Source organism: Balaenoptera acutorostrata, chromosome 12, assembly GCF_949987535.1.
Source record: "Balaenoptera acutorostrata chromosome 12, mBalAcu1.1, whole genome shotgun sequence".
Taxonomy (NCBI): domain Eukaryota; kingdom Metazoa; phylum Chordata; class Mammalia; order Artiodactyla; family Balaenopteridae; genus Balaenoptera; species Balaenoptera acutorostrata.
Window position 1 is genome coordinate 57,989,862 of NC_080075.1, and position 272,021 is coordinate 58,261,882.

Sequence of the window (272,021 nt, forward strand, 5' to 3'; positions counted from 1 at the left end):
ATATCTTTTTCCATCCCCTCACTTTCAATCTTTGTCCTTTGCCCTAAAGTGTGTCTCTTGTAGGCAGCATATCGTAGGCTTGTGTTTTTTATCCAATCTGCCACTCTGTCTTTGGATTGGAGCATTTACTCCATTGACATTTAAGGTAATTATTGATAGATATGTATTTATTGCCATTTTAAACCTCATTTTCTCATTAATTTTATATTTCTTCTTTGTCCCTTTCTTTTTGTTTTTCCTTTTGTGGTTTGATGACTTTCTTTTGTATTATACTTATGTTCTCTTCTTTTTTGTTTTTGTGAATCTGTTGTATGTTTTTGATTTGTGGTTACCCTGTTTTTCAAGTATGTTAACCCCTTCCTATATCTATTTGCCTTAGACTGGTAGTCATATAGGCTCAAACACATTTAGGGGAAAGAAAAAAACCCCTACATTTTCTTACTCTCCTCCTCCACATTTTATGATTTTGATGTCCTCTTACATCTCCATCCTTTTGCTGTTCATTGTGGTTATCATCACTTTCACAGAGTTTTTTTGATGTTTTTTTAAATCTGTGTACTGGCTTACTTAAGTGATTTACTTTCCAATTGTAATTTTCTCTTTCCTATAGATTCTTACTTTTTTTCTACTTAGAGAAGACCTTTCAATATTTCCTTTAGGATAGGTTTAGTATCGCTGTATTCTTTTAGTTTTTGCTTGTCTGAGAAATTCTTTATTTCTCCTTCTATTCTAAATAATAATCTTGCTGGGTTAGAGTATCCTAGGTTGCAGAGTTTTTCCTTTCAGGACTTTGAATGTATCTTGCCACTCCCTTCTGGCCTGCAAACGTTTCTGTAGATGCCAGATGGTAATAGCCTTCTGGGGGTTCCCTTGTAATTACCTCTTTAGTTTTTCTCTTGCTGCCTTTAGAATCCTCTCTTTAACTTTTGCCATTTTTATTATAATATGTCTTGGTGTAGGTCTGTTTGAGTTTATCTTGTTTGGGACTCTCTGTGCTTCCTGTACCTGGATATCTGTTTCCTTCTTTATGTTTGGGAAGTTTTCAGCCATAATTTCTTCAAATACATTTTTGATCCCCTTTTCTCTTTCTTCCCCTTCTGGAATCCCTATTATGCATTGATTGGAATGCTTTATATTATCCTATAGGTCTCTCATATTGCTTTCATTTTTTTTTTTTCATTTGGCTTTGTCTGCTGTCCTGATTGGGTGATTTCCATTATTCTATCTTCCAGATCACTTATTCATTCTTCTGCATTATTCATTTTGCTATTCATTGTCTTTAGCTCAGCTTTTGTCTCTGCAAATGAGTTTTCTAATTTTTCTGGGTTCCTTTTTATAGTTTCTAGTTCCTTTTTACAGTACTCTGCATTTCTGTTGATAGCCTTTCTTAATTCCTTCAGTATTTATTTTCATTATCTCCTTTTTGAAATTGGTGTCTATTAGACTAAAGAGGTCTGTTTCATTATTTGTTCTTTCAGGGGAATTCTCTTGGTCTTTTAACTGGGAGTGGTTCCTCTGCTTCTTCATTTTACTTATATTTATTTCTCTTACTCTGTGAGTGAGTTTAGGAGAAACAATTATCTACTGTGACCTTGGAGAGCTATTTATATGTGGGGATGTCCCTGTGTAGCTTGTGTGAGTTTAATATATTTGGTGCAAGGTCTGATTTTAGTATGGATGCCTGTTGACTCTTTCCTCAGCGTGTGCTGGTTGTTATCCCCTTCATAGGGGTGTGCAGATGCAGCGGCAGGTGCCTGGTCTTGGGGTTCTTGGCAGCAGTGGTGGCTCAGGTGCGCCCCCAGAGCACGTGACAGGAGCGGAGGCAGCTGGAGACTGCTCCTAGAGTCTGTAAGGGAGGCGGCAGCTTGCCTCCCTCCAGGCGGCTCCTGGAGCCAGTGCATGTGGTGTCCTGCCCTCTGTGAGTGCACACAGAGAAAAAGGCTACAATGGCGGTCCCACCCCTTCCCTCGTGCACCCCCAAACAATGGCGCCTGGCCTCTAAGGCAGCCCAGGTTTCCTCCCCATACACCATCAGTTGCAGTCGCACTAGATTCCAGCTGCCCCAGGCTGTTTCTGCACAGCCAACCCCAGTTCTCTCCCTGGGTCTGATCTCCAAAGCCCGAGTTCCGGCACCCAGTTCCCACCCGCACCGGTGGACCTGCATCTCAGGCTGGTGAGTGCAGGGCGGCAGCACTGCACAGACCATCTGTGCAGTTTTCTCTCTGCTGTGGCTGCCACAAACCGGCTGCTGCATTCTCCTCTGAGTCTCTGAAGCTCCCCTTCTGTCCCAGCAGATCTCCCCACCAGTGAAGGGGCTTTCCAGGGTGCAGGAACCTTTCCTCTTTCATAGCTCCCTCCCAGGGGTGCAGGTCCCATTCTTGATTCCTTTCTCATTTTCTTTTTTCCTACCTGGTTACCTGGAGATTTTCTTGCCCTTTCAGCAGTCTGAGGTCTTCTGCCAGTGTTCATTAGATATTCTGTGAGAATCGTTCCACATGTAGATGTATTTCTGATGTATTTGTGGGCGAAGGTGAGCTTCACATCCTACTACTCCACCATCTTGATTGCTGCTCAGGAATGTGCATTTTAAAAAAGTACTTCAGATGCTTCTTGTGCCTCACCGTTAATTAGAGTAAAATGATGACACCTGTGAAAGTGACCCCCAATTCTACTTTTCTTACCAGACACAGCTGAGAACCCCTTAGAGAAGGAATGTGTCTAAATGCTCAACGTTATACTCACAACTGTTACTAAATGCTCTTGCTTTCATATTCCTGAAAACATAAGCAGAAACTTATAGACGCTGAACCAAGTATACACTACTTAAACATGTTAAAGGTAGGTCCTGCAAGATTCTTTTTATTTTTTAAAAAATATTGCATGTAATTATACAAATTTTTCCCTTTTAAGAGACTTGAAAGTATGCAGGGAGTTGCACTAATACAAGAAATTCCACTTTTCCTTTAACAAATTACACATCTAGACTTTCCTCACTTATTACTATAATATTAAGTAATAAAATAATCTTACTTGTATTTGGAAAAGAAGAAATAAATACCCTATAGTTGCATTAGGTTCAGGAATCAAGCTCCATTTGTTTCCAAGACTTGGAAGAACTTCTTTTGTACTGTTCCAGTTCCTAAAACAAAAATATGTATTACTTGCAAAAAACTTAAAATTTTAAAACTAGGTACCTTAAAACTGCCTTAGCATTTTTGGGGGTATAACAGTGTATCCTTTATAACATTATCATTCTCCAAATTTCTTGACAACTGTTTTATAAATAATTATACTTAGGATTTATTTTCTAGAAATGCAGTCTTCAGAGTTTCTGTGTCACCAAAGCAGCACTTGGAGATGAATTTATTAAAGTTTCAGACAAAATATACACTATATAGTATATACAAGTTGTTTTTCAACTAACAAAATTAAGCATTTGACATACTTTAAGTATATAAAAGTGATCTTATTTTTAAATATTTGCTGTTCAACTCTTGTCAGATTGTGGTTGAAGTTAGCAAAGTATCAATGTTTAAAATGTACATAAATGTACATATCGTTTGACCCAGTGATTGTACCTCTAGAATTTTATCAATAAGTATAATAGAGAAGAGCAGAAGAATAGCAATAGAAGGATATTCACTGAACTGTGTATACTGGCACACAATTGGAAATGGCTTAGACATCTCCCAGTACAGACTGATTAAATACATCAGTGCTCATTCACACTTGACTTCATAGGCAGCCAGCAAAAACAATAGTGGTCGTATGTGCCACATGAAAAAGGCAAATAGGTGGAGAGAGGGCAGGACACTTCCATTTTCTATGTTATATACTTCTATGTCTTGATTTTTTTCACAATGAGTATATGTTCCTTTCACAATTCATAAAACAGAGATAACTTTTAGTGGGGGTGAATATCCTGCATGAGATGACTGACCTGCAAAAGGGATCATCTAAGGGGATTGCCTCCTGGCCTCTTACATGTTGTTCAATGTCTAAGTGTACAAAGTATATTACTATTTCAGATAAGCAAAAAGTGATTACTCTGCAAGATAAGGCAATCACTGCCCTCTGGCTAATGTAACTGAAGTTCATTTTTGCTAGGAAAAGAAACTTGCATTCTCATTTTCAGAAAAAAATTGCAGATTGTCTCTTTTGTACCTATAAGTTATTAAAATTTAAATGTTGAAAGTTTCAAAACTGTATAAAGACTTCAGAAGGATTTTTTATAGTATTAACTCCGAAGTCTTTATAGCTTCGTTTATTTCTTCTAATGAAGTTAACTCAGTTCACCAGTTACCTTACCAGTAACTTATGGTTTCAAAGATTGTTAGCTCATAAAGAATAAACAGTAATCAGTTATCACAAACTTTCTTTAATTGAATTATTTTTACCAATGCTAGTGGTGAGGGCATTGCTTTGAGATTCTGTGCTAGTAGTTTCTCTCTTCTACAGACAGCAAACTGAGAGAATATATAAATTTAAAGTTTTGGATATTAGAATGTCAAAATTTGGAAATGGACATCAATAAAATAATTGAGCATCAACTGGTAATCATTAGCATGACTTTTAAAGCAGAAGCATAAAATTATGTTAAGGTACTACATGTACAAACTAAAATCAATTCATCTACTAAAATACCATAAATAAAATACTATGAAAGAGGCAAAATTAGGATATTATAACTTTTCAGGTGAGTTAAAAAAAATCTCTCAGTCAAGAGAATGTAGAATTAGTGAGGTACAAGGGTTGAGTAAAGAAAGATATTGTGGGGCTGCTTTCCAGTTCCACTCAAAATCCATATGGTTTTAGGTCAGTTAGGGAAGATGTATTTGAATGTGAAAACTCATGATGCTCAGAAATACTCTAGTGCTTTAATAATCTTGTGTGTGTGTGTGTGTGTAAAAAAAAGGGATCACTATATAATATAAACAGATACTCTTATCAACAATGGCAGTTAGTCATTAACTCCTAGATAAATATTAATTCAGAGATGACTTCCAACTAATCTCTATAGCCAACCTGCACACATAATAAGGGTTACATGAGGTCATTTTAGTGTCCCTACAACATGCCTCTCACTTTGCTACAGCTACAACACCTCTAAATATTCATGACCTATTTTTCAAAAGTCTTCTGTACTTAAATGTTTTGCTTACTTATTCTAGAGCCCCTGAAGGTGAAAGGCTAGTGCTGAGAAAAAGACGCTGGTCCCCGCTTGCAGTGGGTGGTTGCTTTCAGGTTATCCTTGCAACAATGTGACTGCCCAAGTTACACAGCTCTATAAATCCCACCTGAGAGGTGGTCAGGGCATTCAATTTACTGTGCTTATAGTAAGGGCATGTTCTGTACAGTGTCTCACTTTATCAAACTAAAAGGAGATCTGGGAAAATCTAAATATTGGATCATGATGAATTTACCAACTTTTGCATTCTTACATTAGACTGTGTATCACAAGTGGTGCTATCTGGCATATATGGAAAGCAGTCTCCACTTTTAATCACTTTCCTGAGAGACTCTGGGTTTTGTCAGCTGCGTTTGTGTGCTTTCAGATTAGCCAGTCCTTAATTTTTCTGATACAAGAAAAATATAGATACATCTAAATGTCCTAATAAAAAACAAAACCTTTTAAATAATCCCACAAACAAAAGAATATTATGGAAGTGTCTCCCCAACAGTGAGGTAAGATTCACTACCCATCTTCAACATAAAGTAAACTGGAAAGTCCAAAAAGGATATATGAACACTAAGTCATCTCTGGGTGGTAGAATGATAGGTGATTTTTAGTTCCTCTTCATGAATATCAGAATTTTTTAATATATAGTGAAGATGTACTATTTAAATAATTTTAAAAGTAAAAAATTAAGTAAATAAATAGAGAAAAATTTATGGAATTCTAAGGATATTTCTGTGATAAAACTCAAGATGAAATAAAATAAATGTTTAGGATAATACCTGATCCTTCTGAATTCTCATTTCATCAACTTCGCTTTCAGCATATTGAGGGTCTCTTGCAGGGTCCTTGACATCTTTTAGTGTGTTGATACTCTGAAATCACAATTCTTCAAATCATTTCATGCTCATAGCCCAAAACCTTCAATGCGGGGTATCAACTACCCCGCAAGCCAAGTTCTCGTTCCTCAGCCGGCCATCGCTGCTGAGGGTCAGTTCAAATTCCCCCAGGTCATCTCTCCCTCGTCTTTCAGATGTTGCCTCTCCCTTCTCTAACAATCAGAGAGAGCTCTGTTTGGAAGCAGAGTGAGAACCGTGTCTTACGCATCTTTTAAGCCCCACAGTGCCTCATATACAGTAGATTTTTAGCAAATATTTAATTGATTTTTGAGCATATGAGTAGAAAACAAAGTTACTATAATAGGCCTGCTGAAACATTTCCCAATAACTGTTAAATAGTGCTGAAAATTCTTGCTTTAAAAGAATTAGGGGCTTCCCTAGTGGTGCAGTGGTTGAGAATCTGCCTGCCAAGGCAGGGGACACAGGTTCGTGCCCCGGTCCAGGAAGATCCCACATGCCGCGGAGCAACTTGGCCCGTGAGCCACAACTACTGAGCCTGCGCGTCTGGAGCCTGTGCTCCGCAACAAGAGAGGCCGCAACAGTGAGAGGCCCGCGCACCGCGATGAAGAGTGGCCCCCGCTTGCCGCAACTAGAGAAAGCCCTCGCACAGAAACGAAGACCCAACACAGCCAAAAATAAATAAATAAATAATTAAAATCTATGGATCACTGTACTTTAAATAAAAGTTGCTGAATTAAAAAAAAAAAGAATTAGAAATATATACCTTTGGTGGAAAGAGCTTTTCATACACCTTTTTCCACAATTCCATTGGTGAATGGGCATGAAGCTTTCCAATGTCATTGTCAGGAACAGGAGGAGATCCTAAAATTGGAAGTTTTACTCCAAATGACTGCATTGACTAAAACATTACAAACTCTATCAATAAAACAGATGATACTTATAAAAATGTAAATCTTAGATCACTCATTTCTCCTCTCCTATAGTCACTATTAAAATTTACCCCAACCCAGTGTAGCAAGGCCACTGGGGCAGATTCTAGTACCAGAGGAAGAGATAGAGTAATGAGTAAACTATAATCCTCTTTCCCCACACTTAAATTGCTGCTCGGCAAAAATATAAAGTTTGATATTCTCATGTGTTCATGAATGTGTAAGGAAACAGTTATTATGTGCTAATGAATAGAATGAAAATTGGGACAGCTAAATCAGAGGGTAATAAGGCACTAGTGAATACTATGAAAATACTAAAAAAGGTCAAACTCTATTAACCAGCAATTCCAGTTTTGGGTGTTTACCCTAGAAATACCTGCATACATGCATTAAGGATTTCACATGGCTGCATCACTTGTATTAGTGAAAAACTGGCCACAACCGAAATGTCCATCAATAGAGGTATAGTGAACTAAATTACTATGCACAGCCATGCTCTATAACACTATCCAGCAGTCAAAGTACCAAATAGACTTATATGTAGCATTAATATGGAAAAATCACTAAGGTGTATTGAGTAAAAAAGGAAAACTTCAAAATGATATGGAATGATACAATTATATTAAAACAAATAGTTTTTTCTAATGGTACTGATGAACCTATTTGCAGGGCAGGAAAAGAGATGCAGATGTAGAGAATGGACTTGTGGATGCAGTGGGGAAAGGGGAGTGTGGGATGAATTGAGAGAGTAGCACTGATATATACACATTACCATGTGTAAAATAGATAGCTAGTGGGAAGCTGCTGTATAGCACAGGGAGATCAGCTTGGCACTCTGTGATGACCTAGAGCGTGGGGTCATCACATGGGATGGGGGCGGGTGGGAGGGAGGCTCAAGAGTGAGGGGATATATGTATACATATAGCTGATTCACTTTGTTCTACAGCAGAAACTAACACAACATGGTAAAGCAATTATACTCCAATAAAAAAAAAGATATGGTACATATATACAATGGAATATTACTCAGCCATAAAAAAGAGTGAAATAATGCCATTTGCAGCAACGTGGATGGACCTAGAGATTATTATACTAAGTGAAGTAAGTCAGTCAGAGAAAGACAAATATCATATGATATCATATGTGGAATCTAAAAAAACGAGGCAAATGAACTTATTTACAACACAGAAGTAGACTCACAGACTTCGAAAACAAACTTATGATTACCAAAGGGGTAAGGTGGGGGAGGGATAAATTAGGAGTTTGGGATTAACATATACACACTACTATATATAAAACAGACAATCAACAAGGACCTACTGTATAGCACAGGGAACTCTACTCAATATTCTGTAATAACCTATATGGGAAAAGAATCTGAAAAAAGAATGGATATATGTATATGTATAACTGAATCACTTTGCTGTATACCTGAAACTAACACAGCATTGTAAATCAACTATACTCCAATATAAAATAAAAATTACATTAAAAAACAAAACAATAGTTTTTTCTATACCACATTCACATATATAGAAAATGGTCTGGAATATTAAACTTGATCCTAATACGTACTATTTCAAGATTTTACAAGGAGAATGTCTTTATGTATTGCTTGTATAATTTAATTTAAAACTAAGTTAATATGAAAAATTTGAAAATATGCTGCCACTTCTTGGCAATTTTCAACCCACAGTCTGAGATTTGTCATTCTTTCTATTCTAGCATCTACACTGTTCACTAAGACTGTTTCACTCTTGATCTTTCAGGGCCTCCTTACCACTTTGGTGGGTAAGACACTGATATAATCCACCGATCTTATTTAGATTTCCCAAGTCTTTTCCTTGTCCTCATTTGGGTGTGTGTGTGTATTAAGTTGTACAGAATTTTATCACCTTTGTAGGTTCATGTATCCACTACCACAGTCAAGATACTGAACAGTTCCATTCCCAGAAGGATCCTTTGTGTTGCCCTTTTATAACCACACCTACCTCCTTCTCGATCCCTCCCCCTACCTCCCTACCTACAGTTCTGTCCCTAACCTCTGACAACCATTAATCTTTCCTCCATTTCTAAAATTTTTTCATTCCAAAATTTTATATAAATAGAATTATATTGTACGTAACCTTTTCTCATTGGCTTTGAAAATTTAGTATAATTCCCTGGAGATTCACCCAAGTTGCTGTATGTATCAATAGTTTCTTTTTTATTGCTGAGTAGTGTTCCATGGTAGGGATATACCACAGTTTATCCACTTACCTGTTGAATGATATCTGGGTTGTTTCCACTTTTGGGCTATTACAAATAAAGCTGTCATGAACATTTGTGTACAGATTTTTATGTGAACATAAGTGTTCATTTCTCTCAGATAAATGCTCAATACTGCAATTTCTAGGTCATTTGGTAGCTGCAAGTTTAGTTTTATTAGAAACCATCAAACTGTTTTCAAGAGTGGCTGTACCATTTTACATCCCCACCAGCAATGTATGAGTGACCCAGTTTCCCCACATCCCCTTCACAAGCATCTGGTGTTATCACTATATTTTATTTTACCTATTCTAATAAGTGTGTGGTGATATCTCATTTGCATTTCCTTAATGATTAATGATATTAAACATCTGTTCATGTGCTTATTTGCCATTTGTATATCCTTTTTAGTGAAATATCTGGCCATGTCTTTTGCATATTTTCTTCCTATCTATCTATCTATCTATCTATCTATCTATCTATCTATCTAGGCTGCACCGAATCTTAATTGCTGCACGTGGTATCTTTAGTTGCGGCAGGCAGACTTCTTAGTTGCAGCATGTGGACTTTTTTTTTTTTTTTGGCTGCATTGAGTCTTCATTGCTGCGCACGGGTTTTCTCTAGTTGCAGTGAGCAGAGGCTACTCTTTGTTGTGGTGCACGGGCTTCTCATTGTGGTGGCTTCTCTTGTTGCGGAGCACGGGCTCTAGGCATGTGGGCTCAGTAGTTGTGGCACACGGGCTTAGTTGCTCCGCAGCATGTGGAATCTTCCCGGACCAGGGCTCGAACCCATGTCCCCGGCACTGGCAGGAGGATTCTTAACCACTGCCCCACCAGGGAAGCCCCATGTGAACTTCTTACTTGCAGCATGTGAACTCTTAGTTGCGGCATGCATGCGGGATCTAGTTCCCTGACCAGGGATTGAACCTGGGCCCCCCGCGTTGGAGCGTGGAGTCTTCCCCACTGGGGAAGTCCTCTTTTGCATATTTTCTAATTGGATTTTTTTTTTTTACTGTTATTTATATATACTAGATACTAGTCCTTTGTAAAATATGTAGTTCGAAAATATTTTCTCCCAGATTGTAGCATGTCTTTTTATCCTTTTCACATGGGCTTTTAAGAGCAAAAGTTTTTAATTTTGATGAGGTCCAAGCTCCATGATTTTTTTAAAATTTATTTTATTTATTTGATAGCACTGGGTCTTAGTTGCGGCAGGCGGGCTCCTTAGTTGCGGCTCACCAGCTCCTTAGTTGCAGCAGGCAGGCTCCTTAGTTGTGGCTTGCGGGATCCTTAGTTGTGGCTCACAGGCTCCTTAGTTGCAGCTCACCAGCTCCTTAGTTGTAGCACGCGGGTTCCTTAGTTCTGGTATGTGAACTCTTATTTGCTGCATGCATGTGGGATCTAGTTCCCTGACCAGGGATGGAACCCTGGCCCCCTGCACTGGAAGCGTGGAGTCTTAACCACTGTACCACCAGGGAAGTCCCTCCATGATTTTTTAAATTCAGTATTTTTCAACCCTTTTCTGACCTCCAACTACTTACGTGGGCAAAAGATTTCCATCAGCATTATCTATCATTACACACAGTGATTCTCACTGCTAATGAAATTAAGTTGGTAATAATTATTACTATAAAAATCAGTCTTTATAATCACTCATTAACACCTCTATTCTTTTCATTCCAATTCAATCTACAATCTCATGACAAAGATCTCTACATTTGAAGTCAAGTCAACTTTAGCTTGTAAGAGTAATGGCGGATGGGAAATAAAAAAGAAAATTACTGTCCATTAGAGTGTTAAAAGCAAACTATGCCAACCCCAGCATATAGAGTTGCTAGGCCTGAAAATCTCCACAATGAAAATAGCTTCTGTGAGAAGATAAGGAGCTCAACTATATAAACTCTTGAAATTTCTTTTGCTTCATGAGTCTAGGACATCTGTTAAGTTTAGGAAACATATCCCATTAGATGAGAGGCAATTTTTCATAATGAAAAATTAAGGCATACCTAGTTAGTACAACTGTGTTCTTTTTGATTTATTCCAATACTTGAATCTCAGATTTTTCATCATTGCCCATAATATATAGCTTTGAATTTCCTGACCACTCTATGCTTCTGGTTTTCTTGTAAACACAAGGAGCTAAAATTTAAAAGTATCTGGAAATCAGTGAGGGAAAGAAAATACATGCAAAATTTTTAGTGGAATATAGATTAGAAATCAGTCTCTTATGTGACAACATCCCTTCCATCACAAATATGTCAATGTGATGCATTTTGCATCAATACTGTGTATACAAATAAATACATAAGAATAACAGCAACAATAATGAAACCGGAAATGGTGGTTAGAGTTAGGAGATGTTGGAGATGAAGTGAACAGGGAGTAGGACAAAATCAATAAGCAATTAAAAAACCATTGAACAATCTTAATAAGTTCACCAACCTATTTGACTTAAAGAATCCAATCCTGCTGTGACAAACAGTGGTTTATTCTGATCCACACATGTTGATTTGCTACATGGATAAGAAGAAAAAAGAATCCAATTTAGTTTAGCAATCAAATATCCCGCCACTCTCTAGTGTAAATACAAGAGCCAAGTTTTATATCTAGCCACTGGTGAGAGCATTGCTCAAAATGAATGAATGAATATTAATATGATTCTAAAAATTAAAGTAGAGCACTAATAAAGGTATTATAGGAGAAAAGAAATGACAGACCCAAATTACTTCAAATCAAAACCAAGGAAAGTAGCAAGTTTAAGAAAAATACACACTAAAATGATTGATTCCACTTCTAATCAATATAAAAAAGTGATAATAGCGGGAAAGCTACTGAAATGAGGGAAAAGAAGTAAAAGAAGTCAGGGAAACAAGTATAATAGTATTATTTTAGTCTAGTCTCAAACTAAGTATTATATAACATTTTAGTTGTAAAATTTGATAAATATTTAAACAATATAAGAAGCAGGAGACAATATGAAATTAACTCTAAGAACAGTCATCTGAGGCACTTTCCTGGTCAAGAAACAAAAGATGTGTGAGAACAATAATCAGACGAGACAATAACAAACAAACAAAAAAAAGATAAAAAGATATTTAAAAAATATTTTAACGGTACCTTTTGTCAATGCCAAATGCCAACTGGTTAATAACTCCACGTATTTTTAGTAATAGAGCTTCTGATTTACTGGTAAACTAGAAAGAAAAAAAATCAGGAGAATAAATTACGTGCTCTGCTTTCAAATCACAGAAACAGGTAAAATAAATACGGCTTTGAAAAAGTACAGATTGCAGAGAGAATTACTATCTATTTGTCCAACAATACTTGTGTTTCAGTAAGCAAAACAAAACCTTTGAATAAAGGGAAAGAAAAATCTCAGTAAGTTTGTTTTAACTTACTCTTCAAACTTCATGAGTGCATGATATTGAATGGACTTGTGTTTATGCACTGATCATTTCCGCTACTCCCACAAATGGATCGTAATCATTGCCAAAATGCAATCTGGTTGGTTAAAAAATAGGAGGTATGCATCATAAATAACTTTTTCATCTAAGGGCATATGACTGTCTTCAAAGCAGTTAATGTGGGAGTTGCAGATTAGTCCAACAGATACTGATACTCACTAAAACGATTTTTTAACTTCTCTTCTGAATTGCCTTTGGAACCTGCAAAATAAGCTACTGAATATTCTCAGCGGTGGTCTGTAACTAGAGTGATCATAACCAGAACATTTTAGAGAATGAAACGGGGTGGGTACTATTAATCATTAAGCTAAGAAATCAGGTGAAACTAGGACATATGGTTACCCTACAAATCTTTTAAGACTAATTTGGTTTTTGGAAATACCAAAGTCACCCAGCCAAATAAGAATGACCAAGATGTATGAAAGTGGGAAAAACAATCTTGAACCAAAATGAGATGTAATTATAACGTACAGAGATCAATTTTCAGGATAAGATTCATTCTGGATTAAGAACAGGCTCCAGGGAAAACATTCAAAGGAGAACACTCATGTGAATATATAAGATTTGATACATTTATTTTTAAAAATTGAAAAATTTTAGGCTTCTATTGAGACAATTTTCTAATATGAAAACTTCAGTTGAATTTTAAAAACACAAGTTTTCATCATCATCATTATTATATTATCTATTATGTTCTCTATATGGTGAGGAAAAAACCTCGTCACAAATGTCTTTCATAGGACATGGGAAGTTTTCTAACTCAACCCCACCCCCAACCCCATCTACTGCATCAACTGCCTTGAAAACATCCTCCAGAAATAGCTGTAGAGCTTTTACTTATGAACTCAATGCCTGGGAACTCATAATCTCCAAAAGCAACTCATTCCATTTTCGCCTGGGAACTCATAATCTCCAAAAGCAACTCATTCCATTTTCAGATAATGGTAGTATTAGAAATTTCTTTCTTAATTTGAACTAAGCTCTATTGATTCCTTGTTATTGACTCTAAGAAAGCAAAGAATATATTTAATCCCTTTTCCATGGATCAGTCCTTCGAATATTTAAAGAGTGTTATCACAATCCAGATGCCAGAATATAATTCTATACTGTCCCTCATACATCATAATTCTAAGTCCCCTAACATCCTGTTGGCTCTCCACTGAATCTGGTCCTACTTACCAATGTTTTTGTTTGTTTGTTTTTGTTAACTTTATTAGATTGCTCATACTGTTGAATTTAAAAAAAAAAGACTGCTGAGTATCATTGAACCTTGTAAAGCAGTACCCAAGTCTGGGCTGTAGGGTAAGAGTGGAAGTGAAACTGAAAGGTGGGGCTTTGATAACTCTGGCTGCTTTCTTCTTGGTGTGGGAAGCTAGAAAAGCTTTATGATTCCCCTGGTGGTCCAGAGTGCTCTTATAACCCCAACCTCTGAACCCTCTGGCTTACTGAAAGCTGAGATGAAGGAGTCTCAAATCCTTTCCCTAGTCCCCGACCTTCTAGGGTCTTTTGAACCATGGTTAACTGCAGGCCTGCTGTGGCCTGGGTTGACCTGACTTCACCTAAATTTGTATCCGTAAGACCAGACTGGCCCTGATGGATCATTAAATGTGATCTGTTCCTAAAGAAAGATAGGGATTTCCCTCAGCGAACTAACCAGAAGTAAGTATGGGGCCTTATCTAGTGGTGAAAGTAAGAAACTGCAAGATCCATGGTCTTTGCTTCTGTACTCTGAATGAGTAATTTACTTTAAATTCCTCATATCTTTTTCAAAACAATAAAGAATATTTTCATGGTTGCCAAGGTGGGGGTGGTGAGGGAAGGTTGGATTGGGAGTTTGGGACTAGCAGAGGCAAACTATTGTATACAGAATGGATAAACAACAAAGTCCTATTGTACAGCACAGGGAACTATATTCAATATCCCATAATAAACCATAATGGAAAAGAATATGAAAAAGAATTTAAAAAAAAGAATATTTCCAAAGTATTCTGTCAACCTAATATGTAAGCAGATACAGTACAAACATAAAAGGTAATGATATTTAAGAAAATACATAATAAAATGTATTTGGAGCATTCTGAAAAGTATAAAAATTTTAAATACAGATCATATTTATTACTTTTCGTCTTAATATACTAGCCACGAAGGCTGGGGACTAGGCCATGTTTTCTACAGGTTCCTCTGAGCACTCTGATTTAGAGGGAAAAAGAGACCATTCAAATGGGAAGAAAGTTTTTCCTTTTTTTTTTTTTTTTAATAAAAAATGCGTTTATGTTTTATTGCGTTAGAGGATATCCAGCAACATTTGGTCCTGCTGTGGAAGATAATGATAACAGTAGTTATAAGAACCAGTCTTTATTGAACTCTGTGTCAGACCCTGTGCTAAGCATTTCACAGTACTCGGGCTACTAATCCCCACAACAACCCTATGAAGAAGGTATTGTTTTGTCCATTTTACCAGGAGACTGAGGCTTCAGTGAGATTAAGTGACTTGTCTGAGACCACATATCTAGTAAATGGTTGCCCGGGCAGCATGACTCCCAAGTTCATATTTTTAACCTCTACAACAAACAGCATTTTTTTAAGTTTTAAAAAAATTGTCAGTCTTTTCCTTTTTTCTTTTAAGAGAACATAGATTCTAATTCTTAAGGGGAAACTAAAACGAATAAATAAACAACCAATTTATCTCTTTAAGATTGATGGGGGTTTATGGCTATTAGAAATTTAGAACTTTTGCTTCAAAGAAATGGTAGGCCATGTAGCAGAGTGTGTTGTAGAAATACATTATAAACACTCTGTAAAAAGAGGGTTTTGAGGCAATGGGAAAGGAGAGAATGACATACATTAGTAAAAGCATTAGCATTCATAACTGTGTACCAAGCTGTTAATCTTTCCAAATTTGTTACTGTCCGTTCAAACCCAAAGGATAGGAAACATACAAACCATTAATGATGCTCCGTAATAATGTGCAACAAATCGAAGTGTCTTGCATATTACCTTCCTCTTCTCAGAGTCAAAATCCTGAAGAAATATGTTATTAAAAAGAAAAAAGTTGAGACAACTAGTGTCTGTAGCAGAAAGGTGCAAATTATTCAATACAGAAATAGATTTTCTTATTTATTTTTTGGAACATACCTTGAGTAGGATTCCATTACCTTGGCGTTTGTTTCTACAGAGAGCTGAACAGTAGCTGCAGCCTTCTAGAGCTGCAGCTACCAGATCTTTCCTTGTTTAAACACTTAGCTCAATAGAATTTAGATATAAGCACACATTTTATAGTGCGGAATACCCCAAGGATTCTCTGACAAGCAAAGATAAGAAGAAACCAATTTTCTACTTTCTGTGATTTAAAAGTTGGGACATAAGCCCTGTCCCTTGGTGACTGTACTGGATTCAGTTTCTAAATCTTCTGCCATATCCCCATTCCACTGTATTTACTGTTCCTTACCTATTTTCTCTTTCCCAACTATATCCTCTTTTTCAAAATCTTTAAGATATGTGACCCCTTGACCTTTCCCTCCCAGAGTCATTTTTCTCATTTCATTATTACTTTTGTTCCTCTCCTATAAAGCCTAGGCATGCATGTACAACAAGCTCAACTAGAAGTGGAAGAGCTTACCTGAAAAATATCATATTTACTTCCAATTATGACCAGAGGAATTGGAAATGGGTCAATTAATTCACGATCCTGTTAACAAACATATTTCATTGATTCACTATAATTGTTTATTACTATGTATTCATCAATTTCTATTTATGTCATTTTAAATCTTCCCATAATGTTGACATTGTTTGCTTGACATAGAGGTTGTTTCAATATTTAATTTCTTAAACTATCAATACATTTCTCAAGCATAAAACTAGAAATGAATTTTCCCTAAACTATGATTTTTTAAAAAAATTTTTTATTTATTATTTATTTATTATGATTTTATTTTTGGCTGTGTTGGGTCCTCGTTTCTGTGTGAGGGCTTTCTCCAGTTGGGGCGAGCGGGGGCCACTCTTCATCGCGGTGCACGGGCCTCTCACTATCGCAGCCTCTCCTGTTGCGGAGCAGAGGCTCCAGACGCTCAGGCTCAGTAGTTGTGGCTCACGGGCCCAGCTCCGCGGCATGTGGGATCTTCCCAGACCAGGGCTCGAACCCGTGTCCCCTGCATTGGCAGGCAGATTCTCAACCACTGCGCCACCAGGGAAGCCCCCTAAACTATGATATTTATTCTTCATGTTGTGTCCTTTTATTTTCTTAAATATGTCACCTTCCTGTTTTTTTTTTTATTATTATTTCATATTAACTGTTTGTTACAATAACATTTATACATGGGAACCATAAACTATCAGTTTTGTTCTGATATTACCTTTGTAAAACGCACTCACATAAACTCTGGGCAATATAAAATACTGCTCTTGGTTTTCTAGAAGATGACATTCATGATTGTATATAAAGGACTTACTTGTGTTATCATATTGCGAGTTTATAGTTTAATTAATTATCAGATGATAAAAAGATATTGATTATGTGACAGACACTAAATGAATGTAAAGTATAGTGACGGTAAAGGCTGTTAAAATTCTATTCCTTGCTTAAAATTGTAGTCTTATCTAGCCTTTGCCAGGTGACATTTGTACAACCTGGTTTTTTATCTTCATTTTACAGAGATTATAAAATCAGTATCGAACTACTACTTTAAAACTCTATTCCTTTTCATTGGTGTAATATGCCATAACAATCACAGTAGATGTCTAACCAGAAGACATATGAAATCTTTTTCCTTGTTTTGCCCTTACTGAGGTTTTATTAAATTGCTATAATTTTCCAGTGAACAGGTTCATCTACATGAAATAAATTTCAACTCATGCATAAAAATCTAAAGAAGTTGTTTGTGATGTTATCTTTAACTATATATGGGGCTAAGAATTCTAGGGATAATCCCAACAGTAACTCACTGGATGGTCCTTCTGCATGTTGCTCCATATCTTCTGTCTCATTTCAGAAACTGCTTTAGCATTTTTCTTCCCCAGTTTCATTATCACTTTATCTACATGAAGTTTTGTGGCGTGCAACAGATTTTCCATGGTGGGCCAAAGGTCATTAGGTTTCGAAAGATCCAAAACAAGAACAATAGAAAATGTCCTAAAGAAATAAAAACATGTTTCAAAAAAAAAAGACTCAAAATAATTACTATTTGAAACCATACTATACTGAAATTTATTTTCTAAAAATAACACTATTGTTTAAGAAAAAAAAAAACCCAGCAATTTTCTAAGAAAAAAATGCTAAAATTATAGCCTTATTTATTCTAGTGCTTTTCCTTAGTGATATTTAAGTGTCACAACTGAAGTTTTTGTTTGAACTAGTAATAATCCAGTTCAAATAATCGGCAAGCAATTGGGTCCAACAATGCCATGTTTAGATCCAGTTTTGCTGTGTGCTCCAAAGAAGGGAAGCAAAAATAATAATCACAGCAGCAGCAACAATGCAACAACCTGGTGAAGGAGAAGAAAACAGATTTACTAATGGTCCTTGCTAGGGGGACTACCTAGCTTATTTACTTACTCTTAACAACAACACTTCCTAGAAGATGTTATGGTGGCCATGTTATGGATTAGAAATCTGAGGCACAGATTCATATAACTAGTAAATTGTAGAGCTGGTATTTAGATCCAGAGCCATGTGCCTTTCTGCTGTACCTTGCTGCCTGTCTGAAAGCACACCCCTGGCCACCACACACACCACCACTGTGACCACATGCATGTGTGCTCATGTTCATGTAAATCTAACCTCAGCAACAACAAAAACCCAATTTAAAAAGGGAAAAGAACTCAAATACACATTTCTCTATTTAAAGGTATACATATGGCCAATAAACATATGAAAAGAGGCCCAATATCACTAATCATTAGAGAAACGCAAATCAAAACCACAATGAGATACCACTTCGCACCCATTAGGATAGCTATGATAAATAAAAGTAAAAATAAATGAAACCCCCCAGAAAATAACAAGTGTTGGTAAGGATATAGAGAAATTGGAACCCTGGTGCATTGCCAGTGGGAATATAAAATAGTACAGCAGACACTGTGGAAAGCAGTATAGTGGTTCCTCAAAAAATTAGAGGATCCTGCAATTCCACTTCTGGGTGTTTTGAAATCAGGGACTCAAACAGATATTTGTACACCAATGTCCATAGCAGCATCACTAACAATTGACAAAGGGTGGAAATGACCTAAATGTCCATCAATGGGTTAAGAGATGAACAAAACGTGGTATATACATACAATGAACTATTATTCAGCCTTAAAAAGGAAGGGAATTCTGATACATGCTACAACATGGATGCATCTTAAAGACATTATGATAAGTGAAATAAGCTAGACTCAAAAGGACAAGTATTGTATGATTTCATTTACATAAGGTACCTAGAGTAGTCAAATTGTAGAGACAGAAACTAGAATGGCGGTTGCCAGGGGTTGGAGAAGGGAGAAATAGGGAGTTATTATTTATTGGGTACCGTTTCAGTTTGGGCAGATGAAATGTTCTAGAGATGGATGGTGGTGATGGCTGCACAACAACGTGAATATACTTAATGCCACTAAACTGTACATTTAAAAAAGGCTAAAACTGTGAATTTTATGTTACGATATTTTATAATAAAAAACAAATATAGGAGTATTTCAGAAAATGGTCATAATAAGTATGTAGAACCATAATCATGGGCCAATATATTTTTGATCAACAGGGCAAACATTCTGCTAGTAGATATGGAAAGGAATTATAATACATGCTAGTTATAATATAGTCAAGTTATTTTGCTTAGTTTGAGCAAATCAGCTGTGTTGTGTAATTAAAGCAGAACAGTAGCTAAATTCTATACTATGGGTCTAAATCCAGAAAGTAGTCTTTTTAGACATTAATTATCAAGATTTTCTATAAAATTATTGTGCCATTAAATTCTCTAGCCAACTACATCTACGTCATTTTAATAAGCTCAGAACCAGTTTTGCTTAATTGTAACAGAATATATATACATAAGTGAGGAAACTAATTATATTTTCAGAGTTTTAGTATGGTTAATGTTTAAAAAAGAGAGGACTATGGTTGAACTTTTTTTAACTGTGGTAAAATATATATAACATAAAATTTATCATTTTTTCCAAATGAAGATAACTTTGTTTTAAGCAAAGGAGAAATGGATTATTCAACTTTTTTCTAAGATTAAAATTTATGTTTCCAGTGCACTGGAAATATCTGTGTTACTTTTACCTTCATAGCAAATGACAGCTAAAAAAATTTTTTTTTAAAACACGACCTTTTAAAACAGGGAAGTGGACCACAAGAAATGCTCCATTACAAATTATCTAAGGTCTGTGGAAATGTTCAGTGCATCTATAATTATTCTATGAACAGGCATCTTAAAGATAAACAGTATCTAAGAGCACTGGTACGGCTGTTGAGGTCGCTGGGCTTTGTCCAACATAAGGAAATTATATGTCAAATTAATTCCAGCCACAAAGCACTCTGAGATTTGCAGCTACATGAGGAGTGAAATGTTTTCCATGAATTCTTTTTTTTTTTTTTAATTAATTTATTTATTTATATATTTATGGCTGTGTTGGGTCTTCGTTTCTGTGCGTGGGCTTTCTCTAGTTGCGGCAAGTGGGGGCCACTCTTCATAGCGGTGCGCAGCCCTCTCACTATTGCGGCCTCTCTTGTTGTAGAGCACAGGCTCCAGACGCACAGGCTCAGTAATTGTGGCTCACGGGCCCAGTTGCTCCGCGGCATGTGGGATCTTCCCAGACCAGGGCTTGAACCCGTGTCCCCTGCATTGGCAGGCAGATTCTCAACCACTGCGCCACCAGGGAAGCCCTCCATGAATTCTTCAATCATTCAGCAAGCCACTCTGGACCCAGGCCTATGGCGCCCCTGCCCTCTGTTCATCATAACCCTGACCCCTCTTCTCTCCTAGAGCAGGCTCCAGCTGCCCTGGGGTTCCAGGGAAAGAAGACCAAGAACTCACAAAGTGAGGCATTAAAGAAGCTGGAAAGATTTAGCTTCCTGCAGAAACCAGCATTTCTAGAAGCCCGTGCGGTCTAGAGAAGGGAAGGGAGGTGATGTGGCAAGGTGACGTGCGAGTCAGGGCCAGCACTGGGGCCAGCTCATGGCCAGGTAAGAGCTGCTCCCGGCCCCTTCACTCCTGTCAGCCTCAGGCCAGGCTGGCTGGCAGCTCTGGATCCTTCAGCTCCCCCCCGTATCCTCGCCATCTCTTCACAACCACACCACCGTGAGCTGCCCGAATTCCCAGGCAGCTTCGATTCTTTGTCTCTGTTAAAGGAGGACAAATGAAAACTAACACAGCTGTAAAATCCCATGATTCTGAAAAATAATGTCAGGGGAAAACGGTGGTTATAAGTGAAAAAGCAAGATCTAAATCTATATACATACAATATCCCATACCTGTACAAAGTATACTTACGAACACTGAAAACACTGAAAGAAATACGTCAGTATGTTGAGAGTAGTTCTTTTTCATGTGATTGAGGATGCTTTTACTTTCTATGTACCTTTCAGTATTTTTCCAAGTTTTCCATATGAGCATACATTACGTTTGTAATAAGTAAAAGACAGTAAATCATATTTCTTTAAAAGAAAAAAAAATCACTGGACAAATGAAGCCAACATTACCGGCTAGTTATAGAAAAACAATTATCCTGCTAACAAGAAATAATTCCATACTCTAAAGATCTTAATGGCTGAAATTTAACAAATAATTGTCAAGCTCTTTGTATTTGGTCCAGGCAGCAGCAATGGTTTGCGTTAAACGCTGACAGGAGTAAGATATTTCAGATTTAAAGATTTTGTTTTCCTTGGCTAAGATGACAGTTTTCCACATCTGATTTGGCCACGAGTGGGAGTCATTGTCAGGAAAACACCACCAAAGGGTTTGAGGTTTTCCCCCAGGTTCTGTTTCTTTTAGGTCGGCAAATAGAGACTTTCTTCCTCCTCTGACTCATAGACTTCCCTTGGATGAAGCTTCAATGGTATTAATTAGCATTAAATTCAAAGTAGACATAATGTCCAGCTGCAGGAAAAACTCAGGGCTGAATTAGCTCACGCTTGGATGGGTATTAGAAATAATTGTTTTCAAATTTATTTTTGCCAAGTGAATTCATTGCCCAAGTGTTATTTGACGTATTCTGTTTGTTTGCAGGCTTGCAAAATATGTTACTAGTTGGAATGCCAACTATTTCACTTCAGCACAGGCCAGAACCTTGGTTCTTTTAAAATCTCTGACAGCATTACAGTTTAAGCACATAGAAAGGAAGTGAATGTAAGCCTTCAGCAACATAAAACTGTCCCAGCAAATTCTGGTTCACAAAAGCCTACTCATATTCATCCTGTGGCCTCCACTGGATACTTACTAAGAACTGTTCCTGGAGCTGGCCACACTTACCGTAAGGTGTCACTTGTGATTGGTATGCTGATTAAGTCCAGTAAAGAGGTTCCTCCACCTAGTTCCCAAAAATGAGCAATATCTTTTGGCTGAAAAAAAAGGGTTTTTTCATATTAATGTTCTTTGATGTTTTTAAATTTTAAATAGTTCTTATATTTCATTAGTACCAGCCAGTAATAATTATGGATACAAGATATTATAGTCCTCAAGACCATTTCTTGGCAATTTTTTGAAAGGAAAGGAAAGGAAATTTTCACCTTTCTCTATTCCATCCCTCAAAATGCATCAAAACCTCTATTCCAAAGAACAACAATGAAACATTAAGAATGTGCATGTGTACTAAATGCCCAAATTCTACCCTAACTTAATAGAAGACATTAAACAGTGCCCCAATTCTGTAAATATCACATGTAGCAGACACTCACTCAAATTAGAAATAAAATTAACAAATTGAACACATTTGGAATTGTCTTTTTGAAAACAGTTATAATTTTAGATAGAAATAAAACAGTTGAACAGGAAAACATCCTAATTGAGGGAGGCAGAAGCTCACAAAATAAATCAGACACACAGACAAGACATGAGGAAACGGGAAGAACAGATGGCAGTCCGGGCTGCAGACTGGGATTTCCCGGGCAAGAGTATATAAGCAGCCGGTCTGTGCCTGACTTCCCTGCGTAATGTGACCGGCTGGCACTGGCCATACAAGCGGTAGGTGGGGGAACAAGGAGAGACTCAACAACTGCTTCCGTTTTTAGAGGACTCCAACACTAGGGGATTGAAAGGGCTGGGCAGCCAAGTAGCTTGGAAATAAGACCATCTATTCCATAACAGCTCTCCTAGACCACTGGCTAGCTGATGGCATCTCTGCCTCTGGCCAGATACTGAGGAACCTTCAGGACACCAAGATTGTGTGAGGAGCTGATAAAGCTCTTCCATTTGGAACTTTTAGGAGACATTAAATCTGAGAAAGATGTGAGGCTTCTAGAATGAATATGGAAAAGCCCAACTTGATAGCACAAAGTTTAGCAGAAACAAATAGGTGAAAAAGAATCACATGAGTTTTTATGTGTCTAATACCATGAACTTGGAAGAGGCAAGTGGTCATTAAAGCAGTTTTAGATGAATATATATATTTTGCATTTTTGACAAGTTATCTCAACCATTAAAATTGTTTTGCGGTTGCTATTTGAATCATTAATGTTTGTGGGGGAAATAAGTTTGCATTGGATAATCTCCCTTGATTCACAACTGGATGAAGAAAAGTTTTTAGAGCTCTTCTCAAAAGTTAAGCTTATGAAAAGTTGTCTCAGAGTTTCCCACAAAAAGGATAATTCCATTTCTAGGCTTATCACTCATGCAAAAATTCATGTGAATCACAAAAATAAAGTCCTCCCCCATCTCAATATATTACTTTTTTTCTTTTCTCTTTTTAATTTCACTGTTTTAATAACCAGCTTGGCATTGGTGAATCCAGGAAGCAGCAACAGCCAATTTTAACTGTTTATACATTGTCTAATGATCAAACACTTGGACTGGATCAATCTATAAAAATTTGCCTGTGTTATGGGAGATATGGGACCTTCTACTGTATTCTAGATTGTTCTTCCGTACATCTAATTTTATTTAAAAAGTGACCTCTTTTCATATGAGAGCTCCAAAAGAGAATTCCATTTAGGAATTTTTATTCCTCTAACATACACTATAAGTTCTCCCTGTACCCTGAACAATTTCTAATTTTCCTCTGTAGATACACTAACACAAGTGAAAACAGGATTATAGCCAATTAGGGCCTGTGGTCTCAAACAGCATTACCAACTTCAAGATGTATTTGTAAAAATGCTAATAATCTGGATTTTGACCAGTATTTTTTCATAAATATTCCACAGGTCAAATTCATATTTTTAGCAGATTTTTTGGAGACAGAAGATAACTCACGATGTTATTCTCATTTAAAAGAAGAAAATATGCCAAAAAATTGTACAATAAAGTTACAAAGGAATCCAATTCAAGCATTTTAAGACATAACAAATGAGAAGGCCAAAATATTTCCCCACAGTTCGGTTGGCTTCATATGTGCTGAGTTGCATTTGAGTTAAAAAGTACATAGCTATGAAGTGTACAGCTGGATATGTGCATCGGTTGTAGGTAAGATGGAAAATATAAAACAATGTCAGCATCCTTACTTCTCCATGTATGTGTAGCGCAGCATCACCAAAAAGACACTCACTATGTTATGTCCTTTTGCTCTCCTTCCATATGTATATTCCAAGGCTAAGGTTGGTTTTGGTGGCTCATCCCTGCACAATAAAAGACAGGTAGTATTACCATCATGGGTGGAATTATTTTCTTATGCTATCATCTTACCTGATTTATTTTTGCTTCCTCTTAAAAACTTTGATTAGTAGAGAAGTTACACCTTGTATAACACATTGAGATAAAAATGATTAAGAATTTATATAAAAATTAAATAAGCCTTCAAAATACCATCTTTAGTAGCAACTGCAGAGAATAATGGCACCTGCATGTAGTGGCAGCGCCTAGCAACACTGTTGGGGGAGTGGAGAAGGAGCTGGCAGTGTTGGTGGCCATGTTAGGGCACAAGCTCTCTGCATCCAGGCCACGTGGGAAGCACTGACAGCAGGTTTGTGCTCAGCCTTGATGTGGGGAGTTGGGAACCTAATGACTATCAATTTAACGGTGACATCAATGAAAGATTTTTATACAGTTCTCAATCTGAAATCACGGTTCCAATGTAGGCATCATTTAGCTAATGAGAGCTACAAACAAACAAGACTTTCCTTATCAACTTCCTGCAACACCTACCAGTCATAATCCTAAATCTTAATCTGGTGGCATGCTTCTATGGTATAGAAGATTAGGAAGTATATAAAACAAATGGTAACATGCACAGTTTAAAGACCAATAATGTGCTTCAAAAGTAAACCCATGAGAGGGCTTCCCTGGTGGTGCGGTGGTTAAGAATCCGCCTGCCAATGCACGGGACACGGGTTCGAGCCCTGGTCCGGGAAGATCCCACATGCTGCGGAGCAACTAAGCCCGTGTACCACAACTACTGAGCCTGCGCTCTAGAGCCCAAGAGCCACAACTACCGAAGCCCATGCGCCTAGAGGCCGTGCTCCACAACAAGAGAAGCCACTGCAATGAGAAGCCTGAGCACCGCAACGAAGAGCAGCCCCCGCTCGCAACTAGAGAAAGCCCATGTGCAGCAACGAAGACCCAATGCAGCCAAAAATAAAAATAAATTAATTTTTAAAAAAAGTATACCCATGAGCAATTCGAAGATTATAATTAATGTTCAGTCATGAACCAGACAGAACTAAAAAGTTTAAATATCAGAGTAGCATAGCCAAAAAAAGCAAATACTATGGTAGGCTGAGTAATTATGTTAATTTCTCCCCCCAAATAAGGAAATCCAATATTAATCCTGTATAATTTCTTTTTGCTTGTTCTTGGTTTTATCTTTAAAGGAGATTGTAAAATCCATAATAAGGATTCACTAAGAATTAAAATATTTTGTTTCGGCCTCAAAATTATTCTCTTTCCATATGTCTTTTAGATTCTAACTCGCCCTACACAACAAGAATAAGCAAATGTAGTCTAGAGGTTAACATAACACTTACCTGTCAAGACACCTTAGAATAATAGTAGTCTTTCCCTGGAAATTCAAAAAGAAAGAAATACTGTGTTAATGTCATCCACATGTAAAATTTTATTATTGTTCATAATTGTGGCCCAAAATAGCTTTTAATCACTTGAATGATAAATTACCTGGAAACTAGAAACTAGAAACTTTCAGAATTATTCCTAAGTTTGATGAGTAGAAAAAGTTAACTGTCAACTTTCCATCAGAGTGCAACTACACTGCTATTATTATAATTATAAAGTCCCGCAGATGACAAATACCAGCAAATCAAACCTCATTTTAGTGGTCAACTTGGCAGCTGTCTTAAATTTTCTCTCTACTCATCAATGCTAATTACTGGTTAAGCTGATGATTAGTGTCTTCTAAAATGTTTTAATTCCAATTTGTTGAAGTGGAAATAAAAAAAGATAACATACAAATAAAGGACATGTTGAAAGTATGTTCCAAGTAAGCAATCCAGATACCAGGTTAGAGTACTTTTTTGGGTTTGTTTTATTTCTAGGAGATGTATTTATTCTAAATTTCTTTTTAGGAGTCAGGATATATAGGATGGCATATAGGATATCCCATCTCTGCCACTAATCATGAAACGTAACTTCACATCTTAACCAGGGACTGGCTCAGTGGTTTAAATCATTGTGTTTGTTTTCTTAATAGTAAAACTATTTTTTTTAAACAAACAATCTCTTACAAGAAAATAGACAAAAGAGGAGCAGAGGGGAAAACTCTACCGAAGGAAACCTTTAGGATCCAAAGAAACCAGTTTGGAAAACTCTGGACTACCAAAAACACAGATTATTTTACTATACATGTGTTTTTTTAAGCCAAGAAACCTATAATATTTACCAAAAAAAAAAAAAGATAATCATAAATAAATGACTCCAGATTATATCTGGGCTATGATCAAATTGAATGACTCTTTTTTGGTAATGAGATATATAAATAATTGGAATAGTACTAAAAATATATATTATTGAAGGATATTTATTGGTAGGTGTTATATCAGAGTGAAAAACTAGAAACAATCTACATGTCCCAAATAGGGGATTGATTGGCTAAATTAATTACGGCAATCCGTATAATGGAATAACATGCAGCTAACAGGAATGATGACGTAGGAATATACATACTGACATGGTAAGACATGCATAATAGATTATGCGTGACCCTGTTTTCAGTTAAAAAGCTTCTTTTTCTACTTCTTTGAGATGCACATACATATATAATATGCATAGATACAGAGAGAGAGAAAAAAATACACAAATAAATCCAGAGAGACATCACATGTTAATAGTGAATGTTTCCAGGTGATAACTTTGTAGATGATTCATTTTTTTAAGAAAATAAAGATTTTCTAATTATCCTGTACCGAATGTGTACATGTAGAATATTTTTAAAGTTTTAAATAAATGAGGACAATACCTAAAAATTAATGTATTCTATGTACAAGAAAGTATACAGAATTACTGTATTTTAGAATTGGAAGGAATCTTAGATAATATTTAGCCAATTTTCTTAAGTTCTCATGATCCCATAGTGTTGATTTAAATTATTTTTATTATAATTTCATTTAAATGTATAAGACTACTTGGTGGAATTCCAAATAAACTCAACTCTGGGCACTGAAGTCAACTTTTAGATTACCATTAAAATAATGATCCAAATTTTAAAAATTCACTAGTAAACTGTTGCACTCTGAGAATGCATCCACAGACCCCCGGGTTTCCTAGTCCAAGAAGCACTGACACAGTACAAGTTCATTTAGAGACTATCAAAATGAATCCCATCTTCTCTTCTATTACTTCAATCACAGCAGTAGAGTAAACAATTACTCTACTTCTCTTCTCTGGCAAGAATCTTAGAGGCTTGTATCGGTCTACCCTCATGGGTGTCATCTCTTCTGGCTTACAGTCTCCCTCTCCCTCTCAGCTACTGTCATTAGTCTTGTTAACTTCACACCCACATGGGCATGGGCAACCCACCTAAGACCCCGACCTCTCAGTCCCCTTTGCCTCCTCAAGAGACTTTTTCCTTCACTCTACTTCTGCTACATGTCACTTTCAAGGTACTATTTTGAACCATTTCACTACTGGAAATTGTACCACTTCCAAAATCGCACAAACAACACATTCTCTAACCACTTTTTTAGGAATCCCCACAGTAATAACTCTTTAGCTTTAGTGAGAGGCCTCCAAAGTTCATCCATTCTTCTGGGACACAGATGGAAACAGAGGGGTGCTCAGGCTACCTGGGCACTGACGCTGCCCGGTAAAGATGTAGCTTCACTGATGCAGAAGTTAGTTCCTGAAAGCTTCACGTCTGTTAACATGTAGAAGCATGAAGCACAGAAATAAAATAGTATTATATATACTATATATATATATATATATATATATATATATATATATATATATATAATATCATAAAATAGACAGTCCCCGACTTAGGACAGTTCCACTTATGATTTTTTGACTTTATGATGATGTGAAATTGATATACACTGAGTAGAAACTACACTTTGAATTTTAAATTTTGACCTTTTCCCAGGCTAATGATATGCACTAATATACTCTCTCATGACGGTGGGCTGCAGCTCCCAGTCAGCCCCTCGATCACGAGGGTAAACAACCAATACACTTACAACCATTCTGTATGCACACAACCATTCTGTTTTTCACTTTCAATACAGTATTCAATAAGTTACATGAGATATTCAATACCTTATTATAAAATACGCTTTGTGTTAGATAACTTTGCTCAACTGTAAGCTAATATAAGTGTTTTGAGCACATTTAAGGTAGGTTAGGCTAAGCTATGATGTAGGTTAGGTTAGATGTATTAAATGCATTTTCGACTGACAATATTTTCAACTTATGATAGGCTTACTGGGATGTAACCGCATTGTAAGTTAAGGAAGGTCTGTAATATAAACCCCAAATAAGATGAATTTCAGCATCTGCAACCCTCAAACTTTTTTAGACAGTGTCACCAGCAGTTCTACGGCTCTGGCAGAAACTCTGTTGGCCAAGCAAAGCTGCATGAAGATATGATGCATCTGTTCCTCTCTGTATGGCCACTTCCAAAACCTTTTTTATCCTTGGCTAACAAGGGAAACTTACAGTCAGTGGGGAGGGGTCTCTTGCTACTAAAGTGTTCCAATGGATATGCTGTCCTTTTCACAACAATAAACAGCCCTTTGACAAACATCATTGACACAATTCAATTATTCCTTAAATGAGATTCCTAAAAGTGAACTAACTGAATCCAAAATATGAATATTATTTAAGATACTGACTTGCTGACTTAGATATTTAAATGGATCCTGGCTTTTACACTCAACTGAGGTAGAAGACCTTAATATTTTCAAATTATGAAATAAAAAAGTTAAAATATTTTTAATTATATTTACTATTATTATTTTTCCTAGATCAATGTTTCTTTTTAACTCGCACTAAATATGGTATTAGCTAAGTATAAAATTAGTTCATTAACTTCAAGCTCAATGGTTCCATGAGCTCAAATTCCATGAATTTGCACAAAATGTCTAAATATTATTTTCAAAATGTAATTATTCTAATATTAGGTGATAAAAAAATAAAATAATTTATTTCATACATAAAATTCTTTCATCTGGGTATTTTTCAATCATGTCTCAGTGAGAATGTTAATACTGTAGTCAACATTATTTCTTAATTAACTGCCCCCTTATAGTACACAACACTTAAAAGTCCTCAAATGATTATTCTATGTGAAATTAGCTCTCTGTTGATCTAAAGGGTATGCTATACCTGTGCACATATCAACCCATGGATTTTGGCTGACTTCTGCTAATCTGTGTGGAGATAAATGGCATTACTAGGATCAGAAATGACAAAGAGACTGTGTCTCAACCGCCAACACTTTCCTAGAATGCTGTGGATCAGATGTCATCTTCAGGCTCAGCAGAAAAAGGCACCACGATTGATGTGTGCGGAAGATGTGTGCCGAGTATTTGCTATTCCTTAAGGGACCCTGGAAAGCATCTTCTGACAACCAGATCTTAGACTATGGAAAACTGGAAAAGTAAAAATGTAGAGGTCTAGATAGCTTCCTTCCCGCTTTTCTACCACCTAGAGATTCAGGTTTAGGGTGAGAAAGTAAGCTCTGGGAAGTAAAAGACAAGTCAATGACAAAGTTTTCTGGGCCACACTCTAGGAATACTAGAATGATTAACCCTTTTAAAAAATTTTTTCTGCAAGCTTTATTTTTTTCCTTTTCCATTATGGTTTATTACAGGATATTGAATATAGTTCCTCAGCTATACAGTAAAACCTTGTTGTTTATCCATTCTATATTTAATAGTTTACACAGAATGATTATCCCTTGAAAAGAGAGGAAACATATGTCAAGAGGATCAGAAGACCATGCCTAGAAACTTGACAATCAAATGAGAGCAGAGAAAACAAGAGAGATAGGTCCGGATAAACTGAGATGTCATTAGGTATGATATTAAGAAAAATTTTTAAAGAGAATAATGGAAGAGGGTCCATGTAATTCATATGACAAAACTGCTGAGACAAGGCCTTAGAATAATATAGTAAAGGCACAGATGCAAAACTACAAGTAATAAGTTCAGTATTATCACAGGAAAACAAAATGACCTCATATATATTACCAAAACCTGTGGCATGAGTGAGTGCAATATCAATGTGAAGAATAAAAAGAGACAGAAGAGGAGGAAAAATGCAGCACACTTTGTGTATCTGTATGGAAACTTACAAACATGCAGGTGGTGGCAGCATAAACAAATGCATTTGGATGAAAATAAATAAACAGGGACTTCCCTGGTGGCACAGTGGTTGAGAGTCTGCCTGCCAATACAGGGGACACAGGTTTAAGCCCTGGTCCGTGAGGATCCCACATGCCGTGGAGCAACTAAGCCCGTGCGCCACAACTACTGAGCCTGTGCTCTAGAGCCCGCGAGACACAACTACTGAACCCGTGTGCCACAACTACTGAAGCCCGCGTGCCTAGAACCCGTGCTCTGCAACAAGGGAGTCTGCTGCAATGAGAGGCCCGCACACTGTGGCAGGGAGTAGCCCCCACTTGCTGCAGCTGGATGAAGCCTACGTGCAGCAACGAAGACCCAACACAGCCAAAAATAAATAAATAAATAAATAAATAAATTTTTTTAAAAAAGAAAATAAATGAACAGAACACATGTAATCTCATGGAAGTATACTAGAGACTGTAGCCTGACCATATGAAATGAATAATACATAGGCTATCTCATGACACACATCACAAGAGGAATATAGGTAAAGTATAATAGTGTACGGGATAACAATTATTCAAGACAGTGCCTAAGTCAGTCTGAATTGAGTTTTCTGTCACTCCCAAAGGAAATAATCCAGACTCACACAGAAACTAGGGTCAAAGAGAGGTTAAGTGACTCGTTCCAACCTAGAATTCTATACCTAGATAAACTTTCAATCCAGAGTGAGGGTAAAATAAAGACATTTTAGATATGCAAGTTCTCAAAAATTTTACTACCCATGTATACTTTCCCAGGAAACTACAAAAGAATGTGCTCCACAAAGATAAGTGAGTAAACCAAGAAAACGGAAGACACAGGATCCAGGAAACTGAAGCTCCAACACAAGAAAGATGCAAAGGGAGTCCCCATGATGTTGGGGAGGGACAGTAGCTATGCAGCTGCCCCCAAGAATAACCAGTACAGACTACACAGAAGGTTCAAAGATGGGAGGACTCTGGCTGGAGAGGGGTACTTTCAGATGATTTGATACAATTGACCACATGAAAATATGCATTGACCAGCTGTTGGGGATTGTGGAAAAAATTAGCAATAGGTACATGGGAGCCAGCTTCAAGGATGGTTCCCCAACTGGAAAACCAATTAAATTTCAAGTCCCAGCAGTGGAAGGCTACACCAGGACACTGAGATATACTGATAGTTCCCTCTTCCCCTGAGACCTCACCCTGGAAGTGACTTTTTATCTTCTTTTGGTCCAACAGTGAGAGGCAGAGACAAGATGGCAGAGAAGGACTTGAGCTCACCTCCTCCCATGAAAACATCAAAATCACAACTAACTGTTGAACAACCATCGACAAAAAAAGACTCAAACCTACCAAAAGAGATATTCTACATCCAAAGACAAGAAGAAGATGGTAGGAGGGGCACTTTCATGATATAATCAAATCCCACACCCGCTGGGTGGGTGACCCACAAACTGGAAAATAATTATATCTCAGAGGTTCTCCCACAGGAATGAGAGTTCTGAGACCCATATCAGGCTCCCCAGCCTGGGGGGGGTCTGGCTTCAGGAGGAGGAGCCCCAAGAGCATTTGGCTTTGAAGGCCAGTGGGGCTTGAGTGCAGGAGCTCCACAGGACTGGGGGAAACAGAGACTCCACTCTTGGAGGGTGCACACAAGGTTTCACGTACACTGGGATCCAGGGCAAAGCAGTGACTCCATAGGAGCCTGGGCCAGACCTACTGGAAGGTCTTGGAGGATTTCCTGGGGAGGCAGAGGTCAGCTGTGGCTCACTGTGGGGGCAAGAACACTGGTGGCAGAGGCCCCAGTGAATATTCACTGGCGTGAGCTGTCCTGGAGGTCACCATTTTGGCACTGAGACCTGGCCCCACCCAACAGCCTGCAGGCTCCAGTGCTGGGACACCTCAGGCCAAACAACCAACAGGGTGGAAACCCAGCACCACCCATCAGCAGACAGGCTACCTAAAGTCATCCTGATCTCACAGCCACCTCTAAACACACCCTTTGACATGGCCCTACCCACCAGAGGGACAAGACCCAGCTCCATTCACCAGTGGGCAGGCACCAGTCCCTCCCACCAGGAAGCCTGCATAAGCCCCTGGACCAACCTCACCCACCTGTGGGCAGACACCAGAAGCAAGAGGAGCTACAATCCTGCAGCCTGAGGAACAGAGGCCATAAACACAGAAAGTTAGACAAAATGAGACAGAAGAGAAATACGTTCTAGATGAATGAACAAGATAAAACTCCAGAAGAACAACAAGTGAATTGGAGATAGGCAATCTTCCTGAAAAAGAATTCAGAGTAACGATAGTAAAGATGATCCGAGATCTTGGAAAAAGAATGGAGGCACAGACTGAGAAGATACATGAAATGTTTAACAAAGAGCTAGAAGATTTAAAGAACAGAGATGAACAATACAATAACTGGAATGAAAAATACACTATAAGGAATCAATAGCAGAATAAATGAGGCAGAAGAACGAATAAATGAGATGGAAGACAGATGGGTGGAAATCACTGCTGCAGAACAGAAAAAAGAAAAAAAGTATGAAAAGAAAAGAGGACAGTCTAAGAGACCTCTGGGACAACATTAAATGCACCAACATTCACATTATAGGGGTCCTAGAAAGAGAAGAGAGAAAGGGCCTGAAAAGATATTTGAAGAGATAGTAGCAGAAAACTTCCCTAACATGGGAAAGGAAACACTCAAGTCCAGGAAGCACAGAGAGTCCCATACAGGATAAACCCAAGGAGGAACATGCCAAGACACATATTAATCAAACTGACAAAAATCAAAGACAAAGAGAAAATAGTAAAAGCAACAAATAACCTTATGGGGCTTCCCTTGTATGTTATCAGCTGATTTTTCAGCAGAAACTGTGCAGGCCAGAAGGGAGTGGCATGATATATTTAAAGTGATGGAAGGGAAAAACCTACAACCAAGAATACTCTACCCAGCAAGGCTCTTGTTCAGGTTTGATGGAGAAATCAAAAGCTTAGAGATGAGCAATAGCTGCAAGAATTCAGCACCACCAAACCAGCTAAAGGAACTTCCCTAGGCAGAAAAGAGAAGGCCACAACTAGAAACAAGAACATTACTAATGGGAAAGCTCACCAGTAAAGGCAAACATACAGTAAAGGTCAGAAATCATCCACACACAAATATGATATCAAAACCAGCAATTGTGAGAGTACAAATGCAAGATATTGGAAATGCCTCTGAAATTAAGAGCAGCAACTTAAAACAATATTGTTTATATAGAGACTGCTATATGAAAACCTCATGGTAACTGCAAATGAAAAATCTACAATAGATATACACAAAAAAGAAAAAGCAATCCAAACACAACACTAAAGATAGTCATCGAATCACATGAGAAGAGAACAAAAGAGGAAGGGAGGAAAAAAGACCTACAAAAACAAACCCAAAACAATTAAGAAAATGGCAATAAGAACAGACATATCGATAATTACCTTAAATGTAAATGGATTAAATGCTCCAACCAAAAGACATAGACTGGCTGAATAGATAACAAAAATAAGGCCTGTATATATGCTGTCTACAAGAGACCCACTTCAGATCTAGTGACACATGCAGACTGAAAGTGAGGGGATGGAAAAAGGTATTCCAGGCAAATGGAAATCAAAAGAAAGCTGGAGTAGTAATACTCATATCAGACAAAATAGACTTTAAAATAAAGATGGTTACAAGAGGCAAAGGACACCACATAATGATCAAGGGATCAATCCAAGAAAAAGAAGGAACTCTACTCAGTACTCTGTGATACCCTATATGAGAAAAGAATCTAAAAAAGAATGAAAATATATATATATATATATATATGTATATGTATAACTGAATTAATTTGCTGTACACCTGAAACTAACATAACACTGTAAATCAACTATACTCCAATAAATTTTTTTTTTAAATCCAAGAAGAAGATATAACAATTGTTTATATATATGCACCCAACAAAGGAGTACCTCAATATATAAGACAAATACTATAAAAAGACAAATTGACAGTCACAGTCCCCAATAGTGGGGGACTTTAACATCCCAATTACATCAATGGACAGGTCATCCAGACAGAAAATCAATAAGAAAACATAGGCCTTAAATGATACACTAGATCAGATGGACTTAATTGATATTTACAGAACATTCCATCTGAAAGCAGCAGAATACACATTCTTCTCAAGTGCACATGGAACATTCTCCAGGATAGATCACATGCTGGGCCACAAAGCAAGCCTCAGTAAATTTAAGAAAACTGAAATCATATCAAGCATCTCTCCTGACCACAACATTATGAGCTTAGAAATCGACTACAAGAAAAAAACTGTAAAAAACACAAACACATGGAGGCTAAACAATATGTTACTAAACAACCAATGGATCACTGAAGAAATCAAAGAACAAATAAAAAAATATCTAGAGACAAATGAAAATGAAAACATGATGATCCAAAACCTATGGGAGAGGGCAGACAGCAGAAGCAAGAACTACAATCCTGCAGCCTGTGGAACAAAAACCACATTCACAGAAAAACAGACAAGATGAAAAGGCAGAGGGCTATGTACCAGATGAAGGAACAAGATAAAACCCTAGAAAAACAACTAAATGAAACGGAGATAGGCAATCTTCCAGAAAGAGAATTCGGAATAATGATAGTGCAGATGATTCAGGATCTTGGAAAAAGAATGGAGGCAAAGATCGAGAAGATGCAAGAAATGTTTAACAAAGATCTAGAAGAATTAAAGAACAAACAGAGATGAACAATACAATAACTGAAATGAAAAATACACTAGAAGGAATCAATAGCAGAATAACTGAGGCACAAGAACGGGTAAGTGATCTGGAAGACAGAATGGTGGAATTCACTGCTGCGGAACAGAATAAAGAAAAAAGAATGAAAAGAAATGAAGACAGCCTAAGAGTCCTCTGGGACAACATTAAACACAACAACATTCACGTTATAGGGGTCCCAGAAGGAGAAGAGAGAGAGAAAGGACCCGAGAAAATATTTGAAGAGATTAGTGGAAAATTTCCCTAACATGGGAAAGATCAGAGCAGAAATAAATGAAATAGAAACAAAGAAAACAATAGCAAAGATCAATAAAACTAAAAGCTGGTTCTTTGAGAAGATAAACAAAATTGATAAACCATTAGCCAGACTCATCAAGAAAAAGAGGGAGAGGACTCCAATCAATAAAATTAGAAATGAAAAAGGAGAAGTTACAACAGACACCGCAGAAATAAAAAGCATCCTAAGAGACTTCTACAAGCAACTCTATGCCAATAAAATGGACAACCTGGAAGAAATGGACAAATTCTTAGAAAAGTATAACCTTCAAAGACTGAACGAGGAAGAAATAGAAAATATGAACAGACCAATCACAAGTAATGAAATTGAAACTGTGATTAAAATTCTTCCAACAAGGGCTTCCCTGGTGGTGCAGTGGTTAAGAATCCACCTGCCAATGCAGGGGACCGGGTTCGAGCCCTGGTCTGGGAGGTTCCCACATGCCATGGAGCAACGAAGCCTGGGTGCCACAACTACTGAGCCTGCGCCTCTGTAGCCCACAAGCAACAACTACTGAAGCTTGTGTGACTAGAGCCCGTGCTCCACAACCAGAGAAGCAATGAGAAGCCAATGCATGGCAATGAAGAGTAGCCCCCGCTCACCGCAACTAGAGAAAGCACGTGCACAGCAAGGAGGATCCAACACAGCCGAAAATAAATAAATTAAATAAATAAATAAAATTTAAAAATCACATTAAAAAGCTATAAAAAAAAATCTTCCAACAAACAGAAGTCCAGGACCAGATGGCTTCACAGGTGAATTCTATCAAACATTTAGAGAAGAGCCTTTAGAGAAGAGCCTTTAGAGAGAGAACATTTGAGAAGACCCAGCCTCTCAAACTCTTCCAAAAACTGTAGAGGAAGGAAAACTCCCAAACTCATTCTATGAGGCCACCATCACCCTGATGCCAAAACCAGACAAAGACACTACAAAAAAAGAAAATTACAGACCAATATCACTGATGAATATAGATGCAAAGATCCTCAACAAAATACTAGCAAACAGCATCCAACAACACATTAAAAGGATCATACACCATGATCATGAAAGTAGGATTTATCCCAGGGATGCAATGATTTTTCAATACCCACAAATCGGTCAGTGTGATACACCACATTAACAAATTGAAGAATAAAAACCATATGATCATCTTAATAGATGCAGAAAAATCTTTTGATAAAAATCAACACCCATTTATGATAAAAACTCTCCAGAAAGTGGGCATAGAGGGAACCTACCTCAACATAATAAAGGTCATACATGACAAACCCACAGATAACATAGTACTCAACTGTGAAAAGCTGAAAGCATTTCCTCTAAGATCATGAACTAGACAAGGATGTCCACTCTCACCACTTTTATTCAACATAGTTCTGGAAGTCCTAGCCATGACAATCAGAGAAGAAAAAGAAATAAAAGGAATCCAAACTGCAAAAGAAGAAGTAAAACCGTTTGCAGATGACAACTGCAAAAAAACCGTTTGCAGATGACAACTGCAAAAAAACTGTTTGCAGATGACATGATACTACACATAGAAAATCCTAAAGATGCTACCAGAAAACTACTAGAGCTCATCAATGAATTCAGTAAAGTTGCAGAATACAAAATTAATACACAGAAATCTGTTGCATTTCTATACACTAACAACGAAAGATCAGAAAGAGAAATTAAAGAAACAATCCCATTTACCATCACATCAAGAAGAATAAAATACTTAGGAATAAACCTACCTAAGAAGGCAAAAGACTTGTACTCTGAAAAGTGTAAGATGCTGATGAAAGAAATTGAAGATGACACAAACAGATGGAGAGGTTATACCATGTTCTTGGACTGGAAGAATCAATACTGTCAAAATGACTTTACTACCCAAGGCAATCTACAAACTCAATATAATCCCTATCAAATTACCAATGGCATTTTTCACAGAACTAGAACAAAAAAAATTAAAATTTGTATGGAAACACAAAAGACCCCGAATAGCCAAAGCAATCCTGAGAAAGAAAAAAAGAGCCGGAGGAATAAGGCTCCTACAGAAATATAGATCAATGGAACAGGACAGAAAGCCCAGAAACAAACCCACGCACCTATGGTCAATTAATCTACAACAAAGGAGGCAAGAACATACAATGAAGAAAAGACAGTCTCTTCAGTAAGTGGTGCTGGGAAAACTGGACAGCTATACATGAAAGAATGAAATTAGAACATTCTCTAACACCACACACAAAAGTAAACTAAAAATGGATTAAAGACCTAAATGTAAGGCCAGATACTATAAAACTCTTAGAGGGAAACATAGGCAAAACACTTCTAGATCCACCTCCTAGAGTAATGAAAATAACAAATGGGAACTAAGTAAACTTAAAAGCTTTTGCACAGCAAAGTAAACTGTAAACAAAATGAAAAGGCAACTCTCAGAATGGGAGAAAATATTTGCAAATTATGTGAATGACAAGGAATGAATCTCCAAAATATACAAATAGCTCAATATCAAAAAAAACCAAACAAACCCAATCAAAAAATGGGCAGAAGACCTAAATAGATATTTCACCAAAGAAGACATACAGATGGCCAAAAGCACATAAAAAGATGCTCAACATCACTAATTATTAGAGAAATACAAACCAAAACTACAATGAGGTATCACCTCACTCTGGTCAGAATGGCCATCATCAAAAAGTCTACAAACAATAAGTGCTGTAAAGGGTGTGGAGAAAAGGGAACCCTCCTACACCTTTGGTGGGATTATAAATTGGTACAACCACTATGGAGAACAGTATGGAGGTTCCTTAACAAACTAAAATAGAGCTACCATACAATCTAGCAATCCCACTCCTGGGCATATATCTGGAGAAAACCATAATTTGAAAAGATACATGCAACCTGATGTTCACGCAGCACTATTTATGATGTTCATGCCAAGACATGGAAGCAACCTAAATGTCCATTGACAGAGGAATGGATAAAGAAGATGTGGTACATATATACAATGGACTATTACTCAGCCATAAAAAAGAATGAAATAATGCCATTTGCAGCAACATGGATGGACTTGGAGATTATTATACTAAGTGAAGTAAGTCAGACAAAGACAAATATCATATGCTATCACTTATATGTGGAATCTAAAAAAATGATACAAATGAACTTATTTACAAAACAGAAACAGACTCACAGTTTTCAAAAACAAACTTATTGTTACCAAAGGGGAAAGATGGAAGGAGGGATAAATTAGGAGTTTGGGATTAACATAAACACACTACTATATTTAAAATAATCAACAAGGACCTACTGTATAGCACAGGTACCTCTACTCAATATTCTGTAATAACCTATGTGGGAAAAGAATCTGAAAAAGAATGGATGTATGTATATGTATAACTGAATCACTTTGCTGTACACCTGAAACTAACACAACATTGTAAATCAACTATACTCCAATATAAAATAAAAATTTTTTAAAAAGGGATGGTCCCAAATGAGCCCCACCTCCTGGTATTCACACCCATCTGTAGTCCCTCACACACTGCACTGCTCTTTTTGACCAACAGCATATAGCAGAAGTGATGGCATGTCGCTTCCAAAATTAGGTTATAAAAGACTGTAGCCTCTGTCTCAGGTAACCTCTCACTTTTGATCTCTCACTCTGGAGGAAGCAAGCTGCCATGCTGTATGCAGCCTTGGTGAGAGGTCCACATGGCAAAGAACTAAAGCCTCTGGCCAAGAGCCAGCACGGAACTGATGCCTCTTGCCAGCAACCATGTTGAGGAGCCTGGAAACTGATTCTCCAGTTCAGTTGAGCCGAGAAATAACTTCAGTCCCAGATGACATCTTGACTACAACTTTATGAAAATTCTTAAGCCAGAACCACCAAACTAAGGTGCTCTCAGAGTCCAGACCCTCAGAAACTGGGTGAGATAATGTTTGTTGTTTTAAAAGCTGATAAGTTTTGAAGTAATTTATTATGTAGCAATATATAACTAATGCATATAAAAACTAAGGTACATATAAAAACTAGGCAAATAAAAAACAAAGAAGTTTTAAACTTCAGGAAAAAGTTACTTGAGAAAGGAAACATAATCACAGTTCTGCACTTGGCACACCAGCAAAAATGATTTAGACACTTATAATAAACTAACACTGAATATTGATTCAGCCCAACATGATAATAGCAATGATATTACTAGAAGTGGGTGTTTGAGAGAGATGGGGAAGTAAATACTCTTCTACTATTATCAGAAATTCAACAGATAGTATATAATATTGAAAGTCTGGAAACAGCCCATAAGCACATTATTCAGAAATACAGAAGTAAATTACAGAAGAAACAGTAAAAGATATGAAAATGGTGGCTTTGAGGAGAGATTCTGAATGATGCGGAGAGATTTGTTATTTTACTTTATGTACCTTTGGTAATCTTTTTTTTTTTTAAGGTAGGTGTATTTTATTTTCATCTTATACATGAGGAAACAGACACAGAGAGATTAAGCAACTTGATCAACATGCACAAAGATGTTCATCATAGCATAAATTATAATTGTTGAATAAAACAAAGAGGAGAGAGTCCAAATATCCCAAAGTAGGCAAACTGTGTTAAATCAATTATGGTACATCATTTGATGGAGGTACTTTAATAATAGTCTATATCAGATTAAGAAGTTTCTTTTCTATTCCTAGTTTGCTAAAAGTAAGTTAGTTGCCCCAGGTGTTGAATTTTATTGAATGCTTTTCTAATCTACTGAGATGACCAAATGATTTTTTTGATTATGACAAATTAATGCAGTATTAAAATATCAAGGAAAGAAGAAAATCATGTCTTTTTTCCAGATTCTTTTCCATTATAGGTTATTATAAGATACTGAGTATAGTTCCCTGTGCTATACAATAGGTCCTTGTTGGTTATCTATTTTATATATAGTAGCACGTATATGTTAATCCTAAACTCCTAATTTATCCCTCCTTCCACTATCCACTTTAGTAACCATAAGTTTGTTTTCTTTTTTTTTTTTTAAGATTTTTTTGATGTGGACCATTTTTAAAGTCTTTATTGAATTTGTTACAATATTGCTTCTGTTTTACGTTTTGTTTTTTTGCCCGCGAGGCATGTGGGATCTTAGCTCTGGATTAGGGATCGAACCAGCACCCCCCTGCCCTGGAAGGAGAAGTCTTAAACACTGGACTGCCAGGGAAGTCTGCATAAGTTTGTTTTCTATGTCTGTGAGTCTATTTCTGTTTTGTAAGTAAGTTCATTTATCTTTTGATAGTCTTTAAGCTCTTAAGCCACATACATGAATTACTTTAATAAAAGTAATTTAAGATAACAATAAAAACAGACTGTAACAAAAGATCCAATCTAATAAAATTAACGACAAAACAACATCATAATGAAAAAGGCTTGATCCCAAGCTCAAACTTAGTGACCAGGGTTATGTGATTACTAATATTTTTCTGTACAATAACAGGAACACGGCATCTGGCAACAGAGAAGCTGGCTGACCTGCTCTAGTTGACAGTAGGTAAACAAAACCTGAAAAATTCTGTTTTATCCTGAGAATTTCACACTAGAATAATTCCAGTTGAGTTACTAGGATCATGACAGATAGATAATCCAGGACGTGCAGAGTCCATGACATGGACAGTGTCTAAACCTTCTACAGTTGTTAAGGAATACTTCAAAAATTCTGTTCCATCCTGAGAAATACACATTAGAATCACGGCAGATAAGACAACCCATGACTGACTGATATACAGTCCCTGACACAGAGGCATGGCTGAAAGAAACGTTAAAGCCGAAACAGAAAGACTCAGGGAGACAAGGTGGTTGCCAGAACTATTTGAAGGGCAATTTTTAAATATTTGAAGGTTTAACAAGTAGAAGAGTAAAATTAGACTTACTCGCATACTTTTACAGGTCAGAATTCAGACCAAGGGGTGGAAGTTACAATGAAACAGACTGCAATTTTCCAGCAACTAGGCTTTGTAACTAGAATTTTCTAGAAACAAAAACGGAAACAGCCTGCCTTGTAAAAGAGAACACCCCCATTGTTGGAAATACTCAAACCTAGACCATACAACCACTGTTTACAGTGACTAGAACCCTGGGGGAATCTAATTTCTCATAAAAAAAAGCACCAGTGCACAATCACACACAATTCTGCATACATTTCTAGGGAGTTCACAGACCCCAAGAAGTACCTCCATGGATCCCAGAGTAAGAATCCCTATTGCAGAAGAGTAGACTAGGGCTTCCCTGGTGGCACAGTGGTTAAGAATCCGCCTGCCAATGCAGGGGACACGGGTTTGAGCCGTGGTCCGGGAAGATCCCACATGCCGCGGAGCAGTTAAGCCCGTGCGCCACAACTACTGAGCCTGTGCTCTAGAGCCCGCGAGCCACAACTACTGAGCCCGTGAGCCACAACTACTGAGCCTGTGCTCTAGAACCCTGTGCTCCACAACAAGAGAAGCCACTGCAATGGGAAGCCCACGCTCCACAACGAGAAGCCCGTGCACCACAATGAAGTAGTCCCCATTCACCGCAACTAGAGAAAGCCAGCACACAGCAACAAAGACCCAACACAGCCAAAAATAAAATAAATAAATTTATTTTAAAAAAACAGTATATCACCTTTAAAAAAAAGAAGAGTAGATATCTTCAAGGTTCCTTCCATTTCTGTGACACTAGTTTAAGACAGTGAAAGTTAAACGTATTATACTCTATATGGTTCATGTTTTTATTATCTATACGCTTGTTTCAGCTGTACAAGTTACCTATAAATATGACCATCGGAATAGTATCAATATTTATGGTGACTTTGTGCAAACTGGGAAGAGATAACTCCTCTGGGCTGTCTAGTCAGAAACACATGCCCCTTCCTCTCGGCTGCTGTGGCCCAGGTCAGGACACACCGCTTGACAAGAAGAGAAAGGCTGGGTGTTAGTCCCTACCCACCCGTGAGCAGGGCCCAACCAGATCCAATGTAACCAGCAGGCCGGAGATCGGTCATCTGGTTAAAGGGTTGAAGTACCAAAATTTTTATCAAAGTATTACAATAAATTTTACCACTGGTTGTTAAATCATTAAAATACTTGGAAAAAAAAAAGTAGGAAAAAATGCATTACCCCGTTTTTACTGCCAATGAAGAAAACAGACTTTTCTCCAGTTTCAACTCCATCGCCTTCACTTCCATTACTTCCCCGTCTTTCCACTTCAGCTTTTGCGATTTCCCAGAGAGTTTCACTATATGAGGCAGAAAACCAAAATTCAGGGAAACAAAAAAGAATCCTTTCAAAAATTTCTTTCCAGCCCAAAGAAATTTTATTTCAGTCAGATTTATAAAACAAATCAACGTTATTTGGGGGGGGGGGACAATTTACTGGTAAAACTTCAGAGGATTAGTCATTCTCTTTGTACTAGATTGAAGCAGAAAATGATAAGCAGAGTCTTTATTGCCAGGATTTGAGGTTGTCTGATTTGGGGGCTTCCGGACAAGGCTGAAAGCTGTGAGTGTCTCAGACACACATGAATGTACAATAACTTTTGGAAATGCACAACTTGAAAACCACCAACATCTAGGAAAAGGGGGAATGTGTAAAGCCAGTGTACCACATAATCTTTGCCCCCTGAAATAGTTTTTGGCTTTGTTTTTTAAATTATATATTTTTTGGCTCAAGATTCCTTTTTTAAAATATAAAAAAGGGGGAAAATCACCCAAAATCACTTTTGAAAATCATCTTTTCATTTACCTCTCTACACACTCATATAATTTTATACAAATAAGATTATATCATTTTTTTTTAAAGTAAAGCCTAAATGAATTATGGAGTATTGAACTAAAAAAACATGAGAAAGATTTGATGTGTTACAAGCTCGAATCTACTACTTTCTACATAGAGTATGCCAACTTGAGCAAATTACCTGACCTCTCTGGATCCTTCATTCCTTTATTAAGTCAACAAGTATTTCTTGAGCGCCTAATATATGAAAGCTTCTGTGCTAGTCCCCAGGCTTACCTGTTTCTTCACCTCTAAGATGCTGATAAAAAAGAATACCAACATCATAGGATTGCCATGACTGTTCAAATGTGATAATTCATTTAGGTTAGGGCCTGGCCTATACATAAACACCTAAAATCAGTGAGTGTTTATAATCATTATTATTCAAGAACCAGGAATGAAAAAAAGGGGTTAGAAAAGATCAAAACAGGTGTCCCTAAATGTTTGCACTAAAATTCACACATTTCACAGGTGAGCCCCTAAGAACTCAGTCCGGGCCTGTTTGCTCTTCAATTACACACTATTTCTTCATAATGTGATTATCTTCTTTCCAAGTTCCCAGCAGAAAAGAGAGAAGGATGTGTTGTAACCAATTAAACCGTGATGGGAAGCTTAAGGTTCATCAACTCAACAGACAACACACCACCCATCCACCATGTGAGAAAAACAGACTTTCCTGCTCTGTGATGGACTCCAGGACTCCTCTCTCCCGATGTCCTTATAAGTTGTTTAGAGAAGGTTTAGGTATGACCTTGAGAACAAGCAACTAAAATAGACATCATAGAATTGAAGAGCTAAAATGTATTTGATAGGTGATTAAAATCCCACCCCCACCCCTGCTGCCCGTTTAAATATGACCTTACATTCTTCACAGTGCCTTCACAAGTTAGGCTCCTTTATTGTTGTCGTGAACCCCTGCACCCGGAGCCGAGGTCCCTGAGGAAGTGGCTTGTGGTCTGGCTCACCGCCTGAAACCCTGTTCCTAGAACATTCCCTAACCCTCGAGAAACTCTTATTGAAAAAGTGAATAATTGGAGTTGAAAGATCTTTCAAAAGCTCTTAACTTTTCCACCTGGGGAACTTTTCTACTTGCTTTCGGCAGAATCTACACTCTCAAGGATAGTGCCTACGGATCCTTGACCAACAAGACAGGAACTGCAAAGAGGACGAACTCACAATTTTCTTCCACCAACGGGTCCCGCGAGGATCTCCTCTCCCCAAATATACCCGCAGCGGCCTCTCCCTCCACCCCTCCCCCCATCTCCACCCCTTCCTGGCTGGGTTGGGAAAGAAAGGAGGCTCTCGAGGGGAGCATAAGCCAGGCGCAAGCAGGGTTGCAGGGATACCTGGGCATCGTGGCTCGGCCGCCCCAGTGTCGTGGTCTCCGCGTAGGGCCCAGCCTAGAATCAGCTGGACGCGAGCTCTGCGCGAGGCTCTTGGGTTGCTATGGTAGCGACGTCACAAGTAAAGGTTGCGTGCAGAAGAGGGGCATCATGGGAAATGTAGTTTTCGGCGTTCTTTTAGAGCCTCTCAGCTTCATCCGTTAGGGTGGGAGAGAGAGGCGACAAGTGGTAATAAATCTGGGACCTAAAAACTCAGGGCTGGAAGTGTTCTTTTATTCAAAAAGTATTCTACTCAGTACCGACTATTTATATGCCAGGGGTCTCTCTCTCTTCAATTACTTTTCTCTCCCCAAAAGCAGTGAATTGGGAATGGAGAACGAAACAATCTCCTGAGCTGTTTTCTAGTGATTTACTAGAGGCAAAGAATATTTACGATTTTAGTATTTTCCAACTTTCTGCTTGTTTGGTTGTTTCAGGTTTTATGCAATAGCACATCATTTACTAATAAGTTAATAAAGCAAATGCATCTCCATAACACTTCATTTACTTTATCTCAAAATCAATAAAAAACATCATTACTATATGACATACACAACTAATTATAATAACCCAAAGGAAGCCAGAGATATAAGCTATTGCAGAGAGGTACAAACAATTTATATTAGAACAAGTGACTAATTATGCCTCAAGGAGTTGGTGAAACATTCATGGCAGTGACAGTACTTGATCTGTTTTGAATGCTGACCCAGGCCCTCTAACCCAAGATGAGCTGATTGAGTGAAGGAGAAACTGTTCCTCTACTGTTCTGCCATTTGGCTTAGTCTCTATGTTGTAATGTTCAAGAATGTGGGCTTTGGAATAAGACAAACTTAGATCGAAGTTGGGACTCAGCCACACTAGCTAAGTTGCCACATTGCCACAATGGAAAATAACTCAATTTCTCTGAGCCTTAGTTTCCGATCCTGTAAAGCAGGGGGAAATTATGAGTTTTAAATGAGATAAATACATGTAAAACATAACTTATGTGTGTCTGAAACATTATAAGTGCGTAATATTTATTACTATGGTGAGGTAAGCTGCTGATCAGCAACTTTGAAGAAAGAAACACAAGGAAATGAAGCAGACGGTTCATAGGAAATAAAGGCATTCACTTCAGATAAAATCTTTGGGGACAAAATTCTCCCAACACGTAGGTGCATTTTGGAGACATAGAAGACTACAGTTGCACATAGGAAGGGAAGTAATGGAGGGAAGTTCAATGGAGAAAAGATGGTAGCAAGTGAGGCTGATACATCCATCATTGAATCAGCATTGCCTATAAACTCACAAACTGATGTGGGACAAATTGTAATGAATCGCCAATGATTTGGGTTCTGGAACTTTAGAATCCCTTTGCATGTTAGTTGGGAAGCCCTATTGATATGGACAATAATGGCAGCTAACATTTTGCCAGGTGTTTTCTGTGGACTAGGCACAGTACTAGCATTTTGAAGTATAATGATTTGGGTAACTGGGATACGTGGTTGAAGGAGGGAGCCTGGTAACCAGGAAGGTGAAGGTTATCTGCCTGGGCCCTAATCACCAGCACTGATTCAGGAGTGCTTCAGTTGATTCACCTTGATCTGATTAAGCAGGTGAGTTCCCTTTTCTACCCTTATGCCTCCTGAGGCTTCATACTTGGATGAAGAAAGTGACTTTCCTGGGTAGGTGAAAATTGTTCTCAAGGTAAAATATACAAAGATTTGAGCTCCTCTTCTGAATCAGCCCAAGAAGACTCACAGATTTCAATGGTGGTGATGGAGGAGGAGACAGTTTTTTGCTGCTTGCTGGATGAAATGAGCAACAATGCAAAAGGATAAAGGTGTGTGCAGAGTGTATTTGGGGACCTGTGAATAGTTTGGGGTGGAAGCAGATAAAGTGCCTGGTGGGGCTAAGGTGGGAGAGCAAACTGGACAGGTAGATTGAGCTACGGTGAAGGATCTTGCAGTCTGGATTTTACTGTGTTGGTGATGAGAGACCAAATAAGATTTCAAACAGGGGTGTGCCATGACTAGACCTGTTTCAATGAGATAATTTTTTGCAGCTATGTGAGGGGTGCTTTGGAGTCTAGAAGTCCATACGGAGGCTATTGACAATAGCCCAGAAAGTGAGAGTTTTTATATTTTTTCCTTGTTTTCAAAGTTACATAAGCTTATTGTAGAAAAAAATAGTATACAGAAAAAACTAAGAGGGTATAATAAGCAAATACCAGGAGTAACAACTATTAAACATGTTGATGTATTTTATTCCAATCTTTTTTCTCACAGAGTTGAGATTTTACTGTAAAGTTTGTTAACATTCTGATTTTAACATGTATTTTCCCATATCAATTTTTTAAAAACCCATAATAAACATAGCTTTGATGGCTGCATAAGGTTCCACTATATAGATTTTTAATAATTTACTTAAGCATTCTACTAATATGAGTGTTTGAGGTTAAACACCTAACATGAGATGGGCCAGTCAGAGTCCTTTTCTGGAATTTTTCAAACAAGGATTAGGAAAATCAAGTCATTCCCTCTCTGGAGGAAACTGGCATATTTCCTGCTAAATGAAGTACTCTTGTAGCAATAAAATCCCTTTCTTCCTTTAGGAAAAAGGGAATAGGGGGGAATGTGAGAGGAGATGTGGTCCCTGCATGAACCAGTTAGCAGAAAAGCTTCTCCACCTTATTAGTCCTGCTACTCACTTTTGCTTCCTCACTCCCCACATTCCCAAAGCCTTTGCTCCCCTGGAATCAGCTCAGAGACTCTGCAGTGAAGTCCAAATTCCATGACACCTAGGAGGTGGGTGGATGGGTGAAATGTGTTCTTGGCATCTCAGGACCACTTAAAGCCTTTTTCTAGAGAAATATGGTTATCCATGGTGGTTAATTCTTCAGGATTATATTTCAGTACAATTATGGGTTACAAGTATTGTTACAGGAACCTGACTACCATGTAATTTTTTCCTATGGAAAAAACGTCCAAACAACCACTGATAAACACATTTTTCAAGCAAATACTTTATAAGTTGTGACCAACTTTTCTTGTAAATTGAGAGTTAAATTCATTTCTAAGCTATGGCAGTATTTGACTTTAAGGACACACACAGAAATCTAGAGCATTTAAAATAAAATTTTAGACACAGTCCAATCAACTTACCTGTAAGGAGCTTATTATGAAATCATGGGAGAACCCCATGATTTATACATATTGTATATCTGTCAATATGCATACATACATATGAAACTTACAATTTGCCAAAACAGCTTCCTTTTATATGGATAAAACAAAGCAACACAGAAGACAAAGCATGAGTGCAAGAGAAGGAGGTAATAACTACCATTTTCAATAGTAGTACACCTCAGCTTTGACAATGAAAACATTAGGTATTTCTTGAAGATTATTCAAAAGATAATGCTTGAAATGGGTTTTGTAAATCATTTATTATGATTGAAAGGGAAGAAAATGATAGGAGACAAATATTACAATTAAACATGTAACATTATTCTCTTGTAACCAATCATAATAACATATTTGAATTGTTTAAATGGCTATATGAAAGTAATTTCCCAGAAAATAAAATTTTCACATCATCAGTTACAGAAAATTGATTTCTTTCCATCAAAATATTTTATCTCTGCTCTATCAAAAATAAATGCCAAGTCTAGGGTACTACCATTTAAGCTAAGCCTTCACTACTTGTTTAAATTAGATTTTGGGGGGGCTTACCAGATGGTGAACTAACTATTGCCTGAGAATAAAATCCTCACACATATGTAACAGCTCTGCCAAGCCTGTGGCTCACCAACTAATGATTATTACATGGTTTTCTGGGAACTCAGAAACTACTGTATCCCAGCCAAAAGGCTCCTGAGAGTCATCTCAGACTGGTAACCAATTTATTCTCAAAAATTAATTTGCTTACCCAGTGAGTGGTTGTGGTTCAAAAGATTTAGGAGAAATAGTAAATGGCAATCTATTTCTATGGGTTTTTTTTTAACCTTTGTCACTACCAATAAAGCAAAATCTTACTTGATCAGTATATTTCTTGGCTCTGTCCTTTCGAAGGATGCTAACATGGGATGGAACATTTTTAAAAGGCTTACTGTGAGAACAGTACATTGCCATAGGGAGAAAGCAGCAAAAAAGAAAACATGAAGGCTCTGCCAACAAATTAATTCAGCAGCTAACTTTTTTTTTCCAATTGGTTAAAAAAATACCATACACAGAGTGATAAATATACATCCAAAATATAAATATAAAATATCCTACACATAAATAAAATTAAGTATACTCATGATTACTATTTCAATTAAACATTTTTGCAATATAATTTTCATGTCTTATCACAGTTTCATTTTTATCATGAATAATAAGTACTTTATTTTGACACAAACCGGAAAGTACTGACCACTTATGTAGCCTAGTAAAGTAATACGTTTCTAGACTCTTTCAACTAAAATTTACCTCCTTTGACAGAAGAGTTACTTTCTCTTTCCTTTTAAAAAATATTTTTTGGGAATTTATTTTCAAACTATAATTAAAAAGGACTGTATGAGGCAAAGCTTTAAGAATGGTCTTTGTTTTCATAGATATTATTACTTAACAAAGCAAGGTCAAGATGACCCAGCGCCAATGCAATGAAATGTGGGCAATATCCCAGAGAACTTGGGTTATGTTGACAGCCAAAGAATGTCAGGAATCACTGTCTCATTTTAAGTTTTACACTCCAGTGATCTGAAAAGGTGACAGGGTACACTTTCTAAAACCACATAGGAAGTTCTGGTTACCTAGCTCCTATTTTCTCACACAATGATTCATAGGGCCAAAAGACACTGCACTTGCTCTAAAATTTACCCTTCAACACCACCCTGCAGCTGTTTCTTAAACTGTATACTCTACTTCTTTCTAAACACCATCTCATTAATTAAAAGCACATTTAACTACAGTACTTAATTTTTTGGCAATGAGCATTTCCAAATAATCAACTGGTTTGCCAAATGAGAGTTTGGAAAAACTCCCTTGAATCTCACTTTCTAAAGATTGTTAGAATATTTTTTTAAAAAAGAGAAAAAAGCCTTGATGTGTCTGATGGCAAAGGAGAAGGTGATGGGAAAAAATGACAAATTCTAACCCAGTTAAGCTAAGAGAAAATCAGCACGTGGGAAAATCTGTGTTTAGGTCTTATTACTAGCATTCATTTGAATATTTATGAATCAAATGAAAGAGAGTAACCCTCATTATTTTTAAAGAATGGACTACTACTGTGTGTGTGCCATGCTGCCAGGATGTAAATGAACTTATTTGGAGCTGATGCAGCCATTGGTTAGAGGACAGGGAGTGAATGTTCAGGCCCCTGAGCTTTCAGAGTAAAGTGGGGCCTTTGGTTGGTCTGCTTGACAGAAGGGGCTGGCTTCCCATCACCCTGGCTTGAGGACCCTGGGTCCGAGCTGAGAGCAGCGCTGGAGCAGAGAGGTGGTGAACTGCCTTCTGCTGATAGAAGTTGTTTATGTAGCTGGCAATCAAAAGAGTGATTTCAAGAATCTAAAACAAGAAAAATGGAATTGTTATTCTCCTGAGAAGTTCTCATCACTTCCAAAAGAGAGTGAAGGGTTGGCCGTGGGTGGTCTCCATCTGCAAGTGCCCAGGCTACCAGATTTCCCTTTTAACCAGATCAAGCAGTGCAGTACAGTTGATCCTTGAACAACACAGGGGTTAGGGGCCCCAACACTCTAAGCAGTCAAAAATCCGTGCATAACTTAACAGTGCCCCTCTGTAGCCACGGTTCCTCTGTATCCGTGGTTCTACATCCATGGATTCAACCAATCATGGATTGTACAGTAGTAATGTAGTATTTACTACTGAAAAAAAATCCATGCGTAAGTGGACCCGTGCAGTTCATACCCATGTTGTTCAAGAGTCAACTGTACTTACATGTTCAGCACCATCAAGGCACCGACCTATTTTCCCATTCCTTAAACCAGCAGAAAGTGATACTTGAAAAAAAAAAATCAAATTTAGTGGCAATATTAGAAAATGTGACAGTAGTACAATTCTACCAGTTATCCTAAAGCCACATTTGTGAATACATGAATAAGAAATTCAGTGTATTATATCAACTCTTTAAACTAAAGCACTGAGTGTGCCATGATCTTCTACACTTACTATCTGACTTCACTTAAGTATAGATTTAATTAAGAAACATATATGCCATTTTTTAAAGTTTCAAATTCTAAAAAAGTAGTCTCTTTTAGTTGAGAATTTTAAGACAAAGTCTTAGAAAAATTAATTTCTCATTCTTTTTCCTAAAATCAGAGTTACATGTTAGAATGCAGCCCTTTTATTTATTGCTTTTACTTAGAGACATTAAAACTTCACAGTTTGCTAAAAATAATAAAGAAACAAGTATGCCTTAATTTTAAAACCTCACTCTTCTCACTAATGAGTCTATGAAGTGAATTACTCCAAGTAAATAAGGTAATGTGTATAAAGTACCTGACAATAACAACTTATGCCAGGACCACTTATTTTGCACTTCCTGTATACCAGGCACTGGGCTATAAATACTTTACAATTCCTTCATTTTATTCTTAATCCAGAAAAAAAAAAAGGTAGCACCATAGCATCATACCATTTTTTAGATGAAGAAACCAAGGTTTAGAAAGATGAGGTAAGCCAGAATTTGGACCAATGGTTGTTTGATTGTAAGTAGTCTGTTTTCCCATGAGGAACTTACTCTTTGCACAATACATGTTTTAGTATTAAAAAAACTAGCATAGGGGCTTCCCTGGTGGTGCAGTGGTTGCGAATCTGCCTGCCGATGCAGGGCACACGGGTTCGAGCCCTGGTCTGGGAAGATCCCACATGCCGCGGAGCAACTAGGCCCGTGAGCCACAACTACTGAGCCTGCGCGTCTGGAGCTTGTGCTCCGCAACAGGAGAGGCCGCGATAGTGAGAGGCCCGCGCACCGCGATGAAGAGTGGCTCCTGCTTGCCGCGACTAGAGAAAGCCCTCGCACAGAAACGAAGACCCAACACAGCCAAAAATAAATTAAAAAAAAAAAAAAAAACTAGCATAAAAAAGTTAGCACAAAGCCTTCTACTCACCTTGGGTTTTGCCATGGCAAAAAGTAATTTCTCTGTTGGTTTGTCCTTTGAATGTGCATTGTTAATGACTATCATAAAATCATCTTGATAACCTCCAAAGGTCATTAGACTCTTGTACACATAGCTGATTATTAACCTCTTCAAAGAGAAATAAAAGTAAGTATGTTATACAATCTTTATTTTCAAAGAAAGATGAGAGATGATTAATAACATGTATCTCCATTAAAATGATGATGTGGTCAACCAACTGCAGATGGAAAATATGTTTTAAAAATTCCATAAAGTTCCAAAAAGCAAAACTTGAACTTGCCGTGCACCAGCAACTATTTACATAGCATTTACACTGTATTTGTCCTTAAGATTTCTATCTGTCTGTCTATCTATCTATCTATCTTTCTATCTGGTTGAACCATATGAAACTGATGCTTTTTAAGGTAAAAAAAGGTCAAATATTGGCAAATCCACATAGTTCACCCTGATATATAAACTTTGATATATGTAAACATAAACAGTATCATGCATACTACTTCTTTTTTAACATTCTGCTTCTTTTAACTTAACATGTTATGAACATCCTTCCATGACAACAAATGTACTTGTATAACATTTTAAATGATTTTATAGACATTTATTTGGATTTTATAGTCACATAGACATTATTTAACTAATCTCCTATTGAAGAATATTTAAGTTTTTTTTATTTGTTACTATCTTAAACAATACTCCAATGAATATTTTGGGACATATTTCATAATACACATAGCCTAATTATTTCTTTGGTTATAAACCTCAACAGCTGAAATTGCTATCTCAAAAAAGTAAATCTTTCCAAACTCAAAAAGGTTATACCCATTTACATTCCCAGCATTACAGTCTTGCTAACACAGGATATCATCATTCTTTTGAAGCTCTGCCAATCTGATTGGTGAAAAGTAGAATCTCACTGTATTAAACTGAACTTATTTGATTGATGGTGAGATTAACATTTAAAAATACATTTATTGAACATTAGTATTTCTTCTGTGAGTTGCCTCAGCCCATTTGTCTATTGGTGTGTTCATCATTTCCTTACTGTTTGATAAGACATCCACATTCATAAAGGATACCAACCCTTCATCATACATGCAGCAAATATTTTTTCCCAATGTGTTACTAAAACAATTTAAAAATTATAAGTCAAAGATGTACAGACTAAAAGGAAAGGAATCTGCGTATCTAATGATTAGCTTGCAAGATTCTGAGCAGACCATCCTAGCACTGAACACCTCTAGTGCTGCAAGCTGGCAATGTCTACTTCCTGACCTGCATGTCCATCTCGCTGGATCTAGGAACTGGTTTACTTAGCTAAGGGAACTCAATAGTCGTGTACTATTTCTGTTGACTTTAAGTCACTGACTTTATATAATCTATCTTCAGATTATCTATTCAAGAACTAAAAGGCATTCAGGAAACATAAACGCCTTCAAAAAAGTTTATCAGCAATTATAAGGAGAAACATTTACTATAACACTAAAGGATAACCTCGTTTGCAAGAAATTCTCAGTGATCCTGACTATAGCCACAAGTAGGAGAGCCCACTACACCTACCAGGTGAATTTAGCAATCCTTGCCTACCAGGTTAAAAAAAAAAAAAAAGAACAAAAATTTAAAAAGTACTCTGATACATATAAAATATGATAGAAAATTTCAGATAAATGAATAAATAGAAATCACAGTTTGACTTTATATTTAATCATGTAAAAAGCTCTAAGATACTGTCTATGTACAAATGAACTGGTAATTGATATTATGGGATAGTATAGAAATTGTTATAGAAGGCTTCGTGAAACTGAACTTAAAACTTTGGTAACTAAAGTTTCTACCTTAATGTTATCTTCAACAGTTTCATTTTACACAGGAAGCAATCTTCCGAACACAATAAATGAACAGTCATTTTACAAATACAACCATGATTGCAATTTAGTCATGGTATCTTAATATTTTTCTCATACACAATATATAACCTGTCTAATCTTGATTTAAAAGATTAAATTGTAACCATAGTTATAGTTGTAAAATGACTATTCATTATATAGTATTAGGCAGAGTGTTTTCTGTGTATGAGAAAAGTCAGATTAAGATATCATTACCTTCTGTTTACAGTACACTGAGCAATGGAAATAGTTGACTCAATGCAGAACTTAAGGATTTAATCTTACCATGGAGTTGTATTCTAAGATGCTTAAACCATCCTCGTGTATAGCCAGCCACATGAAAGTACTTCCAAGTGATGATGGGGTTATGGGCTATGAAGAGGTGAAAATACATTACATAATAAACGCTAAGCAAAATTACAGAAATATTTTTCAGTGTAAATGCAATGCAGCATTTGCAATAACACAACATCTTATTATTTAAAATCTCACCTGGGGAGCAGGCAGTGTGGTATAATGGAAAGAGGAGTGAATTAGCAGACCTGGGTTTGAGACCCAGATCTGCCATTTATTAACGTGTGCATTTGGACAGGCCTCTTAATCTAACCCCCAGCAGGTTTCATCTCTCCTTCTTCAGTGTTCCTGCATCACTCTGTTCATGTCACCCTTAACCATATTCTCCACACAGTAGTTGTTTCCAGACCTATTGCAATACTGGTCGTGAGTTCCTGGAAGTGTGAGTACAATCTACCTGAAACCATGGGCTTATGTATCCCTAGAGCTTAGCTCAAAGTTTGGCAAACAGAATTCATAAATACTAAATGAATGAGCAAACGAGTGAGAGAGTAAATGAGTGAATGGATGAATGAATAAAGAGAAGAAAGCAGAGTTCAGCTGTTGTCTTCGGTCTAACGATTAAGCCTACTGAGTGTAAGAAATGATTTACGGTACGGGGAAGTGGAACGGAAGGGAAAAGACAGAGACGCTGATGGCTTTCCTGCCCTTTCCTTAGTGTCCCTTCATGGTTTTCTTTAAATTGTTGGAAATGTCCTTATGTTCTTTTAAAAAGCCAAATGTACTAAACCTGGGGTTACTCAGGTTATCACTTTATATTTTACTGAACTGAATAGCCCCCCATTCTTTCTTACTTTTGCAAGAAACAATTTGGCACCAAAGAATGGCCACTTCCTGGCTACTGTCAAGTAGATTCGCACACAATCAGCAGCACTGTGTCCCCGGAGGGCCATCCATCTGGTTGACAGTCGCTGGCAAAGCTGCCTAAAAAAAGAAAAGAACAAAAACAAAAACACAAAACAAAAGCACATAAATAGTGTATCATCCTCCCAAGATAAAGCTCTCCTTGAGCCGATCCTAAGCACCACTGGGAGACATACTCACAACCTAGGTGAAGCTGTTGTTTTGTGAGTCCCATCTCACCACTGTCTACCCCTTGTCCTTTTTGTAGCATTCCTTCCACCAAATTCTCGTACGGTTAGTGCTCTCAGTATGTATGACCTAAGTTCCCCGCTCCCCACCCCCTTTAGGTAAAATTTTAAAATCTGATAAGCTAACATCGAACCTTCGCATAAATTAGTTAAAAAGGTAATTTCTCATGGGAATAACTTTCATTTTTAAAGAAAAGTACAAGAAGTCAAGACTGAAGAATGAATCCCCAACAGTGGAATTTTAGGTGCTACCACTCCTGGTTTGGAGAGATGCTGGCTGCAGGGGAAACCTCTTAAACAAAAGCACGAAGGCAACCACTTATTCTATACAGACAACAGACTGATCTCAAATGTTTCTGTTTTGGAAAAATTCATGGTGAATTGGATTTGCCTCTATTTTGAATCTACAGCTTTTCTTTATATGGTCTCAAAAATCAAAACTCCAAATTAGTTCAGTTTAATTAAAATTTTATATTATAATAAAAAAATCTTGCATAAGAAGATAGTTTATTTTTATTCCAATTTGTTTATAATGGAATACCCTAAGAGATAAAAATTTTGGGGTAAACACTTCATAAAATTAAACACCTTATTAGCCAATTTTTTCCTTTTCTTTATTAGCACGATTAATTTGGACAAGAATGAATAAGGTCAAATGAAAAGTAGATCTTCTAAATTAAGGTAGATTTTTTTCTCATTAAAAAAAGTTTAAATCTAGATACTACAGTTTCTAGGCACATCTTAAATAAAAAGAACTATAACCTCTTGGTATTCAACAGTATTTTAAAAATCCTGAGAAAATTGTTATGTACAATTTTTTTCATCTTTAAAATTTGAACAGAAAAATGTCACTGAGAAACTAGTGTGCATCTGCCTTTTCAAGAGTTACAAATAGTTCTTTACCTTAACTGTTCTTCAGAAGAGTCATCTCTATACCTTTTAGGATAAAATTTCTCTATGAGTTGTTTTATAGTCTGATTTGCTTTGCAATGATTAGTAACATGCCCTGCTGGAGTAGAAAAAGGTCTTTCAAAATCTCCAATCTCCACCTAAGTGGAAACCCAAAAAAGAGAAAATACAGGATATTAAAAAAGAATTTTAAGAAAGAAAATTCGCTTTTTTTTTCTAAACATTTTTTATAACATACAATATATAAATCTATTTGTCATGATTGTGTGATTATGGAATTTATAATCATATATAAATACTATTATTTAAATTTAAATTTCATTTGAAGTCTAATTATGAAAAAAATCTATAATTTAAACATTCCAGTTTCATTTCTCCATTAATCACTCTAGGTTAATATCTGGTAGTATTTGCTAAAGGTCACTTACTCTACCATTGCCTGTAACAGCACCAGATAATTTTTCATTTTTAAGGTACCATTTTGGTTGATAATAGTAAGGCAAAATAGAAGTTAGAAGTAAAAAATTACAAAGTTATAAAGCTATGAAAAATCTTTAAAAAGTATTACTTGGACTTTTTCAGGATCTCTACCGAACATCATGGGAGCAAGTACTATTTTCTCATTACTTTCTTCCTAGATTTTCTCCATAAATGTTACTGTATTCATCCCCTCAATCTATTATTCTGTCATTTCTGGAAATCAAGCCCTTCATTCCCCCTTTCCCCTGAATGAAACAATGTTCAATCCTTACTTCCATTAACAGGCTACACAGATGCCATCCTCTACCAACCCATCCAACCACTCACCCATCCATTTCTCCATCTACTCTCCCACCCATTCATTCACCCAAATCTACACTGAGTCCCTGTTATATGCGGGGCACTGTGCTAATTTATATGAGAAAGAAAAAAGTTGAACATAGTTCCTATCCTCAAAGAGTTTACTGTCTAGTAGGGGAGACTGAAGAACAAATAAATACTTGTGATAATCTGTGTTAAATGCTTTGTATAGGGTACCAAAGAGGGCTCAACAAGTGAGATGGGGTGGGGGACATACTGAACATCCACATCCTTACCTAGAGTACTCCCCAGCAAGCAGATGGAGGGTTCCATCAAGACTGGGATGGTCTTACAGAAAGCCCTGGGTCTCCATCTCAAAAGGGCCCTCTGCCTCCAAGTAAGCTGTTAGCACAACCAGCCTCTGAGATTCTGACCCCTGTGACTTCCCTTATCTAGTTCTTAATCTGACCAGCTACTGTCTAAATTCCTCAGCTGAGCTTTGCCCTTACAGCCTATTCTTATGACTTTCTAGTTTCCTTGACCTGGTCCCTTACTTGATGGTTTCTTGGCTTGGCTTTGCTGTTCAGTTTTTTCACCCGCATCTCCTATCTAGTCAGGTATCATCTTAATTTCCTCACACCAAATAAAAGTTGTCCATCTGCTCTTCAAATACATCGAAATCCTTCCCCCAGAGCAAGCTTTTCATTGTCCCCACCTATCACCAGGCAGTACTCAGCACAGCTAGCTGTGAACCCTTAGACCAGGATTTAACCTCTAAGGATATGGCAGTTGGACAAACAATAGTTACAAACATAGAGGCCATTTAAGGCAAGCTTGGCTGGTAGGGAACCCTGTAGTGGGATATTCAAGCTCAGGGTCTCCCTCTCTGGCTCCTGGCATACTGTGTGGCACAGAATGAGCACAATAAATGTTTGGAGAATCAACTCCAAATGTTTGGAGAATCAACTCCAAATGTTTGGAGAATCAACTCAGATAATCCCCAATATGCCTCACATCAACATGACCCCTTACCAGACACCATGTACAGCAATCAGAACATCAGCTCCAAGAATTTCCTGATTAAGACAGAGAATATCAACAAGGACCTACAGATAAGCAAATCTACAACAGAAATAACTATTTTCTTCTACAGAGCTCAGATTTCCTTGGCATATTTCATTTATCTTCACAAAAACTACTCTGAGGAAGAGACCAGAGGTATTATTTAATTTTCTTTTTGTAGATGGAGAAATTATACTTTTTAGTTAGTAATATGCTCAGAATTTTCTAGGTGTATGGTTTTACCTTTCTACCCCTTCCGAAAATTCATCTAAAAAATATTAGAAGTGTGTATCTCCAAAGGATATGATAATTTTTCTTGGAGAAGCTTTCCCCACAAAATTAAAAAGTAAGAAGATGAACTTAAATTTTAGCAAAAATAAGAGTGATTTTAACAGAGCATCTGTGCCTTTAGAGAACCAAAGCCTAGAATGGCAGGTGATAGGAAATCATTCCTAATCCTATCACCAAGAAAAAATGTGACCTAGTTCTCATTTCTTCAGCTTTTTATCACTTGCAAAAAGGGAACACTCAGTGTAGCACTAAACGCTTTAAAGTCTGGATGACCATAAAATTGTTATGAAAGTAAACTAAATTATCAACTAGTCATTCATCCAAGAACATTTATGGAGAATGGACTGTGTGTAAGGCACTGTGCTAGATACAAAGATGAACAGAGAGAGCCCTTGCTCTCAGGAAGGCCCCAGTCAGTGGTATAAAGCAGAAACAAATAACTAAAAATAAACCACTGGGGTCAGGACAGTAATAGATACGTGCAGGGCATTACAGAAACCCCAGGAGGAACATTTAACCCACCCAGGCAGAATTCAAGAAGGTTTTCCTGGAATGAGTGACCCCTAAGATGAAAATTAAAGGATAAGCTGAAGTTAACAGGTAGAGGCATGGGAGTAGAGGTGTTCCAAGCAGAGGAGACAAGTAAAGTTTAAGAGGCAAGAAGAAGTGAATCACATACAACTCAGGACCATAAAGTTCAAGGTAGAGAGTATTAAAAGATAAGGCTGGAGAGGCAGGCAGAGTTTAGATCATGACAGTCCCTCCATGTAAAGAGAATGACACAGCTAGATTCACATTTTTGCTGTATCTCCATTCCAGTCACTGTATATTACTGCTGCCTGACAAACCACCATGGCAGTTTCTAGGCCCAGACCTTAGAAAATGGCAGCTTCCACATCTTGTCTCTTCTGGGACAGCTCTTGCCACCCCACCACCATTCTGTGAGGAGCACAAGCAACCACTTTAAGAGGCCACGAGTAGGTCTTCCGGCTGACATTCCCCAGCAGAAGTTCCAAGTAAGAGCTGGCATTAGCCACAAGACGTGTGAGTGAATGAGCCTTCAGATGATTCCAGCCCTCAGCTATAGAGTCACAACCAGTCTACAAGCTATGCCAGCTGATGTCATATGAAGCAGAGACAAGCTGCCCTTATACATCTCTGCCCAAATTGTTCTTTTGAGCCAAGTCTTGGAGTCATTTGCTATGTAGCAATAGGTAATTGGAACAATCTCTCTAGATTCTGCATGGAGGATAGAAGTGTGTGTGGGACCAGACCAGAGAAAAACACATTAGTTAGAAGCCTGATGCAGGAGAGCAGGCAGGATGTGATGATGGTCTGAACCATAGCAATGGTGGTCAGCATGGAGAGGAGGGAACAGAGTTAAAATGCGCAGGGCACATTTTAACTGGGGGAAAGGGAGACAGGGAGGGCAGAGTCAGTGATGATTCCTGGATTTGAAGCTTGCTTGGCGGACTGAATGGAGGCAGTGAATATGCAAAATGTGAAGGAAAAGAAGGGAAGATGATTAGTTCCTGATATGTTGAATTTAAGGAGCCCGTGAAAGAAATATGAGCTGGAGAGAAAAGATTTGGGAATCATCAGCACAGATGGTAGATAAGAGAATGAGTAAAATGTCCTGGGATGGTACGTAGAGTGAGAAGACTGAAAACCCTGGGGAATCTAAGCCAATGACACATCATTTTCCCTTAATTAACCTGTGCAAAGACCCAGATGGGGTAGAGACTGTGGCTTGTCTCTTATGACCATTCTCTCCTTCTTTCTGAATAATAAAAACCTTGAATTTAGCTGGGCTCATTGCTGCCCAGCTAAGATCACATTCTCCAGTCTCTCTTGTAGGTTGGCAAGGTTGTGTGACTTAAGTTTTGACAGAGAAACATAAATAGAAGCGTTCTGTGTAACTGCTGGGAAGTTTCTCAAAAGCAGGAGGGCATGCCCTTCTTCAGTCCTTCCTCCATTATGATGCCTGGAACACTGATGTAATGGCTAGAGCTCTGGCAGACCTCCAGGACCGTGAAGATGACAGCAGAACGGAGGGCAGGATAAAGCGCATGCCCCTAATGCCTGTAGAGGCACCAGCATGCCTATCTCTCGCCAGGAGGGGCAGATTCCCCCCGCCCCCCACCGTACCCCTCTAGAGTTCTTCTAGCTGGTCTAATAATTAAACTGACACAAGACAGATTAACAGGAGAAAAAAAACCAATTGAACGCACAGAGGTCTCATAGAAATGGGACCCCTGAAATGACCAAAGCAGGCTGTTTATACATCATTTTTAGACAAAGAAACAATTATTTATGAAGATTTAACAAAACAAAGGGGTTTGTGCTTGGGATAGCAGATTAGTGAAGAAGCAACAAAGTTTGTTTATACAGCTTTCTTAGCCTTGAATTCCCTAACTCTGTTGACAAGGATGCTTTTTATCCTCCTGGTAGAGAGGGAGGATACTTTCACATGGGAGATTTATTTCCTGCTTTTAGGGGAAAAGAGGGAGGTCAGAGTGTTTTTTTAAATATATATCATTTTTTTCACCAGCTGTTTCTCAAGTAACTTTAATTAAAAATAATCAATATGCCACTGAGGCATATTTGGGGGCACGCTGCCCTGGGCCCCAACACTCTCCATATGAGAGACAAATAACACTTCCATTTTAACTGTCATTATTGATTTGCATGCGTGTGTGGTTTACAGCCAACTGAACTTCATTGATACAATAGGTAAATAAAAGAAAGTGCTTTAGCTTTTTAGAAGACTGATCCTATTTGATTACTGAACGATTTTAGCATGGCAACCGCAACCCCACAGCTCGACACTCAAACTCCTTTATTAAATGCAAAGCCTAGTGGGATATTTTCAAGAGATTAAGAAACTAGATTCCCTTTAGGGAATATTGTCTCATTCTACATCACCGCAATTGTCAGCAATGGGAGTCAGGCTGCAATTACAATGCCTGTAATTTTTAAGGTGTTAATCACAGCAAAATGAATTTAAAGAATTACGAAAGGTATATTGTTTTACTACATTTAATTCAGTGGAGAAATTAGTATTTTATCATTACAAAACATCGCTCTATATAACATGGAAGTTACCTGAGCTAAAAGAGCTGCCATTTCTAATGCCAGGTCCCTGTTCAGAGGAAAAAGTCCATTTACTATTTGATCATTTGTCTGATACATTAACAGCAGCTTTTCTCTATCAGTCTCTCCACGAGCTTGCATTGAGAAATACAGTCTGTAAAAAAAGAGGAAATTTTTCATTAAATGATATACTTACAAAGGAAAAAAGTAAAGAGAAATCCAGAGGACTGATATGGGGTTGCTCTAACAATAGTTCTCAGTGATACAAACTTAGACCATTACTATCTGTTAATGACCTCTATTTCTATTCTTTATAATGTTTATCAGCAAACTGAGGAAAAACTGCTTTGAAGTTGAGGCTGATGGATGCTTCAATACTACCTTTATGCCCTGAAATACCTTAATACCTTAGGTGTTACTGAGGAAGGACCTCAGACACCAGTGGGCTGTATAAACCCAGTTTTCAAAACATCCATGATCTTTCCTAAACACCTTGGACACACCAGGGAATAGAAAATGAAGGTTTCAATTCAAAATCAACATCGAATGGTCAAGTGGGGCAGTTTTCTCTGGGAATCTAAAAGATAATATTTGCACATTTAAATGTTTTGACTTTTTTTGCCACATTCTGATAAACAGCCTTAGGATCTCAAAAATAGTTTACATGTTATCATTATTACTTGTTGAAACATGACGTGACTTTTGTTCGCCTAGGTCTTCCTCAATTCAGTGACCCTCTGTGTTTAACCACTGTGCTGTTTCTTTGTATGTGAGGTTTCTGGGGCTCTGATTCCAGGCTGCAGGGCAGGCACAGAGCACTGTACACGCTGTAAATGCTGTGACAGTGGGGTGGGTAAGCAGCACCGTGACATACCTTAATATTGTCATGACAACACAGCGGCAGGAAAACAGATTTAGATCTGGCATTTGTTAAGTGTGTGCTCAATTAGCTATAACTGGATTTCCAGCCTTTTTTCCCCTATCCACTTGATGATAGGGAGAGGACACCCTATCATCAGTTACGGAATCTTTCATGGTAATTACCTCAAATAGCAAGGAATGAGAGGGCAGCAGGTCAGAATCTTGGGGGAAGCACGGGGGGTGTACTTTGAAAAGCTCTTCCTCCCCATCATTCTGATTATTCTTTCCGTTCACGCCAGCTTAAGAATCACTGGCCTGGGCCATCATTCAGAGTGGTTTCTTGATAAAATAATTATCTGTGACTGCATGATGGCAAATTGTTAACTGGTAGGAGAATATGGCTGGGCAATAGAAATAGATCCTAAATCGAAAATGGTGTTAGCAAAGGGATATAAAATAAAGAGAATAAAGTTTAAGATGAAAGCCCTCCCTTTCTGGCATGTGAACGTTTTTGTACTTAGCTTATTTTCTCCACTTGAAGTTAAGAACTATGTCTTATTCATCACTATAATGCCCTAGGTTTTTTTTTAGCTAAGTGTTAACCACTGGAAGGTTCTTAGTAAAAGTTTGAATTAGTAATACAGCTAGGAGGGAAAAAAGATCCTGTAGTTCAAATGGCTACAGGCAAGAAGAGCTAAAGTGCATTTTCTATCATTTCTGGCATGCCAGTAAGACTGCACCTGGGAAGGGAAAATGAAGCACTATAGGCACAAAAGAGAAAAACAATTCCAGACACACATATAGGAACACAACCTGTAGGAATCACATGCTCAAGCCCCTAATGGAACAGTTTGGGCTCCAACAGCTATATAGGGATTTCGAGAGAATGTGGGGAGGAACTCAAGAGTCACAAAAATGATCAAGAAGTCAGAAAATCAAATCCACAGATCTTGAACAGGAAAGGTGCCGGGGTTACATGATCTGAGTCTCTCCCAATATGACCAGCTTCCAGCTGCTCTCCAATCCTAAAGGGGCCTGACGCAGAGAAAGGGGCTTCTGTCACAGCAGGGAGGGCACACGTTGGAAGGCAGGGGCATTCCCAAATGCCCACCTCGTCACTTGACATCCAGGAAGCTGAACACTGTGGGATGGAAATCACGCCACTATGTGGACCAGTATCAGCAAACACACTGCTCCAAGTTCAGCAGAGCTCTCGGCACTGCCGGGTAATCCTTTTGCTCGCCTCCAACCGGCTCCATATTTCAGTCCTCAGAGCATTTATTTCCTACTGTTGCCTTTCTCATCATCACGTAAACTTACTGAGGAAGCAGCCTGCCTTCACTCTCCATTTACCTTCCTTCCTTCCCCTGTCCACCACGGTCTGCTGATAACACTACGAAATCTGCAATTGTGACGCCCCTTCCCTGTTCTCCTCCGGCCTCTATGGCTACTACAAGTCCTGTGCTCAGAAGTCACCACTCTGGAAGCCTTCCTCTCTGTTCCCACAACAGCCTGTAAATGGACATGCTATATTCACAATAAGAGCGAATATCGCTGGGGTATCTACTATGTGTTAGGCTCTGATCCAAGTGCTTTACATTTGCCAACATTTAGTCCCTCAGGCAACCCTAAAGGTAGGTACTGTTTTCATCTCCACTTCACGTAGAGGGACCTGAGGCACAGAGATGGTGAGTGACTTGTTCAAGGTCACAGAGTGAGTGGGGGAGCCAGGATTCTAACCCGGCAGTTTCTCTCCAGAGCCCATGTTCTTCACTACTCTGCTATACTGTCACTGTTACAGCATTAATCACATTGCTAAGAATTCATGTCTGTCTCTCCCTATAAACTGTAAGATTTCTAGAGGGTAGGAAAATTCTATTCACCTTTGAATCTCTAGGGCTTCAACAAGGCCTGGCACAGGCAGACACTGGACAAATGTTTACGGCATGAATGGATAAATGAATGGTGGTGAGAATTGTTAAATATGGAAACTATTTGCCAAAAAACCCTGAAAAATCCCTTCTGTAGCCTTGGGTAAATGAGTTACCTCTCTAAAGCTTCAGTTTCCTCATCTGTAAGATGGAGATTAATGATAACACCTACCTCGAGGTGTTGTTAGGATTAAATGAGATGATGCATATAAACAGCTCAGCATAGGGCCTGGCATGTAGTAAGTGCTCAATAAATATTGGTGGTAGTTATTATTATTACTATTATTATGATGATGAGTCTTCTCTAGAGGTCTTTAGAATCACAAGAGTCTCTTCATACTAGAATTTTTTTTTTTTGGTGTGAACACAGCTGGAAGAAATGGGATAAACTAGGTGACCTGTTAAGAGGCTTCTTGGCTTAGGATCCAATGGATATATAGGTGCTCTTACAGTCAGCTAAAGGTGGCAGAGATGCGAATGTTAAACTATGTTCCAGAAAACAATAACAAAGAATTATTGAAAATAATCTTTCGTTTCAAAGAGGGGAGAAGGAAGAGTTGTTCTCTGTAGAGAAAGACCCTTGCCAGTTTTGTTTTGTTAAAAACACGCTTTGATTTTGCAATTTCAAATAGACAGTAAGAAACCAAATTAAATAAGTGGCTTAAATATGAATAGAATTTAAACGTTAGTTACCAAATGGTTTTCTATGAGAACAAGTTCAAAACCTATTAATTAGATCCTTAACCCCTAAATCTAAGTAATTAAAATTCCATAACTTACTAAATATAAGCAAAAATTCCGTGATAAAGAGAGTTGGTGCTTTAGTTTTGCTTATTACAATGCTGCCTGACAGATGAAGAATCAAGTCCGCAGCTGCATGATAGGTCACAGCCAGCTCCCCTCCTAACTGTGTCACTGGAAATTAGGGCTCATTGTCTAAGCTATTTTACACATGTGCAAATCACGACCACATTTAGAAACAGTACTTTCTCATAGCTGTGGCTATCCAGCCATTTCAGACTTCTGTTAAAAATTAAACGTTATGATCGAGTTGCTTTTTTTCTGATGTCAAAGATATTGTCATAAAGCTTTGTTGTTGTTGTTAACAAGGTGTTGTGTTATTCGTGACTGTCTTTGTCCTTCCTGGTGGTGTTTGCTAGACTTGGCACAGTATTCTTATGTCTTTCAGACCATTTTTCTCCATTTCATCCATTTAATTTTGGTTCCAACTGTGGCCATCACAGTCAAAATCAGTATGTATTCAGCATTCATAAGCTATGCAGTGTTAGGAATAGTCTTAGACATGGACGTAATTCCATTTAGTGCCAAGAAAACCAAATGAGAATTCCTGAACCTCTTCCACATAAAGATATATGGCAGGTCAGGTCCAGGAGCTGGCTTCCTTCCACAAAAGACACAGGCAGCAATATGGACCTCTGGACCAGTGCTTCTCAAAACTTAGCATGAGTAAGAATCACCTGAAGAGTTGTTAAAACAGACTCCTGGGCCTTATCCCCAGACATTCTGACTCAGTAGGTCTGATATGGGGCCAAATAACTTGCATTTCAACGTGTTTCCATGTGATACTGAAGCTGCAGATCCAGGGCCCACACTTTGAGAACCACTGCTCCAGCGATCACAAAACTAAAATAATCATCTGGAAGGTCCACGTCTTCCAGCTGCTGTTCTTGCCAGTCACCAAAGGGCCACAGATGAAGACTGCCATCAGTGGAGACAGGTTCCTCTGGGAGTACAGCCTATTAGATTTCTAGTATCTAAGTAATCCTGCTTATCTCTACGAATATGAGATTTTAAAACCTTAGATACCAAAGCTTGACAGTTACCTCCTCGTTACCCAGAACTCCTGCGAATCACCTCAGCTCATGAACCCCTGAACAGAGAAGCTCTAGTGGCTCAAAACCACCATTTATTCAGATCAAAGGAGTCTGTTCAAACAGTGGTGACCCTTTAGTGTCTGAGTGTGTAAGAGGAATCCACAATATGAATGCACAACATTTATTTAACTGTTCCCCTATTGATAAACTTAAGTCCCCCCTGCAACACTTATTTTTCACTGTTATAAAGAATACTGGAATATTCTTGCCCACTTATGTGGGTATTTCTGTGGGATAAAGTATCAGAAAAAGAAATCCTGAACTGGATCAAAGGCTGTTACATTCTTTATGTTATATAGTACCCTTACTTCTCATATCCCAATTTCAGATCTATGAACATATTCCAAAAGTAGGCTTCTGAAAGAAGTCAAAACTTCACCAATAATTCTACCAGGCTCTTGGTCTGATATTTTAGATTCCTTATTTTATGGGATATAAGAGTCAAATAAAACAAGAAAATACTTTTTTTATTTTTTTGCTGTTGTTGTGCAGTTAATATAACCTGGTCAGTGAACACTCTTTATTAAATACCACCTTCTACTAATACATGGAAGAAAAGAAGATATTAAAAAAAAAAAAGAAAGAAAACTTGGTTTCTGACCATTTGCCAAAGCCTTTTAAAATTGTATCAGTTGAGAAAGTGAGTGCTCCAGCCCCACCAGCTTTTTCCCAGTTCCTGAAACACTGCGCAGCCTCCGACTACAGGCTTTGAACATCCTTTTCTATCCATTTCCACTCTCAGCGCCCTTCTGACGTGGGCATAACCATCATTTCCTTAAAGAAGCCTCCCGAAGTCTCCAGACTAGGTCAGGATTCTTGTCATGTGCTCTCACAGAACCATGCTCTTTTCTTTCAGAGAACTTAATATGTTATTATATACTCATTAGAGTCATTGTAAAATTAGCAACCGTCTTCCTCACTAGCCTGTAAATTCCAAAAGATCAGGGATTGTGTCTGTTTTTATTATCATTTTATCCAGAGCACCTAGCTAAGTGCCGGGCTTATAGTTGAAGCTCAATAAATACAGAGGAAGAGAGAATATGAAAGAATAAGAATGAATGGATATGAATATATCACTTCTAAAAGACTTGGGTAAACAAATATTTCTTACTACCGATCTGTAGTAGGGTATTTGAGTATTCAGTCTTATGAAAAAATGTAATAATTGTGTTAAAGGAAATTTTGAAAGTGAAAAATTATATCAACTACCCTAAGAGAGCAGCTCTATTTTCCTATAGTTTTCTTCTAATCTTTGTCCAAGTGCATATTTTTATAAAATATAATTATTCATGACATTAACAAACTAGAATTAGAGAAAAAAATTTATGTGACAGTTTCTTCCTCTTCCTACAGAAACAGTTACCATTTATAAGAAAACATATAAATAAATATAACTTTTAAGGCTATTCAATAGGAAACTAAATTGTAGGTGCATGATTTGAACATAGATGTATACTCCCACTTTGGCACTTGGCGATGGCATTACACACCTGTTTTTATAAGTGAGACGAACAGTTCTCGTACCTTCCCATTTCCCAGGCTGCTGTTCTTTGGAAGCCTGTTCCCATTTAGAGATAATGTCACAAATCTAGAAGGGAAGTGGAAAATGGAGATTCATAATATTTTTCACATTGGGTATTTTTTGAAGACAAGCATGTCTATAGACTGAAATTTTTCAATTAATGTGATCAAACCAAATGGACAGATGCTTTCTGTTTTAAGCTCCTGAAGCTCTGAGTTTAGAATTTAATTATAAATCACTCTTTGGTCCTGTTATCCTTTTGGACACACATTAACTTTGGACTATGGCCATGAATTTTTTACTCAAAAAGGAATCTTAATGAAGGACTGCATGAGACTGGAAACAAGAAGATTCCAGGAATTTTTCATGATTTAGTCACTGAAGAAGCAACTTTCCACCTTCTGAGTTTATAAAGATTGGAATAACTGAAGTTATACCAAAGAAATGTGAACTCTAATGTTAAGATTTTTGATTGGGAAAGAACAAAAATTCTTCAGGAACCAAATAAATGTTGTGTTTTTTTAAAAAACTGGTCATTTGAGAATTATAAATAACAGTTTTCAGAATTATGGGGTAAGCAGTTATTCACCAAAGCCCCTAATATTTACTCAGCTCAAGTCAACCAAAAATACCAGCTTATCTTCTTGACTAATTATTAACAGTGCTCAAGGAATGTCTGTCTCAAAAATTTACATTCGGAATTGCTGATCTAAACAGGATATACTTGGAGCTGAGAAGAAAAAGACATTCATTTATCTAGATGTCTCAAAATGCAGCTGAAGAAATAAGGCAGGGGTTGGGTGGAGTGAGGTGGAAATCCTATCTTCTGACCAGTACTCCTAAGGAACTAAGTATGAGCTTTAACATAGTCTGTGGAACCCCATGGAGACCCAACAGATCGTTTTGCAAGTGGAGCTAGGCTTTTGGGAGTTAGATGAAAGTACTGATACTTCGTATGTTCTAAACTCATGGGTGTGTCCCTTGCTTTGCCCCAATTCTTTAATCTCCAAATCATAGAAATACCTTTACTCCATAACAAGGTACTTATTCCCAAGAGCAATGAAGGACCACATCAAGTAAGAGGGTCCAGACCTGGTTCTAGCTGTTTGATTTGCCATAAATCATTTTTCACTCTGGGCTTCAGTTTCCTCATTTGCAAAATAAGTGCGTTATTTCTCTAAGGTTCCTTATGGTTCTATATTCTATATTTTTAATTGTTGCCATCGCTAGATGGAAACTTTATTACAGTTATTTTACTATGACCTAGAAAACATTTTTAAAGAATCTTCCAATTCTCTGTCTTTGCTCATGATTTTCCTTATGTCTGGAATCTCTTCTTTATTTCCACAGGTCCGTATTCTACCAATCCCTCAAAGACCAGTTGAGCTCTTCCTTAATTTCCAATCTGAACTTAATCTCTCCCTTTGTAGAATGCTCACCTCACTCTTAATATATTTATCACTTTCAGATTTAAGGTTATCAGTGTATAAGGCTACTCTTTCCTAAGCAAATTAGAAGTTCACTGTGTGCAGGGACAATTTCTCGACCTTCTTTATATTACCCACAGGGTCTGGACCAGCTCCTGGAACACAACAAATAGTTCCATGAATACTGCTGAGTGAATGAATAAAATGGAAAGCCATTTTATTAGACCTTCTACACCTCCACTCTTTTTACCCTAATATTTAGGGTATTATTACTATTATTAATCCTCTTCCTCTCTTTAACATGGAGTATGTGTGTGTGCAGATTGTACTAAGAATTCTACAGCTTCAACAAAGTCCTGCAATATTTTTTTTTATTATGAAAATAGATTGCTTAAATTTTTGGAAAATTCTTGAGCTAAACTTTTTGCAAATAGCAGAGCAGCTTCTTTGCTGTTTTCTGGGTCTGCCTCCTTAAAAGGAGTTCGTTTTACCTTGATGTTTCCTTGAAGACAATGCTCTAAATCCCTGCCAGAAGGATCATCTGTGAACAATGCAAATCCAGACTGTGCTGGCCTCCTCATCCCTGTATCCTGGTTCAGAGTATTCAAAAATTCTTCCACTGTGGTGGATGCATCAAATCCAACTACCTAAACAGAAATAACAAAGCCGTTCTCTTAATAAAAAGGTACACACATTTCAAACTTAGATTTCAGTGGGGAAACAGGGCAATCTTGATTCATGATTAATGATAACATATATTTATCTAGGTGTTTTCACTTTTTTTTCAAAGCTCCGCTAGAGAAATTTAATGTCATCTTAGTCATTAGTTTGATGTAAGAATTCAGAAATCTTGGCTTCGGCCAACAGACATGAATTCAAAATAGAAAGATCATTTGACAGCTGCAAACATCTTGCAGAGCTATTATGCCTGCCCATTAGAAGCAAACCAAGAACTACAGTACAATATGTAATCTTTAAGCAAAGGGAAAAAAATAAACAAGGAATACACAAACAAATGAACATTTTTAAGCATTTAATTTTTGTTTCTTTAATATGCAGTTAAGTATCTGAATTCCGTGATAAAAGGCTTAGAGCTACAAAGACTAATTGCTAGCTTTGGAACATGTTTGCTTGAGTTAATAAGCAAGCATTTAGATCTGAGTTGGGAGGGCTTGGACAGTTTTCCCAGATAATTCCTGAGATCTGGAGACTTTAAAGAGACTAAACCTGTACATGTCCCACATGTTAGTAATTATTTCCTCACCTAGCCGGTACCCAGGTGGGGAAAGGCCTCAACCTTTTTGTTTTTCTCCATCGGAATTATAATGGTAGTGAAACTCCTCCCTTATTTGGTTCAATTATGGATATTTTAGTGTGAATCCTTTTTAGCAAAACTGTTTCACAACTCAGCTGTCCTGACAGAAGGTCTAATACATTTGCATATTTATCACTGCCAGGAGCTGACAGAAATAGGGAGACAGTCTCACTTCCCAATTCCACAGAGTGCACTTAGAATTCTAGACTAAGCATGTTTTCATTGGGTAGAAAGTCTAATCTACCTGATATATCCCGTTCATGAAGTGTACGGGGATACTGAAGGGCAAAGAATGATGATACGGGTTTCGAAGAAGGGTGGAAAGAATTTCCATTCTTGAGGGTCTTGCTTCTCGATCTCCATTCTGTTGCGTTCTTTCTACACATCGCTGGCAATAAATGGCATATTTTCCAAATTCTGTCCTATAATACAAAACTTAAGATAAAGCCTAAGAACAAATTTAATTAAGACAACCTTTTATATATATGAAACCATTAAGAAAGCTTTCCTTGGTGTACAATATTATAATGTATTATGCTAATGTTGACAGTAATTTTTCTTTTTGAGTGATATTAACTGCTGTCACTTTTCTCAAATTCTAGTGTCTTTACTTTTGCCACTGACTAAACCAGACTTCCCCACAAAACAATCTTCATTGTTATTGTATTATTATAGTCACAAAATAAATTTAAAATTACCAGACATTTTATGGTCAATATACAGTGATTATATTAACAAATATAAAGAAAATAACTGTATAAAGACTAGTGCAGGATAACTTAAGAAGTGCATGATGAGGGGAGTTCTCTTTTGAAGAACATAGAGGTTAATGCCATTCCTGCTAAGCAAGGTAAGAAAATATCTTCAAACAAAAATAAAAATATATTTTCCTTTTTTACAAAACATGCACTTCTTTAAAAATGTTAAACATTAAACAAAACCGCTGGAGTAAATAAATCCAGTAAAAGCTGGATAGAGATCTTATTTGCCCTCATTTGTTATACATAATTTTTATTCTGTTTATAAAATCAGGTTGATAACATCTCTAAATAAATTTTTATTCCAGTGCCTTCTAGGTAGACTTTAAAATGTCACCTTTGTCTGGCAGGGGTAGGGGGTCCTCAGTGACTGCAATTGAAATCACATGACCTTGAGGACAGAGTCTCCAAAACATATTATGAGCTGGAGTATATTTTCCTACTGCTTCCAAGTTGTTTTTTGATTCATCATTTGTTTGTTTGTTTGAATCCCAGAGTCTATTTAAACAACCTAATATACCTAATATGAACCTCTTGGACAAAATGATCCTGATAACCCTTGGTTGGGTGCCCTGGGTCCCACTGTAAGAAAGCCACCCTGACAGCTGAATTTTACGAGCCCTTTTCAAAGGAGTAAAAATTCTGAAGTAATTCAAATACATACAATTATAAAAGGTGGGAAGACCATCAGAGAAGTCTTCTACATAAAAGAATTCAATGTGAAGCAAATAGTAATAGGAAAAATAAGGAAACAAAATAGTTGCTTTTATTGAATGAACACCCACTAATGATAAGACATTCACACTTGAAATGTACATAGACTTTTCACTTAAAATATTCTTTGTCAGTTTTTCAAGCTTTTACTGTAATCTTCCATAAGAGATTTAACATAACAAAGGAAATATTTTCCCAGCTCCACATAAGTGATAACCAAAGGCTTCCTGTACCAACATTTGTTTCACACATTCTTCCACAAATGTACCTGGCAGGTTACTAAATAACTTTGATTTATTGTAGACCACTCAGAGGCCACATAAATGGTTTAGCTGGCTAGAATTCTGCATACCTGGAATCTGCATTCCTCTTTAGGTGGAGCCTGAGGAGCCACAGGAAAGGGTGATGGGGAAGGAAGAGCCCAACACAGAGCGCTAAGAGCTGCCAGCCCTGGGCAAAGAGAAGCATCACAGGTCAGACACCATGTGGTCGTCAGAGATCCAAGTCAGGGCGAGTGTGACTGACAGAGGCTGTGAGAGCAAAGGGATGATGACAGTCTTATTTGACCCCACAGTGTTTTTGCTTTTTCCATATATACATTATCTGCTTAGAGCGTTTATAATACATAAAAACAAAAGCTTCATATTGGGTCAGAACCATAATCCATCTAGTTGTATACATTGTTGTCTACAACTGAGGTACCAAAAGACATGATATGGTAGTCCTTTTTGATATCACACCCAAAGATTAGGGAAACTGTTGCTTTTTGTTCATTTATGTATTAACTCGTTCATTGAAATATAAGTAATGGCACTGAGAAAGGGCAGATTGAAAAATAGTAAAAAAATTATTTATACAAAAAGCAAAACCAATCTACCCATACATACATACATACCTAAATAAGGGGCAAGTACAAAAATATTAACAGAGGTATGTCTAAGTAATAGAATTGTATGTGATTTTTATTCTTCTCTTGCTCTGGACTATATTCTATTTTCTCTCTTAATTTTTTTAATTAAGCAAGTATAACTTCAATAATTTTTTAAATGTCATATAAAAAAGGAGAAGGGGGAAAGGCCCTGCCCTTGAAGAACCTACAGTCCAGGAGAAGACATTATATATTGAAACAGTAATTTATAATATAACATCGCTAATACATTGTAACAATATTTTTTAAGTATAACCAATGGAGGGAATGACTTACTGTTGCGGAAGTCAGGAAGGAATATATGGGAGAGATGTTGCTTGGGCTGGACGGTGAAGTCACAGGTAGGAAGAAAGCAGAGGGATCCAGGTAACAGGAATAATGCCAGGTGCAAGGTGAAGGATAATGCAAAGGCAGGGTGTGTTTGAAGAATGGGGAGAGTTTATTCATTCACTGTACACTGGAGGCAGGAAGTACAAAATGAAGTGGAGAAAGAGGAGGCCACTGGAGCCAGACTATGAAGGGCCCTTGATTCACATGAAGCTTAAGCTTCAGAACCCCTCTCATGCACAGGTCCCCTCCAAGTCCCTGGGACAGGCCCGATGAGCTGTCATAGTCATATGACATGGTCATACGTTCTTTTAAAATGTGTAAAAGTAATGTATTTTGTACTCTTTTTCTTGGAGAGTATTCACTGCATAAGCTTCAAGTCCCACAAAACCTGGATCCACCCCTGAGAGTCTTACAGGCTAGGGTAAGAAATTTCTATTTTATACTGTAGTTGACAGGGAGTCAGTAAGCAAAGATTAAAAGAGGCATTCATTGAAGAGTAAACACAAGTGACCAAAAACCCCCTGAAAATAAATTCAACTGCACTCATAATTAAGGAAATGCATCCAAAATCAATAGTGAAATACTATTTTTTACCTGGAAAGAAATTAAAAGAAGAATTACACTGAACATTGTTGAAGATATAGGAAAATTCTAGAAGTGGACTCAGTGAAATTCACTGGACTTGCACACAAAATTTAAGTTCCAAGGTGTCTACTGTAGTGGTACTTATTATAGGAAAAATAATTGGAAAAACCTAAATGTATAGTAATTGATATTAATGCAACTAGTATTAATGTTTTATAGACTGTTGAAGGCTGTAGGGGAAATGATTATGTTCTATAGTTTTTTAAAAGTAGTATGCATACTGTAACTCTAGTAATGTGAAAAACTGTGAGTGCATAAAGATATACACATACACATTTACATATAAATATAGAAACTGAAAGGATATACATAAAAATATTAATAGCTGTTTTTCCATTTCATACTTTTTGTAATTTTCCAAATGTCTGTATTGAATATGTATTATTCTTACTATCAGGAAAACAACATCATTTAAAATTGCATGTGTATGTATCAACAGATACCTGCAGTGGTCCTGGTTGATTCTGTGGCTGTCTCCGTCTTGTCTGTTTAATGAGCTGACAGCAAATTTCATTCTGTAGCTCAGGATGTGTCAGACAGATTTGCAAAGCACTCTGGGCTAGAGATATGTGATAATCAATTGCAGGAGAGTCAACTGCTGCATTTATAAAAAGTTGGCAGGTCTGAATTAAACAAAAAAAATAGATATACTCAGGGTGAGAAATGATTAGATTTATTCTGCATGAAATATTGATTCTCTTCTTAGCAACAGCTTTTGTTTAAAAGGATGGAAAAAGATATATTGTGATAACACTAATCAAAAGAAATCCAGAGTGGCTACATTAATATCAGACAGAGTAGATTTCAGGGCAAGGAATTCTGCCAGAGATAAAGAGGGTCATTTTATAATGATAAAGGGGTCAGTTCATCTAGAGGACATAACAATCCTAAATGTTTTAATAACATAGCTTCAAAATACATGGTACAACAACCTATAGGACTATAAGGAGAAACAGACAAAGTTCACAATTAAAGTTACAGATTTCAATATCCCCTGTCAATATTTGAGAGAACAAGTAGGCAGAAAATCAGTATGGATTTAGAAAACCTGAACAACACTATCAACCAACTTGAACTCATTTGTAGAATGCTCCACCTCAGAGCAGAATATGCATTCATTTTAAGGGCATATGGAACAGTAATAGCCTCTGGTCTACCAGACTATAAACTTCATAAAGACAAGGACTCTTTCTTATTTATCTTTGTATTCTCTACACAGCACAGAATTTCTAAATTTATTTGACTACAATCCCTTCCCATCTTTATTTTCTTCTAGTAATACCAATTGGCATCTTTAAAAACTAGTTTACTGAGGAAAATATTTTGGGAAATAGTAGACTAAATAACTTAAAATGGGGGTGCACGAGAAGATGGCGGAAGAGTAAGACGCGGAGATCACATTCCTTCCCACAGATACAGTAGAAATACATCTACACGTGGAACTGCTCCTACAGAACACCCACTGAACGCTGGCAGAAAACGTCCGACCTCCAAAAAGGCAAGAAACTCCCCCCGTACTTGGGTAGGGCAAAAGAAAAAAGAAATAACAGAGACAAAAGAATAGGGACGGCACCTGCACCAGTGGGAGGGAGCCGTGAAGGAGGAAAGGTTTCCACGCACTAGGAGCCCCTTCGCGGGCGGAGACTGCGGGGGGCAGAGGGGGGAAGCTTCAGAGCCACGGAGGAGAGCGCAGCCACAGAGGTGCGGAGGGCAAAGCGGAGAGGTTCCCGCACAGAGGCTCGGCGCCGAGCAGCACTCACCAGCCCGAGAGGCTTGTCTGCTTAGCCGCCGGGGCGGGCGGGGCTGGGAGCTGAGGCTCGGGCTTCGGTCGGATCGCAGGGAGAGGACTGGGGCTGGCGGCGTGAACACAGCCTGAAGGGGTTAGCGCACCACAGCTAGCCGGGAGGGAGACCGGGAAAAGGTCTGCAGCTGCCGAAGAGGCAAGAGACTTTTTCTTGCCTCTTTGTTTCGCGGCGGGCAAGGAGAGGGGATTCAGAGCGCCGCCTAAACGAACTCCAGAGAAGGGCGCGAGCCGCGGCTATCAGCGCGGATCCCACAGCAACAGGGGCGCAGAGGGAAAATCGGAGAGACTCCCGCACAGAGGCTCGGCGCCGAGCGGCGCTCACCAGCCCGAGAGGCTTGTCTGCTCCCCCGCCGGGGCGGGCGGGGCTGGGAGCTGAGGCTCGGGCTGCGGTCGGATCGCAGGGAGAGGACTGGGGCTGGCGATCGCAGGGAGAGGACTGGGGCTGGCGGTGTGAACACAGCCTGAAGGGGTTGGCGCACCACAGCTAGCCGGGAGGGAGACCGGGAAAAGGTCTGCAGCTGCCGAAGAGGCAAGAGACTTTTTCTTGCCTCTTTGTTTCGCGGCGGGCAAGGAGAGGGGATTCAGAGCGCCGCCTAAACGAGCTCCAGAGAAGGGCGCGAGCCACGGCGATCAGCACGGACCCCAGAGACGGGCGTGAGACGCTGGGGCTGCTGCTGCCGCCTCCAAAAAGCCTGTGTGTGAGCACAGGTCACTCTCCACATCTCCCCTCCCGGGAGCCTGTGCAGCCCGCCACTGCCGGGGACAACATCCCCGGGAGAACGCACTGCGCGCCTCGAGCTGGTGCAACGTCACGCCGGCCTCTGACGCCGCAGGCTCGCCCCGCCTCCTCTGTACCCCTCCCTCCCCGCGGCCTGGGTGAGCCAGAGCCCCCGAAGCAGCTGCTCCTTTAACCCCGTCCTGTCTGGGCGGGGAACAGACGCCCTCAGGCGACCTACACGCAGAGGCGGGTCCAAATCCAAAGCTGAACCCCAGGAGCTGTGCGAACAGGGAAGAGAAGGGGAAATCTCTCCCAGCAGCCTCAGAAGCAGTGGATTAAAGCTCCACAAACAACTTGATGTGCCTGCATCTGTTGAATACCTGAATAGACAACGAATCATCCCAAATTCAGGAGGTGGACTCTGGGAGCAGGAGATATTAATTTTTCCCCTTTTCCTTTTTTTTGTGAGTGTATATGTATATGCTTCTGGGTGAGATTTTGTCTGTATAGCTTTGCTTTACAATAGCTTTATTTTACTTCACTATATTATAGCCTCTTTCTTTCTTTCTTTCTATTTTTTCTCCCTTTTACTCTGAGCCGTGTGGACGAAAGGCTCTTGGTGCTCCAGCCAGGCATCAGGGCCGTGCCTCTGAGGTGGGAGAGCCAACTTCAGAACACTGGTCCACAAGAGACCTCCCAGCTCCACGTAATACCAAACGGCAAAAATCTCCCAGAGATCTCCATCTCAACATCAAGACCCAGCTTCACCCAACGACCAGCAAGCTACAGTGCTGGACACCCTATGCCAAACAACTAGCTAGACAGGAACACAACCCCATCCATTAGCAGAGAGGCTGCCTAAAATCATAATAAGGCCACAGACACACCAAAATACACCACCAGACGTGGACGTGCCCACCAGAAAGACAAGATCTAGCCTCATCCACCAGAACTCAGGCACTAGTTCCCTCCACCAGGAAGCCTACACAACCCACTGAACCAACCTTAGCCACTGGGGACAGATACCAAAAACAACGGGAACTACGAACCTGCAGCCTGTGAAAAGGAGACCCCAAACACAGTAAGATAGGCAAAATGAGACGACAGAAAAACACACAGCAGATGAAGGAGCAGGCTCAAAACACACTGGACTTAACAAATGAAGAGGAAATAGGTAGTCTACCTGAAAAAGAATTCAGAATAATGATAGTAAGGATGATCCAAAATCTTGGAAATAGAATAGACAAAATGCAAGAAACATTTAACAAGGATGTAGAAGAACTAAAGAGGAACCAAGCAATGATGAAAAACACAATAAATGAAATTAAAAATACTCTAGATGGGATCAATAGTAGAATAACTGAGGCAGAAGAAAGGATAAGTGACCTGGAAGATAAAATGGTGGAAATAACTACTACAGAGCAGGATAAAGAAAAAAGAATGAAAAGAACTGAGGACAGTCTCAGGGACCTCTGGGACAACATTAAACGTGCCAACATTCGAATTATAGGGGTACCAGAAGAAGAAGAGAAAAAGAAAGGGACTGAGAAAATTTTTGAAGAGATTATAGTTGAAAACTTCCCTAATATGGGAAAGGAAATAGTTAATCAAGTCCTGGAAGCACAGAGAGTCCCATACAGGATAAACCCAAGGAGGAACACGCCAAGACACATATTAATCAAACTGTCAAAAATTAAATATAAGGAAAACATATTAAAGGCAGCAAGGGAAAAAAAACAAATAACACACAAGGGAATCCCCATAAGGTTAACATCTGATCTCTCAGCAGAAACTCTGCAAGCCAGAAGGGAGTGGCAGGATATACTTAAAGTCATGAAGGAGAAAAACCTACAACCAAGATTACTCTACCCAGCAAGGATCTCATTCAGATTCGATGGAGAAATTAAAACCTTTACAGACAAGCAAAAGCTGAGAGAGTTCAGCACCACCAAACCAGCTTTACAACAAATGCTAAAGGAAATTCTCTAGGCAAGAAACACAAGAGAAGGAAAACACCTACAATAACAAACCCAATACATTTAAGAAAATGGGAATAGGAACATACATATCGATAATTACCTTGAATGTAAATGGATTAAATGCTCCCACCAAAAGACACAGGCTGGCTGAATGGATACAAAAACAAGACCCATACATATGCTGTCTACAAGAGACCCACTTCAGACCTAGGGACACATACAGACTGAAAGTGAGGGGATGGAAAAAGATATTCCATGCAAATGGAAATCAAAAGAAAGCTGGAGTAGCAATTCTCATATCAGACAAAATAGACTTTAAAATAAAGACTATTACAAGAGACAAAGAAGGACACTATATAATGATCAAGGGATCGATCCAAGAGGAAGGTATAACAATTGTAAATATTTATGCACCCAACATAGGAGCACCTCAATACATAAGGCAAATACTAACAGCCATAAAAGGGGAAATTGACAGCAACACAATCATAGTAGGGGACTTTAACACCCCACTTTCACCAATGGACAGATCATCCAAAATGAAGATAAATAAGGAAACACAAGCTTTAAATGATACATTAAACAATATGGACTTAATTGATATTTATAGGACATTCCACCCAAAAACAACAGAATACACATTTTTCTCAAGTGCTCATGGAACATTCTCCAGGATAGATCATATCTTGGGTCACAAATCAAGCCTAGGTCAATTTAAGAAAATTGAAATCGTATCAAGTATCTTTTCCGACCACAACGCTATGAGACTAGATATCAATTACAGGAAAAGATCTGTAAAAAATACAAACACATGGAGGCTACACAATACATTACTTAATAACGAAGTGATTACTGAAGAAATCAAAGGGGAAATCAAAAAATACCTAGAAACAAATGACAATGGAGACACGACAACCCAAAACCTATGGGACACAGCAAAAGCAGTGCTAAGAGGGAAGTTTATAGCAATACAAGCCTACCTCAAGAAACAGGAAACATCTCGAATAAACAACCTAACCTTGCACCTAAAGCAATTAGAGAAAGAAGAACAAAAAAACCCCAAAGCCAGCAGAAGGAAAGAAATTATAAAGATCAGGTCAGAAATAAATGAAAAAGAAATGAAGGAAACAATAGCAAAAATCAATGAAACTAAAAGCTGGTTCTTTGAGAAGATAAACAAAATTGATAAACCATTAGCCAGACTCATCAAGAGAAAAAGGGAGAAGACTCAGATCAATAGAATTAGAAATGAAAAAGGAGAAGTAACCACTGACACTGCAGAAATACAAAAGATCATGAGAGATTACTACAAGCAACTATATGCCAATAAAATGGACAACCTGGAAGAAATGGACAGATTCTTAGAAATGCACAAACTGCCGAGACTGAACCAGGAAGAAATAGAAAATATGAACAGACCAATCACAAGCACTGAAATTGAAACTGTGATTAAAAACCTTCCAACAAACAAAAGCCCAGGACCAGATGGCTTCACAGGCGAATTCTATCAAACATTTAGAGAAGAGCTAACACCTATCCTTCTCAAACTCTTCCAAAATATTGCAGAGGGAGGAACACTCCCAAACTCATTCTACGAGGCCACCATCACCCTGATACCAAAACCAGACAAAGATGTCACAAAGAAAGAAAACTACAGGCCAATATCACTGATGAACATAGATGCAAAAATCCTCAACAAAATACTAGCAAACAGAATCCAACAGCACATTAAAAGGATCATACACCATGATCAAGTGGGGTTTATCCCAGGAATGCAAGGATTCTTCAATATACGCAAATCAATCAATGTGATACACCATATTAACAAATTGAAGGAGAAAAACCATATGATCATCTCAATAGATGCAGAGAAAGCTTTTGACAAAATTCAACACCCATTTATGATAAAAGCCCTGCAGAAAGTAGGCATAGAGGGAACTTTCCTCAACATAATAAAGGCCATATATGACAAACCCACAGCCAACATTGTCCTCAATGGTGAAAAACTGAAACCATTTCCACTAAGATCAGGAACAAGACAAGGTTGCCCACTCTCACCACTATTATTCAACATAGTTTTGGAAGTGTTAGCCACAGCAATCAGAGAAGACAAAGAAATAAAAGGAATCCAAATCGGAAAAGAAGAAGTAAAGCTGTCACTATTTGCAGACGACATGATACTATACATAGAGAATCCTAAAGAGGCTACCAGAAAACTCCTAGAGCTAATCAATGAATTTGGTAAAGTAGCAGGATACAAAATTAATGCACAGAAATCTCTTGCATTTCTATACACTAATGACGAAAAATCTGAAAGTGAAATTAAGAAAACACTCCCATTTACCACTGCAACAAAAAGAATAAAATATCTAGGAATAAACCTACCTAAGGAGACAAAAGACCTGTATGCAGAAAATTATAAGACACTGATGAAAGAAATTAAAGATGATACAAATAGATGGAGAGATATACCATGTTCCTGGATTGGAAGAATCAACATTGTGAAAATGTCTCTACTACCCAAAGCAATCTACAGATTCAATGCAATCCCTATCAAACTACCACTGGCATTTCTCACAGAACTAGAACAAAAAATTTCACAATTTGTATGGAAACACAAAAGACCCCGAATAGCCAAAGCAATCTTGAGAACGAAAAATGGAGCTGGGGGAATCAGGCTCCCTGACTTCAGACTATATTACAAAGCTTCAGTAATCAAGACAGTTTGGTACTGGCACAAAAACAGAAATATAGATCAATGGAACAGGATAGAAAGCCCAGAGATAAACCCACACACATATGGTCAACTTATCTTTGATAAAGGAGGCAAGCATATACAGTGGAGAAAAGACAGCCTCTTCAATAAGTGGTGCTGGGAAAATTGGACAGGAACATGTAAAAGTATGAAATTAGAACACTCCCTGACACCATGCACAAAAATAAACTCAAAATGGATTAAAGACCTAAGTGTAAGGGCAGACACTATCAAACTCTTAGAGGAAAACATAGGCAGAACACTCTATGACATACATCACAGCAAGATTCTTTTTGACCCAGCTCCCAGAGAAATGGAAATAAGAACACAAATAAACAAATGGGACCTAATGAAACTGAAAAGCTTTTGCACAGCAAAGGAAACCATAAACAAGACCAAAAGACAACCCTCAGAATGGGAGAAAATATTTGCAAATGAAGCAACTGACAAAGGATTAATCTCCAAGATTTACAAGCAGCTCATGCAGCTCAATAACAAAAAAACGAACAACCCAATCCAAAAATGGGCAGAAGATCTAAATAGACATTTCTCCAAAGAAGATATACAGATGGCCTACAGACACATGAAAGAATGCTCAACATCATTAATCATTAGAGAAATGCAAATCAAAACTACAATGAGATATCATCTCACACCAGTCAGAATGGCCATCATCAAAAAATCTAGAAACAGTAAATGCTGGAGAGGGTGTGGAGGAAAGGGAACACTCTTGCACTGTTGGTGGGAATGTAAATTGATACAGCCACTATGGAGAACAGTATGGAGGTTCCTTAAAAAACTACAAATAGAACTACCATACGACCCAGCAATCCCACTACTGGGCATATACCCTGAGAAAACCATAGGTCAAAAAGAGTCATGTACCAAAATGTTCATTGCAGCTCTATTTACAATAGCCAGGACATGGAAGCAACCTAAGTGTCCATCGACAGATGAATGGATAAAGAAGATGTGGCACATATATACAATGGAATATTACTCAGCCATAAAAAGAAATGAAATGGAGGTATTTGTAATGAGGTGGATGGAGTTAGAGTCTGTCATACAGAGTGAAGTAAGTCAGAAAGAGAAAAACAAATACAGTATGCTAACACATATATATGGAATCTAAGGGAAAAAAAAAAAAAAAAAAAGGCCATGAAGAACCTAGTGGCAAGACAGGAATAAAGACACAGACCTACTGGAGAATGGACTTGGGGATGTGGGGAGGGGGTGGGGTGGGATGTGACGGGGTAGGAGAGTGTCATGGACATGTATACACTGCCAAATGTGGAATGGATGGCTGGTGGGAGGCGGCCGCATGGCACGGGGAGATCAGCTCGGTGCTTTGTGACCACCTGGAGGGGTGGGATGGGGAGGGTGGGAGGGAGGGAGATGCAAGAGGGAAGAGAAATGGGAACATATTGTATATGTATAACTGATTCACTTTGTTATAAAGCAGATGCTAACACACTATTGTAAGGCAATTATACTTCAATAAAGATGTTTGAGAAAAAAAAAATAACTTAAAATGAATGCAAATAAATACTTTTTTCCCCCTAAGAGATTAAATTTTGGAGTAGGTTACTAGGAAAAGGTTATAGCATAATCTTTCCTAGACATTTTCCAAAGTAGGATATTAATACTTATCATTCTTCATTTTAACAGTTCATTGTAATAAAACTGTGAAAATTTGTTTTGTTCCTGACTAGAGGAGTAGGTACTCCTGCCTGAGAAAGTTTAGGATGGATTGCCTAAAGGCAGGGGAAGCAACTTCAATACTCATAAAGTGTTCTATCTATGATTTTTAAAAAATATTTGCATGCTAACTGAACCCCAAATTATTGTAATAATGTATTAAATAAATTTGTAGTTACAGTGTAATATATATATATATATGTATATATATTTGTTTCAATGAATTAAATATATTGGGCTTATTAATGACATTGATATTTGGGAGTAAAATGAAGTTCTAAGAGTGAAATCAGTTTCTTTTGAACACGCTATTTTAAAATGTCAGTCTTTTTTTCTTACAACAAATGTCAGAAAACAAAAGAAGTACTGCTTGTGACAGCATATAGTTGGATCTTGCTTTTTTAATACAATCTGACAATCTCAACCTTGTAATTGGAGTGTTTAGACCATTTAAATTTAATGTAATTATTAGTATGATCAGGAATAAATCTTCTGTCTTGCTATTTGTTTTATATTTGTCTCATATGTTCTTTTTGGTTTTCCTCTTTTTTGGCCTTTTAAAAAATACTAGAGTATATTTTATGATTCTGTTTTATGTCCTTTATTGGCTTATCAGCTAAACCTCTTTGACTTTTTTTTAATAAGTGGTTGCTTTAGGGTTTTAGCATATATTTTAATCTTATCACAGTCTACCTTTAAGGAATATTATACCACTTCTTGTAGTATAAGAACCTTGTAACAGTATACTTACATTTTCCCTCTCTCAGTCTTTGTGCTATTATTGTCATATATTTTATTTCTACGTATAATTTTAAACCCCACAATACAATGTTATTATCTTTCCTTTAAACAGTCAATTAACTTTTAGAGAGATTGAAATAAGAAGGAAAAATTCTTATATATTTACCCACATATTTGCCATTTCTAGTGCTCTTCATTCCTCTGCATAAATCCAGATTTCCATCTGGCATCATTTTCTGACTGCCTAAAGGACATCACTAAACATTTCTTGTAGTATTGGTCTTCTGGGGATCAATTCTTTCAGGTTTTATAAAACTGAAAAAGCCTTTATGTCACCTTTGTTTTTGAAAAATATTTTCACTGGATATAGAATTCTAGGTTGATAGATTTTTTTTCCTTGCAGTACTTTAAAGATGTTACTCCACTATCTTATGACTTGTATAGTTTTCAATGAGAAGTCTGCTGTCATTCTTATCTATGTTCTCTATGTGTTATGTTATTCCTCCCCAAACCACCACCCTCTTTATAACTTGTCTAAAGCAATTGATTATGATGTGTGTTAGAGTAGTTTTTGTCACATTTCTTCTGTTTGAGATTCACTGAGCTTCTTAAATTTGAGAGTTTTGTAGTTTTCATTAAATTTGGGAAAAGAAAATTTAAGCCATTATTTCCTTGAATATTTTTCTGTTGCCCTCCTTCCTTTTGTGTAACTCCAATTCCATAGATGTTAGGCTGCTTGAAAATATACCATTGTTCACTGTACTCTATTCAATTTTTTTCAGTTTTTTTTTAACTTTGTGTTTCATTTTGGATAATTTTTCTTGCTATGTCTTTAAGTTCACTAGTCTTGCCTACTGCATTATCTTACCTGTCGTTAATCTCATCCAGTGTATTTTTTTCATTTTAGCCACTACATTTTTCATCTCTAAAAGTTCAATTTGGATCATTTAAATATCTTCCATTACTCTTCTTAAAATGCTTATGCTTTCCTCTACCTTCTTGAATATATGAAGTTTGGCTGCTAGTCTCCAAGATGGCCCCCAATGATCTCCATCTCTTGATATTCAGACAATATCTAAGGCAATCCCCTTCCATATTGTACTAGAGTTAGTCTGTGTGACCAGTAGAATATGGCAGAAATGATGGTATGCCATTTCTGAGGTTAGGTTATTAAAAATCAATGTGACTTCTATCTTGAGTACTCTACTTGATGCCTAGTGCATTAGGAGGTCTTTCCATCCTGGATGATAGGAATACAAACTATTTTCAGCAATGTGTAAGTTCCAGGAATTTTTTTTTTTTTTTTGCCTATTCTTTTCTGGTAGTTCTTTCCCTAGCCTCAGGTAGTTTCCTCACACACATATGATTATCACCTCTCAGCTAAAAACTCAAAAGGAACCCTCTATGAATCTGTGGAGCACTTTCCCACTCTCTTCTGCTCACTCCTCTCAGTTTTGTGAATTCAAACCATCTTGGCCTCCTCAAATTCTGAACTCTGTCTTGGTAACTCAGGAAGACTGCCAAGCACTATTTGGGTGTCCCTCCATGCACTGTGGTCATGAAACTCTCTCCAAGATATTAAGCTGCAATGATTGGAAAGCTTACTTCGTGTGTTTTCCTGAGGATCACTGTCCTACACAGCCTGTTAATTCAACAGTCTGAAAACAATTGGTAGGGTAAATCCAGTTCCTGTTGCTCCATCACTGCCAAAAAGCAGAAGTTCTTCCTTTTATCTTCTAACTGGTTGTTGTTTGTACATGTAAAAAGTTTTGATTTCTGCTGATTAATTTTGTACCTCACTATCTGATTGAATTATCTTTTTTGTTTGTAGTAGTTTTTTAAGTTTTTTTCCCCAGGTATACAATTATATAATCTGTAAATATTTGCATTTCCAATTTGTTCCCTTCTAATTTGTTTTCATTGCCTAATTGCAATTGGTTAGTACCACTAATAGAATGCTAAATAATAATAATATTAATAATAATGGGGATACACTCTATACAGATTATGCTTTAATAAGAAGTTTTTAAAATATTAATGGGAGTGAGTATCATTGTCTTGTTCTTCACTTTAATGAAAATGTTTAAAGCATTTCCCCATAAAGCATGACATTTGTTTTTACTAAACAGAAATATTTTATCATGTTAAGGAAATATCTATCAGTATTTTATGAATGCCTTTTCACCATCTGTAGAGATGATTGTCGACTTAATAATAAATAATATTAATAGACATCCTAATATTTAGCCATCCTTGATTTCCTGGAACAAATCCCTCTTAGTCATGATTAGTATTCTTTTAGTATGATGTTGGATTCTGTTTACTAATACTACTTTATTAGTTTTTGTATGAAATGCTCTGTTTTCTACAATATTTTCTGGGGTTTTGTATCAAAGTAATACTCACTTCACAAAAAGAATCTGGTGACATGATGACTGAGAATTGCTTCAAAATAATCCAATCTTGGGGAGCAGTGGGGTTGGGGAGAATAAAACAAAATTGGTCATATGTTGACAACTGTGGAGCTGGATGATGAGTATCTTATACTTCATAATATTCTCTCTACTCTTATATATGTTTGAGATTTACCCCCAAAAAAGTAAAAGAAAAAAATTTTTGCAAAATTTCCTTCTTTCCTATGCTTTGGGACAGTTTAAACAGCATTGAAATTATCCACACTTATAAAGTTTGGTAAATTCCCCTGTTTAAATTTTCATTCACCTGTGTAATTGGTTTTTGCCATTTATATTTTGTTATAAAGTTGATCACTTCATCCAGATTTTCAAATATATTTGTATAAAGTCTTTCTTGCTTTGGGTATTTGTGTATTCTACAGGTGGATTTTTAAAAACGTTCCATTATGGTAATTTTAAAACATGAACAAAAGTAGAGAGAACAGTATAATGTACCCATCACCTGGTGTCAACAATTGTCAACAAGCATTTTGCCACACTTGTTTCATTCAACCCCTGCATCCACTTTTTTTCTGTAGTATTCTAATGTATGTCATGTTTACCAATACTTCAGTAGGGCTCTCCAACTGATAAAGATTTTTTTCCCATAACCATCATGTCATCATTATCCCCTTCCCAAATTAACAACAATTCCTTAGTATTATCTAGTAAATATATAATTTTTTGAGATGGGTGGAATGTAGGCAAGAAAAAGCCAAAAGAGAGACAAAAATTGAGACTTTAAGAGACTATGGGAAAATGAAGTACCAAGGTCCCAGTGCAGAGTCAAACATGAATCCATAGAAGGTACATTATATTCTGAGACTGGAGTAATGGAGGAAAAAATAGATGAAAGAATGTCTGTTGAGAAGAGAGATTCAAGGTGATCATGTCTGATGCCCTCTAATTTTCCCAATGACCTAGAATGTAAGTTTGTTGTGAGGAGCATTATTGAGTAGGGAATTTGAGGGGATGTGACCAAAGACAAGCAAAAGGAGAGACCCTAAGGAATGAAGACCACAGATTTATATTTGCTCCAGTCCATACGGCTGTTTGATGCTCTCTAGCAGTATGTATGTGATTAATATGGAAGCAGGCAAGACAGCAGCATTGATCTCGGTTGGGATTCAGCTGAAGAATGCATGGAACTACAGGTCCCAAGGAACTATGAGTATTAATGAAAGTCATCCAGACTAGATAAAGAAGGAAGAAAAGCCAAGAGGCAGTTATCATGCTCTCTCTTGATCTCAAAGAAAATAAATGGCTCAAAAAAATGTCTTAGTGAGGATGAAAAATGGAAGAAAGAAAATAAGAGAGCTCATGGGCTAAGAGATTATGGTTAATGAAAGACACATTAGAATTTAAGCTTTTAGAAGTGGTGTACTTATGAGGAATGTTGAGGTCAGGGTGTGGACATGCAGAATTAGAAGGTGAAGCAGGGTATAGAGGAAGCTTACTGACATTGAGAAGGTCAGGAATCTTAAGGCCATGGCATTGGTGAGGGAAGTGATAGTAAAGTAATTCAGGGTAATGGCAAGATTTGAGGCAGAGAGAAAGATGTGAGTTGGGAGCCAAAATCCTTAATGAAATTTGAGGAGTTACCAGAAGGTGACTGATGACAGAGATGATGGGGGTGGAGGATTAAGAGTGATAGAGGTGAATGGTAAGCTTCAAGTCACCATGGATTTCTAATAGAGGTTGAGTAATAAGAATTTGAGAGTAGCACTGGAGAAGAAGAAGGATATTGATCCCTCTCCCAACACTGAGGTACAAGTGATGTCAGGAATCTCTCCATTTGAGAGGTTGAAGAGGAAATGATTCTTCTGATATTAAGTGTTTCACATGGCCCAAACCATAGATCGTTTACTACAATAAATCTCAAATCCTCACTCAGAAAGCATATTAAATTCACCTAATTTTAGTTCAGTAGATTTTCTTAATCATCATCACATTCTGAATTTTCTTGAAAAGAGTGAAACTTTATAATCTGAAGTTTTATTTTTTCCTATTAAATTTTTTAACAATATATAACTCCATATAAAATCTTACCTTAAATAATTTAATTGCTTCTGTCTGTAGAGCTTCCGAAGGTAGTGTTGTCAAAGGAGAAATGAGTCCTTCTTTGCTGTGACACAAAGTAGGGTGTCTCCATATCTGAGAGGCTAAATACAGAATGAAATATGAACAGGAAACAGAAAGAATCACTTATTTTGGCCTCACATTAAATCAGCCCTTTAGAAATTACCTCATTCTGGCTTGGCTCACAATTTAAGTCATAAAAGTCATGAAAAACCTCTGATAACATTATTTTATTTCAGTTTCCAGGCCATTGGGATTCTCCTATTTCTGTTTTGGATAAATTAAAGCTAGAAGAGTTTGGTACAAATATTCTAGGCCAAAACAAGTCTACCAGGACATTGTCATGTTGGTTAAATGTGCTAAAGATTGGTGACCTAGGTGGGGAGATGACTGTACATGAGAGGGAGCTGGGGGAAGATACAGAGAGGAGAAGCCAGAGCAGAAGGAGACAGAAAGATAAAGAGGAACTTGAAGTCATTCCTAAAATCAACAATTTATTAAATTCCTATGCTAGACACTGCAAATAAAATGTGATCTCTATTATTAAGTAAAGCAGAGCTTAGAATCTAAGCTCTCAATGGGGGAACCTTAGCCATAAAAAAAACTTCAGTGCAAAGCAACAAATGCTATAAAAGTTTTAAATGGTAAAGTGCATTGGGATATAATTTTAACATTTATTAGGCACCTTTTATGAGCCAGATGCTGAGTTGGGATGGGTTGGCTGGGGGAGCTCCTAAGGTAGGTAGGATTTCATCAAGTTGGTGGGGAATGTGAAGGAAGAAGGGTGTTCCAGGCAGAGGGAGTAATGTGAGCAAAGGCAGAGAGGTGTGACAGGATATGGACATATCAAGGAATGACGGTGTCCTTGGAGCCAAAGAACCACAATGAGAATCCTGGCCTGTGACAAGCAAAGCCTATGAGAAGATGGGTACATCTCAGGGAAACAGGAACCCGCAAAGTGAAAACTCTATTAGGCTAAGGGAGTTAGGGCCCATTTCATAAACCATAAAGCCTTGTACATTAAAAACTTACAAGGTTCCCCTTCTATATTTAGCAATTTGCAAATGAGTTGTTCAAATTCAGATCCAACATTTACATTGTTACTTCCAGCTGCAACAGTCAGGTGATAAAGCCAAGTGTCCTTAAAAATCAAAACATATTAATAGAGATGTTAACCAAGACATAGTTTTTGATGACTTAAGGAAAAAAACAACTTGCATAAACAGTAGAAAACTTTGACAATGGAAAAAAAAAACACTCTTAATTTTTAAATAATAACTAAAAGCCACTTAAAGAGTTCTGAAGCCAGCTTATTTGAATTGTGCTCATAGTACCTTTTCCCCATTGTTCACATTTAGAAAAGCATAAGAAAATTAAGAAAGTAATGTGACACTAAGAGACTAGAATAAATACAACCAATTAATATTCTTTTAAGAAATACAACAAATTCTATCAAATTTAAAATCTGACTCCTAGTACATACAAATAGAACATATAAAATACCTAGGAAATCCAGAAAATTTAAAGAAGGAAATAATACCCAGAAGGAACATACCTCAACACAATAAAGGCCTTGTAAGAAAAGCCCACAGCTAATATCATACTCAATGGTGAAAAACTGAAAGCTTGTCCTGTAAGATCTGGAACAAGGCAAGGATGCCCACTCTTGCCACTTCTATTCACCATACCACTGGAAGTCCTAGCCAGAGCAACAGAGCAAGAAAAAGAAATAAAAGGCATCCAAATCGGAAAGGTAGAAGTAAAATTATCTCTGTTTGCAGATGACATTATCTTATTTGTTGAAAACCCTAAAGATTCCATAAAAACACTGTTAGAACTAATACATTTAATAAAGTTGCAGGATACAAAATCAACATACAAAAATCAGTTGTGGGGACTTCCCTGGTGGTGCAGTGGTTAAGAATTTGCCTGCCAATGCAGGGGACATGGGTTCGAGCCCTGGTCCGGGAAGATCCCATATGCCACGGAGCAACTAAGCCTGTGCGCCACAACTACTGAGCCTGTGCTCGAGAGTCTGTGAGCCACAACTACTGAGCCCACATGCCACAACTACTAAAGTCCGTGCACCCAGAGCCTGTGCTCCGCAACAAGAGAAGCCACTGCAAGGAGAAGCCCATGTACTGCAAGGAAGAGTAACCACCACTCGCCACAACTGGAGAAAGCCTGCGCACAGCAATGAAGACCCAACACAGCCAAAAAATAAGTAAAATAAATAAACTAATTAATTTTTAAAAATCGGTTGTGTTTGTACACACTAACAATGAATTATCTGAAAAGGAAATTAAGAAAACAATCCCAAAACAATAGGAAAAAAAAAAAGAATAAAGTACTTAGGAATAAACTTAACCAAGGAGGTGAAAGATTTGTACACCAAAAACAATAAAGCACTAATGAAAGAAACTAAAGCAGACACAAATAAATGGAAAGACATCCAGTCATAGATTGGAAGAATTAATATTATTAAAATGTCCATACTACCCAAAGCAACCCATAGAGATTCAAAGTAATCCCTAACAAAATCCCAATTTTTTTTTAACAGGAATAGAAAAAACAATCCTAAAATTCACATGGAACAACAACAGACCCCAAATAACCAAAGCAATTTTGAGCAAGAAGAACAAAGCTGGAGGGATCATACTTCCTAATTCAAAATATATTACAAAGCTACAGTAATCAAAATAGTATGGTACTGGCATAAAAACAGACATTAGGTCCATCAATGGGCCTAATGATTGCTTCATTAGGCCAATGGGACAGAATAGAGAGTCCAGAAATAAAACCATGCATATATGGTCAACTGATTTTTAACAAGGTTGCCAAGAATACAGTGGGCAAAGGATTGTCTCTTCAATTAATGGTGTTGGGGAAACTGGATATCCATATGCAAAACAATGAAATTGGAGGGCTTCCCTGGTGGTGCAGTGGTTTAGAATCTGCCTGCCAATGCAGGGGACACAGGTTTGAGCCCTGGTCCTGGAAGATCCCACATGCTGCAGAGCAACTAAGTTTGCATGCCACAACTACTGAGTCTGCACTCTAGAGTCTGCGAGCCACAACTACTGAGCCCGCGTGCTGCAACTACTGAAGCTCATGCACCCTAGAGCCCGTGCTCCGCAACAAGAGAAGCCACCGCAACGAGAAGGCCATGCACCGCAACAAAGAGTAGCCCCTGCTTGCCACAACTAGAGAAAGCCTGTGCACAGCAACGAAGACCCAATACAGCCAAAAATAAGTAAATAAAATAAATAAATTTATTTTTAAAAAAATGAAATTGGACCCTGATATCACACAGTACACAAAATCAATTCAAAATGGAATAAAGACTTAAACATCAGACCTGAAACCATAAAACTCCTAGAAGAAAACACTGAGAAAAAGCTTCTGGACACTGGCCTTGGCAATGATTTCTTGGGTATGACACCAAAAGCACAGGCAACAGAAGCAAAAATAGACATGTGGAATTACATCAAACTAAAAAGCTTCTGCACAGCAAAGGAAACCATCAACAAAATGAAAAGATAACCTACTGAGTGGGAGAAAATATTTCAAATCATATTTCTGATAAGGGGTTGATATCTAAAATACATAAAAAACTCATACAACTCAATAGCAAAAAGACAAACAATCCAATTAAAAAATGGGCAGAGGATCTGAAAAACATTTTTCCCAAGAAGACATACAGATGGCCAACAGGTACACAAAAAGGAGTTCAACATCACTAATCATCAGGGAAATGCAACTGAAAACCACAATGAGTTATCACCTCACACCTTTTAGAATGGCAACTATCAAAAACAAAACAAAACCCAAAAAAGATAAGAAATAACAAGTATTGGTGAGGATGTAGAGAAAAGGGAGCCCTGTACACTGTTGGTGGGAATGTAAATTGGTGCAGCACTGTGGAAAACAGTATGGAGTTTCCTCAAAAAATTAAAAATAGAACTACTGTATGATCCAGCAATTCTACTTCTGGGTATTTATCTGAAGGAAGCTTTGTAATATAAATTTATATAAAATAGTAACTCAAAAAGATATATGCACCCCCATGTTCATCACACCACTATTTACAATAGCAAAGACATGGAAGCAACCTAAGTGTCCATCGATAGATGAATGGGTAAAGAAAATATGGTATATACATATAATATTATTCAGCCTTAAAAAGGAGGAAATCCTGCCACTTGTGACAACATAGATGAATCTGGAGGACATTTCTGTGTCTGGTTTGTTAGCAACCAGGTTTGTTGCCTGCTAACAAACCAGACACAGAAAGACAAATACCATATAATACCACTTACATGATGGATCTAAAATAGTCAAACTCATAGAAGCAGAGAGGGAATGGTGGTTGCCAGAGGCTAGGGGGAAGGGGAAACAGGGTGGTATTAGTCAAAAGGTACAAAGTTGTGGTTATACAAGATGAATAAGTCCTGGGAAAAAAAAAGAAAAAAAAAAAGATGAATAAGTCCTAGAGATCTATCATACAGCATGGTGCCTATAGTTAACAATATTGTTATACATACTTGAAAATTTACTAAGAGGGAAGATCTTATGTTATGTAGTTCTTATCACACACACACAAAAATAATAATTAAAAAAGAGGTTGAGAGGAAACTTTTGGATGTGATGGATAGGTTTATGCCATAGACTGCAGTGATGGTTTCATGAGCACATAATTATTTCCAAAGCATCAAGTTGTATACATTGATTATGTATAACTTTTTATATGTAAGGAAGAAAGAAAGAAAAGAAAAGAACCCATTTTTCTGCTCCCCAAATATACTGAACTTTTTTCTTTCTATTAAAATATATATGTACATTATATTTTCACATAGTTGAGATTATATTAAGGACGTGCTTATACTATATTAGTAAAATTCAGAAATTATAATTATCTATTTTTAATATAAAAAAGAGATAAGGCTGCAGGATATTTTATCATATGGACATTATTTAATCAATTTCCTACTGTTGAACATTTAGATGCTTACTAATTTCACACTGATAAAAAAATACCATGAAATCTAACATCTGTTAAGTAAAAAAGGGTGTCTGTTATATTTTTTGTGTTTGAAATATATCAGAAATAAAATTATTTAAAAAATACTATGTCCAACAAATCTATAGGTAAATCTTTGATTGCACTTAACGGTCATTTGAAAATTATTACCAATACTTAATCATATTAGTCTAAATCATTCTAAATCAACCAATTAGACCTTACATACCTTTTCATGCTTGGATCCAATCAGGAGGTAAGTCGGACCTTGGTCTTTGGGGTGGATCACAATAGTGTAATGTGTGGATAAAAGACTTCGCCCACTGGCTTCATAATCTTCATCTGAATCACAGGATCTGTCAACCTCTTCAACTTTAGCCTCCCAGAGTCTGATCTGACCTAAAGGAAACTAAAGTAAATATTAGTAATTGTAAGGAAGGAACTTTCTAAATATTTTCCTGCTAAAATTTTTCATAGTCTTTTTCATTCTTACCGTTATAAAGCATACCTTTTTAAAAATGAATGCCTAAAGCTAATTGGATTATCCACATTGTTACAAAAGTAGTAGCCACAACCAACATGCCAACTGTAATACTGAAGAACAATTTGAATATTAGACATTTAACTTTTGTGGAAAAAGCAAGAAGCCACTTCCATACAGTGGTTTGGATTATTCATTTGGACCAAAATGACACATTACCTAGTCAAGCAATTCAGTCAAAATATTCATTTGACTTTTTTCCCCACAGAATTAATTTGATTAAGTTATTGGATCAAAAGGACAAGGGTAGACATAGTCTCAATACTATTCATAGAAAAAGTAACAAAGTTAGACAGCTGGTGTGAAGAAGTGTGATTAACTATTACTCTAAACCCCAATAAATGAGGAGTGTTTTGAGGCTATATACACATATATGATATATTACACATGTAATATATCACAAAAAATGCCATGATTTCTTTCATCTTAATTTAAGTGTAAGAAAAACATCCTAAAAATGATTTATATTAAATTTTACCTACTCTTTTACTGATGAAAACAATTATTTGCTGTGTAGAATGTTTAGCATATTTGTTTTAAAACTTTTCTTTAATTAGTCCATTTATTCCAGGAACACACACAGTCTGCTTCAGATGTACAACTTCTAAAATATTCGGTCAGGTTTGGAATTGCAGGCTGAAAAAGTTCATTGTAACTCCAAGGACATTTACCATCTTACATTTCCATGCTCAGGCCCAGGGCTCAGTGCTTGGACTCTTTTCCCATCTACACTCACTCCCCTGGGTGATGTCATCCAACCTCATGGCTTTTGCATCAGCATGTATTAGCTACTCCCAAATTTATAACTCCTGACTCACACTAGCTCTACTTAGATGTCTAATAGCATTTCAGCGTCACTTGGTAAGTCCTCCCCCACCACCTGCTCTCCTGAGTCTCTCCCACCCCAGTTGTTCGCAACTTGATCTTTCCAGCTGCTCAGGCCAAAAAGCTTGGCATCGTCACTGCCCCTTTTCTTGCTCTCATATTCCATACCCTTTTAGTCAACAAATCCTATCAGCAAATCTTTCAAAATATACCCAGAATCTGGTCTCTTCTCACACCTCCATTGCCACACTAAACCACAATCATCTCTCACCTGAATTACTGTAAGAGTCTCCTAACCAGCCTCCTCCTAATTCCCTTCAGACAGTAGCTGGAGTGTTCCTGTTAGACATAGGTCCGATCATGTCACTGCTCGGCTCAAAATCCTCAAATGGCTTCTCATCTTACTTGGAGCAAAAGCCAAAGTCCTTACTATGATAAGGTCCCCTGCGATTTGGTCCCCGTTACTTCCCTGAACTCATCTCCTATTATCCTCTCCCTAACGGAGTCCAGTCCAGTCACACTGACCTTCTCACTATTCCTCAAACACACCCGGCATGCTCCTGCCAAGGCCTCTGCACTTGCTGTTCCTTTGGCTTGGAGTACTCTTGCCTCTTTTACTTCCTTCAAAACCTAATTAAAATGTCGGCTTCTCAGTGAGGTCTTACCTAGATATCTTATCTGCCTAATAGCTGATTAATAGTAAAAAATTAATTCATTTGATTAAATGTGTTGTCTTCTATGAGAAACATTGCTTTTTCCCATTAAATTAATTACAGTTATTTTCTGAGTAGTTACTATGTGCAAAGCACTATTCTGGGCACTGAGTGAAGAAAATTTACTTCTGAAGGAAAAATGTGAAATTAACTTATCTATACTTTCAGAAAAAGAAAGGCAGTAAAACAAAAGCAAAATAATAGGGCAGAAAATTCACATTAATAAATAAAAAGCAAGCTTTAAAAAATAGGATAAAGAAAACTAATTCTACTATGATAATACATGACAATACTACCCTAATTGTGTGCTTTAGACATACCCAATCATATGACAATCAAGGTTCCACCCACCCCAATATTTAAAGGTGATTATTCCTTTTACCAGAGGATTTACCATGGTTCTATAAACAGTGAATAGACTGGGTGCTTTTAAATATTTTGACTGAATTTTTAAAAAGACACTGATTGAGGACTTCCCTGGTGGTACAGTGGTTAAGAACCTGCCTGCCAATGCAGGGGACACAGGTTCGATCCCTGGTCCGGGAAGATCCCACATGCTGCGGAGCAACTAAGCCCGTGCACTACAACTACTGAGCCTGCGCTCTAGAGCCCATGAGCCACAACTACTGAGCCCGCGTGCCACAACTACTGAGCCTGTGCCTAGAGCCTGTGCTCCACAACAAGAGAAGCCACTGCAATGAGAAGCCCGTGCACTGCAACGAAGAGTAGCCCCCGCTCTCCTCAACTAGAGAAAGCCCGCGTGCAGCAATGAAGACCCAACACAGCCAAAATTAAAAATAAATAATTAAAAAAAAAAAAAAGACACTGATTGAGATAAAGACAAATTGCTTCTGAAACATCTATAGCACAAAATGAAGTAAGCCTATACCAATTCACAAGCATTCTCAATACTTTTCCCGTAATTATAATGGATTTCTGTTCAGCTATCTACATTCCTCTGACTTGTTCCTTCTGTGATCAATGTTATCCATTTTTAATAAAAAACAAATTATTATTAGTAGTAGTAGGAACATTTAAATTCTACTCTCAGCAAATTTTAAATTATTTTTCTATTTATAAAACACGAATATAGAAACTTGGTAAAAATAGAAAGTTATTAAAAAAAAGGAAGAAAAAAATCATCCATAATTCTACTACCACTCAACATTTTGGTATAGTTCTTTCTGACTTTTCTGCTATGTGTATCCTTACATAGATGTGCTGGACTGAGAATTATAAACTCAGAATCCCAAACTTCCTCTTCTACAGTCTCCCTGTAACTGCAGAAAAGAAGCTGGGAACTAAATTTGTCAGAATCCCCTTCCCTGCATGGCTCCAAATTAGCGCTTGCCTGAGAGAATTTTCATGCGATGTGGAAGGTAAGGGTGAAAGAAGAGTCATTATTCTCCTGAGACAGCTGCAGTCAGATGCCTGGGCTGATGCGTCACAGAGGCTTCTCAGTAAACTGCTGAGTACCAGCTGCCTCTGTGCTTTGTGTTCAGACCGTTGGTGCTGACTTCTCAGATCTTCAGTGGCAGCTGCTTCCCCGACCTCTACTCCCCCAACTTTTCTAAAGTTATGTATGTCCCTAATTCTGCATTAAAATTGTTAAAACTGGAATACACAGAGTGGCTTCTGTTTTCCTGACTGATAATTGAGTTAGGGTTATACTGAATATGCAATTTTGTACTGTGCTTATTCTTGTATTATTTTTATGAGCATATTCCCACATTACTTCAGAGATATCACTCTCAATGGCTGCACTGTGTTAAGTACCAACCCGTGAGCGATACTGAGAATAATGGCATGCATTTTAAATATGGCTAGTCAGAACTGAGAGTGCAGACTATGAAAATAGAGCAGAGAAATACTAACTGACCTACATGGTCAGTGGACCAAGAAGTTTAGTCTCATTAACACAGTAATCAGTCATAGGCTGCTGTTCTGTGGAGCTGGCATCATTGTTTTATGCAAATACTCTTGGTCCATGTTAGTTCAATTTTTATAGTTTCAGTAATCCAAAGATGACATGGGGTATGCACAATGATAATTAGGTATACATTTCATGTTTGGAAGATACCCATCTTTTTTACTCTGAAAATGCAATAACTCAAGTTTTGGCGGGGAGGAGATTAGTTAAAAATGAACGAATAGGATATAGATATGCAGATGGATGGATAGATAAGTGGTATCTAGGGATTCGAGGGCCTGGGACAGGACTGGATTCTTTTCCCTTCCCAGCTCTTTTTTCCTAGCTTGCTGTTCCCTTCAATCAACCTTATCTAGTCTGTCAGACCTGGAAAATATGAGAAATTGATGTTGAAAGTGGGATAGAGGAAGACTTTTCTAGGTCTTAGAAGAAGAATTAATTACAAGTTACTAAGGCTTATAATTAAGAATCAAAACCCCTGTAGGTCTATGATTACCTTAGTAATAAATTTTATGCAAAATTTCAACCTTATCAAAAATCCTAAAGTTTGAGCTAGCAACAGAACAGTGAAAGGGAAAACTTGAAGCCATAACAAACAAAAAATTCCTCTAATTAGCATATTAAAAATACATACATACCTTATCTTCTTGACTACGAAAATAATATAATGTTTTTCCTATAAGTGTACACCAGACTCTTTTGGAGTAGCCATGTTTTACCTGAAATCATATTTCAAAGAATTACAAATGTAGCTCAGAACTCTGACACCTTAAAGTATAGTTTATACACTTTATTTGAAGCTGTTCAGCTATCCAGTTTGCTTGAGATGTAAGTGATATTCCAACTAGACTATCCAAATGCTATTTAAAATTTACCCATTATAGTAGTAGCATGGTATGTTTTGCTTTGGTGCTCACCATTCAACACTTAACGAATGTTTACTATATGTCAAGTACTATGCCTAGGACTAAGGATTCAAAGATGCCAGTTTCACAAGTAAGTGTATTTCATAGCTTTTATATTACATAGATTTCCAATAACCCTGTGGGGCTCTCTGGGTTAACACTCTAATGTTAGAAACGAGACTGAAACCTAAGAATTCTAGTGATTTCCAAAATGTAAGAGATTCATTCATTCAAAACATTTGATGCCTTCTCCAGAAGTAATAATACACTAAACACATTTGATACCTTCTCCAGAAGGATACACACAAAATTGTAAAATAATAATATTAAAAGCTATTATTACATATTGAGTGCTTCCTATACGTCAGGAACTATGTCAAGTGATTGGGATGGAATCTGAATCTGATTCCTGACTCTGAATAGTCAGAGGCTGGTCTAGATACTGGGGAGACGGATATGAATGAGACACAGTCTCCTTCTTCAAGGAGCTCACTGCCTCGTGAGGAAGACAGACAACTAACCCAGCAGCATGCTACATATCTTCATCAAGAACACAAAGAGTTTACACGCCTAGTTTTTTGGGGGTTTTTTTGGTGGAAGACATTTTACCAAAATTGGTACTAAATACCACAGGTTTTTCATTGTTTGGTAGCTTTATGAAGATCCTCACTGTGAGTTCCTCTCTGCCCAAGTTCTGCCCAGGTACAGGCACTGAAGATCTTTGCCAGACAGTCCCAGCTACACACTCAAGCCTAGAAAAACACCAAGGACCCCATTCCCATCAGTGGGTAAGATTGATAATAGGCTCTGTTGCCCCAGACCTAGAATGCGGTGTGCCTGGTTGAGCTTGCCCTATAATCCCACTACCCTGGCAGCCCTGCCAACTTCTGCCTTGAGGCTTGACCCTCTCCTGCAATAGTTAGACTGGGCTTCAATTTGGAGAGGCCCACCACCTGGAAACCAAGACACTGGCCGGTAAAACGAAAGCCCAACATTCCATTGTCATGCTTGCCCATGGTGATAAATACGAAGGAGAAAACTAGAGCAGGAAAGGAGAAGGAAGTGCCTGGAGAAGGAGGGACGTGTTTTACAATTTAAAATAAGGCGGTCAGGAAGGCATCACCAACACTGATTCAAGCCTTGGAGGAGGTAGATGAGCTATGCAGTCACCTGAGAGAACACTCCGGGCAAGGAAGCAGCAAGCGCCAAGGTCCTGAGACGGTGTGTGCCCATGTGTCTGAGACTAAGCGAGGAAGGGGAGAGGTCACTGGCGAAGGGGCAGCATATGGGGATGGGGAGCACACATATTTTGCAGGGCCCTTGTAATGACATAACATTTAAACGGACTGCTCTGACAGTTGTACAATGAGAAGAATATAAATTATTGCCACAACGGATTTTACAGTCAGCAAGTCACAACAGTAGAAAAGGCCTGGATTCTGAGGTCAAATGGACCAAGGCTTAAATTCCAGTTCTACCACATACTGGATGGATGATGTCCTCAGGCAACTGACTTGACCTCCCAAGTTCTGTCGTTAACATGGGATTACTGTACACCTCATTGGGCTGTTGTGATGACCAAAGGAGAAAATGTAAATAAAGGATACTAGTAGTTACTCAATAAATGCTTCCTTCCTCACTACGCATAAGGAGAAGTAAAACACATGTTTCGTTTAAAGCCACAAATGCAGCCAGCCTTTGGGCTTTCAAAACTATGGTTTAAGCAAACAAATAACTCCACCATCTAACAGTTTGATGGATTTAAATGTTGCTTGAGGAAAAACAAAACAAAACAAAATGTCGCATTTGGCAAGACATGTTTCGGTTTAATTAAATTTAGAAACATATATTTACAGATAAATATCCTGGAAGTTTTAAACAGCTTGTGTTATGCAGCTTTTTTTTTCGTCTTTTAAACAAACTCCAGAAAGGAGCCTTACCAAAACTGAACAATAATGCATCTGGCTACAGAGAGTATACTTTTGAAATGATTTATCTTCAAAGAAAACAATGTGTGCCTTTGAGGAACTACAAATTAATGAAGACTTCTGCCAACTTACAGTAAAAGCTGTGTTTTAAAACATAGTCTTTTTATGTACATCTGATTACGTTAAGATTTCTTCCAATTCTGACTTATTCTGAAAAAATCATAATAAAACAAATTACACTAGAAGAATCCTCACAAAGATTTAAAGACAATCTCAAACCTCAAGGCTTTGGTGAACTAAATAATTGAAAGAATAAATTATTTTACCTTGCATCCATAACAAAGTTACTTATATCAGTTCTCTCTGAAACTTTGATGACAAATAGTGTATCATATTCTGATTGGCCTTTGTCATCACACAGAACATAAGCTCCCATGGTCTTCTCCCCTCTCCTATATTTTCATGCCTGTAGCCTTCTCCACCACAAATCCTGCCACCTGTCTTGCTGACTTCAGCATCTAGGTAAAACTCTTGTGATAATAATAGCTAGCACTTTTGGCATGTTTATGATGTGCCAGGCACTGTTCTAAAGCAGTTTACAGGGCTTCCCTGGTGGCGCAGTGGTTGAGAATCTGCCTGCCAATGCAGGGGACACGGGTTCGAGCCCTGGTCTGGGAGGATCCCACATGCCGCGGAGCAACTGGGCCCGTGAGCCACAAGTACTGAGCCTGCGCGTCTGGAGCCTGTGCTCCGCAACAAGAGAGGCCGCGATGGTGAGAGGCCCACGCACCGCGATGAAGAGTGGCCCCCACTTGCCGCAACTAGAGAGAGCCCTCACACAGAAACGAAGACCCAACACAGTGATAAATAAATAAATAAATAAAAGACCGTGAATTTCAAAAAAAAAAAATTTTTTTAAAGCACTTTACATGCTTAAATAATTTATTTAATCTTCCCAGCACCTGTGAGGTTGGCACTATTATTATTGCCACTTAACAGAAAAGGACACTAAGGCACAGAGCCTCTACGTAATCTATTCAAGGTCACACAAGTGGCGACTGTCAGAGGCAGGACATGCACCCACGCAGTCTGGCCCCTGAACTCTTGCCCTAGCCTCTTTGCTGTACTGCCTCCCTACAATCTTAACTCATAGTTCCTTGCTCTCTTCATTTCTAAAAACCTCTGCTATCCTTCCATTTTTGCCATTCATCCGCTTGGCCACACCCTGGTCCTTTTTCCTTCATTGGGAACTGCTCCACTTCTGAAATTTACATTCTACTCTCTGATCCCAGCCTTCCCCCAGCTCCCACCCTCCTACTCACACCACTCCTATTCTTTGACCTCATTCAAAACGTTTAAGTCCTCCAACCCTTCCATTTTATTCCAGTTTATCAGTTCCCTCCTGGCTTCTCTTCCTTCTCCACCAACCCTGGATTTGATATTTGATCACAAAACAACTCTTGCTCTAAAACCTGTGATTATGTTGCATTCCCATGCTTCTAACAAATCCACTCAACAGAATTTCACCTCCATTTGTTTTTAAGTAATCCAGTGGAGCGTGTAGGAAGAGAAAGAAGGTTACGGGAGGTTTTAAGAAATGACATTAGCCATAGTTAATAACTGTTGAAACTGAGTAATGAATATATGAAGGTCCTTTCTATTATTCCTTCTACTTTCACATGTGTTTGAAAATGCCCATAATAAAACACTGATTTAAAAATCATCATCTTGATATGCATAAAGCAAGTAAAATGTTCATTGTGGAATTTAGGTGGTGGGAATATGAGTGTTCACTGTAAAATACTCTTCCAACTTTTCTGCGTATTTGAAAATCTACATAATAAAATGTGAGAAAAAAATGACTATCCTCACATCACTACAATGTAAAGTCTCTGCTCTTATTTCTGAGCATCTTAGAGAAAAATAACCAACATGAACTCAAATCACTGAAGTTAGGTGGGTCCTCGGTAAATCAATCTTTCTATCTGTCCTTGGGTATATCCTACTTCCCTTATTCGCAATCCTTTCCTTTACTCTCATGGAACTGTCCATTGGAGTAATCTTCATAAAAGAAAGCCGAGGACATCAGACGTGATTTCACTCATTGCCCCACAAACTTAGATTTTCATCCTTCTTCACCTTTCTGCAAGTCCAGCCCCTCCACAGTGCCCTCCCGCCATGCCTGATCACCCATTTCTTCTGGACTTTGTTCTTAACCTCCCACTTCTCTCTCCCAGCTTCCTCCCTTCAATTTGGAAACTCAAGGTATGCCTTTCCCATCTGAAAAAGTGCCTCTCCTGACACCATGTTCCCTCCCGGCTTGATTCTTTCTCATGTGCCGGAAAGTAAGGACAGTCCTCCACACTCAATACTGCACTTACTCATTACCTGGTTACCGTTCAGCATACCTCAAGGCACTTTCTGCCCTAGCACTTGACCGCATCTGACACTACAGATCACTCCCTCCCTGTCAACCACTCCACCCCTGGCCTCCAGGACTTACTCTCCAGGGTCTCTTCACACATCACCTTTATGTGCCCTCAAATTTTGGGAACCTGAGTGTCCCATCAACAGTCCCCTGCTCTTCCCACCCTACACAGTTTCCTGGGTGGTTTCTCTTACTGTCGTGTTTTCAACTATCATATCCATGCTGACAATTCCCCAAATCCTTCTCTCCAACCTAGCCCTCTCCTCTGATGGAGACTGGTGTTGCCACTGCCTCCTGGACTTCTTAACTCAGGTGTCCTCACAAGCTCTAAACATTGACAGTTCCCAAAATAACCTTTTAGTCATCCTAAACTGCTCCTGTTTTCTGAGCTCTCTATTATCCGGCACGGTCTTTCACCCAGCCATCCTTATCTCTCCCACTTCCTAGTTGCTGAATTCAGTCTAACGGAAGACTTTACCTCCTAACATTATTCAGATTCACCCTCTGGTCTCTTTCCCCATGACCAGTTCAGAATCCTATCCTCTTGAGGAAAACCACTTCCACTTACTGTTCTTAGAACCTCCAGTTTGCTTCCCACAAATTCATCTTCCTCTCAGCAGAGTAATCTGTTAACAGCATGAATATAGCCATGTCCCTGTTACAAACCCTGAAGGGTTCCACAACACCTTCAGGATGAAGAACAAAGCCCTTAACAAGACAAAAAAGCCCTCCATGATCAGGACCCTCCAACTTTTTCTCCAAAGGACTTGCTCTTCGCATAGGTGGCACTGCTTTGAGATACTGTGTCTTTTGTTCGTGCTGTCTTCTAGCCCGGGATACCTTTCCTTGTCCGTTTCCAAAATTAATTCCTACTCCTCCTTGGAGACTTGGCACAGGCAAATCTTCTCTGAGAAGTTGTTCCTGATCCCACAGCCTAAATTAGGTTTCTCTGTGACCTTATGATGCATGTCAACAATAGTATTTTATATATATCATTATAAATATGCTGACGTCCTTTTCTTTCCCAATAGATATGAGGCTCTCTGAGGGATGGGGCAGTGGCCTATTCATCTTAATACGCTGCAGCTCATTGCCTGACATGTGGTAACTGCTCAATACATTTTTTTTTAAATAAATGAATTTTTATATAGTAAATGTTCTTCCAAAGCATTAAAAGTTGCAAGAGTGACTGTCCAGAATCAAATTAGTCAAGTTCTTAATATCTACCTACATATTTCTGTACTTAATAATAACAGTGTGACAACTTGGAAAAGCCTCCTCCCCTCCAAAGTATTCAAATGCTGCTCTGCCATATCTGGGATTGTAGCCTGAACGTGAGCTTAGAACAAGTCACTCAGAATGAGTTTTTCTCTTATAAGGCTTTGCAGGTGAAAATATGGGGGTGGACAAGCCTTCACAAATGGTAGGAAAGAAACCTAATAAGCATCCTGTCTATAAATTCTAATGGTTTAGTCATCTGATAATCACATCAACTTATACTCATTTAAAATGCAATTGTGAAATGGGAAGCAGGGAACAGCAGAAATGTAACTGGAGTGGAAATTGACAAGCCATGCCAACAATTAAAAATAAGCAAAAAAACAAAAACACTAATTGTGAAAGAAGTAACAAACCCTTAGCCATGAGATCATATTAAAGCTTAAGGGTTTGATAAACATAGCCCTTGAAACAGGAGGACACCTAGTTACTATGAATTAGAATAAGAATGTGATTTAAAGTGGCACTGTGTTCGTTGGAAAACATATATTAGCACAATACCAAGGAGTTCTCAAGCCCATCAGTAACTGAAAAAACATTTTCATGGTAATGTAATGTTTTGGAAAAAAACATAGTGCATCTCTGTTGAATGTATTGGTAATTTTTTTCTCCAATTTTTTTCTCCGGTCTTTGTAAATATTACTGAAGAGCACCCACCTACATTCCCACATTAATATTAAGTATAAATTACATGGTGGCATAGCTCATCTACAGCTAAATTTTTCACCTCTTACATAAATAAAGTACATGAGTGATGAGTGATGATGTAGAGATTATTTTTGTGGGTAATATTTTGCATGTAAATATCTTATTGTATTGTTCTAAAAGTGACCAATTGAACTCTTTAAAATTCATAATATTTATCTTAGCGTAAATCAATACTTCCTCATTCTAAAAAAGTTAGAAAACAGAACTAAGCAAAAAAGAAGTAAAAACCACCCAGAGATGTCTAATATACCTTAGTATATTTCTTAGTCAGACATTTTTCTACAAACATGTTTACCAAAAATGGCATAACAACCATTTGTATGTATTTATGGTAATACGCTATTTTATCACCTAACAATACATCATAACTTATTTCTAAAACATTAAACATTCTTTTACAACATTTAAAATGACTGCATAAAGCATTACCTGATTACATAAATATTTATTTAAAACTATGCTCTACTCTACATCTAAGTTGATCCCAGTTTTTCTTTATTATAAACCATGATGTGCAAGCAACCTTTCTGCAGTAATGGAAATGTTCTGTATCTTGAGAGAGTGACAGTAAATATCTGTCAAAACTGATCAAATTCTGCACTTAAGATCTGCATTTCAATGTATGTTAATTATATCTCATTTGTTTTAAATAGGAAAGAAAAAACCATGCTGTGATGGACATCCTCATACTTAAATCTTATGCAAATTAAGATAATTTCCTAAGCATAAATTTCTTGGACTGAGATTGCTGGATCAAAGGGTACGTATATATGTTCATAAAGCATTTAATATTCATTCATTTATTTGTTCATTCAAAAATGTTTACTGAGTAAACACTTTAGCCAAGACATTGCCAAATTGCCTTCTAAAGTAATAAACTCACTAGCAAATTTCTTAATTTGTGTCAATACCGCATTTCACACTTTTAAAAGAGGTCCTCCCTTGATCAGATTTTTAAAAAATATCCATTATTTCTTGCTCTTTAAGAAAATTATTATTGATAGTAGAACGTTTTCCCATATGTTTACTGATCATTTGTATTTCTTCTCTCTACTGTCTCTACTTCTCTCTCATTGTGTCCTTCCCCTCACTGGTATTTATCCTTTACTTACTAATTAGAAAAAGCTTGTTTTTCATGTTCAAATACCTTTCCAAAGCTTCTCATTGGTCTTTTAAAAATTCTGCTTAGAGAAATTCTGATAGTAAGAACATTTACTTTTTTTTTTGTTTTTGGTTGTGCCACACAGCTTGTGGGATCTTAGTTCCCCGACCAGGGATTGAACCTGGGCCCTCGGCAGAGGTTCTGAAAACCAGAGTCCTAACCACTGGAACTCCAGGGAACTCCCAAGAACATTTACATTTTTTATGTAGAGTAGTCAAATTTATCATTTTTCATCTTTATGGTTTTTGTCTTTGGTATCATACTTAAAACACTCTTTCCCACCCCAAGATAACATAAATACTCAATATTTATATTCTCTGATGCCCACTTTTTATGATCGGGGGCTAATTCCATTGTTGCCTGGGATACTGCTATGTATAAGAGTTCCCACCTTGGTGAGCAATCCCTTCACCGTTGGTTTGCCCTCAGGTTGGAGGAAAAGGGGGTTGGCAGCTTGTACCCGAAGAACGTTCTGTAACACTTTGATCCACTCCTCCAATATATTGGGAGAATCTGCAGTCAGATAGTATGTGTGTTTTTCAGTGGTCAACTAGAATGGAATAAGAAAGAGATAGGAAAGGAAACTCTGAAGATTTTAGGATATTAGCATTTCCTTGTCCGTTCTTCAAACATCACTACCTAACATGGAAATAAACATGCTGAACCTTGAATCCTAGGTTCTAAATAAATGATTCCATAAATCACGTAGCATATTTTAACCACTTTGTGAGAATGACAATTAACTTTTTTTGAAATAATTTTTTTCACTTGTTTACTTTATAATTCTTCATAGTATTAAGCTTTGGGGTCATGATTTTTTATCTTGTTTACTCATTACATTTTCCTTTTCTCCCTTAAATGTGCTACACGTTCCTGGTTGTTGAAATGAGGAGCAGAATGATTGCAGACTGTAATAAAATAACACACTTTAAGCAAATAAAGAGAAGTTATTTGTTATGGAAATGAAGAAATCAATTATAAATAAAATAAGAAAACCTATACAGCAGAAGCAGAATTCTTAGAACATGTAATCAGATATTATGAACTCACAATTTCTCAAGTTCAAATTAGCCACATTTCAAAAATTCCAAATATTTCAGAAGCCTACAAATGATTCTTATCTGCCATGCTCCAAGACAAAGTTTTCCCTGATTCTCCTTTCTACATTTTTGGGCAGTCCTCAGGTACTATCCACTGGAAACACTGTTAATGCACCTTTCTAATAAAATATTGTATTCTACTCTCCAAAGGAGCAAGATAAGAAAATAATGATTATTGAAGGCATTTCAGAAATAAAGCATCTGAATTTTAAATCACACATACCAAACTGTCTCAACAGCTTGTTTATTTTGTTTGCTTGTTTTAATTTAACAAAGGTTTCTAGCAAGACTGGCATTATGTGTGGGTGAAATGGTCAGCAGCTACCTCTGCCATGTGACCCAGTGGGAGCCAGGACAGGCCCTCCGCTCACCAATATCCTTCCCACTTAGGTGTTACAGCATCTGAAGTTCATAGAACTGCCATTTTCTGGTTCTCTATTAAATTGCAAACATTTCTGAATTTAATAGTACATTAAATTATGAATATCTTGTTGGGAATTCATTTATCAAATAACCCTCCCCTAAAATAGCTTGACAGTTTGAGAACAGAAAATGGCTGGGAGGGTTAGTGTGGGGAAAGAGCCATGTAAAGGATCAAGGGCAAAGAAAGTGTAGAGTTACTCACATATACTCAGGTTATATTATAGTTTTAACTAAGAAGTCCTGGGGTTTCACACATTTTTGGGGCATCAAACTGACCCCAAAATGGAATAAACAAACAATTGAACACCCAATTTCCACTCTATTAACTTACATAATTGAGAACTGAGTTTTGCATGATACAAAAAAAGAAAAAATAAGTACCTGAACTGTTTGTTTGTTATCTCCTCTTAAAATGCTGCAGGATGCACTAAGTTCAATATGGCCCTGGGGTTTTCTGATTACATCACTCTGTATGAAAGGAAGAAAACCAATGCAAAGTGATTACCTACAATAGTCATAATAAGAAATGCTTTGTCTAATTAATTGCATTACATGGAAGAAAATCAATCAGGAGTCTGATTTATAGTTTGAGGAATTCAGTTCTAAATAACAAGCAGTTTCCACTCACCGGAGATTTGTAGTAAAGTAATTCACCACCTTTAAGAACAAACCATCTCCGCTTCCAAGTCTTGACTTTACCACTCATTTTTAATAAGTAGCCAGATTTTTCCAGTGGTTCCTAATTAAAGAGATTTTTAAAAAATATTTAAGTTTCCCTTTGGAGGCTCAAACTAACAGATACATTAATGTTTAAAAAAAAAAAACCTGATTCAGTGTTTACATTTTTCCCATTATCACTGGAAGATGAGCAAGTTTTCGGGAGCTTCTGCTCTGGCTGTGAGCACTCTAAGTCTGGGGAGTAGGCATCTGGGGGAAGAGCATAGTCACTTTCAGAAGCCACAGAAGAGAGAGACACACCTAGATGAATAAAGAAATAAATCAAGTCAATATTTAATAATTGTGTGGTCCAAATGCTGACTGTCAGTCTTCCTAAGAAATACATCTAATCCCAAATCATAAACCTTCCTACACTAGATGTAGTCCATACTTTTGGCCATGAAGTACCTTTAAAGCAAAAAACAGAACTTAAGCGTAAGGACCATCATGCAAATCTCCGAGGAAGTTAAAGGAACATAAATAATATTTTGGTATGATTATAAGCACAGCTATTTTTACATATATAAAATATATGCAGTAGCCTAACAATATCTTTTATTAAGGATTAAAAATATGTGTATTTACATATTGACATGTAGGCAAACAAATGTTGAACCTTAATTTATCAAGATTTGTACAATCACACTTTACTGCACTTAATTTTTGTAATCATTTTTTTTAAACATCTTTATTGGAGTATAATTGCTTTACATGTAATCATTTTTAAAGTAACATCACATTAAAAAAAACACACAAGTCCAATACTACTAGTTTATAGATTTTGAAAATCTTTCATAAAAGAGACGCAATAAGACTTAAAGATATAAACAGACTATTTCATTTGCCAGCAGTTCTAATGTAAAATTCAAGGGAGCATTTTTCACAATAATTCACTTGCCATTTTAGAAAACAACTTGCAAGTTGCAAGCCACATTTGGAGAGTCACTACAATTGGAGATTTTGAAAATATTAAATAAAATCAAGGACTTAAGTCATTATTCATTACAGTATGTGGCAATTTTTTGTGTTTATTAACATTTAAGGGAAACATTAGGACAATATCACTATATTATTCCTCTTATTTATTTGACTAAGACAAGTAATGGCTGTGATAATAGTAATATCTTTATTTTTCAAAGAGTAACAGAAATTTAGATCTACAAAGGACTTCAGAGATCATCCTGGTTCATGCCCCCATTCTCTAAGGAGACTAAGGTCCACAGATTAAAGGATTTGTCCAATGTCAAACAGCTAGGCAGAGGCAATGTTGGAGTGCAAATCTCAGGCTCCTAGCCCCAGGGTGCTAGGGACAGAGAAGAGAACAAAACAAACAAATTTCTGCCCTCATGGAACACAGATTCTAGTCGGGGGAGACAGACAAAAAACAGGGAGCAAATGCCATGGAAAAATAAAATGTAGAGTGGACTAAAGGGAATAAAAAGAGCTAGCAGTTAGAGAAGGGCAAAGGAATACATTTGAATGGTGTGCTCTGGGTAGATCTCCTTGAGAAGGCAGTGTCTCAACTGGAGGAGGCAAAGGAACATCTGGGGCAAGAATACCAGGTAGAGCAAATGATCAGTGCAAGGTCCTGAACTAAAGGAATGAATGGCATGTGCCGGGAACAGCTAAAGGGTCTGGATGGCCAGAGCTGAGTAAGAGAGAAGAAAGGAGGAGATGAGGTCAAAGACATCAAAGAATCACATAACATGCTATAGTCTTTATAAGAGGTCCTTGCAGTGTTTTGAGCAAAAGTGTGATATAACCTGATTCTGGCTGTCAAGGGGGCAAGGTCGTATAGCAAAGGGACTGATGGAAGCCCCAAATATTAAACCTATGAGAGCTGAACAGCTCCTGTTGAAGCTGAGGGGTTTGGGAGTACCTAGGGGTTCCATGGAACACAGTTTGAAAACCAACATACTGTGCTGCATTAAAGGCTTTTGTAAAATACAGATGTCATTTAATGTGACTGGCTCTCTCTGTAACCTGTATGCCAAAAATTTCTTCAAAATCTACAAAAATTGTAGACATGCCTAAAGTAAGTTTTTGTTGGTTTCCATCTTAATATCAGATTAACCACCACGTTTTTAGGTATATTCTTCTGCCATTTAGCAGGGCAAAAAATTTAGCTGAAATAAGTCCATCCTATAAATTATCCAAAATCACACAGTAACTGTAAAAGAAAAACCTCATTTAAGACAAGTATCTCACTTTATTCCTATAATGAAGTGATCTCTCTTTTACAGATAAGGTTAAAAAACAAAACAAAAAACAAAACAAAACAAAAAAACCCACTGTCTTGTCTGGAATCACAAAGAGAATTTAGAAGAGAATTAGGACTAAAATATAAGCGTCTTAGTCCTAGGTGAATACTTTTTTCACTATGAGTGGAAGGCAGCTCAGATTTTTTTTTTTAAGTCCTATTCTAGAGATAAAATTCCCATTAAATATTCTGAATTATTTGGAGTTGTCTTGTATGCCTGAGACTTTCCCTTACCTCGTTTCATTGCTCTGGGGCTGCCTGGCCCACTCCGACTGCGAGAGTCTGACTCTGAAGTCCGGGAGCTGGATCTGGAACTATCTTCTTCCTCTGACCCAGAGGAGTCATCCAGGAATGGGTTGCTGCTTATCTGGGTCGCCTTCTAAAGAAAAGCAAAACAGCCTCCCTGTGTCCATTCTTAAAGTCACCACTCTCTTTTGGTATAGAATGTTTTACCAGAAGTTATGGAATAAGATTTTTTAAGGAATACAAGAAAATATTTTGCCATTATCAAAGTCACATTGTTAAATCCCAAATTCCAATTAGCAAGGCATTTGTCAATTATAAAAGATTCCTAAGAACATAAGGCTGTTAATACCTGATGATACTTTTTTTTCTGATACTTATTTTAATTAGGTACTTCACACAAAGGAGGGCAACCCTGGCAGTGATACAAAGATCTTTCTATATTAGAAGTTTTCATTACATCATTAATACTATTTCCTTTAAACAATTAACAGCTATGGAGGGGTGGAGACTCACATGTAGCATAACAAAAACGGAGCATATCAGACCTCTAATACTCCAATAAGAATAAATATCTTCTCTAGATCTTTCCATTTCTTCTCTTTTAATAATATGCTAGTGTGAACTTCTAAAACTCCCTATAAAGGGACAGTCCATGTAAAATGTCACGAATGGAATCTGGAGCTTGACTAAACAGTTTTCTTGATTCATCATGAAGAGCCCCACATGTTTAACAGTAACAATAATGAGTTACCCCCTTTAAAGTTGTGTACACTGGGGCTGTCATATTCTTGTATATCAGTGATGTATAAAGTCCTGATGTGGTATAGGAAAGCACTGCAACAGAATCTGAAACAGAAAACAAAATGATTAAGAAAAAAAACCTTCTAACTAGTGCTTATGCCTATTTCTTATGAATGTGAATTAGCAAAACTTCCAATTAAAGAGAAACTGGATGAACATACAATATTCATTACACAGTCTACCTGAAGAATTATGGCATTTATGGCAGTTTTAAGTATACACTCTCTTACATGGTTCATTACGTCCTCAGGTGTGCTAGTTCCCCAACAAGACTGTAAGCTCTTTGAGAGCAAGGATCTTAGCTTTTATTTCTTTGGCATCTCCATCCAGCTCACAATGGGCAGAAATGAGTACAAACACCTGCTGACTGATTCAGTGAGCAGTACCCTATGAATATATTCTCTGACTATTCAGAGACCTATTACTGACACGTGTTAAAACATCGTCACTTTTAAACCTATATCAGGTGAACCTCAGATTGAAAGGTTAAAATATATTTCCTGAGCGGCAAGAACAGAGGATAGCTGAAAAGGAACAGAACAACGATAGTCACCTCTAAGATACAGATCAGAGGTAGGATAGGGAGGGGGCCAGTAGAAGGAACCACAGAAAAATTTCTCTTTTTATTCCAGACAGTTCTCTGTTGTTTGGTTTTATTTTTCATAATGAACATGCATTGTTTCTACAATAATTTTTTGAAAAAAGAAAGAAAGGAGGAATGTGTTTTAAACTCTGGAAAAAGAAGACATGGAGATCAATAGTTTTACAATTTTAAACAGCTGAAACTCCACTGTTTCTTAGCTTTAGCCTCTTTCGGGTAAAAACATGAGGTACTTGCTACATAAGAGTTGAACATCTACGTGCCCCTATACTGAGTAACATGAATTTCAATTTTAAAATATAAATCAGCAAGCTCAGAAAGCGTTTTCTGGAAGTTGGCAAAGTTGTATTTTTTCCAATGACTTTAGACAGTTAGGAAGTTCTTGGCTAATGAAATGGCAATACAAAATCACTTATTTTTTTAAACATTTTTTATTGTAGTAAAAAACGCATAAGATAAAATTTACCACCTTAACCATTTTTAAGTGCATAGTTCAGTTAGTGTTAAGTATATTCACATTGTTGTGAATCAGATCTCCAAAACTTTATCTTGAAAATGTGAAACCCTAGAGCCATTAAGCAACTGCTCCCCTTCCCCTACTCCCCCTAACCCCTAGTAACCACAACTCTACTTTCTGTTTCTATCAGTTTGACTATGTCAGATATCTCATATAAGTGGACTCCTACAGTATTTGTCCTTTGTGACTGCTTATTTCACTTAGCATAAAGTCCTCAAGGTTCACCTGCATTGCAGCATGCAAAATCACTTACTTTTATTAACATTCTCCATATTGAAGGCCTCAGACATTCGAATGCCTGATTTGGCTACAGCATAAATTCTGCTTTCCTAATGTAAAAGAGAGATTTAAGCTGGATATTTGAAGCAAAGAAACAATTACTTTCAATACACATGTTTTTCATTTGTGCTTCATTTAATTGTCACCAGAGTACAGAATTATTATAAAACTGTCACCAGTGCCAACTAAAATATGCCACTGTAAACAGCACTGCAGAATTTTCTTCCATCCATTAGTCACTCCATTATTTATCTTTGTTCCCAAACTTTTGCTTGGTATTTTAAATTATTTTGAAGAGACAGGAAAAAAGTAAGAGGAAGCTTATTCACAATCACTGACTATTCATAAATACCACCATTAATATTCTACCATTTCAGAACACAGTCAAAAAAAAAAAAAAAAAAGAAAAGGAAAACTCTGAATGGCTGTAACACGAAGCCAGAAACCATTTATTATCATTGACTAGACACAAATATTATCTTTAATATTCTACCATTCTAGAATATGGCTAAAGAAAAAGAGAAAGCCAAAACTTGAAGTCAGAAAGCACACACAAAGTAGCATTTAGTGCTATCACCTTCATATCTCAATGTACATTTCAATGAAGTAGAAGAAACACCTGAGGTCAAATAATAAGTGAATTTGAGAATTGCAATGGAATTTATAGGATCTTGTTCCAAAAGTAGGTTGTTATTTTGCTTTCTCTTCTTCTCTGAGAGAGATTTCTGAAGTGGGTACTGGAAGGCTATTGGCCCTGCCCCCTCTGAGAAAAGGGACTCTAGGTTGTTCCTAATGCATAGATCACCATGTCCTGAACTTTGTAACACACCTAACCTGGACAGTTACCTGGATCAGGGCATAGTGGGCAACTAAGGCAGTCCTCTTTGGGACTGCACTAGCCAGGGGCCTGTGAGGCAATGGGCAGGAGATCTCTAACCATCTGAGACACTGTAGATTGAAGAGTGGCTGACTGAATGAATCACTCTCACAGCTTCTTTGAGAGTGTGATGGTGAGATACACAGAGAGAGACAAACAACAGAGTGGACAGAACAAAAAGACATATAAAAATAAGGCAGTTAAGTGAGGCACTTAGAAGCCATGAGAGAGCGAAGGAGAGTAGTTAGCAGTCGTGAGAGAAGCAGACAGTCACTGTAGACAGGAGAGGACAAGCTGAGCCACGGGACCAGGGACAGTGGGTATCACCTGTTTTTCTAAGGAGTTGACCATCAGAGGTGCTCTTGAATCATTACATGCTGTCCTGCTAGAGTGACTACTGTATTTTTGAATGATATTCCAGTTCAGTAAGAATGGGCTATGCCTTAAAATAAACTCTTAAAAATCCTTAAACTCTCATAAATTGAGGTGACTAGAATGTATCTCTTTAACTTGAAACTTGAAAATACCCAACAAGCAGAAATAAAACCTCAAACTTGGCCAGTCTGCTAGAAGGCTTTTGCAAAGCGGTACTACTTTTTCAGGACTGGATAGTTTCAGAAGGCAAGAAGAGAAAAAGGCAAAAAAGTAGTAAAAATGGTTTACCAAATAAAATGAACATGAAAGTCTAACCTAAATCTCTGAAAATCTCAACATAATGAAAGAAGCAAAATTTCAACTCCTGACTGCCTAAAGGGTAACATAATTGGAATTCCAGAGATTCACATGCCAATAATGTCCATTTTTTATGCTATCCAGAATTTAGTAATAAACTACAGGCGGTTTCATGTGGACTTTGCAATGAAATGTTCTTTTAAAAGTAAATAAGAGCAGATACATCTCAAGGTCTGAATTTATACTAGGAAAACATAGTTGCCTTCATTTGCTTAAAATTGCATTGGTCACTAAATAAAAAATAATAACAGAATATGACTCCAAAACCCAAAAAATCCCACAACCCAGATGATTCTCTGGAGGCCAAAGGTTAAATTATGTCAATATGTGAAGGAAAACTTCAACCTACAAAACAGATAATTTCACTTGGTTTCAAATATAGGAAGAATTTTTTTTTAATCTAGAGATTCCTAAGAAGAATCACACAATTAATGGGTTAATTATTATATTAATGGTCAATGTTTCAATGGAAGAAATTTCAATCTATTCTAGATACACAGGAAGATGCTTTTGGTTAAAGCAATAGATTTATAAGTTCATGAAGAGTAAAATTAAATTTCTCTTAAAGCCAATCAAGTAAATACTTAAGTTCAGAACCTGATGACCAGTAAGTGTCCTCATCCAGAATTTACCCACAAGTATTATACAGTTAGGGAGAACCCTTCTTCCCCACCCCAGTGTTTCCTTCCATGTGGAGGGAGCTCCAAAAATTGAACATTCCTGATCTCTAGCCAGTGATTCCTAGAAGGAGAAACCGGACATGCAAAGCCCAGCACTTTCCCCTCTCCTTTCTATTGAGAAGTAGCTGTGTGCAGGAAATAACCATTTGTTCTTTCTCTAGACTGTAAGCTTTAGAGGAGCTGGGCCTCACTGGAGGCAGCCTGTGGTGGCCGGTCAAGCGCTACCTGGGCCTGGGTGAATAAATCTAGCTTTTTCCCAGGTGCAGTACTGGCTCCTTTGCCCACCAATTCTCTAAAATCCGTTTTATCAGTAATAAAGGTAACATTTTGATCTTCCTTTGTCTTACCCTTCTCTTATTTCTCGACTGGTTTGGGGGAAAGAGAAGGGGAAATTGAATTCTAAAAACTGGGAATTGTCAGAACAAAGCCGGACTGGAAAAGAAAGGAGAAGAAGTAGAGTAAAACCTGAAAATGAGCGTTGAGCAAAAACGAGCGTGTGAGCATTGCACACAACACATAATTTACCCAAGAGGGAAACCGGTGCAGGGGAGGAGTTGGAGGTTTGCCACAGGCCGCCTTCTTTGCTGAGTCGCGGGTTTCCTGGTCGTCTGAACACGGGGACTCCAGGGAGTCGTAGGAAAATAATCCATCATCACAACTAGTGTCCATAGTCTCTAAAATTTCTGTACTGTCGCCATCAAGTAGATCAAGATCTGTTTCCTGAGGTCTCAGTGGCCGGATCATGCTTATAGCATTTCTGTTTGTACCAAACATCCTGTCGGAACTTAACTGTGGCTGGCTTAGGTGTCTTTTGGCTAGAGCTACACTTAAGCTGAAAACATTAGGAACCCTTAATTTGGGAAGTGGCAGGTTTGACGGGGGCACTAGTTCTGTGCCTTTTCCAGGGAGTGAGTTAGGATGCTTTGGACTCAAAGCTGGGGTCAGAATAGGGCTTGGGGTGTTGGCTTCACTCGATGAAGATGAATAATCCAGTCTCTGAGACTGAAATTTTTTATTCAGTTCGTCTGAGGAACTATCGTGCTCCTTTTTACTTGATTCGGAATTTCCCTTTCCGAGAGGACTCCACTGTGCCTCCTGTTGCCAAGAATACAGCTTCTTGTGTTCTGGTCTCTTTATGCCAAAAGTCTCTTCTTCAAATATAGAACTGCTGTCATCAGAGGCTGTCAGATACGTCTCACTGCCCATTCTGCTACACTGGACCCCCTCCTCTGATGTGTGGCTGGAAAGGGTGGACGTGTACCTGGACTTGGATCTTCCTTTGCTCCCGTCGTCCTCATCGGAACTCCAGTCACTCCCAGGAGCCCCAGAATTCTGGGATATGCCACCATCCGTCACAAAGCTTGTCCTTGTTTTCTGATTCTGCTCTGAGACACAAGGCACTTGATGCAATGTTCTCTGACCTCGGTTGTTTTCTTGAATTTGGTTATCGACAGACTTTTCTGGTATTTCCATTTCTAGAAAAGCATACATTATATTGGCATGTTGCCTTTAATCATACAATCTTTCTGTATGTTTAGCTTTATATAATTACATTGTACAAACTGGAATTTCCATGTGAGTCAAGTTAATTTACATTACCCTTTTTTAGTCATATGCCTTTTTTAAACCCAAGTTTGAAAACTATAAGCTTTCTATAAAACACTGAGCCCTTACACTTCAATAGAATAATATCAAAATGAAACTGCTTTTTACAAAGAAACATGAAGAAAAAAAAACTGACAATAGTCTAGGGTGAGATAATACAAGAAGCAAAATGAAAAATAGGGCAACAATGACTATCAAAGAAAGCAGCCACTAAAAAAATGAACACCATTAATTATATTTTAGAAGCAAAGAAAATGACAACCCTCTTTCTACTAAACTTCAAAATTATCTTAAGTAAATTTAAACATAATAAATATAAAGCTATAGTTTAAAAAAAAATACTTTGTTCCCAAGCTTCACTACATGAAATATGCAAAACCATAAGGAAAACATACACAGAGAAAAGCTTTATTCACTCTACTTTTGGTTTAATCATAACTACAAAATATGTCTTTACAATAAAAAATGTCTTTAAAAATATCTTTAGATATGGCTTATTTTTGTTTATAACGTAATTAATAGAACGAACCATTGACTTTATAAACAGTGAACTAAAAGTTTAGATTGAAGAATACAAAAGAAACTTTGAAAACATGAAAACATAGATAGGACCTTCATAATTAAGGATACAGAGGCTGAACAAATAAACTCCACAATTTGGTATCGGGCAGTTTGTTAAATTTGCAAATGAGCAAGAACTGCAGTACAGGCAACCTCAGCTGTACTGAGCTGTACTCAACTATTAGAAAGTGGGAAAAAAACTAAAATGACTTCTCAAAAAAGAAAAAAAAAATCCATGTAATGCCATGAAAACAAGTACCAAAGGAGCCTTCTGAATGGAAAAACATTATGTAGTTTTCAGAGTTTCATAACCAAGCATAGAGACAGTTCTTAGGGCTATAATTTTTCTCCTTTGGAGGAAGGAAGCAGGAACTGAAAACAGAGAAGATACAAGTTCAAGTCTTTCTAAAATATTTGGGAAAAGTCATACTAGTGGTGGCAAAGCAGCAACCGCAAAATTAAGCAAAATTTAGAGGGGCTTTAAGACTAAAAGAAGGGTAGAAATCTGCACACAGGTCCAAAGTTTAAACATCTGGCAAATATTTTCCTCTTTGAGGCAATAAAGGGAAAATCAAAGCAGTTACTAAATTGTCACCTGGTGTTCTTTTTCTTTATAAGTTTGCTGTGTCACATTTAATTTCATATTGAATATTAGATAATCTTTTTATATTTTAAATAAATAATGAATAGAAAGTTCATACTTCTAAAACTCAATTAAAACAAGTAGGTATGACTGTACATTTTTAAATTTTAACTATTACTGCTACCTATTGCAGGAAAAAGTATCAGGAAGGGTAAACCAGTTTTTCCTATAAATCATTGGCAGAGAGTCTCAAAAAACACACAAGATAACTAGATACACAGAGTTAAATGCTGTTTTGCTCTTTAGAAATAGTCTCATAAAACATCAAGTTGTTAGGAAAAAAATAAGGAAAATGAAGCTATCTTTGCATTAATCTTAGCAAATGATTTTTCCTTTTTAAAAAAAATGTCAAAGTAAATTCCTCTAGTCCATAAATACCTTCTATGTCTTTTCCTTCAGTGAACTCAGGTTCTTTAGATGATATCTTGCTCGTTTCCTCAGATTTTACAACTTGAGGAGGACTCCTTGCCCGGGATAAAAAGCACCCAAAGGTCAGACTGCTCAGACGCTGGCCTTCTGTGAGCTTTGGTGTGGAGACAGTGGACAACTTCTTTCCTTGAACTTCTGCAAGATCATTAATCAAAATGAAGATCTGAATTTTTTATAACGGTTTGTTAAACAGAGAACCAAAGCATATAAAAACGTGGACAAATCACTCCTTATAACAGAAAAAAGCCTGAAGTTCATCTTTATTTATGCATAGGAACAATGACCCCTCAATGTCTAGCATCACACGCCAATGTTTAAAATCTGTTTATATATTTTGAATGCACACACTATTTTTTAACTGCAAAGAGAAACATTTCTAATCCCTTTAAAAGTAGTTAGTTCTCAAACAAACCAAAATCCAGATATAAACAACTAGGAAGTTATAGCTTCTTGCAATGTCAACTATTGGTAAATACCAATCAAGTATTGGTAAAATTTGATTGTTTGGTATTGTTACTAATAGTGAGAAAAAAGGGACTGAGGTCTTGGTTGCCAAGACAACCCAGGAAAATTTAGATGATCACTGGGGCAAATATCACATGATCACTGGAATAACTTTTGCTTATCTTAGTTTTTAGTGTGCTTCTCATAAGAAAGCAGATGAAGGGGCTTGGTCTATGGTGACCACAACATGCAGAGCCTTAATCACTTCCTTAGAGAACAAAAAGGGGAGGGGCAGTCTCTAGATTGAGAATTTAGACAGCTAGGTGAGTCATTAATCGAGCACCTAATCATGGGTTTAATTCATCTTCTAGGACTTGCAACATTGCTGCTCGTAAGATCAAAAGCATGGAGATTCCAGTGATAGTAAGAAAAGTTTCCAAAGAAATTAAATTCTCAACTCTGGGAGAGCACCAAAGGGTTAAGTTAAATAGCAATTGGTAATTGAGTATAGAAAAATACCTTTATATAGTGTATTCCTTCAGATGTATCTTTTAATATTTTCATGTTGCCATCGCTCACAGAACTAATTCATGATTTTTAATAATCACATATATACATATATATTTTTAAAGTACCATATTATATCTACATATGTTGTATCTGTTCTTCTCCAGCAAAGCCTAGGTTCCAAGGATCAATAAACCTTAGTCTCCAAGACTAAAAGGCTGCCAGTGAAGACTAGAATTGCAAGTTAAGAATATCAGGGAAACAGTATTTGGTGAAGGGGCTTAGTACATCCAGTCTATTTCAGAGAGGGTGAACACCACAAAGACCTAAAACTTTAATTATAAACATGGAATTCCAGATCAACTATAGGAACACCTATTTTTTTCATCATATAGGTAGAGGAAATGTGTGATATAAGAAATAGATTTTGGTCTTCATCCATGGTTCCTGGCACACAGCTTCTAAAACCCTTGGAATGTCCTAAGAGTGATAAAAGTGTCTTTTGTTTTCATAACAAGCCCTTTTAAACACATCTGAGTATGTATTAATGAGGTGATTTCTGGAAAGCCCCTAGATGGCCTCAGGATGGGGCCTGGTTGCCAGGGGAACCAACCAAATCATGAGAGGGTTGGAAATTTCAGCCTCACCCTCCACCCCCTACCTCTGACTTCAGGTGAGGAAGAAAGGGGCTGGAGGTTGAATTAATCACCAATGGCCAATTATTTCATCAATCATGCATGCCTACATAGTGAAACCTCCATAAAAACTCAAAAGGATGGGGTTCAGGATGCTCCAAGTTGGTGAACACGTGGAGGTGCTGGGAAGGCGGTATACTTAGTGAGAGCCTGGAAGCTCTGTGTCCCTTCTCCCGTATCTTGCCCTATGCATCTCTTCCATCTGGCTGTTCCTGAGTTACATCCTTTGTAATAAACCAGTAATCTAGGAAGTGAACTGTCTGACTGAGTTCTGTGAGCCTCTCTGGCAAATTATTGAACCCAAGGAAGGGATCTTGGGAACCTTGGATCTACAGTCTGTTGGACAGAAGCAGGGATGCCACCCTGTACTTGTGACTCTGTCTGAAGTGTGCGTTTGTCTGTGTGTTCAGTGCCTGCTCGGAGATGCAGGTGGGTAGTTTTGTGGGGGTGAGGGGTCTGGTGCTATCCAAGTAGATAAGTCAGAATTGAGTTATATTTATAGGACATCCAGTCGGTGTCTGTTGAGAATTGGAGAATTGCTTGGTGTGGGAAAAATTTCCACACATCTCATGTCAGAAATATTAAGAGGGAAAACAGGAGTTTTTTCCCTTTACAAAATGACAGCAATAGGTACTAACATGCAGTAGACAAAGTGCTTTCACATGTCCTATAATCAACAACCCCCCATTAAACCAGTAAGACACTATTACAGTCACCATTTTACTGATGTAAAAAAAAAATTGGAGATATAAACACAGCTATTAAATTGTAGGGCATTAAAGTTGACTTCAAAGTCCAGGTTCTTTCTACCACGCCAGCATTTTTCCAATGCATTCTACGAAACCCCACGGCTTTATGGAAATGTTGCAGAGGATGCAAGAAATGAAAGAAGAGTCATGGGTGAGACCAAGTCTGCAGAACTCTGGACCCATCACCCAGTACAGGTTTTTTACCTATTTTATCTCTTGAGATTCTATAGGAAAAAAAAATTGTTTAAAAAGGGTTCTGCTGCTAAATAAAAGTTTAAAAAGCACTATATTAGGCCATGGGTCTAATAAGCACAGGCTATCCATACACCCTGCTGACTTACCTCCTCTTCAGCTCAATGTGCACTTGAGTGGCTATCATGCGAATAGCATATTAAGTGACTCTCTATCATTAACTCTACCACCCATCCTTTGACTTTAAAGTTAAAAAGAAAGAAAATAGCCCTAAGCATTAGAAAATGCAAAGAGTTTATTCCCATTATAAAATTCTGCTCAAAATATTCAGGTTGTAAGAATTTCAATCACCATTGAGCACAATGCTACAAAATGAAAATAGAAAATAGCAAGACTGATTTTTTTAAAGTAAACATACCTGAAATTAAACGTTCAAATTACCCACTTTGGGTTATTTACTACTGTCTAGCTGTGCTAATATGGACATGTGGCTATTTAAATTTAAATGAATTCAAATCAGGTAAAATGTAAAATTCAGTTCCTTAGTTGTGCAATTCATATTTCAAGCGCTCAATAGTAAAATTCTAGCAAATAAATCCAACTAGGCTGTCTTAGTCAAAGTGCACATACCTTGTAATTTTGACTGTATTGTTCTTATCTCTTCGGTTTGGTTTTGGTTGATCAAACGAAGATTCTGATTCTCCAATTCCAGCTAAAAGAACATAATGGTTTTCTTTTATATAGGGATAACATTTCTAAAACGTACTAGTAAATTATAACATTTAGAAAATGTTAATATCTAATTAAACACAAGCAAAATACAAAAGAAATAAGTAAATATCAGATGAATTTATCAGCACAGATTATCAGCCTAGATAATTATGGCTTTAATATTTGTTTCCAGAGCTAAAAGTTTTCAATGTTTTTCACCCCTATGCCCTTTCCACTGTAAAGTTATTTTAAACCAAATTATTTTGGCATTTAATCTGCCATATAAACTAAATAATGTGTACTTCTCAGATACTGAATATATTAATTTTATGAGATATGCACATATATTCTCTAATTATTTAAAGTTAACTAATTAGAACTAGTCAACTAATTAGAATGAGGCTACTTAACACTGATTACCATGGGTCTATCAATATTTTTAATTTTAAAATTACATTAGTCATTAAAGTGAAAGCTACCTATCTCACGTTTGCCAAAAGCCAGCAGCACCACCAACTGATCAGAATTTTGTTTCATTCAGATATTCTGATGACTTATCTATTCAAAAGAAGTAAAAGGTAAAGAAAAGATAAATACGGCAATAAATACCTCATTCAACTTAACTGTTACCCATTCTTTGATCTTAGCTGCTTTCTCTTCTATTATTTTAGCTTCTTGAATCCTTATTTGTTTCTGAAATAACATTAGCAGTTTGTTTAGTTCAAACAGAAGCTCACTGGTCTGGAAATGTTACAGTCATAGATATAAAAGGCAAGTCCACTTAAAACCTGTTTCCAAGTTAAGACGTCTGCCTTTAAATTACCAAACATAGGAAAAAATAAGAATGGCTGTCCAGCAGAACAATAATAAAAGCGTACATAAATATTTCTAGCTTTAACATCTGCTATTCCCTTTCTCTGAAAGATCATATACCAAAATCAATCCACTGAATTTATCAACAAAATAAACCATTTCTGGAAATAGTCTAGGTTTAGAACAGTGGAATAGAGGTCAACCAGGTTGGGGAGAGGAGAATCAGAATCTCCTCTGGAGAATGGCTTATTTTCCCCTCAAGTGCTAGTTTTAGAAGGTCCAGAAAAAATAGAGATTGAGAAACTCTAGCTCACATCCATCAACCTTTAAATCTGGTTATGGTCACAAAACTACTGAGAGTGTGACTATTATATAAATCCTAGTGGGTGGAGGCTGAAAGCCACTGACCTAAAGGAACACTGACGCCAGAGAAATGAAAAAAATGATTAAACATTTAACAGTTCTATAGTGGTCATATTTAAATGACACTAAATGACCTTTTAAGTAAATAACCCTAATGCAATTTTTTTCCTAAAAATTTTTAAAAAATAAACTAAATACTATATTTGATCTAAAATGAAGTGGTTTAAAAACAGTATACACATTTCTAAGCAGAAGGATTAGAGTCAAATCAAACACATGTTTAAAATGTAACCTTCCATAAACATTTCCAACACCCTAACAATCTAAAGCAAAAATTTATTGGAAACATTTTACAGACATAAATACCTGCTGATAACCAAGTGTTTCCAACTTAAGGAGTATTGTCACATCCAAAAAGTGGTGGATACTGCCTTGGAATCACCCCGGATTTAAAGTGAATGTATTTAACTTGCACCTTTCACCAGTAATGTGATGTAATCCTAGGGGGTCACCAAGTAAGATTTCTGATCAAAATTTAGAAATTGTGACTCTCTTTTTAATCTTTGCGATTATGCATAAATGAATGCACATATTTAGGACTCTTTGATGATCAAATTCTTCCTAACCTGCTCCTCAAGTTGCAGTTCCAAGTTTTGAATGATGTCATCTTTTTCCTGTATTAGGGTTTCCAGATCTTGACACTTTTTATACAACCTTGTCTCTGATTCACTGGTTTGAATATTAGCTGCTTTTAATTTTTCTTCCATAACTTGTACCTAAATTCAGAGGATAAAATATTAAAACTATGCATGTACTTAATTTATCATAGTATTAAATTCAGAATTTTACTTTAACATTAAATTCCTAAAAGGTATCATCATAAAAGGAAAACACTGAACAGCAAGTTTTAATGTATTTAACATTATAAAGTCTGAAGACTATTTTGCTAAGTGATGTTACCCCTGAGGTGCATGAGGGTACATGAAAGATTCTCAGAACACTGCTATCATGTAAAGAAACGTACATGTTAACTAGATCAATGATAATATGCAAAGTATTTCATGTGAGCATAGAATTAGAAAGCTTCCAGCTCTCATTTTTTCATATTTAAAAAAAAAGTAAGAATATCAAGTAAAGACGTTGAGTGGTAAGATAAGGCTCAGACTGGATGACCTAGTATAATAACACATCTTGGGAAAAAAAACTGAACTTAGATGAAAAAGGTACACATATACAACAGAAAGCAAAAGTAAAACAAAAGAACCTTAAAGGGACTTCCCTGGTGGTGCAGTGGTTAACAATCTGCCTTCCAATGCAGGGGATGCTGGTTCAATCCCTGGTCGGGGAACTAAGATCCCACATGCCGTGGGGCAACTGAGTCTGCGTGCTGCAACTACTGAGCCCGCACGCTCTGGAGCCCATGTGCCACAAATAGAGAGGCCACGCACTGCAACTACTGAGCCCATGTGCTCTGGAGCCCACACGCCACAACTAGAGAGAAGCCCGCGCTCCACAATGAAGAACCCACGCGCCGCAGGGAAGATCCCACGTGCCACAACTAAGACCTGCAGCCAAATAAATAAATAAATATTAAAAACAAACCAAAAAAGAACCTAAAAACCCCAATGATGAAATCATAGAGAGTAAAAAAGTATGACAGTCAAGCTATAGGTAGGAGAGTACATTCCGTGAGGGTTTATTGATTCAATACTTTAACAAATATTCAATGAACACCTGCCAAGTGCCAGGTCTATACAAGGTCCTGGGAAGACATCAGTGAATAAAGCAGACCCCCAAATCTCTACCTGCATAGAAATTACATTCTAGTGGGTAAGAGAGATCACAAAGATAATAATGACTAAAAATCATACAGTTTGTTACAGATGGCAACAAGGGTAATGGGAAAAATAAAGCAAGATAAAATAGATTGCTGTACGGCTAGGGGTTGTGGTGCCTCAATTTTAATATCTAAGATATACTGGCTCTGCTTGGATCTTCTGCGAAACACATTTGGGCATATGAAATCTTTGAAGAGATATGTGTGATGTTAATGTTAGTAAGAAAGAAAATAAAGTACTGGGCACTGTATACAATATTAAAACTTTTATGCTATATACTCCAAATAGGTAAGAATGTAATTTTAGTAATCTTTTAGATTATAGGGGGCAAAGAAGAAAAATATGTAAAGGCATTTGAGAAATTAAAGATGATAGTTAAGATGAAAAATCTTATAAAACATCTCTGAAAAATCACAATGAACTTACTTAAAGCTCAAAAATACTTGATTAATGAGGGTTCCTAGAAGGAGGGTGTTAAGGTTAGTTTGGTTTTGTTTTTTTAACCATGAATACAAAGTTCATCTCTGGGTTCACTGTATAAATGTAAATTCAACTCAAATGCCAAAAGTGTCCTATTTAAATACCACCCACATGGCTGGAAGCTATGAAAATAAAAGTAGATCCAAAAAATAGGAGAAAAAATATATTCTACTATCCAAATGATAATTTTAAGTCATTTTAAGATTTAGATTTTTTAACATAATATGGCAGGCTTTCTGCAGGAACTTCAGACCAAGAGGTCAAGGACAAAGGCCTATATCAGAGATGCTGTCATGAAAAAAGCCAGAGCAGGACAGAGAGCTGGACAGTAAATACCAAAGGTCAGTCTTAAAATGGTACAGCCAGTTCCACGCAGGGTATTCTGTAGCTGTGGAAGCAGGGAAAGAAGAGCAGAGACCAAGTGGAAAATGGTAGTCCTCCACCAAGGAGGGAGTAATAGATCATAATACTCCAGAAAGACAAAATTAATAAAAATAAATATTACCGGACCTACACCTACAGTCTCCTTTTATTAAATTGGAGCAAGCCACCCTATGGACATTGGGCTACCACATAAAATTGTCCTATTATTGCTTAGAAAAGGCCTATGGTCCTGGAAAACTATTCTTCCAGGACCTTCTTCTTCCCTGAAAAACACATTCAACTTGAAAGGTGTTCTCATTTTACGAATGAATGCTAGAGTCAGAGCTCCTTGGCTGCACCTTTGCCTTGTGCAACTGTTTCATTCGACTATTACTTTTAGATAAACAACTTTCCTGGGCAAGAAAAATATTGACAAAAGTGGCAACATCTCTGCAGGAGAGAGATCACAAAGCAGTTACAGGCAACCTTCTTCCAGCTGGCCCTGTTAGGACCAAGTTCCACAGGATTCACCAGCCTTCCTTGGCAATTAGTATGAATAAGAAATCTGCAGAAAAGTTAAGAGGCCTACAGAAAAACTAATCAGCCTTTAAAAACATCTTACCACAAGTACACAGAAAATAGGTCAGATCTTTTACCATTTATTTAACTTGAATTATACAATTTTAACTACTTGGAGACTGGCCAGTAACACACACCTATGAATTAAAATTAGTTGTTGAATAAACTCCTGCAATTACCAATATGTGGATATCCTCCAGTGAGGAATGTTTTGTACTTTCAGGCTACCTTTCTCCTTTACTTCCAGGAGAGCCTCTGGTTGCATCTACCTACCTCCTCAGCACATTCCTCAGCTATTTCCCGAAAGTCTTGTTGATTCTGAGCTTTTGTGCAGTGAAGGGTTAATTCAGCAGACTTGGGGTGTTCAAACCCTGTACATTCCAAAGAAAGAACTGGCCTTTGACTGTCTCCTGGGAAATAACCTCTGAGCCCCTGGAATATTCTGCCTGATAAGACTGTCTTTATATAGCTGGTATACTGGGCCACACCAGATAGTTTATGCTAACAGTGTGACTTATACTGAATACCTTTTTTGTTTACTTATCTGGGTCATGGGCCACACTGTATCAAGTTTGACCTCTGGAGAGGTTGGAAGTTGAGTAGCTAATGTGGGTTATGCATGCATTTCGTGCTTACAAGACTGACCCCTCCCCACCCCACCCACCAGTAAAAATCCTGGACACCTAGGCTCGGATGAACAACCCTGGTTGGCAATACTTCATATGTGTTGTCCCACATCACTGATGGGAGAATCAAGTGCATTCCTGTGCAATTCCACTGAGAGAGGACAACTGGAAGCTCATACCTGGTGTCTCCTGGACTCTGCCCTATGTGCATTTTTCCTTTGCTGATGTTAATCTGTATGCTTTCACTGTAATAAACCATAACCATGAGTATAACAGCTTTTCAGGATTTTATGAGTCTTTCTGGTGAATCATCAAACCTGAGGGTAGTCTTGGGGACCCTGACACAACTCCCAATGCTATTTTCCATTTTCTTGTCTATCCTGGAGAAAGCAGAAACTGCAAATATTTTCCCCATTGTAACTATCCATATCAATATTTCCTTCTTCCCATTTCTAACTTCATCCCTCCCTCCCCCACTACAGGTAATCAAGATGTGACTATATTTTTGAGTGGGGAGGTGTAAGTCTCTATTCCTGTATAAGTATCACAATGACATGACAAAGATACTTAATCATTCCAAAATACAATGACGAAATTGTTAAGAGTATTTTGAATCCCAGACCATTTTCCAGTTAATTAAAATTTATTGCAAATTAATTAATCATTCTAATCATATTTTAAACACAGTTATTTCGGCATAATGCTCCAAAATTTATGCAGTGAGGCCAGGCCCATTCTCATTGAAGGTGGAAGGGAACATCACTGGATAAGGTAGGTTTCCACGTAATGAAGCAAATCATTACACGGTCTTGGATGTTAGGATGACTGAGTAGTTATCATTTATTAAGAACCAAAAATAACTTGGATACTAAGAACCAGCTTTATAAAAGGCAGATGAGCCCACATATTAGAATGGTCAGAAGGAAATTTAAATCCAACTCCTACCAAGCCTGAATCAAATACACGCAAGGGACTGAGTCCAGAAGGACAGAACTGAAAAGACAAACTTCTACAGGGAAAATTATCTACCCCTCTTTGGTTAGCATAAATTAGTGTATTAGATTGTATTATATACCTAACTAGTCAGATACTTGAGAAGGAATCCTGTTTATCAGTGTCTCCCAAATGTGCTATTTGCTGCTTTTCTGCCTCACAAGAGTTCTCATAAGTAGTACTGGGTTGATCTGCACATACTGCTTTCAAAATTTGTGAACAATAACGATAAAGATGTACTACAGCATTAAGTAAAAAGACTGCCAAGATTTCTCTGGAAGAATGTTTAATTCTTTTTTCTATCAGCAACTTATTTAGTGATTATGCAAGTGATGTCCACACATTAATAAACAAGGAGAAAAATGTACAAAGCTAAAGTGTAGAGTTGAGCTGTTTCAGCTGACTATTGCTTTTAGTGGTGAAACATTCTTTCTAGGTTAGTATAAATACAGTTTAAGTCTTAGGATATGGCTTGACAAAGGATAAATTATGAATTTAAGCAACATGAACAGCAGATAGGCCATAGTCCCATGGAAACTGTTAAAGACAGTGAAGGATTCAGTTACTCTAAGTTAATAATATTTACTTAGTCTTGCAAAGGCAAAAAAAAAAAAAAGTAATATAGTCAGTGCATTAGAATTCATCTGCTCTCTGTTTATATTTCCTGTTAACTTTTAGATTCATTATGAAATATTTAAGAAAAAATTCTTCTGAAGCATAACAAAAATAGGTACTGTATAAATTTTAAGTGTTATGACAAAAAGAAATATCTACAGATTATAAAGAAACTCTGAGAGATCTTCAATTCTCACTCTTTTTGGGGGGTTGTTGATTTAAGGCAGTATATCTAAAATAATCAATCACTGTATAATTTTGCTTAAAAATGTGGCACATAGAATTAAATAACTTTACATTTGATATCCTCAAAGGACAACTTCAAATAAGATATTCTTCCTGTTAACTTATTAAGATCAGTGGTTGGGCCCTGATGGCTACAAACTGCCATGGTTTGCTTCCCTTGAATTGAGAATGGGGATTCCTTTTTTCTTTCAAGATCCAGTGAACCAAAGGGGTAAAAAAAATGAAAATCACAAATAAAAAAATTCTTCATTTAGTTTAATTTTCAGAGCTAAATAAATTTGCTGCATATATGAATTTAGACTTTTAACTTAAGAAAAGGCAAAACAAAACCATCTTTAATTTCCTTCTTTTTTTTCCCTATAATACGAGCAGTTAAAGTAGAAAAAGGGAAGGGAAGGGAAAAGAAAGCTAGGAAAGAATAGACAGAGAGACGTATGGAGACACCCATGGGTACAGAGATAAAGAGAGATGTCACCAGGAAAGGCCAAAGTCAGAAAGGGAAAGACAGGGAAGGAGACATGAAAGTCAGAGAGGTCGACAAAATGACAAACGTATGCTGCAAGGCTGAAGGCTGAACAGGGATGCCCATATACGGCCCACCACAGAAAAAGACATTTGGTATAGAGTGACAGAGAGTGATATAAACACAAGAGTCTTTATTTTAGAATGTAAGTGACCTTTAACGACTTTACTGTTAATTATTGGCTTTTTTTTTTTAAGATTTATTTATTTATTGATTGATTGATTGTTATGTTGGGTCTTCATTTCTGTGCTAGGGCTTTCTCTAGTTGCGGCAAGCGGGGGCCACTCTTCATCGCGGTGCGCGGGCCTCTCACTATCGTGGCCTCTCTTGTTGCAGAGCACAGGCTCCAGACGCGCAGGCTCAGTAGTTGTGGCTCACGGGCCTAATTGCTCCGCGGCATGTGGGATCCTCCCAGACCAGGGCTCGAACCCGTGTCCCCCGCGCTAGCAGGCAGACTCTCAACCACTGCGCCACCAGGGAAGCCCAATTATTGACTTTTTATAGATATATGTAGAGTAATTACTATTTGGTCCCATCAACTAAAGAATATAAAATACAAAAAAACAAGCAAATCATACATCTTTACCATTACTACTAGTACTTGTATCAAAATCTACATTTGAGGTTTTAAAAAATTATTGGTAATTTTTCAGTGGGGTGATGGTACTGTAGCTATGATTTTTAAGTCTTCATTTTTAGATGAGTTGCTGAAATACTCTTGGGTGGAATGATATAATATCTGGGACTTGTTTCAAAGTAACCTAGTGTGGGGGTAGGGAAGAAGTGGGTGGAGGTATATACTAGCTGTGCATCAACTAACTGCTGAAGGTGATGACGGGGCTTCATTATACTATGTTCTCTACTCTTGTAGTGGTTGAAATTTTGCATAACAAAGTTTTAAGATTTTATCTTCAAGTATAATTAATTTAAGAAAATTAAGGATTAGGTTAAATTGGGTTAATTTAGTCAAGCCACTAAAACAATCTACTGTGTAAAATTAAATCTTTTAGGTGAAAACAAGATTCGGTAGTACTCAAACTGAAGGAAGAAACATGACAAACTTAGAGCAAGTATAAGAAATTGAATATACACTTCTTGGAAGAAATAATTTTGTATGTAAGACTTCTGAAATTCTTGACTTGACTGAATCTGACAGAGATCTTTTCATAAAATGTGAAATTATCAATTTAGTCTCCTTAGACAAACTTTAAGGCTGGTGGGCTCATCCAAACAGCTCATTTTACTGTTGGCAAGGCCCAGAAAGGGTTAAGTAATTTATCAAAACATTATTTTTTTAAAGTAAAAGTAGTACCAAAATCAAAAACTAGAAAGTATGAAGATACAGAAGAAAAAAACCAATCATCCATAATTCCACAAACACAAATTTCAGGATGTTTCCTAACAGCTTTTTTTTTAAACTCTTAGGTTTGACTTTTTCTTCCCATATCTATTAACATGTTAAATATAAAAATCTGTATATATTTTTCCTAATATAACTCTAAGCATTTTTCTATATTTGCATAAATTCTTTGTAATAGTTATTTTTAATGGTTGTTTAATATTTCATGGAATAGATACAGTTCTCTAATTCATTCTCCTATAAAATGGCATTCATATTATTTCCAACTCTTTATTACTACAAATAAAGCTGCCATGAACATATTTATACATAAAATGTCATTATGGTTAGGCATAACCATAACCATAAAAGTCATATTTGATTTTTTTCATAAGTAAGATAAAACTTCCGAATAGAAGCATTTTTGTCCTTTTGAAAATTTATTAAGGGGCAAAACAAAGTTAGATTCTCCATTTTCTCTATGGAACCAGCTCATGAACAGTAAAAATGATAAAATGAGGAGGACAGCTGAAGACTATTTTCAGGATTGTTTTGGGCAAAACAATGTTTATATTGGTAGAGGCAGAAAACAATTTTTTAACTAGAACTATACCCTACCTGTTGAAAAGCTTTTTCTGCTTGACGTTCAGCATCAATAACTTGTCTCTCAAGCTGCTGCATCTGAAAAGTGAGAAAAGATATAAAAAATAGAAAAATTCATATTTCCCTTTTGGAATTCTTTAAGAACATTTAAAATACTTCAGTGAAGATGAATTGCATACAATTTAGCACATTAAAAGCTCTTTCAGGGCATATTTAAAAATGGATCAAACAAAATACAAAGGTTTGATACTTTTAATACAATGTAATATATACTACGTGAGTATTCATCAATAGAATTTTCTTCACTGGACTATATGTTAGAAATCACTGGTTAACACATATTAAGAACAAGAAATTAAATCTAAGAGAACAGTAAGACCTCAAATGTCATATTTCATTTGTTGATCAAAAATAGACATTTCTCCAAAGAAGATATACAGATTGCCAACAAACACATGAAAGAATGCTCAACATCACTAATCATTAGAGAAATGCAAATCAAAACTACAATGAGATATCATCTCACACCAGTCACAATGGCCATCATCAAAAAATCTACAAACAATAAATGCTGGAGAGGGTGTGGAAAAAAGGGAACCCTCTTGCACTGTTGGTGGGAATGTAAATTGATACAGCCACTATGGAGAACAGTACGGAGGTTCCTTAAAAAACTAAAAATACAACTACCATACGACCCAACAATCCCACTACTGGGCATATACCCTAAGAAAACCATAATTCAAGAAGAGTCATGTACCACAATGTTCATTGCAGCTCTATTTACAATAGCCAGGACATGGAAGCAACCTAAGTGTCCATCAACAGTTGAATGGATAAAGAAGATGTGGTACATATATACAATGGAATATTACTCAGCCATAAAAAGAAACAAAATTGAGTTATCTGTAGTGAGAGGGATAGACCTAGAGTCTGTCATACAGAGTGAAGTAAGTCAGAAAGAGAAAAACAAATACCATATGCTAACACATATATATGGAATCTAAAAAAAAAAAAATGGTCATGAAGAACCTAGGGGCAGGATGGGAATAAAGACGCAGACCTATTAGAGAATGGACTTGAGGACACGGGGAGGGGGAAGGGTAAGCTGGGACAAAGTGAGAGAGTGGCATGGACATATATACACTACCAAATGTAAAACCGATAGCTAGTGGGAAGCAGCAGCATAGCACAGGGAGATCAGCTCGGTGCTTTGTGACCACCTAGAGGGGTGGGATAGGGAGGGTGGGAGGAAGGGAGACGCAAGAGGGAAGAGATATGGGGATATATATATATGTATAGCTGATTCACTTTGTTATAAAGCAGAAACTAACACACCATTGTAAAGCAATTATACTCTAATAAAGATGTTAAAAAAAAATTTTCCAATGAGCAGTGGAGGGATAAATTAGGAATTTGGGAGTAACATATACACATTACTATATATAAAATAAACAACAAGGACCTACTATATAGCACAGGGAACTATACTCGATATTTTGTAATAACCTATATGGGAAAAGAATCTGAAAAAGAATATATATATATATATATATATATATATATATATATATATATATATATATATATATGGAATCACTTTGCTGTACACCTGAAACTAACACAACATTGTAAATCAACTATACTTCAATAAAAAATAAATAATAAAAATTCTTAAAAAGAAGAAAAAAAAAACAAAAGATACATTGACACAGGCTTAATATAGAAAAAAAAAGTCCCAGTGATATCAGAAAGTGGTGTATTCTCATAAGCTCCATAGGTGGTATGTTTAAGTCACAACTGAGGAGTTTTAATTCTTACAGATCCTGATGGAAAGAGTATAGAAGATACTCCGATTAAACACACACGTCCACAAAAGCATACAGCACAGAGAATGGAAAAATATCTGGGTATTTTTTAAAAGTTCTGTGGAGAAGAGAAAGTTTGGAGATTTTAGAGGGTGGGAATAAAAATAAGTTTGGAGAGTTAAGGTAAAATAGTAAAATGAATATTATAAGTAAAATAAACAAATGTCTTAAAAAGGACCCAATGCAAGTTAACATCATACACAACCAGGATGTAAAACTAAATTTTGAATTATTTTTTACTGAGTATTGAAGTCTGGTCAACACTTAGAGCCGTCTGTGGCTCAATCTGTGTTCATTATCAATTTTATTGTTGGCTGATATTCCCAGACGCCCTTAACTTCCAAAGCATCTCAAACTCACAGCACCCTGGGTACCACCCCCATAGCCGACATGCCAGACCCGCCTCCTTCTTGAAAACCACAGAGAAGCAGCCTCCTGCAGCTACAACAGCCCAGCAGGGAGCTGCCCGCTCTGGACCGCCTGGGTGACAGGGACCCCAACTGAGGTGTGCGTTGTTCTCAATGTCTGAAAGATGGTTTCTGTTATGAGTGTACTGTATCATTTTTTAAGGGTACACTGGTTGGGAGAATTTGCTGTGTTTTGATAACTATGGGCAAATTACCATTCGACACAGGTAAAACTCAAGACCATGAGCACCATCACCTTTGCCCACCTAACACAAAAGATTTCTTAAACATTTCAGAAGTGGAACGCATGGAGCTGAGTAAAAGTATCTGTATTTACTCTACCATCCTTGTAGAACCCAATGATGAGTATTATTGGGCTGTACTGAAAGAGACTTAGACCAAACACTGTGACAAAACAGAGCACTAGAGTACTGAAAATGATGGTTTGTTTAAGACAAAAAATGACATGTGGACACAGATGAGGAAGAGGTACAAATATGTCTTTGGGAAGCACGGCAACAACTACAACTGGTTCTTTCTTGCACATCCCACTACATTTACTGTCATTGAAAACAAAGTATCTTCTGTTTACTAGGGATGCATCACAACCTTTTTATCTGGGCCACACTATAACATCTGGTGACCCTGAATACGTGACTATGGGAGAAGGAATTGTTTTAAGTATAGAGCTATGAAAAGACTTAACAGACTTCTGAATAAGTCTGAAAAGTATGCAGATCAAAGTGTGATTTGGAAGTTATCTGAAGATATGCAACTGGCAGTCTGCCTGAAATATGCAGGAGTTCTTGCAGAAAATGCAGAGGATTCCAAAGGAAGAACTCTATTTATAAATACAAAACTACTGCATGTCTTATTCAAGAGACAATGTCTAGTAACCCTCAGCAAGTAGTAGAAGCCTGCTGTTCAGATATGGCTATTACTTTTAATGGACTGACTCCCGAAAAGATGATAGTAATGATGGATGGTGTGTACCAGCTCAGGGCATTTGGACATTATTTCAATGACACACTGATTTTCTTGCCTTCAAATGGTTCAGAAAATGACAGAGGGTTGGGAAATAATAGGACTGTGTTGTCCAAGAGTGCTTGAAATGTGGCTAGTCCAAATTGACATGTAGCATAAGTATAAAATACACACTCCATTCAATAATATTATTTGAAAACCTAGTACAAAAAGTATAAAAATCTCAGTAATTGTTCATACTGACTCAACAATGAAATGATAATATTTTGGATATGTTGCATTAAATAAAATATAACATTAAAATTAATGTCACCTGTTTCTTTTACAGTTTATTAATGTTGTTAGAAATTTTTAGCATTCTTTTATTTATTTATTTATTTTGGCTGTGCCGTGCGGCTTGTGGGATCTTAGTTCCTTGACCAGGGATTGAACCCGGGCCCAGCAGTGAAAGTGCCAAGTCCTAAACACTGGACTGCCAGGGAATTCCCTATGGAGGATTTTTTTTTTTATCTTTCTTTTATTTAATGGAAGATTTCTTTTTAGCTTTCTTTTATCTATTTAAGAAATTTTAAAATTACATATGTGTCTTACTTTATATTTCTATTGGATAATAAAAATGTAAAACATTCCATTATCACCATATATGGCAATTTAACTTCCTGTCCACATGGCAGCATTTTTTAAAAGGAGGTTTACTGCAGGGATCTAGATTCTGAAAGAGGTTTCAAATATTTGGATACGTAAATAGATACTTCCCAAGTGCATTCACTGGACATCATGTCACCTTTAATTTTTGTGAAGATATTTCAAATGTTTAATAAGCAAGTATTGTTGTCTCAAAGCATTTTATTGAGTCATTGTTACAGACTGCAGCATTATGTCAAGCAGTTGGACAAGCATTGTGTCTCCTGTCTAGGATATTCCTTATCCAAAAAACTAACTGGCATGCACATGCCAACACCACATTCTTTCACTACTGACAATATGCTAACAATCATCACCTCTGCAATGCAACTACATTGTGTTTTCAGGGGAACTTTTGCACTTGTGCAGCCTTAGCCTCAATTTTGAATATTTTTGAGATTGTCAGGAAAAACAGGAAAATTCACAGATTGCTGCTCTGTAAAATTTTGCTAGTAAAAAAAAAAAAGACTGGGGCTTCCCTGGTGGCGCAGTGGTTGAGAATCTGCCTGCTAATGCAGGGGACACGGGTTCGAGCCCTGGTCTGGGAAGATCCCACATGCCACGGAGCAGCTGGGCCCGTGAGCCACAATTGCTGAGCCTGCGCGTCTGGAGCCTGTGCCCCGCAACGGGAGGGGCCGCGATGGAGAAAGGCCCGCGCACCGCGATGAAGAGCGGTCCCCGCACCGCGATGAAGAGTGGCCCCTGCTTGCCGCAACTGGAGAAAGCCCTCGCACGAACCGAAGACCCAATACAGACAAAAATAAATTAATTAATAAAAAAAAAAAAAAAAAAAAAGACTGACATACCTATTAGAATGGCCAAAATCCAGAACATTGACAACACGAAGTGCTAGCAATAATGTGGAGCAACAGGAACTCTCATTCATTGCTCATGGGAATGCAAAATGGTATAGCCACTTTGGAAGACATTTTTATGGTTTCTTATAAAATTAAACATACTCTTACCATACTATCCAGCAAGTGTGCTCCTTGGTATTTACCCAAAGGAGTTGAAAACTTATGTTCACATAAAAACTTGCATACAGGGACATCCCTGGTGGTGCAGTGGTTAAGAATCCGCCTGCCAATGCAGGGGACACGGGTTCGACCCCTGGTCCAGTAATATCCCACATGCCACAGAGCAACTAAGCCCATGTGCCACAATTACTGAAGCCCATGTGCCTAGAGCCCGTGCTCCACAGCAAGAGAAGCCACCGCAATGAGAAGCCCACGCACCACAACAAAGAGTAGTCCCCACTTGCCTCAACTAGAGAAAGCCCGTGTGCAGCAACGGAGACCCAACGCAGCCAAAAATAAATAATTAATTAATTTAAAAAAAATCTTAAAAAAAAACTTGCACACAGATATTTATAGCAGTTTTATTCATAATTGCCAAAACTTGGAAGCCACCAAGATGGCCTTCAGTAGATGACTGGATAAACTGTGGTATATCCAGACAATGAAATATTATTTAGGGCTAAAAGGAAATAAGCTATTAAGCTATGAAAAGGCATGGAGGAAACTTAAATACATATTATTAAGTGAAAGAAACCAATCTGAAAAGGCTACATAAAGTATGATTCCAACTATATAACATTCTGTAAAACTATGGAGACAATAAAGAGATCAGTGGTTGCCAGGGATTGGGGTGGGGGAGGGATGAATAAAAAAGAGCACAGAAGGTTTTTAGGGCTGTGGAAATGCTCTGTATGATACCATAATGATGGATACATGTCATTAGACATTGTCCAAGCCCATGGAATGTACAACACCAAGAGTGAAACTATGAACTTGGAGTGACAATGATGTGTCTATGTAGGGTCAACAATTTGTAACATGTACCATTCTGGTGGGGGATGTTAATAATGGGGAAGGCTATACATGTGTGGGGGCAGGGACTATACAAGAAATTTGTATCCTCCACCCAATTTTTCTGTGAACCCTAAGCTGCTCTAAAAAGACAAAGTTTTAATAATAATAATTTTTAGAAAGATTTAATAGTTTCTCAAGAGGACCACTCTGATCTGAATGTTTGTGTCCCCCCAAAATTCACATGTTGGAATCCTAGTGCCCAAAGTAATGGTGATTAAATCCTGAGGGTGGACCGCTCATGAATGGGATTAGGGCTTTTATAATAGAGATCGCACAGAGCTCCTAGCCCCTTCTGCCAGGTGAAAATACAGGAAGTCTACAACTCAGAAGAGGGCCCTAACCTGATCTTGCTGGAATCCTGGTATCAGACTTCCAGCCTCCAGAACTGGGTGAAATAGGTTTCTATTGTTTGCAAACTACAGAGTCTGTTGTATTTTGTTATAGCAACCCGAACAGACTAAGACAGAAAATTGGTACTGAGAGTGCAGTGCCTCTGTAACAAATATCTAAAAATGCGGAAGCAACTTTGGAACTGGGTAACAGAAAGAGACTGGGAGAATTCTAAGGTGCATAGTAGAAAAAACCTACATTGCCATGAACGAACCATTAAAAGCAATTCTGGTGAGAGCTCAGAAGGAGAACAGGAAAGCTATAGAGAAAGCCTCAATCTTCTTGGAGAGTATACCTAAGGATTGTGAACAGAATGTTGGTAGAAATGACGGATGGTAAAGGCTGTTCTGTTAAGGTCTCAGACGGACATGAGGAACATGTTATTGGAAACTGCAGGAAAAGCGATCCTTGTTATAAAGTGGTAAAGAGCTTTGCTGAACTGTGTTCATGTCCTAGTGTTTTGTGGAAAGGAGAACTTGTGAGTGATGAAATTGGATATACAGCTGAGGAAATTTCTAAGCCAAGTGTTTAAGGAGTGGTCTGGTTCTTTTTGAATGCTTACAGTAAAATATGAAAAGAGAGAATGACTTAGAGATGGAATTGTTAACCAAATAGGATGCAGAAACGGAAAATTTTCGGCCTATCCATATTGAAAGAAATGAGAAAGCTTGTTCCAGAGAGAACAGGGTGTGGCCAAGCCACCTTGTGATTAAGAGATTAGTATGGGTTTGAACCACAGACTGAATCAGCTGCCCCAGCAGGAGAACAGTCCATTTGAACTGAAGAAGAAGGAATGAGGAAGGCTGTTGGACTTAGATTTTACAGGACAGGACTATATGGCTGTGAATACAGGCTATTGTTAAAGACAAGGAAAGGAGGACCATAAACGTAATTCAGAGATCATCAGGGCTCCACAGCTAACATCGTTCTCAATGGTGAAAGGCTGAAAGCATTCCCTCTAACATCAGGAACAAGGCAAGGATGTCCATTGTCACCACTTTTATTCAACATAGCTTTGGAAGTCCTAGCCGTGATAATCAGAAAAGAAAAAGAAATAAAAGGAATCCAAATTGGAAAAGAAGAAGTAAAACTTTCACTGTTTGCAGATGACATGATACTATACATAGAAAATCCTAAAGATGCTACCAGAAAACTACTAGAGCTCATCAATGAATTTGGTAAAGTTGCAGGATATAAAATTAATACACAGAAATCTCTTGCATTTGTAAACACTAACAATGAATGATCTGAAAGAGTAATCAAGGAAAATCACATCATAAAGAATATAATACCTAGGAATAAACCTACTTAAGGAGACAAAAGACCTCTACTCTGAAAACTATAAGATGCTGATGAAAGAAACCAGAGATGACACAAACAGATGGAAGGATATACCATGTTCTTGGATTGGAAGAATCAATATTGTCAAAATAACCATACTACCCAAAGCAATCTACAGATTCAATGCAATCCTTATCAAATTACCAATGGCATTTTTCACAAAACTAGAAAAAAAAATTCTAAAATTTATATAGAAACACAAAAAACCCTGAATAGTCAAAGCAATCCTGAGAAAGAAAAACAGAGCTGAAAGAATCACACTCCCTGACTTCAGACTATACTACAAGGCTACAGTAATCAAAACAGTATGGTACTGGCACAAAAACAGACACATAGATCAATGTGACAGGACAGAAAGCCCAGAAATAAACTCACGCACCTATGGTCAATTAATCTCTGACAAAGGAAGCAAGAGTGTACAATGGAGAAAAAGACAGTCTCTTCAATAAGTGGTGTTGGGAAAATTGGACAGCTACATGTAAAAAATGAAATTAGAACACTCTCTAACACCATACACAAAAGTAAACTCAATGCGCCACAACTACTGACCCTGCACTCTAGAGCCCGTGAGCCTGTGCTCTAGAGCCTGCGAGCCACAACTACTGAGCCTGCGTGCCACAACTACTGAAGCCCACACACCTAGAGCCTGTGCTCTGCAACAAGAGAAGCCACCGCAATGAGAAGCCCACGCACTGCAACAAAGAGTAGCCCCCACTCGCCGCAACTGGACAAAGCCCGAGTGCAGCAATGAAGACCCAACGCAGCCAAAAATAAATAAATAAATAAATAATTTAAAAAGAAAAAGTAAACTCGAAATGGATCAAAGACCTAAATGTAAGGCCAGACACTATAAAACTCTTAGAGGAAAACAGAGGCAGAACATTCTTTGACATTAATCGCAGCAATATCTTTTTTGATCCACCTCCTACAGTAACGAAAATAAAAACAGAAATAGGGGCTTAACTGGTGGCTCAGTGGTTAAGAACCCACCTGCCAATGCAGGGAACACAGTTTCGAGCCCTGGTCCAGGAAGATCCCACATGCCACGGAGCAACTAAGCCTGTGTGCCACAACTACTGAGCCTGTGCTCTAGAGCCCGTGAGCCACAACTACTGAGCCCACGCGCCACAACTACTGAAGCCTGCACGCCTAGAGCCTGTGCTCCGCAACAAGAGAAGCCACTGCAGTGAGAAGCCCACACACCGCAATGAAGAGTAGCCCCCACTAGCCGCAACTAGAGAAAGCCTGCACGCAGCAACGAAGACCCAACACAGTCAAAAATAAATAAAATAAATTTAAAAAGTAAAATAAAAAATAAAATAAACAAATCGGACCTAAGTAAAGTTAAAAGCTTCTGCACAGCAAAGGAAACCATAAACAAAATGAAAAGACAACCCACAGAATGGGAAAAACTATTTGCAAAGGAAGCAACTAACAAGGAATTAATCTCCAAAATATACAAACAGCTCATGCAGCTCTATGTCAAAAAAACGAACAACACAATCAATAAATGGGCAGAAGATCTAAATAGACATTTCTCCAAAGAAGACATACAGATGGCCAAGAAGCACATGAAAACATGCTCAACATCACTCATCATCAGAGAAATGCGAATCAAAACTACAATAAGGTATCACCTCACACAGGTCAGAATGGCCACCATCATAAAGTCTACAAACAATAAATGCTGGAGAGGGTGTGGAGAAAAGGGAACCCTCTTGCACTGTTGGTGGGAATGTAAATTGACATAACCACTATGGAGAACAGTATGGAGGTTCCTTATAAAACTAAAAATAGAACTACCATATGATCCAGCAATCCCACTATTGGGCATACATCTGGAGAAAACCATAATCCAAAAGGATACATGCACCCCAATGTTCACTGCAGCACTGTTTACAATAGTCAAGACATGGAAGCAACCTAAGTGTCCATCAACAGAGGAATGGATAAAGAAGATGTGGTACATATATACAATGAAATATTAATCAGCCATAAAAAGAATGAAATAATGCCATTTGCAGCAACATGGATGGACCTAGAGATTATCATACTAAGTGAAGTAAGTCAGAGACAGACAAATATCATATGATATCGCTTACATGTGGAATCTAAAAAAAGGTACAAATGAACTAATTTACAAAGTATAGTCACAGATGTAGAAAACAAACTTACGGTTACTGGGGAGGAAGGGGGAGAGGGATAAACTGGGAGATTGGGATTGACATGTACACACTACTATATATAAAATAGATAACTAATAAGGACCTATTGTTTAGCACAGGGAACTCTACTCAATACTCTGTAATGACTATATGGGAAAAGAATCTAAAGAAGAGTGGATATATGTATATGTATAACTGATTCACTTTGCTGTACAGCAGAAACTAACACAGCACTATAAATCAACTATACTCCAATAAAAATTTAAAAAAAAAAGAGAGAGAGATCATTAGGGCTGCCTCCTCAGTTTCAAAACGTGGTAGATGGGTGGGGTTACTGCCTGGGTTTCAACAGGCCAGATGACCGACCTCTGCCTAAATCAAAGTGGTACTGCCCAAAGCTATGGGGGCTCTATCCTGCCCAGCAGAGCCACAGGGGCATGGCTACCTCCACCTAGATTTAGAAAGATGAAGCAACCTGGAGCCATGGGCCCACAACCCAAGCAGAGGGTCACTTGAGGGCAAGGTCACTGAAGGGAGCCACTACCAGGGCAGTGCCAGTGAAGCCATCAGGCCACCCTTGGGGCCCCAGACTGGTAGAACCACCAGCATGCAATTGCAACTCGTGAGAGCTGCTGTGTGGCTACACCCAATAAAGCCATGGGAGGCGAGCACATCCCTGTGTGTCCAGAGGGTGAGACCACCCCCATACCATGCCTCAGGTGGGTCTGGAAGGTAAGACCTCTGCCCCACAGAACAGAACATCTAATTAAAGAAGATTTTTCTCAAGCTTTAAGATTTAATGTTGTTTGTCTTCTGGGGTTTTGGACTTACTTGGAACCTGTTACCCCTTCTTTCTCTCCTATTTCTCCCTTTTGGAATGAAATGTCCATTCTATACCTGTCCCATCATTGTATTTTGGAAGCACATAATTTGTTTGATTTCACAGAATCACAGCTGGGGGGAATTTTCTTAGAATGAATCATACCTTGAGTCTCACCCATATCTGATTAAGATGGTATTTAGAATTAGGAGTTTGAGATTAACAGATGCACACTACTATATATAAAACAGATAAAAAAACAAGGACCCACTGTATAGCACAGGGAACTATATTCAATATCTTGTAATAACCTATAGTGGAAAAGAATCTGAAAAAGAATATATATATATATGTGTGTGTGTATGTGTATGTATATATATATATATATATATATATCTGAATCACTTTGCTGTAACACCTGAAATTAACACAACATTGTAAATCAACTGTACTTCAATTTTTTTTAAATGTGGTATTTATATGAAATTTTATTCTTTAGACTTTTTTGTTTGTGTCCCCCCAGTTTCACATGCTGGACTTCTAACACCCAAAATAATGGTGTTAGAAGGTGGGACCGCTGCCTGGGGTGTTTGGTGGGGCTAATGACAGACTCTGGGAGGGCTCACGCCAAGGAGTACTTCCCAGAACTTCTGCTGCCAGTTTCCTTGTCCCCACGGTGAGCCACAGCCACCCCCCACCTGTGCAGGAGACCATCCATACTAGCAGTTTTAAAAATTATCTTGTTTAGAGAGCCTCCCATCAAGCCTCCTAGATAGCCTCAACCACCAGAGGGCAGACAGCAGAAGTAAGAAAAACTACAATCCTGCAGCCTGTGGAACAAAAACCACATTCACAGAAAGACAGACAAGATGAAAAGGCAGAGGGCTATATACCAGATGAAGGAACAAAATAAAACCCCAGAAAAACAACTAAATGAAGTGGAGATAGGCAACCTTCCAGAAAAAGAATTCAGAATAATGAGAGTGAAGATGATCCAGGACCTCGGAATAAGAATGGAGGCAAAGATCGAGAAGATGCAAGAAATGTTTAACAAAGACCTAGAAGAATTAAAGAACAAACAAACAGAGATAAACAATACAATAACTGAAATGAAAACTACACTAGAAGAAATCAATAGTAGAATAACTGAGGCAGAAGAACGGATAAGTGACCTGGAAGACAGAATGGTGGAATTCACTGCTGTGGAACAGACTAAAGAAAAAAGAATGAAAAGAAATGAAGACAGCCTAAGAGACCTCTGGGACAACATTAAACGCAACAACATTCACATTATAGGGGTCCCAGAAGGAGAAGAGAGAGAGAAAGGACCAGAGAAAATATTTGAAGAGATTAGAGTTGAAAACTTCCCTAACATGGGAAAGGAAATAGCCACCCAAGTCCAGGAAGCGCAGAGAGTCCCATACAGGATAAACCCAAGGAGAAACATGCCGAGACACATAGTAATCAAATTGGCAAAAATTAAAGACAAAGAAAAATTATTGAAAGCAGCAAGGGAAAAATGACAAATAACATACAAGGGAACTCCCATAAGGTTAACAGCTGATTTCTCAGCAGAAACTCTACAAGCCAGAAGGGAGTGGCATGATATACTTAAAGTGATGAAAGGGAAGAACCTACAACCAAGATTACTCTACCCGGCAAGGATCTCACTTAGATTTGATGGAGAAATCAAAAGCTTTACAGACAAGCAAAAGCTACGAGAATTCAGCACCACCAAACCAGCTCTACAACAAATGCTAAAGGAACTTCTCTAAGTGGGAAACACAAGAGAAGAAAAGGACCTACAAAAACAAACCCAAAACAATTAAGAAAATGGTCATAGGAACATACATATAGATAATTACCTTAAACGTGAATGGATTAAATGCTCCAACCAAAAGATACAGGCTTGCTGAATGGATACAAAAACAAGACCCATATACATGCTGTCTACAAGAGACCCACTTCAGACCTAGGGACACATACAGACTGAAAATGAGGGGATGGAAAAAGATATTCCATGCAAGTGGAAATCAAAAGAAAGCTGGAGTAGCTATACTCATATCAGATAAAATAGACTTTAAAATAAAGAATGTTACAAGAGACAAGGAAGGACACTACATAATGATCAAGGGATCAATCCAAGAAGAAGATATAACAATTATAAATATATATGCACCCAACATAGGAGCACCTCAATACATAAGGCAACTGCTAACAGCTATAAAAGAGGAAATCGACAGTAACACAATAATAGTGGGGGACTTTAACACCTCACTTACACCAATGGACAGATCATCCAAAATGAAAATAAATAAGGAAACAGAAGCTTTAAATAACACAATAAACCAAATAGATTTAATTGATATTTATAGGACATTCCATCCAAAAACAGCAGATTACACGTTCTTCTCAAGTGTGCACGGAACATTCTCCAGGATAGATCACATCTTGGGTCACAAATAAAGCCTCAGTAAATTTAAGAAAATTGAAATCATATCAAAATTCTGACCACAACGCTATGAGATTAGAAATGAATTACAGGGAAAAAAACATGAAAAGCACAAACACATGGAGGCTAAACAATACGTTACTAAATAACCAAGAGATCAGTGAAGAAATCAAAGAAGAAATCAAAAAATACCTAGAGAAAAATGACAATGAAAACACGATGATCCAAAACCTACGGGATGTAGCAAAAGCAGTTCTAAGAGGGAAGTTTATATCTAACCTTACACCTAAAGGAACTAGAGAAAGAAGAACAAACAAAACCCAAAGTTAGAAGAAGGAAAGAAATCATAAAGATCAGAGCGGAAATAAAGGAAATAGAAACAAAGAAAACAATAGCAAAGATCAATAAAACTAAAAGCTGGTTCTTTGAGAAGATAAACAAAATTGATAAGCCATTAGCCAGACTCATCAAGAAAAAGAGGGAGAGGACTCAAATCAAATCAATAAAATTAGAAATGAAAAAGGAGAAGTTACAACAGACACTGCAGAAATACAAAGCATTCTAAGAGACTACTACAAGCAACTCTATGCCAATAAAGTAGACAACCTGGAAGAAATGGACAAATTCTTAGAAAGGTATAACCTTCCAAGGCTGAACCAGGAAGAAACAGAAAATATGAACAGACCAATCACAAGTAATGAAATTGAAACTGTGATTAAAAATCTTCCAACAAACAAAAGTCCAGGGCCAGATGGCTTCACAGGTGAATTCTATCAAACATTTAGAGAAGAGCTAACACCCATCCTTCTCAAACTCTTCCAAAAAATTGGAGAGGAAGGAACACTCCCAAACTCATTCTATGAGGCCACCATCACCCTGATTCCAAAACCAGACAAAGATACTACAAAAAAAGAAAATTACAGACCAATATCACTGATGAATATAGATGCAAAAATCCTCAACAAAATACTAGCAAACAGAATCCAACAACACATTAAAAGGATCATACACCACGATCAAGTGGGATTTATCCCAGGGATGCAAGGATTCTTCAGTATATGCAAATCAATCAATGTGATACACCATATTAACAAATTGAAGAATAAAAACCATATGATCATCTCAATAGATGCAGAAAAAGCTTTTGACAAAATTCCACACCCATTTATGGTAAAAACTCTCCAGAAAGTGGGCATAGAGGGAACCTACCTCAACATAATAAAGGCCATATATGACAAACCCACAGCAAACATCATTCTCAATGGTGAAAAACTGAAAGCATTTCCTGTAAGATCAGGAACAAGACAAGGATGTCCACTCTTGCCACTATTATTCAACATAGTTTTGGAAGTCCTAGCCACGGCCATCAGAGAAGAAAAAGAAATAAAAGGAATACAAATTGGAAAAGAAGAAGTAAAACTGTCACTGTTTGCAGATGACATGATACTATACATAGAGAATCCTAAAAATGCCACCAGAAAACTACTAGAGCTAACCAATGAATTTGGTAAAATTGCAGGATACAAAATTAATGCACAGAAATCTCTTGCATTCCTATACACTAATGATGAAAAATCTGAAAGAGAAATTATGGAAACACTCCCATTTACCATTGCAACAAAAAGAATAAAATACCTAGGAATAAACCTACCTAGGGAGACAAAAGACCTGTATGCAGAAAACTATAAGACACTGATGAAAGAAATTAAAGATGATACCAACAGATGGAGAGATGTACCATGTTCTTGGATTGGAAGAATCAACATTGTGAAAATGAGTATACTACCCAAAGCAATCTACAGATTCAATGCGATCCCTATCAAATTACCAATGGCATTTTTACGGAACTAGAACAAATCATCTTAAAATTTGTATGGAGACACAAAAGACCCCGAATAGCCAAAGCAGTCTTGAGAGAAAAAAACGGAGCTGGAGGAATCAGACTCCCTGACTTCAGACTATACTACAAAGCTACAGTAATCAAGACAATATGGTACTGGCACAAAAACAGAAACATAGATCAATGGAACAAGATAGAAAGCCCAGAGATAAACCCACACACCTATGGTCAACTAATGTATGAAAAAGGAGGCAAAGATATACAATGGAGAAAAGACAGTCTCTTCAATAAGTGGTGCTGGGAAAACTGGACAGCTACATGTAAAAGAATGAAATTAGAATACTCCCTAACACCATACACAAAAATAAACTCAAAATGGATTCGAGACCTAAATGTAAGACCGGACACTATAAAACTCTTAGAGGAAAACATAGGAAGAACACTCTTTGACATAAATCACAGCAAGATCTTTTTTGATCCACCTCCTAGAGTAATGGAAATAAAAACAAAAATAAACAAATGGGACCTAATGAAACTTCAAAGCTTTTGCACAGCAAAGGAAACCATAAACAAGACGAAAAGACAACCCTCAGAATGGGAGAAAATATTTGCAAACGAATCAATGGACAAAGGATTAATCTCCAAAATATATAAACAGCTCATTCAGCTCAATATTAAAGAAACAAACAACCCAATCCAAAAATGGGCAGAAGACCTAAACAGACATTTCCCCAAAGAGGACATACAGATGGCCAAGAAGCACATGAAAAGCTGCTCAACATCACTAATTATTAGAGAAATGTAAATCAAAACTACAATGAGGTATAACCTCACACCAGTTAGAATGGGCATCATCAGAAAATCTATGAACAACAAATGCTGGAGAGGGTGTGGAGAAAAGGGAACTCTCTTGCACTGTTGGTGGGAATATAAATTGATACAGCCACTATGGAGAACAATATGGAGGTTCCTTAAAAAACTAAAAATAGAATTACCATATGAACCAGCAATCCCACTACTGGGCATATACCCAGAGAAAACCGTAATTCAAAAAGACACATGCACCCCAATGTTCATTGCAGCACTATTTACAATAGCCAGGTCATGGAAGCAACCTAAATGTCCATTGACAGACGAATGGATAAAGAAGATGTGGTACATATATACAATGGAATATTACTCAGCCTTAAAAAGGAACGAAATTGAGTCATTTGTTGAGACGTGGATGGATCTAGAGACTATCATACAGAGTGAAGTAAGTTAGAAAGAGAAAAACAAATATTGTATATTAACGCATGTATGTGGAACCTAGAAAAATGATACAGATGAACCAGTTTGCAGGGCAGAAGTTGAGACACAGATGTAGAGAACAAACATATGGACACCAAGGGGGAAAACCGCAGTGGGGTGGGGATGGTGTTGTGCTGAATTGGGCGATTGGGATTGACATGTATACACTAATGTGTATAAAATTGATGACTGATTAAAAAAAAAAAAAGAAGGTGGGACCTTTGGAAGGTGACTGGGTCATGAGAGCTGGGCCCTCACAAATGAGATTAGTGCCCTAGATCCCACAGAGCTCCCTGAGTCCTTCTGCCGAGTGAGGATATAATGATAAGTCTGCAACCCAGGAAAGTACCCTCACCCAATGTTGCTGGTGCCCTGATCTCAGATTTCCAGCCTCCAAAACTGTGAGAAATAAATTTCCGCTGTTTATAAGCACCCAGTTTGTGACATTTTGTTATAGCAGCCTGAAAGGACTAAGACAAGGACTATAGAAATATCTTGTCAGATTTCTCTTTCTGAAGTGTTTGCTTTTTAGTGACAACAGTGAGGGCAGAAGCCTTGTCTGTTTGCCTCACTGTTACATACCCTGATACAGCTCTTTATACATAATAGGTATTCAATATATTATAAATTATTGAATGAAATGACATCTGTAAAGCACTATGCCTGTATGAAGGATAGCAGCGTTATTTTTACAACTGTCAAATAACTTTTTTTTCTGTTCCTATGGCATTTACTTTCTACCTGTACTATTTTCACAACTACACTGTAAGTTGCTTGAAGACATATTTCATGTGTGAGTACCCTTTATATCCTCCGTAACACCATATCTTTGCACATACCAGTCACTCAGTAAAATTCTAAAAGCTTGCCAGCAAGAAATAACCTTACAAAAAATGATTTTTCCACTATAAAAAGCATTACACACACACAGCATTTCATAGGACTTGGTATATAAGGTTACAAATAAACTGAATTTGCTGGACGTGAAAATTATATGGATATGCCTTTGAATACAGTGAGTTAATTAAAAGGATATGTCCAAAAAGTATTTCTGCTTTAATTTAAAAGGGATAGTCCTTGAAATATGAATATAGGGAAAAGTGGAAAGAGCACTGAACTTGGAGGCAGGAAGACCTAAATCAGAATCCAGATTCCACTACTTATAAGCTGTGTAATGATGGGTAAGACATTTACCTCCCTGAGTCTGCATTCTTTACCTGTAAAGTGAGATAACACTTATCTCATACTATTTATGTGACAATTAAACAGGAAAGTGTAAAGCATAGTATCTAATACTTAATAGGTGTTCAATGAATATTTATACAGAAAAATTTAAAGCTGTGTATTTCTACCGCATTTTATGAATAACTTTAAGTTAGCAAGGTTTAGTTGAAAATGAACAAACTATAGATTTAAGACACTGGGTTCTAATTCTAATTCTACTATTTACCAACAATTTGGCATTGGGCTCTAAAATTCTTCTTAATTCCCTATTAAAATAGGGATAATATAACCTATTCTACCTACCTGACAGGAAGTTATGAGGATAAAAAAAAAAATGTAAAAGTGATGTGAAAGAGCTGTTGGTGTTTCATTAATTAGAAATACGTGGTAGCAGTTGCGGTGTTATAATTTGAATGATAAAAATAAAAGCCATGAATGTCCCCAAACAGGGGATTGTGTAAATATTTAAAGAGATACCATATATTCATTAAAAATATACATAGATGGATTAAATAATATATTGAGGCTTTGCTTCAACATAACATAGGAGAGGAGAAGTAGGGCAGGGTATAGGTGAAACAGGATTGGTCCTGAGTTAATAACCATTAAAGCTGGGTGATGTGTACCTGGAGTCCATTATAATATTCTGCTCACTTCTGTATGTTTGAAAACTTCTTTAATAAAAAGTTTTAAAAAATATGTAAATGACATACTGAAAGATACATGTAAATGAAATGCAGTGTGATTAAATAATATATGTAAATATATGCTAGTTAAGAGGTCATTAGTGACTTTTGTGAGTTCAGCTGTAATGTGAGGAAGCAAGGACACAAGTTGGAATGCAAGAGTCTGAGTGAATTAAAGTGACTGATTAGGGTTAGACAGCCACCCAAAATGGCCACCATCAATTCCTTTCCTCCCTGTAAGTACATGTCACTTCTCTCACTGAGAGGTGAGGTCTCCTGTCCCTTCTCTTGACTCTGTGATGGCTTTGTGACCTGCCTTAACACACAGAATGCAGTGGAAGTGACATCGTGCCATTTTGGGTCTAGCCTTTAAAACATATTTATACTTATATTTCTTCTTTTTATGAAAACACATTTATATATATTACAAATTAAAAGTCTGCTGCTGTTGCAAAGCCATGGCAGACTAAGGAGATGTTGAGGGCTAAATTATTCTCCAAGGTGAAAGATTTCCTTCAGTTGTATTAATATTTCTACCCAAAATGTGATTCCATCACGCCCTATCCCAATGTATCCCCACACCACCTCAGGCTTTCAAAGTAGGCAGTTTCATGATTATGTTGGAAAAACCACTAGTTCTCTTTAGGAAAGATGGGGCAATTGAAGTCTTTCTGGTTGCCTGACATTCTCCCATTTTATGGCTTATACTGGACTTACACATTTAACACCTTCTAGCATCTTCAATGCTAAATAATTACCTAAATTCCAAGAGCTTGACTGAAAGCTTAAATTGAAGGTGCTGTTTTTTAAGTTCTAGAAAATGCTCATTCTCTAAAGAGTGCTCTCTAAAGAAAAATCAGTGCTGGCCATCCTAACAGTTTCAGCAGTTCCTGTTTTGATGCTCAGCTCTCCATTGCTATTGGTTTCCATCCTTTCCTTCACCAACCCCCTACCACAATGCCAACTTATATAGAGATTTTTTTTGTTTGTTTGTAATTATCACCAACTCCCTAATGTTTCCTTGATACATTCGGTTTCAAGTTTTATTGTTACAATATAAAGTATTTTTGCTGGCCTTCTTTAAAAAAAAGAGTTAAGGACAATCACTTAAAAGAACAGAAATTCAGTCCATAGCTTCCAAAGCATCAGAGAGGAAAAAAAGCATGGGAACAGGGAGATAATGAAAACTTCATCAATATGATATATAGAAATAATACATTTATTGTGATTTCAGATACATTTAAAGAGGCCATATGTTAGGTGATAAAATCAGTCTTAATAAATTTAAGAGGGTTGAAATCACATCAAGCATCTTTTCTAACCACAGTAATATGAAAACAGAAATTGATTACATGAAAACTGAAAAAATTCACAAATACGTGGAGATTAAACAACATGCTACTGAAAACCAAATGGGCCAAAGAAAAAAATCAAAAGAGAAATAAAAAAATACCTGGAGTAAATGAAAATGGACATGTAACATACCAAAATCCATGGGATGCCGCAAAAGCAATTCTACGAGGGATGTTCACAGCAATAAATGTCTACTTCAAGAAAGAAGAAAAGTCTCAAATAAACAACCTACACCTCAAGGAACTAGAAAAAGAGGAACAAACAAAGTCCAAAATTAATAAAAGGAAAGAAATAACAAAGATTAGAGGAGAAATAAATTGGAGACTAAAAAGACAGTAGAAAAGATCAATATACTTAAGAGTTGATTCTTTGAAAAGATAAAGAAAACTGACAAACCTATAGCTAGACTCACCAAGAAAACAAGAGAGAGGACTCAAATAAATAAAATCAGAAATGAAAGAGGAGATATTACCACTGATACCACAGAAATACAAAGAATCATAAGAGACTACTATGAAAAATTACATGCCAAAAAATAGAGCAACCTAGAAGAAATGGATAAATTTGTAGAAACATACAGCCTACAAATATTGAATTATGATGAAAAAGAAAATCTGAACAGATGGATTACTAGTAAGGAGACTGAATCAGTAATCAAAACTCTCCCAACAAACAAAAGTCCAGGACCAGATGCCTTCACTGGTGAATTCCACCAAGCATTCAAAGAATTAATACCAATCCTTCTCAAACTCTTAAAAAACACAGAAGAGGAAGGAATTCTTCCAAACGCATTTTACAAGGCCAGCATTATCCTGATACCAAAACCAAACAAGGATGTCACAAGAAAAGAAAATTATAGGCCAATGTCCCTGATGAATACAGATGCAAAAATCCTCAACAAAATATTAACAAACCAAATTCAACAATACATTAAAAGGATCATACACTACGATCAAGTGGGTTTTATTCTAGGGATGCATGGATGATTCAACATCCACAAATCAGTCCATGTGATACATCACATTAACAAAATGAAGGATAAAAATCATATGATCATGGGACTTCCCTGGTGGCGCAGTGGTTGGGAGTCTGCCTACCAACGCGGGGGACACGGGTTCGAGTGCTGGTCCGGGAAGATCCCACATGCCGCAGAACAACTAAGCCCGTGTGCCATAACTACTGAGCCTGCACTCTTGACCCACGAGCCACAACTACTGAGCCCATGCGCCAGAACTACTGAAGCCCACGCACCTGAAGCCCGTGCTCCACAACAGGAGAAGCCACCGCAGTGAAGAGTACATGCACCGCAACGAGGGGTGACCCCCACTTGCTGCAGCTAGAAAGAGCCTGCGTGCAGCAACAAAGACCCAACGCAGCCAAAAATAAATACATAAAAATAAATAAATTAATAAAAAAGTTTAAAAAAATATATATATATATAAAACCCAGTAATTTCCAAAATATACACAGCTCATACAATTCAATATCAAAAAAACCGAACAACCCAATCAAAAAATGGGCAGAGACCTAAATAGATATTTCTCCAAGGGAGACATACAGATGGCCAACAGGCACATGAAAAGATGCTCAACACTGCTAATTATTAGAGAAATGTAAATCAAAACCACAATGAGTTATCACCAGTCAGAACGGCTATCATTAAAAACCCTACAAATAAATGCTGGAGAGGGTGTAGAAAAGAGGGAACCCTCCTACACTGTTCGTGGGAATGTAAATTGGTGCAACCACTATGGAAAACAGTATGGAGATTCCTTAAAAAACTAAAAATAGAGCTACCATATGATCCAGCAATCCCACTCCTGGACATATATCTGGAAAAGATGAAAACTCTAATCTGAAAAGATACATGTACCCCAATGTTCACTGAAACACTATTTACAATAGCCAAGACATGGAAGCAACCTAAGTGTTCATCAACAGATGAGTGGATAAAGAAGATGTGGGGTGTGTGTGTGTGTGTGTGTGTATACACACACACACACACATATATACAGGAACATTACTCAGCCATAAAAAAAGAATGAAATATTGCCATTTGCAGCAATATGGATGGACCTAGAGATTATCATACTAAGTAAGTCAGAGAAAGACAAATATTATGATATCACTTATATGTGGAATCTAAAAAATAATACAAATGAATCTATTTACAAAACAGAAACAGACACACAGACATAGAAAACAAACTTATGGTTACCAAAGGGGAAAGGGAATGGGGGGGGGAGATAAATCAGGACTATGGGATTAACAGATAGACACTACAATATATAAAATAGATAAGCAACAAGGATTTACTGTATGACACAGTGAACAGTACTCAATATTCAATATTTGTAATAACCTATAGTGGAAAAGAATCTGAAAAAGAATATATATATATATATTCTGTATATACATACACAGACACACACATATATATAACAGAAGCACTTTGCTGTACACCTGAAACTAACACAATATTGTAAATCAACTATACTTCAAAGCAAAACAAAAAAAAACCCAAAGTATATAACCCAGAAGGTTTGATTCTTTTTGATATACTCTGAATACACAAAATAAATTATTTTGTTTAGAAAGTGATTTCCATGGAAACATCCTATTAAGAAGATTTCCTCCCAAAAAACTGAACAAGTCCATCTATTTCACAGTTTGATTTAATTTTTCTGGTTTTTTAATGTTGATCAAAGCCATAAATACACATTGTGTCAACCAGTTTCATAAGATTTTTTAATAAAATAATTGTATTCTTTTGATCAATGAATGCTCTTATTATTTCCTTACGTGTTCTAAATAACATGCTTCTATTTCTGTTGACTTCTTCAGTTTAGTGATTTCCTACTTACTTCCTTTACAGAGAATGAAGATTTAGCTCTTTGATCTCCTTGCCATCAACACAGGTACACTCCCATTCTTCCAATATGTTTATATCTTACCTTTGGTTAAATCACTGTTCTTCATTAGTATTATTGTGACTATGTATGATAGTCAAAGAGGAACCATGTAGTAGACTATGGTTACTTTTTCCTTTGCTATGTAACTTTTTTCCCTAAAGTGTCTTGTTCTTTTATTTACTTAGCTTTCTATGAACTTAATAGTTCAACTCCAAATTCACATCACTGTCTAAATCATCTCTCAAGATGCTCATTCACATCTAATTTTCCACCAATTTCATCTTCCTGAAGCTGCTCCTAAAGCCTCTGACCTGTGTCAATACAGACTGGCTCCTCTTTCTGCCTGGGCACTGCTGTCTTCTTGGGAAGGCCCTTCAACTTCCTCCCACATTGAATCTCCTATTTACTATATCTTATGCTTTCCTCTCTTTTGGTTTACTTCTTCCTTTTAATGGAGCATATCCTTCTGGAGATACCTCAGAAAGGTTACCGGACCCCACATGTCTTAAAAATCTCTTTATTCTACCTTCAGATAAAATTCATAACTGGCCTCAGTACAGAATTCCGAGTTTGATGTCACTTTCCTTCAGAATTTTGAATGCATTTTTTCATTATCTCCTAACTTCTAGCGTTGCTTTTGAGAAGTCCAAGCCATTCTAATTCCTGATCCTTTGTATGTGACATGTTTTTTCTCTTGGAAAGCTTGCAGAATCTTTTCTTTGGTCTATATATTCTGAACTTTCATGATGATGTGCCTTGGCGTGGAACTATTTTTATCTGTTGTGCAAGGCACTTGGTAGACCCTCTCAATCTGGAATCTTGCATCCTTCAATCCTGGGAAACCTCTGTGCATCATTTCACTGATATTCTCCCCTCTAGATGTCCTGTTATCCAGAGCTTGGACGTAGTGGACTGGTCCTCTAAATTTCTCTTTTCTCTCCTGTGTTCCATCTCTTCAACATCTTTCTCTACTTCCCAGGAACTTACCTTAAGTTTATATCCCAAACTCTTTATTAAATTGACTAATTTCTTCTATCATGATTTTAATTTTTCGAGGGTTCTTTTTATTTCCTGAATATTCCTTGTTTCATGGATGCAATATCTTTTCTCTCTGGGAATATTAAATGATAGGATTTTATTTGTTTTGTTTCTTTTTTCCCTGCATAGGCGATATTGGTTTTTTCTGATTGGTTGTTCTCTATCTTCCATGTTAGAGGCCTTCATCAGATGTCTGGTCATTCATGAGATGCCCACTGATGTTTAAAGGTAAGGAACTAAAAAGCTGACTAGAAGCTTTTACACATATATAGAGCTTGCTGATCATGAACTTTAATATTAGGTGATCTGGCTAGACTTTCTGTTGGAGAACCACTGATGTCAGCATTATTACCTCTTTCCACCTGGGCTGATAAGATTGCCCAGAGACTTTCAATCTCCTCCTGTAGAATTGGCTGCCAGCATTTTAGGAACCATGTAGAAGAAGAAGGCTGGGAGTGGGAGGACAAGTTCACCATTAAATATACATATTTCACTTAATTCTCTTGTTTTTGGTGAAGCAGAGTGACAGAAACCGCAGCCTAGAATAAGGATTGGAGGGTCCTGAACTTCTCCCCTGGGAGCTGAATGCCCTGCACAACCCTGTAAAGACCTACAGGGGGGGCTTCCCTGGTGGCGCAGTGGTTAAGAATCTGCCTGCCAATGCAGGGGACACGGGTTCGAGCCCTGGTCTGGGAAGATCCCATATGCCGCGGAGCAGCTAAGCCCGTGAGCCACAACTACTGAGCCTGCGCGTCTGGAGCCTGTGCTCCGCAACGGGAGAGGCCGCGACAGTGAGAGGCCCGCGCACCACGATGAAGAGTGGCCCCCGCTCGCCGCAACTGGAGAAAGCCCTTGCACAGAAACTAAGACCCAACACAGCCAAAAATAAATAAATAAATAAATAAATTTATGGGCTTCCCTGGTGGCGCAGTGGTTGAGAATCTGCCTGCCAATGCAGGGGACACGGGTTCGAGCCCTGGTCTGGGAGGATCCCACATGCCGCGGAGCAGCTAAGCCCGTGAGCCACAACTACTGAGCCTGCGCGTCTGGAGCCTGTGCTCCGCAACGGGAGAGGTCGCGACAGTGAGAGGCCCGCGCACCGCGATGAAGAGTGGCCCCCGCTCACTGCAACTGGAGAAAGCCCTCGCACAGAAATGAAGACCCAACACAGCCAGAAATAAATAAATAAATAAATAAATTTTAAAAAATAAATTAAAAAAATAAATTTATAAAAAAAAAATAATAAAAGACCTACAGGGGGAAGTGAGTGTGGGGCTGGGAATAGTGGGTATTAATGGAAAACACGTGGCCCTTAGAGTCAACTAACTCCCTGAAACCTTCTCACTTATCCCCGTGTGGCGAATGTGCAGCAGCTAAGCATTTACTTCTGTTAAAAAACTGAAATGTTCTTCTCTTATAATGCTGAATAAATTACTCGGAGGGCTCTAGTCCAACAACTGTGGCATTTATGGGCTCATGGTGTAATAAGCCGTCTCCCACCCACTCATTCTAAAGCAAACATTGACAGTTGACCAGCACTGACTATTTATACACAATTGTTGGTCAGCTTTTCAGATATCTCATTCTTAAATATAAACGGACCACCAAAGATCATCAGACATTTGAGAAAAGCCTGCAACCTGAAAACAAACAAACAAACAAACATACAAGTGGAAAATAATCTCAGAGGAAAGAAAAATAATTCAGGGAAGAGAACTTTTAAAAAATTAGAATTAGTGTTCAGGAACCAGGAATTTTCAAATACATTAGTTCACAGTCACGTCATAAGACAGAAATCATTATTCCCATTATAAAGATTGGGAAATTGGTGTTTCGAATGAGTATGCCTTGTGTAAGCTAATGTTCCCAGCCAGTGACATGGCTGGGATGTGAGTCTTCATGTTCAGATTCCCTACTGCTCTTTTAGTTGAACCACAGCAGCTTTGGTATTTATAAACTCCACACACAGTGTATAGTTCTACAGAACCATATGAAGATCAGTCCCAAATACATGAAACCACAAAATCTTTGGCTGGAAAGCATTTGTCTTTATTTTTGTCCCTTGCATGCTATTCTTTTGGCCTAGGAATCTTTTATTAGTAAATTAAAATCATTAACATTCATAATAGGAACAACTTTAAGTTGCATGTTCTCAAGAAACCTATTGCAGAAGGAAACACAGGGACAGAGGTATGACCAAGAGAGGCCAAATTTAGAATTTGAGATTCTAACCAAATTCTACCTAAGTAGTCTCTCCCCAGATTTGGGGTTTATTATTTACTTACATAACATTGGTTGCAGCAGGAGTCACGAATACCCCATAACAGAAACTCAATAAATGTGTGTTGAGGGCTTCCCTGGTGGCGCAGTGGTTGAGAATCTGCCTGCGAATGCAGGGGACACGGGTTCGAGCCCTGGTCTGGGAAGATCCCACATGCCACGGAGCAACTGGGCCCGTGAGCCACAATTACTGAGCCTGCGCGTCTGGAGCCTGTGCTCCGCAACAAGAGAGGCCGCGATGGTGAGAGGCCCGCGCACCGCGATGAAGAGTAGTCCCCACTTGCCGCAACTAGAGAAAGCCCTCGCACAGAAACGAAGACTCAACACAGTCATAAATAAATAAATAAATAAATAAATAAAAAGACCGTGAATTTAAAAAAAAAAAAAAAAAAATGTGTGTTGAACAAATAAAAGAAAGAAAAAAAAAATGAATGAATGGATGAAGGTTTCAACTCTTTCCAAATAATTATTTAAAAGCAAAGATATATATATATATATATATTTTTTTTTTTTTTTTTTAATGGCTGTGTTGGGTCTTCGTTTCTGTGCGAGGGCTTTCTCTAGTTGTGGCAAGTGGGGGCCACTCTTCATTGCGGTGCGCAGGCCTCTCACTATCGCGGCCTCTCTTGTTGCGGAGCACAGGCTCCAGACGCGCAGGCTCAGTACTTGTGGCTCACGGGCCCAGCCGCTCTGCGGCATGTGGGATCCTCCCAGACCAGGGCTCGAACCCGCGTCCCCTGCATTAGCAGGAAGATTCTCAACCACTGCGCCACCAGGGAAGCCCACAAAGATACATTTTGATAAAAGAAAATCACTACATTTTCATCTATGTTAAACATCATAAATACCAAACATTTCACACTGCATAAATGTAAATACACATTAAGTATATCCAATAAAGTTTAGAACACTTTAAAATCAGTTTAGGGACTTCCCTGGTGGCACAGTGGTTGAGAATCCACCTGCCAATGCAGGGGCCACGGGTTCAATCCCTGGTCCGGGAAGATTCCACATGCCGCAGAGCAACTAAGCCCGTGTGCCACAACTACTAAGCCTGCACTCTAGAGCCCGCGAGCCACAACTACTGAGCCCACGCGCCTAGAGCCTGTGCTCTGCAACAAGAGAAGCCACCGCAATGAGAAGCCCGCGCACTGCAACAAAAGAGTAGCCCCGGCTCACCGCAACTAAAGTCCATGCTCAGCAACAAAAACCCAATGCGGCCAAAAATAAATTAATAAAAAAAAAAATCAGTTTAAACATAAGCATAGGATGAAAAGCAATACTTTGTTTTTTGAGTGACTGTTTTTATAATCATTCAAACTGCGCAATAACTTTGCAAAATACTAAAAATGAAAAAAAAGCAATGCAGGAAATACCCATGTAAGTTTTTACTTTCACAATGTAGACTGTATTGTAAAGCTTGGGTCAATTCCACAGCCAATCCATACTAAGTCAGTAAAAGAAGCCTGAAATGATCCATATCAGGCTTTGGACAAAAATAAGTCTTTTATGAACAGGCCACTAATACAATAATAAAATGAAGAAGCAAATTCTAAGCCTGGTGCTTTGATTTACCACAGTGAAAGTGCCCTCTGTAGCCAGTGTGAACACAGCAGCAAGTGGCAGAGGGAAATCTGCCACTGGTCCAGATTTTACATATATATATATATACACACACACACACACACACACACACACACACACACACACACATACATAACACCACCATACATAACACTCAGTGATCTCATTCTTCCATGCATTGTATACAGATAAACTTATTTAATGAATTGGTTACTACAGGCAGAATACTTTAGAACCTTCAAACTCATTGATGTGGACAGAAATTCCTCATTAAGTATCTCTCTTCTTGATTTTTCCCCATAGAACCCATGAAAGACACTATCACCATTTAAAAATTTTGTTATTAAAAATATTATCCTGCACTTCCCTGGTGGCGCAGTGGCTGAGAATCTGCCTGCCAATGCAGGGGACATGGGTTCGAACCCTGGTCTGGGAAGATACCACATGCCGCAGAGCAACTAGGCCCGTGAGCCACAACTACTGAGCCTGCGCCGTCTGGAGCCTGTGCTCCGCAACAAGAGAGGCCGCGATAGTGAGAGGCCCGCACACCGCGATGAAGAGTGGCCCCCACTTGCCACAACTAGAGAAAGCCCTCGCACAGAAACGAAGACCCAACACAGCCATAAATAATAAATTAATTAATTAATTTAAAAAAATATTAACGGTTTGTGTATCTATTCAAGCTCCTTATAAAAAATAATAATAATAATATCCTCAGTCAATAGCCCCAAAATGAAATTTAAATTAGCCTGAAAAATCTCATTATTAGTATATGTATAATTTTCACTGGGCACTGTGAAATATTAGGTGGGGCAAAAGAGTAACAGGGCATGTGTGGTTTAAATAGGGCAATCACGGTGGTGACTGGACCATTACACGAAAGCAAATACAATGCTATCCACATACTCCTTATTCCTAGACGAGAATCCTAGACCACCTCAGGGGAATCATATTCACAAGAGGAAGGTCAAGTGGCAGGAACTGCCAGACATAAATGCTGTATCAGGTAAGGGCAGGTTATGTGGTCCATGCTGATGCCCAAAGGGAAAATTCTTCATATTTTTCACCTTTTCCTTTTCACTGAAAATCTAACCCATAGGAAATAACATTCACTTCAACTGAAAAAGAAACTTTCCCTTTCCCTCCCTGACTCCGAAAATGAACTAGTAATACTGTAAAGTAGGAAAATTACTTAAATCTCAGCTTCCCTAAAGAGTTTATGTTTGGCATACTAGAGATATTTCCAACACCATTCCTTAAATTCCTCTAAAGACCTCTCCCACTTACAGCAGGATTTGCCCAAGACTTCAATAAGGCCTTTTTCTTCACAAGCTTCAATATTCGAAGTTACTTGGAAATTGTAATGGAAAAAACAAATAGGTGAAAAAAATAGTTTTAAAAAAATCCCACGTAATCGCCTAATCCATCTCCAAAAATATACAATGTATATATAATTGAAAGCCATCTTGAATTATAAAAACACTCTGAGATCCTCTCATACATTTTTCCTAAAAAAATTCAGAAAGGTGTCTCCCATCAATCTACAATTACATTAGTTTAAGTCATCTCCTTGTACACTTAACCAGTGTGTCCAGTCAGAAAGATACAGGAAAATAATAATGAGTTACTTCTATGTGCCAGGCACTCTTTTAGCTGCATCACAAAAAAAGCATGAAATATCTAAGGTTTCATGCCAACTCTGCTATTTGCTAGCTGTGTAATATTGGGCCTACTACTCAAATGCTCTCAGTCTTAATGTCAGCATCTGTAGATTGTGGGTAATAATAGTTATGTCATAGAGTTACTGTAGGGTTGAAACTAGCTAATGGTTGTAGTCAAGGCTTAGGAACCATAGTTAGCACCTAGTGTTAGATGCCTCAAATCAGTGCCAAGAAAACAGAACTAAGAACCAGAACTGTAGCAGAAAGGAAAAGTTGGACAGAATTTCTGGCAAAGAGCTGAGGAATCAAATTAATATTCTCTCAAGAATCTTCAGACTTAGGCCTGCAACCATCTGGAGGGAAGGTACAGAGAACTATTAGGAAGAAGCCTTGGGGCAGACTGGTTCTCACACAAAACCAAAGGTTACAGATGGGACCAGACTATCCTCTGGAACGCAATAGGTGACTCAAGTTGTGTTGGCACGCAGAAGCAATGCAATAGGGTTTGCTTTGAAAAATACATAATATTATGTAAACTGTTATTACTACATGCATAAATGCATCCTAACTTACACAGACGTGTGCAGCCAAGCAGAGATGGAATTACATGCTGTGTGGCTGAACAGAGAAGACAGAAGAGGTGAGTAGGTAAGAATATCAGAGAAAGCAAAGAATGTGGTAACAAAACTATATTAGAGATGCCATATAGGGTGACAGCTAAGCATTCAAGCTCTAAAAACAAAATGCCTATTTTCAAATCTTGGCTCCACCACTTACATTTCAGCATGAACTCAGGCAAGGTAAATAAATAACTTTTATGTGCCTTAGTTTCCTCCTGTGTAAATATGAATAATATTAATAGCTACCGCATAGGGTTGTTATAAGGATTAAAAAGTTAATATATGGGCTTCCCTGGTGGTGCAGTGGTTAAGAATCCGCCTGCCAATGCACGGGACATGGGTTCAAGCCCTGGTCTGGGAAGATCCCACATGCCGCGGAGCAACTAAGTCCGCGCGCCACACCTACTGAGTCTGCACTCTAGAGCCCGTGAGCCACAACTACTAAGCCCGCGTGCCACAACTACTGAAGCCCACGTGCCTAGAGCCTGCGCTCCGCAATGAGAGAAGCCACCACAATGATAAGCCCGCACACTGCAATCAAGAGGCAACTAGAGAAAACCTGCGCACAGCACTGAAGACCCAACACAGCCAAAAATAATTTTAAAAAAAAAGTTTATATACATAAAGCACTTAGAAGATTGCCTGGCACACAGTAAGCATCATTTTCCTAATCTGTAAAATGGGAACAATAAAACTTATTAATTCATAGGTTGTTATAAGAGCTAAATAAATCATATCTGTAAAGTGCTTAGTACATAATAAATCAATATTTGGTATTTTTATTAAAACATGGGTGGGTACCAAAAATAATTTTTAATCCAGAGAAAAATATTTCATAGTGGAAAATAACAGAAAATATCATGAAAATGTTATTCCCATTTGGTGTTGACTTTATTTACTGGGAAACCATGAGTAAATTTGGCATGCTTATCCTCTTTCCACTGTATGAAACACATCTGAATCATTCCATCTCTGAGATCTGTCAAAGGATTTCAGACAAATACAAATTACGGAAGACAAAAAAGAAGAAGAAGAAGAAGGAGAAGGAGGAGAAGGAGAAGAAGAAAAAGAAACCACAAATAAAACAGCAATTCTGAAATAATATTCCTCTCAATATTCACTCACTGACAGAAAAGAAAATTTAATAACATAAATTAATCACCAAAAAACTATTTACAATTTTACTTACAGAGAAAACGACACTTTCAAAATTTACAAAATGGGCACTCATAAAGAAATTTGTTACGATAAGCCTTCTGAAGAACAAAACAAATGTTGGCATTAAATTAAGAATTTAAAAGTCAATTAATTGGAACCCAAATAAGCATAACTTCTTATAAAGTCCATAATGAAACCAAAAGAGTAAGTAGTCAACGGAACCAAGAAAATTTTGAGGAGGCTGTGGTCAACAGCGGGCCAACTGTTGAGAGGCTAAGGCACCTGGGATACCTGGGAAGTGTCCAGTGAGGTTTAGTGGCAAGGTTATAATTGGTGATATTGACAAAATCATTGCATAGGGGATTGGGATTGTGGAAAATAGCAGATAAATCACAGTACAACCTGGGAAATGATTTTTTTTCTTTTCTTTTTTTTTTAAATCATGAAACAGCTTTATTGAGAGGTAGGCATCATGTAACCTAAGGATTTGTATCTATCTATCTATCTATATATATTTTTTAACATCTTTATTGGAGTATAATTGCTTTACAATGGTGTGTTAGTTTCTGCTTTATAACAAAGTGAATCAGCTATACATATATATATATCCCCATATCTCTTCCCTCTTGCATCTCCCTCCCTCCCACCATCCCTATCCCACCCCTCTAGGTGGTCACAAAGCACCAAGCTGATCTCCCTGTGCTATGCGGCTGCTTTCCACTAGCTATCTATTTTACATTTGGTAGTGTATATGTGTCCATGCCACTCTCTCACTTCATCCCAGCTTACCCTTCCCCCTCCCCGTGTCCTCAAGTCCATTCTCTATGTCTATGTCATTATTTCTGTCCTGCCACAAGGTTCATGAGAACGTTTCTTTTTTTTTTTAGATTCCATATATATGTGTTAGCATACGGTATTTGTTTTTCTCTTTCTGACTTACTTCACTCTGTATGACAGTCTCTAGGTCCATCTACCTCACTACAAATAACTCAATTTCGTTTCTTTTTATGGCTGAGTAATATTCCATTGTATATATGTGCCACATCTTCTTTATCCATTCATCTGTCAATGGACACTTAGGTTGCTTCCATGTCCTGGCTATTGTAAATAGTGCTGCAATGAACATTGTGGTACATGACTCTTTTTGAATTATAGTTTTCTCAGGGTATATGCCCAGTAGTGGGATTGCTGGGTCGTATGGTAGTTCTATTTTTAGTTTTTTAAGGAACCTCCATACTGTTCTCCATAGTGGCTGTATCAATTTACATTCCCACCAACAGTACAAGAGGGTTCCCTTTTCTCCACACCCTCTTCAGCATTTATTGTTTGTAGATTTTTTGATGATGGCCATTCCGACTGGTGTGAGGTGATACCTCATTGTAGCTTTGATTTGGGATATGATTTTTATAGAGAGAGGAGCAAAAGACAAAGCATGAGTCACTAACTTTGAGTTAGGATAAACTTCTCCAACTTGGAGATATTCAAACTGGGAATTTTTTTTCAAGTTATAATTTTTATTCTAATAGTGATAAATAAAGAAAATTGATATTGGGGATTCATTCCACAAAGCCTATTACTGGGTCACCCTATGGCCCAAAGTGAGTAGGATAACTTTAATCTTTCCATCTAACAGCTGTTAATACACAAAAATTTAAGATGATACATATGAAAGGTTAAACCGAACGATGTTTTACTGGATATTATTACAATTCTTCTGTGATAAGAGACTCTTGGCTAGCAATGAAAGTAAGATTTAACACAATTTTTGGAGATGTTAAAAATCTCCAAAAGGATTTTTCTCCACCCTAAAAGGATTATGCAGACTAGAGTTTAAGAAACCACCTATAAATTCTTCTGATCAGTTCTGAATGACCATTAATACCATTTATCCATCCATCCAGACAGCACTGTCCAACAGAAATATAATGTGAGTTGCATATATAATTTAAAATTTTCTAGTACCCATATTTAAAAAGTTTAAAAAAGGTAAAATTAATTGTACTATTTTCCATTTAATCTAATATCCAAAATATTATCATTTCAACATGTAATCAATATAAAATTATTGCTTAGGTATTTCACATTCTTTTTTTCATACTAAATCTTTGAAATCCGGTGTGTATTTTACATTTCCAACACATCTCAATTTGAACCAGCCTAATTTCCAGTGTTCACCAGCCACTTGAGGCTAGTGCCTGCCACATTGGACAGTGCAGGTCTAGAATCCAAGTTTTCTGGAAATAGGAACATGCACTGTCTCATTCACATATGTAACTGCAGCATTAAGAACAGTGTCTGGCACAAAATCAGCCCTCAATGAATATTTGTTGAATGAATAAACAAACGAATTAATCTATCAGTTTTATACACATATATTTTTTAAAAATCCTATGACATAAATGAAATTTTAATTACTTGATTGGAACTATTAACAGAAGCATAGAATTATATTAATTCAATTCTATAGTTTAATGATACATAGTCAACACAAATTCCTAAATAGGTGTATACTTCCAAATACAGTATAAACACATTTTACTATCAACAGGGAACGAACAATAATCACTTTAAAGATGATTTTCCTAAACATTTAGTAGATCAAAATGTTGTCACACTACTCTAGTAAAATCAAGTAAATTATAGCTGTTCTCTCTGGAATGAATGAACTCCACATTCATCAAATACACACAATTCTTACACAGCCCACTAGTATTTGCAAAGAAGTGTTTTTTGTCTTAATGTCCAATCCATTCTAAAACTGGCAAAATACCCTGAGAAAAGCATAATTCAAAAAGAGACGTGTACCACAATGTTCATTGCAGCACTATTTACAATAGCCGGGACATGGAACCAACCTAAATGTCCATCAACAGATGAATGGATAAAGAAGATGTGGCACATATATACAATGGAATATTACTCAGCCATAAAAAGAAACGAAATTGAGTTATTTGTAGTGAGGTGGATGGACCTAGAGTCTGTCATACAGAGTGAAGTAAGTCAGAAAGAGAAAAACAAATACCGTATGCTAACACATATATATGGACTCTAAAAAACAAAAAAAATGGTACTGATGAACCTAGTTGCAGGGCAGGAATAAAGATGTAGACATAGAGAATGGGCTTGAGGACACGGAGTGGGAGGGGGAAGCTGGGGCCAAGTGAGAGTAGCATCGACATATATACACTACCAAATGTAAAATAGATAGCTAGTGGAAGCAGCAGCATAGCACAGGGAGATCAGCTCAGTGCTCTGTGATGACCTAGAGGGGTGGCATAGGGAGGATGGGAGGGAGGCTCAAGAGGGAGGGGATATGGGTCATATGTATGCATATGGCTGATTCACTTTGGTGTACAACAGAAACTAACAGTATTGTGAAGCAATTATACTCCAATAAAGATCTAAAATAAACAAAATAAAACTGGCAAAAGAATATGCCAAATATAGCTTCAGATCCCTGACAAAACATTAAATTACATTCATTATTTTTAAAATGTTTACCCTAGCCTAAAGTACTGAGATTATTTAATATAAATGAAATGGGCCCCAAATAGCTGATGTTTACTAACAAAGGTGAGGGAGAAAATCTTACCTTCTCTGCTAAGAGCTCTCGTATCTTGCTCGCCTGAACTCTAAATTTCATGAGCTGGGACTCCAGGGCTACACATCGTTCTTTCCAATCTACCGGTCCTTCTGTCTCAGAAAGCTCTGCCATATTTATTCTAGGAAAGAAAGCATTCAAATGGCATAATATCAATTAGCGTTCAGGATAATTCATTAAATCACTGAAAACACATATTCTAGTCACCATCTAACAATATCTAGACGCAAGTTTTGAATTCTAAGATAAATTCCAGAACTGGTGATAGCTCATGGAAAGAACTTAGGGGAGACAAGAGGCCAGGGTTGGAGGCCCAACTGGGTTACATAAACTTTCTGTTTAACTTAACCTTTCCATGTCTCAGCTTATCCAATCTAGAAAAAAGGGGGAATGCGGCAATAACAAACCATTCTTCTCATGGGTAGGTTGTAAGGAACAAATTAAATACTGCTGTTCTTAACAACACTTTGGACAATGTAACAGCACTACACAAACAGAGTACTGTCATTATTTTAGCTCTGCCCAACAGTTGAGGTAAGATTTTTTAAATCTGTCAGTTCGTAATTTTACCATGTTCTTTTTTTTTTTTTTTAATATTTTATTTATTTATTTATTTATTTATGGCTGTGTTGGGTCTTCGTTTCTGTGTGAGGGCTTTCTCCAGTTGCGTCAAGTGGGGGCCATTCTTCATCGCGGTGCGCGGGCCTCTCACTATCGCGGCCTCTCTTGTTGCGGAGCACAGGCTCCAGACGCGCAGGCTCAGTAATTGTGGCTCACGGGCCCAGTCGCTCCGCGGCATGTGGGATCTTCCCAGACCAGGGCGAGAACCCGTGTCCCCTGCATTGGCAGGCAGATTCTCAACCACTGCGCCACCAGGGAAGCCCTACCATGTTCTTAAACTTACAGAATTATTACAGTTTTGATTCAATTGGTAGCATCATAGAATAACCTAAAGAAACTTCATATCAGTGCTACAATTATGGCTTAGACTTATAATTATTACTTACCACCACCCTATATTTGTCCAGGTCCAGGCTGTCTTTCAAACCAAAAAGCCTTTGGCATATTTAACTGGGCAAAGTATTATGACCCTGGACAAGTTTAGATAATTTTTATTTGGTGTAAGAAGAGAAAACATATAAACATGAAATTTAGAATCACCTACATTAAGTAAATCTGGTTCAGTGTTTTCCATGATGCTAACCTTCCTTTTGGAGGAGATTAATCCCAGGGAGAAGCACGGTAAGGGGGAAGCCAAGAGGCAGGGGAACTGGTTTTGAAATTCTAAAGTGCAAAAAACTATTGCTTGACTTTGGAAGCACAATTATTTCTAGCTCTGGGATTCATAAAAGTAGGTTTAAATGTTTGTTAATGTTTCATCAGGCTATTTTCATAAATGGCTTGATAATGTATTTCTGAATTGCCCTTGCTATGAACTGACAAAATCTGCATTAGGAGTGGCTCTTCAGGAGAAGCCAAGTCCTAGTCATAGAATATATGTGACAGCAAAACTCTCAGAACCCCAGGATAGAACTGCAGTTGAAGCGTATTATTCTGTTCTTTTGTTTTACAAAAATATGTCTCCCTCACAAATTAACCAAGTTTATTTTCCCAATATTTAGTGTAATATAACCCCTTCTTAAACCTATACCAGTTTTTTAAATCTGCAAAAGATTATTTTCCTAGCATAAATATTGATTTGTGCTTAGATGAGTTTTCACATTAATACTTATATTATCACTCAATAATTTAGAAATAAATATAAGCAAAGTTATTCTACAAAGGCTACAACTTTATTAAGAGCTCCCCAACCATCTCAAAGCCTCCACATGCTCCTAAATTCTAGCCATAATTTAAGGGAAACTTATTGTAGAGCTAGAAATTGTTCTCTTCATTTCTTCGTTTTCACAGATGCCCCACCCCACTGTTTTATGAGTTTTTCCTAAGGATATTAGCCTTGTTAATGACCTTTTTTTCATTACTCACATCAGCATTTACTATTAATGATTTAGAAGTAAATAAGGTAGTTTGTCAGTCACAAACTTTTTCTCAATTCTACTGCTATTTCATTTCTCTCCTCATTAGCTTTAGAGTGGACAAGGAAGAAAATACAGACAAAATATTAAAAATAAAAAGCAGTCCTGAAATGGACATCCTTAAGTCTTGAACCATTCATAGCACTGCACAGAAATATAGGGACACTCCTCTATCTTAAGCAACAAGAAGAGTCTATTTCATGTTGGTTAATTTTTGCACTACATTTAAAATAACCTGTTTATGTTCTACTGTAAAATTTCTACAGTTTTAAAAATAACAAACATAGTTTTCAACAAATGAAAATCAATGTAATGAACCATATGAATAGAATAAAAAACAAAAACCATATGATCATTTCAACAGATGCAGAAAAAAACATTCAACAAAATCTAACACCCTTTTATGATAAAAACATTCAACAAACTAGCAATAGGAGTGAACTTCCTCAACCTGATAAAAAGCATCCATGAAAGCCCACAGCTTATATCACACTTAATGGTAAATGACTGATCCGCCTAAGATCAGAAACAACATAAGGATGTCTGCTCTCGCCACTTCTATTCAACGTCATACTGGAGGGTCTGGCCAGCGCCAGAAAATAAAATAGAAAGCGCACAGATTGGAAAGGAAAATCTAAAACTATTTCTATTTTAAGATGTTATGGTCTTATTCATAGGAAATTCTAAGGAATCCATTAAAAAAAACTATTAGAACTATTTGAGTTCAGCAAAGTTTCAGGAAACCAGATCAATATACAAAAATCAATTGTTTTTCTTTATACTTGCAAGGAAACTCCAGAAATGAAATCAAGAATATATTCCATTTACAATAGCATCAAAAAGAATTAAATACTTAGGAGTAAATTTAACAAAAGAAGTATAAGATTTGTACTCTGAAAACTACAAAACATCATTGATCAAGATGAAAAAAAATTAATTACAAAACATCATTGAAAGAAATTAAAGAAGACCTAAATAAATGGAAGACATCGCACATTCATGGATTGAAAGACTTAATACTGTGAGGATGGCAACACTTGCAAATGGATATACACATTCAATACAATGCCTATCAAAATTCCAACTGCATTTTTTTGCAGAAACTGACAAGCTGATCCTATAATTCATATGGAAATTCAGGGAACCCAGAATAGCCAAAACAATCTTAAAAAGTTGTACAACTCACACACTCAATTTCAAAAATTACTACGAAGCTACAGTAATCAAGACTGTGTGGTACTGGCATAAAGACAGACATATATATAGATCAGTGGAATAAAATTATGAGTACAGAAATAAGGAAATAAGAAATAAGGATGGGGGGCAAAATAGGTGAAGGGGATCCAGTGGTACAAACCTCTTATATTAATTATATAATAAATAAGTCACAGGGATGTAACATACAGCATAAGGAATATGGTCAATGTACTAATTTTGTACGGGGACAGATGGTCACTAGACTTATCGTGGTGATCATTTCATAATGTATGCAAACATTAAATCATTATGTAGTATACCTGAAATTAACATAACATTGTACATCAACTATATTTCAATTAAAAATATCTGTAACAACCCTACTTCCAAATAAGATCACATTTTGAGATACTAGGTGTTAGGACTGCAACACATCCTTTTTGGTGGGGGGGGCAGCTATTCAATCCATTAAAAAAAGTACAGAAATAAAACCTCACATTTAGAGCGAACTGATTTTTGACAAGGTGAAATGAATAGTTTTTTTTAAATAAATGGTGCTAGACAACTAGATATCCACACGCCAAAGAATGAATTTGGACCCCGGCTGCATACCATATACAAAAATTAACCCCAAATGGATCAAAGACCTAGACGTAAGAGCCTAAGCTCTAAACTCATAGTAGATTAAATAGGCATAAGTCTTTGTGACCTTGAACAGACGATAGTTTCTTAGATATGACATCTAAAGCATAAGTAATCAAAGAAAAAATAGGTAAATTTAACCTAAAAAGAAAAACTTTTGTGCTTCAAAGGACACAATCAAGAAAGTGAAAAGATAACCCACAGAATGGGAAGAAATATTAACCAATCACATTATCTGATAAGGGACTTTTATCCAGATTATATAAAGGACTCTTACAACTCAACAGTAAAAAATCCAGTTAAAAAGTAGGCAAAGGATCTAAAGAGATATTTCTTTAAAGAAGATGTACAAATGGACAAAAAGCAGAAGAAAAAATGCTCAACGTCATTAGCTATAAGGGAAAATGCAAATCAAAACCACAATGACTTCCCACTGCATACTAAATAGGATGGTTATAATAAAAAAGACATGTAGTAAGTGTTGGTGAGGATGTAGAGAAATCTGAACTCTTATACACTGCTGTTGAGAATGTAAAAATGGTACAGCTGCTTTGGAAAGTAGTTTAACAGCTCCTCAAAAGTTTTAACATAAAGTTACCATATGACCCAGCAACTCCAATGTTAAGTATATACCCAAGAGAACTGAATACCTAAGTCCACACCAAAACTTGTACACAAATGTTAACAGCATTATTATTCAAACAGCCAAAAAGTGGAAACAAACCAAGTGTCCATCATCAGATGAATGGATAAACAAAATGTGGTATATCCACACAATGGAATCTTATTCAGCCACAAAAAAAGGAATAAAGCACTAATACATGCTACAACAATGGATGAACCTTGAAAACATTACCCTAAGTGCCTAGTGAAAGAAGCCAGACACAAAAGGCAACATACTGTATGATTCCATTTATATAAAATAGGCAAATCCCAAGAGACAGAAAGTAGCTTAGTGGTTGCCAACAACTGTGAAGAGAGGGCAATGGTGATCAACTACTAATGGGTTTGGGGTTTCTTTCTGAAGTGATGAAAATATTCTAGAATTAGTGCTGTTGGTTGCACAACCTTGTGAATATATCAAAAACCCCTGCACTGTACACTTTAAAAGGGTAACTTTCATGGTTTGTGAATTACACCTTAATTATAAAGAGCATATATTTACAAATGAGTAAAGAAAAATAACAGTTTAAGTGGATGTATATTAATAATCTATTGTTTGTGGTTATCCCTGTTGAGAATTCCACCATTAACTCGAACAACTTAGTTAATTGTTAATCTCAAATATGACAAGTATCAGACATATATTTTACCAAGAGTACTGTGCTATGAAAATGACACATCAAATAAATTCTGTTAAACATACCTATTCATTTCTATAGTTATACTAATTACATATTTTTACAGTGAAGTAGCAAAACCTTAAGAACATTATTGGCATTTAATGTCTGCATTCCCAGTTACTAGAGTCATAATTGTAAAAATTCAAAACTACAGATGGGTTAGCTAATGGTCTATCCTGAGGTCTAGACACCTGATTTCCTCATTTCATTCTGTAATTTCAGTTAATATAAAGTAACTGCTGTGTTAATGCACCATCTTGAGTAAAGATTCTAATTTTGAACAATATCCAACATCCTTTTCCATTACTACTGATTTTACAGAGCCTAATGATAGCTTTGGGAGCTATACCACTTGCTAAATAAATATCATTTCTAGATTTTGAATTTGAAAGTAATCTAATTTTACTGCAGCGGACAGGAAAAAGTCTTGGTTTTCCAAATACCCCAGTGATTTTGGGAAACATTTACTGACACGAAATAAACTGTTTACGATTGTGGAGTGAATGCTCTTTTCTCTGAATCTTTGACTTCCTGTTTCTCTTCCAAATCCCTAAAGGGAAAGAAGAAGAAAAGAAAGAGTTCATCTACTTAGGCTTCCCCTGATGAAGCTCAAGGTAGCCACTCATATTCTTTAATTCTCTCCTCTTAAGGGACAGCTTAACTTGGCCCGGTAAGAGAGAGAGAGAGAGAGAGGGAGAGGGAGAGAGAGAGAGAGAGAGAGAGGAGAGAGAGAGAGAGAGGGAGAGAGAGAGAGTGTGTGTGTGTGTGTGTGTGTGTGTGTGTTTCTAAAGCAGAAAAGATGTCTTTCTTGACCACACTGAGGCTTGCCTTGTTTAAGCAACCTCCCGACCACCACCCAGCATCACTTGGGCAAAGCCTGCCCTTCGGTAGCACTGCTCAGAACCCGTGCTCCTCACTCCAGAGCTCCTCAGGGACACACACAGCTGTGTGGTCGAGGCTTGCGACTGGCATTTTCACAAAGAAAGCAGTGACCTGCAGGTAGCACAGAACTAGGACTTTTCCAGCGTAAATATTTCAACCTCTCTTTCCACTGCGTTTCGCACATCAAAATTTTTGGCTCAAATGTTCCATCTTTTAAAAAGTGGTCGAAAAACTTGAGGGACAGCGCAGTTTCATGGTAGGTCACCTTAGGGCACTTTGACATTCTGGCAACTCAAGGTGTAGAAAATGGTTCTTTAAAGTTTTGAGAAGTTTCGCCCCCGAGATCACAGTGGGGCTCCCAAGAAGCGGAGGCCGAGCCGCAGCATCCCTAACTGCGTGGGCCACTCAGCGCGAGGACGCGCATCAGCGCCGTGTGCCCCCCTGACTGCCCGCACCGCGCCACAAACCTGGGCCCCGACTTTTCAAACAAAATGTCACGGGAGACCAGTGGGCGAGGAGCCGCCGGCCACCGCTCCCAGACGAGACCCCAGTCCTGGGAGCAGCAAGGGGAGCGACGTGGAGTGCGGAGGCTGCGGCGGGAGGCGCGGAGTTGAGTCCGGTGCCAGACCACTCCATCCCCCGGTCCCGGCCCTCCGGATCAGCCCGCCGTCCCCATCCTCCCCGCGACGCGCCCACCCGGGACTGCGCGCTCTAGAGGGGGCGGGGATCCCCGGGCACCGGAGTCTCTGGGGTCGCCCTTCGGCTCCCGGCCAGACTCATCTGCCTACCTCTGCACTGGCCCCCGGGGGCAGCACCGTTGTCCCGGGTGCGTCTGGTGCGGGTTTCCTGAGGCTCTCAGCCTGCGCCCGCCTCACACCAAGCCCAGAGCGGGCGGGGGACAGGGTACCGCCTCCTCCCCGGACTGGCGGCCGTGGTAGCCAATCAGAGACCTCAGTCGCCCTCCTGACGTCACCTGGGGGTGTGGCCATGACTTTGACTCCTCCCAGTCCCTATCCCAGGAGAGAGATGTGTCCAGGAGTCTCTATCCCTGGCCTTTGGCACACTTAGAGCTCAGAGCCTGTTGTAGCGCTCACCTCCTTTCCATTCCCTCTGCCTCAACTCGGCATCCTCCTGTTTGGTGTCACAGCCTGAAGTGTCTCCCCTCTTACCAGTCTATCCTTCAGCCTCTTGCAAGGTTAACTGTCCTTAAGTGCGGTTTTGATGTACACCCTGACAAAGACCTTCATTGGCTTCCTTATGCTAAAGTTATCAAGAACAGATCCCTTAGTGTAGCATTCATAGCTTCCAACCTACTTTTGTCAGGTTTATTATTCACAGCTGCCCTTCACACACCTGAGACTGTTGCTGTGCACTTCCCCACCCCAGGGAAGTCCATTTGGAATATTTACCTACTATTTCCTATGTCCACCTTTAAAAGTTCTAACTATCCTCTAACACACAGCTCAAATCATCTTCTGCATGTAACCATGCTTGTCGCCCCATCTAGCAGTAATCTTTTCTCTTGTTTCTGCTCCCTGAGCATTTACGTTTTTTTCTCCTCTTGGCACTTAGCTCATTCTGCCTGTGTACCATTCCTTAAATCCCCATTAGACTGTGAGCTCTTTGAAACCAGGGATTTGTTTTCTTTCTCTTTGTATCCTCCTCAGCACTTAGCACAGCGCAAATCGCATGAGTAAGTAAGTGATCATTTTAACATAATTGGATTTTACATCCCAAGATGGGGTCTGGAGAGGCCAATCCCAGGGTTAAAAAAAAAAAAAAGAGCGAATTCTGAATGTTATGGGTAATCCTACCCCAGGTCACAAAGCTAGGTCAGACAAATTACTCCCATTGGTTCACAGTTGGCCAATAGAAAGTGCAGGAGGCTTTTTTCAGTACAATCTTTTTTTTTTTTTTTTTCCTGAAGCTTATCTCACCTTATATAGAAAAAGCACAAAACAGATAAAGATTTACAAAGTTCCACAGAGGGAAGGCAATAAACGAATAAGACTAAAAGGCCAGCAAGTGAGTATCAGGCTTCCATGTTTCTTCCAGATGAGCGCTAGTTTTGGACTGGATCCCAGACTACCCCCACACATCAAATTCCTTTTGCCTTCTGTGGGAGCTGATGATGCATAGCATATGAAAAACTGTCTCCAAACAGCTTTGGCAAACAAGCAGGCTGGACTGGGTTTATTTTATAGAGCACACAGGAGTTAAATAAACAAAGTTTAAATAACTTGCAAAATTTAACACAGCAAGTCAGTAGAGACCAAAGAGCTAAGTTCAGGAGAAAGAGAAAGAATGCCAAAATAGAATCGCTTCCGTTTGTGAGTCAGAATACTAAATAGACTAAGAGAGCTGAGTGAATAAAGTCACTCATGAAAAGAAGCTTTCTAAACATGGCTGCCACTCTTGTAAGGCTCTGCCAACATTTGCTTACTGTCACCTTTTTCTAGAAACATGACAAACTGAATTTGGCTGTGGAGAACACAGTGGAACGGTATCCTGTTTCTGGCTGTGCTAAGAAAAATACATGAACAGTGGAATATTATTTAGCAATAAAAAGAAAAGTACGTTTAAATGCCACAACATGGATAAACCTTGAAAACATTATGCCAAGTGAAAGAAGCCAGTCACAAAAGACCATGTTTTGTGTGATCCTATTTACATGAAATGTGCAGAATAGGCAAATTTATAGGGACAGAAAGTAGATTAGTGGTTATGAGGGGCTGGGGAGGATAGGAGTGATGGCCAAATGGTGGCAGCTGGGGAGTGGTGGTAATGGACAAAAGCAATGGGCGACCAAAGCTGTGCTTTAGGAAGCTCTATCTAGTGTGCTGGAGAGAATAGCTAGAGGGAGGAACAATTAGGAGGCTAAGAGAACAGCTCAATGAAGATCTGAAGTAGGGTGCTCATGGTGAGAATGAAATGGAGGCCATGGTGGGAATTAGATTCTGGGTAGAACAAATAAAAATAGTAAACAAATTTGCGGCACTTACAATGCATAGGGAGCTGTTCCAAGTGCTTTAGCATATATAATCTAAGGAGAGTCCTATGATATAGGTACAATTGTTATTCCCATCTGACAGATGGGGCAATCGAGGTACACAGTTTAAATAACTGTCACAAGGTTGTACAGACATTAAGTAGCAGGACTGGGAATTCTGGCTTCACAGTCATCTCTACTGCACCTCAATTTCTTTCAAGAAATTGAATCTTCAAGTTCTGAAAACTTATTGGAGCATAGGGACGTGAGGCTCTGGGAGGCTCTGAGTAACTGGGAAATGATGGTCCCACTAACCAAAGTAGAGAAGCAAGGAGAAGAAGGAATTAGTTTAGGGGAAGAAGAATGAGATCTGGCTTGGATGAGCTGAGTGCAACCTGAAGTGCCTTTGAAATATCCAGGAGGAGAAAGCCAGCAGGAAATTAGACTGAGTTGAGGACAAAGGCTTGGGTTTGAGTATACATTTCAAGGTAATCTGCACAGAGGGGAGATTTTTGTAAATTGCAGAATGATTGCTGACCGTATAGCCACTTGGCATACTAGGAACAAGAGCAGAGAGGTTGAAGGAAGCAGGGATAAGGGAGCTGGGTAAATACTAGGAAAGAAGAGTCTGGCTCTTTAATCCAACTGCACATAAAATCCAAAAAGAAACAAGGGGAAAGGAGACACTGACCCCACTAGAATGAACATATGGCTTTTGGAACAGAGATATTGGAAACCCCAGTTCAGAAAGTAGATGTCCCAGCACTTGGGGAAATATAACAAAGACAGGGAGAAGAAGATTGGGAAAATGAAATAGGGCTTGTAGGATCAAGCTCTTACTGGCTGACTAGGGTACAAAGTGGGGTATAGGCCCAGGGACCCCAACCTATTTACCTGCAACTCAGGAGACCAGCAAATTCTGGGCACCAAAGTGTCCCTAGAACCAGGGAGACAGACAAACAACCTGGCCCTCCTAGAGGGGTGGACAGGAAGATGGCCTGCCTGGTGTGTCCCCAGTGCCCAGGGCATAACGGCCTGTTCAGTCCTTTGGGGCTGAATGAAGGCAGCCTCACCAGGTGAGCTGGGCCGCCTCTATCACAGACTGGCAGCAGGTGTGGGCAGCAGGTTGTAGGTGAGGCCAGGCCAAGGCCTGGAGGTGAGAGTTTAATGGGCACTGGTAAAGCCACAGAGAGAACACGGGTGCACAGAGGAAAAAGAAAAGAGCTAGGGCAGAGCTTTGCGGATCACTTTTTTATTTATTTATTTATTTATTATTTTTGGCTGTGTTGGGTCTTCGTTTCTGTGCGAGGGCTTTCTCTAGTTGCGGCGAGTGGGGGCCACTCTTCATTGCGGTGCGCGGGCCTCTCACTATCGCGGCCTCTCTTGTTGCGGAGCACAGGCTCCAGACGCACAGGCTCAGTAGTTGTGGCTCACGGGTCTAGCTGCTCCGCGGCATGTGGGATCTTCCCAGACCAGGGCTCGAACCCATGTTCCCTGCATTGGCAGGCAGATTCTCAACCACTGCGCCACCAGGGAAGCCCCGGATCACTTTTTTTTTTTTTTAATTTTATTTATTTATCTATTTATTTATTTATTTTTGGCTGAGTTGTGTCTTGTTGCTGCTTGCTGGCTTTCTCTAGTTGCGGCGAGCGGGGTCCACTCTTCGTTGCGGTGCACGGACTTCTCACTGCGGTGGCTTCTCTTGTTGTGGAGCACGGGCTCTAGGCGCTTGGGCTTCAGTAGTTGTGGCACGTGGGCTCAGTAGTTGTGGCATGCGGGCTCAGTAGTTGTGGCTCACAGGCTCTAGAGCACAGGCTCAGCAGTTGTGGCACATGGGGCTTAGTTGCTCCGCGGCATGTGGGATCCTCCCAGAGCAGGGCTCGAACCCGTGTCCCCTGCATTAGCAGGCGGATTCTTAACCACTGCATCACCAGGGAAGCCCCCGGATCACTTATTTTAAGGTAAGTGAAAGGAGAAGCAGACCATTGAAGCAGATTGAGGGAGATAGCAATGACTTGCTCAGGACCCATGAAGTTAAAAAAAAAAGAAAAAGACACTACACATGAGAGTCACACAGGAAAACAGTGACCCAAACCATATAAAAAAACATTAAATGTGAACAGAGGATTTACTGTATTTGGGGTCATTACTTACCAGGCAGAGGCAGCTATTCTGGTCCAGATCCTCACTACAGCTAATAACTAAAACTTTTCCCTCTCTCTTTTTACAGTGCATAAAGGGACAGCTTAAGCCAGAAGTAAAGGAACAGAAAACACAGCAAAACTGACCAGAACATCCCCTGACAATGACAATTAGAGAAAAGACACATTATAAGGACATTATTATGTGCCTTGGGATAACTGTAAAATTATTGCCTATGGAATATAGTATGGATGTTTCAGAAAACCTGGCAGGGTGACTGAACAGGTATTTGATTGCCACTGAATAAAGTACAGCCTAATGTGTTTGATGGGTATTGGAAGCTTGCATGGAGCATTTATTTGAAGGATAGCAGATACATAGCAGGAAAATCCTAAGAGTTGAGGTGAGAAGGACTGGGCAGATGGAGCAAGGGAAATGTAAAAATGAGAGAGGGCTATATGTAGAAACAGAAGAGAGGCAGTGTCTCACTGAATTCAAGAAGTGGGTTCGCTTTGAGCCTAGCTGAAATAATGTGAGATGGCTTGGCAACAGCATTTTGAACCAACAATTGAATCAAAGTAATTACCTGCATTCTTGTTTTCAATAAGCCTTTTCCTTTTCTTAACCAAATTCATATGGTGGCCCAAGGCTTTGAACTTTAGTGCTGTTACCCTGTTACTTATGCAAATCAATACAAAAACTTTTTTAAAAAGTTCCCCATAGTCACTTTTGTCTTATACTGTTTCCTGATTATGAAAGCAATATAAATTAATTTTCTTTGGAAAATATAGAAAGATATAACAAAGAAAACTAAAATTACCCACCATCCATCATCAGTCTTTTTCTCTTTTTCTCTCATCATCAAACTTTTCCTGTAATGATAGTCCCTTATAAGATTATGCTGAATTTATACTTTTTAATCTTTTACACTTAAGATTTTATTGTGAGCATTTTCTCTTTTTTAAAATTTTTATTTTATATTGGAGTATAGTTGATTTAAAATGTTGTGTTAGTTTCAGGTATACAGCAAAGTGATTCAGTTGTACATATACATATATCTATTCTTTTGTGAGCATTTTCTTTATCATTATGTATTATTTGAAAACATTTTTAAGGACTGGTTAATACTCTACCATAAGATTTTACCCTAATTTATTTAACCATTCTCTTATTATTATACAATTAGCTTATTTCCAATTTTTCACTAGTATAAAAAACAACATAACTGTTTCAATATTTTCATGTTTTCCTAATATAATAATCTTTTGGAAGACTTTATTTTTTATTTTTATTTTTAAAATTTTTATTTATTTTATTTATTTTTGGCTGCGTCAGGTCTTAGTTGCGGCACAAGGGATCTTCGTTGAGACATGCGAGATCTTTCGTTGTGGTGCACAGGCTTCTCTCTAGTTGTGGCGTGCGGGTTTCTCTTCTCTAGTTGTGGTGAGCAGGCTCCAGGGCATGTGGGCTCTGTAGTTGTGGCGCGAAGGTTCCAGAGTGTGTGGGCTCTGTAGTTTGCGGCACATGCGTTCTCTAGTTGAGGCACGAGCTCAGTAGTTGTGGCACGTGGACTTAGTTGCCCTGCGGCATGTGGGATCTTAGTTCCCTGACCAGGGATGGAACCTGCGTCCCCTGCATTGTAAGGCGGACTCTTTACCACTGGACCACCAGGGAAGTCCCTGGAAGACTTTTTAATAACAGCTTTATTGAGATACAATTCACATACTGTACAGTTTACCTATTGAAAATGTACAATTCAGTGGTTTCAGGTATATTCACAGATTTGTGTAACCATCACCATAATCAGTTCTAGAACATTTTCATCAATCCAAAAAGAACCTCAATATACTTTAGCCATCACCTTCCAACCCCTCCTCTGCACCAGACCTAGGCAACTACTAATCCACTCTCTGCTCCTATAGATTTGCCTATTCTGAGCATTTCATATAAATGGAACCATACAATATGTTATCTTTTGTGACTGGCCTTTTTCACTTACCATAATGTTTTTAAGATTTATCTATGTTATAGAATGTATCAGCAATTCATTCCTTTTTATGGATAAATACTATTCCATTGAGTTGGATATATTACCTTTTGTTTATCCATTCACCTGGTGATGGACATTTGGGTTTCCACTTTTTGGCTATTAGGAATAATGCTGCTATGAACATTTGTGTACAAGTTTTAGTGTGGACTTAGGTATTCAATTCTATTGGAAGAATTGCAGCAACTCTTGGCATTGGAGTTGCTGGGTCATATGGTAACTTTATGTTTAACCTTTTAAGGAACTGCCAGACTGTTTTGCAAAGTGGCTGCACAATTTTACATTCTCACCAGCAGTGACTGAGGGTCCCACTCTCTCTACATCATCACCAACACTTGTTATTATTTATCTTTTTGATTATAGCCATCCTAGTGGCTGAAGTAGTATCTCATTGCCTTTTTGATTTGCATTTCTCTAATGACTAATGATGTCGAACATCTTTTCATGTGCTTTTTGGTCATTTGTATATCTTCTTTGGAGAAATATCTATTCAAGTCTTTTGCCCATTTTTCAATTGAGTTATTTGTCTTTTTATTATTGAATTGTAAGGTTTATATTCTAGATACAAGTCCCTTACCAGATATAGGATTTGCAAATATTTTCTCCAATTCTGTGGGTTGTCTTACTTTCTGGAAGATGTCCTTTGAAGAAAAAAATTTTAATTTAGACAAAGTCCAGTTTATCAGTTTTTTCTTTTGTTGTTTGCACTTAGGCATATGGGTAGGGCATGGACAGTCTCTGCCCTATGACCTACACGTATGGTAGCACTGAAAATTAAAATATATATTTGCTATTCACATTCATAAATTTCATATCAAGAGCACCACAACGTCACACTTTGGTAATATCATAATATTTATAATTTGTATCATTAACACAGTGTCTATTTTTTCTAGTTTCCTTCAGGCCAACTTATCCATTAGGCAGAATAGACACAATGCTCAGGGTCCACAATACCTTTAATGGTCCATGAAAATATGGATTTTAACTTTAAAATCCAAAGAAAAAAATGAACTTTGTGGTCAAAGAAATGTTTTAACACACAGTATTAATATATTCATTTTCATACCAACACAGTGGTAAAATATCACTTTTAATGTGCTTTTACTGAGGAAGGAGCCTACAAGGCAAAAGTGTCAGGTCTAGGAAAGTAGTAATATGAAAATGAGAGGAATTTGGTTTTGCTCCTGAGAGAGAAAAGAAAAGAGAGGGACCAAGAAGGCAGGTGGCACAATGGCAGAGAGCTGGCACGGCATAGGGTAAAGGGGCAATGAGAAATCCCAAGGGATGGTGTGGCCAAAGGCTTTTTAAGAACAGTAAGTCTACTGTGTGATTTTAGGTTATTTGCTCTATGATGCATGATGTGGCTTCTCTCAGGAGCCCCAAATCTTTTGCAGTGCCTGCAAAGCTCATAAATGCTTTGCATAAGTAAGAGGATGGGACCAAATCTCACATCTGACACTGAGGGCAGAAACAAAACAGGAGCCCAGAGGCAAAGTGACCATAAGGATATCAGCCTCAGAGAAATCACAAAAATCTTCAGTGTGCCTTAATTCTTCCACAGCTATGGAATTGGGTGAAGTGGGGGATTGGGGTTCAAGGAGAGGAGACTGGGTCAAATCGATACAGACTGAGAGGGCCTAGCTGACATATAGTTAAATTTAGCTTTCAGTATATATGTATACACACACGTGATTGAAGCCTAAGTAGATTTATTATTTTCTTTAAGTTTTTACTTTAGAAATAATTCCAGACATAAAGAAGAGTTGCAGGAATAAAAATAGTACAGAGATAACTCATATGGATTTTACCTATTATCACTTTACTTATATATTTTGCCTCATTTGTTTTTTTTTTTTTTTAATGTATTTACTTCTTTTTTTTTTTTTGGCTGTGTTTTGGGTCTTCGTTTTTGTGCGAGGGCTTTCTCCCGTTGCGGCGAGCGGGGGCCCCTCTTCATCGCGGTGCGCGGGCCTCTCGTTGCGGAGCACGGGCTCCAGACGCGCAGGCTCAGTAGTAGTTGTGGCTCACGGGCCCAGTTGCTCCGCGGCATGTGGGATCCTCCCAGACCAGGGCTTGAACCCATGTGCCCTGCATTGGCAGGCAGACTCTCAACCGCTGCGCCATCAGGGAAGCCCGCCTCATTTGTTTTATACCCACTTACTTTTACCTCTTTACACCCACTTGCTGAGACATCATGGTTCCCCATAGTATGTGTCCATCTTAGCTGCAATAAGTAATAAACCCAACTTGTTTAACTACAAGTGTTCCTGGTGGTCTCTGGCTGTAGGGAGTTGACAGAAGTAGATGTTCCACCAAGGTTCAGTGGAAGTCCTCAGCACCGTGCACAGGACCCTCAGCCCAGTAATCCTGAGCGTATCTGAGAGCCCTGTGTCTCTACCTGCACGTACTAAATTGAGCTCCATTATTTCACTGAAGCCCTTCAGTGTTGGGTTTATTTTGTTTTCATAGGAATAAGATCCCTTAAGATTTTTTTAAAAAACCTAACCAGTTTTGTGTTGCTCTTTGGCAAAATTATTTTCTAGCCAACACCTGCTTCTGCTTGACAAGCATTTTGAATGTTGTTTGTAAAAGGAAAACTCTACAGGGAGAGGATCTAAACTTTCTTCCCTCTCCTTGCAGAGAGAACAGAATTAGCTTTTTAAAAGAACAATTTCATATTTGTAGGGAGAAGAAATCTATAAGTTCATCCTGAGCAAGCCTCGAGGGCTAGGGAGTTCAAAGTTCTCCACAGACCAGCTTAAAAAGTTTAAATGAACTTTTCCATGGGTCACCTTTACAGACCTTATCAGGACTTCTTCCTCAGTCTTGTCTTTGTTTCCCTGAGAACCCCTGTGTTTAATTTCACCTGCAGTGAATCAGGAGACTCTTCAGCTCTGGATTAGCTACAGTTGGCCTTTGGCCAAGCTCCGGAGACACAAAGTTAGCCAAGCACCGTCCTTACGGAGCATTCCATTCTCGGGGGTTTTCTCAGTATAAAACTGCACCTCTTCCAGACTAAACACCTGCTGCCTTCCTGTCTTCTCCTTATATACAAACTTGTACACTTGACTTTCTAACAGGCACAGTTTCACGAGGGACAGTTTGGAACGCGGTGGCCATTCAAGGGAACTTTTGACATGAACAAGGTTGTTCATTTGAGAAGTGCCTCAGAACAAAAAGAAAAGAAGAAACTTTCTTAAGAAGATTGTCTTGTTTGTCTAAAAGAGAGAAAAGTTTGTCTAGCTTAAGAAATATCCCCCCCTTTTTTTTTGTAATTTACAGATTAATGATATCTGATGTTCTCATTTATGGCTGGATAAAAATTTTCAAGGATTCAAGTTCTGTCAAAACGAACCGCACATCACTCTCTTGTGTGTGTATATACATCACATTTATTTTTCTGTATCTAACCTTTCTTCCCCTCCTTACTGAGGGAACATAATTCACTTTTTTTTTTTTAAATTAATTAATTAATTAATTTATTTATTTATTTATTTTTGGCTGTGCTGGGTCTTTGGTTCGCGCGAGGGCTTTCTCCAGTTGCGGCAAGTGGGGGCCACTCTTCATCGCGGTGCGCGGGCCTTTCACTATCGCGGCCCCTCCCGTCGCGGGGCACAGGCTCCAGAAGCGCAGGCTCAGCAGCCGTGGCTCACGGGCCCAGCCGCTCCGCGGCATGTGGGATCCTCCCAGACCAGGGCTCGAACCCGTGTCTCCTGCATTAGCAGGCAGATTCTCAACCACTGCGCCACCAGGGAAGCCCCACTTTTTTAAAAAATGTTTTTTTGTATTTATCTGACGACAGCTCCCTCACATATTTTCTGTTTCTTTTCCTCTCTTTTTCCTTCTCTTGGGAAACTTTAAAGATGAATTAATTTAAAAGATGCATCAGTTGTTATGTGCTCACTCTAGGAGTATAGTCCAGGTAAGCGGTCAAAAAGATCTAAAAGAAAAAAAAAGTTATTTAACCATGTTTCTTTCTATTGACACTAAAAAGTATATTTACATATTAGCCTGCATAACATCTATAATATAGGAAGAAAAGCCTTAACTTTAAGTTAAAAGAAGAATTTTTGTCATGACTGAGTCTTTAAAAATTAGTTTACCCTATAAAAATAAAGTCAGTGTAACAGTTTGGTTCATTTAAGACCATTTAATCACATTTCTTGTGATTCAAACATCTTACATTTCCCACATTGGTTTTATGAATTGAATAAATTGCCACTGTTTCCATAACTTGTTTTAAGTAAAAAATTATACATGTAAAATCGTATTCAGCTAATTGGAATGATGATCAATGTCTGTTCAAAGGGTTTAGTTTTATGATGTTCGTACAATGTTACAAATTATAAGGATTTAATGTGTTAGCTAAATTATGATTTCCAGATCCTTAACTTTAAAACCTTAGACAAATGACTAAGTTAATTAATAAAAAATCTTTGGATGCAGAGACAGTTTCTAAAAAAAGAAACACAAAAATTGGTCACTAAACAAAATTTTAAGTTACCTTATTACTTAAATTGACAATAGATTAACAAAATTTGCAAATACATTTAAATATTACTCACACACCCACAACTTAGTTATTTTTGCCTCCTCAGATTTGTTAGAATTATGTGAAATAAATGCTAAAGGATAAAAACAGATTTTGGTTTTCAATTTTCTAGTTTTCTTTTGTGGCTGAGGAAAGTAAAGTTGGTTACTTTGGTTAAATACGGCAATTAATATAATTGTTTAATTACACTACATACAATAATATTTTTAAAATACAAATATATATGCAATGATAATACATATGATTTTTTGTTTTTTATTAAGAAAGTTATAGTTTGTTCAGATGGCAAATTTACTATGCTATATACATTGTTTTATCTACTCTACTACTAAGTTAATTATATTTTAAAACTATAGTTAAAGACTTCAAATTAATATCTATTTTAATATTTATATATCTGTTTAAGTATGTGGGATTGAGTACATATTAATGCATATCAATAAGTCCTTTAGGGACTTCCCTGGTGGTCCAGTGGTTAAGACTTCACCTTCCAATGCAGGAGGTGCAGGTTCAATCCCTGGTTGGGGAACTAAGATCCCACATGCCTTGGGACCAAAAAAAAAAAACCAAAACATAAAAAAGCAGAAGCAATATTGTAACAAATTCAATAAAGACTTTAAAAATGGTTCACATCAAAAAAAAAATCTTAAAAAGAAAAAATAAGTCCTTTACTGCAAATTGTTACATGAATAATACACACAGGGAGTAAAAATAGAATTTGGATTTTTTTCTATAAAATTAATAAGTTATTTTATGTACAGATCAGTGGAGATCAGAAAATTATTTTGCTAACTTTTGGTACTTCTTGACACAGTTTTAAATCATTTTTCAAGAGTCTTTACTTTTGAAATAAAGTTGAATTCCTATCAACCATTGTTGCTTATTGCTATGTTTTTAGAACTTTGCTGCAAGTTGTTTTGTCTTTAGATATTTATGAATCTGCCTCCTTAATCACTCTCGATGTTGCCTTTCCTAAATTCAGGCCTCAAATTCAGAATAATAAAACTGTTAAAATGCCTTTTATGCCTGAGCTATCTTACAGTTCCCTAAAATGACTCATAGGTAGCACAAAGATTTGCTCCATCCCTCAATAAAAGAAAGGAAAATAGGAATAATTAGGTTTGTCTAAAATTCTCCAAATTTTAGTAAATTAAAAACCTGGGGACTTCCCTGGTGGTGCAGTGGTTAAGAATCCGCCTGCCAATGCAGGAGACACGGGTTAGAGCCCTGGTCCGGGAAGATCATGTGGCCTGCAAGCCACAACTACTGAGCCCACGTGCCGCAACTACTGCAGCCCGTGTGCCTAGAGCCTGTGCTCCATAACAAAGAGAAGCCACCACAATAAGCCCGCACACCGCAACAAAGAGTAGCCCCCGTTCGCGGCAACTAGAGAAAGCCTGCGCACAGCAACAAAGACCCAACGCAGCCATAAATAAACAAATAAATAAATAAATTTATTTAAAAAAAAAACAACCTGTATGAGTTCTTTTGTTTAACAAATTTAGAATTAAAAAAAAACTGACAATAAAAAGAGAGTTTATCTTCTAATGTAAATTATACTTAAGTAAAATATCTTTCTTAAATAAAAATACTTTCTATGATTGGATACTTTTCAAGTTTAAGAAAAATAAAACCAATGACATGCTCATGTACAAGCACAAAGACTGGTACAATAACTGCCTATCAAAATGTGTCTTCCAGGATTCAAGATCCACAATTCCTATTTCCCTTTTTGTTCATACAGAATCTGAATAAATACTAGTGGTATTAATGCAAATACATGGTAATCTTTCGAGGCCTATTGCTCATTTCAGCATTTCACTGAGTAGCCAAAACATAGCTACCTTGTCCGAAAGTATGACGGCAATAATAAAATGTGTGAAAACTTTAGTTGATTTTGTTTTAAGGTTTTCACTGACCTTAATGGTTCCTGTGCTATATAGACTCTGCTATTGATAGAAAATGCTCATCCCTTTTCAGCTAGTCACCTAATCTTTATAAAATATTGCTGTATTTCTCCTCCCATATCACTACAACACTAACACAGCCACTTCCTTCCTTTACCTGAATAAAGGAGAACCCTGTAATTACTTAACCCCTATCAGGGAACTCTCCACATCCCTTATGGACCTTACAGAGACTCTGTTGAGTATCCCTGATTTAATTGTGGTGGCTCATCCTTAAAAAGAAAAACTAAAAATTGCCAAGCAGGCTAGTTTATCACAGTCTTGAATTTACCCTTGAAATTTAAGCTTCTCACAGAAATTAAATCAGTTCCGATGGCCATATTAATTGCTCTTGCCCAGTGCCAGGTAACAAAAGATAAAATATTTGTACTAATAGTGGGTATTGTTTGGGTTAGTCTATGATTTCAAAAGGTTTTAGAAACAAAGAAGTTTCCTGACCATTACAGGAATCCTTGCAAAATGGACTGTGAAATAAAGAACCTTGAGATGTTTTGCTAGTACCTAAAGAGATAGCCACAATAAAAGTCAGAATTTAACAAAAAGCCTTCATGACATTACCCAAAATAGCTGAGAGAAATTAGCCATGATGTAGAACCAACATTCATGGGGTAATTTTAAGAAGTATTGCTGATGATGTTTCCAATGCATATCTTATTTGCTAAACATTTATAGTTCATTCCCTCATTTCCTTGGGACTTTTCTCAAATATAACCTTAAGAACGAGGTCTTCCCTGACCACCCTATACGAAATAAGAAACTTCTCCTTCCCCATCCTGCTTTATATTTATAGTAGTTTGTCTATTGTCTGTCTTTCCCCACTAGAATGTAAGCTCCATGAGGTTCTTTGTTCTTTTCATTCTTGTTATTTTCAGTGCCTAGAGATGTAGGCACATGATGGGCACAAATAAGTGTTTATTCAATAAAGAAAGTATGCCTTCCTAAGTCCATTGCACTTAGCTGCTCTCATTTATTCATCAAACAAACAGTACCTTTTATCTTTCAGGCAGTATGTTGAGATTTGGTGATGAACAGTGACTAAACTTCGAGGTGACTAACCTCAAGTGACAGCCTTCGAGGAGGTTATGGTCCACTCAGAGGCAAACTGACAAGTAAATTGGCAATTAGAGCACGGTGTAATAAATGCTGCAATAGTGGAAGTACTAGACACTGAACTGTACAGCAGAATCATCTAGCCAATCTTAAGGGAATCAAGGAAGAATTCCTGGTGGAAGTAATGTCCTAACAAAGACGTGAAGGACAAGGAGTTAATCCAAGTGAAATATTAGTAGAGTCAAGAGTGTTTCACGCAGAAATTGGTCTACAGGAAGGTTGAACAGTGAGAGAGGCTGTTGCCAGATTAAAGATTTACCCTCCCCAAAGGCACCGATTTGTGTCATGTCTTACATCATGTTGTTCCCTGTGCTGGGAAAGGCTGGAATGCCACCCTGTTTATAGCTTAATCACCTTTACATCCTGAAAAACCTTTTGCTATGTGGCTTCTCCTGCCTTGCAAAAGCTGATGTAGTCGCTTGCTTCTTTGTCCCATCCCTATAATCAGTGTTTCCTCCATTCTAGCCCTTACCAATGTTTTTCTTCAACACTAGATGGAATTCCCTAGGGAACAGAAAATATGTCTTATATACTTTGTATCCTTAGGCACTAGGAACTCCAAGAGGCTGGCATAGAGTAGGCACTCGCTAAATGTTTGTTGAATGAATGAATGAATGATTAGTACTGATTCTGTATGTAATTTCTTGATTCTAGTAGTACTTGGAGAAGACATTGACTAGAAAATCCCAGGACTTTCCTACATCAAGAAAATAATGACTGCAAGTAAAAACTAATATAAATATAGACATAGATAGATTTTATCTATTCTATCTATCTTCTAGCTCTTGCTTGAGTAGTAAAGGAGGTGAAGAACCACAAATGTGTCTTATTCCATAAATTTATTAATATTTGTCTCCAATTAGTTTTATGAAAGCAGAAGCTGAGATGGGGCTTGATGTGCACGATATTTACTAGGGACCAGCTTCTGGTTGGAAGGGGAGGATGTAGGATTGGAGCAAGAACTGCAATGTAGGCCCCCCTAAGGCTCAGGAAACGCCATGGAGAGTTTGAGAGCACATACGACCCCAGTCAGAGTTGTCCCACAGTGACCACAAGTATATTAAGAACACCATCAGTTGATCAATACTCAGATGGAAAGGTGTGTGAGCTTGGATATGGCAAATGGTTTAAGGAAACCCTTATGGGAGTGACAGCTGGAAGATGTCTGGTCACTGAATTCCGAGCAGCCTGTGTAGCAAGTCCTTCCTTGAAGCAGGACCTCTGCATTCACCACAGTCTTATTCCATAAACGTACAGTCATGATTTCAAATAAGGTAGGTTATATTCAAATTTCCCTAACAAAAATATGTGTATTTAAAAACGTGTGGAAAACACCAAAGGTGTATGATGGAAATCAGTATATTGGAATTATACTACAAATACATTTTTCTCAGAGGTATTACTGGATTTGAAGCACTGCCATGTGGCTTCCTTTCTTTAAGTTTGATGGTAATACCTTTAAGTCAGAATTTTGGTTTACTTTGTCCCAAGAGACATCTAACATTTTCCATGGCAGATTGCAGAGCACTCTTTCCTTTGAGGTGCTGTGAATTTCATTTTCCCATCCTTTTTCCATGACCTCAGGAGCCAACTATCCAAACAAACTTCACTTAAACTGATTCATATGGTAGCTCTGTACTTTGAAGTTTAGTGTTGATCATAAAAGAACCATAAAATGATTCTTCAAACTTATTTTAAAGCAATGAAGCCAAATGATTTCTTGAAATATTTTCAATGTAATAGATATTATTGAAGAATTTTAACATTATAAAAATTACCTTTTAGTGAAAAAAAAAACTTTTCCTTTGAATCTAAGAATTTTTTCTCTTGTGCTCTTTTTTTCCTATCCACGTTATCCTACATTATTCTATTCTACTGTTGCTCTTTCTTTCTGACTGCATTTCTTACTGGTTCTAACCAATGCTTCAAGTTTTTCTTCCCTAGCTGTTGTCTTTCATAGCTTATATGGATATTACTATCAGTAGGATCTAAAGGTCACCAGTTACACATTAAGGGTTAATTTTCCATTAAAAAAGCATTCGACTCTTATAGACATTTGGAAAACTGTCTGCCAGACTCTTAAACCTCAAGACTCTTGAGACTCCGCTGTGCTCCCCTTGTGCACTTAAATCTCTAGCTGTCACATGAGGTCATAGTCTTTTTCTCTTTGTTTTACTTCGCTGTAACAGAATGGCATTTGGGTAAGTCCAGCTCAGTTCTTTAGATGCTACTGGAGCACTTGTTTGCAACAGACTATAGCACGGACTAGAGGAATAAAGATAATCCCAGTCCTCCAGGATTCTGCTCTCTGATGGGGTAGACTTTTGTACCAAGTTCAATGCTAATAGAGAGCTATACTCAGTGTTCAATGAGAAGACAAAGAAAAGACACCTAACTCAATCTAGAGGCCCAAAAAAAGGTTTCTAAAGATGATGACTGCTGATCTGAGTGTTAAGGGATGTTTAATAAGAGTTATCCAGTCCCCTATTACTAGAGCATCATGCGGGGGGCACAATAGGGGGTCCATAGGAGTAATATATGCCATGCCAAGTAGCATCTATTGTATTCTATAGGACATGGGGACCACTTTTTAAGCAGAGAAGTGCCTTGTAGTTTTGAAATATCATTCTCACTGGCATGACATGAAGGATGGCTCTAAAGCAGTGGTTCTCGGTGTGCCCTGGACCAGCAGCTTCAGCATTACCTGAGGACTCAGAAATGCACATTCTCAGGCCCTACTCCAGACCTACTGAATCAGAAACTCTGGGATTGGGGCCCACCAGTCTGTGTTTCAACAAGTCCTCCAGGTGATTTTGATCCAGGCCAAAGTTTGAGAATCACTGCTCTAAATCAGCAGGAACATTTGACAAAGTCTGGAGCAGGGCTCAGATTAAGAAGGAACTCACCTCGGGTGCAAAATTTAAGAGGGTGCCAAAATTCTCAGTAAACAAGATAATATGTTAATGTAACATTTTGAAAAAATCAAAATGAATGCCAAAAATTCACAATGTTGTGTTTTAGGGCCCTGTGTTATTGTGCAATGGGAACAGTTGTTTCCAATCTGCTTGGGGTTCCCAGGGCCCACATAACTGTCACATTTCCCAGCAGGTGAATTGGGTAATGTGGTGTTCAGGCCTGGCTTCAAGGGTGTGAGACTTGTGCAGTTGAACACGGCCCCACAGGCAGAAGGACCCCACACTTAGAGGGGCCCCCCAATTGGTTTACTGCTCTGCTGTCACTGTCTTGAAATTCTTCATAATTTTTGAAGAAGGGGCCCTGTATTTTTAGTTTGTACTGGGCCCTGCAAAGTTTCTCTGGAATGGTTTCTGGATGTCTTTTTTTTTTCCTTCAAATTTTACATTAGCATAGAGTAAATTCAGTCTTCTTGCTGTTGTAGGACTTTCATTAACTTTTTCCACGTGGTTCAAAATATAAGAGGCCATTTTGATAAGTGTATATAGGGCACAGATTTTTCCTTTTGCCTCAGGCTCCAACATGGCCCAACACAGTACTAGTCCAGAGACATTTTTCTCATGACAAAGGTGTGCTACTGACATCTAGTGGGTAGTGACCAGGGATGCTTCTAAACATCCTACAATGCACAGGACAGCTTCACAAGAAATTATTTGGTCCAAAATGTCAATGGTGCCAGGGTAAGGAGGCTGTTAGCAGCGTCTTGAATTGGGACAATGATAGCAAATATGGAACTATTTAGAACTTGGTGATTAGTCAGCTGGGAGGGAGTGGAATTCAAGGGAAAGAAAGATTCTCAGAGTTTTTGCTTGTTTAGGGCACAAATTATATGGAGAATTCGGAAGACGGAGCTAGTTAGTTAGAAGTAAAGCAAAAACAGATAGGAGTTTGAGGCAGGGCATCCAAATAGAGATGTTCATTTGAAGGCCAGCATCTGAAGCTCTGAATAGAGAGTTTAGAATGGTCAACAGGTACCTCTATTATGGTCCTCTGCCCTACCCAAACCTCTAGGACAATTCCACCCCTCCTGCTTCAGGGAATGGACACCACAGCTCAACCAGAGGAGAAGGAAGGCAATTTTTGGCTTTTTAAGTCCCACATGATTTTTCTGAAACCCATGGCAGAGAAACAGTTTTGTGCATTTCAAATTTTTAAGCCCTAAAGAGCGCAAGGTATAGAGTTCATTGTCATGCTATAAGTAACAGGCTGGGATAACAGGCAAGTCCAAGTACTTTTCTCTGAGATGAAATAAAGATTCCTCAGGTGGGAGAAGGGGAGGGACAAAGGGGACGTAGGGGAGAGGATGGCTGGGACAATGGGATTGGGTCAGGGGCACCAAGTGGACAGAGCAGAATCAGTATCAGCAGCCAGCACATCCCCACTTGCAAAGGCAGCCCTCTTTTCCAATAGCTAAGACCACTTGAAGGCCCCAGGATAGAAATAAAGCCCCATCACCTATTCTTGGGTAGAGCTGAAGGGATCCACAGTCCATTACAGACGAACGCCAAAGTAATCTCCAGCTGCTTCAGTTACATTTACTAGGCAAGTTTCTCTAGAACTGTTCCTGAATGACTTTTTTTTCTTTTTCAATTTTTATATCAGCAGAGAGTGAATTCACTTTTCACCCTAAATATTTTCAAACTTTTTATTGCCATCAATAAAAGGCAAGGATTTTTCTTTGTTAAGTTTATGGGATACATTTTCTAGCTACAAGATAATTTTCTATTTCCTGAGGGTTTTTAAAAAACATTTGTTTGTTTATTCTTTAACTATGCACCTGTGGGTACCTCTGAAGGCAGAGATGTTGTCTTGGTTCAACATCATACCACTAGACCATGGCACAGTGCACACTACATAGTATGGGGGTCTGTAGTGGATGCTGCGACGTGCTGCCCAGATCTCCACTTTAGGACCAAGGCATTCATTCCCTCAGATGCGGCTAGTCTCAGCTGCAACAGCTCATTACCTGATCCAATAACTGGTTCATGCAGGACAGAGGCTCTGTCCCTTGCCCAGCCAACGCCAGAGCTCCCAGTAGGATTGGCTAAGGCCTCTGTAGCAAATTCGTCCCCTTTCAACCCTTTCTGACCAGTTCTGTTTCCCTCAAGTCCTTACAAAAGTTGTTCTCAAGAGTACTCCCCAGTAACTCTCCATTATGCAAATCTCTGCCTAGAATCTGTTTCCTTGGGAACTGACTTAAGATAATGTTTAATAAATGTTCGTTGACTAAATGGATGAAGGGGTTCTTCCATTGTAAACTATGAGGTTCCTCACCCTGAGCAGAAATAATTGTGGAAAAACTCTGACCTTTACTTGTAGACTTAACATTTTATTTTTATCATCTCAGGCCCTAAAAGTCAGAGCTCACACTCAAATCATTCACTCAGCTTCTGGGTCATGTGTGACTTTTCTATGATGACAGTATCAATACACAGTTGTTTTAGTTGTATTGTCATTTGGTCACCAGATGGCAGAGGTGACACGCAGAAAGCCACTCTTTCTGGCCCTGGGTCACCCACTCCAGGATTTAACATTAAACCCAAATTACCCATTTAGTACCATTAATTCCCCAAGACCTTGTTATTACGGCATTGTTTCATTTTGTAGGAAAGTGTCACCGACACACTTGGCCTCATTTGCATATAAAAAGGAGGTTTTGAAATATAATGGAAAGAGCCCTGGACTAAGCATCTGAACCACTGCACATTGGCCATTTGTTCCATTTGAATATGTTTCTCCATCAGTAAAATGAGAATCCCAGCCCTGCCTGCTTTAAAGGTCTGTGGTTAAGGAACAAATGAAAATGATTGGGGTTGAGGGAAGGGGTCTGGTTGAAGGGACCACATGTGTTCCTCCCTAGTCCAGGAGAGCTCTGAGTATGGGGGGCCAGGATGGCGTCCTGTAGGAGGTGGAGGGACTTTGCCTGGCATCTAGGGTGAGGGGCTAGTCTAAGCCAGACTCCTGGGCTGGGCAGTTACTCCTCCTCTTGTAGCGTCCTCTGAGGTATGCTCCCTTCCTAGAACAGCACAAATGTTTCCTGCATGCTGGGGTGCGTGGTTTATTTCTTCCAGGAATCCTCAACTCCTGCCCTTCTTGCTTGTGCGGGCTACCAGACCAGGAAGAGGTAGCCGGGTTTGCACAAATTTTTCACAATGCTATGTGATGGACCCTCACTGCCCGAATTTACCCATTCCCACACCAAAGTCCAGGCATAGGCAGAGGCTAGCGCCAGCCAAGCCAGGAGAGTTTGGTTCAGGCTTAGATATGCCCGCTAGGTCTCCTGTAGGAGACCGCAGCTGTCGGCCAGACCCGGCCCTATAGGAACCACCTGCGACCGGAAGGCCGTGATGAAAAATGCAAAGGTGCCGAGGAGATGCCGCAGGACTCAGTGGAGTGCGGTACTGGGGGCTGGAGAAATACGACCTAGAGGAGGGCACTGCGGCCCAAAACCGCAAGGAGTCTGCTAAGAAGTACACCCCCACCTGGCGCTGCGTGGAGGGGGAGGAACTTCGGTATTCACGTGACACAGGATACCCAACACCGCATCCACTTCTACCACTGGGTCAAGGGGCCATTCTTCAGTTCAAATACGACTGAAAACGTGGATTGTGCCGGGCAACCAGGGATCTACCCACAAATAGGGACTGCAGCCTAAATTCCAAAGACCAGAGACTGAATCTTTCAGCCTTGCTAAGAGAACATCTTGATCTTTGAACCTTTACTGCGATCTTTTGTACTGGTGCTGTCGGTACTAGTTTGTTGTGGTTAAAAAGCAACTAGCAAAACAGCTTGCATTTGTATTCGTTTTCTATTCCATACTTCCCTGCCCCATGTTTTTTCTCTCTTCAAAATCTATTCTTTTTTAAAATTTTTTTTAAAAATTAATTAATTAATTAATTAATTTATGGCTGTGTTGGGTCTTCGTTTCTGTGCGAGGGCTTTCTCCAGATGCGGCAAGCGGGGGCCACTCTTCATCGCGGTGCGTGGGCCTCTCACCGTCGCGGCCTCTCTTGCTGCGGAGCACAAGCTCCAGACGCACAGGCTCAGTAATTGTGGCTCACGGGCCCAGTTGCTCCGCGGCATGTGGGATCTTCCCAGACCAGGGCTCGAACCCATGTCCCCTGCATTGGCAGGCAGATTCTCAACCACTGCGCCACCAGGTAAGCCCACCAAAATCTATTCTTTAAATTAAAAAAAAGAATAGAAAAAAAAGCACCACACAAAAATCCCAGCTACACAGGGTTTAGTTTCACCAGCCCTAAGGCTGTCTGAGCTAAGGGGCTGAGGGCAGCCCGCCAGGTGAGTACCCTGGAGCTGGTCTGGCTTTGACACTGAGGTCAATGGAGGTGTGCAGCTTGGTGTCCACACTCTTCTTTTTCAGTTAGGGAGTGTATTAGTTTCTTACTGCTGCTGTAACAAACACTACACGCTTGGTAGCTTAAAGCAACACACACTTAAAAATTTTATTATATATAGTTCTGGACATCAGAAGCCTGAAATGGGTCTTAAGGAGTGAAAAATCAAGGTGTCAGCAGGGCTGTGTTCCTGTCTTTTCCAGTTTCTAGAGGCTGCCTGCATTCCTTGGCTTGTGGCTCTTTCCTCCATCTTCAGAACAGATCATGCTAAACCCTGCTTCTGTTATCATATCTTTTTCTGACTTCAATCCTCCTCCCTCTCATGAAGACCCTTGTGACTGGGCTCACCTGGATAATACAGGATAATCTCATCTCAAAATGTGTTTAATCACATCTGCAAAGTCCCTTTTACCATGTAAGATAACACATTCACAGGTCCGAGGATTACCACATGGGCATATTTGGGGAGCCTTTATTCAGCCTATCATAGGAAATACTGAAAATTAAGTGAGGGGCAGTGAGCCCAAGAGGGCTTGTGGTTGAGAGTCAAGTGTGAATGGGAAAAATAACAGACCATTTATTGAGCATGTATTCTGTTCCAGAAACCCTGATAGGCACTTCCCATGTGCTATTTCATTTAATCCCCACAAAAATGTAGCAAAGTAGCTATTATTACAGCCATTTTTAAAAGATGAGAAAACTGAGGCTGAAAGAGCTTAGTTTACTAGTCAGTGGTAAAGCTTCACACTTGGGTCTCTGACTCAATCCTTTCTCTTAACCTCTAGAAAACTCAGTTTTCTCATTTGCAAAATGGAGACAGTAATTAGCTCATACATTTGTGTGAGGATTAAGTGAGCTGACCTCTGTGAAGGGCTGAGAAGAGGTGTGATTCGTGGTGAGTACCCCATTAACACTGGCCTTTATTGTTACCATCTGCCAGACCTAACCTTCCCTGGTCCCTCCTGGCTCAAGTCCCTCCTCTCTCAGGCAGGCAGCTCTGGCAAAGTAACCCCAGGCAAAGTAGGCTGTAAGCTCTGAAATTAGTGTGCTGCTGGAGAGCTGGTACCATAAGACACTAAGGTGGAGCATTCAGTTGAAAGAAGATACTATTTTTGTGTGATATTTAAAATAAAGTTGAATGGCCCTTTTTGTAGTCTTTCTAACAGAAGTGTCTACAGAAGTGAATTGGGCTTTTCCTGAAAGGGGCAAGAGTGTTAACTATGTTTACTCACACCCCAAAATGCTCCAAGCAGCTACTCTGCTGGATCTCGACTCAGTCCTGCCAGAGGCCTAGGACCACTAGGAGTGTCTTCACTCCAAACAAAATCCTAGAAATCATCCCTGATTCCTGTCTTTCACTTATTACTATACTCAATTAGTCACTGAGTTCTGTCCATTGGGCCTCCTAGTCATCTTTTAAATCCATTTAAGTACCTTTCATGACTATGCCTCACAAGCAGAGCAGTTGAAAAAGAGTATTTGGGGGTACTGAACAATATAGCTCGAAAACGTTACCCCAAACTAGTCAGTTCCTGTCCTCATGGCTGAAAGAACTTGTCCAGGGGTTCTCATTAGACACAGAAAATGTGAATACGGAATGGTAAACAGGTAAATGGATAAGGCAGTATATGTATGGGTCCCCAGCCCTATCCTGGCTGCTCTGAAGTCTGAGGAATCATTATCTTGGCGTTTCTTTGCCCATTTGCAACATCACCAGTCTGCTTAGCACATCTGGGAAATTTAGATCTACTTCATTCGCTTGATGGTTGGCCCACATTTGGATCTTGAGATAGAGTACTTGGCAGTTAGGAGTGAGTTCGGGTTCCCCTGCCTGTTTACTGAAGAAGCACAGTCTCCACTTCCCTGTTGACTTACTGCTCTATGACCCTGGATTCCTGACCTGAAGACTGTGTTAAGTTCTTAATATCCATAAAACTATTACTTAGCATGCACATACGGGAGACATTTACTCTGTAACACATACAGGAGGTAAACCTCTGTAATTTACAAAGATTTGTGTTGGTGTTTACATTTCCAAGGGGGAATGAGACATGTTGTAGAGACATCCCTGGATAGTAAAGCTAGAGACATCAGGTTTATCTTCTTCCTGGAAAAATTTATTTTCCAAAGGGTTAGAGTAAGAACCCAGGACCCTTCCCATTGCATTTCCAAGGATATGCTCTCAGAAGAGGGGAGAGGGAATTCCCTGGAGGTCCAGTGGTTAGGACTGGGCGCTTTCACTGCCATGGCCTGGGTTTCATCCCAGGCTGGGGAACTAAGATCCTGCAAGCCACGCAGTGCAGCCATAAGTAAATAAATAAATAGAACAGAATAGAATAGAATAGGGGAGAGATACAGCTGCCTTCCCTTCTATATAAATGCCCAGGTTCATCTTTTGGGGTTTCTTGCCTATAATACGTATTACTTCTACATAGACCTTTATTCAACCAGTTCTCATCATGTCATCCCAGGGATAAGAATTTGGGCACTGGGGAACCATATGGCTGTTATCTGCTGTGAGGAAATAATAGTAATCTGCTCTGCTCCAGAAGCCTTTAATCTTGCAGTCAGGATACTATTAATAAATGTAGATATTAAAAACTTAACACAGCCTCATGTAAATCAGTGAAGTTAGAACACTCCCTCACATCATACACAAAAATAAACTCAAAATGACTTAAAGATTTAAATATAAGACATGACACCATAAAACTCCTAGAAGAGAACATAGGCAAAACATTCTCTGACATAAATCGTAGCAATATTTACTTAGATCAGTCTCCCAAGGCAAAAGAAATAAAAGCAAAAATAAACAAATGAGTCCAAATCAAGCTTTTGTACAGCAAAGGATATCATAAACAAAATGAAAGGACAACCAATGGATTGGGAGAAAATATTTGCAAACGATGCAACTGACAAGGGGTTAATTTCCAAAATATACAAACAGCTCATACAACTCAATATCAAAAACATAAACAACCCAATCAAAAAATGGGCAGAAGAACTACATAGAGATTTCTCCAAAGATATACAGATGGCCAACAGGCACATGAAAAGATGCTCAACATTGCAGGGCTTCCCTGGTGGTGCAGTGGTTAAGAGTCCGCCTGCTAACGCAGGGGACATGGGTTCAAGCCCTGGTCCGGGAAGATCCCACATGTCGGGGAGCAACTAAGCCCGTGCGCCACAACTACTGAGCCCGTGAGCCACAACTACTGAGCCCACGAGCCACAACTACTGAAGCCCACGTGCCTAGAGCCCGTGCTCCGCAACAAGAGAATCCACCGCAATGAGAAGCCCACGCACCACAATGAAGAGTAGCCCCCGCTCACCGCAACTAGAGAAAGCCCGCGCACAGCAACGAAGACCCAACAGAGCCAAAAATAATAAAATGTAAAGCTTTAAAAAAAAAAAGATGCTCAACATCGCTAATTATTAGAGAAATGCAAATCAAAACCAACAATGAGGTATCACCTCACACCAGTCAGAATGGCCATCATCAAAAAGTGTGCAAATAATAAACTGGTGCAGCCACTATGGAGGTTCCTTAAAAACCTAAAGATAGAGCTACCATATGATCCATAATTCCCACTCGTGGGCATATATCCAGAAAAGACGAAAACTCTAATTTGAAAAGATACATGCACCTCAATGTTCGTGGCAGCACTATTTACAATAGCCAAGACATGAAAGCAACCTAAGTGTCTATTGACAGATGAATGGATAAAGAAGATGTGGTGTATGTGTGTGTAGGGGGAATAGAATATTACTCAGGATACACACACAATGGAACATATTACTCAGCCATAAAAAATGAAATATTGCCATTTGCAGCAACACGGATGGACCTAGAGAATATCAAACTAAGTGAAGTAAGTCAGACTAAGACAAATATTATATGATATCACTTATATGTGGAATCTAAAAAATAATACAAATGAACTTATTTACAAAACAGAAACAGACTCACAAAGAAAACAAACTTATGGTTACCAAAGGGGAAAGGGGGGGAGGGATAAATTAGGAGTGTGGGATTAACAGATGCACACCACTATATATAAAATAAACAACAAGGACTTACTGTATAGCACAGGGAACTATATTCAATATCTTGTAATAACCTATAATGGAAAAGAATATATATAACTGAATCAATCACTTTGCTTTACTCTTGAAACTAACACAATATTGTAAATCAACTATACTTAAAAAAGGAAAACAAACTTAACACAATCTTTACCTTTTCCAAGAGATTCTATATTTTACAAACTTTGTTTTCTTCCCTTGCAGGACCCAGCAGAGTCCTACTCTCTAAAATTTATATTAAACTTTCCATCTCTTCCTGTGCTAGAGATTTCTTCTCCAGATGTCCCAAAGAAACAGTGGTAGGTATCTACAAGTCCCCTCCTCTGGAGAGGACTGAGAATTGGGATTGCCATATGGACTGGGTGATGCAAATCTTCCTCATTGGTCTTTCTCAGATATAGTCCATACATGGGCTCCCAAATGATAGATGTTTTGGGATGGCAGAATAATGTGGGGGAAATAAGACTGCTTTTTGCAACAAGAATAAAAAAAAAATATCTTCTTTTCAAAAGCATTTTAATCAAAGATGATGCTATATATTTAAAATTTTTGTGTTTTTCCATCTGTGCCCAACACAATTGCTGCCTTTCTTCAAAATGACAATAATAAAATTCAGTTGGTAAAAAATATTAACTTTTTGGTAATTTGAGGGTGTTCCAATTAGCAACTCTACAACCTACAAAAACAAGCCTTAAAAGAAAACTGTATTAAACTAGCGTTACACTAAAGTTTAAGAAGAAAAAATGATCACTCATAATGTTACCAGCCTGATTAACTGCTTTTCAAAACACATTATTTTCCAACTCTTATTCACAGTATCCACATTTTTTTATCAAGTTGTAAACATAATGTATATATGATTTGCTATTCTAATATTTCCGGGTCATATTATTTTATAACTATTTTCCTTATGACTTAATTTTTAAGTTACTCACTGAAATTTTCTTTTAAAGTTTAAATATTTGATTTTTTTGTAAAAAGTATAAGCAGCACTATGAATTTTAAAACACAATATTGGGCTTCCCTGGTGGCGCAGTGGTTGAGAATCTGCCTGCTAATGCAGGGGACACGGGTTCGAGCCCTGGTCTGGGAAGATCCCACATGCCACGGAGCAACTAGGCCCGTGAGCCACAACTACTGAGCCTGCGCGTCTGGAGCCTGTGCCCCGCAACGGGAGAGGCCACGACAGTGAGAGGCCTGCGCACCGCGATGAAGAGTGGCCCCCGCTTGCCACAACTAGAGAAAGGCCTCGTACCGAAATGAAGACTCAACATAGCAATCAATCAATCAATCAATCAATAAATCTTTAAAAAAAAAAACACAATATTGAGCAATTTTCATAAAAAAAGTAATTTTCTATTTGAATGTATGTTTCAAAATAAATATAGCATTTAAACTGAGCTGACAAGCTATTCTAACACACTTTGGGTAGAAGTTAATAAGCTAAAATCTATTTGTAAATATTTGTTTTATGTATTTTTCTGGATGAATTCTATATTCCACATGAAAAAATATGCTATCATTCAAATGGTGCAGAAATAAACAACATGGAAAGTGAGGGCCTCCGTAATTCTACTCCCAGAAAAACCGTTGTCTGGTGAACGTTCATCCTGGCTGAACTCCTCATTGAAAGGTGGAAATAATTCTGTAGTTTGCTGCCACATAGTGGTAAGGTAAGCATCATTGCACATTAACACTGGAAAAGAACTTGATGGTCTATTATCCTAGCCCAACAAGTATATTTGCTGAGTTACTCACGCTAGGCACTGTACTAGTCAATAAGGACCTAAAGATGGCTCCTGTCTTGGAAAAGTTCAGAAATTAATAGGAAGACTGACAAGCATACAAATAACTAGCATGTCCCGACAAAGTGACAATGCTGAGACAAAAACTACTGGCAGTAAAAACAAGAATTTCTTGTCAGGTTTCACTGAGGAGGTGACATGTGAGATGTATCTTCAAGTGTGAGGAAGTTTTGCGGGTGGGAATCAGAAAGACCTTCCGAGGGACTTCCCTGGCGGTCTAGTGGTTAAGACTTCGCCTTCCAGTGCAGGGGGTGCGGGTTCTACCCCTGGTCAGGAGCTAAGATCCCACAGGCCTCCCAGCCAAAAAACCAAAACATAAAACAGAAGCAATATTGTAACAAATTCAATACAGACTTCAAAAAATGGTCCACATCAAAAAAAAAAATCTTAAAGAAAAAAATAAAAAGCAAGAAAAACCTTCCAAGCAGAGAGCACAGTGCATGAAAGATCAGTGCTTTCAGGGAATACTGAGAAGGTCCCACAAGTTGGAGGCTGGTGTATGGGGAAGGAAAGAAAGAATACATAAAAGAGCGCCATCATGTGCTTTTAAGTAGGGAAGGGATAAGATCAGAGTTCTTTAGAAAGGAAAAGTTTGGGACTTCCCTGGTGGCCCAGTGGTTAAGAATCCGCCTGCCAATGCAGGGGACACAGGTTTGATCCCTGGTCCTGAAAGATCCCACAGGCCACGGAGCAACTAAGCCCACGATCCACAACTACTGAAGCCCGCACGCCTAGAGCCTGTGCTCCACAACAAGAGAAGCCACCGCAATGAGAAGCCTGTGCTCCGCAACAAAGAGTAGCCCCCTGCTCGCCGCAACTAGAGAAAGCCCGCACGCAGCAACGAAGACCCAACGCAGCCAAAAATAAAAATTTTAAAAATCAAAATAAAATAAAAAAAGAAAGGAAAAGTTTGAAGAACATCTAAAATGTGCCTCACTCATAACAAACCTAACAAACCTTTTTTTGATTTTTTTTTTAGGGAATCTGCTTAATTTTTAAAATAAATATTTACATTGAGAATACAGTTAATTTAGTAGCTTTCTTCACATTTCTGAGAGTCACAGAAGTTTCATTCATGTTTCAAGCAGCTGAGATGGTAAAGATTCTACTTCATAGGAAATGAATTACATTCAATGACACCTCACAACAGCCAACTGGAAGATTATTCCATTGCTTTTTAAGCAGTGGTTGGGCTGGCATCTGTGATAGTAGCCAAATAAATGAAATTTCTGTGTAACACATGCTGGTACTGGGTGCACTCATTTGCCTGGCCTTTGTTCTGATACTCCACGATACAGCAGATCAGCTGGTCATTCTCCTCTAGGACCCACTGGATCATTTTGATTGACTTCTGCCCTGCCTCTCAGCCAGTCTGGTATGAAGGCTACCAACATCCTGGGAAGCCAGGTTGAAACCCAGTCTCAGGCGCCACGGATCCTCGTGCATCTAGTAAACCTAGTTTTATGTTTAAATTCTGTGGCTGTCTTCTATGAAAATGTATGTCATGAAAGGCAAATAAGTTTGTAAGAACACATGAGCATTAGTGTTTCCTTAAGATATACTGTGGAAATTATAATCAAACAACTCGTAACTAAATCATTCCTTAGTTGTGATCCATTAGTCAGTACATTTTAAGTATCAAGAGAAATTTGTAGATGTGTTATAGACTGTGGTAGCCAGCCTCCCAAGTGGCCCCCCAATTATACTGGCCTCCTGGCACTGATGGGTTGGTGTAGTCCCCTCTCACAGTGAATAGGACTGAACTTTGTAATCAATGCGATATTGTTGAGATGGGACTTCTGTGGCTAGGCCATAAAAGCCATTGAAGCTTCTACCTTGCTCTTTCTGGGGAAGGCCAGCTACCTTGTTGTGAGAAAGCTCAAGCAGCCTGGGGGAGAGGCCCACATGGGGAGGAACTGAGGCCTTTTGTAAACAACAAGCACCACTGAGTTAAGTCATCTTGGAAATGGATCCTCCACCCTTAGTTAAGCCTTTGGATGACTGCAACCTCATGAGAGACTCCTGGCCACAAAATATCATCTTATATTAACAAACAATAAAATATTCATATTCATACTCTAGTATATGCTTTTGGATTTCATTTTAGACATGAAGCTATTAAATAGGGCTTATTAGGAGGGATTACTTAATTATGTAAATCACCATACACTACTGGCAGATTATTATCATTAAGTGTGTTTTTTAGAATGTAAGGGTGACTCTGAGACTGACAGACTCCATTGAGATTTTCAGTTATGGAAAACAATACCTATTATAGTAGATACCTTTGATTGGAGTGAAGTTTATGAACAAGTATTAAATGAGTAGGCAATTAAATCCCTTTTTTGTGGTTTTAAAAGATGAAATTTTAATTATTCAAACATCCTTTCAAATGTAAAAGAACTTAAAAAAATCATTATGTGTGAAAATGTGTCATTAAATAACTATAAAAATATTCCCTTCCCTACTTGAAGGGAAAATGCTGCTTTAACAGGTACATATTTAAAGTAAAACTACACTTAACAGAACACAGATATACTGATTACTTTTCATGATTTTATGTAGTCCACTTTTACCATAAGATGCCATTTAAGTGTTTTCTTTTATACTTTCATATATCAAGGATTACTGATCCTTTAAAAATTCCCTTGGACTACATTTTTACAAATAAAATATATAGCTACTTAAAAAAAGGTTCATGGCCCAAATTCATGCTGTGTTCTGAAAATACTCAAGCAGAGAATTTAAAGTGGTCTCAAGTTGGTGGTGCGAGTTGACTCCAAAAAAAAAGCACTTTTCCAAACACATTACTCTTTCAGTCTTTAAAACCTGAACTTTCTCTTGCCTCTATTTCCCCTAGGAGTTACCACTCCATTTATTTGCCACTGTGTACTATACCGCCATTGTCTCTGCTTGATCTTGTCACTGTCAATTCCTTTCCTCCCAGTCTCTTTTAAACCCATTCAAATCCACTCCAAGCAAACTTTTGCCCTGATCACTCTATGAATGGCAACTTCATCCTTCCAGTTGCTCAGGTCAGAAACCTTGGAATCATCTTTGACTCTTCCTCACACCCCATATCCCCTCCTTCAGAAAATCCTGTTGGCTTACTTCCAAATTATATCCTGAATTTGTCCACTCTTCACACTTTCCACTGCTATCTTCCTGGTCTGAGCCACCAGCATCTTGCCTGCTTAGTTTATAGCAACAGCCTCTTCACTCATTGAAGTGGGAAGTCTTCCCACTTCCACTAAAGTCTAGTCTCAACAAAGTAGCTCCAGGGACTCTTTTGAAATGCAGATGAATCCTATCACTCTTCTGCTCAAAATGACTCCCCATTTCACTTAGAGTAAAAGTCCTTGTAAGGGTTTACATAATTGAAACTCCCTTGTTTCATTCCCTATAACCTATACCTTTGCTGGCTTGGCTCTAGCCACACTGGCCTCCTTGCTGTTCTTCCACACCAAGCTCCTGCCCTGACACCTCTGCAGTGGCTGTTCCCTCCACATGGAATGCTTTTCCTCAGGGTATCCACATCTCTTGCAAATCCTTACTCCAGGAAGCCTACCCTGACCACTCTATTTAAAATGGCAACAGATCTCCCCCTCACTCTCATCTTCTATTCCCCCTGTTTTTTCTATGGCAGTTACCACCTTTGCACATACATGTTAATTGTGTTTGTTTGCCTCCTAGCTCATGCTCTAATTTTGTGGGGGGAAGACTCACAACGTCTTACTCTCAAATGCCCCTTACTTTCAAATGGTTGGGCCAAAATTTAAAAAGGGTTGTAATCCATTGATCGTTACGAAGTTCCTTCAGTGAGACTGAAACATATATTTAAAAAAGGAAAACACTTAAAAATGGTGTTAAAAAACAAAATTCAACCAACTAAATGTGCAGATCTAATTGGTTTTATTCAATGATTTATGAACCAGGCAGCATCCCATCTAGTAAATAGGAAGGCACTCCTTCAGTGGTACAAAATGGAAAGCTTTTATAGAAATGGGGTGGGACAAGGAAGTTATGAGTAAAGGAAAAGAAAGGATTGTTTCAGGTGAGATTACCTCTCTAGTGCTGATAAGCAATTCCAGAAATTCTGTGCTTGAGACAGGCTGAAACTGCCATTAAGTCTTGGTTTGCTGTCCTGGGGGATAGTGGCTCCACCTTGAGCCTGTTGTTTCTTTCTTCTCCTTCTTTTTTTAAAAGAACGATGGTTAAGATGGTAAGTTTTGTTATGTGTATTTTACCACAACTTAAAAAAAAAAAATCAGAGCACATAGCTCTTGTAGAATAACAAATATTTCAAGAAATTTTTGTTTCAGTTATATATGTGTGAGTACTTAGGTGTACTTGGTTTAAGGTACAATGTATTTCTTACTATCAGTCCCAGTCAAAATTAGAAAAAAATTGCTGTAGAGAAAGTTCTACACACACTCATCAGCTGACATGTAAAAGACACTTCACAGCAGCATTGTTAGTGCAAAAGATGGAAACGATCCAAATCTCCAGAGGACTAGAATGGATAAATGTGGTATATTAAACAATGGAATACTATACAACAGTGAATGAAAGAACTACACAGACCTGCTTTTCTGTGGATGCCAAAAGCAATGCTGAGAGAAGCAAAGTCCTGGAGAAAACAAACGATTCCACATACAAAGCTCAATATCAAACAAAATAAGATCTGTTTAGTGATACATACACAGGTGATAAAACTACAAAGAAAAACAAACGAAGGTGAGATAAAATTCAGAAAAGTAATGATTAAAAACTTAAAATCATCAATCTGACTAAAGATTTGGGGAACTGGAATGTTTCTCAGTATTTCCCAAATTAATTGCACTTGAACATAACCTCCGTGTCTATTTCTTGATCTTACCCCCGTCCCAGCTCTTAGCGTAGAGGTTGGCACCTACTTATTTACTTATGTATTTTTAAAGGGCCGAACCATCTGATAATTTGGTTTTCTGCGTAATATATATATCCTAAATAGGATAACTTTCAAGGCTAGCCCCTGGTAACGGCTCCGACAACAGCACTGTTTGCTGAATGAATACCTGCACTGTGGCATACGTTAGTTCATTTCAGTACTTCGCATCTTCGTCAAAATTCTTACTGTGGCTTCAGTTGACTGCCCGTCCCATCCCCTACCCCCTCTCACAGGCTCTAAAGTCGTTAGGCTCCTGGTTCTAGAGGCCCGGAGGCAGTTTTCTCCCTGTCTCTGCGCTGAGGAAGCTGAGAGGGAGAAGGGTGGAACGTCTGGGTTAAGGCAAAAGTGCTTCCCAGGGACTCAGGGGTGTGGAGGTCACTGTCAAAGCTGCCCTAACGCCAAGGAGGCGGGCAGGGCTCGCCCTAGCGGTTCAAGTGAGGTACCGCGCACACTCTTTAAAGTAGGGTCTGACCAAACTCACTAACACCGGTTCTCCGGTGACATCACCACCCCTCTGGACTCCTGATTGGAGGAGTTCATTGGCTCAATTCTCGCGATGATTCTCCCTCCAGGTCCTCTTGCTTCCCTCCCCTCGCCTACGACCCGGTAGTCGACTACAGACCACGCTGTGAGCCACGGAGACACCGTAGAACTAGACCAGCTTCCGGGACTCGTCCTGACGGCTGCTACTCTTCTCAGACTCTCACGGGAACGAGGTTTGGCTCCCAGGCGTCCTGCTTGCCCCATCCGCGGTAGCGCTCGACTCTCCACCGCTCGGCTCGGCCACTTTGCTAGGGCCGCCAGGCGATATTCACCAATTCCCGTCCTTCAGTTACGCGAGAATTTGGCCGTCTTGAAACTGATTTCCGGTCGCTTAGGTCTCCATGGAGATAGCACTTTAACCACTTTTTTTTTTTTTACCTGTCATTCCCCGGCCTCCACGTGGTTGGGAAATTGCCCAGATAATGTTTGTGGGAGTCAGCCAGAAAGTTGTAGATGGGAGTGAAGCAGCAATCAGAAGGGAAGCAGCCAGTGGGACCCAGGAGGAGTATAATTTACTGAGCATCTTCTGGCCACTTAAGCAGTACCTTAAGGTGGGCACGGGATTTTCCGCTATTGGGAGGCCCAGTTCTTCAGGACAAACGTTTAGACATCCATTGAGCACGCATAAGCACCAGACCTCTTTGTGCAGTCTTGAGGGTTCCAGGATCAAATCCCGCTGCAGATTTGCTCACCATTCACCAGAGAATAGCCTTCCCAGTTGTCTGTGTCTATTCCTTCTAAGCTTTGTATATTGGTGACTTACCTAGGAAGTGATCCCCAGTGATATTCCCCTTGATCTAATCATGTCACTTTTCAGATTCTTACCTTGTCAATGCTTTTCTAACTGTGTCCATTTTTATTACCATTTTCTGTTAAGTGGATTTTCACATTTCATTGCTGTATTGATTTCTTATTTAGCAAAGGGACCAAAGGTTCTTCAGTGTCAGGACTAGCTTGTCATTTGGATATAGAATTTACTTAAGATGACAAGTAGTCCACTTGCTGCTGTTAAAAGTATACATACCTTTTAGAACATCACTGACAAATGTTTGTTAATTAACTCATTTGTTTATTCATCAAATATTTATTAAGTACCTAATATGTGCCAGGTACTGTTTTGGGAATTGAGAGTTAAAACAGTGGACAAAACAGATTAAAGTTGCTGCCTTCATGGAATTTATTACTAGGGGAGACAGATAATATGCAAATAAACAAGTTTCTGTAACTTCAGGTAGTAGTAAGTACTATGAAGAAAATAAAGCAATAGAAATGGTCTGTATGTGTGTAGGAGTGGTGGCAGATAGAGTGGTCATGGAAGGCTTCTTGGAGGAGGTAATATTTGAGAAGAGACCTGAATGATGAAGAGTTGGCCTTGCAAAGATTTGGTGGAATAAACCTAACAGACAGAGGTATCAGGAAGTGCAAAGTCCCCTAGATGGTGAAGAGAAGATTAATTTGAGATGAACTGCAGGGGAAAGCATGACCAGATTATTTAGGGCCTTGAAGGCCAAGTCTCAAATTTGGATTTTATTCTAAGTGAAAATGAAAGCCCTTGGAAAGTTTTAAGAAAGAGAATAATTAGATTTGAAAAAAATTGCTTTGATGACTGTGAAAAGAATGGACTCTTCAGAAGCAGGATGGAAGTTTGGAGACCAGTTGGGAGGTTATTGCAGGAGTACAGGTGGAAAGGTTAATTCAATTTCTGTTTGGATATTCCCAGTGTTGGGAAATTCTCTTTTGAAAGGCAGCACATTTTATAGTTGAACCATAGCGTTCTTCCTTTGTATTGAGCTGGAACTGGCCTCCCTGAAGCTTGCACTGACATTTCCTAATTCTATAGACATCTACAAATTCTGTAGCCATCTCAGATAGAAGACATCTGGGACTTCCTTGGTGGTCCAGTGGTTAGGACTTGGTGCTTTCACTCCGTGGCCCCGGGTTCAATCCCTGGTCAGGGAAAAGATCCCGCAAGCCGCGCAGTGCAGCCAAAAAAAAAAAAAAAAAGACAGAAGACACCTATTCCTCTTTCTCCAAAGCAGTCCTCCAACAACAGCAGCTCTTTTAAGGCACTCGTCCAGTCCTCTTTTCTCTAGGCCAAACACCTTTGGTTAACTGAACTGTTCTCTGAAGGGAGGTGCTCTCTTGGCCCTTCAGAAATCTGGCTGTTCCTTGGAAGCTCCATCATTTGCTATGGCTCCTTAAGATATGGCCACCAGCATAGCACCTAATGCTCCACATGTCACCTGACCTGTGAAGATGACCAAGGGATCAGGCATCCCCTTGGTCTAGTTGACTTCTAATGTGGTTTTTAACAGTCATGTTGTGCTATTGGCTCACATAATATTCAAACCACATATTGAGCTGTTTCAAATCACATATTTTCTCCCCCACCTCCCCATCCTGTATTTCTAGATTATATTTTTCTAATCCAAATGCAGCATTTTACATTTATTTCTGTTTCATCTTGGTAAATTTATTCCAGTTTATTGGTCGTTTTTTTTAATCCTAATTCCATCATCCAACATGTGCTCCCACCTTTGTCTTTTATAAATTCACTATGTTATGTCCTCTAATGTCTACATTATAAACACTGCTAAAAATGCTAACTGCACCAAGAAAAGAGCCCTGTGTGGCATTTCCCTAGTGGCTTGTCTTCAGACCGCATGGTACTATTAGTGTGTATCCTTTGAGTACATTTGTTCAGCCCATTATGAACCCTGTTAGCTGAAACAAACTCTGTTCATTAACTAAAAGCAAACTCACAAGGATAGTATGTGAAAGTTGCCTTTATCAAATATTTTGCAGAAATCAAGATATAGCATCTCATGATACCTCCTGATCTGTCAGTCTAAGAAGTAACGGAGGTTAGGTATGCGTAGTTTATTTTTGAAAAACCATGTTGGTTTCTTTGTTATTACTAAAATGAAGGTTTGCTGTATTTTAAAATATAAAGACTGGGTAGGTAAAAGTAACTTTAGACATTAATAAACTCTTCTTGAGTCTAAAAAAGTTTTTCAAAGCAAAAATCCTTAGATCAGTAGTTCTCAGCCTGTGGCAACTTTGCTCCCCAGGGGACATTTGGCAATGACTAGAGACATTTTTTGGTTGTCACAACTTAGAGGAAGGAGGATGCTACTGGCATCTAGTGGGTAGAGGCCAAGGATGTGTTAAATATCCTACAGTGCCCAGGACAACCCTCTATAGCAAAGAATTATCCGGCCCAAAATGTCAGTGGTACTGAGGTCTTTAGTGCATTAGTGTCTTAAAACTCTTCTTTCTTGTAGTGACTACTGTTAATTCTATTTAAAATGGGTGTAAAGAAGAAGAAAGAAACGCAAGTTACTTCACTGACCGTTTGTCATCAGGACCTTGAAACTTTGAGATGTAAGTGATTTCTGACTTCATTTGTTGATCTCTTTTTTAGGTTGCAAACAGTATATTTATCTCTGGGACTCCATGTCACATAATGTTCAAACTCTTGGTATTTAATTATTCCATGTTCTTTACATTCAGTTTTGGTTGTAAAATGGTTTTCTTAAACTTCTATCTTCAAACTAAGTTCTGCCAGGTTTTTTTTTGTTTGTTTATAAATATTTAAATTTTATAGAACACATGACAAAGGCAAACTCATATCCATATATTGTTAAATCACTGAAGAAATTTTTTTGTGTGTGTTATGTAGCTTTGGCTGATGTAGAAGGGAAGAATCTAGCTTCTTTGCTGTTACATTGTGTACAACTCACTGATGGAGTGTCACAGATCCATTATGTTAAACAGGTAAGGCTGATTTGATATTCATGAGTGCATCTTGAAGGTTATCATGCTATTATGGACTTTTAAAATTAACTGATAATTTTTGGCTCCCAATTATTTAATATAAATGTATCATTAAAGAATAAGGGATTGTTTTGTTTTTTCTATTCATTGTATGATATCTTTTTATTCAGAGTGGCAAAGGAAGCCATACTTAGGCTTCCACCACTATTGGAGCTGTATATAGGTAGGATAATGAAATAATTGTGCATACCTTTTTGTTTGTTTGTTTCTTGAATTTTATTTTATTTATTCTTTTATACAGCAGGTTCTTATTAGTCATCCATTTTATACACATCAGTGTATACATGTCAATCCCAATCTCCCAGTTCATCAAACCACCACCACCACCCCCTGCCGCTTTCCCCCGTTGGCATCCATACGTTTGTTCTCTACATCTGTGTCTCAGTTTCTGCCCTGCAAACTAGTTCATCTGTACCATTTTTCTATGTTCCACATATATGCGTTAATATACAATATTTGTTTTTCTCTTTCTGACTTACTTCACTCTGTATGACAGTCTCTAGATTCATCCACGTCTCTACAAATGACCCAATTTCATTCCTTTTTATGGCTGAGTAATATTCCATTGTATATATGTACCACATCTTCTTTATCCATTCGTCTGTTGATGGGCATTTAGGTTGCTTCCATGACCTGGCTATTGTAAATAGTGCTGCAATGACCCCTGGGGTGCATGTGTGTTTTTGAATTATGGTTTTCTCTGGGTATATACCCAGTAGTGGGATTGCTGGGTCATATGGTAATTCTATTTTTCGATTTTTAAGGAACGTCCATACTGTTCTCCATAGTGGCTGTATCAATTTACATTCCCACCAACAGTGCAAGAGGGTTCCCTTTTCTCCACACCCTCTCCAGCATTTGTTGTTTGTAGATTTTCTGATGATGCCCATTCTAACTGATGTGAGGTGATACCTCATTGTAGTTTTGATTTGCATTACTCTAACAATTAGTGATGTTGAGCAGCTTTTCATGTGCCTCTTGGCCATCTGTATGTCTTCTATGGAGAAATGTCTATTTAGGTCTTCTGCCCATTTTTGGATGGGGTTGTTTGTTTCTTTATTATTGGGCTGCATGAGCTGTTTATATATTTTGGAGATTAATCCTTTGTCCGTTGATTAGTTTGCAAATATTTTCTTCCATTTTGAGGGTTGTCTTTTAGTCTTATTTATGGTTTCCTTTGCTGTGCAAAAGCTTTGAAGTTTCAGTAGGTCCCATTTGTTTATTTTTGTTTTTATTTCCATTACTCTAGGAGGTGGATCAAAAAAGATCTTGCTGTGATTTATGTCAAAGAGTGTTCTTCCTATGTTTTCCTCTGAGAGTTTTATAGTATCCAGTCTTACATTTAGGTCTCGAATCCATTTTGAGTTTATTTTTGTGTATGGTGTTAGGGAGTGTTCTAATTTCATTCTTTTACATGTAGCTGTCCAGTTTTCCCAGCACCACTTATTGAAGAGACTGTCTTTTCTCCATTGTATATCCTTGCCTCCTTTGTCATAGATTAGTTGACCATAGGTGTGTGGGTTTATCTCTGGGTTTCTATCTTGTTCCATTGATCTATGTTTCTGTTTTTGTGTCAGTACCATATTGTCTTGATTACTGTAGCTTTGTAGTATAGTCTGAAGTCAGGGAGTCTTATTCCTCCAGCTCCGTTTTTTTTCCCTTAAGACCACTTTGGCTATTCGGGGTCTTTTGTGTCTCTGTACAAATTTTAAGATTTTTTGTTCTAGTTCCGTAAAAAATGCCATTGGTAATTTGATAGGGATTACATTGAATCTGTAGATTGCTTTGGGTAGTATAGTCATTTTCACAATATTGATTCTTCCAATCCAAGAACATGGTATATCTCTCCATCTGTTGGTATCATCTTTAATTTCTTTCATCAGTGTCTTATAGTTTTCTGCATATAGGTCTTTTGTCTCCCTAGGTTTGTCCTAAACCTAGGAATGTCCTATAAATATCAATTAAATCTATCTGGTCTATTGTGTCATTTAAAGCTTGTGTTTCCTTATTAATTTTCTGTTTGGATGATCTGTCCGTTGGTGTAAGTGAGGTGTTAAAGTCTCCCATTATTATTGTGTCACTGTCGATTTCCTCTTTTATAGCTGTTAGCAGTTGCCTTATGTATTGAGGTGCTCCTGTGTTGGGTGCATATCTATTTATAATCGTGATATCTTCTTCTTGGATTGAGCCCTTGATCATTATGTAGTGTCCTTCCTTGTCTCTTGTAGCATTCTTTATTTTAAAGTCTATTTTATCTGATATGAGTATTGCTACTCCAGCTTTCTTTTGATTTCCATTTGCATGAAATATCTTTTTCCATCCCCTCACTTTCAGTCTGTATGTGTCCCTAGGTCTAAAGTGGGTCTCTTGTAGACAGCATATATATGGGTCTTGTTTTTGTATCCATTCAGCGAGCCTGTGTCTTTTGGTTGGAGCATTTAATCCATTCACGTTTAAGGTAATTATTGATATGTATGTTCCTATGACCATTTTCTTAATTGTTTTGGGTTTGTTTTTGTAGGTCCTTTTCTTTTCTTGTGTTTCCCACTTAGAGAAGTTCCTTTAGCATTTGTTGTAGAGCTGGTTTGGTGGTGCTGAATTCTCTTAACTTTTGCTTGTCTGTAAAGCTTTTGATTTCTCTATCGAATCTGAATGAGATCCTTGCTGGGTAGAGTAATCTTGGGTATAGGTTTTTCCCTTTAATCTCTTTAAGTATATCATGCCACTCCCTTCTGGCTTGTAGAGTTTCTGCTGAGATATCAGCTGTTAACCTTATGGGAGTTCCCTTGTATGTTATTTGTCGTTTTTCTCTTGCTGCTTTCAGTAATTTTTCTTTGTCTTTAATTTTTGCCAATTTGATTACTATGTGTCTCCGCGTGTTTCTCCTTGGGTTTATCTTGTATTGGACTCTGCACTTCCTGGACTTGGGTGGCTATTTCCTTTCCCATGTTAGGGAAGTTTTCAACTCTAATCTCTTCAAATATTTTCTCTGGTCCTTTCTCTCTCTCTTCTCCTTCTGGGACCCCTATAATGCGAATGTTGTTGCATTTAATGTTGTCCCAGAGGTCTCTTAGGCTGTCTTCATTTCTTTTCATTCTCTTTTCTTTATTCTGTTCCGCAGCAGTGAATTCCACCATTCTGTCTTCCAGGTCACTTATCCGTTCTTCTGCCTCAGTTATTCTGCTATTGATTCCTTCTAGTGTATTTTTCATTTCAATAATTGTATTGTTCATCTCTGTTTATTTGTTCTTTAATTCTTCTAGGTCTTTGTTATACATTTCTTGCATCTTCTCGATCTTTGCCTCCATTCTTATTCCGAGATCCTGGATCATCTTCACTCTCGTTATTCTGAATTCTTTTTCTGGAAGGTTGCCTATCTCCACTTCATTTAGTTGTTTTTCTGGGGTTTTATCTTGTTCTTTCATCTGGTACATAGCCCTCTGCCTTTACATCTTGTCTCTCTTTCTATGAATGTGGTTTTTGTTCCACAGACTGCAGGATTGTAGTTCTTCTTGCTTCTGCTGTCTGCCCTCTCTGTGCATACCATTTTTGTGGAGATAAATTAAAAAAAAATTTTTCTATTAATTTTAATCTTCAAAACTTTTTAGCAGGCACATTAAAAAGTTAACTTAAAATGTAAATACTGTCCTTACGAGCATTTCATTATTAGGATTTATTATTTGAAGTTGCATAATATTTTTTTGGGAAGCAATTAAATGTATTATTGATTTTCAGTAGTGCTACAGAATTCCTGTACCTTAAGCCATTAACAAGTCTACTTCTCATTGAAGGTGGGTCTGGAGGGTAAAGTGGGAATTGGGGACATGGTTTAAAAATTTAATAAATACTGAAATAGTTTTAAGTTAAATTAAATAGTGTTTAAATTAGTACCCTTAACAGTGTAGAGTGGACAATATTACCCATTAAAATTGAGACTTAAAAAAGTATTTGAATCTATGTTACTTTACTATTCTTGATATTAGAAAAACATTACTATGGCTTTGAATTCTTTGGATTATAGATTGTGCCCTTACTGGAGAAGGCAAATAAAAATGGCAAGTGTGATCCCACTATTCGAAGTTGTTTGGATATTTTAGCAGGCATTTATCTTTCTTTGAATCTAAAGAATCCCTTGAAGAAAGTCTTGGCAAGGTAAGGAAAATAAAGTTAGACGTTGTAAATGTTTAATTTGACCAAAAGTAACCAGTATTTAAGGTTCCCTCTATGGTTTGGTAAAACTGAACTGAAATATATCACTTAGCAATTTCATTCATACATTTTGTCTTTGTTTTGTTTATTTACTTATTTATTTATCATAACTCTTTAAAAATGTAAAAAGGCTCCTTAGGTCACAGACCTTAAAAAAATAGGCTGTAGGCTGTATTTTGCAGACTCCTGGTTTAGTCCATTTGCATGTAATGCAATTATTGGTTAAGTTTAAATCTGTCATCCTGCTGTTTTTTCTGTGTCCCATCTGTTCTTGGTTTAAACAGATGTTTAAAGCATATATCCCTAAGCATATATTAGGAATATATTACCATATTACCTATATTATACAGGTAATACAGGAATATATGCTTAGTGTAAAAAGTTTAAGCAATATAGAAGTACACAAAATAAAAAGTGAGCCTTCCTTTTCACTATTTCTGGCCTGTCTTTTCGTAGTAAAGGTTATCACTTGACATTTTGGTGTTTCTAGACCTTTCCTTTGGGTTTAGTGTGTGTGTGTTTATACTTTAGTTTTTATTTTTTATGTAAATGGGGTTATACTCTACATATTTCTCTGTAGGTTGTTTTTCACTAAGGAATGTATTAGAGATATTTTCGGGTCAGTATAGTCCTTCTTTTTTTTTAATTGTGGTTAAAAAAACCCCACATAATATAAAATTTACCATCTTAACCATTTTTGAGTGTACAGTTCAATAGTGTTAAGTGTATTCACATTGTTGTGCTGTGGATCTCTAGAACTTCTCCATCTTACAAAACTGAAACTCTATACCCATTAAACAACTACTCCCTATTTCCTCCTCCCCCTAGCCCTTGGCAACCACCATTCTACTTTCTTTTTCTATGATTTTGATTACTTTAGATACCTTGTATAAGTAGAACATTTGTATTTATCTTTCTGTGACTGACTTATGTCCTCAAGGTTCATCCATGTTGTAGCATGTGATAGGATTTCCTTCCTTTTTAAGGCTGATTAATACTCTTGTATGTATATAGCACATTGTGTTCATCCATTAGTCTGTTGATAGACATTTGGATTGCTTCCTCTTATTTATTTATTTATTTATTTATTTATTTATTGTTGTGTTGGGTCTTTGTTTCTGTGCAAGGCTTTCTCTAGTTGCGGCAAGTGGGGGCCACTCTTCATCGCGGTGCATGGGCCTCTCACTATTGTGGCCTCTCTTGTTGCAGAGCACAGGCTCCAGATGCGCAGGCTCAGCAATTATGGCTCACGGGCCTAGTCGCTCTGCAGCATGTGGGATCTTCCCAGACCAGGGCTCGAACCCGTGTCCCCTGCATTGGCAGGCAGATTCTCAACCACTGCGCCACCAGGGAAGCCCTGCTTCCTCTTTTTGACTATTGTGAATAATGGACATGGTTGTGCAAATATCTCTTTGAGATCCTGCTTTCAGTTCTTTAGGGTATATACCCAGAAGTGGGATTGCTGGATCATATGGTAATTCTATTTTTAATTTTCTGAGGAACTTCTGAACAGTTTTCCATATGGCTGCACTGTTTTACATTTCCACCGAAAATCCTCATTCTTTCTAACAGCTAGATATTACGTAATATGGATGTACTGAAATTTATATGTGCCATATTACATATTATTTAATCACTTCTCCATTGATAGTTTGTTTTCAAGTTTTCATTATTCCAGCAATGCTACAGTGATATTCTTAATTATGTATATAATTTTATATGTGTATTTCTCTGAAATGAATTCCTAGAAGAGGAATTTCTTGACCAAACTTATGCCTATCAAAATTTTTGATAGATATTGCTAAATCGTAATCCTCGACACGATACCATGTTATACTCCTTCTAACAAGTGAATAAGAGTGCCTTTTTCTTCATATCTTTCCAACACTGAATAAAATCAATCTATAAATCTTTTAAAATTTGGTAGGTGAAAAATGGTATTATGTTATAATTTGCATTTTCCAGATTACTAGTGAGAGTGAATATTTTTTATTTTTTTTGAATTTATTTATTTATTTATTTTTGGCTGCATTGGGTCTTCGTTGCTGCCCGCGGGCTTTCTCTAGTTGTGGCGAGTGAGAGCTACTCTTCGTTGCAGTGTGTGGGCTTCTCATTGTGGTGGCTTCTCTTGTTGTGGAGCACGGACTCTAGGCATTCAGGCTTCAGTGGTTGTGGTATGCGGGCTCAGTAGTTGTGGCTCGCAGGCTCTAGAGCGCAGGCTCAGCAGTTGTGGCGCATGGGCTTAGTCGCTCCGTGGCATGTGGGATCTTCCCAGACCAGGGCTCGAAACCATGTCCCCTGCATTGGCAGGCGGATTCTTAACCACTGCGCCACCAGGGAAGTCCCCAAGAGTCAATATTTTTTAACGTGTGGATTTTGACTATTTTACTTTTTTTTGGTGATTACATATCTTTGTATGTTTTCTTGTTAGAATATCATTTTTTTTTTCTTTAAGCAAGTGTATTTATTGTGTCATAAAGCAAATGATCAAATACTGGCCAGTTCTCGGGTTTTGGTGAAGTAGTCAAAAAATGTCATTGAACATCCTGATATTTTCCATCTTTCTCTCACTGTGTTGGCCCTATCTTCCCTCAGAGTTACAAGGGGTTAAAGTAGTTACAAGCACCTGATATAGACTTTACTGCAATTGGCAAAAAGAAAAAAAAAGGAAATTTCCTCCTTCGCTTTTCTTTTAATTGGAGAGAAAAAACATTTTGTGGAAGGTCCCAGTAGACTTTTCATTGAAGGTCCTGTCGATATTCATTGTCAAGATTGGGTCATATACTTTCTCTCTCCCTCGTTGTAAAAAATGGTTAGGAAGCAAAGGTGTCACACCTTTAGCCCCTTAGTGGAAGGTGAGCTTTGCCAGCAAAGAAGGGTGTGGGGAATGCCTGCAGGAAGGCAGCCAACTGTAGAATGTCTTTATTTATGAGAGATCTATACAGATTATGTGCCAAGTATATTCCTTTATTTTGTTACTTGTCTTTAAACTTTCTTCCTGGTGTTTGCTTTATAAAAATTAAAAAAAAAATTTTTCATACTCAAACCTGCAAATATTTTCCTTTGTATAGATTTCTGAGTTTCAGCTTGTATATGCTTTCTCTAATACAAGATTATATAAAATTACTTGTCTTATCTGAAAATACTCTTTTTGTTTGTTTAACTTTTAAATCTATCTGGAATTAAGTTTTGAGTGTAGTGTGAGATAGACATCCAACTTAGTTTTCTTTTCTGTATGGGGAGCCACTTATCGCCAAACTGCTGAATAGTCCATTATTCGCCACATATTTGAAATGCCGTATTATTATGTTCTATGTTCTTGTATAAGCAAAGGTTTGATTTTAGACTTGAGTCTATTTGTTTACCCACCAACATCACACTTTTATTCACTATAGTTTGATACTATGGTTTAATTATATACTAGAACAAGTCATCTCTGTAGTGACTCTTGTTTTTCAGAATATTCTATTTTTGATTTTTTTTTTCCTTCCAGAAAAGCTTTAGAACTGTTGAGTCAAATTTTTAAAGAAATGTTAATTTAGATTAACTGTGGTAAATTGGCATTAAATTTAGTTTATCCATTCAGTAAATTTTTATTTATTATCTACTATGTGTCAAGTATTCTTCTAGGCATTGGGGATATAGTGAATAAAACAGTCCAGAACGGAGGTTACTTCTAAGAGGAAGACAGAAGATAGATAAATAAGCAAAATATATAGGAATTAGAGGGCATGAGTGCTATGGAGAAAAAAAAATAAAGCAGAGAAGTGGGAAAGGGAGTACCAAGGATGGGGTGAGGGTTACAGTTTAAAATACAGTAGTGACTTCAGACATCTTTGCTTAGTGTCATTGATAGGGTGATGTTTGAGATTGACCTGAAAGGGGCGAGGAAATGATTATTGGGTATATTTGAGGGAAGAGAGTTCCAGGTAGAGGAAATAACAAGTACAAAGACTTTGGCATGTTGCTGGAATGGAGGAAGGCTGTGTAGCTAGAGTGAAGTGAACAAGGATCAAGATGAGCCAGAGAGATAATGCTGGTTCCAGATCGTGTAGGGTCTCATAAGTCAATGTAAGCACTTTAGCTACTGCTTTGACTGAGAAGGACATTGTTGGATGGTTTTACGCAGAGGAATAACACGTTATTTTAGTAGTATCACTCTGGCTGCTCTGTTGAGGATAGTCCACAGAATGGGAGGGAAGTAATATGGAAGCAGGGAGACCAGGTGAGAGGGAGTTCCTGATCTGTCTTCTAGTGGTGTGATGTTATAATTTCCTGGCTGTATTTTTGAAGGTGTCGTTCAATATTTCTTCATTTATAATATTCCCCTCCCTCCCTACATATCCTTGTACATACTCTAAGGTTGTCAGATTTTTAATATTTGGTTCTTTTTCTAGCTCACTAAATGACCTACCTGAATTTTTTCTAACTGAGGCTACACAGAGTTTTACTTCTCGTCTTCAGGAAGAATTGAATACTACTACTGATCTATACTCTTATAGGAAAGTTATTGACAATATATCTTCCTGTATGGAGAACTTTGACTTGGGTAAGCCATCTCTTTTCTAGTACTTTTTCTGGCTAACACTTGTCGTTGCATCAGTGTTTTAAATGATGTTAATTTTGGTTCTGAAACTGCTTACCAGTGTTAATTTTTCCCCCACAGGTAGATCAAGTGTTAATAATCTTCTTGAAAATGGTAAGTCCTATTATTTTATTTTATTCTGAGAGGTGACTGCTTGTGTAAGTCATTTTGGAACTGGTTCTTTTAAGTTTCTTGGCAATGGGTGGAGTACTGCAGATGACTAACATACATGGTGTGCCTTCCCTTTAAATTTCTACTTCTGTGATATCATTTGGGTAACAGTGATTTAAAATATTTTCTTGTGCTGAAGTCAAAGTTCACAGTTTTAAATTTCTGATTTTTCATTATATTCTTTTTGTTTCAGTGCTTCATTATCTACAGAAGAGTTTAATTGAAATCTCAGAAGAAAACAGGCAAGTGTTAACATGTTTCCATGCTTGTGTATGTGTGTCTGTACATTTGCAGTTGTGCATTGTGTCTATACAAAGGAAATTGTATTGTATTGCTTGCTTTTTTTTATGTGGCTGTGCCGTGCATCTTGCGGGATCTTAGTTCCCCAACCAGGGATTGAACCCATGGCCCCTGCAGTGGAAGCACAGTCTTAACCACTGGACTGCCAGGGAAGTCCCCACAAAGGAAATTTTTAAGAAGGGTCCAGAATGTGCTCCTTTACATCCCTCTCCATTAATATTAGATGTAATTATTTAAATTTATTTTTTTGAAGTTTGGTATTTAATTTTAAAAGATCAAATAAATTATTATGAGAATAAATGAGAAAGGGAAGAGCTTTTTTTACTAGAGTGTTCCTTTTTCATAGCAGCCTGTTTTTATTTTGTGGATGAAATATGCTCTGTTATCTCTCTGAGGATATTAATAATAAGGTTTTTTTTTTTAAGTTTTCTTGTCTTTACATGGGTCTCTATTTCTTCCAACCTGCTTTTTTTCTGTTTGCTGGTTTTGGTCACTGTATTTGTTGCTGGAAGCTTTCCTTGGAAGTCTGGTGATCCTTGGCCGAGCACTCATTTAAGATTGGGGCACTGAGAGTTGATTTGGATCTCTGTATGTATGGTTGGGGTTGATTGCAGGCTTTATTGTAGGCTAGTCTAGCTGGGCTGTTTCTTTCGGGGAATGCTTGATGCCAGTATCTTTAGGTCTTTTTGCATGGGTAGTGGATTTGCCATGGAAGAATCTTTCAAACCATTGGCTTAATATTCTGTTTGCTGAGTGAGGGAAGAAAGCTGAGATCTTGGCATTTAGCATTTATTGTGCATATATTTTCCTAATTCTCCTGTTTGCAATATGGTATCATTGCTTTAGGTGTGTGTGTTGTCTTCCTGTCCAGACACTTAACTGTTTTACCTTCTCTGGAGTTGTTTACTAGCTTGGGGGGTATGATCCAGAGTTGTCATTCTCAGAGCGTAGCCACTCTTCCTGTTTTCATACCTACATTTAGCTCCACATCAAGGAGCAACTGGTGCCAACAATTTCTTAGCCTTTGGGGGCTGCAAATCAGGTTGCTCTGGGCTTGTTCTCTGACTTAGGATTCACCTTTCTTGATTTTGCTAAGTCAGTTATCACTCATCCATCTGCTCCTAAAATTTTAGTATTATTGTCTTTTGTTGCCCTTGTGTATTTATGTCTTTTTATGTTTTAAATCCCTTGGTTGTTGGTTTAGGGATGTTCTGTGGGAGAGTAGAAGTAATATCTTTGTGCCATCTTTAACCCAAGTCTCCTTTTACCTTACCAGGAGCTCCTTCTCTGTTTCCTTCTAGGCTCTTTTTCCTCTGCTCATCTCTTAAATATGAGTTCTGTCCTTTTCATTCTGTTTGTTCTGACTGCTTAATATCATCCACTTCTTTGGTGTCAGCTACCATCTCTATACTTAGGATTCCCAGGCATCACTCCAAGTTAGATCTTTTCCTTGAGTGGTAGACTCATATAGCGGTTGTCTCCTGGGAAGACAGCCAGCTCAACTCATATAGCGGTTGTCTCCTGATTGTCTCCTCGTTGTTTTACAGGGTGCCTCAAATTCAATGCATCCAAAAGAAAATTCACTGTCCTTTTATATATTGTTGTTTTACCCACAACCCCTGGTAACCTCTATTCTACTTTATGTCTCTTTGAATTTGCATATTCTAGATAAACTCAAATAAGTAGAATACAATATTTGTCCTTTTGTGTCTGGCTTATTTTACTTATAATGTTTTAAAGGTTAATCTATGTTGTAGCATGTATCAATTTCACTCCTTTTAATGGCAGAATATTCCATTGTATATATAGGCCACATTCTGTTTATCCATTCATCTGTTGATGGACATTTGGGTTGTTTCTACCTTTTGGCTAATGTGAATAATGCTGCTGTAAACATTGGTATACCAGTATCTGCTTGAGTCTCTACTGTCAGTTCCTTTGGGTATATACTTAGGAGTAGAATTGCTGGATCATATAGTAATTCTATGTTTAACTTTTTGAGGAGCGAGCCCCCAAACTGTTTTCCCTGACTTTTGTTTTAATATCATCATTGCTCTTGTGTTCTGCTATGTTGAGAATAGACTGAGAAGAGCAAGGATAGAAGCTGGGAGACCAGTTAGGAGGCTATTGCAGTAATAGTAATGCAAGGGAGAGATGAGAGTGGCTCAGGCCAGGAGTAGCAGTGGAGGTGGTCTGATTCTAGATATATTTTGAAGGTAGAACCAACAGGATTTTCTTACAGATGGGACGAGGGGGAGAGGAGTCAAGGATGACTGCCAAGTTCTTGTAGGATAGAGATCCTAGCAGGTGGAGCTGGTGTGGAGTTGTGGATAAGTTCACGTAGTTTGAGATGTCTGTCAGACATCCAGGTGAAGATGTTGAGTAGGAAGTTGCACACACAAGCCTGGAATTGGAAAAAGAGGTCTGGGCTGGAGATGAAAATTGGGGAATTGTCAGCATATAGACTATAATTTAAAGCTTATGAGCTAGATGAGCTCAGCATCAAGGGAATGAATTAGATAGACAGAAGAAGTAAAGACTGGGTTGCGGTGAGCTTGAGCATAAAGGCATCAGGGAGAAGAACTAGCCAAGGTGTCTGAGAAGGCTCAACAATAGTGAAGTAGGAGAAAAATCTAAGGGCACCTGGCATTTTGGAAGCCAGATCAAGGAAGTTACAAGGTTAGGGAGTGTTCAGATTTAGAAATTATGTCATTTATTCTTTTTTTTTTTTTAATTGAAGTATAGTTGATTTACAACTTTGTGTTAATTACTGCTGCACAGCAAAGTGACTCAGTTATACATATATATATATACATTCTTTTTCATATTCTTTTCTATTATGGTTTATCATAGGATATCGAATATAGTTCCCTGTGCTATACAGTAGGACCTGTTGTTTATCCCTTCTATATATACCAGTTTGTATCTGCTAATCCCAAACTCCCAATCCATCCCTCCTCCACTCCCCGTCCCCCCTTGGGAACCACCAATCTTTTCTCTATGTCCGTGATTCTGTTTCTGTTTCATGGATATGTTCATTCGTGTCATATTTTAGATTCTACATGTAAGTGATAGCATATGTATTTGTCTTTCTCTTTCTGACTTCCTTCACTTAGTATGATAATCTCTAGTTGCATCCATGTTGCTGCAAATGGCATTTTGTTCTTTTTTTATGGCTGAGTAGTAGTCCATTATATATATATGTACCACATGTTCTTTATCCATTCATCTGTCGATGGACATTTAGGATGTTTTCATGTCTTGGCTATTGTGAGTAGTGCTGCAATGAACATATGGGTGCATGTATCTTTTTGAATTATAGTTTTGTCTGGATAAATGCCCAGGAGTGGGATTGCTGGATCATATGGTAATTCTATTTTTAGTTTTCTTGGGAAACTCCATACTGTTTTCCACAGTGACTGTACCATTTATTCCTGATTTGTTATTTTTACTTGAAAAAGAAGAAGTGAGGTTAGTCATTAGCTGAGAAAATGGGAAAATTTTGAGGTAAGTTAAGAGTGTTGGAAGTTTGCAATAAATGTCTACATAACTGGAATATTTATGGGAATGGAAGAGAGAGGCGTAAATATTGATTATAATCTAAAATTGATTTTGGCCCTTTGATTGAGGGATTATTTTGGAGAGATAGAAAAGGTGACATTTTAATTTGACTTTTCTTTTGTAATAATTTCTTTTCTTTGTTGTAGAAAATTGGCTGGAAATCATATTGTTCAAACTCAGTTGATGAATGACTTGTTGGTAGGCATTAGAGTTTCAGTGATGGTAGTACAGAAAGTACAAGGTTTCCAGAGACTTCATTTGAAGAGTTCTCCTACATGGCAAAGTATGTGTGGATTGCTGAGTATTTTTACCAAGTTTTTAAGTGATGGTAAGTATAAAACATACAAATGATGATTACAATTGAGTATCAATCACTTTGCTACTAATGGTATGAAATATTTGGTACTTAACTGAGATATAGAACTTCCTCTCCCCCAGCCCCTCAAAGTGGCAAAAGGTTCTGGATTACAGTTCAACAAGGGATAACATTGAAGGACTTTTCTAAATGTGTGTATGCGTGTATGCATGTGTGTATTGTATACAAAGAAGAAAACCCAACAATCTTAGTGTTGGAAAGCCACAGACTATAAAAAGCAAAAGAAAATTCTTGAGAAATTTCCAAATTTGGAGGTACGATCTGGAAAGATTAGTGTAACCCATGCATTTCTCCTTAGCAGCAGGTGTTACCTTCAGATAATGACAGCGGTCATTGTAGGGCTGGTCATTATTCCTCCTTATATCTCATGTTGCTTCTGTCCATATGAACTGTACCACCAGGAAACCAAGTAGGTAATGAGAGGAAGTGTCTATTTTTTTTTTTTGTCTATTTAGTAAAAATGTTTAATGCTGCCAAAAAGTATAAAAATACAGTAGGAATGGCAGTACAACACCAAGTAGTGTATCCTAATTTATTTCTTTTACATCTTTCTACATTTCATACATGCATTGAAAAACTTAACAATGCACCAAATTAGAGGGTTCTGCAAAGTCTTCTGCTGGTGGTTGCTCTTTGTTCCCTGGATGTAAGGTTTACTTTGTAAACAGACAAATGTGAGGCAATCTACAGGCTTATCAAGGAGAAGAAGTGTCTTTTTATAAAAGTGTTTCAACTAAGGAGTTAAAATGAAATGATAGAATTAGAATATCACCATTTTGTTACCCCCAGTGACTTGAGGTAGGCATTAGGCGTCAACAACTGCTAACATTACAGAAACAGACAACCAGACAACATGTGCCTCTTGCTTTTGAGTCTTGCTTTTACCACGTGTAGTCTTCCCAAAGGAATTGGACTTGAGACTGACCCCGTCTCTAGGTCACCTGCCATTTTGCAGGAATTACAGAGGACAGAAGAAAGTGTTGAACCACACTAGGAGTAAACATCCAGATTATGGGAAACTCTGCAGGTTAAAAGGACAGAGTTCTTCAACAGAAATTATAATAAAAAGGACGGAAGGGACACCTGTAGATTAAAGGACATATCAAAAAAATTTTAAATGGGCGAGACTATAGTGTCTAGGGATGCACATTTGATTAATGAAACTATTTAAAAATAATAAGGCAGTCATTACTGTGAAAGTCAGGATAATGCTTACTCAGGGTGAGAGAGAGGAGCTTGTGATTGGGGTGAGGCATGTGGATGAGCCCTCTGGGCTGGGTGGCCAAGTTCTATTTCTTGCCTTGGATGGTGGGTACAAGGGTGTTAACCTTCTAATAATTCATTAAGGTATACATTTGCTTTGGATGTTTTCTGTATCTGTGTTTTATATTACAATAAGATTAGCAAAAATGTTATACTAAACATATAAGTATCTACATAAAAAGCTGTATTACCTTTTCACCCTTTACCTCCTATTCTATATGGTAATGTATGTATGAATATTAACTTAATTAGAAAAACATTAATGGGATCTGTTCAGAGCTCTTGCTTGTAAAAAAACAGTAACTGACTGATTTTGCTAGGCTGATTCGAAAAAAATAGTATCTCATTGTTTATATGTTCTTAACCCTGGTAACTAGTGAGAGTCCTAACTATATTGTCTCATTAGTATTTCTTTTCTTTCCTCTCTTTTCCTTCCTTCCTTCCTTCCTTCCTGCCTTCTTTCCTTTCTCTCTCTCTCTGTCTCCCCCTCTCTTCCTTCCTTCCTTCCTGCCTTCCTTCCTTCCTGCCTTCCTTCCTTTGCCTAGGATCTCAGATAAGTATTAAAAGGAAAATGAAGTTCCTTTTATTAAGGCATAATTTACAGACATGTTTTCAGAGGATATTTACATTTTAAAAGAGGAATTTATAAATCTAAAAAAAAAAAGACTTCAGTGAAATGCAGAGAAGACATGAATTTAATGTGAGGCAACCTCATTTCTGAAAAGTTGATGGCCCCTAATCAATGCTGTTCTTCCCTGGGATTTTAAAGCTTCATGTATCAGTAAAGTGCTTAGCTGTAAGTAGCAGAAAACTGAACTTCAGGGATTTAATTAAATGTGCCTCCCCACATAAGGATAAATTCAGAGGCAGGTGATCCAGAACTACTGTAGGCAGTCTGGGACCCAAACATTTCTGCTTTTCTGCTTTGCCGTCTTCAGCATGTTGGCTTTCATCCATATGTTTGTTGTTTCGTGGTTACTATATGACTGCTCTGTCTCCAGACCCCTTGTCTGTGTTCAGGGCAGGAAGGAGGACCAGTTGCATCTTTACCTTTAATCTGGAAGAACAAAAATAGCCAAAAGATTTCTGCTTACATCCCATTGGCCTGAATCCTCATATGGTACCCTTAGTTGCAAGGAAGATTGAGGAAACAGGTATCCTGTCTTTGGCTGGGCACGTGGATCTCCCAGAGTCACAGTTCGTTAACAGGGATAAAGGGCAGAATAGATTTTTGGAAGATAGCTTATAGTAGGTATTCATAATTCTTACCCCAAGGTGAATAATTCACTGTATTATTTTGTTTACCTTCTCACAAACCAGAGGCTAATAGAAAACAAAAAGAAGATAGTAAGCAAGGATTGTTTGGTTACATTGGGTACAGTGCCAGTGAGAGCAGAGTTTGTAATTAGCACTGATGTGGGCTCTTTACACAAGCCCTGAAATCACTTTAAGAAAAAGTAATGTACCATGGGGACTGGGATGCAGAGGCCTCAGTGGAAGGGAGGGAATAGGAGGTATTGCTGCTAGATGTGCTGGGAGGGAGTAGATGGAGAGGAAGAGAGAGTGGATGTTAGAGGAGAAAGGAAGGAATCACATTGATTATTTGTGTGCTGGGCATAAAAGCCTTTATGTTCATTATTTATTTCAACCTTACAACAACTGTGTCAGGTAGGAGTTATATTTTTCCCATTTTACAGAAGAGAAAGCTGAATCCCTGGGAAGTTAAATAACTTAATCAAGGCCTATCCACCTAGGAAGTGGTCAAGCTACAAATTGCACCCAGGACTGTCTGACCCCACGGCATCTGCTCTTTCTACTGTACCACAGTATCCATCATCATTTAATACATGCTTTCTACTTTTTTGCCAAATAGATGACCTCTTACAGACAATTCAGAGTACATCTGGATTAGCTGTTATTCTTTTTATTAAGGCTATGTTTCATCCACCTGAAAAGATTCCTTATTTGGTAAGTCCATCTCCTTTTTAGAATTGTACTTTATTGATAGTTAGACACGTTTTTTATTTTAGGATTTTTTTGATGTGGACCATTTTTTAAAGTCTTTATTGAATTTGCCACAATACTGCTTCTGTTCTATGTTTTTTTGGTTTTTTGTCCCCGAGACATGAAGATCCCAGCTCCCCAACCAGGGATCGAACCCGCACCCCCTGCATTGGAAGGCAACGTCTCAACCACTGGACCACCAGGGAAGTCCCGACACATGTTTTAAAAAATATTTTTAGGGACTTCCCTGGTGGCGTAGTGGTTAAGAATCCGCCTGCCAATGCAGGGGACACGGGTTCGATCCCTGGTCCGGGAAGATCCCACATGCCGCGGAGCAACTAAGCCTGTGCGCCAGAGCCTGCAAGCCACAATTACTGAACCCTCATGCCACAACTACTGAAGGCCATGTGCCTAGAGCCCATGCTGTGCAACAAGAGAAGCCACCGTAATGAGAAGACCGCGTACCACAACGAAGAGTAGCCCCAGCTCGCCGCAACTAGAGAAAGCCTGCACACAGCAATGAAGACCCAACGCAGCCAAAAATAAATCAATTAATTAAAAAATATTTTTTTAAAGAAGTGAATTAAAAAAATTTTTTTGGCATAGTCAGAATCTTTCTGATGACCTTTTTCCCTTATAATAAGTGACTTCCAAAAATTTGGATAAAGCAGAAAGAAGACAATAATAGTCACCTATAAATCTGTCTCACAAAGATAATCATTATCAACATTTTTGGGTGTATATCCTTGTTTTTTTCTAGTGTTGTTTGTTCAGTTCCATCTCTCAGTATCATAAAAGATATTTGTGTTATTAAAATTAGAGATTAATGTATAGATATATACAGTAATAACTTTTTGATAAATGTTATTTTTATTAAGAATAACCCAAATATTGTACTAGAATCAATTGTTCAGGGAATTTGATTGTATGGAAGGTGTAAGTTGATAACACAATTCTTGTATTTAGAACTAGCAGTTTTTTTTTTCCTTACTGTTTTATCTAGGAACTTATTTTAGTTCTTTATTAAGAGCAAAATGACTTTATACAAAATAGATGTATACTGTTTTATGAGCTCACATGAAGTAATTATCATTGGATAAAGTTAAAAATTTTAATTTCTCAAATCACCTCTAAAAAAGCATTAGTTAATAATCTCATCCACCTGCAGGTGGCAATGTGTTGTGCTCTCCCAGTACATTCAAACCAGCAAAATGGTTCATGTATTTAGATTCAATTTTTTTCCTCTTGATATAATAATTTTAACACTTGTGGGTTTTTCACCTTTAGATTCAGTGTTTTTCCTAGGACATTTCAGGGGAAAGAGAATTTTGGATTTATAATTTGGGATATCTGGAAAGTTTTAGAGGCTTTATGTGTATCAGCTCTGTCATATTTTTCAGATTAGTAGTTTGCTTCTCCGTTCAGTGGACCACACCAGCATCCCCGAGTGGCTTTTGAACTGCTGCAGGAGCCTTTGTTGTTCTGATGTCTCCCAGTCAGCTCTCTTATTCCTGTGTCAGGGGACACTCACCATGTTGGATTGGCAGGATGGGAGGATGGGCCCCAGTGGGGAGGCCCTGCTCTTGGATACTGTGCGTGTTCTGTTCACCTTGAGTTCACAGTGAGTTTTGTCTCATATTTTGCTTCGCTTGTCAGACATTTAAAAGATGGCAGCTGAGCTGGCTTACTTAGTAATTCAATGAAAAGTGGCCAGGATAATCTTAAATTAGAAGGGAGATATGTGTGGGGAATGAAGTGGGTATGAAAGTAGAACAGGAGAAGATGGGATGATGGGAGAGAGAGAGAGAAATTATTGGTGCAGGTTAACCTGTAGTGAACACTTGTAAAATTAATTTTAACATTCAGTCTCTAATGCAAGCATTTAAAAAAATTATAAACACTTCTATAAGTATAATGCTTTAGAATTTACGAATCACTTCAGCATAGGTAGTTCAGTGTGATCCTCACATGTCTGATAGATAGGATAGGAAATCTAATCTGTTGAATGGGTAAAGTGAAGCTTAGAAAAGTAAATGCTTACCTAATAGCATATTGCTTTTAAGCACCTAAGCCAGAAATGTAATGAGGTCTTCTGACTTCACTGGATTGTATTTTGTGTTTTTTTGATGTAAGTTGTGCATATTTTAAAGTAATTTAAAAATTATTCTTCATTGTTTATTTTATAAGTTTATTGAGATATAATTTACATACCATATAATTCACCTATTTAAAGCATGTAGTTCAATTTTTTTTTTAGTATGTATATTTACAGGGTTGTGCAGCTATCACCACAGTCAACTTTAGAATATTTTCATTACCCCAGAAAGAAGCCCCATTCCCACTAATATTCCCTAGCCCCTCAGTATATTTTAAAACACCTGGGAAAGATGCATCTCAATCAAAGTAATGAACATTTCCATCACCTGCAAAAGTTTCCCTGTGTCCTTTTATGGATTAGTTTTTATGAAATGGAAAGATTCATATGCAAATTTGAGATCTGTTGGCTTTGTAATTTTTTGTTGTAAATTTAATAATGATTCAATTTTCTGATCATTCTTTATATTTTGTATTGATATTTTTAAAGTCTGAGTGATTATAAAATGAAATTCCTTTTACTAGTCAGTATAAAATAATATGACTCATTTTTCTTCAGGATCAAGGAGTCAACTCTGGAAATGTTTCTGTCTAGAATTTTGGCATCTTGGACTAATTCAGCTATACAAGTCCTTGAATCAAGTTCCCCAAGGCTAAAGGACTGTCTGAATGGGAATTCAGATGTGGTTAGGAGACTTTTGGAATATGTCTATACCCACTGGGAACATCCATTGGATGCTTTGAGACACCAAACCAAAATCATATTCAGAAATATTCTCCAAATGCACCAGCTTGCCCTGGAAGAGTCAGGTTCAGATTTGGCTGCTGATGGTTTCATTTTTCAACTGACTGAGAGTCTTCTGCGATTGGAATGGCATAGTAAAGGAAAGTACACATGCCTTGGTTGTTTAGTAGATTACATAGGAATTGAACATATTTTGGCATTAGCTAAAACTATTCCATCGCAAATCTTAGAGGTGATGGGGGACCAGTCCTTGGTGCCTTATGCAAGTGACCTCTTGGAAACCATGTTTAAAAATCATAAGAGTCGTTTGAAATCCCAGGCTGTTGACAGCACTTGGATTGACAAGTGGCATGAGACTTGGGTTTCTCCTCTGCTGTTTATACTGTGTGAAGGAAATCTGGATCAAAAATCTTACGTGATTGATTATTACTTGCCAAAATTATTGAATTGCAACCCTGAAAGCTTAAGCTACATGGTAAAGATTCTTCAGACTTCTGCTGATGCTAAAACTGGTAAGAAAATGAATTTTTTTGTTTTAGTAATTTCTAATTAGGATGCTTAAGTTTAGGTACCTAGGCAGATGTTGCCCATATGCAAATTTAAATATTACCATTTCCTTTAATAGTAAAGGAGGATATTAAAGATAGAAATTTTGGATTGAAATGAATGTTCCTGTACCTAGCTGAATAGAGTTTTTGGCTGAAGTCATTTCTACAGGCTAAGGATTGATCCCAGTTATGATTATGAGGTTTCCTTTATTACTAGGTTTTAATTCATTTTACCAAGTTTTTATTATTTGGTTGTCAGACTGGAGTAAACGTTTGTGTGTTTTATGTAATTTGTTTATTCAAGTGATTGAAATAGTAATTAAAAATTGTTTTAGGCAAGGTTAAAGACAGGTAAATTGGCAGTAGCAAGTATTTGTCTCTGGGAAAGAGAGAAAAAATTTAGAAGCATGACCTCAGGAAACAGCTCTCTCTGGTCATTTAGAATAAGCATAAACATCCCATTGAAACTCAGTAACCTTGAAAGAATCACTGCATTGAAGCATAATTTAGTAATTAATATATAAAACGATGATCCTGACTCCTCATGTAAATCTTAAAATTATCATATTCTGTTTAACAAAGCAGGAATATGGTACCCTACACCACATTTTAGGAGTATTTCTAACTAAAATTTAAGTTAAAATCTTTCAATCCTTCAAAGAATAACCATGAGATAGCTGGAAAATTTGATTCCTATACACAAAAATGAGCCTTATTTATAATTTTTAACAATAATCGTCCTTGCATTTTTGAGAAGCCATCTAAAGCTGAGGACCCGTGAATCTGTTCTGAAGCTAGGCAGTCTTTATTTTAAATCAGGGTGTCCTGTGAGCCAGAGCTCCCTATCCCCTTAGTAACGGCTGATGTCCTGGCCTCTGAAAGCATCAGGTTCTTTGTGATACCCCTTTTATCTCCTTTGCTAAGAAGAAACAGTAACTCCAAAATATACAGAGAGGTTCAGTTTTGTTTTTAGAGAAATAATGGTCTTTAGCCACTGAAGTGTTTTTCCTATTTTCGGCTGAAAGTCATTTTAGTTATTTTTATTGTTTTAAATATTTCTTCACTTGATTTTTTTCCTGATTGACTTGATGGTCTATTTTCTAACTGTCAAGGGAAAGGTAAAAATATCAGCCAAAAATTATGATTTTTTTAAGTTAACAAAAAGTGGATTATGCTTACTGAAATTATTGATTTAAGAACTATTAAATCCTTTTAAATAATGATTTTATAATAGAAACACTAATTCATGTTAGAATTTAGCTTGTTTCTTGAAATGTTAATTGGAAACATGTGAATTTTGTAGTTTTTAAATAGCACAGTGGTGGTCTTTGTTACTGTGTTTTGAGCCAAGAGTAATCTTTTCCATCCTTAGGGTCTTATGACAGCAGAGGGGCTCTGGGAGCTTTGATGGCTTGTCTACGAACAGCTAGAGCTCATGGACATCTTCAGTCTGCAACTGATGCCTGGAGGGACCTTGTGTCCAGTGCAAGAATAAAGCAAGGCTTAATTCATCAGCACTGCCAAGTAAGTAAACAAAATAACTGGGAATTCATACATGCGGTAGATCCCTGATTCATTTATTCATTTAACAGTGCGATATAGAAGCTCCTACATTATGCCCAACACTGTTTTAAGGGCTCCATAAGAAGGATGAATAGAAAGGGAAGAGTATAAACATTGCACTCAGGCTACTTAAAGTTTAGTTGAGAGAATAAGGAAACCTGCATAAGACAACTGGAAACTCTTAGAAGACAATGCAGATACAAGTGTACCTTTATGCATAAAGACTGGGGAAGCTTAGAAGAAGAGATTGATCTGAGTATAGATGGTGGTTGAGTAGGAAAGTGGTAAATGTGATCTGAGGAGGGGAAGCACTGGCGCCTACTCAAAATGGAAGGACACAGTAAACAAGGGCTGAAGGGTGACTAAAGACATCATTTGGCTGGAGTGGAGTATTTTGTCCATTTTATGGAAGGCTCCAATGCTTGGTTGAAGATTTCAGATTTTATCCAGTTGGTAACTGGGAAGCAGAGCCACTCTGCCTTCAGCCAGGAAGTGGCATGAATGGAAACAGAGATGAGTTTCCAGAGTGGGAGCAAAGAGAAACCAGTGAGATGTTCAAGACAGTAATTGGAGAGTGAGATGATGTGGTCCTGGGGCAGAGTGGTCACTGAGAAAAAAGAATGAAGTTGAGCATTACTGTGGAATAAGAATCTCTAAGATTTTTGACTTTTATAAAATACCCAATTTACACATTTAATAAAATAATTTTATAGGAAATAACCACAGGAACTTTGGGATTATGGAACCTTTCTGAAGTACACATGGGTAAACTGAGGTTTACCTTCCCTCCCCCCCCACCTTTGGTAGCCTGTGTAAATAATTAAACCCGTCAAGTGGTTTAGGCTTTGCTTATTTCATTGAAAAATTAACATTTTATTGCTTGATGTATTTTAGGTACGGATCGATACATTAGGCTTGCTTTGTGAAAGTAATCGAAGCACAGAAATTGTTTCCACAGAAGAAATGGAGTGCATTCAGTTCTTTATCACATACAATCTTAACAGTCAGTCTCCAGGAGTGCGGCAACAGATTTGTTCTCTTCTTAAAAAGGTAAAATTTCTCTTCAGAAAGTGTAGGAAAGTGGTGAACTTTGCTCTGGAATTATTTTTAAAAAGAGCCCAGATCCGAGGAGAGCGTGGGAATAAGGGTCATGGGATTGGACTACCACAGCTCTTCGTGGCCCTTCTGCAAATGCTTTGTTCTGGGATTCCATAAAGTTTATATTTGAGGTTAAAATCCAGAGTGAAAAGTCCTTTCACTCTGGTGTAATAAATCAGCCTTGAACTCTTTTTTTGAAAGAAAAAAAAAAATCTAGCACTGGAGTTTTCAGGGTATAAGGTACTTTAAGAAAACTTTAGTAAGAGGAGGAAGGATGTCTTTGTATTTTTATCGTTCCTGTAAGTGCCTCAAGAAATGGTCATTATTGAATAATTCAGCTTGAATTAATCACCGGACACACTTCTGGAGTGAAGAGTTGGTAGAGAGTAGAAGTGAGTATGTCATCTTTAGGTTCATGCCAACCTAAGGGAAATAGAACTGTGGCTTTATGACTGGATTCTGATTTGCAGTAATGTTTGGTTTTTGGTTTTTAAAATGTAAAGGTTAATTTTCTGTCAAAAAGAAACACTGTTTAAATACTGAGTTTAAAAACCAGTACTCCCCTTTCCTGAAGTTTTAGTCTAAAGAATTTAGAAAGTTCTTCCTTTGCCTTTCAAGCTGATGTTTAAGGTTATTGTGGCTCACGTATGCTTCATTTTTCTTCTTCTCAAAGTTGTTTTGTAGGATACAGGAAAGTTCTCAGGTACTTTATAAACTGGAACAAAGTAAATCCAAACATGAACCAGAGAATGAGTTAACCAGACAGCACCCTTCTGTATCTTTACAGCAATATAAGGTAGGTGGTAGATTTCTAGATATACAGATTTTTAAGAAACCTAAAACAATTTTGAATAAACATTAAAGAGAAGTAAATACTCTTGGTGAATAGTATTTCTGTGCTTTTTTCCTTCAAGCTGGGTTTTACATATTCCTTCTAGTGCTTTGGAACTTCTCTTAAGGTAGCCTGAGTTGCGGAACCAGTGCTGGACTTTAAGTCTGTTATAGAATAACATTCTGGGAAAACTGGACAGCTACATGTAAAAGAATGAAATTAGAACACTCCCTAACACCATACACAAAAATAAACTCAAAATGGATTAAAGACCTAAATGTAAGGCCAGACACTGTAAAACTCTTAGAGGAAAACATAGGCAGAACGCTCTATGACATAAATCACAGCAAGATCCTTTTTGACCCACCTCATAGAGAAATGGAAATAAAAACAAAAATAAACAAATGGGACCTAATGAAACTTAAAAGCTTTTGCACAGCGAAGGAAACCATAAACAAGACGAAAGGACAACCCTCAGAATGGGAGAAAATATTTGCAAATGAAGCAACTGACAAAGGATTAATCTCCAAAATTTACAAGCAGCTCATGCAGCTCAATATCAAAAAAACAACCCAATCCAAAAATGGGCAGACAACCTAAATAGACATTTCTCCAAAGAAGATATACAGGTTGCCAACAAACACATGAAAGGATGCTCAACATCACTAATCATTAGAGAAATGTAAATCAAAACTACAATGAGGTACCACCTCACACCAGTCAGAATGGCCATCATCAAAAAAATCTACAAACAATAAATGCTGGAGGAGGTGTGGAGAAAAGAGAACCCTTTTGCACTGTTGGTGGGAATGTAAATTGATACAGCCACTATGGAGAACAGTATGGAGGTTCCTTCAAAAACTAAAAATAGAACTACCATATGACCCAGCAATCCCACTACTGGGCATATACCCTGAGAAAACCATAATTCAAAAAGAGTCATGTACCACAATGTTCATTACAGCTCTATTTACAATAGCCAGGACATGGAAGCAACCTAAGTGTCCATCGACAGATGAATGGATAAAGAAGATGTGGCACATATATACAGTGGAATATTACTCAGCCATAAAAAGAAACGAAATTGAGTTATTTGTAGTGAGGTGGAGGGACCTAGAGACTGTCATACAGAGTGAGGTAAGTCAGAAAGAGACAAAACAAATACCGTATGCTGACACATATATATGGAATCTAAAAAAATAAAAAATTGCTCTGAAGAACCTAGGGACTGGACAGGAATAAAGACTCAGACGTAGAGAATGGACTTGAGGACACGGGGAGGGAGAAGGGTAAGCTGGGACGAAGTGAGAGTGGCATGGACATATATACACTACCAAACGTAAAATAGATAGCTAGTGGAAAGCAGCTACATAGCACAGGGAGATCAGCTCGGTGTTTTGTGACCACCTAGAGGGGTGGGATAGGGAGGGTGGGAGGGAGACACAAGAGCAAGGAGATAACGGGGATATATGTATACGTATAGGTGATTCACTTTGTTATAAAGCAGAAACTAACACACTATTGTAAAGCAATTATACTCCAATAAAGATGTTAAAAAAAAAAGAGAATTACATTAATGAGCTAACCTCGATGTTTTACAGTTTATGTGAGCCAGATGAATTTAGTGCTTTAAAAAAAGGTAATTGGCAGCCCTGATTCCTCCACCCCTCCCCGGGGTAGATGACTGCTGCATCTGAGCCCGTTTCCCCTTTCATCTAACATGACTTAACGGTGGCTTGATGTTTGTGACTCCTGGCCCATGGTCCAGTTACAGAGCTTCCTCTCTATCCTGTTTTGGAGTGAACTTGAAGAATAGGACTGGATTTCAGGGTACCAGGTTAATGTCATGGATGGATCCCCAGATATAGCAGCTCCAGTCTGGGCCAGGGCTCAACTTGACAACCTTCAATTTCTGTCCATCAGAACAGAATGAGCTTTTCACTGGTTTCTTACTCCAAATCTTTCCTCTCAGAAGCAGATGCTTATTTTCTCCTAAGACCCAGATAGAGGACAGAGCTCATCTATTTTATTTCATTTAGGGAAACAACTATAATAAATGATATATTGGAACCATGCTATACTTACTACCTACTAAAGGTTAAAAATCATCTAAAGAAGAACATTCCTATACAAAGGCTGAAATCAGCTTCGTCTTCGTAAAATCTCAACAACAAAAGATGAGAAAGTCACAACCTAAACTTGACATGATTAGTAAACAATTCTGCCACTGACTACTTGGCTTACTTTCATGAGTCTACTTAGCTATAAGTGGGATGAGTAACCTCTCTGAAAAGGTTGGTTTTGAGGATTAAACAAGAAATGTTCTTTGCAAACTCTGAATCACTCTAGAAAGCCTTCCTGGGCATCATTAAAAGTAACTAGAGTATATATTGAGCATCTACTGTGTGTGTGTAACAGTTATATTTTAGCCCTTTTTAGATCATTGCTAGATCTCAGAAACACCTTGCTTCTTTTTGCAGGGGATAAAATGACATTTGTGAAATCTCAATTAGGTACTTAGAAACACAAAACTGATTTTGTGGTTTGACATTCTGAATTTTCGTGTATGCGTGGTTTCTTCGTTTTGCTTATGAATATATATTTTTTGAAAACTAGTCCTTTAGAGTCTTGATCTGAGTCAGTCTCATAGTTCTGATATTTTCTCCCACCTGTAGGCTCTTGTGGCTTTTGGAGGTTGCAACTTTGGAACTGTTGTATCATCGTCATTAGAATAGTGGGTGTCGCGTGCGGTGTGTGGTGGACTCAGTGCCAGTCAACAGACTAAGTGCTGGGGAGAAGAGAAGGCTATGAGTGGGAGAAGGTGTCTTCTAGTATAGTGAAGGAGGTTATTTCATACCTAAATAATAGCTAGAGTACTTAAAAATATGTTAGCTAGAGTACTTTCAAGTATAAAATGCTTTATATCCGTGTTCTCCTTTAATCTTTAATGATGAAACTGTGAGATAGGCATTATTATCCTCACTTAACAAGTGAGATAAGTGAAGCTTGGAAAAGTTGAATGAGCAAACTATCCAAGGGTCCTCAGCCAGGAAGTGGTAGAGCCTGACTACAATCCAGATCTGCTCTGGACAACCAAATCGGAATAGTTTCTTCCCTACTACCAGCTTGAGGGAAGGCTTGGAGGTAAGAGAGTACAGGGAAAATTTGGAGAATGGTGAATTCACTAGTATGAATGACATATAAGATACTTGAGGGACAGAGGATTTTTTTTTTTGGCCACGCCCCACAGTATGTGGGATCTTAGTTCCCCGACTAGGGATCAAACACATGCCCCTTGCATTGGAAGCACAGAGTCCTTTTTTTTTTTAACTATTTGTTTTTTTAAAAAATATTTTATTTATTTGGCTGTGTCGGGTCTTAGTTGCGGCATGCAGGATCTTTCGTTGCAGTGCGCAGGCTCTTTGTTGCGGCGTGCAGTCTTCTCTCTCATTGTGGTGTGTGGGCTCTAGAGTACACGGTCTCTCTAGTTGTGGCACATGGGCTCCAGAGCACTCGGGCTCAGTAGTTGTGGCACGCGAGTTCCACGGCATGTGGGATCTTAGTTCCCCAACGAGGGATCGAACTCGTGTCCCCTGCATTGGAAGACAGATTCTTAATCACTGGACCACCAGGGAAGTCCCCGGACAGAGGAATTGAATAATGGGAAATGAGTTAGAAAATCAATTTGGGGATGGGTAGCCGAGAGTTTTGAATGCTAGGCCATGGTATCTGGAATCCTCACCAAGAGCCATTAAAAGGGACTAGAGCATATATTGAGCCCTTACTATGTGTGTAGTACACTGTGTTCAGGACATAAATGTCTAAATTGTGGTTCCTGCCTCCATTGTGGTTACACTCTAGTTGAGGGAAAGAACAACTATATCTGAAAATATAATTGACACTGCAGTTAGGATAAGATAAATCCTAAAGGATGAACTTGTTGCCATTTAATGTGAATATTATACTACTCATTTATAATTAATACTAGTTTAGGATATTTTCAATAACTACCCTATTCCTTTGAAACCCAATAGAATTAATAAACTAGTAAACTCTTATTTAGGGCTTGTAAAGGTCTACAGGATAAATCCCCAAGATTGTATGTCCTTGACCAAGGAAATGAATGCAGGAATCCTATCTAAAGACGGTTGGGACTAGGGCTGCTTATATGCTGCTTAGTTACAAATATATGTTGTCAGGGCATAGCAGTGTATGAGAGGCTTGAGAATCACAGCTTTTCCTTATATGTTTTTCCTTTGGTCTTATGGAGAAATTATTATTTTTTTTAATTAGAGGAAGAAGACTTTATCCTGGATAAACTATTTCCCACATTGCTTTTTTTAATTGCATTTTACTAAAAGTTTTCATTTCTAATCATTTGTATAAACAGAAAGGTAGAATAGGAGTCTCAGAGAGGCAGATAGAAGACAGTGGAATAGCTAGATCTTTGTCATGAAATATGTCATTATAGCTAAATACCACGTATTTATGAAATGTATCAAGTAGTATATATTGGATATGTCTTTGGTCATTTTAAAACTTAAAAAAAAAAGTATATATACCTTTGATGCCTGAATGCTTCTGGTGAAGAAAATCAACATTCATTCAACTTTAACACAAGTCAGGGCAGAATGGATCATGTTTTCACCAGAAAAATGTTTTTTCTGGTCTGGACTACATTTAGAATTGTACTTTTTGTTGTTGGTTTTGTTTTTTTTTTAACTTAAATCAGGTATAATTGACATAATAGTTTCAGGTGTACAACACAGTGGTTAGACATTTGTATATATTGGGACATGATTACCACATTAAGTCTAGTTAACATTTGTCACCATACAAAGTTACAAAAAGTTTTTTTTCTTAGCAACTTTCAAATATACAATGTAGTAGCATTAACTATAGTCACTCTACTCTACTGTATATTACATCCCATGGCCTATTTATTTTATTTTATACCTGGAAGTTTGTATCTTTTGACTCTATTCACCCATTTTTCCAAATCCTCCCCCACCCGACCCCTGGCAACCACAAGTCTGTTCTCTGTATTTATGAGGTTGGTTTTTGTTTTTGTTTATAATTGTTTTATTCTATATAAAAGAGAGATCATGCAGTCTTTGTCTTTTTCTGTCTGATTTATTTATCTGTTTATCCATCCTTGGACACTTATGTTGTTTCTATATCTTGACTGTTGTAAATAATGCTGCAGTGAACATGGGGGCACACATATCTTTTTAAATTAGTGTTTTCATTTTCTTCCGTACTTCTTGTTGACTCTACAAAGATAGGGTTCACTGAAGTCATGAGCTCATGGTCAAGGGTGCCAATCTGCATTGTCAAGCAAAGTGAACAACTAGTATTGTTTTAAAAAATCTTTTCTCTCTAAATTAGAAAAAACTTCACTCTTCAGAGTAATAGTAGTGATACTTTCAAGATAACCTATTGTGAGTTAGCTCAATTATACTTACTGTAATTTTTTTTTTTTTAGAATTTCATGTCATCCATTTGCAACAGTCTTTTTGAAGCATTATTTCCTGGCTCTTCCTATCCAACTAGATTTTCAGCTTTAACCATTTTAGGCTCAATAGCTGAAGTATTTCCTGTGCCAGAAGGTAAGTTTTCAATCATGTTTGGGGAAAGTATTTGTTTTCTTGCAAAACATACTCTTTCAATATTTTGTTTTACTTGAAGTTTCAGGTTTGTTGTCTTTTGTTTAGATTCTTATCGGAGGTGTTAGTCTCATTATATAATTCTTATTTGGACATAATTCAGTTTGCCAGTAAGGGGCATAAGGGAGAGAAACTTTTCAGTGATTGTTATTTGCTGACCCAAAACTAGAGTTTTCATGGATTATGCTTATTATGAGATGAGTTGCTGCCCTCACTCCCCTAATTTGTATGTTGCTATTTTAGGATAGTGCCCAATCTGTTCTCTAAATTTAAAAAATTAAAATAATAATAGTTTCTCTTATGTATAACATTCCTCAGTGAGTCTCTGTGGTTAAAATGTGGTTTCCCTTATATGCTGTCTGTTTCATAAGTCTGAATCTGGTTTTGGAAAGACAATATAAGGATGTCATTTCCAGGCATTCTGGTTTAATCATACCCTTTGTTGTATCTCCTCTGTGGGGTACTCAACAGGATGAATATTTAACTTCCTTCTTTGCGTTGTTTTATTTTCCTTTTTTTTTTTTTTTAAGTTTTTTAAAAGATTAATTAATTTATTTTTGGCTGTGTTGGGTCTTCATTAATGCACATGGGCTTTCCCTAGTTGCCGCGAGTGGGGGCTACTCTTCGCTGCACTGCACGGGCCCCTCATTGCAGTGGCCTCTCCCGCCGCAGAGCACAGGCTCCAGATGCACGGGCTTCAGCAATTGTGGCTCGCGGGCTCTAGAGCGCAGGCTCAGTAGTTGTGGCGCACAGGGCTCAGCTGCTCCGCAGCATGTGGAATCTTCCCGGACCAGGGCTTGAACCTGTGTCCCCTGCATTGGCAGGCGGATTCCGGATTCCCAACCACTGTGCCACCAGGGAAGCCCTTATTTTCCTTTTTGACAAGAAAAGATTCTTTTTATCTCCATACATGAATGTATGTGTATTTTAATGATGATTTCTTGTTTGTGCTCAGTCTTCCTTGACGGTGGACAAACAGGAAAATGTACTGCTCTTTTGGAGGGAATGGCCAAAGGACCAGGAAGCTTTACACTATAGTCGGATTTTTTTTTTTTTAGTTTAAATTTTTAGGCAAAGTATAATTTTTTGGCAGTTATTTGCTGTTAATACAGACTTGCTTCATTTGAAGAAAACCATTTTTTTCAAGTTTTTGTTTTGAAAAAGTTGAAACTAACAGCAAAGTTTCAAGAATAGTTCAGTGAATGAACTAACAACAAAGTTTCAAGAGTAGTTCAGCCATGAACTCTCTACTTAGATTCATAAGTTATTCTGTTGTGATATTTGCTTTATCTCACTGTTTCTCTCTCATTAATTTTCTTTTTTAAAAAAGTTTGTTTATTTTATTATTTATTTTATTTTTGGCTGCGTTGAGTCTTCATTGCTGTGCGTGGGCTTTTCTCTAGTTGCGGAGAGAGGGGACTACTCTTCGTGGTGGTGCGTGGGCTTCTCATTGCGGTGGCTTCTCTTGTTGTGGAGCATGGGCTCTAGGTGCATGGGCTTCAGTAGTTGTGGCACTCGGGTTCAGTAATTGTGGCTCACGGGCTCTAGAGCGCAGGCTCAGTAGTTGTGGCACACGGGCTTAGTTGCTCCGCGGCATGTGGGATCTTCCTGAACCAGGGCTCGAACCCATGTCCCCTGCATTGGCAGGCGGATTCTTAACCACTGCGCCACCAGGAAACCCCTCTCATTAATTTTCTAACCATAACACAATGATCAAATTCAGGAATTAATGTTGATACAATGCTGTTATCTAATATACAATCCATATTCAAATTGTACCAGTTGTCCTAATAAGTGGCTTTTTATAGAAAAAAATTTTTTCCCCACAATCCAGGAACCAGTCTAAGATCACACATTGCATTTAATTGTTATGTGTCTTGAGCCTCTTTCAATTTGGAAATTTTCTTATTTCGTGACATTAACATTTTGGAAGAATGTATCTCAGTTTGGGTTTGTCTGACTGTTTTCTTATGACTTGATTCAGGTTATGCATTTTTGGCAAGAATACTGCATAGGTGATGTAGTTTCTTTCTCAGGGCATGATAACAGGAGATACATGATGTTAGTTTGTCCCATTATTCTTGATAAATTGGATCACCTGATTAACGTAAGTGTAGTAGGACAAAAAATGACCTCCAAAAGAAACCCATACCAAATTCTTAGAACTCGTGAATGTGAACCTTACTTATTTAAACCTTACTTATTTAGGGGTTTTTGTAGATATGATTAAGTTAAAGATCTTAAAATGAGATAATCTTGGATTATCTGGATGGGCCTTAATGCCATTGCAAGTGGCATTGTAAGAGGGAGACAGAGGGAAATGTGACAAAAAGAAAAGGAGGAGTCATTGTGATAGTGGTGGTAGAGATTGGCATGCTGTGGCTATAAGCCAGGGAATGCTGGCAGCCACCAGAAGCTGAAAGAGACGAGGAATGAATTCTCCCTTAGAGACTCGAGAGAGAGCATGGCCCTACAGACACCTTGATTTCAGACTTCTGGCTTCCAGAACTGTGAGAAAATAGATTTCTGTGGTTTTAAGCCACCAAGGTCATGGTAATTTGTTACAGCATCCACAGAAAATGAATACAGGAGTACCCATCAGTTTAGGGAATTTCAGTGGTACTACAACTGAATTTAGAAAATAAGGTTTTACCTGAGAGTGATTGATTATCCATTTAACAAAAAGTTTTCTGTGCATTCCTATATTTATAGTTACACCTAGGTGTGAGGGAAATATCTAGGCTGAATTATACTGGTAATTTTTCAATTGAGAGAATAGTTTAATATATTTAAATATACTTTAAAAGTGAAAAACCTGTGTCATCTTCCTAATGAATGAGCCATGTATAATTGGGCAGTGACTGATGGCACAGTATTGATGTTAATTAAACAACTGGGAAGTAATGTAAATAGAGCAAACCATACTGTACCCATTAACTGTAAAGGAGGCTAAAGAAGCATGACTGAAAAATACAGGATAGGAAATGTAAACTCATTCTTCATCTTTATCTCAAGAATACTAATGTAGGTTTTTATATTATTTTATAGAAAGACCGTGATTTGGGATTAGTTAAAATGGCTTTTGCCTTTCCTCAAGTATGTCCTAGTTCAAGAAGAATAAGCCACATGCATCTTTCTCATTTGGAATAAAATGTCACAGTATTCATGGTGAAAAATTGGATTCTACAATTAGATTAAAAGGGTTTGTTCAACAAATAATTTATGTAGTGCCAAGGATATACAGTGTACAAAACGGAGTGCTTCCGATTTTAGAGCTTAGACTTTAGTGAAGATAGACAGTAAGTCAACAAGTGATACATAGAATTTCAGATGAAGATAAGTAGTATGAAAAAGTATTTCAAGAAGAAAAGTGCAGGGAAGTATAGAGTGCCTGGGAGGTTGGGAGTAATAGCTCTTTCATACAATGGTGTCAGAGAAGGCTTCCAATTTGAGCAGAGCTCTTAAATAACCAATGGGTCAAAGGGGAAATTAGAAAATACTTTGAGAGGAAAGAAAACAAAAACACAACTTATCAAAACTTATAGGATGAAGCAAAAGCAGTGCTAATAGAGAGATTTATATAACTGTAAATGCCTACATTAAGTAAAAAAAAAGATCTCAAATCAATAACCTAACTTTATACCTCATGGAATTAGAAAAAGAAGAGCACACTTACCCCACAGCTACAGAAAGAAGGAAGTAATAAAGATTAGAATGGAGATAAATGAAATAGAGAATAGAAAAACAATACAGAGAATCAGCAAAACCAGAAGTTTTTTTTTAAGATCAACAAAATTGACAGTTTTAGCTATACTAAGAATAAAAAAAAGATGTAAATCACTAAAATCAGAAATAAAAGTAGAGACATTTCTACTGACCTTACAGGAAATAAAAAAGATTGTAAGACAGTACTGTGAACAGTTATATTGTATTTCTAATAAATTAGGTAACCTACATGAAATGGACAAATTCCTAGTAATACACAAATTGCTGACTCAAGAAGTAGAAAATTTGAACAGACCTATAACAAATAAAGAGATGGAGTCAAAAGCCTCTCAAAAGAAAAGCTCTCAGCAAAGAAAAGTCCAAGGGGAGTGGCTTCATTGGTATATTCTGCCAAACATTTAAAGAAGAATTAATGCCATTCCTTCTCAAACTTCAAAAAAATTGGAGAGGAAGGAACATTTCCTAACTCATTCTATGAAGCCAGCATCACTCTGATACCACAAGAAAAGAAAACTACAGCTGTATCTTTTATGAATATAGGTGCAAAAATTCTCAAGAAAATGCTAGAAAACCAAATCCAACAGCATATTAAAAGAATTATATACCATGACTAAGTAAGTGGAAGTTATCCCAGGAACACAAGGGTGTTTCAGCATAAGAAAAGATAGTAAATGTAATACACCACATTAGAACAAAAGAAAAAAAAAACATGATAATCTCAATGGAGAAAAAGTATTGACAAAATTCCACACCCTTTCAGACAAATAAACACTTAGCAAACTAGGAATAGAAGAGAACTTCCTCAGTATGATAAAGGACATTCATGAAAAGCCCATAGACAACACTGTATTCAATGGTGAAAGACCGAAAGCCCCTTCCCTATGATCAGGAACAAGACACAGATGCTCACTTTCACTGCTGCTATTCACCGTTGTACCAGAAGTTTTAGCCAGAGGAATTAGGCAAGATAAAGAAATGAAAGGTGTTGGAATGGGAAAAGAAGAGGCAGATTTGAGCAGAGGTGTGATTGAAGTGACAAAAACTTCATTTGCTTGCCCTATGAATTTCACAGGGTTGGACTAACTTGCGAGTTAAGATTAAATGAACTCACATGCTGATTTATATTGAGCAACATTCCTCTAATTAAGCATAGAAATGTTTTCAGGTATTACAAGGGGTTAATTCGTTAAATGTTAAAGGTTCTTCACATCCTGCTATGAAATCCATTATTCCCATAGGTTTAGTCTTAGCCTTAAGAATTAAATAGATTTGGTGACTGTCATCATTCTTTTTTTTTTTTTTTTAAGATTGATTGATTGATTGATTGATTGATTGCTATGTTGGGTCTTTGTTTCTGTGCTCGGGCTTTCTCTAGTTGCGGCAAGTGGGGGCCACTCTTCATTGTGGTGCGCAGGCCTCTCACTATCGTGGCCTCTCTTGTTGCGGCGCACAGGCTCCAGACGCACAGGCTCAGTAGTTGTGGCTCACGGGCCTAGTTGCTCCGGGCATGTGGGATCTTCCCAGACCAGGGCTCGAGCCCGTGTCCCCTGCATTAGCAGGCAGATTCTCAACCACTGCGCCACAAGGGAAGCCCTATCATCATTCTTTAGTGATAGTTTTTCTGTTAATTTCTTTGTTGGTTGAAATTCATCTTTTTTCGAGAAGAGTTTTTGGGAAAATGTAGCTCTTAATTTCTTGCACATTCAAACATGTTTATATTGCTGTTATACTTGATACTGAAATGGGATTTTGATATGTAGATTTTCATCACCCCTTTTCTCCCTAAGGATTTGGTAAGCATTGCTCCACTATCTTCTAGCACTACATACTGCTGTGGCAAAGAGTGAAGCAAGCCTGATTTTTTCCACGTTGTAGATGAATTGAACTTTTTGCCTGAATGGCAAAAAGATTCCTTCTTTACTGTTGATGCCCAGGAATGGTATTAGGATATGTCTTTTTTTTTTTTTTTTTCAATAAATATAATCATTTATTTCAATGGTTGATAATTTAAATGTTACTTTAAAAAAATCAACCTGTTCACACATTTGTATATTAAACACTGGAATGATTATTACATATTGATAGTAATTCTAACCTTTTTTTTTTGTAAGTAACAATCAATCTTTATTTAAAAAAAAACAACTGGGGATAATATTCTTATAATAGACTGTGGGCAATGCAGATACCTTAACTTATCCATCAATTATGATTATCTATGTTATAATAGGAAATTCACAGAGTAATCCACCTACTCAGATATTTATTTGAGGGAGACCTAACATTCTGTTTTGTTTACATCACTGCCTCTTCCATCCTCCACTCTGATTCTTTCAGTCAGCCAAACCTAAGTACAAGTAATACATGTAGTTGAATGGGTGCCTAGGGAAAACTACATATTTGAATAAGATTCAAATCAAACAGGCAGATTTTTAAATTATTTAAAGGATATGTCATTGTATTGATTATTCTATGTCAGTTCACCTAAGACATGGTAGGACTTTGGATTCTAGGACAAGAAAGTTTATGAAGGTTTTTTAAAAAGATGTATTCCTGAATTTATTTGTTTGTACTTGTTTATTGGAAAAATTACTTCGGTATCTTGTATATAATATATAACTTTTTGAAAGAGAATGAAATAGTTTTAAACAAATTTTAAAAAACTATTTATTTCCTTTAGTTTGTCTCTAGGTATTTTTTGATTTCCTCTTTGATTTCTTCAGTGATCCATTGGTTGTTTAGTAGCATATTGTTTAGCCTCCGTGTGTTTGAATTTTGCAGTTTTTTTCTTGTAGTTGATTTCTAGCCTTATAACGTTGTGGTCAGAGAAGATGCTTGATATGATTTCAGTTTTCTTAAATTTACCAAGGCTTGCTTTGTGGCCTAGCACGTAATTTATCCTGGAGAATGTTCCATGTGCTCTTGAAAAGAATGTGGACTCTGCTTCTTTCAGATGGAATGCTCTTTAAATATCAATTAAGTCCATCTGGTCTAATGTGTCATTTAAGTCCTGTGTTTCCTTATTGATTTTCTATCTGGATAATCTGTCCATTGATGTAAGTGAGGTGTTAAAGTCCCCCACTATTATTGTGTTACTGTCAATTTCTCCTTTTATGTCTGTTAACATTTGCCTTATATATTGAGGTGCTCCAATATTGGGTGCATATATATTTACAGTTGTTATATCTCCTTCTTGGATTGATCCTTTGATCATTATGTAGTGTCCTTCTTTGTCTCTTGTGACAGTCTTTATTTTAAAGTCTATTTTGTCTGATGCTAGTAATGCTACTTCGGCTTTCTTTTGATTTCCATTCGTGTGGGATACCTTTTTCTATCCCCTCACTTTCAGTCTGTATGTGTCTCTAGATCTGTATGAATTTCTCATAGGCAGCATATATACGGGTCCTGTTTTTGTATCCATTCAGCCAGTCTGTGTCTTTTGGTTGGAGCATTTAGTCCATTTACATTTAAGGTAATTATTGATATGTTACGTTCTTATTGCCATTTTGTTAATTGTTTTGGATTTGTTTTTGTAGGTCTTATTTTCCCCCCTTTTGTTTTTATGGTAAAACTTATATGATAAAAACTCTTCAGAAAGTAGGCATAGAGAGAACATACTTCAACATAATAAAGGCCATATATGACAGACCCACAGCTAACATCATACTCAATGGTGAAATGCAAAAAGCATTTCCTCTAAGATCAGGAACAAGACAAGGGTGCCCACTCTCGCCACTTTTATTCAACATAGTTTTGGAAGTGCTAGCCACAGCAGTCAGAAAAAGAAAAAGAAATAAAAGGAATCCAAATTGGAAAAGAAGTAAGACTGTTACTGTTTGCAGATGACATGTTGCTATACATAGAAATTCCTAAAGATGCTACCTGAAAACTACTAGAGCTCATCAATGAATTTGGTAAAGTCACAGGATACAAAATTAATATACAGAAATCTGTTGTATTGCTATACACAAACAACGAAATATCAGAAAGAGAAATTAAGGAAACAATCCCATTTATCATTGCATCAAAAAGAATAAAATACCTAGGAATAAACCTACCTAAGTAGGCAAAAGACCTATACCCCCCAAACTGTAAGACACTGATAAAAGAAATTGAAGATGACACAAACTGATGGAAAAGTACACCATGTTCTTGGATTGGAAGAATCAATAATGTTGAAATGACCATACTACCCAAGGCAATCTACAGATTCAGTGCAATCCCTATCAAATTACCAATGGCATTTTTCACAGTACTAGAATAAAAAATTTTTAAGTTTGTATGAAAACACGAAAGACCCCCAAATAGCCAAAACAATCTTGAGAAAGAAGAACAGAGCTGGAGGAATCACTTTTCCTGACTTCAGACTATACTACAAAGCTACAGTCATCAAAAAAGTATGGTACTGGCACAAAAACAGACAAATAGATCAATGGAACAGGATAAAAAGCCCAGAAATAAACCCATGCACTTCTGGTCAGTTAATCTGCAACAAAGGAGGCAAGAATATACAATGGAGAAAAGACATTCTCTTCAATAAGTGGTGCTGAGAAAACTGGACAGCTACATGTAAAAGAATGAAATTAGAACATTCTCTAACACCGTATACAAAAATAAACTCAAAATGGATTAAAGACCTCAATATAAGACTGGATACTATAAAACTCTTAGAGGAAAACATTGGCAGAACACTCTTTGACATAAATTGCAGCGATATTTTATGGGTCCATCTCCTAGAGTAATGGAAATAAAAACAAATAAATGGGACCTAATTAAACTTAAAAGCTTTTGCACAACAAAGGAAACCACAAACAAAATGAAAAGACAACCTATAGACTGGGAGAAAATATTTGCAAACGATGCTACTGACAAGGGATTAATTTCCAAAATATACAAACAGCTCATATAGCTTAATATCAACAAAACAAACAACTCAATCAAAAAATGGGCAGAAGATCTAAATAGACATTTCTTCAAAGAAGACATACAGATGGCCAACTGACACATGAAAAGATTCTCAGTGTCGCTAATTATTAGAGAAATGCAAATCAAAGCTACAATGAGCGGGAATTCCCTGGCGGTCCAGTGGTTAAGACTCTGTGCTTCCACTGCAGGGGGCCTGGGTTCAATCCCTGCTCAGGGAACTGAGATCCTGCAAGCACAAGCTGTGTGGTGTGACAAAAAATATATATATATACTACAATGAGGTATCACCTGACACCAGTCAGAATGTCCATCATTAAAAAGTCTACAGATAATGAATTCTGGAGAGAGTGTGGAGAAAAAGGTACCCTCCTATACTGTTGGTGGGAATATAAATTGGTGCAGCCACTATGGAGAACAGTATGGAGATTCCTTAAAAAACTAAAAATAGACCTACCATATGATCCTGCAATCCCACTCCTGGGCATATATCGGGAAATGACAAAAACTCTAATTCAAAAAGATACATGTACCTCAGTGTTCACAGCAGTACTGTTTACAATAACAAGACATGGAAACAACCTAAATGCCCATTAACAAATGAATGAATAAAGAAGATGTGGTGTGTGTGCACGTAGACATACACACACACACACACACAATGGAATACTACTCAGCCATAAAAAAGAAAGAAATAATGCCATTTGCAGCAACATGGATGAACCTAGATATTATCATATTAAGTGAAGTCAGAGAAAGACAAATATGATGTCAATTATATGTGGAATCTTAAAAAAATGATACAAATGAACTTATTTACAAAACAGAAAGAGACTCACAGACAAAAAAACTTATGGTTAGCAAAGGGGCTAGTGGGGTGCAGGGGGGACGTAAATTAGTAGTTTGGGATTAATGTATACATACTACTACGTATCAAATAGATAAACAACAGGGATCTACTGTATAACACAGGGAACTATATTCAATATCTTGTAATAACCTATAATGGAAAAGAATCTGAAAAGGAGTGTGTGTGTGTGTGTGTGTGTGTGTGTGTGTGTGTGTAAATATATATATCTGAATCACTTTGTTGTACACCTGAAACTAACACAGCATTGTAAATGAACTATTCTTCAATTTTTAAAAATGGTTATTGAAAAATATTTCCTATTTGTAGAATTGTAATACTTATTATTTTATCATTTTAGTAAATAAATTATTGGAAATATTTTTTATGCTATTGTGGGTAAAATATAAGATGTGAGTTCTTATACTAACTTTCTATAAATTTGGCCAAATAACTTCAAAATGTTGATTTCCTTTTCCTGCTGTTCACTTAAAAAAAATTTGTTTTTAAAATTTTTAGGTAGAGTCCAAACAGTATATCAGCTGAGTCATGATATTGATGTTGGTCGTTTCCAAACGCTAATGGAATGTTTAACTGGCACTTTTGAAGAAGTGAAAATTTTAGCATTTGATCTTCTAATGAAGTTACCAAAAACATTTGTACAATTTCAGGTATTTGGGCTTTTCTTTTGTAAGTGTAAATGTGGCGTATGCATGAAAACTTTCTATCTTAGCAGCAGTTAAAGCAATCTGTGGATTGTCCAGGCTCTTTGCATCTGCCTTCTTACATCTTCTGTTTCAGTTATCATTAATACCTCTCCTGTTGCACGTAGTGGAATGGAGAAGGTAGGGATGGGTAGTGGGGAAGGAGGAAATACTGTAAGAGAAACAAAATCCAAATCAGTGAGCTTTGCTTTTTAAAAAAAAATTGTTTTGATATAAAGCGAGGTGTAGGAGGCAGTAGGTTTTATTGTTTACAAGATTATTGGTAGATTTCAGTTAACTGTGGTCTCCCCAGTTCCCTTGGACATGTTAATATTCGATCAAAACACATCACTTACAGTAACTTGATTTTTTTTGAGATAATCTCCCTGCATAGTAAACTGGGAAGCTTAGTGTAAATGAGGTAGAGAACATGTTTCTGATCTTCCAACAAGCAATAGCTAAACTGAGACTGAAACTCAGAGTACTTGAGGTTAACAGCATTTCTCTCCCTGGGTGTTCTACCCCATCCCCAGCCCCCATGCTCTTCCTGATGCCTTGCACTTCCTACTGTGGGGTGAGAATCAAAGATGGGCTCAGGGGTGAAGGCAAAGCTTGGGGATGGGTCTTCAGGAGACCCCATAGCCCAGGTACTTGGCTCTACCCTTGAGGCTTATTCTAGGGCAGTGAGGTCACCAGCAGCTGTTGGGTCACTGGCTCTAGAGCTTTGCTATGGCTCCCTGTTGGAGCTGTATACAGGCCACGGGAGCCTTTAGGGGTGGTAGCTGAGCCATGGTCTGGGCTCTAGCTGTTAGGCTCTGTTTAGGTATGGCAGCTTGTAGATGCAGTGGGATTCTGTAGGAGCACATGTCAGAGAGCCTAAGGTGTCTGTTTCCACTGCTTCTGGACGGCATTGCAAAATCTCAAACATCTCTTCTGACTTGGGTTCACATTGAGAGTTGCTCCCTAGTGTTCACCTGTCCTGGTGGTCTTTCAGGTGCCCTGATGAGCAGAAACTTCTTTGGTGCTTAGGCTGGTAACTTTTGTACTTTATAAGCATTTTTAAAGAAGATGCTTTCTCTTTCTCTATCTCCCCTTCCACCAACCTTTGCCTCTTACCATTCATCACACTGTAGCTTCGTATCATATGTATAACTATGCCTCATTCCTGGCTAGTATTTTGAGAGTATCTGGAGTGGGGAAAGGTATATATTATAGCACCTATATGAAAGACCTGGTCCTTACATGAACTATGAAGGCCCCTCAGGGGGGCTCTGTGTATCTAATTTGATAAACATATGCTTGGTATATAGACACAACTTATAGAATTCAGGAAACTTAGTAGCACATATGGCTTGCTATAGGATTCTGGTAGTTATATATCTGGTCTGGCTTGTATGTTAGTAAATGGTCCCAGATTCAAGATTTTAAATTCAAGATTTTAAAATATTAGTTATGTATTATATTTTCAAAGTCTTTCTTTGGGTATACCCTATGTAATATGTAATTAGCTTTTTAATGTAGCTAACTTGAAAACATTTTTTGAATGCTAGCCTAATCTCTCTAAGGATCTGTATATTCATATTTTAATGGCATATCTTTCTAATATATGACTTTACTACTCACCTAGTCTCTTGCCCTTCTTCTTGTGGAGCTACATATCCAAGGTCTTTATATTTTGATTGACCTGAGATGATAGAACAAAGATGCTCTTTTAGATTCCAAAGGCTATTTATTTTGTTTCTTACTAATTGGTTAGTTAGTTTAGGGACTTAACTGTCAGTTACAAAAAATGGTTGAGATGCTTAATTGATTCTTTCTAATATTTATTTAGATTTGAGTTTTAGCCACTGTCTTTCAGTTTTTTAGGTCATAGAAAATTAAACAGCAAACGGCAAAGAATTTAAATAGAAATAGGCTGATATTTGAGTCTATTATTTGATATTAGAAGACATTATTAAATATTGGATACCTAGATAATGATTTTTTCCCTTATATTAGACAGTTATGAGATAATCCTAGTAGAATCAATATTGTTGAGCAATGAAACCCTAGGTTCCAGCGTGGTGAACATGCAACTTGTCAACCGTGGAGTTGGGACTAGGATCTATGTCTCCTGTCCTCAGCCCCGTGCCTTTCCATGCATATTACAGTGAACTGCCCTTTGTTCTGTCTTCTTGAGGACAGGCTGTGTGAGTGCATGTTTAGATGAGATATAGGTGTGGGAGCTCTAATGCAGAATTTCTGAGGTTGATCTTATCACTTTATTTTTCACACATATACATGGAGCTTTGCCAGGAACAGCCTGGTGAATTTGTATTTTCATATGTATGTGTATTTTTCTCCATTGAACTAGCTGTATGGGAAGGGGGTGGGGAGAAAGGCAGGAGCATGACTCCCAGTAAAACAAACCTTGACATACAGAAGAACTCTGGGCTATATAGAAATAACGAAGATGATCTGGTTATAGTCATAGCAGAATTTCTACAGGAAAAAGTATACTTTTGCTGAAGAAAGAGGTACTTTAAAAAAAAAGCTTTATCGGGACTTCCCTGGTGGTCCAGTGGTTAAGACTCTGCACTCCCAATGCAGGGGAACTAAGATCCCGCATGCCACATGGCGCAGCCTAAAAAAAAAACTCCAACCTGTATTCAGAGAATTAATGTTCGTATCGAGTTGTAGTTGTGTGGCAAGCTCTGTCTTTAAATATGTGTTATTCCTTCAAATTAAAGAAATGTTTCAGTGATAATGACTGAGTCTCTGCTTTATCCTAGGATTCAGAGAAACTGCAAGGCTTATTCCAGGCAGCACTGGAGCTCAGCACAAGCACCAAACCATATGACTGTGTAACAGCTTCCTACCTACTGAACTTCTTAATCTGGCAGAACGCTCTGCCATCATCTCTGTCTTACTTAAAAACTCAGCGGGTTGCATGTGGAGATGGAGATAAGTCTGCTGCTCTGGTGGAAAGTAACACATTAATAGGTTCGTATTGAGTAAATGACCTTTTGCTCTTATTTATCAAAACCAGTATCTTACTTTCTTCACTATTCATATGGTTAGGCTATCTGATGGTTAAACACTTACTTTGTGTTTTTTTTTATTTAAGAGTTTACCAGCTTTGTAGTTTACCAGCATATAAGTATATCATGAATTTCTCCTTTGCAAATAAATAGTTTACTCAACTATATTGCTTCTAAACAGAGGATTCACATTAAATAAGTACATATGCAAATGTACATTAATAGAGCTTTTATTTAAATAAGACCTCTTCCTCTACCAAAAATGTACTTTTTTTCTACAGAAATTTTACTATGACTATAGCCAAATCATCTTTGTTAATTCTATATAGAGCAGAGTTCCTTTGTGTGTTGGGGTTTATGTTTTAACTGGCTGTCATACCCTTGCCTTTTACTCTTCCCATATAGCCAGTTCCAAAACCTAGGGTCTGAGTTGGTTTAGATCTAATGATTTTAAACAAATATTTGTTGGGGGTTCATGTACTTAATTTTACCCTAGTAAATCTTCATTTTGGAATTGTACTAGAAATAAGGATAGAGATTTTTATTAAACAAAACAGAGGTCGGATGTTGAAAGAGAGTTGACAATTATTCTCTCCAAGATAGTAGAAAAAGCCATGAAAAAGAGAACTAATAATGGGAGAAAATTAGGAGGCCATGGATAGTTCTGATGGAAATGTGGCCATAGAGCTGGGGATAGAGAGATGACAGTGCCATGGAACATGACACGTGCCGAACTCTAATTGCTTCAGGGCTGGATTCCAGAGGAGACCCCGATAAGATGATAAGAAGAGGTCTGCAATTGGGGTGAACTGGGGAGTTCATACTTCATGTAAAGGCTTTCAAATTTAAGACATTTTTAAACTTTTTGAAATATTTCAAACATACAAAGAATATTTAAATATATATATATATATATATATATAGGATTTAAATAGTAATAATATAAAGCTTTCACAAGTTTTGTCCCCAAGCTAGGTAATAACACTCAGCTTAAGAAGTATTGATACAACAGCACCCATAACTTTGAAGCCTCTTCTTTATCCTAGCTCCCTCCTCCTACCATGTAATTACTGCCCTATGTTTTCCTTCCTTCCTTCTTCCCTCCCTCCCTCCCTCGCTTTCTCCCTCTCTACCTTCCGCTGCGCCAGGTCTTAGTTGCAGCATGCAGGCTTCTTAGTTGCGGCATGTGAACTCTTAGTTGCATGCCATATGCTGCATGCATGTGGGATCTAGTTCCCCAACTAGGGATCGAACCCGGGCCCCCTGCATTGGGAGTGCAGATTCTTACCCACTGGACCACTAGGGAAGTCCCTCCTATACACTGTTGATGGGAATGTAAAATGGTCTGGCCCCTTTGGAAAACAATCTGGTAGTTTCTTGAAAGGTTAAACATATAATTACCATATGACTCCACAGTTCCTCTCTTGGGCATTGTCTTAATCAGCTCAGGCTGCTATAACAAGATACCATAAAGTGGGTGGCTTAAACAACAGGCATTTATTTCTCACAGTTCTGGAGGCTGGGAAGGTTAAGATTAAGGTGCCAACAGATTTGGTTCCTGGTGAGAACCCTTTTCCTAGTTTGTAACAGCAGCCTTCTCAGTCTGTGCTCACATGGAGGAGAGAGCAAGCTCTGGTCTGTCTTCCTCTTCTTATAAAGACACTAATCCCATCATGTGGGTCCCACCCTCATGACCTCAGCTAAACTTGATTACCTCCTAAAGATTCCACCTCTAAATTTCCTTGCATTGAGGGTGAGGGTTTCAGCATGAACTTGCGGGGGGACAGGCAGGGACACACAAACATTCAGTCCATAATGGGCATATACTTAAGAAAAATGAAAACTATGTCCAGACAAAAACTTGTACATGAATGTTCATAGCAGCATGATTCATAATAGCCAAAAAGTGGAAACAACTCACATGTCCATCACCTGATAAATGGATAAATAAAATGTGGTATATCCATACAATGGACTGTTACTGAGCTGTTAAAAGTAATGAAATATTAATACATGCTACAACATGGATGAACTCTGAAAGAAGCCACTTATTATATGATTCCATTTATATGGTATGTCCAGAATAGGCAGAAAATGCTTAAGTGGTTGCCTAGGACTGGGGACAGTGAGAGGTGCAGGGAGGGGAGTGACTGATAATGGGTGAGGCTTTTTTGAGGGGGGGGAGGATGAGAATGTTCTAAAATTGACTGTGATGGTGGTTGCACATAGCTGTGAATATCCTAAAAACCATTGACTTGTACACTTTAAGTGTATAAATTGTATGGTATATGAGTAATATATCAATAAAGCCATTGTTTTTTAAAATCTGTCCAAATAGCACATGGCACATGGGCCTGGGGTCTAATAACCCAGATAGAGGATGTCTAGGAGAAATGATCCAGAATGAATGCTGTAAATGGATACAGGAAGTCAGGGTAAAGACACAGTACTACCTTAACTGGAAATGGAGAACAAGCTGGATAACCTTGAAAGATCTCTTTTTTTCATTCAAAAACCTCTAGTATAAAGTTCAGCTGAGTTGGGTGCTTTCGTGGGAACTGTTTTGCTGTGCACAAATTTGTAAATGTGTTTTTAAACTGGCGTTATTTTGGTGGGTTTTGTTTTGGTTTTTTTTTCTTTTTCTAGTTATCAAATGCTTGTTGGAAAATCTTGAGGAAGAAGTATCTCGGGCTGAAAATTCTCTCCTTCAGGCAGCAGCATCGTTTCCAATGTACGGGCGGGTCCACTGTATAACAGGAGCTTTGCGGAAGCTAGCTCTAAAGTAAGTATATCCCCCCCGCCGCTCTTTCCTCAGTACTCACTTCTGAGCTTTAAACTCTTATTGGAATGTGTCCTGGGAAAGGAACGTATTGCCTTAAAGGTAATTAAAAATTAGATTTAAAAATGTACATATAGGGCTTCCCTGGTGGTGCAGTGGTTAAGAATCCGCCTGCCAATGCAGGGGACACGGGTTTGAGCCCTGGTCCGGGAAGATCCCACATGCTGCGGAGCAACTAAGCTTGTGCGCCACAACTACTGAGCCTGTGCTCTAGAGCCCGTGAGCCACAACTACTGAAGCCCATGAGCCACAACTACTGAAGCCCGTGCGCCTAGAGCCCGTGCTCTGCAACAAGAGAAGCCACTGCAATGAGAAGCCCGCGCACTGCAACGAAGAGTAGCCCCCGCTCACCGCAACTAGAGAAAGCCCGCACACAGCAACGAAGACCCAACACAGCCATAAATAAATAAATAAATTTATTTTTTAAAAAAAGTACATATATACGTGTATTTTTATGTCTTAAATATTTCATAGATTGCATGGTTTTGAAACCCAAATTCTTTTGACCCCTTTTGTCTATTAATTTCATCTTGAAAATGTGACTTTTGCTTAGTATAAATTACCCTAATGTCTTTGTTGCAGCAGCCTGCAGTTGGTGAGTGAGTGGAGACCCGTGGTGGAGAAGCTCCTTGTGACGTCCTACAGGCTTTCCGCCGTGGTGTCTCCAGTTATTCAGAGCTCCTCCCCAGAAGGCCTCATCCCCATGGACACTGATGCAGGTCAGTAAACGAAGAAAGCTAGAATGACTATGTTTTTTTCCCCTAATCATTTCTTCAGAGAGATATAGAGGCTAAATAGGGGGGAAAGAAATTATTATTATGACTAGTGATATTTCTGCCTTTTTAGTAATATTTTTAACTATGAAAAAATAACCAAAATAAATAAATAAATAGCCAGGTGATCAGCAAGGTACTTCCTCGTCTGGGGTAAATTGGGTTTTATAATATGTCATTTCGGAATTCAACCTACCAGGGTTGTATTCTGGCAGGAACTGGGGGAGCAGGCAGTATAAATTAGCAATTGATGGGGTTCAGTCAGAGAAGGCAACTTGTTAGAAATCTGAATAGGCAAAGACCATTGGACATACAAAGACCATTTAATTTAAAAAAAAAAATTGGAGGAGATAGTCAAAATGCCCAAAATTGAACTCATGAACTTTCATCTGTCTTTTCCTTCCCAACCCTTGTATCTTTGCAAATGGCCCTACCAGAGACCTGTTCATACAAGTCAGGAGCCTAGGGCTGCTTGACATCTCCCCTTTGCTCCTTATATCTAGCCTGTCTCCACGTTTTTTCAGTGGTGCCCCTTAAGTAGCTTTCAAATCTCTTTTTCTTTTATCTGCATCTTCTTACCTTACTGTAGGCTTTTATCCTCTCTTGTTTCCCCACATCTACTCTTATCTCCTTCCATTTCCTTTTTACCACGCCCAAAGTAAGCTTTTCTAGTCATATAATCTATCATGTTACACATAATCTTTACTTAACCCTGTGCTCTGCCCACCCCCTCTTCCTTTTTATTTAAAATACGTTAGTGACAGGGTCCTGTAATAGTTTTGCTCCTGCTACCTTGCCAGTCTTGTCTCTTAGCATTCTCCCCTTCCCATAGATTTCTCCTTCATGGAGTTGTTGCAGTTTAACAGGAATCTTGTCTGTTTTCCTCCCTTGTGCTTAGCACAGTGCCTGGCAGAAGGAGGCGCACTATCAATAGTTGTTAGAATGAATGAACAATTCCTGAAAGTATAGGAACTAAATTCAGTGCCTGGGATGCCCTTGGTGGTATGTGTATACAGCAATTCCCTCTTAATCTGAGGGCTGTATGATCCAGGATCCCCAGTGGACGCCTGACAGTGCAGATAGCACCAAACCCTGTACATACTATGCTTTTTCCTATACATACGTACTTATGTTAAAATTTCATTTATAGATTAGGCACAGTAAGAGATTAACAATGATAACCAATAATAACATAGAACATTTATAACAGTATACTGTAATAAAAGTTATGTGAATGTGGTCTCTGTTTCTCTCAAAAGATCTTACTATATTGTGCTCACCCTTCTTCTTGTGTTGATGTGAGATGATAAAATGCCTGTGTGATGAGGTGAGGTGAGGTGAATGACGTAGGCATTATGACGTAGTGTTAGGCTACTATTGACCTCCTGGCGATACATCAGAAGGAGGAGCCCTGACAATGTTGATGGTTGGATGTCAGCTGCAGATGATGTTGATGGCTGGGGATCCCAGGTGGGATGGAGAGGGACAGTGTGAGGGGATTACTGGATCTGTACTACAACAGGCCAGAGGGATTGGCCGTTAAAGGTATATACTAACATGAACGTTCCTTTGAACACCTAGAAAATCATGAAGTAAATTTATATTTTGGTGTTGAAATAAAGTTGGTGAATGCATTTTGGAGTGCAAATGAGAGGCTTATATTAAAAACACACTGAGTAAATCATAAACACACACTGCATCATACAATACAATACTTTGGGCCGATAATTAAACTAATCTAGAGTTGAGTGGTTGCATAGAAAATGTTATGTTTTGTTCTTTACTAAAAATGAGTTGGAAGGTTGGTGGTGGTTCCTGATACTAAGATACAGTTATAGATTTATTTTGGCTGATAGTCTAAATACTAAAATTTGTTGGTTTAGTTTTCCTACTTAAACAGTGCATAGGAATAGAGAACATCCAGTCTGATAGCTAATATTTGGATCAGGCAATACCAGTATATTTTGGATGAGAAATCTTGAATGTTTGTCACCAGTTGTGGGTAGGGCCTTCAGAGTATGCTAAAATTTTGTTTGTCATTAAAGTTTTAAAATATCTGTCAGTCTCAAAAACTGTCTATGGTCCACTAACTTTTCCTTAATTTTGCCTTTTCTTCTTTCCTCTGGTTGTCTCCATTTTTCTTATGTCTTTCCCATGTTATCTGCCATGCATTCTGAATTCTTTGAAAAAAGTCTCCCCTGAAAGCCACAAAAATGGTTCTTAAAATTTTATTCTGGTCACCCCTCTCTTTTTTCTTAGTCTTTCTATGGTTTCTTTTTGGGCCAGTGTTACTTTCTCATGGCTGTCAAAATTTGTTTTTGGCAGAATTTCATGGAAGCCACAAGTGAACATAAGGTGTTGGCTGAACCATTATGATAGCAGTTTGGGTCTTTGTATTTCCCATAATACCTAAAATATACGTGTGTATAATAGGTATACAGTAAATAACCCATTCTTTGATTTGTTAATTGGTTTCAGATGATTACCTGTTGTTATTTTCTTTCAAAATCTGAGCCTGCCTAGCTCTTTATTACCTAGTCATCCATAAATTCCTTCAGCCCATGTTACTGAACCTCTGCCATGAGCCAGTTTCTGTTCTAGGCACTAGCAGTTGAGCAGTAAACAAAGTCTTGCATTCATGAAGTTTACATTTCCTAATACAGTGAGTGCTTACTAAGAAATAAAAATGAAGTTTAATATAATACTAGGACTGGAAATCTAACTTAGAAAGCAGTATATTACTTATGCATTTCAAAGCCAAATATGGAGTTTTCATGATATTCCTGGGCCATAAAAGATTATTTTTGTTGGTGGTGGGGTTTCTTACCTCTTAAAACAAAATTCATTGAAGTTTATTGCTCTTCCTTCATCTGTTTGAGCACTGTATTTGAAATTCTTAGACAACACTGAGAAAAGCAATGTAAGGGAGATGGCAGCCTTTGTCTATGGACAGTTTCTGTTGTGCTTTTTTGTCCAATCTTCACCCTATTTAAAATATTCACCATATTTTGAAAGTACACTCAAGTGTCATGAAGACCTTATATAAATAATTTTCACATTATCCATCCTGTGAGTCCCTTCTTATAGTGCTAATTATCAAGTACTGAAAATTACAAAATTTTTGAGGGCAAATACCCCCAAGGGAAGTCTTCATGTGATGTGGAACTGGGGTTTTACATAATCTCATCTCTCTCCCTCAGAGTCAGCAAGCCGCTTGCAGACGATTCTGAATGAGATTCAGCCCCGAGATACTAATGATTATTTCAATCGAGCTAAAATTTTGAAAGAATGTGATAGCTTTGATTTGGAGGACTTGAGTGCCAGTGTACCGAATATTGATACTTCTGCAGAAATCAAAGGTATATATAAAATCAGTATTGTAGTCAGTATTTAAGCGACAAATAAAATGTGCAAAATGCTCTTTTTCTATAGTAAATCAGAGGCTGCGAATGTGTGTAGTACACTTCTAGAAAATAAAGTCTTTTTTGAGCTTATAAATGATTTATTTTGGGGAATGAGTTTATAAGACTTTACCAGAACATGGTGTTCACCAGTGCAGTGTATGAAGTGCTTCAGCAAAAAGCCTTTGAGTGCTGACACCTGTCTTGACAGCCAGGTGATGTAGGAACAGTGAAGCACAGTGAACTTGGGTTTGGGGAGCAGTCTGCTTCTCCCAGCACTATGATTCGATGTTGTGAGAGTCCTCGTAGTCAGTCAAACAGCCTTTTAAAGGAAACAGATTTATGACTCAGAGAAATGTGAGCTGCTCTGTTGCACCAGGCCTCCAGAATTCAAATTCTTACTGTTTGTTTTCTCATTAGTTCTTTTATAATTTTCTATAATGCTGTAAAAAGTCATCAGAAGCAGTAATATCTTATTGATTTATAACATATTCTACATTCTCCACTAGATGGGGATATTGTCTTGTAAAAACTTCTCTTTATGATTTTTTTTTTTTAATTACAGAAAATAACAAATGTATGCTTGTAATAGTTTCAAATAATACAGAGATAAATATGAATTAAAAACAAATTAATTTTGTTTTCTTTCATTTCCTTATTCCCTCCTCAATCCTATTTCATCCCTCTTTAGTGCACATCATTTCAGACCCATTTTATGTATTTAAGTGTATGTACATTTATCCTTTGAGTTTAGTGGCCTTTTAAAAGACAAATGGGATTGCGTTAAAAAGGTTATTTTGTTAACTTACATTTTAAATTTAATAGTTTGTTTTGGATTTTTTTTTCTTAATGTCAGTACTAAAATATTCCTAAAGCTAGAAAAAGAGAGTAAGGATTCTTATAGCTAATTGACCATGAAATTTAAATATATTTTGAAAGAGAATTTGTATTTTCCTTTGAAAGGAAAGTCGTATCCTATTCTTTTACTGACATAGCAGCTACCCTCACCAAAACAAATAATAAAATATATTTATTATAGTCATATTTTATGGATGACTGAGAGGCAGGAAGAGTTTGTTTCATTAACTTCCAAAGGTTAGACTTCGGTTTTAGAATAATATTGTGTTTTATTTTTAAATTTATTTTGAATATAGTATATTAAATAAAATACTGTGATTCCTACCCATAGCACATGCCAAACAAATGTTAGTTATTTTCTCCTGAATAAATATAGCATATGACAAATTGGTTTGTTCAAGCAGATTATTCTTGGGGAAATTATGAATAAGCTTGTTCTAGGAAACCTGGGATGTGAGTAATCAAGTGTCTAGTGTTGCAGTAGTTTTTGTTGTTTTTTTTTTTAAGGTAAAGAAGGAAAAACATGTGATGTAACTGCTCAGATGGTGCTGGTATGTTGTTGGAGAAGCATGAAGGAAGTCGCTTTACTCTTAGGCTCACTGTGCCAGCTTCTACCCATGCGGTCTGTGCCAGAATCTCCTGATGGATTATTGACAGTGGAACAGGTAGGGTAGATGTTTATTCCACCTGGTATAATTTCTGGTCAAAGCATAAATCACAAACTTTTATTTAAAAGTTAAATAACTTAAAAAAATTTTTTTAACATTTTTCTTGAATAAAATCTTACAGATGTCAACTGAAGAAAGTTCATTAAAGTATAGGAATTGGATCTTGCAATCCATTTCCAAACTTTGGCATTTTTAGAAATGTTTTTATTTTTCTAAGTTATATAAATAATGATAGCTTTTACCTCACTTTTAACTTCAATATTAACATTTGAATTTTTATTTCTCCATTTAACACACACAAACTTAAAATTCAAATGTAAATGAAATTGCCTATTTAGTAAAACTCCACAAACCTCTTAAATTTTGCAAAGAAAAAAATATATATATAAATATATATTTTTTTCTTTATATATTGGTTGATCATGGATCTCATGTTTCCCTCTACATTGATGATAAAGTTATAGTTACTTTGGTTTTTTTGGCTGACTTTTATTTTGAGACCACAAAGTTAGTTCCATCTGGGACTGTTCAAGTGACTTGAGTGCAGTGTTTATAAGAAATTAGCTTACCACAAGCATTTCATTTGGAAATATTTTAGATTTATTAGATTTCTGTTTTTAATTGATTCCCTCTTCCTTTCCATATGGTTTCAACAAATCCGTTTCCCACCATTTTCCAGCAAAGATACATAACATGTACTTTCATTTTTAACCTTTTTCAAATAAAGATAATTTCTCCCATAGGGTGTTATGACATTTAAGAACAAAACAAATATTGTAGTATGCTAATGCTGATTATTTCTGTAATAACCATGTGACCAGTTCCATGGAAATAACGCTAATATTTTTATTCTCACACTCTCTGTGGCTGATGTTGTTTGCATCTGGTTAACAGCTGGGCTGGTGATGTTGCAAGGCTCTGAGACAGAGAACGGCAAAGGGGAACAGAACACTGCCGGCTTCATTATGTTCCTTATTCTCTTCCAAATCAAACAGGCGTTAGTGTCCTAGAGTTACTTGCAGTCCTTACTGGTGACTGGCTGGAGTGCCAATGCCAACATCTTTGCTGAGGAATCCAGCTATGATTAATGATTACTTCACTGATGTTCACCATCTCACTAAGAAGTAAATATGGGCTAGAGCCCCTTGACTTCTCAACTTTTCAAGGACAAGTTAAAACATCTAGTGTTTTGGGTTTGTTGGCCAGTGTTTAAAAACAAAATTAAGGGAAACATATTTTACTTTTACTATAACTGAGAAAGACCTGAAAGCGTCCTGTGAAAATCATTTCACCCTGACACCTTTTACAGAGCACCCAAATTTTATGAAGTTATGTGGAATACCCAGGTTAAAATTGGGAATTAATTTTTAAAAATTGGGAACTAATATAAAATAGAAGAGATGTTTGTAAAACAACAACAATAACAAAGAGAGGCTCTTATAAACCAAAGAGCTCTTCTGATGACTGTTTTCTTGAATAAGAAATAGAATCCTGTTTTTCTGTAAAATATCCGTTTCCATTCTAATCAGGTCCAGTCATTTCTCCATGTCGCCATTCATGTGGTGACCCCACATATATATGTTTGAGGAGAAATTAATGACTGAGTGAGTGAACAAGAATGTATGTGATAGCACTGTTCTGACATTGAAACCCTGCCCTCTGTGGAAAACTTTAGTCTTGATCATGCTAAATTTTACTAAAAAAATTAAAATGCTCCTAAAAAATTTTTTAAATTTTTTTACATTTTAAAATGGGGGCATTTAGTCAATGAAATCTAAAGTTATCAAGAAATTAGTGTTACTTATATTACTAGAGGATTCCCGCTTTTAAACATATAATTTTGTTCCGTGAAATTCCTTTAAACATATTCCTATGTACTTAGTACTTTTAAGAGTTAAAAGTATAAATGACAGAGAAGAATGCAGTCTGCATTGGAGTGCTGGGGCCATGCCTAGGGTCTACCTTCCTTCCAAGGGCATAGCCGCCCTGGCATCACTAGTTCTTCTGTGCACCTAGTGGCAAAGCTACAAATGTAAGCGTCAACAGTGTAGGTGAATGTGACCACAAGAGACCTGCAGAGGCAGTGAAGTGACTTGCGGGCAGAACGCTCCGCATTGTTGGGGAGAATTGGGAACTTGGATTTCTTACTCCCAAGAATCATAAAAACCGTGATCTCCTTTTCTCTCAGTGGATGAAGGAAGCTGTTCTACAGAACCTGAAATACTGGTGTTCAGCCTGTTGCTTCTCTTGCTCTCCACTCACCCTTCACTACTGAAAAAGGAATAGGATTCTACTGCCATTTTATATTTGAGGTCTCACATTTAGACGACGGAGAGGATTTCTCATGGAACTCAGCTCCTTTAAGCCCATCCTGATTTTACAGCCCTTTGTTAAAGGGGTGACAACTTCAATCCCCCATACATGACTATAGTTTATACTAGGCCAGCAGGTAGTGAGACTCCAATTTGGGGATTTTTGCTGCTATACGAGGAGAGGAGCTGGTGCTCGCTTATAATTCTGAGTATTCAGTGCTGTATTCACATACTGTTCAAGCTGGAAGGATCACAGAGATGATATTATCCAGCTCTCTTGCACAAGGGGAGTCTGAAGCCCTTGGATGTTACCTGGTTTGCCCAAGATCACAAAGCTGGTTTGTGGCAGCTCTGGGACAGGAACCTGATTCTTCTGCTTCCCAGCCTGTATTCCGCCATGACACAGTGCTGCCTTTGTTCTGAATGGCTCATTTAATTTTTCTTTAAATTTAATTTTCCCAGCTTCCCATAGCCAACCAGATTTTTGCAAGCAACAGGACAGTAAGGCAACTTGCTACTGAACTTTATAGCAAATGATCCATTCCCTTAGATGATTGCTTGTGAAGGAGTGTGTCCTCTGCGACTTCATCAAGAAGAAAATGTGTTCATTCAGAGGCATGTCTGACCCTTCTCCTGCGCTGTAATCACATTATGAAAGGTTCTTTCATAATGTCCCTGTCCGAGAGGCAGAGATAAAACCAGCTTTGAGGGATGTAAGTCGAGACCCTTAAAGAGTGAGCAGTGCATGCAACCTTATCTCACAAACTTCCTGACTCGTGTGTGTCTGGGTTTCAAGCTGGATGCTTTGCTGATGCAGAGCTTTTGCTTGATACATTGTTTGTCCTTTTTCCATGGGATATCAGATACCCAGTACCTACTGATTTTTTTAAACTTCCTTTACCTGGACTATCAGTTCATATGTTTATATATTTACCCTAATATTCCTAAAAAGAAACTTTTGGGTAGTTTTTTTTTTTTTTAATGTATCTGCTTTCCGCTTCCTAGGAATTATTGCCACAGAAATCACATGATTAAAAATAATTACCAACTATTAGAAATAAGCAATTTTAAAAACTCCTACTTTAGATTCTATTGTAATTTTCATGATGTACATGGCTAACTGGGTTTATATGTTCCCTCAGTACCTTTTGTTACTGTTTTAGATTTCTGTCAGTGAACTGTAAGTGGGATGTATGTTTATAAGCATTTGTCAGTCTTAAAGAAATTACCTTTTGTACTTTCTTTTAACAAAGTTTATTTTTTAGAAATTATGAGTAAGTATTCATTGAACTGTGCTGAATGCAGGTTACTGTGTTTAAGCTGTTGCAGGTTACCATTTTTAAGCTGTGAAGTGAAGTTGAGCATGTAATTACATCATTTAGTCAACTATTTATTGACTGCCTTACTACAACGGCATTGTGGGAATATTAAGAAATAGAATATGTGGTTCTCTGACCTCAAAGGGCTTAGAAATGTAATAGGGGATACAAGACAAATTCATTTCAAAAAGTCAGACTAAAGGGCAACTGTTAAAATGGCACATGGTTAAGGATTTGCCAGAAAACAAAGAATAAACGTTCTGGTGGGAAGATGTCTGAGTACCAGGAAACCATCATCTTTGTTATTATGTAGGAGGACAGTGTTTGGGCTTTCATGAAATCCCAAGTGTTAGTAAGAAATCACTGTAGTATAGAATGTCCAGTTTAAAATGTTAATTATCTTACTGTAGTGTAAACTTTTATAAACTATTCCATTTAACCAAAGTGGAATTAGAAACTCCTGTTGACATTCCTAAGGTTGTGGCTGTGTCTTAAAGTAAAATTTAAATTAAGGTTTAGGGATTAAGTCTCACTACTTGATGAAACAAAATGAAAACAAAAATCGACATTTAGCAATATTGATTGCTACTCTCTGCCAGGTACTCTGCTAAATGCTTATTTGCATAATCTCATTTATTTCTCAGAATAATCCTGTGAAGTAGGTTCTAGTTTTATCCCCATTTCACAGATGAGAGAACTCTGTTACTTATGTAATTAGCTTGTATTGAGAAGGAGGCTGAGTAGGGTTCCTGAACTCAGCCCTCATGGCTCCAGGATCCCAGATCTTAACCACTGCACATGCTCTTTGTAGAAATGTCCCACCTGTATACTTGAATCTTTTTGGACTTACTAACTTATAATGAGGAGAATTAGCTTTGACTTTTCTCCTGTATTTCTCTCTACTATCTAGATAAAGGACAAACAAAAAATGTATTTACATTTGCCCTTTGTGGGTTTTATGCTCTAGGTGAGCATTTAGCTCCCCTGTTTAGTCTGTTGGTGAATTATAGGTGCCTAGAGACATGGCATGTAGCTGTCCTCCCCTGTGGAAATTTATACCCTGTAAATCCATAAAGCATGTTAATTTGCCTATAGAAGTAGGTTTTATGGAAAGTTAGAACCAGGATACACTAAACTTAAAAAGATAGTGATTAGAATTTCATTTTAAGAATAGAAATCAGTGCCCTTTTTTTCATATTTAATTGCCTTTCAGAAATTCTGAGATATATATTATTTATTAAGAAAATATTTTGTAAAGACATCATCCATGTTAAAAGAAAAGTTTTTATGAACTTTAAATAGGAGCTTAGTATCTAATAGATAGATTGAAAGGCAATCGAGTTGAATTTTCAGAGGAGTTTTTCATTTTTTAAATAAAATTTTGAAATTCTTTTTCTGATTCTACTATTGTCATAAGTTTCTACAGGGTTAAATATGTTCCCTGTAGTCTGATCATCCAAGGGGAGAGTGTCAGCATGGCCCCTTTTCCCTGTCCAGCTGCTCATGGACCACATTGCCCTGTTGACTCCTCCCACCCACTGTGATAGGGTACATCCCTACCTTGCAACCCTGTCTTCTTCCACTATTTTCTAGCACGAAACCTTGAGGCCATTCAGCCAGGTCTGCTATCACTCTCCTGTATAGTCTGTGTTCATTCATGTAGAAAGACCTGGTGAAGTGTCTGACAGGTAGCAGATACTTAATAAATGTTTGTTCACTTATTCTAGTATGTCAGCTTCTTCTCATGTTAATTATCCTTTTCTGTATTGGTTCACTCATGTATATCTTGTTTAAGGTCTGGCCATGAAGCTTTTTCTAATTATTCATTTCAATGCAAAAAGAGCTGTCATTTCTTAGTGCTGTTAAGCTTCTGATGGGTACCATCCAGCATATTGGTTTTCTCTGAAAGCTTTCAGAGGACAAACATTTTGTTTTGTTCTTTGTCTACCCAGCACTAAGCTGCTAAGCATTTGATAGGGTGCTAAAAAAGTACTTACTGTCTGATTAATAGAAATATACTCTCTTCAAAGGGAAAAATTCATATTAAGCCTGGGTGTTACCTACGTGGGTTTGTTGGGAAATTAAGTGCAAAATGACATGAGAAAAAATGGTCTACCTCTCACTTGTGTCTTTAGAATCTCATTCTGTTTTCTGAGGCCAGGATTACCTAGGGTTGAAGTCTACCCTTCAGAAGAGAGACCATCCACTGGTCTCATTCACCTCTGAGGTCTTTGATATTATTATATGCTTTTTGGTTTAAGCCCCTTTGAAGGGAGTTAAGGTAAAGGAAGCAATGAAAATCTGATCTTTGTTTAAGAACTAGATTGTAAGTCCACAGAGAAGCACTTTACCAATAACATTTCTGTTTTCCTGAAGTATGTTTTAATATCTGTAACATTAAAAAAAGATTAAGGACGTTAGAGAGACCCCATCTCTATGACTTCCTGTTTTTATTTTTTGTGCCTTAAAACACCTTTTTAGAAATCTTCTTTTGTTTCTCTAATAACAGAAATGATGGTCATAACAAGTTAGTTAACTGATGTTTCTTCTGGTCCTGTTCTGTAGGGTTCTTGAGCTTCAGGTATGTCTTGGGGGTTAAATTCAGATTTTGTGCTTGATAATTCTGTTCAAAATATACTCTGAAATTACGTATTGAAGGTAAAATGATAAGGCTCACCCTGACTCTTGACTTTTGACGACTAGTAGTATGTAGCTTGTAAAAAAATATTAAAAATTAGGGATATCATCAGATCTTCACCTGAAAACTTTAGCTGAAGAACATGACATGGCACTCTTTGGGGATATTAAATTGTTAGAATTTTAAAACTCCTGTTATATCCTGCTTCTGGTTCTTTCTTGATCTCATATCTGATTTTTATTTCTCTAAATGTATCACCCGTCTTTGTATCATCATATATATTTTGAGTTTAGAGTATGTCTTTAGCTTTCTTCTATTTGGAAATCCAGACAGAGGTCACATTGAACTGAACTGGTTTATAAGTTAAGGGCCTGTGCTGAGCTTTTAGATTTATTAACTCATTTTAATACACAATCTATGAGGCAAGTGCTATTATTATTCCCAGTCTATAGATGAGACTGAGGCAGTTGCCCATGGTTACATGTTTAACTACTCTTTCTACTGTTTATCATCTCTAATGTGTGCAGAATACCAGTCACTGTGCTGAGGTAGAAGTTGTTTCTAGATAAGCCTATGTGAGCTATCTTGGGTTAGCTTGCTTTTTCACCATTCTGTGACCTGCTGGGGAGACCTGGATCAAGAGAGAGCCAGTTGTAGCTTTGGTCCTGAGTTTTATACAAAATCTGGATTCTCTAAAGCTTATCAGCTACCAAATCTTATGGTATAAATGTAGAATCAACCCAACCACTTTAACAGTTAATGCTGTACAAAACTTCATCAGCAACTAATTGTCAGTCATGTCTTCTTAAAAGTAGATTGTCATATTTGTTATTTGTTTAAACTTGTACAGAGAAAAGCAGCATGTAGGAAAGCGATTGGGTAGCATTCTGGAAAACTCCATTGTTCTGACTCAAAGTGAAGCCTGTCACTTTTCAGGAGGCCCTTTGCACTAAATCTTGTGTGGCCATTAATATTTGTATATCTCTAAAAGGTAATTATTGGGAAGTATTGTTTAAGGGGTTGGAGTTTCAGTTTGGGAAGATGAAAAAAATTCTGTAGATGGATGGTGGTTGCACAGTAAAGTGAATATACTGAATGCCACTGAACTGTACACTTAAAAATGGTTAAAATGGTAAATTTTATGTTATGTATATTTTAACCATAATAGAAAAAAAATTGTTTTGAAGAGGGGACTAAAAGGTAATTATTTCACCTAGGCTTAGGTGTGTGAGGGTTGTCACCTTGTGTGATTTGCTGTTGGTGTTGAATGATATGAACTAACAAGGAGAACACAGCAAGATTTGTGAAGCTGGCATAGGGAGGCAGTTCTAGCCTAGCAGTTAAAGATGGCCAACTCTGGAGCCAGATTGCCTGGACTTACTACTAGTTCTACCATCTACTTGCTGTGTGACCTTGAATAAGTTACTTGCCCTTTCTGGGCCTCATTTTTCCCAGTTGTAGAGTGGAGATAATAATAGTGCTTTTTTCATGGAATTATTGTGAGAATTAATTGTGATAGTATAAAACGCTTAAAATATTACCTGTTGCATAATAGGTGCTAAATGGCTGGGCATCGAGACCTGAGTTCTAAATGATGTTACTGACATAAATACATCTGTCAATGTAAACATAAATGGCATATTTATTTTTGATTTTGTTTTGAAGGTAAAAGAAATAGGAGATTACTTTAAACAGCACCTTTTACAGTCCAGGCATAGAGGAGCATTTGAACTGGCTTACACTGGCTTTGTGAAACTCACCGAAATCCTAAACAGGTAAAACAAAGCAAATATCCCTTTAATTTTAAAAAGATTAAATGTACAAACCATGTGCTCGAAGTAGAATTTAGTTGTGTCTTTTGATGTTTAAAAGAACAAGACTTAGTTGGCTTCAAAACTCTTGGAAGAAATTGTTTTCTTAGGTTTCATTGTATGATTTACTGAAGATGATGGAGTGAAATGTCCAAACCGAGTCGCTCTCTCATTGAAAGGTGATTTGACACAAACTCAGATTTTGCTAAAAATAGATTTGAAGTTACCATTTATTTTCATTGAATGAAATGACTGTTTTGTCTGTTTGAAAATTACTTGGCTTGTGGAATAAAATAAGCCCTCCAGTTTTTTGGATTTGTGTATGTTACAGAGAAACACTTAAGGATTTTGTGTTTTTCTTCGTAATTTTATCTTATAGAAAAATTTAAAAGAACAGTAAATAGACCCAAAAATATAAAGGACTTTTCCCCCTTACTTGGAAAAATACTTAAGTAGATTTCGTACATTTAGCCACATGTTTTTTTTTTTTTTTGACATTATAGGTGCTGATAATTTCATTCATTCATATAATAGATTTCCTCCAAAGAGCTTGTGAGGAAACCTTAAATTACTTAATGACTAAGTGTTCATGGCAAGTGTTCTCTAAATAAAAGGTAGTATTTTCCAGGAAAACATTTCCATTGCCTGGAAATTTTTTGAAATGAAGCAGAGTTCTGCCAGCCTTGTAGCCTCAGCAAACATTTTATTTTGGGCCGTTAAGACATCTACTCCTTGAATATTTTTGAAGCATTTTTTTCACACTCCTGGTAAAACATTTATAAAACATTTTGGCAGTTATGGGCTGCACAGAATATCTTTAAATGATACATTAAAAAATGTCCTTGACATTAAACTGCTGATCTTGAAAATATTTTGTTGTCTTTGCAGCTCTTTCTTTCCAGTGTAGACATGACTTAAGAATATTTTTTTCTCACAACACAACACACTTCCCTCCTTTCAAATCAATTAACAAATATATATATTGAACACTAACTGTGTGCTTAGTACTGTGCTTGGCTTGGAGGATATAATACTTCTTTATGAGACAGGTTCCTGTTCTCAAAGAGCTTATGGTTTAGTTGGGGAAATAAGCAGGGATGAAATTCAAAATATTTAACAAATGGTACGTCATGGGCACTGACTGGTCAGAACAGACACTGGCTGTAAGCATTCAAGATCGCTGTCTGTATGGATGTGTGTTAGCTGAATACCAGCCTGGAAAGTGAGACCAAGACACTTGAACAAGATGAGCCAATGTAATTGTCAAAATTTGGGTGAAATTTACAAATTCTCTAGGAATAGCAGAGAGAAAGCAACAAGGAAAGGCTGGGAGGGCTTACTGGAGGAGGTGGAATTTGTGCTAATGCATGAGTAAGGTTTAAGTAGATAGGAGGAGAAAGGAGGAGACTTTATGAGTAAATGTTCAGAGGCTAGAACCAGCATGGCATATTGTTAGCTGAGTAAATGAGCCAGCCTGATTGTTGTGGTGGTGGTGCTGGTGGTAGAGTTACTAGGCAACATCATACATTTGGATAGATGGAGGTCAAATTATGGATACCTAGAAAGCAGATTTGCTGTAGTAGGGATGGAGAGAGGCACTGAACATTTTCGACCTGAAATAGATCATAGGAGGCCTGTAGAATGGAGAAATAGCAATAATCTGTGACACGAGGTCTTAGTTCTACTTACATCCATTCTGTTTATTGGCAGTGAGATTGTACAAAAGTTACTCTCCTCAGCCTCTGATTTCTTCATCTGTAAAGTAAGGAAAAGAATATTTGCCCTGTTGACAGATCTCTCTGGCTTTTGTTATATGGATCAAGTAAAATACCTATTTATGAAGACCCTTTTGCATTATTAAACTTTCTACAAATGTAAAACATTATGAGATTGATGTTGGTTATGGTGTTGGTGCATCAATGTAGTTTTTCAGTTGGAAGTGTTAGGTTAGATAGATTGTAGTGACAGATGGTAGTGAGACGAGACTGGCATTGGCTCTAACAATCTAGAGCTGAGGTGATGAGAGCTTCCTCTGAGTCGATGGCTCTGGGAATGGAGGGAAAGAAGTGGCATCTCAGTTAATATTTATCCCCACATAGTAACAACTATACACATGATGTTTTGAATGCTTAGAAGAGAAGCTGTGGACATCTCTTATTTCATGGTTTGATGTGTCAAGAATTAGGGCAGTGCATAGCTGGGTGGTTCTTCTCCTTGGGGTATTTATCGAATTCAGTTGGTGGTGTTCAGCTGACAGATGAACTGGTCAGGAGGGTCCAAGACAGCTTTATTCACATTATGGTACCTTGGTGGGATGGCTAGAAGATGGGGCCTAGTTGGGACTGCATGTGGCCCCTCAGCATGGCAGTCTTGGGGTAGCTGAAATTCTTATATGGCAGCTGGCTTCCTTCAGAGAGACTATTCCAAGAGAACCAGGCAGAAGCTTCATGGTATTTTCTGACCTAGCCTTGGAAGTCTCATGGCATTGCTTCAGTCACATTGTTTTGGTTCTAAATGAGTCTTAAGGCCAGTCGGATTCAAGGGGAGAGGAATTAAACATCACCATTTGATGGTAAAGTGGCAAGATCGTATTGTAGAAATACGTGTGGGATGGGAGATATAGTGGTGGCCATCTTTGAAGAATGCAGTCTGCCATGTGAAGTAAACTGAATGTGTGTGATAGAGGTCCCCAGGGAGTCCACAACTGTTCCTGTGGTTTAATTTTTGGTGACCAGAAAAGTGGGATTGATGTTACCAAAGGCAAGGAGACTGAAAGAGGAGATTACTTTGATAATGGTGAATACATTTGCTTTGTATGTGTTGAGTGTGACATGATGGTGGCATATCCTGGTGGAAATATTTAAGTCAGAACTGGGAGATAGGGGATTAGTTTGGGTGCTATTGCAGAAACAGAGATGTAGATTTATGCCGTCTTCATAAATATCATAGCTAGTAGGATTGCAGTCTTTAGGAAAGAGCTTAAAAGGAGAAAAGAACAGAGGACCAAGGACAGAGGCTTCTGAACAACTGTACTTTGTAGTTGAAAGTACAGTTGAAGGCATTCCAAATAAATGGAGTGGGGAGGTGAGGCAAGGCCCAGTGCCTGGTATCTCAGCCACTCCTAATCTGCTGTAAAGATCTCCTCATGGCTGTCACTATTGGCTTTTAACCAACCTGTTATGAGTTCCCAACTGTTGCTTCCAAACCAAGTGGTTCTTGATCCCTTTGGAGACATTTCAGATCTGCTGAACAGAATGTTTTACAGAGAACATCTTTGCAGTATGTGTGGCTTCCTTTTGTTTGGTTTTTATTTTTAAAAGCAAGTTATTTCTTTTGGATCCTTCTGAAAGCTTTTAAGTTATGAAAAATTTATTTAGGCATATAGTGTTTTAAAGTTTGCAGAAAGAAATCTGGGCTTTCAGGAAAATCCACTGAAATGGAGGCCAACTGCTGGCCACCCCTTGAACTACAGCTGTGTTAAGGAAGCAAGCACTTAAAGAGATTAATGGGTAAATAACCGAAGAGTTAAACATGAGCCACATTGTTTGAATTGATGTTTAACAGGATTATTCAGAATGTCTTCAAATGTAAATTGACTTCACTATTAAACAATCATCTAAGAATAAATAGGAATGGGAGGCACTATTCTTTTTTCTGGGAATTTTTTGAAAGCAACACTTGCGCACACACACACAATATGTTGAGTTAATTTTCTAGAATCTGATTTCTTATATGGTCCTTTCTATTTAGAATTTGATGAAATATTCATGTACTCTTTAAAAAACATAATCACGGGGCTTCCCTGGTGGCGCAGTGGTTGAGAATCTGCCTGCTAATGCAGGGGACACGGGTTCGAGCCCTGGTCTGGGAAGATCCCACATGCCGCGGAGCAGCTGGGCCCGTGAGCCACAATTGCTGAGCCTGCGCGTCTGGAGCCTGTGCCCCGCGACGGGAGGGGCCGCGATGGAGAGGGGCCCGCGCACCGCGATGAAGAGCGGTCCCCGCACCGCGATGAAGAGTGGCCCCCGCTTGCCGCAGCTGGAGAAAGCCCTCGCACGAACCGAAGACCCAACACAGCCAAAAATAAATAAATAAATAAATAAATAAATAAATAAGAAAATCCTTTAAAAAAAAAAAAAAAAAAAAAACATAATCACCTGCCCATGCATAATTACCTGCTTAAGCATTTGATTAGAGTGGTTAAATGCATTAAAGTTATCACTGTAAATTCAGGTTTCTGATGAAATTCATATTTGCTTATTTACGCTCTATAATCTTAGTATTTTAAGTTATTCTTTCAGTGAAAATAAACAGAATTCTAAACCAGGGGGCCAAGCAGGGAATCTAGTTTTCATTTGTTCAGCCATAAATTAAAAGCTTAGGGCTTCCCTGGTGGCACAGTGGTTGAGAGTCTGCCTGCCAGTGCGGCGGACACGGGTTCGAGCCCTGGTCTGGGAGGATCCCACATGCCGCGGAGCAACTGGGCCCGTGAGCCACAACTGCTGAGCCTGCGCGTCTGGAAGCCTGTGCTCCGCAACAAGAGAGGCTGCGACGGTGAGAGGCCTGCGCACTGCGATGAAGAGTGGCCCCCGCTTGCCACAACTAGAGAAAGCCCTCGCACAGAAACGAAGACCCAACACAGCCAAAAATAAACAAATAAATAATTAAAAAAAAAAAAAAAAAGCTTAACTCTAAGGGGATTAAGTTGTTGTCTACAATTCTAAATCTAGAAGGGAGGTTCATGAGTACCTGATATTGTCTTACTCTTCATTTGTTTGAATTGCTCTTATTGAAATGTAGCTTAACCTATGAATATTTACTGCACTGATTACAATCATTCTCACATTGTTGGCCCGAAAAAATGAACTGCTGACATTTAGCAATTTTTGTCATAAAATGCTACTACTGACCCATGGACGTCAACAATTATGGTGGACAGAAGTAATTTAAATATGTATTTCAACTTTCATCAG

At 37.8% G+C, this 272,021-nt stretch overlaps 4 protein-coding genes and 1 pseudogene across 9 annotated transcripts in view; 2 read left to right on the top strand and 3 right to left on the bottom strand.

Annotated features, from left to right (window-relative positions):
• Positions 1–2,838: 2,838 nt before the first annotated feature.
• On the bottom strand, positions 2,839–45,037 carry DYNC2LI1 (dynein cytoplasmic 2 light intermediate chain 1). Of its 3 annotated transcripts, none has more exons than XM_007190099.3 (13): positions 44,773–45,029; positions 42,773–42,890; positions 25,769–25,803; positions 24,355–24,424; positions 22,125–22,213; positions 17,620–17,806; positions 16,295–16,363; positions 15,619–15,696; positions 12,329–12,405; positions 11,654–11,724; positions 6,800–6,897; positions 5,959–6,051; positions 2,839–3,139 (listed from the first exon to the last, which is right to left on the bottom strand). In XM_007190099.3, the coding sequence occupies exons 1-13, from the start codon at positions 44,778–44,780 to the stop codon at positions 3,077–3,079; spliced, it is 1,056 nt and encodes a 351-aa protein (XP_007190161.2). In that variant the 5' UTR covers positions 44,781–45,029; the 3' UTR covers positions 2,839–3,076. The 3 variants fall into 3 exon arrangements, with proteins under 3 accessions (XP_007190161.2, XP_057414064.1, XP_028024290.2); XM_057558081.1 differs by lacking the exon at positions 44,773–45,029 and adding an exon at positions 44,603–44,643; XM_028168489.2 differs by lacking the exon at positions 6,800–6,897 and having other exon boundaries at positions 44,773–45,037.
• Positions 45,038–48,705: 3,668 nt separating this feature from the next.
• PLEKHH2 (pleckstrin homology, MyTH4 and FERM domain containing H2) lies at positions 48,706–171,749 on the bottom strand. Of its 3 annotated transcripts, XM_007190100.3 has the most exons (30): positions 171,647–171,749; positions 164,750–164,879; positions 130,548–130,610; positions 122,954–123,103; positions 121,761–121,844; positions 121,071–121,152; positions 117,803–117,988; positions 115,141–116,090; positions 112,301–112,376; positions 110,880–110,974; positions 110,117–110,261; positions 107,747–107,883; positions 107,534–107,644; positions 107,287–107,373; positions 105,774–105,932; positions 97,612–97,692; positions 93,194–93,373; positions 88,977–89,085; positions 87,915–88,027; positions 74,161–74,340; positions 72,167–72,264; positions 70,587–70,764; positions 69,519–69,674; positions 67,569–67,666; positions 61,404–61,545; positions 56,160–56,305; positions 54,960–55,089; positions 54,097–54,183; positions 51,899–52,036; positions 48,706–50,336 (listed from the first exon to the last, which is right to left on the bottom strand). In XM_007190100.3, exons 2-30 carry the CDS (start codon positions 164,870–164,872, stop codon positions 50,157–50,159), a joined length of 4,464 nt encoding a protein of 1,487 aa, XP_007190162.2. In that variant the 5' UTR covers positions 164,873–164,879; positions 171,647–171,749; the 3' UTR covers positions 48,706–50,156. The 3 variants fall into 3 exon arrangements, with proteins under 3 accessions (XP_007190162.2, XP_057414062.1, XP_057414063.1); XM_057558079.1 differs by lacking the exon at positions 97,612–97,692; XM_057558080.1 differs by lacking the exon at positions 74,161–74,340.
• C1GALT1C1L (C1GALT1 specific chaperone 1 like) lies at positions 130,752–133,914 on the top strand. Its single transcript, XM_028168464.1, is given in 5 exon segments — positions 130,752–130,773; positions 132,930–133,377; positions 133,379–133,491; positions 133,494–133,661; positions 133,664–133,914. Coding segments are annotated over 5 exon segments (1,002 nt in total).
• A 28,300-nt stretch (positions 171,750–200,049) lies between the features above and the next one.
• On the bottom strand, positions 200,050–200,281 carry LOC103012167 (SS18-like protein 2; annotated as a pseudogene).
• A 4,113-nt stretch (positions 200,282–204,394) lies between these two features.
• The window catches only part of THADA (THADA armadillo repeat containing), a 314,299-nt gene continuing 246,672 nt past the window's right edge, over positions 204,395–272,021 (top strand). Inside the window, exons 1-22 of one of the 2 annotated variants that reach the window (XM_057557813.1) lie at positions 204,395–204,533; positions 207,645–207,744; positions 208,043–208,137; positions 212,219–212,349; positions 216,804–216,955; positions 217,073–217,105; positions 217,356–217,404; positions 221,170–221,351; positions 224,536–224,630; positions 226,067–226,287; positions 227,320–228,017; positions 229,426–229,577; positions 230,511–230,666; positions 231,388–231,510; positions 237,032–237,155; positions 247,225–247,376; positions 250,181–250,391; positions 253,076–253,211; positions 253,854–253,987; positions 257,242–257,400; positions 258,808–258,965; positions 266,903–267,012. In XM_057557813.1, coding sequence (XP_057413796.1) covers positions 207,669–207,744; positions 208,043–208,137; positions 212,219–212,349; positions 216,804–216,955; positions 217,073–217,105; positions 217,356–217,404; positions 221,170–221,351; positions 224,536–224,630; positions 226,067–226,287; positions 227,320–228,017; positions 229,426–229,577; positions 230,511–230,666; positions 231,388–231,510; positions 237,032–237,155; positions 247,225–247,376; positions 250,181–250,391; positions 253,076–253,211; positions 253,854–253,987; positions 257,242–257,400; positions 258,808–258,965; positions 266,903–267,012 — 3,347 coding nt within the window. In that variant the 5' untranslated portion in view covers positions 204,395–204,533; positions 207,645–207,668. Of the gene's footprint in view, positions 204,534–207,644; positions 207,745–208,042; positions 208,138–212,218; positions 212,350–216,803; positions 216,956–217,072; positions 217,106–217,355; positions 217,405–221,169; positions 221,352–224,535; positions 224,631–226,066; positions 226,288–227,319; positions 228,018–229,425; positions 229,578–230,510; positions 230,667–231,387; positions 231,511–237,031; positions 237,156–247,224; positions 247,377–250,180; positions 250,392–253,075; positions 253,212–253,850; positions 253,988–257,241; positions 257,401–258,807; positions 258,966–266,902; positions 267,013–272,021 lie in introns of both variants that reach the window. The other variant, XM_057557812.1, reaches the window with a different exon arrangement.

What these genes read in the sequence shown, in the direction of transcription:
- PLEKHH2 (XM_007190100.3), bottom strand. Translation starts at nt 164,872, where the DNA reads ATGGCAGAGCTTTCTGAGACAGAAGGACCGGTAGATTGGAAAGAACGA. An exon ending in CCCCAGAGCAATGAAACGAG is followed by an intron (nt 107,884 to 110,116) that starts GTAAGGGAAAGT and finishes TTATTCATCTAG; the next exon opens with GTGTGTCTCTCTCTTCTGTG. An exon ending in AAGCAATTAAATTATTTAAG is followed by an intron (nt 74,341 to 87,914) that starts GTAAGATTTTAT and finishes TGTTTAATTCAG; the next exon opens with ACCTGCCAACTTTTTATAAA.
- DYNC2LI1 (XM_007190099.3), bottom strand. An exon ending in TCATTGGCAGTAAAAACGGG is followed by an intron (nt 25,804 to 42,772) that starts GTAATGCATTTT and finishes TTGAATTTCCAG; the next exon opens with GGAAAGACTACTATTATTCT. An exon ending in ATTCTAAGGTGTCTTGACAG is followed by an intron (nt 24,425 to 25,768) that starts GTAAGTGTTATG and finishes TTTATTGTGCAG; the next exon opens with GGATGAGCCACCAAAACCAA.